The 275,786-nt window shown below is 45.6% G+C and overlaps 5 protein-coding genes, 1 non-coding gene and 5 pseudogenes across 18 annotated transcripts; 5 read left to right on the forward strand and 6 right to left on the reverse strand.

Moving 5' to 3' along the window:
• Positions 1 to 4,692: 4,692 nt before the first annotated feature.
• KCP (kielin cysteine rich BMP regulator) lies at positions 4,693 to 38,421 on the reverse strand. Of its 4 annotated transcripts, none has more exons than XM_054494788.2 (40): positions 38,214 to 38,420; positions 35,742 to 35,884; positions 34,614 to 34,803; positions 34,451 to 34,527; positions 33,630 to 33,714; positions 31,422 to 31,504; positions 31,093 to 31,186; positions 30,143 to 30,225; positions 21,543 to 21,636; positions 21,318 to 21,397; positions 21,148 to 21,241; positions 20,733 to 20,818; positions 20,580 to 20,661; positions 20,210 to 20,362; positions 20,029 to 20,135; positions 19,855 to 19,948; positions 18,992 to 19,165; positions 18,797 to 18,879; positions 18,557 to 18,650; positions 18,277 to 18,468; positions 17,698 to 17,868; positions 16,220 to 16,396; positions 14,990 to 15,075; positions 14,651 to 14,741; positions 14,430 to 14,512; positions 14,239 to 14,332; positions 12,834 to 13,007; positions 12,518 to 12,600; positions 11,736 to 11,856; positions 9,764 to 9,843; positions 9,453 to 9,552; positions 8,833 to 8,921; positions 8,455 to 8,557; positions 8,222 to 8,364; positions 7,749 to 7,921; positions 7,554 to 7,665; positions 7,358 to 7,459; positions 6,392 to 6,556; positions 5,310 to 5,616; positions 4,693 to 5,137 (listed from the first exon to the last, which is right to left on the reverse strand). In XM_054494788.2, exons 1-40 carry the CDS (start codon positions 38,290 to 38,292, stop codon positions 4,869 to 4,871), a joined length of 4,890 nt encoding a protein of 1,629 aa, XP_054350763.1. In that variant the 5' UTR covers positions 38,293 to 38,420; the 3' UTR covers positions 4,693 to 4,868. The 4 variants fall into 4 exon arrangements, with proteins under 4 accessions (XP_054350763.1, XP_054350762.1, XP_054350764.1 ...); XM_054494787.2 differs by having other exon boundaries at positions 6,392 to 6,601; XM_054494789.2 differs by lacking the exon at positions 17,698 to 17,868 and having other exon boundaries at positions 4,699 to 5,137; positions 6,392 to 6,601.
• A 1,720-nt stretch (positions 38,422 to 40,141) lies between these two features.
• LOC129040902 (filamin-C-like) lies at positions 40,142 to 41,644 on the reverse strand. The gene is made up of 3 exons (XM_054495788.2): positions 41,457 to 41,644; positions 40,573 to 40,782; positions 40,142 to 40,454 (listed from the first exon to the last, which is right to left on the reverse strand). The coding sequence occupies exons 1-3, from the start codon at positions 41,539 to 41,541 to the stop codon at positions 40,267 to 40,269; spliced, it is 483 nt and encodes a 160-aa protein (XP_054351763.1). The 5' UTR covers positions 41,542 to 41,644; the 3' UTR covers positions 40,142 to 40,266.
• Positions 41,645 to 68,324: 26,680 nt separating this feature from the next.
• IRF5 (interferon regulatory factor 5) lies at positions 68,325 to 81,287 on the forward strand. Of its 8 annotated transcripts, XM_054497229.2 has the most exons (10): positions 70,387 to 72,133; positions 72,552 to 72,697; positions 73,344 to 73,549; positions 77,107 to 77,296; positions 77,762 to 77,823; positions 78,283 to 78,316; positions 78,490 to 78,780; positions 78,974 to 79,366; positions 79,456 to 79,574; positions 79,819 to 81,283. In XM_054497229.2, the coding sequence occupies exons 3-10, from the start codon at positions 73,355 to 73,357 to the stop codon at positions 80,062 to 80,064; spliced, it is 1,530 nt and encodes a 509-aa protein (XP_054353204.1). In that variant the 5' UTR covers positions 70,387 to 72,133; positions 72,552 to 72,697; positions 73,344 to 73,354; the 3' UTR covers positions 80,065 to 81,283. The 8 variants fall into 8 exon arrangements, with proteins under 8 accessions (XP_054353201.1, XP_054353199.1, XP_054353207.1 ...); XM_054497226.1 differs by lacking the exons at positions 70,387 to 72,133; positions 72,552 to 72,697 and adding an exon at positions 68,325 to 68,569; XM_054497224.1 differs by lacking the exons at positions 70,387 to 72,133; positions 72,552 to 72,697 and adding an exon at positions 69,208 to 69,331 and having other exon boundaries at positions 79,819 to 81,287.
• A 4,161-nt stretch (positions 81,288 to 85,448) lies between these two features.
• TNPO3 (transportin 3) lies at positions 85,449 to 184,117 on the reverse strand. Of its 3 annotated transcripts, none has more exons than XM_054497233.2 (23): positions 183,186 to 184,117; positions 147,782 to 147,982; positions 146,807 to 146,880; positions 144,808 to 144,964; positions 135,724 to 135,867; positions 131,769 to 131,944; positions 131,139 to 131,277; positions 128,118 to 128,264; positions 124,608 to 124,715; positions 122,795 to 122,886; positions 120,758 to 120,897; positions 117,536 to 117,727; positions 114,991 to 115,082; positions 113,063 to 113,139; positions 110,827 to 110,887; positions 109,839 to 109,979; positions 106,678 to 106,794; positions 105,731 to 105,825; positions 103,327 to 103,483; positions 101,023 to 101,190; positions 98,145 to 98,257; positions 88,486 to 88,577; positions 85,449 to 86,637 (listed from the first exon to the last, which is right to left on the reverse strand). In XM_054497233.2, exons 1-22 carry the CDS (start codon positions 183,303 to 183,305, stop codon positions 88,517 to 88,519), a joined length of 2,772 nt encoding a protein of 923 aa, XP_054353208.1. In that variant the 5' UTR covers positions 183,306 to 184,117; the 3' UTR covers positions 85,449 to 86,637; positions 88,486 to 88,516. The 3 variants fall into 3 exon arrangements, with proteins under 3 accessions (XP_054353208.1, XP_054353209.1, XP_054353210.1); XM_054497234.2 differs by lacking the exon at positions 183,186 to 184,117 and adding an exon at positions 170,137 to 170,270; XM_054497235.2 differs by lacking the exon at positions 183,186 to 184,117 and adding an exon at positions 157,156 to 157,485.
• Positions 156,218 to 159,906, forward strand: LOC129040787 (ornithine decarboxylase-like; annotated as a pseudogene).
• LOC129041718 (triosephosphate isomerase-like) lies at positions 184,012 to 185,384 on the forward strand (annotated as a pseudogene).
• Positions 185,385 to 192,710: 7,326 nt separating this feature from the next.
• On the forward strand, positions 192,711 to 192,814 carry LOC129041854 (small nucleolar RNA U13). The gene has a single exon (XR_008503983.1). It is a non-coding gene; the product is annotated as a small nucleolar RNA U13 (small nucleolar RNA).
• A 4,392-nt stretch (positions 192,815 to 197,206) lies between these two features.
• On the reverse strand, positions 197,207 to 197,658 carry LOC129041590 (protein transport protein Sec61 subunit alpha-like; annotated as a pseudogene).
• A 38,277-nt stretch (positions 197,659 to 235,935) lies between these two features.
• LOC129041899 (U4 spliceosomal RNA) lies at positions 235,936 to 236,014 on the reverse strand (annotated as a pseudogene).
• A 13,778-nt stretch (positions 236,015 to 249,792) lies between these two features.
• Positions 249,793 to 250,107, reverse strand: LOC129041719 (cytochrome c-like). The gene has a single exon (XM_054497237.1). It carries the CDS (start codon positions 250,105 to 250,107, stop codon positions 249,793 to 249,795), a length of 315 nt encoding a protein of 104 aa, XP_054353212.1.
• An 8,551-nt stretch (positions 250,108 to 258,658) lies between these two features.
• Positions 258,659 to 260,130, forward strand: LOC129041720 (dual specificity mitogen-activated protein kinase kinase 2-like; annotated as a pseudogene).
• Positions 260,131 to 275,786: the final 15,656 nt, after the last annotated feature.

The raw sequence follows: 275,786 nt of genomic DNA on the forward strand, positions 1-275,786 counted from the left end.
AGCACCTAGTCTCCTTGTTCCCTGTATATCTCCATTGCCCGGCTGAAGGGTGGCAAACAGGTGGCCTATGCCTGGCTGAAGGGTGGCAAATAGGTGGCCTGGAGTTGGTATTCTGTTCCCTCATCCCTGGGCAGCCAGTGATGCTCATTCCTGAACTTTCTCCCCTGAACCCCAGTTTAGCATCAGAATCCTACTGGACACAGTGCCTAAGAGCTGGTACCAACCAGGTGGAATTGGCACATCAAATAAAACCTACTTGCCATCACTGGGTGTCCCGGCATTCCCATCAGGAAGTGTGAGATGACGAGTGAGTGAAGCATGAAGTCCTGTGACTTGGGGAGAGGACTTTCCTGCCTCATCCCAATCCAATCTGACTGCCCCAGCCCCAGGGGCCCCCTGCCCTCCTGGCTATCTGATGATGTACCGCGTGTGGGCTCTGCAGGTCCTCCAGGGCTCTCCCACCCTTGGTCTGCACCACTCCCGGCTTCACCCAGATCTGGAGCTGGTGACAGGTCTCCCACCTGCCCCCTACAGGAGTTCAACGGCTGCCTCTGATGCACCTCTCTGGGCCCATGGGCTCTGGAATGGGAGGGAGTCTGCCTGCCAGTCTCCCGAGACCCCCACCCCAGCATCCAAACACTTGAGTCCTGGGTGGCCGCCCCCAGTGCCCTCCTTCCTCCCCCATCACCAGATCCTGGGAGCTGGAGTTTGGAGGTTAACCTTTCCAAGGGCTGTGGGGCAACCATGGGTGCAACTAAGAGCCCAGGAGGCTTAATGAGGGGCACCGGGCAGGACTGCAGAAGGTGACAGGGAAAGAGCCCAGTTCACAGAGGGAAAGGCAGGATTCCCCGGGGAGACTCACCCCGCCAGGAGCTGATGGTTCTGGCTCAGGGAGTCCCTGTCCTGGGGTAGAGGATGCAGCCTAGAATTCTGGAAGGGTTGGGGGCACCCTAGTCCACAGGGCTCCATCCCCCAGTGTGGCAGCCAGCCTCTCAAATGGACCCAAAATGATCCCTGCCTCCTGGAATTCATGCCCTCTGTGACCCCCTGCTTCCCCTCCACACAAAGGAGCTTAGAAACGGATCCCTCCTGCCCAGTTGAGTTTCAGATGAGACCGCAGTTCTTTCCAGTGACGTCGGCTGAACCCTTCCTAAGTTGCACCACAAACAGCCCTCCTGCTACAGTGGAGAGTGCCTTGGCCCAGAGAGGGCTACCAACCTGCCCAAAGTGACCTAGACAGCTGGTGGCTGAGCCAGGACTGGGACCGACATTCCCAGTTCCCAGCTCTGTTCTGGGCCCAGTCACCACAGCACCCACCTCCTGGAGGCTCAGCCCAGCTGCAGCCCTGGAGGGAGGGGCCGCTGTGTCTCAGGGGCACACTGGGCATCAGTGCCTTTGCTCTCTGGGGCCCTGCCAGGCTACTTTCCTCCCACGCTGTGGTAACATGGAAAGGCTTCCAGATATCACCACACAGGTGATTTGACCAAGACAGTCGTTAACTGTGGAATGAGAATAACGGCCTGCCTGGAAAGAGCAGGCCCTGTGTGCCAGGCGTAGCCCATGAGTCCACTGTTCCTCCCGACAGCCCTTAGAGAAAGCTCTCTTCTTGTGGGCGTTTTCTTTTTTTTTTGGCCGGGGGGTTTGGGGGAAATGGAGTTTGGTTCTTGTTGCCCAGACTGGAGTACAACGGTGCGATCTCCTCTCATGCAACCTTCACCTCCCACGTTCAAGTGATTCTGCTGCCTCAGCCTCCTGAGTAGCTGGGATTACAGGTACAGGCATGTGCCGTCACATCTGGCTAATTTTTGTATTTTTAGTAGAGACGGGGTTTCTCCATGTTGGTCAGGCTGGTCTCGAACTCCTGACCTCAGGTGTTCTGCCCGCCTCGGCCTCCCAAAGTGCTGGGATTACAGGCGTGAGCCACTGCGCCCGGCCTCGTGGGCATTTTCTAGCTGAGGAAAAGTAGACTCCAGAGCCCACGGGGGTGGTCAGCGTGGAGATTCAAACCCAGCCCTGTCTCCAAAACCCTGCCCCTTCCGCTTGCCCTTACCACAGCAGGGCCCCAGTGTTCCCAGAACCTCTGTCCCCACGGTGCCCCCTCACCCACTCACCGGCTGCTCAGGGTCCCCACCCGTGCTACCACCTGGCTGACAGCACTGGCTCCATGCATGCTGGGCCTGGCCCCTCGGACCGAAAAACTGGGCCTGGGATGGCCAGAAGAGGCCCAGCTCCACACCAGTCAGCGGTTCCAAGTCCCACAGGAGCTGCGGGAAGATGGGGTGCCAGGACGTGAGGGGGCACCCACCCTGGCCTCAGCCACACCCCCGGCCAGCCCCTACCTGCTCCTGGGCCCGCCGGCTCCGCTCCATCTGCAGCAGCACAGGGGGCAGCTCCAGCCCTGGGGGATACCCCCGGCCCTCTTGCACCTGGAGGGGCAAGGTGGCATCAGGCCTCCACCTGTCTCCTTCCTTCTGAGGCAGTGTCCCTCCCTCACCTGCCAAAGTGCAGCCCGGAGCTGGCCTGGGATTGTGGGGCACCGGAAGAGATACTGGTACAAAGCCAAGGCCTGTCTGGGGCTGCAGGGGAGCCCTGAGGCCGCCGGGGTGGCTGCCTGCACCATGCGGAGACTGGCGGGAAACGGAGGACAGGAAACCAAGAGCCAGGAGCAAGGAAGGACAAAGGCTCTGATCTCAATGATGCAGGGCCCGACACCTGAGCCCTGGCTGGACCGCGGCCAAGCCTCATAGACTCTGACCTGCCTCTGAGATGGCTTTTATGGCCCTACGAGTGGCAGCGTGGAGTGAGCAGTGTGACCCCGAGAGAGGGCGGTGTACGCATATGCTTGTTTACAGCCCCCAGCGAGCATTTGTTTGACATATACTGTACACACATACATATGCACATCAACCGCACAGCTGCATTATTTGGGCACACAATATGCCCAATATGGGTAGCAACAGCAGCTGCTACCAACAGTTTAGCTTGTGCGGGAATGAAGACGCTTCATACGTATAATCCTTTCTTGCAGCAACTCTATGAAGTAGGCTGTATTATTATCTCCACTTTATAGGTAAGAAGACTGACTCAGAAAGCAACTTCTCCGAGGCCAAGTGTGGTGGTTCACATCTGCAGTTCCACCACTTTGGGATGATGAGGTGGGAGGACAGCTTGAGCCCAGGAATTTGAGACCAGCCTGGGTGACATAGCAAGACCCCACCTCTAAAAAAAAAAAAAAGTTAGCCAGGAGTGGTAGCACGCGCCTGTAGTCACAGCTACTTGGGAGGCTGAGATGGGAGGATTGATTGAGCCTGGGAGGTCAAGGCTGCAGTAAGCTGTGATCGTGCCACTGTATTCCAGCCTGAGTGACAGATCAAGACCCTGTCTCTCAAAAAAAAAAAAAAAAGGAATAGCTTGTCTTAACATGTGGCAGCATTTTTTTCATCTGGAGATGGATGGATGTGATACCCTCTGGGAAGACATGGTCCTGGGAGCCCAGGCCGTCCATCAGCAAGAGGCGAGTGGTAAGAGGCCCTGCCCCAGCGAGCACTGCCCATGTGCTTGTCCATGCTGTCCACCTAGTAAGTGCTGTCCATGCGTCACTGTTCATTCCCCGACACATACCAGACGCTTGTTACTATCATCCTCATCTCACAGATGGATAGACAGGTCATATAAGTTATCTAATCAGGAGAGGGGCTGAGTGCAGGAGCTCTGCCATCTTTACATCCTGCCCTGTTGTGAGCAGATTTGCCTGCTGGCTACTTTGTCCCCATTCCATGAGAGAATGGAGCAGACCCTCCTCTTGGCCGGAAGAGAAAACAGCCTCAATGAAAGAGCAAGCAGGCTGAGTGGCCTCCAATTCAACCTGGCACTCTTTTGCGTCCTTGCCCGAGCACAAAGCCCTTCACTCCCTGTTGGAATAGCAGGGAGCAATGAGGATGGAGTCCCCTGACCTCATGACCAAGGTCCCTAAAACACCAAGGACACAGAGCTGGTAGGCGGCAAAGAAAACTTGAATTCTGGACTTTTTCTATCTCAAAACCCATGTTCCCTCCCTACAGTGACGTCTTTACACGCTGTCAGTGTCTACAGCCCACATGTCTGCCCAGGGTGGGTGTGGCTGTGAAGGCAGGCAGGTATGCATTGCATGTGCTTATCTGGGTTTCTGAGGGATGTGTTTGTGTGTGTATTCCTGTGTGTGTTTCTGTGTGCACATGCAGGTACATGTCCACACAGCATTGCGGTCTATTGCTTCTGTTTCTCACCTCAGGCATCGGGTCCCTGTGTCACTAGCTCTCAGAGTGGCCCAGAAGGTACCTGCACACTCAGTATCCCCAAGCCACAAGGAAGGGGGAGGCCATTCTCTGATGCAGCCCCTTCTCTGCCATTCCTCAGCCCCTGCAGGATCCCACATGGATCCACAGAAGGTACCACATGGGGCCATGTGTCATGCCTGCTACACAGAATGGGCACACTGCTAAGACCAGGGCACCAGGGTCCTCCTTCTACCCACCGCAGGGTTTCCCAGACAGCACCGGGGAGTGGCTGGGTGGGGCAGCCCAGTCATGCAGGTGCAAGGAGTGAGCATGCTGCTGTGGTTCTGCGGCCATTGATCACTGGACCCCGTGTTCCTGCCAGCCCAGCCTCTGTCCCAGCACCAGGAGGAAATGCACACACACACAAGGAAGCCTTCGGGCAGGCCTAGAGTTTACTGCTTGTGACTCAACATGGCGGGGGTCTTTGCAGGGCAGGGGCCCAGGCTCCAGTGTCCAGGCAGGGCATTCTCTCCACAGCCCTAACCAGGGTGGGAACTGCTCGCCAAGGGGAGACTCCTGGCCTGATGAACCCTGATCAGGCACTGTCCTGGCTCAGGGCGTCTCCTGGGGCTCCTGGCTGGGGCTGGGCCGAGCACTGAGTGGCTGGTCTCCAGTGAGCAGGACTTGGGGGCAGGCCTCGGGTGGGATGCAGTGGGCCTCGTGCTCCACCAGGCCTGCAGGGCACTGGCAGCCGGGCACGCAGGGCCTCACACAGTGAGCTGCCAGCTCCCCCAGGGGGATATGCTGATTGAAGCAGGTGCGGGGACAGGGTGGGCCGCACTCATCAAACACGAAGCCACGCTCCAGGGGGCAGCCTACCACTGCAGGGGGAGCGGGAGGCGGGGTTACCGAGGCACCTGAAACTGCCCCAGTTGCTGTGCGCACCCCTGCGAGACTCGCCATACCCGGCCTGGTCCCACCCTGAGCCCTCCAGGCTGCCCTTCTTCTCTGTGCTGACCCTCCCCCAACCTGCAGCGGGCATCACCCCCTCACCACACAGAGTGGGGCCTCGCCAGGTAGGTGTCACTCCTGCCTGGCGACAGTGACTGGCGTAGGCTTCCAAGGCATCACAGAGGCAGGCATCAGCGGAGGAGCCAGGGCCACAGGCACACAGGTCATACACACAGGCGGCAAAGAAGGGCTCCGGTGGCACCACAGCATGGCAGCGACTGAATGGGGAGGACTTCAGCACCCCACACCGGGCATTGGCCTCACGCCTGGCATGGTAACCTGCTGCCCGGCAGGGATCCACCTCTCGGCCTGCAGAACAGGGCCGGCCGGGCCACAGCCCCTCTGAGACCTGGGTGGGGAGAGCAGCCCTGATGTGACAGCACCACTGGCAGCTGGCCTCTGCATGCCGTGCTCTTCAAAGCACTTCCCACCCAGTCATTTGCTTTAGTCCCCAAAACCTCCCTAAAAGAACAGCAAATGAAGCACCGTCTACCTTCTTTTTGTCCCCATTTTACAGATGGACAGACCAAGGCCAGAGTAGGTCAGCACTTGTCCAAGATCACATAGCCAGTGAGTGGCAAAGCAAGGCTTGGGGGTTCAGGTAACAAGGCTTCTTCTTTTTTTTTTTTTTTTTTTTTTTGAGACAGAGTTTTGCTCTTGTTGCCCAGGCTGGAGTGCAGTGGCACGATCTCAGCTCACCACAACTTCCGCCTCCTGGGTTCAAGTGATTCTCCTGCCTCAGCCACCCGAGTAGCTGGGATTACAGGCATATGCACCACCAGGCTCGGCTAATTTTGTATTTTTAGTAGAGATGGGGTTTCTCCATATTGGTCAGGCTGGTCTCGAACTGCCAACCTCAGGTGATCCGCCCACCTCAGCATCCCAAAGTGCTGGGATTATAGGCATAAGCCACCCTGCCCAGCCAACGAGGCCTCTTTTGACAAGCCACCCTACCTGTCCAGCACCAAGACAGGCAAGAAGCCCCCACACCTCCCTGAAAGCCCAAAAGCCTATCTTGTGTGACTTCGCTCCCCTTCCCTGCTTTCCATGCCAGAGGGTTGCTCTGAGACTCATGCTCAGCTGCGTCTCCCGTAACCCCCATCCCCGGTTCCTGTGCCACTCACCTGCCAGCTATTCCCAAACGCAGCCTCCGTGGGCAGGAGCAGCCCCTCAGGGCCCTGCAGATCATCCTGGGCAAAGCCGTTGAAGTTCCCACAGAGCCCACAAGTCCGGCCCTGGTAGGAGCCAGGTACGCTCACCTCCACCTGGGACTGCCCATCCCACAGCACCTGTGTGGAGAGGCCTGGGACTGGGGAGCAGGGAAGGACAGGGGCCTTAAGAAGCCCAGGGTCCATCATGGCCCCAGGCACTGTGTTCAGCACGGCCAGTGCTGTAGGGGAGGAGAATGGACAGGTGGAGGCTCCCCTTGGAAGAAACACCGCCCTGGCTAAGGCCAAGTGGATACATTCTGTGCCAGCCCTGGGCAAAGACAGATGACAGGAGGAGCTGCCCACAGCTTCTGCATGAGGGCACCTTCTCCTGCCACCATCCCTGAACTGGGCCGCAGGTGAAATGCAACCCCCTTCCAGGGATTCACTTTCTCATGGGCATTCGGGCCTTGCAGAGGACAAAGCACAATTAGGGTCCGGATTAGAAGTGTACACCCTTATTCTATGAATTTACAAGTTGTGTTTCCTGCTGGGGGCAGGGGGCAAATTACTCTTCCACATGAGAGTTGGAAGGAACCTGAGACACGCCCCCCCAGGAGACTTTAGCTGACATCCTCCCCACTGCCACTGACCCTTCCCATTCCCCACTTTACAGAGGAGAAATCTGAGGCCCAGAGGAGGCTGGTGGTGGATTAAGAGGCTGAGCCGAGATTAGAAATCATGCTCAGAACTCAGAACTCCTCTGATTGCCCGGGGAGACCTCTGACCCTGATCCACCTCCCCTCACACCCCTGCACCCCACTCCTTGCCTTTTTTGGCCAGGAGGTAGCTGGCATCCCCACTCCCTCTACAGATACACAGGCCTAAACAGGACTGAAGCTCCCAGCAGGCAGCCCACCCAGACTCGCCCTGGAGCCGCACCTGGAGCCCGGGCTGGGCGTGCAGAATCACAGTGTGTCCTCGCAGCTCCATGTACAGCAGCGGCTCCCGCAAGAAGGGCAAGGCCACGGGTCGCCCATCCACCTGGAGGATAAAGGAGGTGGGAGGAGGGGTGATGTCGAGGCGCATGGGTGGACAGCACAGGATCCACCTTCCTCCACTCCTCGGCTTTGCTCACCGTGACTGCCCCGTCCTGCAGCAGCCGCACGGCCACATCTCCCAGCAGCACCGCCACCTCCTGGGTCCAGGCCACGCCACTCCGGCCCCGGTCATCATTGGTCACGTGCACACTGTGGGCAGGAAAGTCCCAGGTGCCAATGGTCAGCAGGGCTGGGTGTAGGGGTTGGGGAGAAGAGAGACAGGGGATGCACACCTGAAGTCCCCGCTGTGGCAGTCCTTGGCCAGCACATAGCTGCAACTGCCCTGGAAGTGCAGCAGGCGGCCGTCGAAGGTGCGGTAATGGGGGTCTCCGAAGGCCATGCAGGAAGCGGGCCGGGGCAGGCAGCGGGGACAGCAGCTGCCGGGACTCAGGGCAGGGGCCTTGTCCTGCACTCAGCCCCAGACACTGTCAGACACACCACCCTCCCTGCCGTGTCTCTCGCAGACCCTCCCAGAAAACCAAGCATCTCCCAGGAGTCTCCAGGGATCTCCAGGACTCTGGCTCCCAGGCTCCCTGTGAGCAAGGTCAGGGCACCACTTCGTGGTTGCACTGGGAACAGCACTGTCCCCAGCTCACAGCAGGCTGCAGGAGCCCAGCCTCCCTCTCTGATGCCTGGTCACACCAGGATGGCAGTATCATGTGCCCCCACCCCGACCCTCCCCACCACCTTAGATTGCGGCACTCACGGGGCCACACGAGAGCTGTGAGCAGCGCTGGCTCTGGCAACGCACGGTGCCTGCCACGCAGGAGCAGCTGGTGCAGGTGTCCACAGTCCAGCGCTCTCCAGAGGCCACCTCACGGCCCTGGTGTACGCAGGACTGGGTGGGAGCTGAAGGGATAGGAGCTGGGAGGGTCAGCTGCCCCTCCCACATGCCCAGAAGGTCTGGCTTACCCCTCCCCCATCACCCTGGCTGCGCACCTTGGCATCGCTCACAGCAGCTGTCAGCCTGGGACACCTTCGCCCAGCCATGGGGGCAGGAGACGGCCTGGCACTCCTCGAGGTGGCACTCCACATGGCCCCGCTGAGGACAGACATCATTGTTCTGGGGTTTTCTGCAGGGCCAGAGTCCCTGGCCTCATGCTTCTGGGGGCCTCTGGGCATGGACTTCTGCCTGCGCCTCCCACAATACACTCTTCACAGTTCAAGTGGGGAATGAAATCCAGCCTTCGGCTCCATGCCCCGGCGCAGGGATGCCCCTGCCCCTTAAAGACCCCATATCTGCTGGTGGAGTGTTGCACACTCCTCCCTTTATCCATCTGTGAGATCCTCCACCCTCCCAGGCCCACCCCAGCTCACACGGCAGGTGCAGGCGATGCATGCATTGCTGGGGTCCCGCCAGCTCTCTCCATCTGCCACTCTCCGGCCCTCGGCCTCCACCACACATTCTGAGGAGGGAGACATGGGATGAGCAGGCACTGTCCCTCCAGCTGCATCCTCCCTCCTTGGAGCTTACCCAGCGTTTCATGGTAGGAAAGCACTCACTCCATGTCCCTATCACCTGATGGTGCTGATTTCTTCAGCCAATATCCACAGGGCCCATTAGACATCAGGCCTCGCATCAGAGCTCAGGATGTCTCTAGGGTCCTAGGAGCCCACAGGGCCAGAGGCTGGAACCCCACTCTGGGCCAGCTGCCCGCTCAGCAGTGCAATGCCCTCTTCATGGGCCTGGGGATCCCGAGCCCCCTGACAGGCATCAGGCCAGACCTTGAGAATCTAGGCTTCATCCCAGCTTCCCCCTCCCTCATGGGTCTCTTCTCCACCTCAAGAACAGCCCCCCTCCATTTCTAGAAAAGAATGAACCCTGCATTCTGTTCTAGAAACAAACCCTGGGCTGCCCGCTTGGCCCATGAATGTCTCCCCTTCCTGTCTTCGCCCATGCTCCTCTCTGAGGGTGGAGGCCAAGGCTGGGCACTTACCCCGGCATACGGGGCAGCAGCTCCCAGGGGGAGTGTGGTGCTCTGAGAGGGGGCAGCTGAGCTCAGGACAAGCCTGGTGGATGCAGAGCCATGTCAGGTCCTGCCCATGTGAACACAAGAGGTAGAGAATGGTGGATCTCAGGGAGCTGGCGGAGGAGTAAGGCACAGGCAGGATGTGACAGTCAGGACAAGTGGGCAAATGTCAGGGCAAGTGGAGAGCCCTGGAGCTGCTGCGGGAGAGGAGTGGCAGCCACAGCCCACAGAGAAGGAAGAAGAGGGGCTCTGTGAGTCCCCAAGGCAGGAGGGCTCACCTGGCACTGGCACGTGTAGCAGGGGTCTGGTGGAGCCAGCTCAGATCCCAGCAGGCCCTCTGAACAGTTACTCAAAGCCTCTGTGAAGACAAGAACCCAGAGTGGGGGAGAGAAAGAGGGGCACAGGGCTGGAAATCCCAGCTGTCCCCACGCACCGTGTTCCCCGGTTTCTAACTCGAACTCCTGAGCATACCCATATCCCAGCACCTTGACTCCAGGGAGGATAAGTCCTCTTTCTCTTCAATTCAGTCAAGTTTACACATTTTAAAAGAAACTTTGCTAGGCTATTATTTGGGGCCGGGCGGGGGTGCAAGGTGACTGGAAACAGACCAAGCGTGGCTTCCTTAGCCTGAGGTCACTAAAAATGGCCAGCCTGCAGCCTGCTCTCCCTCCTGCTCTCTGTAATACAGTGTGGCTACAACAGTGCAGGGAAGCACACAGCCAGGCATCCCGGGTTCGAATCCTGATGCCAGCACTCAGTGCTTGTGCTCATTAGGTTAGATTAATCCACCTTCTGAGCCTCAGTTTCTTAATATGTAAAAAGAGATTAATAATACTTCCCTCACTGGGTGACTATGAAAACGAAGGGAGAGACTTTATTAAGAGCACCAAGTACAGTCCGTGGCATGCAACAGGTGCTTAATCAATGTTAGTCTTCTTCCCTTCCCCTGAAGCACCCCCTAGCAAGTGTTGATCAGAGCAGCCCTCCCTGATGGATGGCAGGGATGACTGCACAGCATTATGAACGTATTTAATACCACAAACTGTACACTTAAAAATGGTTAGGATCGTACATTTTAGTGTCTTACCACCATTAAAACAACAACAACAACAGAAAAGTCGGCGAGGAGGCTCATGCCTGTAATCCAGCTCTTTCGGAGGCTGAGGCGGGTGGATCACCTGAGGTCAGGAGTTCGAGACCAGCCTGGCCAACATGGTAAAACCCCATCTCTACTAAAAATATAAAAATTATCCAGGCATGGTGGTGCATGCCTATAATCCCAGCTACTCGGGAGGCTGAGGCAGGTGAATCCCTTGAATCCAGAGGTTGCAGTGAGCCGAGATTGTGCCACTGCACTCCAGCCTGGGCAACAAAGCGAGACTCCATCTCAAAAAAACCAAAACTCAAATCAAAAAACCAAATTGGAGAAAATAGGAGGATTATCATTAAAAAAAAAAGTATGTTTTTTCTTTGTTTTTTTTGTTTGAGACAGAATCTCGCTCTGTTGTCAGGTTGGAGTGTAGTGGCACCATCTCAGCTCACTGCAACTTCTACCTCCTGGGTTCAAGCTATTCTCCTGCCTCAGCCTCCCGAGTAGCTGGGACTACAGGCATGCCCCATCACGCCCGGCTAATTTTTGTATTTTTAGTAGAGACGGGGTTTCACCATATTGGCCAGGATGGTCTCGATCTCTTGACTTTGTGATCCTCCCGCCTTGGCCTCCCAAAGTGGTGGGATTACAGGCGTGAGCTACCGACCCGGGCCTGTTTTTTCTATCTAAGGATAACGTTCACCTGTATTGCAAAGGTAGGTTATCATGTCAGTGCTGGTATTAAATCCAGGAGACAGAAATTGGCCATCTTTCAATATTTGTAATAAAAATAAAACTGTTTCTTTACTTTTCCCTGCAATCTTAGTAAATATTTACTGTAACAACAACAACAAAAACTCGCCCACCCCTGTGGCTGGGCTGCCTGCCTGGTCCTCACGTCTCAGCACAACTGTCGCCCTGCAGCGCCACCTGCTGGCCAAGATGCTCCACAAACCGCACCCAGCTGCAGAGAGGCAAAGGATCTCTGTCAGCTTCCCCAGTTCCCTTAGGGATGGTGCAGCCCTCGCCAGCCAGGCATGGGGTTCCAGAACAGTCCACTGGAGTCAGGAAAAATCTGGGGCTGGGACTGGTGAGGAAGGGCGGCGGGGGGTGGCAGCCCTACACTCGTATCTCATCTACCCCCACATCCCTGGACTCACGGGCACAGGTGGGACAGCAGTGCTGGGGCCCAGGGGGCAGGAGCTGGCTGGGGGGACAGCCCACCAGGCTGGGACACTGCCGCCGGTGACAGCGAAGGCTGGGAGGCCCCTCAGGCTGTGGCTAGAAGAATGAGTGAGCAGCGGTGGGTCCTGGGCCACGAAAACCCAGAGCTGCCCTTGGCCGGGACTTCCGGCCCCTCCCTCTGCCTGCTGCAGCCTCTCCCGGGACACGTCTTGGGCCCTGAACTCAAGGCTAAAGAGAGACTCGGTGTCTTCTAGACGTGCTCCTCACCCCATGCCCTAGTCTCTGAGATGACGTCTCTCCTTCTCCTTTCAGTCACTTGGGCCTGAGCCCTCATGTGACCTTTGATCCTCCGGCAGGCTCATGCCATCCTCCTCCCCAGGCCCATGGCTTAGTACCCTGACTTGTGATGTCATTTGCCTGCTCCAAGCCCTTCCATGGCCTTGCAAATAGAATCTCCACAATATGACCCCTAGCCACGTCCCAGGTGGCTCTCCGGCCATACACACCCGCCCTGCACTGCAGCCCGGGGGGCCACCCATGACCTCCTGCACACTTGGAACCTGCGCTCTTTGTCTAAACCCAGACCTCCCCACCCTGTTGGCCCCAACCCTGCCTTGTCTCCTGGCCACAGGGATACACTCCTCTGGCCCCCAGAGTGCCCGCTCCATGCAGTGACCAGCTTGGCTGGGCCTCATCCCATGCTGCCCACTCCCCATCCCTCGAGGTGCCCCAGCCCCTCCACTGTGCCCTCACCTACCTCGCAGATGCACACTTCACAGGGGTCTGCCCCAGGCTGGAAGCTGTCCCCGGGCTGGTACTTCCGGCCCTCATGCTCACAGTCTTTGGGGTGGAGTGAGAGCAGAACGGGACCAGGGGGCCTTCAGGCTGGCAGCGAGGCCGGGGTGGAGTCCTCTGTCTCCAGCCTCCCCCTGACCCCAGGGAGTGGGGTGTGCACAAGGACGGAGGCCACTTCTCCAACTGCCTGTCTCTGCCACCTGGCCCAGCAGAGGCAGGGAGGTGTGGGCCCAGGGCTCCCTCCTCACCTTTCCCCTCCCGCCCCAGGCTTCCAGTACCAGAGCATCGAGGACAGCAGTCATGGGGCCCCTGGCGGGGCTGGGCGCAAGAGCTGATGCACTGGACGCGTGCACAGGTGACGACGCCCTCGTGACACACACAGGAGGAGCAGGCACTGTCGGGGGGCACCCAGCTACTGCCTTCGGGATGCTCTTCCCCATGAGCCAGGCAGCCTGTGGTGCAAAGTGGGCAGGGATGAGCTTGGAGGTTGAGATCTGGACATCTGCCCCTGGCGCCCACCCTCAGTGGTCAGCTAGGCATGTGGCGCCAGGAGTGGGTTTGCAGGGATATGGTGGGAAGGTGGGATGGGGCAGAACTCCTGTCTGTTGTGGAGGGGAAAGGCACTGGGAGGGGTTCAGAACACCTGGGTTCTAATCCTGTTCTGTTCCTACCTGCTCTCAAGACCAAGCTCCAGGCAGCAGGTACTGCCCAGTGCAGCTCGCACTGGCCACAGTATCTGGCATGCAGCAGCTGTGTCATAAATGCATGTGGACCAGGTGAATGGCTCCATTGCTAACCATGTGCCCAAGGTAACTCAGTCTCTCCGGGCCTCAGTCTCCTCATCTGTTAAATGAGGATTTCCTCTGTCCTGCCTCCCTCCCAGAGCAAGTGAAATGCTATGACAGTTCTGTGGTTCTGTAGAAACACCACCACACTGGGCAGGGTGTGGGGCGAGGGGGGCAGTGGGCAGGCTAAGAAAGGCTCAAGTACAGAGCCAGGTGGTCCAAGTGTCCATCTTGACTCTGCCACCTCCTCTACCTCTCTGTACCTCCACTTTCTCATCTGTAAAATAGGAGGACTAAGAGTACTTATCTGGTAAGGTTGTTGTGCTGATTAAATGAGATAATACACGTAAAGTGCTCAGGGCCTGGCACATGCTATCTGCTCACTGAATGTCAGGTATCTTGATGATGATGATGGTGATGATGATGATGATGATGGTGATGATGATGATGATGATGATGATGATGATGATGATGATGATGATGGGGTGTGGTTAGGAAGAGGGGCAGCTTTTTGTTTTATTTTTTAGACAGAGTCTTCTTTGTTGCCCAGGCTGCACAGTGGTGCAAATGCAGCTCACTGCAGCCTCAAACTCCTGGGCTCAAGTGATCCTCCCACCTTGGCCTCCCAAAGTGCTGGGATTGCAAGTGTGAGCCTCTGCACCCAGCCCAAGACAGGCAGCTTTGAGGGAACTCTAACCAGCACCTGGAAGAGGGATGGTCTGGGCAGTCCGGGACAGGGAGAGGTAGGAGAAGCTGAAGGTGGCAAGGGTGTATGCAAGGGCCAGTTGCGGGGGCAGGGAGGTGGGAGAAGAGCTGGCTGAGGGGAGGGAGGCGGGGTGGACAGAGAGACACAGGGCCAAGGGGCTGAAGCAAGGGGTAGGGCTGGAGGTGGCCATACCTCTGCAGCGAGGGCAGCAGCTCCCCCGCTCGGTGACCTGGAGCTTGCAGGGAAGGGGTGGGCACCGCAGCCGCACACAGCTGACCTGGCCAGCCTGTAGGAGATGCAGGGACACTGGCTTGCTGCCTAGGCTGGGGCCCAGAGGTGCTATGGTACAGCCGTCACTCCACACCCCCCACCTCCTGCTATACCTGACAGCGACACCACTCACAGCTGCCTGCTGGTCCCTCAAACTCTTCCCCATCCTGGTACTCCCGGCCCTGAGAGACGCAGCCTGTGGGGGACATACCTCCTGCGTGGGAGGCCTGTACCACCCTGCCCTGCTCGGCCCAACCTTAGGCCTGGCAGGAAGGGAAGGGGGAGGGAGAGGTGGGGAAGGGTGTGGGGGCCGGGCATGAGGAAGGCAGCTCACTGTGGCAAACAGGGCAGAAGCAGGGGCCTGGAGAGGGTTGGGAGCAGAGAGCTGGGGGACATGGCTTCTTCTGGCAGCGCATGGAACCTTCCTGGGGGAGAGAGGTCCATCACACCCTCAACTGGACTGCACATTTCCCCAGGGCTGGAGCCCCTACTGAGCCTGCAGGGGCCCAAACACCCTCCCTTGGCCCGGGACACCTGAGCCCAGTCCTGTCCCATGAGATGTGAAGGGCAGAGTGTAGCACTTGCCATCTGAGTGGAGGAGACAGCCTCTTCCTGGCCAGAGAGAAGAATCAAGGGAGGAAAGGTTACCAAGGCCCTAAAGGGGCCGCCTCACCTGGCAGGTGCAGAGGGAGCAGGTAGGGTCAAGTGGGTCAGGAAGGGTCTCTCCGGAGGCAGCAGTGACGCCATGGTAGCGGCATCCTGGCAGAGAGGGGAGTCCAACAGAAGAGCTGCCATCAACAGAACCTCCACTGTCACACACACACACAGCCCCTCCCCCTCCACACATACACACACAGCTACAGCCACATACACACAGCTACACACATACCCATATACACAGCCTCACCCACAACCACATACACACACACACAGCCACACACATACATACACACATACATACACAGCAGGGGGGAGTGCAACAGAAGAGCTGTCATCAACAGAACCGCCACTGTCACACACACACACAGCCCCTCCCCCTCCACACATACACACACAGCCACACCTACACACACACACACATATAGCCACACACACATACATACACAACCACACCTACACCCACATATACATACAGCCACACACACACACATATACCCACATACACACACATACCCATAGACACATACAGCGACACCCACACCCACATACACACACACATAAACACACAGCCACACACACACATACACGCACCCACACACATACACGCACCCACATACACACATACCCATATACACACACAGCCACACATACACATACACACAGCCACACACACATACACACAGACACACACAGCCACACAAACACATAGCCACACACACATCCCCACATACACACACAGACACGCACACACCCACACACAGAGACCCCCCCCATACACACCCACACACAGCCACACACACACATACACACACACCCACATACACGCACAGCCACGAGCACACACACACATACGCAGACACAAATACAGACACACACACACATACACCCACATATACACAGCTACAGCCATACACACACACAAATGGCCACACACACATACACAGCCACACAAACACACATATACACACAGTCACACATACACACACAGATACACAGCCACACACACAGATACACAGACACACAGACACACATATGGCCACACACACACGTACACAGACACACACACAGACATACAAACACACAGCCCTGCCCGGGACATCTATCAAAGGTGAGGGAGTCGGAGAGTGAGAGAAAAGTATGGTGGAGCGGCAGGCAGTGGGAGGGCTGGGAGGAAAGTGGAATCGGTGGGAGAGGCATCCCTGGGAGCCCCAGCAGGGGGAAGGAAGGGCAGGTGTGGCTCTACCCTGGCAGGTCGGGCAGCAGTGCCCAGAGGGCATGAGTGGGTGGCTGCAGCCCGGAGGCTCACAGGGCCGACGGCCGCAGGTCACGAAGCCTCCAAGGCAGGTACACAGGTTGCAGGGTTCTTGGGGATCTGGGAACTCCTGGTTACTCAGGTAGGACTCCCCCAGGTACTCACAGCCTTTCAGAGAAGAGACAGAGGCCGAGGGGAGGGACAGAAAGGGATGAGACGGCAGCGGTCATAGGCTCTGAGCTTGGGCCTCTTATGCATCCAAGATCTCAAAGATCTAGCATCGGGGCTGGGGGGGGGTCACAGTCCAAGCCCAGGGGGCAAAGCAGTCGTGGGGGGGGGGGCGGGCTTTGGATTGGCCAAAGGGCAAACTTTCTCCCCTTTATCTTGCAAAAAACCTTCCTGTTTAATTTGTAAAAAAACACCCACAAGGAATCGGCTGCCCCTGGGGTTAAATACTCAGCAGGCCACTGCCAGAGGCACCAGTTTCCCAACCCGGAGAGCTGGGAGTAGCCCCAGCTGACTCAGGTGGTACGGACCCAAGGTAGCCCCTTTCCCACGCTCTTCCGAGCCCACTGATGAATCCAGGGAGGGGTGGGGTCCCAGGGTGGTGGCAGCCTGCCCTTGGCACCTCTGCCATTTGCTCCCTTCCCTTTTTAAAAAAGAGAGGGTGAATTTCAGGCTCAAAGCCTTGGTGGGCAAAAGTATCTGACTAGGATTTAACAATATTATAATTTTAATTATATTCATTTTTATGGTAATGTGGTCCTGGCAAGTCTAATTTTCCACTTACAGTATGGTACAAAACTCCTTTCTAAATCTATTTAAATTAATAAGTGAGTTAATTGGAAGGCAAATAGTAAATAAAATTACAGTTGGTAAGGGCGAGTGGCCAAAATGGCCAAGATCGCACGAGTGAGGGAAGACAGGGGGACTGGGGGACTGGGTCTTTTTACAAGAGCCAAATTTAGGCCCAGAGAGGCTATGTAACTTGTCCAAGACCACATGCCAAATAGCAACAGAGGCAGGAGAAGATCCAGGCTTTAGTCTCAGGCTTTTTTTTTTTTTTTTTTTTTTGAGACGAGGTCTCACTCTGTCACCCAGCCTGGAGTGCAGTGGCAAAAACACGGTTCACTGTAGCCTCAAACTCCTGGGCAATCCTCCCACCTCAGCCTCCCCAGTAGATGGAACTACAAGAGCCACTGCGACCAGCTGATTTTAAATTTTTTGTGTAGAGACAAGATCTCTCTATGTTGCCCAGGCTGGTCTTGAACTCCTGGGCTTAAGCAATCCTCCTGCCTCAGCCTCCCAAATTGTTGGGGTCACAGGCTCGAGCCAGGGCTCCCAGCCTTGGGACTTTTTCTTACTGTAATAAATATTTTAGATCCACCCTAGGGCAGTAAAGATTATTCTGACCCAGCCCTCTGGTCCCCCCATCCCACCCCCGCAGTTCCCTATCCCGTGACCCTCACCATCACAGTTAGGGCAGCAGTTGCCCCTGGCAGGGAAGGGGCACAATGCAGGGGCACATGCCTTGGGCTCGCAGCTCACGCTGCCCTCCCAGCAAAGGCAGAGGTGGCAGGCAGCAGTGGGCGATAGGAAGCGCTCCCCGCTGGCAAACTCCTTCCCCTGGTACAGGCAGCCTGGGGAGAAGGGCAGGGGCTGGGGGCCTGTAGGGGCTGGGGGGCCGTGGGGACTGGAGGGCTGTGGGGACTTGGTGGTCGTGGGGTTGGGGGGCGTGGAGGATGGGTGTCGTGGGGGCCGTGGGGGCTGGCGGTCGTGGGGGCTGGGGGTCCGTGAGGGTGGGGAGGCCGTGGGCTCCGTGGAGGCTGAGGTCCGCGGAGGATGAGTGTCGTGGGGGGCTGGGGGCCGTGGGGGATGGAGGGCCGTGCCGGCTGGCTCCCAGGCCATGCCGACCGGCCACTACACTCCTAACGAGATCCCCGACGTGGGCGGAGCGGGCCTGGAGGAGGGGGACTGGGCAGGGCGCTCCGGGGCGGGGCGGGGCGGCAGGACGCAGGTGGCCCGGAGGGGCATCGCCAGGACATTACCGTCGCAGGAGGGGCAGCAAGGCCCCTGGCGAGGGTGCGCGCAGGGCGCGGGCAGGCAGGGCAGCCGCTGGCAGGACACGGAGCCGTCGAGGCAGAGGCAGCGGCGGCAGGGATCGCCGGGCGGGGAGAAGTACTCCTGGTGGCGGGCGGGAGACGCGCCGGGCCGTGGGCAGCCGGCGGGGACTGGGGCGGCTGCGGCGAGAGAGCGCGTCAAAGGGGCCCAGGAATAGGCCTCCGAGGGGACCCCCAGGGAGGAGCAGCCGAGGGGTGCAGCCCCTACCCGGGCACTGCGGGCAGCACTCTCCCGGCAGCAGGACAGGCTCTGGACAGGGCAGCGGCGCGCAGCGGTGAGCCAGGCACTGCACGTTGCCGCTCTGCGGACCGACAGACGCACCACGGGTCAGTGGGTTAGTTGGGGGAGGCCGAGGAGACCCCTCCCACCCAGTGCCACCAGGTCCCACCCCTCCCACCTGGGCGGGCCTCTCCTGGCCTCTGCAAGTCCCGCCTCCACCAGACTCACCAGACAGCGACACAGACGGCAGGGGTCAGAGGGGTGGGGGAAGTCCGCTCCGCTGGGGTACTCTTTCCCTCCAAAGGCACAGCCTGTGGGAGGGAGCGGCTATAGCCTGGGAGAGGGCGACTGCCCCAGGGCGTGCTGCCTTCCGGGGGCCACGCCATCCCATCCCAGAAGGCCGCCCCGACCCGCCCACCTCACCGCTGCAGTCGTTCGGGCAGCAGATCCCAGGCAGCGGGTGGGCACAGGGGGCCCTGGGGCAGGCGCGAGGCTGGCAGTGGGCATGGCCTTCCTGGCATCGGCACTCCTGGCAGGGGTCTCGGGGGTGGGAGAAGCTCTCGCCGTCCACAAACACCTCTTCGTCCAGGATGCAGTCTGGGCAGTGGACGGTGGGGGCAGGTATGAGGGCAAAGCCTGACAGCCCCTCCAGCCCTGGAGTCCAGAGCCGCCACCCAAGTGCCCACTTGGAAGCTGACTCGAGGGGAAAGAGGAGGAAGTGGCCATGTGCACATGTGTGCAGGCATGTGTATCGTTGTGAGCACACACGAGTGTGCGTGCGCATTGGGGTCATTCACCTGCACGCAGATGTGTGTCTCTGAGGGTAAGAAGGGGAGTGCTTACACACGTGTGTACCTGTGCTTGACACACGCCCTCACACAGACTCTCTATGCGGGCAGGGACGTGTCCCATGCATCCCAGCACCCGGCCTCCTACGTGGCAGGCTCAAGTGCCTGCTCATCAACCTGAGTTATCCAGGTAGATACATGGGTTTGCCTGGGGGGTAGGGAGATGGGGGCTCTAGCATGGTGAGGGGGGGCAGTAGTTACTAGAAGAGGAAATGGAGCATGGGAGGGGAGGGTGGTGTAGGTACAGGCAGGAATAAACAAATCTCTACTCTCCCTCCCACCCACACCCTGTGAGTTCCAGAGAGTTCTAAGCTCTGAAACAAGACTGAAACAATTCAGAAGGCCATTGCTTTCTAAGGTACCTGTTGGGCCCATGGGGCTGTGGGACAGCAGCCTCTGGGGCCCTGATGCCCTCAGGCACAGTGAGTGCCCACATACCTGGGCACCTGGGGCAACACTGGCCTGGTCCACTCTGGGGCCTGGCACAGGTCGTGGGAGGGCAGTCAACCAAGGAGCATGTCACAGTTCCATCCTGGGAGAGAGCAGGGGAGAGAGCAATGGGGGCACGTCCAGGAGGGGCTCAGCAGGGCAGCAGCAAGGCTGGGCAGCTACCTGACAGTGGCAGGCATGGCAAGGGCTGTCTGCGTCCGTGAAGTTCTGCCTATTGGCATACACTTGGCCATGGTAGGTGCAGCTGTCACAGCTGGGGCAGCAGGCACCTGGGTGGGGCGGGCTGGTCAGGGTGAGCTGAGTAATGCAGGGGAAGAAAGCCAGGATCAGCCCAGGCACTCACCAGGGGGCTGGGTGGGGTGCTGGCAGGGGGCTGGGGGGCAGAGCACAGCTCCGCACTCGGGTACCCCATCTTGACAGACGCAGGCGGTGCAGGGCCGACCATCAGGCTCCCACTGGACTCCCTCAGCAAACTCCTCTCCATCCAGCACACAGGCTGTAGTAAGGGGGGCTGTCACGTGGCAGCCTGCACACCTCCCACCCATCCCTGTCCTTCCCAGGACACAGGGACCCAAACTTCGCCATCCCCACTGACACTGTAAAATGGCTAGTGGACTTAGCAACCCGTACCCCGTCCGGGGAAGGAGCACCCTCCATCTGCAGCCCTCAGAGGCAGCGCCCATAGCAGCTGCTCCTCCCCCTCTCACACACACCTGGGCAGAGCTGGCGGCCAGAGGCAGGCAGGGCACAGGGGGTGACTGGGCACTCCTGCTCCTCACAGGAGACCTCGCCAGCCTAGGAGGGAAGCAGGTGAGACACCCTGAAGGAATGAGGCAGATCTGGGTGTGAGCAGAGGGACCGCCTACCTGGCAGGAGCAGCGGACACAGAGGCCCCGCTCTTGGAGTCTGAAGGTCTCCTGGCTCTGATACTGGTGTCCCTGGTACTCACAGCCTGGATGGGATGACAGGGGCGTGGGAGTATAGGGCTGGAGGCAGAGGGGAAGCTTCACGTCACCCTGAGGTGTCCAACCCCCACCCTGACAAAGAAGACCCAGCCGAGTCCTCCAGGGCACCCTGACAGCAGCCCCGCGCCCCCCACAGCTATGCCACAGAAGCGCAGGCCCCAGCATGGTGCCAGTTTGCCATGAGAAGGTGTGGTGAGGACTCACTTTGGGAACAGGGTAACAGGGGCTTAGGTCCAAGGAAAGCAAATCCCCCACACCTAGAGCCTCTCTGCGGCCAAGGCCTGCCCCTCCCGCAGACACTCCGGCCCCCACTCACCATCGCAGACAGGGCAGCACTGCCCAGGGATCTTGCCTGGGTGTCTGCAGGGCACTGGTGGGCAGGGCACAGGCTCACACTGGACACTCCCATTCTGCCAACAGGGCCTGGTCAGCATGCCAGAGGCAGGCTCCGGAGCCAGGCCCTCCCTGCCAGGCAGCCACACTCACAGCACAGCGGCAGTGCAAGCAGGGGTCCCCTGAGCCCACAGGCTCCCCGCTGCGGTGCTCCTGCCCGTTTAGGAAACAGCCTGTTGGGAAGGGGGGGCCTTAGATGTTCCTCAGGGGCCCCTCCCCACCCTCTCCTGGCCTTCATGGGCCCCCAAGCAGGGCCACCCATCAGCTTTCTCCAGGTTGCCCACCATGGTCAGGTCCCTGCCCTACCCACCGACTCACCATCGCACACAGGGCAGCAGGTGCCTGGGAGGGGCCGGGCCGGGTATGGACACAGGCTGGCACATTCTCGCTGGCGGCACTGGATGTGACCCTCCTGGTGGGGAGAATGAACGGGGAAGGGGCCGATAGGGCTCAACTGAGAGGTGGAAATGGCATTAGAATCCCAGCTATCCACTTATTAGATGTGTTTATGGGTTGAATTGTGTGTCCCCGCCCCCAAATCCATATGTTGAACTCCTCACCCCCAGCACCTCAGCCTGTTACACTATTTGGAAACAGGGTCATTGCAGATGTAATTAGTTAAGATGAGGTCATACTGGAGCAGGGTGGGTCCCTAATCCAATATAACTAGTATCTTTTTTTTTTTTTTTTGAGATGATAAAAAAGACTTGCTGATAAAACAAGTTGCAGGTTTGCAGGTTTGCAGGTTTGCAGGTTGCAGGTTGAGATGGAGTTTCGCTCTTGTTACCCAGGCTGGAATGCAATGGTGTGATCTCAGCTCACTGTAACCTCCACCTCCTGGGTTCAAGCGATTCTCTTGCCTCAGCCTCCCTAGTAGCTGGGATTACAGGCACACACCACCATGCCCAGCTAATTTTTTATATTTTTAGTACAGATGGGGTTTAACCATGTTGGCCAGGCTGGTCTCAAACTCCTGGCCTCAGGTGATCCACCTGTCTTGGTCTCCCAAAGTGCTGGGTTTACAGGCATGAGTCACTGTTCCAGGCAATATCCTAAAAAGGGGAAATTTACACACAGACACACACACATACACACACAGGGAGAATGGTATGGAAAAGAGAAGGCAGAAGTTCAGGTGCTGCAGAAACCAAGGAATGCCAGAGATCGCCAGCGAATCACCAGAAGCGAGGGCAGAGGCTGGAGCAGATTCCTCCTCACAGTTCCAGAAGGAACCAACCCTCCCACACCTAGATCTCACACTTCTGGCCTCCAGAACTGTGAGAGAATATATTTATGTTGTTCAAGACACCCAGTATGCACTTATGCACTTTGTTACAGCAGCCCAGGAAACTCATACAGATACATGAACTAGCATGTCAATTAAGCTCTCTGTGACTCAATTTACTCGTCTGAAAAAAGTGGACCTGAAAAAATAGTCCTGTTCTCGTAGGCTTGTTGTGGGATGAAAGGAAACAAGGGGTCTGGTGTGGCATCTACCTCTAGAAGCTGGTACTTAGCATGGTGGCTGCTGCCACTACCCCATGGCCTGACCCCAAAAGTCCCCATGCCTTGAATTCACACCCACATCCCTGGGCTCACTGCCTCCAGCCCCATCAGGGTCTGAGCAGCCAATGACTTCTCATGGGTGGGGAGAGGGAGGACGTGGTTGTGCCAGATGCGTTTGTACCAAAGCAAACCCATCTTGAATAGCGGCTAGGTGAAATGAGGCTGAGACCTACTGGGCTGCATTCCCAGATGGTTAGGCATTCTAAGTCACAGGATGATATAGGAGGTCGGCACAAAATATAGATCATAAAGACCTTGCTGATAGAACAGGTTGCAGCCAAAACCTACCAAAACCAAGCTGGCAATGAGAGTGACCTCTGGTCGTCCTCACTGCCACACTCCCATCAGCGCCACGACAGTTTACAAATGCCATGGCAATGTCAGGAAGTTACCCTATATGGTCTAGAAGTGGGCATCATGAATAATCCACCCCTTGTGTAGCACATCATCAATAAATAACCATAAAAATGGGCAACCAGCAGCCCTCAGGGCTGCTCTGTCTATGAAGTAGCCATCCTTTTACTCCTTTACTTTCCTAATAAACTTGCTTTCACTTTATAGACTCGCCCTGAATTTTTTCTTGTGCAAGATCCAAGAACCCTTTCTTGGGGTCTGGATCAAGACTCCTTTCCTGTAACATCTTTCTGGCGACCACTGAAGGGACGATGGTGCGGAAACCCCCGACCCAAAGGCTAATTTTTGGTAAGTGGTGGGGTCTGGTAACATCTTTCTGGTGAGCCGTGGAAGGGACAATACTGAAGAAACCCCCTGACCAGAAGGAAATAGATGGCAGCACTGACTGGTGGACTGTGGGTAAGTGGGGTGCATATACCTGGGTAAATAATGGGATTGGGTTAGAGGCCCAATTTAGGGGAGTTAGAGGCCCCTCTTAATAAAAGGCAAGGATGCTTGACGGACCTTGGGATAGAGGCCCAACTCAGGAGGGTTAGAGTCCCTTCTAATATTTAGAGGGTTAGAGGCCCCTCTGGGTAAAGTCCCTCCCGGTTAAGAATGGGTTTGGCACTACGGGATTTTAACTGCTATTCTCTTGGGATTAATCTGCCTTGTACTCTTTGCTGCTGGCTATGGGTGACAGGATTAGGCAAGTACAGGATCGTGGGACATGCAGAGCTTTTTCCTCCCTAAAAGGGAAAACTTAAGAGCTAATAGGACTGCCAAAAAAGATCCCTTCATGGCTGGGCGCGGTGGCTCACACCTGTAATCCTAGCACTTTGGGAGGCCGAGGAGGGCGGATCACGAGGTCAAGAGATTGAGACCATCCTGGCCAACATGGTGAAATTCCGTCTCTACTAAAAATACAAAAATTAGCTGGGTGTGGTGGCACATGCCTGTAGTCCCAGCTACTCGGGAGGCTGAGGCAGGAGAATCACTGGAAACCGGGAGGCAGAAGTTGCAGTGAGCTGAGATGGCGCCATTTCACTCCAGCCTGGTGACAGAGCAAGACTCCATCTCAAAAAAAAAAAAAAAAATTCCCTTCACTACCAATACACAGCCACCCAAACTTTTGAGCAATAGGTGGGTCTTTCTCTGGCCTCCCTGAGCACTTCGCCTTTCCCACTCTGCCTCAGGCAGTGCATCCCCCTGTGCCCTCCACTGCAAGCTGGTTGAATGAATGGTAATAATCACTGTTTATTTCCTCTGCAAAGTTTTGATTAATGGAAAAAAAGAATGTGTGAGCCAGTCTTAAGCTATAGTGAATCTGGTGTGCTTTGTGTGTCTTTCTGTGTTGTTCTGTAGTAAAGAAAGGTACCTTAGAATAGAACACAGGCTTAGGACACCTGTAAGCCTGCTTTGCAAGACAGCCCAGCAAACGTGTCAGTTACAAACTTTGCTGCAAGTCCCTGAAAAATAACTGGATAAGGTTTCCCTCTTGTCTTGTATGTCCTTGGGAACTTGACCTTGTAACCACATGGCAGTACTTTCTCTTGGTCTCTGCCATCACAATGGTGACTTGGGTTCAGGGTTCAGTTCACAACTTAGAGGATGAGTCCTTTATCTTCTTTCATCTGTGTATTTATATGTGTTGCGTGTGTGATGTTTATACAGAAAAGAGCTTTAACTAATTGGTTTAATAATAATAAGAGCTTAAATATTTTGTCAGAAAAGTAAAAAGTCTAACGCCTTTTAGTTCATGTGACTTAAGTAATCTTTGGGAAATAAGGACAGTTTTAAAGATTACTGATAAAATAAAAATATCTTCAAATATGTAAACATTTGGTCTAAATTATGCAGGTCAGATATTAGGTTTGCTAAATGCTTTAAGGTCATAACCTGCTTCTTTGACTTTTGAAAATTATCCAATTTATTTTGGAGCTTTAGATTCTAGATAAGGCCCGGGGACATGTGGAATTAGCCATGTCTCCTAGCTATGCAAAGAAGGTTATAAAGCAAAGAGATTTTATATAAGAAAGGATCTTGTGTGGTAAACTCTTGTCCTAAAGTAAAATGACTGGTTGTTTAAAAAGAGGAATGTTTAGGACAAGTCAGAAAGTCCCAAGCATATTGTAGATTGTCTGTGTAAGTCATGAAAGAATTCGTGAAAGGGAATTTATGCAAGAAATGTTGTACAATGTAAAGGTTGTTAGGCCTCCTAAATGTTTCATAAAATGCCACTATGACTCTTTTTTATCTTTCTGTTTTTTTTTTTTTTTTTTTTTGAGACAGTCTCACTCTGTCACCCAGGCTGGAATGCAATGGTGCAATCTCAGCTCACTGCAACCTCCACCTCCTGGGTTCAAGCCAGTCTCCTGCCTCAGCTTCCTGAGTAGGTGGAAGTATAGGTACGCACCAGCATGCCCAGCTAATTTTTGTATTTTTAGTAGAGATGTGGTTTCACCATGTTGCCCAGGCTGGTCTCAAACCACTGACCTCAAGTGATCTGCCCACCTTGGCCTCCCAAAGTGCAGGGATTACAGGTGTAAGCCACAGCACCCAGCCCCACTATGACTCTTAACTATACAACTTGCCTGCTTTACAGTTAGGTAAGGCCTGGGACATGTGGAGTTTGCCACACCCCCTAGCTGTGCTGGAAAATGTCAGACCTTATTTTGCACTTCTGCCTGGTGTGTCCTAGGCTAGGCTCCACACCTAGTACATAGTTAAAATCCTGAACTTACCAAGGTTTTCACCAAAAGTAAAAGTTGCTAAGGATTAACATTGTAACATGTAATTGAGACTACTGAAAAAACAGTTCTACATGCAAGGCATGTAAGAAAAGTAGAATGTACTTTTGGTAAAAGATTATAAAAAGTCATGGGAATGTGGGTTTCTAGCCTAAGTTTAGAGAGTTAAAGGATTGTTTTAAGTTAGACAGAATAAAGCTGAAGGTTTGAGCAAGTTGTGGAAGGTTTGTGAAAAATCAATCTTGTAAAAGAAATTGTGTGTGAACATATTGGTCAAAGTTAAAGGGGTATTATTCAGTTTTTCTGTAAATTGAGCATTGGAATAAAAGTGCAACACACAAAACCTGCTTGTAATCTGCTCTTTAACAAAAATTTGTAAAGAGTTATAAAACATTTATGAAAATCTTACCTTATAGTCAAACTGATTAAGAAATATATTTGTCTATAACGTTTTATTAAGAATTGGGTTTGACATCAATAATGCACCCATGCAACAGTGACATTTGGCTTATTTGGTATAAAAGTCATATAGGAAGTATTGTCAAATATGAAATGGTATTTGGTTTTTCTTTGGGCTGTATTTGTATAAATGTGTTACTGGTATGTGATCCAAAATTATAAGAAACTCCTATAATGCTGATATGACTTAGTGTATGTTATTAATAATTATAATTGTTATGTGAAATTATTATATGCCACAAGAGTAACCAAATTTCCTTATCAATTGTGGCTTTAATAGTGACTGTCCTAAAACTTTTTGCCATCCACAAACAATTGTTATCTTGTTTTAACCCTCTTTAAAAGGTGGTTTTATAACCAACTATAGGACTTCAACTGGTGCACTTAAATGCAGGTTTTCTGATAACTTTGGAGATTGTGACATCAGAATAGAAGAAAAAACTTTCAGAACTCAGAGAGCTGAAATGTTCATGAGTATCAAACAGAAGTTAACTGCATGGACTCTGACATAATCTATTTGACTTTTTGCTCAAAACGTTGCTGATCCTTTGTTTTGTTTTTCACAGTCAAGGAAACTTTTTTTGAGCTATTTACAGCTTTTGACAATTGAGTAAAGTATACTCCTGTGAACAAAATTGGAGCATATTTATTTCTCTCTACCTAATTTATCCAGAATTTGGAAACTATTTGTGAGTATTCTTAATTTATGGCAATATAGCTATTTGCATGAGTGCAATAAGAATCTGTTTTCTTTTGTAACAGGATGCAATTGGAGAAACTGGCTATTTTACCAAGGCTTTGACCATAATGGCATACTTTCCCTTAAGGAATCAAATTTGGCTTGTAGAGCCAATAAACGCCCCTTGGGGAAACTGGCCTCATACCTTGCCTACATAGTCCCTGTACAGGGTTTCTGACCTGTGGTAAGTAAAGAATGTCACTTTCTAACAGGCCCAGGAGCCCCAAGTTATCTTGGAACCTCAAGAGGAGAGGAATTTACTCAACTCATAGGTATTTGAGGGCACAAACCCATGGCAAGGCTTGGCTCAAAAAAAAACTTATCTGAGATTCTTTATGAAACAGAGTTCCATCAAAGCCAATTTCAAAAAGCTTATATAAAAAATAATTATTCTTGCTGCACTTGATACAAATAATCAGGCCAAATATAATAAAGCAAGTCAGTGTTACCATGATTAGTCTTTAGTAAAAATGGGAAACTAGAGAAAGAAATATTATATTTCAAGAACTATGGTATACTTGTTATTAAATTCTAGTCTCAGCAGTTGTTTTTAAGTTTGTTTTTGCAACTTAGACTGACTGCTTGTTCCTGTGACCCAACCAGAGATCTCTGGCTGCTGCTCAAAGAAACAAAAAGGATGGGTTATGTAAAAACCTGGAGTCAATATTCTAATTCTGGGCATGTACTGGAATCATCTAGCAACCCCATATCAGGTTGGTTCCAACAGTTGCCCAGTTCATGGAAAGCCTTCTAATTTTGTTTACTTGAGATAATTTTACTGATTTTGCTTTACTCTTGTGGAATATATTTCTGTTGTACTCTTTGGGTAGGAATAAGGATAAGCTTACTCAATGTTTTCTTAAATTAAACTTTTATTAATCTTCCAGATATCAACTTTTGTCGGAACTCAGAGTTATGAATGGCCCTTGCCATACTGATGCTTTCTGATTAAGCACCTCTGTACCCTGAACACAAGAGAGAGAGACCCTAATAGTTATGCAGGAATATCATTGCCCCTATTCAGCCTGAAGAAATTACAAAAGATGGATCTTTGTCCCTCTGCACCCCTTAGGATCAAGCGTTCCCTTATAAAAGGGAGGGGGAAAATGTCAGAGGCATTTGAACCATAGCAACTCCATCTTAAATAGGAGCTGGGTAAAAAGGAGGCTGAGACCTACTGGGCTGCATTCCCAGATGGTTAGGCATTGTAAGTCACAGGATGAGATAGGAGGTCAGCACAAGATATAGGTCATAAAGACCTTGCTGATAAGACAGGCTGCAGTAAAGAAGCCGGCCAAAACCCACCAAAACCAAGATGGCGACGAGAGTGACCTCTGATCGTCCTCACTGCTATACTCCCACCAGGGCCATGATAGTTTACAAATGCCATGGCAATGTCAGGAAGTTACCCTATATGGTCTAAAAAAGGGATGCATGAATAATCCACTCCTTGTTTAGCATATCATCAAGAAATAACCATAAAAATGGGCAACCAGCAGCCCTCAGGGCTGCTCTGTCTACGGAGTAGCCATTCTTTTATTCCTCTACTTTCTTAATAAACTTGCTTTTGGCTGGGCATGGTGGCGCACGCCTGTAATCCCAGTACTTTGGGAGGCTGAGGCAGGCGGATCACGAGGTCAGGAGATCGAGACCATCCCGGCTAACCCAGTGAAACCCCATCTCTACTAAAAACACAAAAAATTAGCTGGGCATGGTGGTGGGCACCTGTAGTCCCAGCTACTCGGGAGGCTGAGGCAGGAGAATGGCGCGAACCCAGGAGGCAGAGCTTTCAGTGAGCCAAGATCGCGCCACTGCACTCCAGCCTGGGCAACAGAGCAAGACTCCATCTCAAAAAACAAAACAAAACAAAACAAAACAAAATAAAACAAACTTGCTTTCACCTTACTCTATGGACTTGCCCTGAATTCTTTCTTGCACGAGATCCAAGAACCCTCTTTTGGGGTCTGGATTGGGAACCCTTTCCTGTAACGGTTGCAGTGGGGTTGGGTGCCCTGTAGCTTTCACACGGAGTCCTTAGTCCTTAGCAGGCTGTCAGGAAGCTCCATGAAACATAGCCCTCCTCAAGTGCCCCCACCTGGCCTTCAGGGCTTACGTGTCCCTACCTCCTCCAGGCTATTCCTTATATCTGGGGTACCTTCCCCTCTTTTTCCCTGCTCAAACCCTACTTACCCTTTGAGGCCTAAGTAAACACTGCCCCTCCCATGAAGATGTTCTAGATCTGTGCTGCCCAGTAGAAATATAATGTAAGCCACTTATGTCATTTTAAGTGCTCCAACAAATGTTAATTTTTAAAAATTTTTTGAGACTAGGTCTTGCTATGTTGCCCAGGCTGGTCTCAAACTCTTGGGCTCAAGTGATCCTCCCGCCTCTGCCTCCCAAAGTGCTGGGATCACAGTCATGAGCCACCATGCTCAGCCTCACGAATGTTTAAAAGTAAAACAAAACAGATGAAATTAATTTTAACAACATATTTCATTTGGTTCAATGTATCCAAACTGTTATTTCAATATGTAATCAACATATAATGGATTACTATTTTACATTCCCCTATTTCATAGGAAGTCTTTGAAATCTGGCATGTATTTTACACTTATGGCACTTCTCATTTTGGACCTGGCCACATTCAAGTGCCACATGTAGTAGTGGCTGTGAATTGGACAGCATAGTTTTAGATGCCTCAGGTCAAACTGTGATTCCCCCACTCTGGAGCTTTTGCCACTCGCCATATCCTGCCCGGTCTCCTTCTCTAGCCTGTGAGCTCCTTGAATTCATTCACTAACCCGGGCTAAGCACCTCTTGGGCTCAGAGCTGGGCACGCAGATGAGCTCTGCCCAGCCCCCACCTGCACCGCCCCCAGCAGACAGCGCCTAGGTCTTCTCCACTGGGTCCCCTCTCAACACCTCTGCGAAGTATTCCATGGAATGAGCGAATGAATGCAGTGGGCCTGAGGGCAGGGAGGGGGACAGACCAGGAGCAGCCTCAGGACTCACCAGGCACCGGCAGATTCGGCAGGGGTCCCCAGGTGTTGTCCACTCTTGGCCATGTTCCCAGTGAGAGCCACCTTCTGTGCAGCCTAGGGTTGAGGGGTTGAGAAGAGGGAGGCCTGGTGGGAGCTGGCCTGGACTCCAGCCTCAGCCTGCCTGCCCTCCTCGTCCACATGCCCTCTGAGGGCTCTCTCCTGAGCCAAGACTAGATGGGGTCAGATCTCTGCCTAGATTCCCCAGTGGCTTCCAGTGCCCCAGGCAGGGTGAGGCCTCAGCTCCTTAGCCTGCCCTTTCTGGTCTTCCGTGGACAGAGCATAGCCACACCCATGTGCCCCACCTATCTCCGGCCCCTCGTCACCTCTCACACCTTCCCAGCCAACATCGCACACCCACCCTGTGTGTCAGGGCCATGCCTGTGCTTGATTTCTCCCCTCTTCCTGGAAGGCTCACTGCCTTCGTCAGCCCTTCACCAAGCTAACTGCTCTTTATCCTTAAGGGCCACCTGAGGACCAGCTGCCTCCAGGACACTTTCCCTCCTGTGCCCAGGCTGGATTCGGTCTCCTTCCTCTGAATTCACACACTAGTTGGTGCTTGCTTCTATTCCCGCCCTTGGCTGTTACAGGACTTTTCATTAGTGTATGACTCAGTGTCACACTCTAGTGGTCATCCCTGAGGGCTGACCCCATGTCTCATGATTGGGGAGCACAAAGTAGAAAGCAAACATTTATTAAGCTGCACTGTGAGGTATGGAATATCATTATCTGCACCTTACACATGGGGAAATTGAGGAAGAGAGTCACACAAGCACTAGGTGGCAATGGCAGAATTTGAGTTGAGGCATTCCAGCTCCCCCATGGACCAGACTCACTGGAGGGCAGCAAGGTGGGCTCTGGAATTCAAGAAATGGCACGACAGCCTACCTGTGGCTCTACCAGGGAGGGGCCAGGGGCTCTCACCTTGGCAGGTCGGGCAGCAGTGCCCAGGCCTCAGGACTGGCTCTGGGCAGGGGCTGGGCAGGCACTTCAGGGGCATGCAGCGAACTCGGCTCCTCTGTAATGCACCAGTGGCTGTGAGGCTTCAGGTCTGGCTTCCGCAGAGGGCTGGGTGGGCGAGTGTTGGGCACCCTCGGAGGAGGGGGGCACAGGGCAGGGATGGAGGGAGAGCCTAGCTGGCTCCACCTCTCAGGAGGCATGTGAGGGGGCTAGAGGAGTGGCAGGCAGGGCCTAGGGCAGGGCAGGTGTCCAGGGAGGAGCAGGGCCTGGGCAGATGGGACAGGCGGACTCACCAGGCAGGTGCACTGCAGACAAGGGTTGGAGCTGGACAGGAAGGTGCCCCCCTCCTCATAAAGCTGCCCCTCATACTCACAGCCTGGGAAGTTTGGCAGGATGACAAGTGGGTCACCAGGGAGCAGGGTGGGTGGACATCACTTCAGGGAACGCATGACCCCAAGTAGGTACTGGACTCTTGGGGTTGAAGGGATGGCGGGGCAGGGCAGGACAGGGCAGGTCGTCACCAGGCCAGCAGACGGGGCAGCGCTCCCCAGGTGGGGTGCAGCTCTCCAAGCAGTTGAGCTCTGAACACGAGGGCCCCTGGCACTGCACGGCCCCTGCCTGCAGGGCAGACACTGAGCCAGCCCTCCCTTCCCCCACCATCCTCCCTCTTTGTCTCTCTCCCGCTCTCCCTCCTCATCTCTTCCTGCTCCGTCCCTCTCCTTTGCCAGAGCTGGCTTACTCTACAGGCCTAGCAGGCTTCAGCCCTGACGCCTGGGCAGTGGCAGTAGCAGCCCTGCCTAGCCCCCACATTTGGGCTTGGCATGGCCAGGCCAGCAGTCTGCCCAGCAGCAGGGATGTGCGTGGTGGCTGATTCCTTTACCTGGCAGGTGCAGATGACACGGGGCTCTGGATGCCATGTTTCCCCAACCCCGTGGCCCTGGGGCAGCCTGGAAAACCAGGCCCAGACCCCCAAGTAAGAGACCCAAAGGACTGGGTGCCGCATTAAAGGGGCACCATTCACGTGACAGACATCAGAGATTTTAATATTTACTACCCCTTTCCAGCAGATGGCAGTAAAGTGTCTGACAGGCACATCATCAGCATGGTTCCATTATTTTACAACAGATAGAAGTAGTGTCTTGAGGAAAGGGTGCCTTTTAAAATTTCACCAAAGACATCGTATAGGCTAGCAGTGGCCCTGAGGCACCACGTGCCCTGAAGAGTGTGTGTGTGTGTGGGGCAGGGGGATCTTTTCTTTGTGTGTGTTTTCTTTGAGATCCTCAACCCCCAAGATTTTAAGTCCTCATCTCCAGCCAACACCCCAGGCTGCATTTCCAGACCCAACTGGTCTGAGTCCCTGTCCCACCTTTCTTACTACCAACTGAGACTCCTCTCTCGGAGGGGCTGCCAGATAAAATATAGGATGCCCAGTAAAATTTGAATTTCAGAAGAATAAGATGTCATTTTTAGTATAAGAATGTCCCAAATATTGCATAGGATATACCTATACTAAAAACTTACATGCTGTTTATTGAAATTCAGATTTAACAAAGCATTCTAGACTTTCATTTGCTAAATCTGGCAACACTATCACCTTATGAGCCAGTAACACCCCCCTGCATAGCCATGACTTCCTCTTCCTCCCAGCTCTCTTCATGTCCCCGGCCCCACTGCTATCCTAGTGTCCCAAGCTTGGCCTCCACTATTCCAGGGGACCCAGCCAGTCACCGGCTCCTGCCCGTCCTTTAGAAACATCCCCCCTTCTCCAGCCCACTGCCATCCCTGGCTCCATGCCTAGACAACTGCTGTCACAGCCCCGACGCCTCTGTCTGCATCTAGCCCCCACCAGGTGAATATTCCTCAAGCGCCCCCTTGACCACGCCACACGCTGCTTCAGCCTTCAATACCCCCCACTGCCTGTAGAAGAAAGTCCTAATTGCGAGGCTTACGGCAGCCTGTTCCCACTGGCCTTCCCACATGGACTTCCTGCAACCTGCCTCTCTCCACCCTGTCCTTGTGCCCAGAGGACCCACGTGTACTCCCTCTCCTTCAGGTGGAACCCCACTTTCCCATGAAGACCCAGCTCAAAAGACCCATTGTCTGTAAAGGCCCCCAGACTGCCCAGCTCGACGGGCTTCCCCTGCCTCCTGTGCCCTCCTCTGGCAAAATACACACTGCACTGCCTTCTACACCTCCTCTTAATCTGCTCATTGGGTCTTCAATCTTGTGGTAGCTTAGCTATGAGCTTGTCTTCTCAACTAGATTGGAGTCTCCCTGAGGGCAGGAAAAAGATTTTGTGCCTGTTTCCCCGTGGTCTCTGGCTCAGTCCCAGGCCAGAGCCAGTACCTGCTGACTTGTGCATGGGTTCTGCACTCCCCTGGCCACTGTCAGGAGTGAGTGGGTAGGCACCCCTGGGCATGTCCCAGACTCGCTGACCCTCAGGTGGCAGGCCGTGGCTGTGGGCATGCAGGAGGTGGGGCTGAGGCTGGCAGGAGGCTGACCTGGCTCACAGTGTGGGCAGCATGCTCCTGGCTCAGGGCAGGGTCCTCTTGGGCATGGCTTCTGGGTGCAGGTGATGGTCCCTTCCTGTGGGAGCAGACTGAGGTGGCTGCACAGGCATCAGAACCCCAGAAGGCACGGCCTCTGGAAGCAAAACCTCAGCCCAGGCTGGGACATGTCAGAGGGGCAAGAGGATGAGTTGGCTCTGTGGATGTGGGCTACCCTCTGTGTAAAGGCAGAAAAGAGACATCCCGCCCCCACTCCCATCGTCTCCTGATGCTCTTGACCCTGGGAAACCAACTGTTGCAGGTGCCAGCAAATTCCCCAGAGAGGGGAGATCCTAGGAAGAAGACCGAAGACTTTCTCAGGGAGGAAGGAAGAAGGAAAGACTGGGGGAAGGTGGATGTGGCACCTGGTGAGGGAGGATAGGCAGGCCAGGGGGTTCCGAGGTAGAAGATGGGCAGTGGAGGAGTGGGAGGTGATATAGGAGGACAAGCAACTGTTAAGTTGGTGCAAAAGTAATTGTGATTTTTGCCATTGAAAGTCATGTCAAAAACCGCAATTACTTTTGCACCAACCTAATACATTCTCTGCCTCCATGCCACTGTTGGCCAGGTCTGAATTGAGTGGCTTGGGGGCCCCCCAGTGTTCGTGGGCATCGAGCTCCTTTTCCTACTCAGAATCAACTGAAAGCCACCGTGGCAAGGTGTGGGAGTGGCAGGCAGAGCCCATTATGCGACATCTCGAGTGTCATGCGGCAGTGACAGGTAGCTGAAGAGAGGCAGACAGGTGAGGGATATCCAGGTGGGTCCTGGGAGCTCACCAGACAGTGGCAGGTGGTGCAGGCATCTGGGGAGAAGGTCTCCCCGTTGCCGTAGGTCTGGCCATTCTGACTGCAGCCTGAGGAGACAGCAGTGTCACTCAAACACCCCATGCCATCTGCAGGTCTTTAGGTGGCCCCGGTGGGCGGATAGGGTGGCACTTACCCCTGCAATGGGGCAGGTGTGCTTGGGGGCCACAGTGAGCAGCCCCATCCTGGCAGACGCAGGCTGTGCAGGCGTCAGGCTCCCAGCGTGCCCCCTCGGGCCAGGCGCGCCCCAGCCCCCAGCACTGGGGAGACGCAGGGCGGCACTCACAGGACTCCAGCCGCCTCACCCTCGTCTGCAGGTCCTTATTCTGGAGGAAGGAGATGAAATAGCAGGCACTGGCTCAGCTTCCCCCACCATCTCCAGCAGAGATGAGGGGTGTGAAAATGAGGCAGGATGAGAAAGAAGTTTGCCAATTCCAGAGCAGAGATAGGTCCCCCTCAGTCAGCATCCAGCTCAAATGATCACCGTTCTCAGGGGGGCACGGGCCCCAATCTCTCCTTTGGACAAAATGGGGACCCAACCCTTGCTCCAAGAATTAAAGACATCTTTACCCATCCAAAATATTTCTTGATGATGCCTTATACAGAATGCATTCCATAACATTCCCCAAATGCACGGAACAGTACGAAACACGAACTGACAAAACAAATAGCCTGGAGGTTCTTCATTTGCATGAAAGAATCAATGTTAAGAATTGTTCTGGCCGGGCGCGGTGGCTCATGCCTGTAATCCCAGCACTTGGGGAGGCTGAGGTGGGCAGATCACCTAAGGTCAGGAGTTCGAGACCAGCCTGGCCAACATGGTGAAATCCTATCTCTACTAAAAATACAAAAATTAGCTGGGCATAGTGGTGCACACTTGTAGTCCCAACTACTCAGGAGGCTGAAGCACAAGAATCACTTGAACCCAGGAGGCAGAGTTTGCAGGGAGCTGAGATTGTGCCACCGCACTCCAGCCTGGGTGACACATGGTGACTCTATCTCAAAAAAAAAAAAGAAAGAAAGAAAAAGAAAGAGAGAGAGAAAGAGGAGGGAAGGAAGGAAGGAAGGAAGAAAGAAAAAGAAAGAAAGAAAGAAAGAAAGAAAGAAAGAAAGAAAGAAAGAAAGAAAGAAAGAGAAGGAAGGAAAGAATTGTTCAGATAAGAGCTCTATTTTAGTTTCCCCCCTCCAAGCCTAACTCCTTCTCTCCTTCCCACTACGAGAAGCCCTCCCTACCCGATGCAAACCAGCCCTGTCTCCATGGTACCTGTTCTCTGAGCTCCACCACTGCAGCCTCCAGTCGCCCCAGCCACTCTCGCAGGGAGTGCCACTGCTCCTGGGAGTTCCCAGCAAGGGCTGAGGAGTGGGCAGGTGTCTGCTGCCCAGGGGGATCCCTGGGGACAGCCCCACCTGAAGGGCACAAGAATCCCATGTGGGCCTGAGGGTGAGGGGCTGGCCTGGCCACATTTCCTGGGTTCTGTCTTCTGACCCACAGGGGAAGGGGGTCATCCTGTGCACCCCACCCTGTCCACTTGCCCACCCACCATCCAGGGAAGGCGATGTGGTCTGTGAGGGCTGGGGAGTGAAAGCTGGGGGTGAGGGCCTGGAATAAGGGGAGGAAGTTCTGAGTGGACAGATGTGGCCCAGACCAGCTTTCCCCGCTTGTCTGGGTGAGCCACAGGGCTCCCAACCCACCAGGGGACACAGAGCATCTCTAGAGCAGGGCTTCTCTGCAGCCTGCCCTGGCTGACGTCCCCAGTCATGGTGAGCATGTCAGGATCATCCCGCCTCTCTTGGGCCAGGGGCTTGGCCAGGGATGGCTGGGAAGCCGACATGTCATGCTAGGAGGGCCCGGAAGCCAGCACAGGCTGAAACGCAGGGGAAGGCCACAGACATGTGCCAGGCGGGGCTGCTTTCAGGGGCCTGGGGTCTGGCTGAGAGTCTTTTTAGGGAGAACACGAGCAGCCCCCATCCCCTGACTCTCTGCACCTGTCAGAAAGGCCACCACTTTTGGAGAATGTGCTCAGGGAAGGACAACTGCTCCCCCTGCTCCCGCCCCCAACCCTGAGCATGGTTTTCCAGGCTTGTGACAGGGGTTCCTGGGGTCTCCCACACTGGGTGGGGTGGGCTCCAAAAGTGGGACTTGGCTGCATTTCCTGAAGGGTTTGAGAAAGGTGCTGGCAAGGCCCCTGCTAACTTTGAACACACCAGATCCAGTGAAGACAGCCTGTCCCTACTTCTAGAAGACACTATGTCCAGGAAAGAGGGACAGGGCACCTCTGAGCTCTGGCCTGGGGTTGGGGACGGCCACTTTCACCTTCTCACTTTGATCCTTCTCCTGCAGCCCGGAAAGTAAAGGCAGGAGGGGAAGAGGCAGACATGGGTCCCTCCTCCAGGCAGGGATGGGCAGGGAAGTGGAGGGTCTGGAGCGGAGGCAACAGGAACAGAGAGAGGAGGAGGGAGAGGGCTGGGTCTTTCCCACCATGGTAGCTCATTAGTGAGGCCAGGCCTGGAGTGGCTTAAAAGGGTTTCTCACAGACACTAGGCCTGAGAGACAGAGGAACAATGTCACCACTGTCACCATCAAAGGCAGAGGGGATTCTAGGCTAAAATTGAACTTGCTTTGTCCCAAGTTCCCTGGCTTGGTTAATGCCATCCCACTTACCCAGTTACTTAAGCCAGAAAGGTGGGGCTCAGCTCCCCTATTTTGTTGCCTGAGTTGTCCCCTAATACATTCCCTCCTTCTCCTCTCTCCACCGTCTCCATTCAGAAAGCTGAAGACAAAGCATCCCTGCCTCCATCTGTGCCCCTTCTCTCCACTCGACCTTTCTGAATCACACAGCTGAAGTCTCCCAGGAGCAAGTCCCGCTGAGATGGATCACAAGCACCACCCACCTTTCCAGCCCAGCTACTGCCCACTCATATCAGGGATTCTAACTCAGACCCCGCACCCTGGGCGGATACTGGCCCTCAAACCCCAGGTGCCCTTTCCCATTTCCGTCCCTGTACTGGGCATCCTGTCACCCGGAATGGCACTCGGTCTCAGTCCTTCCCAAGCACACAGAGGGCGGCCACGATGGGGGTCTCAGCATCTGAAACCTTCTACCCAATCTAGACTCCCGTGGGGCCTCATCCTGCTGCCCAGGGCCCCTCCTCCCAGGCCACTCCTCCAGTTCTGCTTAAGCAGGCAGGCGGGATATGGGAGCCCGGGAGAAGCTGGATCCTCTGGGACCCCTAGGTGAAGCCAGGGCCAGCCTTGCCTGGAGAGACCTGCAGAAAGAGCTCCGAGTGGCACAAACTTGGCTGGTCCCCAGGGAACTGTCCCGGGCTCCCCTCTCAGCCTCCCCTGGCCCGGTGCCGGCACCGAACCCTCCATTCCCGCCTGTCCCGCTCCGGGGAGGGCCAGACACAGATGCAAAGTCAGCTTTCACAGCGGGCCCTTTTTCTCCCCCTCCTTCGTCAAGACAAATAATTAACTTCAGACTCCCAGATGCCAGGGCAGCCGCACTCTCTCCCGCCTCCGGCTGCAGGAACCGCCCCCCTCTCCTGAACCCCCTGCTTTGGCCACGGTCTTCCCCACCCTGCTCGCTCCCCCGACGAGGAGGACGGGGCTGGCGCGCGAACCTCAGGCAGGGCTAAGAGAAGCAGCCCCCGGCCCCGCTCGGCCCCCTCAGGCCGGGCTGATAGGAGGGAGGGGGCGCACCTGGCCGAACCCCAAGTCTCCCGCGCCTGGACTCACCTTCCGCGCCCAGGCCCGCCGCCAGCGCCAGGCCCCCGAGCTGCAGAAGGGACAGCGCAGCAGCCCCGGCCCCGGCCATGCTAGCTCCGCCTCGCTCGCCGTCTGTCGTCGCGGCTCAGCAGGCGCTGGGGGAGGCGGGGTGGGGACACACAGGCCGCTCCCACCCAGGCTTTGTTCAGGGAGGGCTCAAACCCCCCACCGCGCGCGCCTTTTCCCATGGACACCTCCACTCCCCCGGGCCCGGCCGGTCCTGACCACGGAGAGCAGCTCCAGCTCGCAGGAAGCCCAACGGGGGTGCAGGCCCTATCTCCGCTTAAGATCCAGAAGGAGACCTTGAAAAGAAAATAAACCCAAGTCCACCCCTCTCGGGCTCCTGGACAGTCTCCCTGCCCCTTTACGTTACTCCATCGCCCTGGGGTTTCCAGATCGATTTTTCCTCTCTCACACAAGTTTACAGAAGAAGCAGACTGAGCTGGGTTTAAATCCCTGCTCAGCCAATTCCACGTGGCCCTAGACCACTAACTTCTCTGTGCCTCAATTTCCCTATCTGTAAACTGGGGATCACCACATCTACTTTATAGACTTGCAGTGAGCATTAAGTGAGATTATATAAGTAAACAATTTAGAGTCAGTAGACAGACGGTAAATGCTCAGTAAATAACAAATAATAACAATAAGAACTCCTGATCTCTGAAATGATGGACGCGACCAGTGTATTCCTCTCTCCACCTATAAGTTTCTTTCCTGGACTCCACTGAACACCCCTACCCACCCCAGCAGTCCCAGGCTTGGCCCCAAATGCCACGGCCGCCCTTCACTGGCTGGTCTCAGCCCCATTTCCCGCTCCTGAGCTCAGGCCTGGCTGTGGGGTGAGCCTGGGTAGGGAGCAGGGCTGGGCCCTGGGCTCAGCAGGCAGAGGGGGCCAAAGGGAGGAAGTGAGGACAGCCTTCCCTGTGGGCCCACAAGGCTGGGAAACTCCTCCTTGCAGCTGGGAAGCAGAGGGTTGGGTCTCACAGGCGAAGCTCACAGGCAAAAAAGGGACATTGAGGGCGGAGCTGTGAACCCTTCCAAAGCTCTCCCTCCCTGCCATAAACACCAGAAGTCGGAAGCCACCCCTCCCCCTAGCCCAGGCAGGGACTGAGGTCTCCCCAGCCCACTCTCCACCGAGCTTAAAGCTTCAGTAAGGAGAGGGCGGCTTCTCTGCCCCAGAGTCTGGGCCCCTGGTGGGCCTGAGCTTTTGCCACAGGGGGCAGGGAGGCTGCAATGCCACGCTAAGACCTGGCCTCAGTGCCTGGAGCTGGGGTCACAGAGGAAAGCCAGGGCCAGCCGGCCAGCCAGCCAGAAGAGGAACAAGGAAGCGGCAGCGCTATTCCTGGCAGGTTTAAGGAAGGTGGCTTTCGTTGACCGGGTGCCTCTGGAAGGCAAGTCCTCCTGGGGGCAGGGACGGTTCAGAGCACAGATTCTGGCAGGGTTGCCAGGGCACATCCTGGAGCTCATGCTTTCTGCTCTGGGGCCTCTGGCTGGTCACTTCACTTTTGATGGCTGATTTTTCTGAGCTGTGACTGGAGCTCTAACAGCACCCGCCTCATGGAGTGTTTGTAAGGGTTAGTAACGCATGGTGCCTGGCACAGAGGTATGAGCAATTATTACTTCCCTTATGAAGAATGGGGGCACCTCCATCCCCATTTTACAGAAAGAATCAGAGAGAATCAGGGTGAGCAGCTCTAAACCACACTGGGAGGACACACAGGGCTTCCCTGGCCCCACAGTCCCCTTCCAGTCCCTCGTGTCTTAGCCTCTGCCCCTGAGCCTGGCCCCAGTCGGCCCTCATGTCACATTCCCCGGGAGGGACACTGTCCTGACACAGACAAGGTCCTCCAACCCCGGGCGCAGTGGGGTGGGGAGGCTGGGGCTTCACTTCACCCCCAAGGCAGGTGTTTGTAGTGTCTGATTCTGTGCATGTGTCTGGGTGTGGCACATTTGTGTGTGTGTGTGTGTGTAAAATGTGTTTGGCTGGAGGTGGGGGCTGAGGCTGGGGAGGCACTTTTGGGACTCAAGGGACCTTGACTTTGAAGGGGCTTCCAGGGACACTTTCGTCACCCCACTTGACGATGAGGATGTAGTCCCCTTTCTCCTTGACAGTGTAGGTGACATTGTACACCCGGTTCCCCATGTGCTTCACGTACACCTCCTCACAGGGGGTCTTGGGGCCGTGCACGCCCACCATCATCATGTTGGTGCCTGGAGAGGGAGGCAGAGGGACAGGCTCACACCAGAGAGTCCCCTACTGTGACCCACACCCTGCTCCCCAACAGCTTCTTGCTCGCACCCCGGGAGACGCCCTCCCCCCGCCACCTGCCTGCTTTGCTGCAGTCCACGGTGAAGGAGTTCTTCTGGCCCACGAAGGCCTGGGACAGCCCAGGGCCCCGAGTCACCACCTTGCTGGCATCCAAGGAGAACTTGGGGATGGAGCTGTAGCCGGAGCCCCGGCTTGAGGAGGACTTGGTCACAGTCTCCACCAGAACCGTGGATGTTTCGTGAAGGCTGTGGCCTCCGGACAGCCTCGGACCTGAGGGGCGGGTGGAGGGGGCACAAACCTGGTCAGAAGGGCTTCCTGTTCTTCCCCAGGCAGGGGACCCTCAGCCAGCACTGCCACCCTGTGGGACTCACTGCCTGCATTTGAGTCTCCCCGCCAAATTCCTCCAAGGGCCACTCTAGGAGCACAGCCCCATTCCCAGCCAGGGCCCTGAGCTGCCAGCTCCAATTGGTGCTCCACCCTAGGGCTGGGGCCTCAGATGCTGCGCAGGTCCCTCATCCTTGCAGGCTTTGTCTGGGAACTCAGGCTAACTCACAGGGTAAGAGTTACTTTGCAAAGGAACACCCACCCGACTCATCCTACAGACAGCCTCAAGAGGGGAGCTTGCTCAATACTGGCTGTGTCTTCCTGGAGCTGAGGAATAAGGGAAACCAGGAGCGAAGAAAGTGGTGCTAGAGCCTGAGGAGCCAGCACAGGCCAGAGCTGAAGGAGTGAGGGGCCACGATGGAGAGGAAGAATGAGAATTTTACACAATCATGCCAGACTCCACAGAATGTGTATTGTGTAGAGCCAGGCCCACCTCTAGCCCTGGTAAACTGACCGTGATGTCTGGGGGCAGACTATGGCCTGGATGTGCGTGGCCACCGGAGCCCTCCGGGCTGGGCTGGGCTGCAGGCTGGGTGGACCCCCCCCAAACCGGCACTCACCAGTGACCTTGGCCTTGAAGGGGCTGCCCACGATGTGCTGGGGGCCACCGTACTTGATGGCAATGAGGTAGTTGCCAGGGGCCATGGGAGTGTAAGTGACCACGTGGCCCTCAGGACACTCCCGACAGTCCAGCTGCACCTTGGAGGGGCCATCAATGGTGACAGACAAGGTCCCCGAGCAGGCGTTCAGGGCGTTCACGTTGATCTCTGATGAGACACCTGGGGCCAGAGGTAGCAAGGCTGAGGGCAGGAAGGGCTTGTGGCCCAAGAGGGGCTGGGCCCCAGCTCCCTGGGCAGCCTCTGTGGGGGGCTGCCACCGCCCCATGCCCAGCCTGGCCCCTGCCTGCCAGCCCAGCATGGGGGCAGGAGGAACCAGGGCCCAGTGCACAGTCTACGGCACGTACCTGCTCTGAGGGGCACTAGCCTAGCTGTGCTGGGTACCAGGCAAATGAGAGATGATATGCCCTGTCCTGGCTGAGGAAGGCAGAGCCCCACTGTGTGAAGCAGGCTGAGGGAAGAAGGCAAGTGCCTGTTGGGCTGTGTCAGCTGTGGGCGCATGAGCACTAAAATGTGGGAAGCTGAGTGTGGCTGGACTAACCTGGGAGAGCTTTGGGGAGGAGGTGGATCAATGGGGAGGACTGGAAGGGCTCTAGGGGAAAAGGAGATGAACTTGTTGGGGGAGCCCCAGACCTGGAATATGAGGAGGGGATGCACAAGGGCTCCCGATGTGCTGGTAAAATCTCACAGCCAACCCCAGGGTCCCAGTGAAGTCCCAGGCGACAGTCCCCTCACTCCAGGAGCTGCAAGGCTTGGGTACCAGGGGGCCACTTGGGGAAGAAGTGCCACAGCAGTCCTAGTAAGAGTGGCCAGACAGCAGGCGCCCTGCTGCCTCCAGGGTTGTTCTGGGTCACATGTCTCCTTGCAAACCCACACCCAGCTCAGGGAGAGGACAAAGGTTTTGCTGCATTGGGCCTGATCCTAAATCCCACCCCTCCCGGTGAGCTGCCCACACCCCAGGCCCCGCTGCTTGCCTGGTCCAGACAGGCTGAGGCTCTGGGGCAGCAGGTGCCCAGGAAGAAGTTTCTTTCGGCTTCCTCCGAGAGGCAGGGTGGGGGAAGACCACGGTACAGGGGGAAAACCCCCAAGTAGGGCCTTCAGATAAAAAGGGGTGATTTCCCAGTGACTCCCTAGACTCTTGGAGCCCCTCAGCCCCAGCCCCAGGCCCGACAGCTACGGGGTAGGGGGAGGATGGAGGTAGGGGGAGGGGAGGTCTTGCCAGTTTTCTCTGTGGACACAGCCAGTGCACTTTCAGGCCCTGGGGACTGGGTCCACGGGGCCCCAGGCCCACTCTAGTCCTCTGCCCCTACTTTCCGCTTCCCCTCCGCCCCCCTCCCCCCCCCCTCCGCCCCCACCCCTCCCGCTTGCTCCGCTGGGGCACACCCCCTGGGCCAGCCAGCAGAGCCACCCTCACCCCCAGGGACGCTCCTCCTGCTGCTGGAGAAGCAGCACCCCGGTCCTCGCCCTGCAGTGCCCAGCGTGGCCGCGAGGCTGGGAAAGTCCCCCACTCCCGCCTCTGCTCCCAGGCACCTGCTCCTGCCCCTCCCGGGTCCGGAGACAACCGCTCGAGGCCAGCGCTGGTCCTCGCCATCTTCCCCCAAATTCCAGCCACGCTAGTCTCACTTTTCCTCCACGTTCAGCCTCTTCATTGTTGCCTTCTTAAGTTCTGGGACAAGACCTACAGAAATCAGCCCAAGAACTGTTGCGCCCCATCCTTCTCCGCTGCTCTAGGGGCCGGCGTCTGTCATTCCCGGCCGCGAGCCCAGGGACGGACGGAGCCTCTACCTGACACTATCTTCCCCCAAACTCTTGCACAATTCCTGCCATTGGCCTGAAGATCCCGGGGGATGAACGCTTTAAACCTCAACCTTTCTTTCCGAAAGGGTGAGGGTGGCCCGGGAAGAGCGAGGGCGAGTGCATCGAAAGTAAGGATCCGGCCTCGCTCATCTGTGGACCAAGCCAGCCTCCAGCGGGGCGCCTGGGAGCCCCCATTCTGGGCGATGGGGAGGGGGAGGGGGAGCAGCAGAGCCGGCGCCCCCAGCTGCGGTGCCGACCTCGCCGCCTGGGCCTTGTGGTTCCCCGGGAGCCAGCACCCCAAACAGATCGGGGCGTGAGGGGCGCCTGGGAGGTCCCAGGCCGGCAGGGCGCGCCCTGCTGTAGGCACCCACCGAAGCTCGGTCTCCAGGCGCAGCTGGACGCGGAACCCGTCGTACTCCAGTCTTCATCCCGCCGCCCGCAGGTGCCTGAGGGGCGCGGGCCCTGGTCGAGCCCTAGACTTGGGGGTGGGCAACAGCCGGTACCGCTCCCACCACCTTCCGGGCGCACCGGGCGGGGACGCGGAGAGGAGAGAGCGGCGGCCGGGACCCACCTGTCTGCGATGCTCCTGCCTGGCTGCGCCCTTGAGCACTGGCGGGGCGGTGGGGCCGAGCTGACTCTGCCCGGGCTGCGCTGGGTTCTCCTGCACCGCCCCGGCCCCGCCCGGAGGGACCACTCAAGGCGGCCGGCACTTACCGGTGACTACTGAACTGGACTGAGCATTGGGTCAGGCCCAGGGCCTGTAAGGAGACGCCAGATAGACAGCGCGGTGGCCTAGACGACCACTGGGCTCCTTCGGCAGTCTGGAACAGGGAAATAGTAATTCCATAACCTCAAATTCCGCTCCGCGCCCCGCCCCCCGACTCCCCCCAGCTCTGAAGGTTCCGCAGGTCTTCCCCGGTCCACGCCATCGGTGAGCTCTGGCACCTGAAAGAGATGGTTTCCCGGGTCAAGAGCATTAGGATGCCAGGTGGTGGCTTGCGCCTGTAATCCCAGCACTTTGGGAAGGCCAGGCAGGAGGATCGCTTGAGTCCAGAAGCTGACCAGCATGGGCAACATAAGGAGACCCAGTCTCTACAAAAATAATAAAAAGAAATTAGCCAGGCGTCATGGTGAGCGCCTGTAGTCCCAAGCTACTCTGGAGGCTGAGGCGGGAGGATCACTTGAGATGGGGAGGTCGAGACTGCAGTGAGCCATGATGGAGCCACTGTATTCTAGCCTGGGCAATACATTGAGAACCTGTCTCAAACAAAACAAAACAAAACAAAAACAAAACATCAAGAGATGACTCGGGTTGGGGCAGGATATCTCTTTTCTGCCTCTACACAGAGGGTAGCCCACATCCACAGAGCCAACTCATCCTCTTGCCCCTCTGACATGTCCCAGCCTGGGCTGAGGTTTTGCTTCCAGAGGCCCTGCCCTCCAGGGCTCTGATGCCTGTTGCAGCCACCTCAGTCTGCTCCCACAGGAAGGGACCATCACCTGCACCCAGAAGCCATGTCCAAGAGGACCCTGCCCTGAGCCAGGAGCATGCTGCCCACACTGTGAGCCAGGTCAGCCTCCTGCCAGCCTCAGCCCCACCTCCTGCATGCCCACAGCCACGGCCTGCCACCTGAGGGTCAGCGAGTCTGGGACATGCCCAGGGGTGCCTACCCACTCACTCCTGACAGTGGCCAGGGGAGTGCAGAACCCATGCACAAGTCAGCAGGTACTGGCTCTAGCCTGGGACTGAGCCAGAGACCACGGGGAAACAGGCACAAAAATCTTTTTCCTGCCCTCAGGGAGACTCCAATCTAGTTGAGAAGACAAGCTCATAGCCAAGCTACCACAAGATTGAAGACCCAATGAGCAGATTAAGAGGAGGTGTAGAAGGCAGTGCAGTGTGTATTTTGCCAGAGGAGGGCACAGGAGGCAGGGGAAGCCCGTCGAGCTGGGCAGTCTGGGGGCCTTTACAGACAATGGGTCTTTTGAGCTGGGTCTTCATGGGAAAGTGGGGTTCCACCTGAAGGAGAGGGAGTACGTGAGGGTCCTCTGGGCACAAGGACAGGGTGGAGAGAGGTGGGTTGCAGGAAGTCCATGTGGGAAGGCCAGTGGGAACAGGCTGCCGTAAGCCTCGCAATTAGGACTTTCTTCTACAGGCAGTGGGGGGTATTGAAGGCTGAAGCAGCATGTGGCGTGGTCAAGGGGGCGCTTGAGGAATATTCACCTGGTGGGGGCTAGATGCAGACAGAGGCGTCGGGGCTGTGACAGCAGTTGTCTAGGCATGGAGCCAGGGATGGCAGTGGGCTGGAGAAGGGGGAATGTTTCTAAAGGACGGGCAGGAGCTTGTGACTGGCTGGGTCCCCTGGAATAGTGGAGGCCAAGCTTGGGACACTAGGATAGCCATGGTGTCAGGGACATGAAGAGAGCTGGGAAGAAGAGGAAGTCATGGCTATGCGGGGGGGTGTTACTGGCTCATAGGGGGATAGGGTTGTCAGATTTAGCAAATAAAAATGCAGAATGTCCTGTTAAATTTGAATTTCAAATAAACAGCACAATTTTTTAGCATAAGCTCAGAGTCACAGTGGGAATAAGCTGTAGAGAATGGAATCAATTTGAGGTCCTTAGGATCCTGGGGCCTGGCCAGGCCTGTCCACACTGACCTCCAGCCAAGTAGCCTGGCCCTATCCTTGGCACGACCTACTAGGCGTTCTCCCTGGAAATGTTATCATCATGAGAAGTCCAAGCCTCCTCCCTATCCCTGGTCACTGTGACTCTCAGCTGCTTCTTGCCCAGCTCACCCCCTGCTCTGCCCAGTCCCACACCCCAGCACCCCCACCTGCCCTCTTCGTGCCTCTGTCAGAGCCCCTGAATGTTGCTGGACAGCATCTCACCACTCCGTTGCTTCCATGGCAGACTCGTGGCCACAAACCTCAATGAGCACTGGACATTGCCAGAAATCCTCCTACAATCTCTTGGCAAATCCCCCTCCCTGAGAGGAGCATTTCTTTTTTTAACCTTCCAGTGGTTCTGCCCCTTACTTGCCATATGATCTTGGCAAGTTGTTGAACCTAAGTCTCAGGTCCTCCCCTATGAAACAGGGGTAATAAGAGCACTTCTCTCTTTGCTCTCGTTAAGGATTGTCACACTGGGTGTGGTGGCTCAAGCCTGTAATCCCAGCACTTTGGGAAGCTGCAGTGGGTGGATCACCTGAGGTCAGGAGTTCGAGACCAGCCTGGCCAACATGGCGAAACTCTGTCTCTATTAAAAATACAAAAAGTAGCCGGGTGTGGTGGCGGGCACCTGTAATCCCAGCTGCTTGGGAGGCTGAGGCAGGAAAATCACTTGAACCCGGAAGATGGAGGTTGCAGTGAGCTGAGATCAGTGCCACTACACTCCAGCCTGGGTGACAGAGTGAGACTGTCTCAAAAACAAAACAAAAAACAAACAACAACAAACAAACAAATAAAAAACGATTGTCTTAGCCTGGGTTCCTGGAAATCAGAGCCTGAGCCAAAGGCTTGCATGCAGGCTGATTTTGGAATATGATTCCCAGGGGCAGGAGGGAGGATGGGAAGTGTGAAACTGGGAAGGATGGAGAGCCAATACAAGGGTGCATTATGCAATGGAGCCGACCACTGCGGTGGGCATCAGCATCCAGTCCTGCAGGACCGGGGGAGCCATGTGAAAGGCAGGCAGGCAGTAGAAGCCATTGGCTTCTACTACTCCCTTCTCCTACTCCCTTCACTGGGAGGCCCCCAGGGCATTAGCTGCTCCCAGTTATGCATGAGCCAGTGCCCACATGGGTTCCCAAGGGTATCCAATGCTGTGCATCAGAGAAATTCCAACATGAGAGAGGTAAATTTGCAGCCAGGACCTGAGGAGAGACGCTGTCAGGGTGCACTATGTGGAGCTGCTTACAAACTGTGTACAACTGGAATGAGGTACGGCTGAGAGGATTTGTATAAGAGGTGGCCAGCACAGGTGTTAAGTAGGATAATACACACAGAAAACTTTTTACAGTGCCCAGCACATTTTAAGCACCACAATCTGTTATTATTTTCATTGTCACAATCATTATCTCCCTCTGAGGTCCAAACCGAAAAGTCAATATTAACATTTTTTAAAAATCTGCAACAGAAGGTAAAGAAGCTTCTGGAAAACTCACCCTATAAAGTGAAAGCCCAGGGCCCTGAGGAAAGGGTGTTATTTGCAAGTCACTTGAGTTCCACAGTTGAGTATGATCACTGTGTGCCTCTTTTTTGGGTGCCAGGCACTGTGCTCGATGCAGGGGTACAGTGGTGAATGCGACAGGGTCCTGCCCAGAACCTTCCGGGAAATGAGACTCCTGGTAAAGGGAACCACATGAGCACTGGACTCAGGTCCACACAAATGTCAGGCTTGGAATAAGCATCTGGCCTGTTTTTCTCTGCTCTGGGGGACCGTGATGCAGCCTTTCTGACCAGAAACAGCTCTTTCTTTAGAAGAAGAGGATTTGGCTAGAGAAAGAAAGAAGGAACGGCTTGGGCCCAGGCTTGAGTCCTCGCTTGGCCTGGAAGCCCCTCTGTGGGGACACTGCTGGTTCCCTTACCGTGATGCGTGGGCCCCTGGGAGGCATACAGCCGCAGTAGCAGCATACGATGCTGAGTTGGTCGGAGTTCTGAGTCAGTGAGTTCCGAATTCAATTCCTGTGCTCCCACTTACTAACTGCCCTGAGTGTCCTCTAATTCTCCCTCCTCTCCTTCTCTGCCATTTATTCCCTGTCCCTCTTGGTCTCCTACAGACAGCATCACTCTGTGCTTTCATGCCTTCTGGTTTCCTGTTGGTTCCACCAATGAGAGGCCCCAGCAGGGGATGAGGGGGCAGGAGGGAGAATGGTTGGGGTATTTCTTTCCCGGCCTCCTCCTGCTCTGCCTGGGCTTCCGAGGTTACACTATTCCTTCCCCTTGTCCCCTTGAACCGGGAGGTAGCAGTGGTTTCCTGCTACTGTTAGTCCCTGGGGGGCCTCAACATTCCTTGCTGGTTGTTATAACCATGTCTGCAGATCTGTGAACAGCTCCCTTTTTTTTTTTTTTTTGAGACAGAGTCTGGCTCTGTCACCCAGGCTGGAGTGCAGTGGCACGATCTCGGCTCACTGCAAGCTCTGCCTCCTAGGTTCACGCCACTCTCCTGCCTCAGCCTCCCGAGTAGCTGGGACTACAGGCGCCCGCCACCACGCCCGGCTAATTTTTTGTATTTTTAGTAGAGACGGGGTCTCACCGTGTTAGCCAGGATGGTCTCGATCTCCTGACTTCGTGATCCGCCTGCCTCAGCCTCCCAAAGTGCTGGGATTACAGGCGTGAGCCACCACGCCCGGCTGAACAACTCCTTCTTTACATTCTCTTTAGCTAAATCGTTTTTGGGGAAATTCTGTTTCCTCCTGGGTCCTTAATTGATATGCTAACCTTATCCACTTGCTCCACCGAGTTACTTACCCCCTAAGCCCAAACCCTTCATCTGTAAAATGAAGTAATACCCCCTACGTTAAGCTGGGAGAATTCAACCAGGCAAACCTATTACATTGGTTCATTCCTGTGTGCGTGGTACCTGGCACACAGGAGACCCCAGCATAAGGGACTCCCCATTCTTACTGCCTTTGGGTTGTACTGTTCACAGTAGCAGGCTGGTTTTTTCCCTGAGTTTGGTGGCTGGAAGCAAAAGGTCACTGTGGGGAGGGAGGCAGAGAAGGGATTAGTAAATGATTAGATTTTTCTGCTTCATTTGATATCTTTTAAATCACGACAGTTGTGACAAATGAAATAAGCTGACGGCCAGCTGAGCAGCCTCAGTGGGTGGGGGGACGTGCTTTTTATTAGAGATCTGAGATTCTAATCCCACAACTCTTATCTCACAGCCTGGCCACATCTTTCGTAAATTCAGACTATGTAGCCCACCAGTCCCCTCCCGGGAGGAATTTCCTTTGCCGCTCCTTAAAATGCCCCTCAGGTCCACCTCACTGCATTCCAGGCACAGTGCCAAGCTGCAGTGTTGCCCACTCAAGTACAAAATGTCAATCCACACCCCCGGCCGGGTCACACTCAGTGTTGGGACCCAATACTTCCTTGTTGGATGGAAACTGCTGGGATTTGAGGAGTGTGTGTGAGTTGTTTTGTTTCCAGTATAGAAAGACCAATGCACTCACATTGCACTATATATATATATATATAATATATCTAATATTAGACATATTATATATCTAATTTAGATATATTATATATCTAATTTTAGATATATTATATGTCTAATTTAGATATATTATATATCTAATATATATTATACATATTATATAATATATATTATACATATTATATATCTAATATATATTATACATATTATATATCTAATATATATTATATATTATATATCTAATATATTATATATCTAATATATATTTATCTAATATATATTATATATTATATATCTAATATATTATATATCTAATATATATTATCTAATATATATTATCATATATAATATCATATATCATGATATACATATTATATGATATATCATATTATATATGAGATACAATATATGATACATCATATTATATATGAGATACAATATATGATATATCATATATTATATGAGATATAATATATGATATGAGGAGCACCTCTGCCCGGCCGCCCCGTCTGGGAGATGAGGAGCGCCTCTGCCCGGCCGCCCCGTCTGGGAGGTGAGGAGCGCCTCTGCCTGGCCGCCACCCCGTCTGGGAGGAAGTGAGGAGCGCCTCTGCCCGGCTGCCCCATCTGGGAAGTGAGGAGCGCCTCTGCCCGGCCGCCACCCCATATGGGAAGTGAGGAGCGCCTCTGCCTGGCCACTCCGTCTGGGAGGTGAGGAGCGCCTCTGCCCGGCCGCCCCGTCTGGGAGGTGAGGAGCGCCTCTGCCCGGCCGCCCCGTCTGGGAGGTGAGGAGTGCCTCTGCCTGGCCGCCACCCCGTCTGGGAGGAAGTGAGGAGCGCCTCTGCCTGGCTGCCCCGTCTGGGAGGAAGTGAGGAGCGCCTCTGCCCGGCTGCCCCGTCTGGGAGGAAGTGAGGAGCGCCTCTGCCCGGCTGCCCCGTCTGGGAGATGAGGAGCACCTCTGCCCGGCCGCCCCGTCTGGGAGGTGAGGAGTGCCTCTGCCTGGCCGCCACCCCGTCTGGGAGGAAGTGAGGAGCGCCTCTGCCTGGCTGCCCCGTCTGGGAGGAAGTGAGGAGCGCCTCTGCCCGGCTGCCCCGTCTGGGAGATGAGGAGCACCTCTGCCCGGCCGCCCCGTCTGGGAGGTGAGGAGTGCCTCTGCCCGGCCGCCACCCCGTCTGGGAGGAAGTGAGGAGCACCTCTGCCCGGCCACCCCGTCTAGGAAGTGAGGAGCGCCTCTGCCTGGCCGCCACCCCGTCTGGGAGGAAGTGAGGAGCGCCTCTGCCCGGCCGCCACCCCGTCTGGGAGGAAGTGAGGAGCACCTCTGCCCGGCCACCCCGTCTAGGAAGTGAGGAGCGCCTCTGCCTGGCCGCCACCCCGTCTGGGAGGAAGTGAGGAGCGCCTCTGCCTGGCTGCCCCATCTGGGAAGGGAGGAGCGCCTCTGCCCAGCCGCCACACCGTCTGGGAAGTGAGGAGCGCCTCTGCCTGGCCACCCCGTCTAGGAGGTGAGGAGCGCCTCTGCCCGGCCGCCCAGTCTGGGAAGTGAGGAGCGCCTCTGCCCGGCCGCCCTGTCTGGGAAGTGAGGAGCGCCTCTGCCCGGCCGTCCTGTCTGGGAGGTGAGGAGCGCCTCTGCCTGGCCGCCACCCCGTCTGGGAGGAAGTGAGGAGCGTCTCTGCCCGGCCGCCCCGTCTGGGAAGTGAGGAGCGCCTCTGCCCGGCCGCCCCGTCTGGGAGGTGAGGAGCGCCTCTGCCCGGCCGCCCCGTCTGGGAGGTGAGGAGCGCCTCTGCCCGGCCGCCCCGTCTGGGAGGTGAGGAGTGCCTCTGCCCGGCTGCCACCCGGTCTGGGAGGAAGTGAGGAGCGCCTCTGCCTGGGCGGCCCCGTCTGGGAAGTGAGGAGTGCCTCTGCCCGGGCGGCCCCGTCTGGGAAGCGAGGAGCGCCTCTGCCCGGCCGCCCTGTCTGGGAGGTGAGGAGCGCCTCTGCCCGGCCGCCCAGTCTGGGAAGTGAGGAGCGCCTCTGCCCGGCCGCCCCGTCTGGGAGGTGAGGAGCGCCTCTGCCCGGCCGCCCAGTCTGGGAAGTGAGGAGCGCCTCTGCCCGGCCGCCCCGTCTGGGAGGTGAGGAGCGCCTCTGCCCGGCCGCCCTGTCTGGGAGGTGTACCCAACAGCTCCGAAGAGACAGCGACCATCGGGAGCGGGCCATGAGGACGATGGCGGTTTTGTTGAAAGGAAGCGGGGGGAAGTGTGAGGAAAGGAAGGAGAGATCAGATTGTTGCTGTGTCTGTGTAGAAAGGGGTGGACATAGGAGACTCCATTTTGTTCTGACTAGGAGAAATTCTTCTGCCTTGGGATGCTGTTGATCTATGGCCTTTCCCCCAGCCCCCTGCTCTCTGAAACATGTGCTGTGTCAACTCAGGGTTAAATGGATTAAGGGCGGTGCAAGATGTGCTTTGTTAAACAGATGCTTGAAGGCAGCATGCTCTTTAAGAGTCATCACCACTCCCTAATCTCAAGTACCCAGGGGCACAAACACTGCAGAAGGCCGCAGGGACCTCTGCCTAGGAAAACCAGAGACCTTTGTTCATGTGTTTATCTCCTGACCTTCTCTCCACTATTATCCTATGACACTCCCATATCCCCCTCTCCGAGAAACACCCAAGAATCATCAATAAATACTTCATAAATTAAAAATATATATATATTATATATTATATATCATATGATATATAACATATAATATATATTATATATCATATGATATATAATATATATTATATATCATATGATATATATCATATGATATATAATATATCATATGATATATAATACATTATATAATATATCATATGATATATAATACATTATATAATATATCACATGATATATAATACATCATAATATATATTATATGATATATAATATATCATAATATATATTACATGATATATATCATAATATATATTACATGATATATATCATAATATATATTACATGATATATATCATAATATATATTATGATATATAATATATCATAATATATATTACATGATATATAATATATCATAATATATATTACATGATATATAATATATCATAATATATATTACATGATATATAATATATCATAATATATATTACATGATATATAATATATCATAATATATATTATATGATATATAATATATCATAATATATATTATATGATATATAATATATCATAATATATATATGATATATATCATAATATATATTATATGATATATATCATAATATATATTATATGATATATATCATATTATATATTATATGATATATATCATAATATATATGATATATATCATGATATATATCATATAATATATATTATATATGTATTGCACTATATATAATAAACATATAAAAAAGATTTATATCTTTATATATGTAATATATATAATAAAGTTTACTAAAAGATATATATATTTTTTAAATTTAATTTTTGGGGGGGTCTTGATCTGTCACCCAGACTGGAGTGCAGTGGTGCAATCACAGCTCACCTCAACCTCGACCACCTGGGCTCAAGCAATCCTCCCACCTCAGCCTCCCAAGTAGCTGGGACTACAGGTGTGTGCCATCATGCCTGGCTAGTTTTTTTTATTTTTTATTTTTGTAGAGACGGGGGTCTCCCCCTACGTTGCCCAGGCCGGTCTCGAACTCCTGGACTCAGGCTATCCTCCCACCTCAGCCTCCCAAACCACTGGGATTACAGGTGTGAGCCACTGCACCCAGCCACATTGCATATCTGAACCCCGTGCCACAGCCTGCCCCTGGGGGCTGGGCAGGTTTCCAGACACTCACACAGTGGCCCCCCCAAGCCTGGAGTTTCTGCAGCCTGGAGGAAAACTTGCCAGTAGAGCCTGATGCCTCTTCTCACCTGGGACTTCTTAAATCCCTTCTGACTTCTCAAAGGCTGACACCTGGGGATCCCATTAGGGTTTGGAGAAGCTAAGAGGTTTGGGGAAGTGTGCTCCCCACCTGGCATTCTCTCTTCTTCCCACCACAGCTCTTCCTGTCCTTCCTGGCCTTGCTCTCAAGCTTCCACAGTGCCCCCACTCACAGTCCAGTAGGACTGTCTGCGATGATTGATGTGTTCTAGATCTGTGCTGTCCAACATAGTGGCCACATAAAGCTATTGGCACCTGTCGTACGGCTAGAGCAACTGAGTGTCTGAGTTTTTCATTTTAATTTATTTCATTACTTTAATGTAACTAGTCATATGTAGCTGGTGACTACCGTACTAGGCAGCACATATTTAGACCTTGAAGGCCCCAGTTCTCGAGACAATTTACTTCCACGGGCTGAGAAAGTTTTGTAACAGATCCACAATGGCTATGGTGTGAATAAGGCCCCCTAGAGTTGTGAGGCACGAAGCTTCCCCCCTGTAGCAGCCCCGGTTTCAGGAGCCCCCCTCTGCACCCGATAGGGCAGTGATAATGACTCCTGGGCTGAGTCCTCTATGGGCACCAGGCCCATGCCAGGTGGGTTACACGGACGATGGTGATTTGTGCTCACAGCTGCTCTAAGAGGTAGGTGCTATGATGGTCCCCAGGAAACTGGGACTTGGAGAATTTAAGAGGCTCAGGCAGAGGAGAGAGGCTGGTTCTCCACCCCAGCTCCGGCGGGCCCCAGACTCTCTGCCAAAACAGAGACCTCTGCTGGCACCCCCCAGCCCCTGTACCTGCCCCATACCTTCCAAGTGGCTTCTCGGCACAGTGAGTTCAGCTTCTCCATGGTTTCCACAGCACTGGGTCTTCCCTCTGCTACAGCATCCAGGCTTATCTCCTCAGGCGCCAGGCCAGGGGTACCCTGGGAGCTGGGCTTTGCCATCTCTGCACTCCCCTGCTTTTTTGGTGGGGGGAATGGCCCTGGGGGTTATTTGGATGGGCACACACAGGGGGTCTCTCCTCTAATTGCCTCAAACCATATGCAGTGCCCAGGAATTTGGTTAGGGGGCGGTCCTGAGACTCAGAAGCCCCTTTGGCCCCTGCTCCTGTGATCTTGATTTGTGGCTGCAGGATTCAGACCCCCAACAGACAATACCTGTTGGCGCTGAGCAGCCTGAGGGCTGGGTGAGGAGGGGGTATAGCCTACACCTGCCAAGGGCCCTATGCTTTGGGGCAGCTCAGCACCTGTCAGCTATTCTCTTGACTCCCTCAGCAGTCAGGCCCTAAATTGCCAATGTTTGCCTTCCCCAGCTGGCTGGCCAGAGGAGACATTATCTCTCAGGAGCTTGGGTCAAGACTAGCCAAGGGTCCTCTGGACAACAGCCTGGCCTCACAGCACCATGAGTCCCACCCCACTGTTTAGAGGCAAACAGGACCTTAGACAGGGGCTGAGGCCATGGAATGGCGGTTGCTGCTGCTAAGTAATATGAAGTAGGAGCGTCCAATGCAAGGGGGTAGTTAGAGGCCAGTGGATCAAAACCGCAGCTGGGGCCCTCCCAGGGCACCAGGTGTCCTGGCACCCAGTGGTGATCTCAGGCCACTCCCCTTTTTTGGTAACAGCTTTATTGAGATATAAGTCACATACCATACAATTTACCTATCTAAAGTATACAATTCAATAGTTTAGGCCGGGCATAGTGGCTCATATCTGTAATCCCAGCACTTTAGGAGGCTGAGGCGGGAGGACTACTTAAATTCAGGAGTTTGAGATCAGCCTGGGCAACATAACAAGACCCTGTCTCTACAAAAAAGATAAATAAAACATTAGGCAGGCATAGTGGCACATGCCTGTAGTCCCAGCTACTTGGGAGGCTGAGGTAGGAGGATTGCTTGAGCCTGGGAGGTCGAGGCTGCAGTGAGCCATGATTGTACCACTGCACTCCAGCCTGAGTGACAAAGCGAGACCCTGACTCAAAAAAAAAAAAAAAAACAATATATTCACAGAGTTGTGCAACCATCACCGCAATCAATTTTAGAAAATTTCATCACCCCAAAAAGAAATCCTGTACCCTATCCTGTCCCAAAGCAAACCACAAATCTACATTTTTTTTCTCTGTGGATTTGCCTATTCTGAACACTGTATTTAAACAGGATCATACAATATGTGGTCTTTCGTGTCTGACTTCTTTCATGTAGCATGTTTTCAAGGCTCATCTAAGTTGTAGCATGTAGCAGTACTTCATTCCTTTTTATTGACAAATAATATTCCATTGCATTTATATACCATATTTTATTTATCCATTCATCAGTTGATAGACATTTGGGTTGTTTCTACTTTTTGGCTGTTATGAAGAATATTGCTTAAACATTCATATACAAAGTTTGTGTGGACATGTGCTTTCATCTGTAACAGGGAATAGAATTGTGGCATTATATGGTAACTCTATGTTTAAGTTTTTCTTTTCTTTTTTTTTTAAACGGAGTGTTGCTCTGTCACCCAGGCTGGAGTGCAGTGGCACGATCTCAGCTCACTGCAACCTCCACCTCCCGGATTCAAACAATTCTCCTGCCTTAGCCTCCTGAGTAGCTGGGATTACAGGAGTGTGCCACCACACCCAGCTAATTTTTGTATTTTGAGTAAAGACAGGCTTTCACCATGTTGGCCAGGCTGGTCTCGAACTACTGACCTTAAGTGATCCGCCTACCTCGGCCTCCCAAAGTGCTGGGATTACAGGCATGAGCCACTGCGCCTGACCTCTATGTTTAAGCTTTTGAGGAACTGCCAGACTGTTTTCCAAAGTGGCTGCACTATTGTACATTTCACACACAACAGCAGTATTGTGAGGGTTCCAATTCCTCCACATTCTTGACAATACTTATTATCTGTCTTTTTTGTTATAGCCATCCTGTAAGTGTGAGTGGTATTTTATTGTGGTTTTGATTTACATTTTCCTAATGAGTAATGATGTTGAGCATCTTTTCATGTACTTATTAGACACTTATATATTTTAATTGGAGAAGCATCTATTCAGATCCTTTGCCTACTTTTAAACTGAGCTATTTGTCTTTTTGTCTTTTTATTATTCAATTGTAACAGTTATTTATATATTCTAGATACAAGTCGCTTATCAGGCATATGGTTAGCAAATATTTTCTCCCATTCTGTGGGTTGTCTTTTCACTTTTTTTGATGGTGTCCTTTGCAGCACAAAAGTTTTTAATTTTGATGAAATCCAATTTATGTTTTATTCTTTGTTGCTTGTGCTTTTGGTGTCATTTTAAAGGAATCATTAATCTAAGGTTAGGAAGATTTATCCTTATATTTATTTATAGGAGTTTTATAGTATTAGCTCTTCTATACAGGTCTTTGATCCATTTTAGTTAATTTTTATATATTGTGCAAAGTATGGCTCTGATGTTAGTTGCATGTATGTTTATAATTATCATGTCTTCCTGATGGATTACACTTTTATCATTATCAAATGTCCCTCTTTACCTTCAGTAATTAAAAAAATTTTAAAACTACTCTGTCTGATGGTAATGCAGCCCCTCCAATTTTCTTATGGTTGCTGTTTGCTATATATATATATAGGAAATCATATATATATATAGGAAATCATATATATATAGAGGAAATCATATATATATATAGGAAATCATATATATAGGAAATCATATATATATATATGAAATACATTGGAAATCAAACAAACCAGAGTAATTAACATTTTTAATTAAAGTGGATAATAATAAATCAACATTATGTATTTTAAAAAGCAAATCATTCAAAAACTTTGGTGGTTTACTGCTATAAGAAATTCCTTGCAACACATTTCAGAGCTGATCAGGACAAACCTCTGGGCATCAGCATAGTCACTGTGAACTACTAGTTTAGGGTAGAGTTTCTGGCTCTGCCCTACTCATCTGCCTGGAAGTTTGACTAATAAACTTCTGAGCCCTTTCATCATCATATATATATATATATATTCATATATATATATAACTTTTAGTAATTTTAAGTTTTTAATTTCTCTTACATTTCCCCTTGTTTATTCACAAGAATTATATATAATTAACATGTTTGTCTAAATAAATTCAAAAGACCATTTAAATAGAAAAATTAAAACACAGATAAAAATATTGTATTGGTTTATTTGGCAGTTTTTTTTTCTTAGTGGTACATAATATTTGCATAATTACAATTGGTGACATGATGAAACATGATACAATAAATTTAAATTAATATGAAATAGTATGATACAACATTAGGACAACAGATGCCATATGACTCTAATAATACCTCCATTTACTTTCCTAAAGTTTTGCAAAAATTTTACTCTTGGTTATCACTTCAAAAGAATGGGCAAAATCTTAATGCGTGGCTTCCTACCACAGCACATCCTCCTGACTCTTGGTATCTAACTCCTTGGAGACCAGTTTTGGGGCTTCACTCCTCACCCTCCAGGGATCTATTACTTCCTTGTTAGTGCTCCTGATCAGTGTGCTGGCTCTCTCGCTCCAAGATCTATTGATCAATTGCAGGTCATTCAAGGGCTGTTCAAAGTGGAGGGGAAATATTACTTTTCAGCTTGAGTTTTGGATGCATATTTGGTTTTAGCTTTTTTTTTTTTTTTTTTTTTGAGACAGTCTCACTCTGTCACCCAGGCTGGAGTGCAGTGGTGTGATCTCAGCGTCCTGGGTTCAAGCAATTCTCGTGCCTCAACCTCCTGAGTAGCTGGGATTACAGGTGTGCGCCACCACGATGGTAGATATCCATTTTTTTCTACCCTCTTATTAAATCTATTTATATCTTTAAATCTAAAGTGTGCCTCCTGTAAATAGCATATTGTTGGATCTTGTTTTTATTTTGTGTGTTTTAAAATTAATTTATTTTTATTTTATTTTTATTTTTTGGAGACTAGGTCTTTCTTTGTTGTCCAGGCTGAAGTGCTGTGGTTCATCACGTTAGCTGTAACCTTGAACTCCTGGGCTCAAGTGAGCCTCCCACTACAGCCTCCTGAGTAGCTAGGACTTACAGGTGTGTGCCACCATGCCAGGCTAATTTTTATTTCATTTTATTTTTTGTAGAGTCGGGGTCTCTTTATGTTGCCCAGGCTGAAACTCCTCGCCTCAAGCAATCCTCCTGCCTTGGACTCCCAAAGTATTGGGATTACAGGCACAGGCCACCGCAACTGGACAGATCTTATTTTTAAATTGGGTCTGACTATCTCTGCCTTTTGGTTGGATTGTTTAATCCAGTGGTGCCCAACCTTTTTGGCACCAGGGACTGGTTTCATGGAAGACAATTTTTCCACAGACAGTGGAGGGTGGTGGTGGTGGGTGGTGGGGGGGTTATGGTTTCAGGATGAAACTGTTCCACCTCAGATAATCAGGCATTAGATTCTCATAAGCAGTGTGCAACCTAGATCCCTTTCATGTGCAGTTCACAATAGGGCTCCAGCTCCTATGAGAAAATGAGAATCTTTTTTTTTTTTGAGACAGATTCTCACTTTGTCACCCAGGCTGGCGTGCAGTGGCAAGATCTTGGCTCATTGCAAGCTCCGCCTCCTGGGTTCAAGTGATTCTCCTGCCTCAGCCTCCCGAGTAGATGGGACTACAGGCACCCACCATCACGCCTGGCTAATTTTTATATTTTTAGTAGAGATGGGGTTGCGCCATGTTGGCTAGGCTCGTCCCGAACTCCTGACCTCAGGTGATCTGTCCGCCTTGGCCTCCCAAAGTGCTGGGATTACAGGTGTGAGCCACTGTGCCCGGCCTCCTATGAAAATCTAATGCCGCCACAATCTGACAGGAGGTGGTTGCCTGCTGCTCACTTCCTGTGGTGAGGCCTGGTTCCTAAGAGGCCAGAGACCACTACCAGTCCACGTGCAGGGGTTGGGGACCCCTGGTTTAATCCATTCACATTATCGATATACATAGTTGAATTTCCATCTGCCACTTTCTAAGCATTTCATGTCTTTGTTGTTCCTCTATTTCTCCTTCACTGCTTTTTTTTACATTAAGTGAATACTTCTAGTGGGACATTTTAATTCCTTTAATGATTTTTTAACTACATTTTTGAGCGATTTTCGTCATATTTGGTCTAGGGCTTACCTGTGGGCAGCGTACTATACTATCTTCCGGTCCCGTCCAGGTAAGCTGTCCACAGCAAAGGTCCTGGGCGGAGGCCACGGCGGGAAAGTTGCCTGAAGAGGGGTGTGTGGCCTTGGATGAGGAAGCCCCAAGGAGAACTGGGGCCTTGAGATGGCCACAGGGTGGCCCCAGTGAGCAATACAGTGGCTGTAGCTTTGATGGGCATGTTTTTGGGCTGCACGGTCCTGGGGATCACCTCAGATTTATGAGTCAGAATAGATGTCCCGGCCCTAGGACAGGGGTCTGGAGTGAGGATTAAAGGGTGTGTCCTAGGGTCTGGGCACCACTGCTGTCTGGCTGCCCTGGCAACTGCCTCTGCCACCCCTGTCCCATACCTTGAATGCCTGCCATCGTGAACCCCTGAACTGTCCACACTCCTCTCTGCCCCAGGGGCCAGTAACACTGTGGGGCAGGGCTCAGTGAGAATGGCTGCCCCACCCTTCCCTTGCACATCCTAAAATATGTCAAGGCCTGAGCTGGGACTGGCTAGCAGGCAGACAGGGGATGAAGGGCAGAGCAGGGGCATCTGATGTGGGGAGGCATCGGGAGTGGAGGCTGGTAAAATGCTCTGCCTTCTCTGGTCAGCCGAAGCCCTACTGAGAAAGTACTGGGTCCCTATTGGAACCCACTCTCCGCACATCTGGAAATCTTTGGAAATAGACCAGAGACCAGGGCACAGGTGTGCCATGGGACAAGGTGAAGACCCAGGATCACCCACACACCAGAGTCCACCCAGTAGGACAGGGTGCCCTGCCACTCACTCAGACTTCCACAGGGGCCTGACTGAGGGCTTGAGGGGCCAGAGTTCAGCCCTTGGTTGGGGGTGGGGTGCATAATGGGAGAGAAGCTCTGCCCTTTCATCTTCACCCCAGGCCCCTGCCCCTCATACCAGTGATGCTCAGCTTCCTGGCATCCACCACATGGTAGTGCAGTGTGCTGCCTGCCAAGCGCTGGTCCAAGGTAGAGGTGGGGGTACAATGTCTGAAGACCCACGTGGGAGACCGCAGAGGAGAGGACCTGCCCTAGGCCTCTGACCTCCCACCCTGGCCCTCACCCCCAATCCCAGTGCTGGCTCCTGGATCCCAAAGGCTCGGAGCCCCTTGCAAGGTCTTCCCCATGAGATCCAGGCCTCACTCCTTCTCTGCCTCTGCACCCTTGGACATTCAAGGCTGGTGGGCCCATGTGGCCTCCACCAAACCCCTGAGTCTCCTGGGAGATGAATCTGGAGCAAGAGGGGTGATTAACAAACAGACCAGGACTTGCACTGGGGTATGCAGGTCAGAGAATGCACACGCACAGGTGTGCAGGTGCCCAGCTCACTGTCAGGTCCTTCCCAGCCCTGCCAGGGGCCAGGGGGAAAGCACTCCCTCCCCCCATTAGCTGCCACCAGCCTTGCCTCCCAGGGCACTCAGAACATGCACGGTCCCTGGGCCAGCTCTGCCCGTCCCACCAGGAGGTATGAGCAAGAGACAGGAGGGCGAGAGAATGGGACAAAAGGAATTTCTTCCCTCTGCCTGCAACCTTCCCATGGCCACAGGTCCCAAAAGACGGCACCTCTCAGCTGGTGCTAGGCCTTGGATACCTGGAAACTCCACAGTGGCTTTCAGAACCCTGTCTCTACACCTTTGCAAGTGTCCACTTCACTCAACTCTCCTCTGTCTAATATCACCTGTATCCTGCCAGGATCCTCACCTGGAGCCACCTACTTGGAGGGTGGGCTCTCGGCCTGGGTCCCTGGGGTAGCCAGGGAGCCTGCTGGACATCACCAGACCCCTGGAGACAGTGCTCAGTCTCCCAAGAGCTGTGGGGGAAGCAGAAGAGGGACTGGCAGGACAATTGGGGGATGGCCCAGAAGAGCCAAGCTGGAGGGAGGGAGGGAGCGTGGAGAGAAGACGGCACCACCTTGCCTCTTGGTGAAGGATGCTTCTCGGATCTGTTCTTTTTCTTTCTTTTTTATTTTTAAAAAAATTACTTAGGGCTGGGTGCGGTGGCTCATGCCTGTAATCCCAGCACTTTGGGAGGCCGAAGCGGGAGGATCATGAGGTCGGGAGATCAAGACCATCCTGGCCAACATGGTGAAACCCCGTCTCTACTATAAATACAAACATTAGCCAGGCATGGTGGTGGGTGCCTGTAGTCCCAGCTACTCGGGAGGCTGAGGCAGGAGAATTGCTTGAACCTGGGAGGCGGAGGCCGCAGTGAGCTGAGATCGCACCACTGCACTCCAGCCTGGGTGACAGAGCGAGACTCCATCTCAAAAAAAAAAAAAAAGAAAAGAAAAGAAAAAAAAAAGAAAATTACTTAGAATTTTTATTTTAGACATACTGGAAAGTCTTCTTTAAAACATAGTTAACATATATAAGTCTTTTGCTTAGGTACAAAGGAAAATACAAACCATATAAATTAGTTAAGATTTTCCTAAAAAACTCCCCCCTTTTTTTTTTTTTAAATACAGGTTCAAGTGATTCTCCTGCCTCAGCCTTCCAAGTAGGGTGGACTACAGTCATGCGCCACCATGACCAGGTAATTTTTTGTGTTTTTAGTAGAGACGGGTTTCACCATGTTGGCCAGGCTCGTCTTAAACTCCTGACCTTGGGTGATCCACCTGCCTCAGCCTCCCAAAGTGCTGGGATTACCTGCATGAGCCACTGTGCCCAACCAAAACTTCTTGACGTTTAGAGTTTGAATCTTCTGAATCATGAAACATTTTTTAATTTTTACATTTACATACAGTAAAATTCACTCTTTTTAGTGTACGGTTCTAGGAGTTTCAGCAAAGGCGGAGAGTTGTGTAAACACTGGCGCAGTCAAGAGACAGAACCGTTCCCATCACTTCATGCCGTCCCTTAGTGGTCGGCCCTTCCCCACATCCGATCCCCTAATTTGTTCCCTGTTTCTTGATTTCTCTTGGGCCTGTTCCTGTAGTAAGGCAGCTGGGGTAGGGGGTGGCAGGCAGGCTCTTTGGGGGTCCATGATCATTCTTCTGGCACATAGGCCTCCTTCTCTACATAGACAACACGCCAGGGCCGGGGTGAGGAAGGAGGCCGCCAGCAGCCAGCTGCTTTCCACCCTTCCCCAGGCCCAGTGGAGGGAGCGGGAAAAAAGGAGGGCGTGTCCCGGGGGCAGCTGGGGGTGGGTCTAGGGATCTCCGGGCTGGGGGAGAGTGGGAACCCGCATGGCTCCCTGGCTCTGCCTGCCCCAGGGAATCAGGCAGGACGGCTGGTCATGGTGAGGCAGCCACCCAGAACCGCCAGAGCACTGGGCATGTTCCACGGAGCAGCTACTGCTATGTTTAGCATAATCACTTCCACAGTGTGTCAGGCGCTGGGCTGGGCCTGATCCTCACAACAGAACAGCAGTTCTTTGTTGCTGACGGTGTATCATTAGTTCCATTTTACAATGAGGACACCCAGACTCGGAGAGGTTGAACAACTTGCCCAGTTCATCCAGCTAGGACCTGAACCCAGGTCTGTCTGGTTCCCAAAGGATAAAATGTCGCTGATGGTTTAGTCTGGTTCAAGTGCCAGTGCCTCATGTCACTAGCTGCTGTGTGCCTTTGGGTAAACTGCCCCACCCTTCTGAGCTTGGCTGACTGTCCCCTGGTGCAGTCCTCTTGGGCTGTCCTATGGTCTGCTACTGCAAAGCAGAGCCTCCTTAGAGTCAGTGAAGAGGCACCATAAGCTCTTTCCTGCCTGAGCAGGTTGCCCTTTCTTCTTCCTAACTTCTCCTGCACCCCCACTCCCTAGCAACGGCCCCTGGACAGGTTATCAGGGTATGTCAGTATCCCCATGGCTTTGGAGGTGCTGCTCCAGGAGAGAAAGGAGGAGGACAGGCTGGGAGACACAGAGGAGACCCGACCCTCGAGACAGGCATGGGTCGGTGGAGACGCTCCTGAATCCACAGGTCCACCGGCACACTCAGGGGCCCAGTCTGCCTGGCACAGGGGTCTGGGTGGGCATCAGAGTTCAGTTGGCTCCTGGCTTGGAGAACTGCAAAGCACCAAGGCTCCAGGACACTGGCCTAGTAAGAACCTGCCCCCGGAACCCTCTCTAATGAGGCCTGACACCCTCTTCTTCCCTGAGAGGTCTCAAGACAGGAGAGGGGCCCTGGCCCATGGTCCCCCCCAGGGTTTTTCATCCCCTAGGCTCTCCTCTTTCTTGACTTTCTGCTCCCAGAATCAGAGGCTACAGGAACAGGAGAGACTCCTGGAGGGTGCCCCACCCAGAGCCCCCAAGGCCTGACCCATAGGGTCATAGTGTTAGCCCAGGGGTGAGCAGCTGGCAAGAGCCAAACACCAGGCCCTGCAACTCTGTCCGGCTGCCAGCCACCAAGTGCTCCCTCTCCTTCCTGCCTCGCACCTGAAATTCTCAACCTGCAACGCACCCCCACACCCTACCCCTCAGGGGCCAGAGAGGGACAGCCGGGATATGCCTCCTCACAGATGAGTGTCGAGAGGCCACACGAGAGGAACATCATACCCCATACCCCTCCCATGACTTCATACACCAGCGACTGCAGGCCGGAGAGTATCGGGGTCAGCCCTGGAGGGGTCCCCCCAGAGGGTGGCTCTGTCACCTCCCCACCACTCTGAGGAGAGCACCCCACAGCCTTGGGCTGGCCCCGCCATCCTGGAGAGAATTTAGTCTCTCCCCCTTTCCCATCTGAGCCCACGTGGGAGGGACCCCCATCCTGCCCAGGAGCAGCCCTAGCCTTGGTTCTAAGCTGCAGAGGCTTGAGATGCATCTGGTTCAGAAATGCTTCAGAGTCTGAGGCCGGTGGCCCCCTTCACCCCACATCAAAGATGGGTGGACCTCGTGGGCCTGGCTGGGACACCTGCAGACGCTGAGCTTCAACAAGGCTCATTCTGGGACAAGAGTGCATACCGGAGGTCTTTGGCTGGTGCCTGTGGGGCTGGGTTGGCATCTGTCCCCACAAAGCAGTGGCCCTAGAAGGCTGGGGTCTCCAGCTGGACTTTGTCCTTTTCCCTTTCCTCCTTGTCCAGGTGCCTCATGCTCCACAGCGAGCCCTCAAGACAGGCAGGAAGGATGGACATCCCACCCCTTCCGTAACAGAGCCCGGGAGCAGGGAAGGAAGTGGTTTGAGCACAGTGCTGAGCTAAGCAAGTTTTAGAAGCACTGAATCAGACCACGTGCAGCCAGTAGGGGAGGAGAGAACCTCTGGGCCGGTGTCCTGGAGGCCCACGGGGGGCAGGGGCACAGAGGCGCAGACTCAGGGAGCTGAGCTGGGAGAGGAATCCCAGAGGAAAGTGAGAGGGCTTCAGCACATTTATTTAAAGGGGATGGTGAGAAATCTAGGAAAGAGTGAAACCCCAAGATCTGAGGGTTTAAGTGAGAGAGGTAGGTAGAGACTGGAGTTTTGGGGGAGTTCCCGTGGGTTTCAGGGCTTGTTTGAGCTGTGGATCCAAGGCCTGGAGGACAGGGTGAGGCCAGAATAGATTCCATGGACAAGGGCAGGAGCCAGGTTGCAGGCATCAGAGGACAGGTGACCTGTCGGGGCCTGGAGCAAGGGCCCGGGCAGCTTCCCCCACAGGCCATGTGAAGACAGAGCCATGGATTGGGAAATGTGGGGGCTCCAAGTGTAGAGGTGTTCATGTGACAGTGCTGGCTGAATGGGGGACTTCCAGGTCACACCCCAAAAAGCTCTGAGCCGGTGTTAGTAAGAAATCGGGAGGAAGGCCCAGCTGTGGCGCCCTGGGCATTAATCCTAAAAAAGATACCACTTCTATGTGCCAGAAACTTCAAAGCAAGTGAACACTTCAAATACAAGAACCAGAGGTGTTTTTTTGTTTTTTCTTTTTTCTTTTGAGATGGAGTCTCGCTCTGTCACCCAGGCTGGAGTGCAATGGTGCAATCTCGGCTTACTACAACCTCCGCCTTCTGGGTTCAAGCAATTTTCCTGCCTCAGCCTCCTGAGTAGCTGGGATTACAAGCACGAACCACCACGCCTGGCTAATTGTTGTATTATTTTTTAGTAGAGACGGGGTTTCCCCATGTTGGCCAGGCTGGTCTCGAACTCCTGACCTCAGGTCATCCACCTGCCTCAGCCTCCCAAAGTGCTGGGATTACAGGCGTGGGCCACCCCACCTGGCCAAGAGGTGTTAAAACCTAAATCAGACTATGTCATGCCTCGGATCTGAACCTTCCAGTGACTGTCCCTAGCAAAACCATAGCCTGTGAGGTGCCCCTCAAGGCCTCAACCAATTTCATTACTTGAGGATTTATTGTCTATCTTACTCTGCAGAATGGAAGCTCCAGGAGGGCAGGGGTTTTTAGACAAAGTAGAAATTGTCCACCACTTCATCCTGGCAGGTACAACATGCCCGATAAGCATTGTTGAATGTAGACTCACAGCCAATTTGTGACACTGGTGTCACCATTCTCCTTTACAGATGGGAAATGGGGCTTCTGGGGGAGTGAATGGCTTGCTCAGGTCACGCAATTCTAGATTGCAGAGTGAGGATTTGACTCAGACCTGATGACCTCAGAGCCTGATGTCCAGCCAACAAGTTCTCAGAAACTCGGGGTTTCTGAGAAATAGGACAGTCAGCCTAGGGACCCCTGAGAGCCCAGCCCGAGGGGGTGGGTTTCCTGGGGTAGAGGTTTTGAGAGGCAAAGGTAGTTATCATCCACCCTGGCTGCACTGAAGGGGGCTGTTCCAGAGCCAGGGTGCATTGTTCAGCTGCCCAATGGGCCTCTGGGTTTCTTTCAGTTCCCTTTGGTGACACGGCTTCCCTCCTCCCCCCTGCTCCCCACCCCTGCCACCCCACTCTACACTCGCTCACACAGCGTAGCTTCTACTCGAGTCAGGGGAGGGTGCCTCCTACCACATCCTCAGTCTGTGATACTCCAGCCAGGGGAAATGGGCGAAGGGGCCATCTCACCGTGGGGAGTGGGGGGCCTGGACAGACCTCCCTGTCCTCACCGCCTCCTGCCCCATCAAGGGGAAATGGGAGTGCACACACAGGGGCCGGGTGTGGCTTCACTTCCCCCTACTTGCCCTTCCACCCCCAGGATGGCACTGGGAGGCCAAGGTATCCCAGATCCTGGAAACACTGGAGTGCTGCTTTCTGTCCTTCCTTCCTCCTGGGCCATGTCTCTGGCCCCAGACGATTCTTGGCTCAGGTTCTTTCAGTTGAGGGAAGGCAGGATCCGAGCCAAGCTGAGACCCTGCATAGCCTCTATCCCGGGAGCCCCATATCAATGCTGCCGGCTTGGTAACATCATCCCCCTTTTAGAGACGAGGAAATGAGATTTGAGGACCTACTTAAGGCCACTTGGCTGAAATACAGCAAAGCCAGGTGCAAGCCCCTTCTCTGCACACAGCCCGTGCTGCTTCTTGAGGTTAAGAGGCTCTAAGGAAGGGGCCTCACCTGAGCAAGATGGACAGTGGGAAGGGGGCAGAGGGCAGAATTCTAGGGTCTCACAGTCCCTCAGAATGGGTGAGGAGCATTTGATAATAAAAGAAGGCTCTTCTTAGCTATTGCTCCAGATACCACCAGCATAGAATATTTTTCTATTAAGCATAACTGACCTCCAGTGAAAAGGTTTCCATTTTGTGGGGAGCCACTTTCAACGAAATAGCAATTTCATTTTATTATTATTTTGAGATAAGATCTCACTTCTACGCCCAGGCTGGAGTATGGTGGTGTGCCTCCTGGGTTCAAGCAATTCTCCCACCTCAGCCTCCCAAGTAGGTGGGACTATAGGTATGTGTCACCACGCCAGGCTAATTCTTGTATTTTTTGTAAAGACAAGGTTTTGCCATATTGCCCAGGCTGGTCTCGAACTCTTGGACTCAAGTGATCTGCCTGCCTTAGCCTCTCAAAGTGTTGGGATTACGAATGTGAGCCACCGTGCCTGGCCTAGCAATTTCATTTTTAAAGAAAGAAATATAAAACGATCTACCCATTCACATTTTCCCCACCCATACTTTAAATTTTAAAAATATGAAATAATGAAATACTCAGCAGATACAAATAATAAAATACTTATATATAATGATATTTCGACTTCACATTAGGGCTACAAAGGTCAGGAAAGAGGGAGAGATACAGAAGAAAAAAAAAAAACATAACACGTGAGTGTCTTTTTTTAACTTGTTAAAGGTAAAGTTCAACCCAGGAGAAGGGAGGGGAGGGAAGGTCAAAGTTCTGATTCATCAACAAATACTACTTTATTTGTTAAAAATACAAGGCTCTGCTTGGTGCAGTGGCTCCCGCCTGTAATCCCAGCACTTTGGGAGGCCAAGGCGGGTGGATCGCCTGAGGTCAGGAGTTCGAGACCAGCCTGGCCAACATGGTGAAACCCAGTCTCTACTTGGGAGGCTGAGGCAGGAGAATCACTTGAACCGGGGAGGCAGAGGTTGCAGTAAGCTGAGATCGCACTGCTGCACTCCAGCCCGGGTGACAGAGCAAGACTCCATATCAAAAAAGAAAAGAAAAGAAAAGAAATAATGAAACGACAGGAGGGAGGTTCCTGAGTACGCTGATTAGAGTGGAAATCAGACATCAAAACTGAAACCCGCCGAATTTTCCAAAAAGCCAGATGCTCATAGAACTGAAGCTTGAGACACTTACATCAGTACACCTGCTGCCTGTTGACCAATTCCTCTTCCTTGTCCCTCCTGTTTTCCTTCCCTGCAATATAAGTCCTTAACTTTAGTCAAGGGGAGGGATGGATTGGAGGTTTATCTCCCCTCTCAACAGCTCACTGGCTGATGTCACCAGAAGAAAGCCTTCTTCCCTGGCAATACTCGCGGTCTCAGTGATAGGCTTTCTGTGCGGTGAGCAGCCAGACCTAGACCAAACCCCTGGCAATCCATAACAAAATCATAAGCAAAATCAACCAGGAAGCTATTTGCACCCTGGAACCCCACCTGGGAGGGGAAGTCAAGGCAGACTTTCCAGAGAAGGTGATGCTGAAAATTTCAGAAACAGAAATTTTGAAGAGCAAGAGTTACCAAGCAAAGAACATTCCAGGAGAAGGAACAGGAGGTGTGAAGGTGGAGGCTCTGGGGTGAGGTTCTTTATGGAATCGAAAACGGTTCAGAACAACAGGTGGACGGTCAAGGTAGTAGTGAGAGGAGGTGGGACAGGCGACCACGCCGCTGCCCCTGAGATGACTGGAAGGCGACTTAGGAGGGGAGCTGGGGTGAGACAGGTGCAGGGGTTGAGGATGAGAAAGGCACAGAGTGACTAGAGGATTCCCACCTGCAAGCACATCTGGAAGGGGTGTCTGGATCCTGGGGGCAGCGACTGTGTTCTAGGGCGAGAGCCACCCTCGCCAGGGGTGCAGGCAGGCGAGAGGAGGGCCTGGGGCTGTGGGTCGGCCACACTGCACCCTCATTTGTGGGCAGCCCCGGAGGACCAGAGTGGGGAAGCACCCCACCCTCTCCCAGGGCCCAACCGAGCACTGCAGCCGGAGGTACGGGGTTGTCAAATGACAGTTTTGCGGTTCCAGATTGCCAAAAGAGCCAGTGGCCAGTCTAGGGCACCGCGCCGTCTGGCATCTCCCTGGAGGCCCTGGGCCTGGCCCGAGGCTCAGCCCGGGTCTGCAGTTGCCAGTCAGTGCGGGGCCCGGAGTGGATTCGCGGGGCGGGGCGGGGCACTGCCCGCGCCCGGAGCTCGGCAGCAGCTGCCCAGGGGCGGGGGCGGCAAGACGCGGAAGTGCCCGGCAGGTTGGCGGACCGGCGGGAGGCGCAGCCTGGGCAGAGCTCAGCTTGGTCCCGCCGCCCGGCCGGTGCTCCCGGGCACAGCCACGCAGGCGCACCGCAGACAGGTGGGTCCCGGCCGCCGCGCTCTCCCCTCTGCGTCCCCGCCCGGCGCGCCCCGAGGGTGGCGGGAGCGGTGCCGGCTACTGCCCCCAAGTCTAGGCCTAGACTGGGGCCCGCGCCCCCCAGGCACCTGCGGGCGGCGGGATGAAGACTGGAGTAGGGCGGGGTCCGCGTCCAGCTGCGCCTGGAGACCGAGCTCTGGTGGGTGCCTACAGCAGGGTGCGCCCCGCCGGCCTGGGACTTCCAAGGCGCCTCCCACGCCCCGATCAGTTTGGGGTGCTGGCGCCCGGGGAGCCTCGTGACCCAGGCGGCGGAGTAGGCACCGCTGCGGGGGTGCGCCGGCTCTGCTGCTCTCCCTCCCGCTCGCCATCGCCCAGAATGGGGGCTCCCAGGCGCCCCGCTGGAGGCTGGCTTGGGCCACAGATGAGCGAGGCCGGATCCTTACTTTCGATGCACTCGCCCTTGCTCTTACCGGGCCACCCTCACCCTTTCGGAAAAGAGGTTGAGGTTAAAGCGTTCATCCCCCGGGATCTTCAGGCCAATGGCAGGAACTGTGCAAGAGTTTGAGGGAAGATGGTGTCAGGTAGAGGCTCCGTCCCTGGGCTCGCGGCCGGGAATGGTAGACTCTGGTCCCCCGAGCAGCGGAAAAGGATGGGGCGCAATAGTTCCTGGGCTGGTTTCCTTAGGTCCTGTCCCAGAACTTAAGAAGGCAACAATGAAGAGGCTAAACGTGGAGGAAAAGTGAGGCTAGCGTGGCCGGGATGCGTGGGGAGATGGTTGTCTCCGGACCCCGGGAGGGGCGGGAGCGGGTACCCGGGAGCAGAGGCTGGAGTGGGGGACTTTCCCAGCCTCACGGCCACGCTGCTGAACACAGCAGGGTGCTGCTCCTCCAGCAGCAGGAGGAGAGGTCCAGAGGCTGACCCTGGAGGTGGGGGTGGCTCCGCGGACTGGCCCAGGGGGTGTGCCCCAGCGGAGCACGCGGGAGGGGTGGGGGCGGAGGGGAGGGGGGAGCAGGGGCGGAGGACTGGGCTGGGCCCGGGCTCCTCGAGGGCCCGGAATGGGGATAAGTGACCAGAACTAGAGAGGGCTCGGCTGTATCGATGTAGGAAACTGTAGCCCCTCAGGAGGCCCTCTGGCAGGACCTCCCCTTCCTGCCCCCACCCCCAGTAGTTATGGGGCCTGGGGTGCTGGGGCTGAGGGGTTCCAAGAGTCTAGGGAAGCACTGGGAAATCACCCCTTTGTATCTAAAGGCCCTACATTGGGGTTTTTCCCCTGTACCCTGGTCTTCCCCTACCCTGACCCTGGGAGGAAGCCGAAAGAAGCTTCTTTCCGGGCACATTTTGCCCCAGAGCCTCAGCCTGTCTGGACCAGGTGGGCAGCAGGGCCCAGGGTGTGGGCAGCTCACCCGGAGGGGTGGGATTTGGGGTCAGGGCCTGTACAGGGAACCCCTTGTCCTCTCCCCGAGCTGGGTGTGGGTTTGCAAGGAGACATGTGACCCAGACCAACCTTGGGAGCAGCAGGGCGCCTGCTGTCTGGCCACTCTTACTAGGACTGCTGTGGCACTTCCTCCCCTAGTGGGTCCCTGGTGCCCATGAATTGCAGCTCCTGGGTGGTGGTGGGGGCACTGTCTCCTGGGACTCCAGCAGGGCCCTGGGGTGAGCTGTGGGCTTGCCCCACCTCAGCAGGTCCTCTAGGGCTGCCCACTGGATGCTTCACTGCCTCACACACTCGTAGGGGCTTCCTCAGGCTGTTGGATTTCCCCACTTTCCGGGGCTCAGGTCCGTTGACTTAGGTCTAGGGCTCTATACATTTCACCCAGAGCCTCCGGAGCCTGGCAGGCAGACCTATTCTGACACTGAACTTCCAAAGTCATGGGCCTTGATTGGGGTGGTCTGAATCAGACCGAGCCCTTTTCTGGGCAGGAAGGAGCTTCTGGGAGGATGGATGCTATTCGGGTTAGAGCTCGTGTGGACCTAGCTGCAGGCAAAAGCCTTGAGGCTGAGTCCCTTCTGTGGCGTGGTGGACAGACTGTCGCTCATCACAACAGGGCTTGTCACGGGAGCTCCTTCTCCACACTCCTCCCTAAGCTGCCTGTATGGAGGCGGCCCTCTTGACACTGAGGCCGGAGTTGTCATTTCAAAACCTTGCTGTGTATTAAACAGCTGTGTTGGTCAGGGCCAGACTGCTGGACTGACAGCAGGGGGCAGGCAGTCGGACCCTCTGATCTCCCCAACGGCACTAGCGCCTGCATGGCCTCAGCCTAGGGGGTCATCAGGGAAGCTCTCCCCCATTCTGCGCAGACAAAGCTTCCTCTGTCCAGCCTCGCTCGGCCAGAATTGTGAGCTGCTGGTGACTGGCACCCCTCTATTCTAGGGCCAAGGCCTCTCAGGGGTCTACAGATACAAATATGGGTGGGTGCACACCCATGTTATAAACCACACTAAATGCACAAAGACTGTCTGCAAGTTTGGGGTGCGGGGAACAGCTCTGGGTGGGGGTTGGAAATTTGGTCTGGGGTACCCACTAGGCTCCCTCCCTCAGCCCACAGTGAGTCTGGTTTCTGAGTTGTCCCGGTCTAGCCACTTTCGTTTCCCCTGGGGCCGGGTGGAGGCTGGGACAGAAAGCGGAACTGAGCCCGCCTGTTCTGAGGCCAGGGCAGGGCTGGAGCCTTCTGAACACCTCCCTGTCCCAGCCCCTGGGCCAGGCAAGGGCCAGCCTTACCTCTCCTGAGTTGGTGGCAGCAGAGCTGGGCTCTGAGGGAGGCCTGCAATGTGAGACAGTAGCAGCTCAGAGGCGGCACTAGGCAGGTACAACCCCAAAAGGTACTGGGCAGGGAATTTCAGGGGAAACTGAGGCTCCATGCTGCAAGGCCCAAGCAGGCCCAGACACAGGGAGTTCAGCTCGAACCTTTGCTCCTTACTTGCTGAGCGACACATTCACTTCTGATGGGCTGTGCTGTATAATGACCCAGTCCTTTCTGTCTTCCACCCAGGGGTCTCAAGTGAAGGGCCAAGAGCATGGGTAAGGGGAGGAGAGGGACAGAAGGGGGCTCAGGACTGTGGAGAGTTTCCGGTTCTGGGCTGGAGAGGGAGTTGGGCAGGTGGAGGGGAGGAGGCAGGGTCCCTCTGGCCTGACTCCAGGGAGGCAGTGAAGCTGTGGCCTGGGAGGCAGGGCTCATGCCCCTGGGTAGGTAGCAGTTAGAGCTGTGGCTTCTGTTTCCTGCAGCCTTCCTAACAGGCTCTGGCAGGTGTTAGGGCCTTCCTAAGTGCTACCTGAATACGTGTCCAGTAGGAGGAGAAGGGGGAGGACCAAGAACCTAGATGAAAGGCCCTAGAGAGGTAACATCTGTTTGGTGGCCGCTGTCATTGGAGGTAGGTTGAGTTGGTTGATGGGATTTCTCTAAAGATGTTGAGAAACTGCTTTCCTCCGAAGGCAGGTGTCCTTGGGAGCTCCAGATGAGATTCTTATTGAGGGCATCTCCAGAGGGAACTCTCAGGGGATGGAGGGTGAGAAAACTTGGGCAGGGAAGAATCGAACCAGGGGTGTAGACTGAGCAGGAGGCTGTCTTCAGGCTGATCCCACAGAGCGCTCGCTGCCCCAGGTAACCAGCTTGAGACAAGACAGCCAGGCTTTTGGTGTCAGGCAGTCACTGGCTGTGGGCTGCCCCCCAAGAGTGAGGGGTGGGCCTAACCTATGGTGTGAGTAGTGGAAGGCAGTTCTCTGGCCAACGGGCTGCTCGCTGCTGTTAGCAGTTGGAGAATGGATGCCTCCGCCTGGTAAAGGGCACCTGGGGCTGCGCCCGCAGCATTCACTAACTCGTAACTCTCCTTCCCTTCCTCCAAACACGAAATTCCATGACACTAGACAAGAAAGCTGATGCTTGGAAAAGAGAATTGGCCTTAAATACCTAGATGGACTGGAGAGACCATCCCTTGTGGTCCATAGCTTGACCTCTGAGCACCCTGTCCCCATCCACCTGCAGACCTGCTGAGGCTCCCCTCTGGCTTTCTCCTGCAGACCCCTCTGCCATGAACCAGTCCATCCCAGTGGCTCCCACCCCACCCCGCCGTGTGCGGCTGAAGCCCTGGCTGGTGGCCCAGGTGAACAGCTGCCAGTACCCAGGGCTTCAATGGGTCAACGGGGAAAAGAAATTATTCTGCATCCCCTGGAGGCATGCCACGAGGCATGGTCCCAGCCAGGATGGAGATAACACCATCTTCAAGGTAAGCCCCAGGGAGGAGCTTGGCTGGACCTCCAGGGCACCCTGTCCCCAGAAGAGGAGCGCACATAACACACACAGGCAGCTCCTCAAGGCTGGCCATCCGCCCAGCTACCGTGCTGCTGCTGATGCCGGGCCTGGACTAAGGGGATGCAGACGTAGACACAGGGCACACCTTTTTCCTTTTTTGTTTTAAGACAGAGTCTCGCTCTGTAGCCCAGGTTGGAGTGCAGTGGCACAATCTCATCTCACTGCAACCTCTGATTCCTGGGTTCAAGCGATTCTCCTGTCTCAGCCTCCTGAGTAGCTGGGACTACAGGCATGAGCCACCATGCCTGGCCTAGGGCACATCTTTTCTAACCTGCACCCTAGAGCAATGTGGGGACTGAGGGTCCCCAGAAGGCCTTCCCATAACTCGTCCTACTCACTCTTTGCTCGTCTCACTCCTATTACTCATGAGGACTTGTTCAGTGCACACATACACTAAAGGAAGCCAACAATCATCCATCATCTTTCTAAAAATTTTATTTTTAAATTAATATATATTTATGGGGTACACAGTGATGATTTGATAAGTACAGTGATCAGATCAGGTACTTAGCATATCCATAATCTCAAACATTTGTCATTTCTTTGTGTTGAGAACAAACTGTTTTTAATATATGATTCACATACATCATCAATCTTTTAATTTTTTAATTTTCTAATTTTTTTTAGAGACAGGGCCTCACAGTGTTGACCAGGTTCCAATTTTTTTTTTTTTTTTTTTGAGACAGGGTCTCACTCTGTCACCCAGGCTGGAGTGCAGTGGCGCGATCTCAGCTAGCTCACTGCAGCCTCGACCTCCCAGGCTCAGGTGAGTCTCCCATCTCAGCCTCCTGAGTATCTGGGATTACAGGTGCCTGCCACCACACCTGGCTAATTTTTTGTACTTTTAGTAGAGACTTTGCCATGTTGCCCAGGCTGGTCTCGAACTCCTGGACTCAAGCAATCCACCCACCTCAGCCTCCCAGAGTGCTGGGATTACAGGTGTGAGCCACTGTGCCCGGCCCATTCTTTTTTTTTTAATTGACATATTACAACTATACATATATACTCTTTTTTTTTTTTTTTTTAAAGAGATGAGGTGTTGCTCTGTTGCCTACTGTTGCACCACTGGTGAGCAGTGATGCAGTCATAGCCCACTGCAACCTCCAACTCAGCTCAAGTGATCCTCCAGTCTCAGCTTCCTGAATAGCTGTGACTACAGGTGCATGCCACCATGCCCAGCTAATTTTTTTTTTTTTTTTTTTTTTGAGACGGAGTCTTGCTTTGTCACCCTGGCTGGAGTGCAATGGCACAATCTCAGCTCACTGCAACCTCTGCCACCTGGGTTCAAGCAATTCTCCTGCCTCAGCCTCCCCAGTAGCTAGGATTACAGGTGCCCGCCACCATGCCCGGCTAATTTTTTTTTTTTTTTTGTATTTTTGGTAAAGACAGTTTCACCATCTTGGCCAGGCTGGTCTTGAACTCCTGACCTCATGATCCACCTGCCTCAGCCTCCCAAAGTGCTGGGATTACAGGCATGAGCCACTGCGCCCAGCCTAATTTTTTGATTTTGATATTTGTAAAGATGAGGTCTCGCTTTGTTGCCCAGGCTGGTCTCAAGCTCATGGGCTCAAGTGATCCTCCCACCTCAGCCTCCTGAGTAGCTGGTATCACAGGCGCAAGCCACTGTGCTCTCTCCAGTAATCTTAATGCTAGGACATACCTAGCATAATAGTTTTTGCTTACATTTTCATTTTTTTTGCACATGTGTGTATATGGAATGCAAAATTGGAATCAAGTGATATATCTTGATTTATAACCTGGATTTTTTTCACCCAATATCAGGATCAGCTTTCCTTTCCAACATACGTCCACATCACTTTTCGTGACTGTAGAATTTCCACTGGAATGGTTTAGCACAATTTGGTCACTGAGTCTTGGTTTTTGGATACTTGAGTTGCTTTTAAAACCTGAACTTAAAAACCACATTGTCATGTAGGCTGTCTTAATGCTTCCCTTTTTTTCATCCTCAATTATTTTGGGGGTTGATTTCCTAGAGTTGAAAATTGCTGGGTCAAAGGCAATGCTTATTTTTTAAAACTTTGGATACATATTTTCTTAGTTTTTGGGCTTGATCCTCACCTTTCCAAAATTCTTTTGCTAATCCATTTCTTATTTTTGTATAGGTAATACAGTCACAAAATTCAACATTAAAAGGCATAGAATGGTTTAGAGCAAAAAGTCTCCCTCCTTCCCTGGTTCATCACCACCCACTCCCCTCCCTAGCCTTTCCCTAGAGGCAGCCGTGTTGTCATTTTCTTGTTTAGCCTTCCTGAGAGATTTTTATGCACATATAAGCAAATATGCACTATCCTTTCCTCTACTTTTCATAAGAAATGCTAGATATCTGCATATTTGTCTAGACTTAATACTTCTTGACAATTGCTACATGTCAGCTTATAAACAGTTTCCTGCTTTTTCTTTTTTTGTGCTGCCCAGTATTTTTCACTCAGTGGGTTGGCCGTAATTTCACCAGCCCCTCATTGATGGATGTTGCATTGGGTATTTTGGGTCATCTTTTACACACAGTACTGCTGCGAATAACTTTGTATGTGCAATATTTTGTGTGAATGCTTCTATGATATTTAGGATGAATTCCTAGAAATCAAATAGCTGGGTTAAAAGGTAGAAAGAAACGGTAACCCTCACCTCACCTAATTGCCATTCAAAATAATACCAACAGCTCCAGTGTCTCAAGCCTGTGCTACGTGCAGGTATAGCTCTGAGTGCTTTACGGACATCAACTCCCCTCATCTTTTTTGAGATAGGGTATCACTCTGTCATCCAGGCTGGAGTGCAGAGCATAATCATGGCTCACTGCAGCCTCGAACTCCCCAGCTCAAGCAGTCCTCCCACCTCAGCCTCCTGAGTAGCTGGGACCACAGGCACCCACCACTATGCCCAGCTAATTTTTTGTAAAGACAGGAGTCTCGTTATGTTGCCTAGGCTGGTCTCCAACTCCTGGGCTCAAGCGGTCCTCCCACCTTGGCCTCCCAAAATGTTGGGATTACAGGTGTGAGCCACTGTGCCCAGCCAACATCAACGCTTTGAGTCTTCGCTGCCACTCCATGAGGTGGGCAACTGTGAGGAGATCAAGACCAAGGGAGGCAGTGACGTGGCCTGGCACACAGCTGGCGGGGGGCACTTCCAGATTCAAACCCAGCCTGGCTCCAGGGTGCTCACCCTTATCCCCTACGCTGTCCTCCTTAGAGATCACACTGATTCACCCTCCCAGGAGCAGGGACTATGGATCCATCACATAGCCCCTAGATTTCATGTAGCTTGCTGGAAGCCTGAGGGCTGGGGCAGGACTGTGGCAGACTCCCACGCTGCAAACCAGGTCTGGAGCTCAGCGAGGCTCAGCCTGAAGCTGAAGTTCTCCCCACACAGTAGAGTCTTCTATGGGACAGGAGGCAGACTGGGGCTGTGGTAGGGACGAGGTTCTCTGTGGTCGGCTATCTCTTCCTGCCCCAGGCCTGGGCCAAGGAGACAGGGAAATACACCGAAGGCGTAGATGAAGCCGATCCGGCCAAGTGGAAGGCCAACCTGCGCTGCGCCCTTAACAAGAGCCGGGACTTCCGCCTCATCTACGACGGGCCCCGGGACATGCCACCTCAGCCCTACAAGATCTACGAGGTCTGCTCCAATGGCCCTGCTCCCACAGGTATCAGGCCTAGCCCTCTGTGGGCCACCTGGGAGGCTGTGCAATGTCTCGGCCCCCAGCCATGAGCTCTCGGGTGCAGGCAGGCCAAGGGCCCCTCTAGCAGGCAGTGGTCCAGGACACGATGCGGGGGCTCCCACTAGGTCATGACACCCAGGGCTTCCAAGAGTGGCTGGGATGGGTCACTGGCAGATCAGGAATGGCTTGGCGTGCAGTCAGGGACCTGGGTGCTTCTTCCTTACCATTGCCCTTGTTTTGGCTTCTGGCTCCAGCCTAGGTCTCATGGCCCATGGAGTCGGGGAGGTCTTTCCCAATCCTGGTGGCTGTGCCCTCCACCTCGCCCTGTGTTGGGGCAGCTTTGGGGAGGGCAGAAGCTGCACAGGAGCTACAGGCAGCCTCTCGGGGGATCTTGCTCCTCCTCTGACATTGACTCCTTTACTGCCCTGCTTTTCTCTCCCTGCTGTGCAGACTCCCAGCCCCCTGAGGATTACTCTTTTGGTGCAGGAGAGGAGGAGGAAGAAGAGGAAGAGGTGAGTGTGGGGTGAGGAGGCAGGTGGAGCCCTGGACGAGCTCTCTGCTGTCCCCATCGGCCTTAGGTTTCCGCAGCCCCACTCCCATGAAGCCCCGTGGCCCTCTCAATGGTTCTCCTTGTTTCTTCTCCTGGGATTCTGAATGATAGGAGCACAGTCCCCACCTGCTCCTTCCCAGGGCGTTGTCATTACCCTGTTGTGTGACCCACGCAGCAGTTGGGGCTTGGTAGGTCTGACTCCCCGCAGAAGGCAAATGAGGAAAGTGAGGCAAAGGGCTTTTCTGATCTGCCTGGGATGGACGAGCTGGGACCGGAGGCAGGGTCTTGCCTGAGCTAAACTGAGGCTAGGGGAGTTGCCTCATGGTTCTCCCCTGTTATTTCCCCAGCCCCAGGTCAGTGGAATAACCTGTCCTCCTTTCTCTCCCATCTCTTCCCTCCCTTGCTGGTGGTGTCCCTTCAGCTGCAGAGGATGTTGCCAAGCCTGAGCCTCACAGGTGGGGCCGGGAGGTGGTGGTTGGGGGTCTAGTATACAGAGAACCTACAGGTACCATAGGTACCTGGGAGGCGGCTGATGGGAGGCTGGGGTGGCTCAGGGCTGGGAGGAGGTGTGCCCGGGAGGCAGTTCGTGGAGGTGGCACTGACAGCCATCCACACGCACTCTCTGTAGATGCAGTGCAGTCTAGCCCCCACATGGCACCCTATTCTTTACTCAAAGAGGATGTCAAGTGGCCACCCACTCTGCAGCCACCCACTCTGCAGCCGCCCACTCTGCAGCCGCCCGTGGTGCTGGGTCCCCCTGCTCCGGACCCCAGCCCCCTGGCTCCTCCCCCTGGCAACCCTCCTGGCTTCAGGGAGCTTCTCCCTGAGGTCCTGGAGCCTGGGCCCCTGGCTGCCAGCCTGCCCCCTGCAGGCGAACAGCTGCTGCCAGACCTGCTGATCAGCCCCCACATGCTGCCTCGTAAGGACCCATGGCTGGGCACGGGGAAGCAGTGCTGGGGGATTGGGGTAGGATTGGCAAGGAGGGTGGAGGGTGCTGGACTCCCTTGGGTGGGGAAAGTGGGAGAGCGGATGGGGCTGGGCCTGGCCACTGGGCTGCAGAATGGGGAGGCGTGGGGCTCAAGGATGGGATGGGCCTGTCTTCTGCCCCACAGTGACCGACCTGGAGATCAAGTTTCAGTACCGGGGGCGGCCACCCCGGGCCCTCACCATCAGCAACCCCCATGGCTGCCGGCTCTTCTACAGCCAGCTGGAGGCCACCCAGGAGCAGGTGGAACTCTTTGGCCCCATAAGCCTGGAGCAAGTGCGCTTCCCCAGCCCCGAGGACATCCCCAGCGACAAGCAGCGCTTCTACACGAACCAGCTGCTGGATGTCCTGGACCGCGGGCTCATCCTCCAGCTACAGGGCCAGGACCTTTATGCCATCCGCCTGTGTCAGTGCAAGGTGTTCTGGAGCGGGCCTTGTGCCTCAGCCCATGACTCATGCCCCAACCCCATCCAGCGGGAGGTCAAGACCAAGCTTTTCAGCCTGGAGCATTTTCTCAATGGTGAGGGCTCAAAGCTGTGATCCTCCTGGCCGCCTCTTGCCCAGGGGCGTGGTTCCAGCCTCTGACTAGGGACCTTGATTTTGATGCAGAGCTCATCCTGTTCCAAAAGGGCCAGACTAACACCCCGCCACCCTTCGAGATCTTCTTCTGCTTTGGGGAAGAATGGCCTGACCGCAAACCCCGAGAGAAGAAGCTCATTACTGTACAGGTACATCTCCCCTGCCCCAAAGTCGGCCTTGGCTTGAAAACTGGGGAATCCTGGGGCTAGGCCCTTGCCCCAGGCTGGAGGCTCAGGGCTCCCTGAGCAGTGTGAACTTGGCCACCAGAGACCATCAAGGCTCAGAGCCGGAGAATGCAGTCTATTACTCACCCCTGATGGCTGCCCTCATGCACAGCTGGATCTGGCAGCCCTGCCACGGGTCTCCCTGTCCCATCTCCTCTTTGCCTCCCAGGTGGTGCCTGTAGCAGCTCGACTGCTCCTGGAGATGTTCTCAGGGGAGCTATCTTGGTCAGCTGATAGTATTCGGCTACAGATCTCAAACCCAGACCTCAAAGACCGCATGGTGGAGCAATTCAAGGAGCTCCATCACATCTGGCAGTCCCAGCAGCGGTTGCAGCCTGTGGCCCAGGCCCCTCCTGGGGCAGGCCTTGGTGTTGGCCAGGGGCCCTGGCCTATGCACCCAGCTGGCATGCAATAACAAGGCTGCAGATGGTGACTGGCCCTGGCTTCCTGGGTGGCAGTGCGGACTGATGAGGAGATGTGACAGCCCGGGTGAGCACCTGGCTGGCTGCAGGGTCCTACCTCTGGGTTTCCTGGAAGTGGATTTGGGCCAAGAAGGAGAGGGAGAAAGGCCCGAGCCCCTGCCTTCCTGGGCCTTTCTCTCCTGGGCTGTCTCTGGTCTGGTCAGCCTGGCTCTCGAGAAATTCAGCCATGAGCAGGGAAGGAACTCCCCCAACCCTGGGGCCTAGTTGTATAGGAGGAATTGCCTAAGGGTGGCCCACTCTTGTGATTGCCCCATTTCCTCCGGCAAAAAAAGCCAGAGTGTTGTGGGCCAAGTCCGCCCACGGGGCCTCTGCAGGGCATGGCCCTGATTTCCCTGGTTTGAGCCTTACTTCCTCATCTGCCTGTCCTCTGAGATAATATGAGTGAGCACTTAGGTATCATATCAGATGCTCAAGGCTGGCAGCTACCCCCCTTCTTGAGAGTCCAAGAACCTGAAGCAGAAATAATTTTTATGTATTTTTGGATTAATAAATGTTAAAAATAGACTCAGCTGTTTCTTTTCTTTTTCTACTACCAGTTGCTCCCATGCTGCTCCACCAGGCCCTGTTTCGGATGCCAGCTGGCCCACTCCCCAAGCACTTGCCCCCAGCTTGCGACCATTGGCACTGGGAGGGCCTGGCTTCTGGGCTGATGAGTCAGTTGGGCCTTCATAAACACTCACCTGGCTGGCTTTGCTTTCTAGGAGGAAGCTGGCTGAAGCAAGGGTGTGGAATTTTAAATGTGTGCACAGTCTGGAAAACTGTCAGAATCAGTTTTCCCATAAGAAATGGTGAAAAAGGGTGGGCTAGCATTGCAGCTGCATTTGGGACCATTCAAATCTGTCACTCTCTTGTGTATATTCCTGTGCTATTAAATGTATTAGGGCAGTGCATGCAAATCGTCCTGATATATTTATTATATTGTCCCCCGAGGTGGGGACAGTGAGTTCTCACTCTTAGTCCCCCCCAGAGCTGGTTGTTAAAGAGCCTGGCACCTACCCCCTCACTTCATCTGTGTCATCTCTGCACACTTCAGCCCACTTTCTGCCTTCAGCCATTGAGTGGAAGCTGCCCAAGGCCCTTACCAGGTGCAGATGCCCAATCTTGATGCCCAGCCATCAGAACTGTGAGCCAAATAAACCTTTTTCTGTATAAATTACCCGGCCTCGGGTCTTCATTTACAGCAACACAAAATGATTAAACCCCCATAAGTGTTCAAGGATACCTTGCCCCACAGCCTCATCCACAGAATATATTGTCACTGTTTGGATATTTGCCAACCTGACAGGTGAGCTAGTATCTCAGTGCCACTTCTCATTATCAGCAAGGCTGAGTAGCTTTTCAAATGGTTAAGTGGCCTGTACAGATTTTTTTAAATAAACAATTTTACAATGGTTTTAGATTTATGGAAAAGTTCCTAATAGAGTTCCTGTGGACCCACAGTTTCTCCAATTGTTAACATCTTACATTACTATGGCACACTTGTGACAATAATGAAACCACGTGGACAATTACTATGAACTCAATTTCTTTATTTGGATTTCATGAGTTTTTCGGATATCCTTTTTCTGTTCCAGGATACTATCCAAAATATCACATTACATTCACTTGTCACGTCTCCTTAGACTCCTCCGGTCTATGACAGTTTCTTAGACTTTTCTTGTTTTTGGTCTTGATGGTTTTGAGGAATACTGGCCATTTTTTAAAGCATGTCCCCCAGTTTGGGCTTATCTGATGTATTTCTCATTTGCTATTAGAGATAGGGTCTTTGCTCTGTTGCCCAGGCTGGAGTGCCATGGTGCAACCTTGAACTCCTGGGCTCAGATGATCCTCCCACATAGCTGGGACTACAGGTGCACACCACCACACCTGGCTTGCTTTGTTTTTTTTTTAAGAGACCTGGTCTCGATATATTGCCCAGGCTGGTCTCAAACTCCTGGCCTCAAGTGATCTTCCCACCGTGGCCTCCCAAACAGCTGAGATTACAGGTGTGAACCACTGTGCCCCACCTGTTTCTCATGGTTTTTGTATGGAAGACCACAGAGGTGAAGCATCATTCCCACTACATCATATCAAGGGTGCATACAATTAACCTGATTTATCACTGTTTCTGACTGAGGTAGTGATAGGTTCCTCTATCATAAAGTTACTCTTCATCCTCCCTGATGTTCTGTATGTACACAGGTACAGTGGTTTTAGTATTATTCACCTGCATCCTCTTAAACTTCACCAACTAAAGTACAGTGATTATGTAGTGCTCCTTTTGTCTTTAGTCTTAGTTTTCAATCATTTACAAAGGTGTGCACCTTTTTTCTTCACAGGCCTGTGCAGTTCTATTCCCTCTCGAAATTGTCAATGTTTTGAGATTAGGAGAAGGGAGATGTCACATACCTGGTTTCCAGCTTCTTCCAAAAAACTGGCAAATATGAAAACACCGTCATACATTCCTCAAAGGCAATAATCAGCTGGAGCTCTGGATGGGGAATGTTCTCCCAGTTCAATACGGTCCTCTCCTGGCCTGCTTCCTTCCACTGCTCTCCGTGTCCCTAAGGGCATTTGAGTTTGCAACCCTTGATGAATGGTGGAGCAGGGAGACTGAGTGTAGATGAACTGGGGAGGCTTGCAAGGGCCAGGTGCCCCTCGCGACCATGAGTGGGCTGACTTCCCCAGGTACTGCTAGCAGTTGAGTAACTGCCAACAATCTTCCCTGAGTTTGTATTAATTGGTTTCCTAAAAATAAAATGAAAACAGCAATAAAAAACCTGGCTGTCACTTATAGATCTCTGTGTTGTAGTAGCCAGCTGTGGATGAACATCCAGAAGTGACATATGTAACAAACTCCAGAGGTAAAGGCAGGCCAGTGTGTGGTACAATTCACTGCTCCCAAGCCAGGCTAGGGCTCCCCTTGGTAGTAGCTTTTGGCTGCTCTGGTGGCCTGTGCTGGAGCTTAAGTTGGAACCCACAGGACTTTGATGCCCACACCCTGGGGATGAATGCATCCCTTTAGCCCCAGCAGTTTCTCTCCCTTCTTTCAAGCTCCTTGTCCCCACCAAGTTCATTCTTATAACCAACTAAATATACCCTTTTTAAGACTTTCAGCTCTTTGACACAAACTATCCTGGCCGGGTGCAGTGGCTCAAGCCTGTAGTCCCAGCACTTTGGGAGGCTGAGGTGGGCGGATCACGAGGTCAGGAGTTCGAGACCAGCCTGGCCAACATGGTGAAACCCCATCTCTACTAAAAATACAAATATTAGCCAGTCATGGTGGTGGGTGCCTGTAATCCTAGCTGCTCGGGAGGCTGAGGCAGGAGAATCGCTTGACCCCATTAGGCAGAGGTTGCAGTGAGCTGAGATCCCGCCATTGCACTCCAGCCTGGGCAACAGAGCAAGGCTCCGTCTCAAAAAAAAAAAAAAAGAAAGAAAAGGAAAGGAAAGGAAAAAAAAAAAAAACCTACCCTTTTCAGTCTCTGTAGAGTAGAAGATATCAATGGCTTTTCCCATTTTTGCTGAACGAGCATTCTTGGAAGGCAATTTTCTCATTTGCTGGTAATCTATCCCAAAGAATCAGGCACATCTTGTTGCAAAACCTTGAACCTTTAAGGCCTCTTGGTTTTGGCTTTCATCTTATGATTCACTTAAATCAGGGTCACACAAGGTAGACATTTACATAAACTCATGAATGTTGATGCCATTCAAAAGCACAATTTCCTTTATGTCTTAGGTGTGCATTCTCAGTTATTGTTCTTTGTAACAATTCCCTTCAGATACATAAGGATTACAAGTTACTGTGTTTTAGTACAGTCTTGCTGGAAATAGCCCCAATGCTGATGATCTGTGCTCCACATAATCATGACCAACATCTCATGGCTAATCCTATCACGGAACAGACAATTCTGTGGGGAGATGACTTAGGCAAGTTCAGGTGCAGTTAGCTGACCTGCCCACATGGACGGGAGATACTCATCCTATTTCTACTAGACAATGCCATGCAGAAACACAGCATCTCCATTAGGTGAGCTGATCCTGAACAGTTCCTTTTTAAATTAAAATCTAGATGGGCAACCTTGCTCTGCCGAAAGTTTCAGAGCAGCCCTTTCAAATAATCTGTAAGGCTTAAGTAAGCAGTGAGGTTCTGACACCATTAACAACACAGGGCTGTTTGCAAAGCTATAGCTTTAGATATGCATTCCACATGCTGTTTTTCAGTGGCTGGGGAGGGCTGCATTCAGTCTTCCACACGTTTTTTTCAGTTCCCCACACAATTTCCTGTGAAAACAGCCAAATTCCTTAAACAGAGCAAAATCAACTGGTTATTTCAAGGACCTATGGTTGGACAAAACTTAAAAAGGTTTTATTATTTAGCCAGAGCATGAGAGGGATGGCTGGGGTAATGTGCTGATCCTTGGAATCTGATATCACTCTAAACACTCAAGTTTTTTTCTCTCCTTCTAATATTGCCTCTTTAGAGATTAAAACCCTGTGTACCACTGATGTTATGCTGGAAGATTTGTTTCACCAATTCCTATTGTTCTGTAGCTTGAGGATTTATGCCCAGGAGTGAAAAAGCTAAAGTGACAGGCAAAGAAAAGGCAGAGAAGTGTCAGTATATCAACAACACTGCCAGATGTATCACATTAGAACACAGCTCTGCAGTTATTAGCTCAAAGCCCAATTGCCATAACAGACTGTTATAATTCCATTTATTAAAAACTCAGGAAAATGCAAACTAATCTACAGTGACAGAAAACAAACCAGTGGTTATGTGGAAATGGGGATGGATAGGAAGAGGCAGGAAAGAGAGATTACCTAGGGGTTCAAGGAAACTTTTGGAAATAGAGAGTATGTTCACTACCCTGATTGTGATAACGGTTTCATGGATGTATCTTATGTCAAAGCTTATCAAAGTGTATACCTTAAAGACATGCAAATTATGTTAATGATACTTCAATAAAGTTTTTTTTTTTTTTTAAAGACCAATAAATCTGTAGGTCAGGGAACTGTCTACTTGGGTGGCCATAGTAGAAAAACCATACCACACTGTTTAACTGAAAGAGTAACCCAACTCCCTTTCCCACTGAGGCTACACGAAAGGGTAAAATGTAAGCGGGATGAGCTTTGGTGTGAATTAGGAGAATAAAAAGTGCAGAATGAGCCAGTTCCCTGAAGTCTGAAGGGTCTGTGGCATCAGGGCAGGGGCCTGCCCTTTCAACTCCATCCCCAGATGTCTATCAGGTACCAAAGGCTGCTTCCATAGCTAGTCTAGCTGAACCATTTCCGAGCTACAAGGCAGTGAATGAAAGTAAAAACAAAGAAACACTGGTTAAATTTTAAAAATTTATTCTTTTTCTTTTGTTGCTGTTGATTTGTTCTTGAGATGGCTACAACACCAGACAGAACAGTGCCCTCATATCTGATGGCTGTGAAGGGCTGCACTCCTTTGAAACATTAAGATCTGTTTTGGGCTTCCCTCTTCGGCCTCACCCTCCCCTTAAAATCAAGTCATTTCCACACTTTTTAGTAAAATACTAAATGACACGTCATCCCTTGTTAGCCCTGTAAACATTTTTTCTCCACACACCCTCCCTCTTTTTTTCTCTCATGTCTGTGGGTGAATAACTCACTAAGAAAAAAACCTTAAAAAACAAAAACTTATACATTTATATCCTGCACCCCCCACCCACCCCAGTTTTGGCTCTTCTCTCCAAGGCAGACAACAATCTGATGTGGATTGGAAGTGGACTGAGAGAATGAACGGGGTCAGGGTTCAGATATCCATAAATTCTGACCCTGGCAGGTCCTGAGCATCACCAATGTGACCACAATAGAAAGCAGAACAAGTTCCTTGCTTACTCCTCCTTGTCTAAACAACTCTAAAGGTGGGAAGAAACAGCTGGGGAAGGTATAAGAAATTTCTACTCATTTGCATTTAAAAGGAGGGGAGAGAGAAAGAGAAGGAAGGGTAAGAGAGGAGAGGACAAAACAATAGAAAACCTGAACAAATGACCCTGACCCTCTTCTTCCAATTGCAGCTATTTAATTCACGTGAATCCCCACATTATCCCTAAGTAAATATTTTGTTTCACAGAAAGCTTGTCCTTTTGTTTTTCCGTGTACACGTGCGCACTGGCGCTTCTGTGTGTATGTGTGCGTGCGTGCATGTATCATTTGCTACCAGGTGAATGTTTCAGTTCTGGTTTCTGTTTAGTCTTCCTTTTTTTTCTTTTTTCTTTACTTAAAATTATTTTTCCTTTTAGAAAGTTCACCAGTAAACCAGCTCCCCTCCCACCACGCCGGGCAGGCCACAGCCATCTTTTTAAAATCCGCGCTGATTTTCCCTCACACCCCCAAACAGGAACTCCTCAGGATGGCCTCGGAAGGCTGGAGTCTCTCCCTGTCTGGCGGGACACCCTGGTGGCGGTGAAGGCCCCTCTGCCACAACGGAGGTTTCTGATTGTGGGACACAGTCTGGTTTTTGTTTTCTTCCTGTCTTCTAATTAAAAAAGACATTCCTGACAAAAGAGATAAGACAGTCAATAACTGCACCAGAAAATAGAGCATTTAGTAAAATCAGCCTTAAGGCAGAGGGTTCCATATTTCCTCAGGTACCTCATTCTGAAGTCTGCCATAAGAACTCAGAAAAAATAAATAAATAAATAAAAGTCTGGCGTTTTAACTTGTGGGTTTAAGGGAGCTACTGCTTTAATGAGACACCATCTGCAGTGTGCTTCCAATGCTGAGTGTGCTGTGGAAACAAGGGATGATGTGTCAGGAGGGCAAAGAGCCAGCAGGTCCAGGCCTCCCATTCCAAAGCAACCAGGGAAGCTTTGCCTCAGTCTGCTAAATCCCACAGGCTTCATGTCGATTTTATTTTGAAAGAAGGCTTTGCCTACTAATAACAGTTGAAAACAAAACAAAACACCAATTTAGATGCTATCGAGAGGATACTGTATTAAGCGGAGTGGTTCAAAGTGAGGACTCTGGTACCAGAATATCTACATGTGAATTCTGGCTCCACCAATAACTGTCAGGCAAATTGTTAAACATTGTTGAACCTCAATTTCCTCATCTGTAAAATGGGAAAAATAGTAACAAATCCAGAAAAGCAGATGAGGATTATCTTAGTTAATACATCTAAAACACTTAAAACAGTACCCTGACACACAGTAAGGGCACAATAAAAGTTAACCATGAACACCTACAGCTGTCCATGAGCAACCTTATGAGGTGTATCAATGTCAGCTAACCCAGACACCATGCAAAACCGGGACATCCCAAATGATATTATTACTCACTAAAACAATCAAAGTTGAGAAATGATTTTGGGTGTGGCAAGGCACTGCTGAATATCACCTTTACCTACGAATACATTTAACACAGAAACTACCAGTGAGTGCTACAGATTCATCAAGAATTGCCTCCTGGGAGAAGAAACTCACCTTGAGACATCAAAGGGTGGGCTTAGAGGAGAGCTGCCTTTCTTCTCTCCATCAAGAAACTGGCACCCAAATTCTACTACCCACTCCTTTCAGCTAAGCTTCTTGCTTTGCTTCAGAATCAGGAGACGGAAAGCACGTGGAGAAAAGTGCTCATGGGGAGCCAAAGATGCTCCTCCTTTCCTGTAAGGGCCAAGCATCCCTAACCTGAATAGCCAAAATGCTTCCACAGCTGAAACTTTTTGAACGCTGATATGACCATCAAGGGAATGACCATTGGAGCATTTTGGATTTTGGATTTTTGGATTAGGAATGCCCAACTGGTGTGCATCCTGCAAATATTCCAAAATCCCAAAAAATCCAAAATTGAAAAACACTTCTGAAAGTGTTTTTTCCTCCGAAATCCCAAGCATTTCGGATAAGGGATATTCAATTCATACCTCCTGCCCTGGTCAACACCTAGCACTTCAGCATTCAGGTCATAAAAGTGATAAGAATAAGCTCTTTGCTCATTACATCTGGAGGGTCAGTTTTAGGAGAATGGCACCACATGTAACAGTCAACTTGAGGTTGTTTTCGCCAAAGTGGCCAGGTTAAAAATACTTATTTGTTTGTTGCCATGTACACTTACCATCTTAGAAGTGTCTGTAAGGGGAAGGGGGAAGAAAATGTTTCAATGCACTGTGTAACAGTTACTTTCGTATGGAGGTGAAAATGGTACCCCAAAGACACTGACAATTACTGGCTGCCCAGGCCCCAAGAAAATCCGGGCCCTGTATATTCCAGCTGTTCACCACAGTTAAACTGCTGAGTCCTTCCCTGACTCTAGCTATAAGACCGGTCCCATGATAGGCATTAAAACCTATCCCCATTCCCAGGCATCCCCGGCAGTCCAGAGAAAAGCTGGGAACTATGTATCCTCACCTGGGTGACAGGCACAGTGCAGGAGTGTGAGCTATCGAAACAACCTGGTGAAGTCTCGCAAGGCCCAGCAAACTTGCTTACATTCCTCAGCACTAGAAAAGAAAAGGTAGATTGGTCCTTGACTGAGGAGAAATACAGAATATGCTGAAAAACAATTGCAACATTGGGGCACACTGAGAACCGTCCCAACTCTTCTAGGAGCTCTCTCCATCGTCTCCTGAGCGACCCTGCCTTCAGATCTTTCTGTAATTCAGGGCAAAAATTATTATATATGAGAAAAGTTGTAAGCTTGATGGTCTTCAAAGGGTGGATTCTGGACACAAACTGCCCGAGTTTGAATCTTGGCTCCACTGTGCCCTTGAACACGTTATCAATCTTTGTCTCAGTTTCCTCATCTATTAATATTATCTACTTCATAACACTGTTTAGAGGATTAAAATCGTCCAAATACAGAGTGCTTATGAAAATAGAGCAGTGAACAAAATAGTATTCAATAAATGTAGGCTGCTACAACAACACTTGGTTGCTAAGGCTCTCATAAGTTTCCTCATTCTCTTCCAAAGATAGATTTTGTTTACAAAGGCCGGTCTAGCAACTAAGTCTCCACCAGTCATTGATTTTCTAGTTGAACAGGCTGCTCAGGATTTCCTCCTGTGGGAGGAGGAGGGAGAGAGGAAAGGGTTAAAGCATGTAGAAAGAGAGACGAAGCAAGAGACGCCTATGTGATATGAATAGCCCAACATTCATCTGACCCTGTTTTTTCAAAAGCCCCCCGACCTCCTCCCTTTGTCCAAAACTGTCACCAAGAAACCAGCTGATGCCAGCTTCATTCTACTGTATCTGTCTTCATAACAGTTTTTGCTAAATGAACATGAGGCTAAGCTAAAGCAGTGGAGAAGGAAGCACTTCATTTTTTTTTTCTTTTTTTTGATATGGAGTCTTACTCATATTATCCAGGCTGGAGTGCAATGGCATGATCTCAGCTCACTGCAACTTCCGCCTCCCAGGTTCAAGCAATTCTCCTGCCTCAGCCTCCCCAGTAGCTGGGATCACAGGTGCCCACCACCACGCCCAGCTAATTTTTTGTATTTTTAGTAGAGATGTGGTTTCACCATGTTGGCCAGGCTGGTCTCGAACTCCTGACCTTGTGATCCGCCCGCCTCGGCCTCCCAAAGTGCTGGGATTACAGGCATGAGCCACCGCGCCCGACCAGGAAGCAATTCTTAATATGCTTGCCTTCCTGTGGCCCTCTCCCTGGCTCAACTAACTAACTCAGATACCAGTGCCTACAGCCTAGGATTCAATGAAGATAAAAACACACTTTCCATCTCATAATGGTTAAACACCAGGGGAGGAAACTGCTCTAAGTGATCCAACAGAAAAGGTGAAAATAGAGCTATCCACTTAGGTTCCTACATCCAGATTTCCCCATCCATTATAAGTTCTGAAACATCATTAAGAACCTTGACTTAGACCCCATGACTTGATTCAACAGAACATTCTAGAAACTTTCTTCTAGTCTCTCCATCCTTAAAATGTAATGAAAGTAAGGCAGGTGGCCAGGCACAGTGGCTCATGCTGGTAATCCCAACACAGGGAGACCCCGTCTCTACAAATAATTTAAAACTTAGCTGGGTGTGGTAGTGCACACCTGCGGTCCCAGCTACTCATGAGGCTAAGGCAGGAGGATAACCTGAGCTGGGGAGGTTGAGGTTGCAGTGGCCCATGATTGTGCCACTGCACTCCAGGCTGGGCAACAGAGTGAGACCCTGTCTCAAAAAAAAAGAAAAAAAGAAAGGAAATGAGAAAGGTCTTTTGGCTTTATTGGAATTGCCATTACCTCTGCGGATTTAATAAGCTTCAATTAAAGTGTTACATTTCTCATTTTACTTCCAAATTAATACTGACTGTTAAGGAGGCAGCCAGGGTATGTGAGCCCATATCACTCATGCTCCCAATGTCAGGAAGGAGGAAGATCTGTAACCCAAGAGAAGTTGCTATGTGGTGTGTTATTACAAGGGACTAGGATAATAGAAAACCCTGAAACTTAGGACAGTGCTGGAGACTGAGATTTTTTTGCTATCCTAATGTCTTACATGTTTTAAATTTTACCCTTCTTCAAGAGACTTCTGTTTTGTTTTGTTTTCAAAACAGATAGAAACAGATAGAAACAGGGTCTCACTGTGTTGCCCAGGCTGCTTGAACCTCTGGGCTCAAGCTATCGTCCTGCCTCAGCCTCCCAAGTGCTGGGATTACAGGCGTGAGTCACTGTGCCCGGCAGAGACTGGAAGAGAAATGATAACTTCACAGCCTCCTTTGTGGCACATGAGAAAAAGTATTGAAACCGAAATGCAAGTGTGGGAGAACTTTAGTGCGATAGGGTGAAATGAGGGACAGGTGACACTGTCAACTCGGCTTCTGCCCCAATCCTATCTGCAAGTGCTTTGGTGTCAAACACTTCAGCCAAATGTTTAACTGAAGTGTCCTTGGTGGGGAGCCCATAGAAATGGATCAAAAAGCTCCTTGAGGCCGGGCGCGGTGGCTCACACCTGTAGTCGCAGCACTTTGGGGGGCCAAGGCGGGTAAATCACCTGAGGTCAGGAGTTTGAGACCAGCCTGGCCAACATGGTGAAACCCATCTCCATTAAAAAGACAAAAATTAGCCGGGCGTGGTGGTGGGCACCTGTGATCCCAGCTACTCGGGAGGCTGAGGCCAGAAAATCACTTGAACCCAGGGGGCGGAGGTTGCAGTGAGCTGAGATCATACCACCGCACTTCAGCCTGGGCGACAGAGCAAGACTCCGTCTCAAAAAAAAAAAAAAAGCTCCATGAATGTTAGAACTATAGTTATATGCTACAATGATGTTTTGGTCAACGATGGACTGCATATATGACAGTGGTCCTATGAGTAAAATAGAGATGAACAACTGCACGTTGCGTTACTCACATGCTTGTGGTGATGCTGGTATAAACAAACCTACTGCACTGCCAGTCATATAAAAGGACAACACAAACAATTATCTACAGTACACAATACTTCATCATAAGCAACTATATTACTGGGTTATGTATTTACTATACTATACTTTTTATCATTAATTTAGAGTATATTCCTTCTACTTACAAAAAAAAATTTTTTTACTGTAAAACAGCCTCAGGCAGGTCCTTCGGGAGCGATTCCAGAAGAAGACATTGTTATCCTAGGAGATGGCAGCTCCATGTGTGTTATTGCCCTTGAAGACCTTCTAAGTGGGACAAGATGTAAAAAGGTGGAAGACAGTGATATTGATGATCTTGACCCTGTGTAGGTCTAGGCTAATATGTGTTTGTGTCTTGGCTTTTAACAAAAAAGTTTAAAAGCTAAAAAAACAATAAATAAAGTAATTTTAAGAATAGAAAAAAGCTTATAAAGATATAAAGAGAAAAATTTTTAATGAGCTGTACAATACGTGTTTTAAGCTAGGTGTTATTACAAAGGAGTCCAAGAGTTTAAAAAAAATTTAGTTTATAAAGTAAAAAAGTTACAGTAAGCAAGGGTTAATTTATTCAACCTCTGCCTCCCAGGTTCAAGCGATTCTCCAGCCTCAGCCTCCTGAGTAGCTGGGATTACAGGTGCCCACCATCACGCCTGGCTAATTTTTAAAATTTTTAGTAGAGATGGGGTTTCACCATGTTGGCCAGGCTGGTCTCAAACTCCTGACCTCAAGCGATCTGCCTGCCTCGGCCTCCCAAAGTGCTGGGATTGCAGGCATGAGCCACCACGCCTGGCCAAGGGTTACTTTATTATTGATGAAAAAAATTTTTTTATAAATTTAGTGTAGCCTAAGTATATAGTATCTATAAAAAGTCTACAGTAGTGTACGGTAATGTCCTAGGCCTTCTATTCACTCACCACTCACTCACTGACTCACCTAGAGCAACTTCCAGTTCTGCAAGTTCCATTCATGGTAAGTGCCCTCATACAGGTATACCTTTTTTTTCTCTTTTATACTGTATTTTTACTGTACCTTTTCTATGTTTAGATACGTTTGGATATACAAATTCTTACCATTGTGTTACAATTGCCTACAGTATTCAGTACAGTAACCTGCTATACAGGTTTGTGGCCTAGGAGCAATAGGCTACACTATATAGACCAGGTGTCCGGTAGGCTATACCATCTAGGTTTGTAGAAATATACTCCACGACGTTTGCACAACAACTAAACCACCTAATGACACATTTCTTGGAACATATCCCCATCATTAAGTAACACATGACTATATTTTCTGTCTCAGTCCTTCTGACGTTTGATATTTCTTAGCTTTTTATTTTATTTATTTACTTTTTCAACTGCCAGTATTTTTTAGATTCTGTTTTCTGGCTTCTAGTCCCCAAATTCCTATCCTTCCACCATATTTCTGAAAGCTTTTATGGTCGCTATTTCTCAAGCCCCATAAGATTACTAGGGGAGTGCTGAGAAATGAGATCCTTTTGATCCGACGACCTGGTAGGTAACAGAAAATAATGAAACTCTGATGACTTGACTAGGGATTCAACCCCTTACTGGCCTCTAACTCCAGTATCAATGCTTCCCATGTTCAACATCTTTTGGCTTTGAAGAGCCCCAGGCAAGTGACAAGTAGTCACAGAATAAACACCAAGATGGAGAAATGGAAATGATGGCAGGGTTTCTTCTAGTCCCAATTGGTCTTAGTTAATGATAGGCTCATTTGGCACTTGGAAAGCAAGAATGTTATTTTAGAATGAAACGTCCCAGCTTTCTTCAAGTTGACCAACTAAAAAAGCTAGGGAATTAATTACCAGTACCATGTGAAAAGCAGGCTTGGACTTGCTGAAATGAAACTGAACCAGTTCACCCTCTCTGCCAGAATGGCAAACAAAGTAGCATGTTGAGGCAGGTGTTACGGACCTTAAAATCAAAAGGGAGACTGAGTCATGCATGGGACAGAAAGTTCAAGGGCTTTCTGTCCTGTCTACTACAGGCATTCTAGAGGAAGAGAATTACTAAGAGGAGATGAGCAATCTCAAGTCCTTTCTCTAGCACCTCAACATTAGCTCTTACTTATGTTCATTTCCCACCACTATGTTACATATGTTACAGCCTGCTATAGGAAGAGCTGCAAAACTTGTTTAGCAATGGAAGATCAAGTAGGTCAGGTTGGTGGTGCACCTTATTTTCCCATATCACAGGACAAAGATAACAGGTTTTTTTTTTCCCCCGCACAGCACTGCTTTACTTAGGTCTCTTTTCCTTGCCCCAAGATTTATCTTAAATTAGGAAAGGATATCTATGACCTTGACTTCAGACTTACCGTATTATTTTATCTGTCATATATTAGTCCCACTGAGGGAAAGAGGGCTTGATAGAGACTTATTCTACAATGTGTGGGATTCCAGAATGTGTGGGTGGCTGCCTTAGAGTCAACAGGAGACATGCCCCAGCTAGTTTTGCAAGTACCTAATGACATTCTAGAAGTTTCTCCTCTGAGGAGAAAGGAGTTAACATTCACTGATCACATACTATGTGCAAGATCTTCTTTAGATTTCCATTTGGTATCTCATAATAACCTTATGAGACTGGTAGTACTAACCCTATTTCACTGGATAAATAAACTGAAGTTCAAAGTAATAGGGTATGTGGCAAGATTCAAACCAACATACTTGACTCCAAACCCCATCTTTGGAGGGTTTCCCCTAGGTTCCCATTTGCTTTAGGAAAATTAGAGCCAATATGATCCTGCCCTTATACTGTAACCAGCACTGAATGGAATAATGCAGAACAGAAGCAGAGAGAAGCAACTACTATACTTCTTTCCCCTGAGACAGCTTGTAGACAGAATACTACTTCTACTGAGAAGATTCATAGTAAAAGCAATCAAAGAATTTTTAGGGTCACCCCAGTCAATATATGCCTACCCAGTGGAGGGGAAATCCCCACTTCTGGCAAAATGTGTCATGAAGGGTCACATGCTATTTTTCAGTCATGCATGTCACTTGATCTATGGCTAAAAGTGAGTTATTTCTGGGGCATACTGGGCTTACTACTTAAGCCACTTAGTAAACTATAAAATAATAGCATTCCATGGTTTGGGATTTTAACATTAACAAAATTGTTGGAGACATTCCAGAAGATGAGAAAGTAAACTATTTTGGAAAGTGACATTAAGAAATCAATTCTGAGAGAAGACAACTAACTCTTGTACCACTGCTTAAAGTTCATTTTCTTTCCAAGTCTGATTTTACCCATGAAAGTGTAATTTATGCTCATAAAAAAGTGCACGTAGTACAGAAAGTTATGAAATGAAAAGAAAAGCCTCCCTCCCCTCCTAGTCTCACTTATATATCTTTCCAAAAACTTACTGTGCAGAAAGTAGCCTGTGTGTATGTGTATAATTTATAATAAAACAGCTCTTTAAAGTACAAGTTGGTTCATTTACAATAGCATAAAAAAATCCTTATGAAAAAATTTAACCAAGGAGGTGAAAAACTTATACACTGAAAACTACAAAATGTAGCTGAAAGAAATTAAAGACACCAATAAATGGAACAATATACTGTATTTGTCGATTTAGAGATTTAATATTGTTAAGATTTCAATACTACTCAAAGCAATCTATAGATTCAATACAATCCCCATCAAAATCCCAACAAACTCTTCTACAGAAAAATCTACCCTAAAATTCATATGGAATTTCAAGGGTCCCCAAGTGGCCAAAACAATCTTTTTTTTTTTTTGAGATGGAGTCTCGCTCTGTCACCCAGGCTGGAGTGCAGGGGTGCAATCTCGGCTCACTGCAAGCTCCGCCTCCCGGGTTCACGCCATTCTCCTGCCTCAGCCTCCCGAGTAGCTGGGACTACAGGTGCCCACCACCACACCCGGCTAATTTTTTGTATTTTTAGTAGAGACGGGGTTTCACTGTTTTAGCCAGGCTAGTCTCGATCTCCTGACCTCGTGATCCGCCTGCCTTGGCCTCCCAAAGTGCTGGGATTACAGGCGTGAGCCACCGCGCCTGGCCACCAAAACAATCTTTAAAGTGAACATTACAGGCCTCATATTCCTGATTCTAAAATTTATTACAAAGCCACAGTAATCAAAACAGCATGGTATTGACATAAAGAAATACATCATAGACCAATGGAATAGAACAGGGAGCCCATTAATAAATTCTCCTGTATATGGTCAAATGATTTTCAACAAGGATGTCAAGACCATTCAGTGCAGAAAGGACAGTCTTTTCAACAAATGGTGCTGGGAAAACTGGATATCCACAAGCAAAAGAAAGAGGCTGGACCCTTACCTAATACCACATACAAAAATTAACTCAAAAAAGATCAAAGACCTGATATAAGACCTAACTGTAAAACTCTTGGAAGAAAACCTAGGCAGAAAACTTCATGACATGAAATCTGGCAATGATTTCCTAGATATGACACCAAACAGACAACAAAAGCAAAACAGATAAACTAGGCTACATCAAAATTAAAAACTTCTGTGCATCAAGGGACACAATCAACAGAATGAAAAGGCAACCTAAAGAATGGAAGAAAATGTTTGCAAATCATGTACCTGATAAGGAATTAATATCCCAAATATAAAAGGAACCCCTGCAACTAAACAACAAAAGAAACCCAATTTTTAAATAGGCAAAGCACTTGAATAGACATTTCTCCAAGAAGATAAACAAATGGCCAATAAGCATATGAAAAGATGCTCAACATCACTAATCATTAGGGAAATGAAAACCGCAATGAGATATCACTTCACACTTGGTGTGAAATGCTAAGATGGCTACTCTCAAAAACCCAGAAAATAACAAGTGTTGGTGAGGATGTGGAGAAATTGGAAGTTTGTGCACTGCTAGTGGGAATGTAAAATGGTGCAGCTACTCTGGAAAACAGTATGATGGTTCTTCAAAAAATTAAAGAAGATTAAATAGAATCACCATATGATCCAGTAATTCTACCTCTGGGTATCCAAAAGAATTGAAAGCAGGGGCTGAAAGAGATATCTGTACACCTGTGTTTATAGCAGCCTTACTCACAACAGCTAAGAGATGGAAGCAACCCAAATGGCCATCAACAGATGAAAGGATAAATAAAATGTGGTATATGCATACAATGGACTATTATTTAGCCTTTAAATGGAAGAAAATTCTGGCACACGCTACAACATAGATGAATCCTAAGGACATTATACTAAGTGAGGTAAGCTAGTCACAAAAAGACAAATCTGTATGATCTCACTTATATGAGGTATCTAGAGTAGTCAGACTCAAACATTAAGTAGGAAGTTAATTGCCAGGAGATGGGGAGAGGGGAGAATGGAGAATTGTTGCTTAATGGGTATAGTTTCAGTTTTACAAGATGAAAAAGTTCTTGAGATTGGTTGTGCAATAACATGAATATATACTTAACCCTACTGAACTATGCATTTATAAAAATGGTTAATACTGTAAATTTCATGTTATGTGTATTTTTATAACAATTAAAATTTTTTTAAATTATTTTAAAAGCTCAAGTTAGGTTATGTAATACTGTTATTTTAACCTTTACAATTTATCTTGCATATTTTTCCATATTATCACATATTTCTTCTTCCTTGTTCATCTTTGGGACTATTTACTAGTATAAGCTTACTGTTAATTATTTAACTTTTTTCTATTGATGGGCAATTAGAATATTTCCATTTTTTTCACTACTACTAACCTTGCTATAACATTCCTTCTTTGACCCATATATCTTTCCACACTGTATAAGTCATTGCCTAAAATTTAGACAAAACTCTAAAGACTCTAGATATAAAAAGAGAATCAGGGCAAGGGAACAAGTAGCTATAAAATCGAACTTAAGTTGCTGTCATTACCATTAAGACCATAAGTCTCATAACCTTTGATTCGGTGATTACATTTTAAAGGAAAATATTCAGAAGAAGGAAAAGGCTCTATTTTTGACATTATCTGTAACACTAAAAAACTGAAAAATGATCTAAATGTCTACTAATACAGCCATTATAAGAAAATCAAGTAACACCTTTATGGCTATAAAACAATAATTAGGAAGACTATGTAACTGTATTAAAAATATTTATATGTTCACAGTAAAAAAACACACACACTTTACACTTTAGGCTGTAATCCAGAGATTGTAAGTGCCTCATGGGCCTAATGTATCCCAGGCAGATGTTCTGTTCGGACTACACAACTTCTTTGAAATTAGAATTTGACTATCTTTAGGCATGGTGAACATTCTCCAATTCACTGTCGTCTACATCACTTTCTGATGTTTTATAACCAATGCTTTGCCTTACTCAGGTATCTACATTCTTGACCCCCAAATGTGGATGAAAACTCAGAAGGACTTAGAAAAATATAGACAGATCTCCTGATGGGGAGTGAGCTGCTCAGTGCATTTTCCTTTGGGAGAAACAGTGCCTCCACTTACCGTTAAAAAATCTTATACCAGTTATCACATATGTTAAATATATGTACATACATACACAGTATGATGATGTTTTCCCACCAGATTGGCTTCCAATGCCAATTTGTGCAATTCAAGGTTAAACAGACTATAAATTGTCCATTTCCAAGGGTGCATAAGAAATAAACATGTTTCTTCCCACATCCCACACCTCCTTAAGAACCCCCAGTATCACTCACCTAGTGACTTGCTTGTGGAAGTCTGTAAGTTGTTTGTGTGTCACTGTGACGGCTCCCACGGTTGTTTCCTTTGGCAAACCTTTTAAGGAATTTTCTAACCATCGACAAAAAGTCTGTATAGGAAAGAGGTGTAAGAGTTTTAAAAGGAAGCATGGCTTACTCACCTGAAACCCTATAGATACTAATAAAACCCCACAAATTTTCCTTAGTAGCATTTACTTCTCTACACTTGGGAGCAAGTAAAGGAATCAACAGAAGTGCTCTCATTAGCCCTTCAAACCCTCTGGGTTGATGCAGTCTGCATACGCATGCCTAGACTTCCCTTCAAAGGGGCAGCGGGCATCATTTCAGAAAAGGACCTTCTACACCTTAGAAGTGAAGTTTCTTCTGGATGAGGCTATTGTTTTGTTCCTGTCATAACGTATATGACATATATACATATGCACGCATGCGAACATGAATACACACACACACACTCGCTCTCTCTTTTTTGAGATAGGGTCTCGCTCTGTTGCCCAGGCTGGCATGCAGTGCACTGCAGCTTTGACCTTCCAGGCTCAAGTGATCCTCCCACCTCAGCTTCCTAGGTAGCTCAGACTACAGAAGTCCATCAACATGCCTGGCTAATTAAAAACGATTTTTTTTTTTAAGAGATGAGGAGTCTTTCTATGTTGCCCAGACTGGTCTCAAATTCCTGGGCTCAAGAGATCCTCCCAAAGTGCTGGGACTACAGGTTTAAGCACTTGACCAGTATATTTTAAAAATTAAACAGATTTCCAAAAACTCTTGAGCTTAAAGATCAAAAGTGATCCAGAGTAAAGGTTCAGATACCTGAAAGAGCAGGGGCAAAAAGTATACTAAGCCACCATGTCAGAAAGTATACATATGAGACATATGAGTCCAGAATCTCAAGGATTTTAAGGCCATCTCTCTCAGAGTAAGTCCTATCCATTCAGTTCCTTTGTGATATCTGCCTGTTCTTTGTGTTAAAAAACCTTGCTCTTGTTGCTGTTTAATTTACTTATATATATCTTTTATATAAGTATATCTGAGCATTCTCTTTATGCCTTTCCTATGCACAAAAATTGTCTCTACTCCCTTTACTTCCTTCCTTTCTAAAATAAAAATTCTACAGACTTCCTCTGGGTTCTTATTTTCAGTTTAATTGTTGTCCTTTGGGTCAGCGCTAATATTTCTTCATCCCTTTCTTAAGTGGAATGTATACTTCAGTCATAGTTTTGGGCTGTAAAATTACTCTTTTATACCTAATTTTTTTTACATTATATATTTTCCCATCATATTCATTTATGACCATAATAGGCCAGAGCAAAAGTATTATAAATGCTCACGAAGTACTAAGCATTTAATTATGGATACATAACAGTTTCTTAGTTCTTAAAAATACATAATAGTTGTTATATAGCAAACTTTTTTTTGTTTTTTTTTGTTTGTTTGTTTTTGAGACAGGGTCTTGCTATGCAGCTCAGACTGGAGTGCAGTGGCATGATCATAGCTCACTGCAGGCTGGAACTCCTGGGCTTAAGCAATCCTACCTCACCCTCCTGAGTAGCTGGGACTTACAGATGTATGCCACCACACCCAGCTAATTAAAAAGAAAAATTTTTTTTTTTTTTTTTTGTAGGGATGGGGTCTATGTTGTCCAGGCTGGTGGTCTCAAACTCCTGGCGTCAAGTGATCCTCCTGCCTTGGTCTCCCAAAGTATTGGGAAGACAGGCGTGAGCCATTGTGCCCGGCAGATATACAGTACACTCCTTAGAGTCCATGGCTACCTGGTTTCTTTTCCTGTCCAAACTTCTTGTTCTCATTTTTTGTTGTTGTTGTTAGCACTTAACAATATGCTTACAATCAAGAATGTTTTCATAAAGTTAGATTTACATAAGTTTTCTGTTACTTGGGAACCAAATGTATTTGTAAAAAAGTTTAAGCAGAGTATGAAGACTTTTTCCCTCAGGTCAAGGACTTTTGAATTAAATTTGCTGATTCCTGGAGGCTCAAAAAGTACTTTTCTTTAGAAAAACAAATATGCTACTCTATCAGGTTGAAATGGAACATGTGTATTGAACCAGCGATGAATAGGTACTATCTGTTATATATTATTATTATCAATTTTATATTCTGTGGTTCTGTAAGACAGCTCACTTTAACTAGGTCCCAATGAGTACTTTCCCGAACTGCTTTTACAGTAAGATTAAAAATTATAAATTCCATTTTAAAAATAATTTCAGGTTATATTATACTTTACCATTCTACTCAACTTTCACACAGTACACATAACCTGAGTTATGGTCATGTGGCCCAGTACTGTAATTACTTGGGCATTATTAGATAGCTTTAAAAAAACAACTCCATCCTTAGGTGGGTGATAAAGGATCTGGTTCAAAGAAATCCAAAGGGGAAATATATCCAACTGTACATTGTGGGTTACTTTGACAATTATGTGCTTCCAAATGTTCTGGCTAGATGTATCACCAAGAAATAATACCGTGCTATAGAATAAGTCTGAAAGGATTAAATACTTCTTGAGTAATATGTAACTAATATAACTGACATTTGGGCATCTCTCACAAGTGAACAAATTTCACATTGGACAGCCACACGACTGAATTCAATGCTTGATACTTACTTCTGGTAATATACCCCCTATGACAGTGACACAGAAACATGCTTTAAAGAACTCAATAATAAACTACTGATCTTTACGGGCCTCTTCATCTACCAATCTAATTTGGCAATATGCCTAAATTTGGTTCCATGGACAGAAAACAGGGCTAGTTTCAAAATTAGGGTTGGCCTTAAGGAACCAAAGCCTATTATGTTTAGGGACTATGAGATAAATTCCTCATGAAAACAATCTTACCGGTCTGTCAACCTGCATGATCTCCCAGAGCACTTCAGCCACATCTGGTAGGGTATAGGGGGGGAGGCAAAAGCAGCAGGTGTGCAGCAGCTGGCTGACAAGCTGCTGTCCAAGCTGGTTCATCACCTGTCCAATCAGTTCTTTCCGTAATTCAAAGTCTTCTTCATGCTGTATGTAGGAAAGCAGGAACATCAGATAAATTCTGGTCTCAACTTCCCAAAGACCAAGCACTCTTTCCCCTTTAGTAATTTCTCTTTAATAGGAAAGTGTGTGTGTGTGTGTGCGGGTGTGTGTGTGTGTGTGTATGCAGGTGTGTGTAAAATAACAGCTGGATTCACAAAGTCCAGAAGTTTTTTGTCTTTAGAAAGAAAATGAAGGAGTTTATTAGTATCCAAGGAATGAACATGGGTTTCAACAGAGATTAATGCTTAGATTTTTCATGATTTGAAGGCAGAAAACATGGTTGAGAATTAAAGTTAGCAATTTTTTAAATTTTTTTCTCTTCATCTTCTATGTGATGGTATTAATTTTTTTTTAATGTGAAAAATAACTTGTGTTCCTATTTCCTTTTTTAAAAACTAAGTCAGCCTGGCATGCAGCACACACCATAGTCCCAGCCAATCCAAAGGCTCAGGTAGGGGAACAGCTTGAACCCAGTGTTCTGGGCTAGAGCATGCTATACCAATTGGGTGCCTGTGCTAAGTTCAGCATCAATGTGGTGACCTCCCAGGAGCGAGGAACCATTCCTGGGTTGCCTAAGGAGGGAGGGGTGAACAGCCCGAGTCAGAAACAGAGTGGGTCAAAATTCTATTCTGATCTGTAGTGGGATCTCGCCTGTGAATGGCCACTACAGTCTGTCTGGGTAACACAGCTGGAACCCCATGTCACAACAAAACAAAACAAAACCAACTGAAATAAGAATTGAAGATGTCTATCAGAGATCTAATTTTTTCTACCAAAAAAAACAAAAAAAAAAAACCTTTTTTTCTTCTTGCGGTCTTTAATTTTTTTTTTTTTTTTTTTTTGAGACAGAGTCTTGCTCTGTCACCCAGGCTGGAGTGCAGTGGCCTGATCTTGGCTAACTGAAACCTCCATCCCCTGGGTTCAAGCAATTCTCCTGCCTCAGCCTCCCTAGTAACTGGGATTACAGGCATCCACTACTACGCTTGGCTAATTTTTGTACCTTTAGTAGAGACAGGGTTTCACCATGTTGTCCAGGCTGGTCTTGAACTCCTGACCTCAAGTGATCTGCCCACCTTGGCCTCCCAAAGTGCTGAGTTTACAGGCGTGAGCCACTGCACCTGGCCCTTCTTGTGGTCTTTAAATACACATGTATTTCTAATACCTTGAGAAAAATATTTTTTAAATTGCCTTTCCCTTCTAGTTATTTTCTTCTCTCTTTTACTGCCAAACTTCTTAAATGAATAGCCTGAATAGAATGCAGAATACATACTTCTTCACTGCTCTCCCCTGTCTACAATCTAATCAAACCTACCTTCTACTCCACATCTAATCAAACCTACCTTCGAAATTCCCGTGAAGCACTTTACTACTCCCACTGCTTAGCTGTCTAGTAACAAACTTAGTACTATTCTGACTTGCTCTGATCTTGGTTTAGAGGCAGTATGACCATCTGCCTCTCTAATCCATCAACATCCTACCTCTAATTCATGGCTCCATTTAAACCCCTCCCCTTCCATAAAGTTCTTCCAACTCTTTTTGGTCTAGAGCTTTCCCTCGTCTGATCTCATACCAATCATGACTTTTATCACTCATCTGACAATCAAATACTGGAGACCAAGGTGGGAGGACCACTTGAGGCCAGGAGTTCAAGACCAACCTGGGCAACATGGTGAAACGCCATCTCTACAAAAACTATAAAAACTAGCCAGGCATGGTGTTGAGTGTCTATAGTCCTGGCTACTCAGTAGGCTGAGGATCCCTTGAGATTCGCATCACTGTACTCCAGCCTAGGCGACAGAGCAAGACCCTGTTTCAAAAACAAATGAAAAACACCAAATACTGGCATCTCGTTGTTACTTAACTCTTTAAACTTGTTTGTCTCTTCAACTAGACACCAAATGATTTGGGAGCATGAACAGTTTTAGACTGCTTTATATAGCCTAAACCACCCTGCACAAGTGTCTTAGTTAATATTTTGGCTAGTGAATGATCCACTATGATATATGTCTACCAATACAGATCAAGTAAGGAAATACTGGGATGCTGGTTTTCTCCTAAGGAATGACAAAGAGACAGGAGATAAAAGCTGTTAAATAGAAATGGTATCATTTTTATACTTACATCATTGGCTACCCCTGTATGAATGAGGTCTCGTAGAAACCTCATGACACTACAATTGGCATCCCGGTGGTCCAGGGTAGTAGAGGCAATGGCCCACTGTAAGATAGGGATGACTACTTGGCTCCGCAGCAAGGTGACAGGGCTACGCTGAATAAACCTGGTGTGGAAAGTGAGACTAGGTATAAATGACAAGATTAGGCTATAAAAGCAGCCAGGGTAAAAGGGCAAAACTATGAAGACAGTAAAAAAGATCAGTGGTTGGTGGCAGGTTTCAGGGAAGAAGGGATGAATAGACAGAACATAGAGGATTTTTTTTGGCAGTGAAAGTATTCTGTATGATACTATAACAGTGGATACATGTCATTACACATTTGTAAAAACCCACAGAATGTACACCCAGAGTGAAGCCTAATGTAAACTATGGACTTTGGGTAATAATGATGTGTTAATATAGGGTCACTGTTTGTACTACTCTGGTGGGGGATGCTAATAGAGGGGAAGGCTGTGTGTGTTAGGAGGGAGGGGTATATGGGAGCAACTTTTCACTCAAATTTGCAGTGAACCTAAAGTTGCTCTTAAAAAAAAAAGGACCATGTCTTAGATTAGTATATTAAAAGACGTGTCACCACACCCTATTTCCAACTAAGATTTTATAAATCAAGAAAGACCAGTCAAAAGGACCTACAAGTAGAAACTCTCCTAGGTTATAAAGTCCTAAAGATGCTAGAAAAGCATTTCCCAAACTAAAGTTCACAGAATTCCAGTTCCCAGGATGTCAACAGGAATCCCTCAAAGAAAAGGTTGTGTGTTCAAGCAAGCTTGGGAAATGCTGCTGGATTTTGAAAGTAATTTTGCTTGTTTATTTTTTGCTTTAAACTACTATCAGGTTTCTAAGTTCCTTTAATATACAGGGAGAATCTCTTCAGAAAAAGATACAGTATACTCCAAACTTGTTTCATCATTTGTATAAAGAACATTTTTAGGGACTAGTTTTCCAAGGAATACATACCCTAAGAAAACAGAGGGCGGGCCGGGTGTGGTGGCTCAGGCCTGTAATCCCAGCACTTTGGGAGGCCTAGGAGGGCGGATCACGAGGTCAGGAGATCGAGACCATCCTGGCTAACACAGTGAAACCCCATCTCCACTAAAAATACAAAAAATTAGCTGGATGTGGTGGTGGGTGCCTGTAGTCCCAGCTACTCGGGAGGCTGAGGCAGGAGAATGGCGTGAACCCAGGAGGCAGAGCTTGCAGTGAGCCGAGATCACGCCACTGCACTCCAGCCTGGGCGACAGAGCAAGACTCCGTCTCAAAAAGAAAACAGAGGGTGACAGCCCATCCAACAATTCTATCAACTAAAAAAAAAAAAAAAGAAAAAGAAAAAAAAAAAGGTTTTTCTAACCTATCCAAAAACTAACAAAAAAAAAGTGTTCAATATTCAATCCTACCAGGTACGGTGGCTCACGCCTGTAATCCCAGCACTTTGGGAGGCCAAGGTGGGTGGATCACCTGAGGTCAGGAGTTTGAGACCAGCCTGACCAACATGGCAAAACCCCATCTCTACTAAAAATACAAAAATTAGCTGGGCATGGTGGTGGGCACCTGTAATCCCAACTACTCGGGAGGCTGAGGCAGGAGAATCACTTGAACCCAGGAGGCAGAGGTTGCAGTGAGCCGAGATCATGCCATTGCAGTCCAGCCTGGGCAACAGAGCGAGACTCCATCTCAAAAAAGAATCAATCCTAAGACGAAACAATCAAGTCAATATTACTTTGCATTTGTAAATGATATAACAGTTGGGCTTTTGTTGGTTTGAAAATAATGATTTTTCTTTTTCTTTTTTTAAATGCTGATATGGTAACAGTTTTGGTTCAAATTCCTTAGTTAGGGACTAAGGAATTCAAGCAGAAGTTTGGCAATCATATTATCAGTGCTACTGATGAAGTAGGCTGTGAGTAGAGCTGAGAAATACAGTATGAGATAACTGCTAAGGCATCTTAAAATCCCAAACATTCTTTATTCCGAAACTGATTATATCTAAAGGATGCTAAGCTTCTCAAAGAGAAGGCTGAGGTGAAACATGAAATTGCAACAGCACGAACAGTTAAAACCTACAGAGGACTGTAGAGATGATCTAGTCAAGTGTTTTGCCAGGCACACTGCATTGCCTTGTGTGTGCGCCCTCCTTCCTGGCAGGAACTCAGCTCCTTTATCTCTTGCTTCCCGCAATACTCTGCATCATTGCTAGGGATATATCAGCTTGCAATTTACCTTTGGGTTATGAATCATTAATCCACTTACTCCAGTGACTTCATTTTACAAGAATAAAACAACCAAGGGTCAGATGGCAAGACTAAGCAGTGATAGGATGAGCAATTAAGAAATGGGCTCTTCAGAAGGATTTACCTGGTGGCTAGCCGGAACAGGTCATCTACAGTGTCAGGGTGATTCTGGAGACCATTCTGCTGTTCTAGGAGCTGAAAGGTGGGGATGCACAGTGCCTAAAACAGAAAAGTGATTTTAAAAGAAATGCTTTTTCAGAAATGCCACAGCATTCAGACTTGCCAAATATTACAATAAGTACAAAAGGAACAAAGAAGAAAAGCACAGCTGGGAAAAAAAAAAGATTGTAATGAGAATCTGATCAGGAAAAGAAACACATAAATCCTTCCCAGTTGACATAAACAGTTTTCACCTATGAAGTCCACATTTAAGAAAGGGTTGAGGAAACAGATTTTAGCTGATAAAACTCAACAGATGTCATCTCAAAGTTTTAGAAATTTCTGAAAGCAAAGATTCTATTTAGGTATAGTCCACTAAGGGAGTGGAAGTTTTTATAATAATTATGAAATATCAATTTTAAATGAAAAGACATCTTGGGAAAAGAAACAACATTCTTCAACTCAATATTGCCCTCTGTGGCTGGAAGGGAGGGAAAAGCAGTATCTGAGGAGCTGTTTCCAATGCTATTATTAACTCTAAAACCCTCCCTGCTGCTAAGTAAACTAGTCAGTTGGCTGTTCCAGGCAAGAAGTTAAAAATACAATAATGCCTGAGCTTAGAGATTCATTTTTCTCACCTCCTCCCCTCTCCAAACACCCTATCTCTGGAAGAGCATAAACCAGGCAGTAACATGTAATAATCATTACACTCATGTGGTCAGTCTCTCATTCTCTCAAACAGGCCTGTTCAGAGAACAACTGGGAAGCTTCCACCTCCCTGTTATTAGGAAATCAACATGCCTGGGGGAAAACATAAAGAAGCAACAGAATTACAGACATGGTAAAGAATACGCTGCTAGGCCTTCAGACCCTCTAGGCCTGATGCGTCTATACTCCTCATGGAAAAGATACCTGGAGCATGTCTAGTAGTCCCTGCCGACAGCCTTCTTCCATGCCATATTCATCCACGAGGATACTGCCAAGGTACAGGAAGCAGGAATGCTGATGTACGTGGTACACATTCACCATCTGTTGAGGGAAAAAACAATTAGTTCAATGCTACGTCCTTCAAAAAGTACCAACTTATGAAGCTGTCTCCAGGAAGAAATTCAGAGATAGATTGGCTTCTTCTCTTTAAGGCAACATAGTATAAAGCTTGTTAGCACTATTCTGTGAAACACAGGGCTCAATATCTCAATGATTTTCAGGTTCTGTATTCTTCCAACCCTTTGACCTTTCATCTTCCCAAGACAACGCTGTATAAGAGTTGTCTAATACTTAAAGCTGGAAGCTATCAGGGAGCTCATGGATTATTTGCAAAACCCCAGCACAGAATATTTCATCCAGTACGTAAAAGTTGCTCTCATTTGCACTGTAGATAAGTCATATTTTTAAATAGGATATATAGCCATAGTTGGGAAAACAGTATCAAACACCTTCATCTTGGAGAAGACAGCGAAAGCATTGTTTAAATTTTGAGTTGCTCCTAAACCTATTTTATCTTTTAAGTAAAAAATAGTGTTTTCTATGAAGATATTTGGATTTCAACACAGCAAAAATTTTAACACAATATGCACATTATTATTTTTTTTAAAGAGACTGGGTTTCGCTCTGTTGCCCAGGCTGGAGTGCAGTGGTGAGATCTTGGCTCACTGTGGCCTCAACCTACCAGGCTCAAGGGATCCTCCCACCTCAGCCTCCTGAGCAGCTGGGACTATAGGTGTGCACCACCATGCCCAGCCACGATATGCACTTAAATGATTTGTTTAGAATTTTTACTCCACTATCCTCCCAGAATTAAGAAACAATTGTACACTCACCTATTTAAAATGCCACCACAGTACGTATGTATTGATCTTATTACATAAATTCAACTCTATGAACTTGGGACTGAAAGGATACAGTAACTTAATTCTTCTATTGGCATATGCCATGGAATGAGCATGAGATGGGAGCTATGAATCCATTCCATGTTGTAAAATCAGAATTATATGCTCTACTAAGGAATGATTAAGTCAAGGGTTGCCAAACATTTTCTTAAAGGGCTACTTTGTAAAAAGTATAGATCTTGTCCGCCATTCAGTCTTCTGCCCACTCAAGTTTGCCAGGGTAGCACAAAAATGACCAATAGATAATACTTAAATGAATTATGGCTATAGCTCAGTAAAACATTAAAAAAAAACAAAAACAAAAATAGATGGCAAGGCCACTGACTATAGATTGCTGGCTCCTGAGTTAAGGGATTTTTTTAAGGATAATTTTCATTTTTGTCACATGTACTGACTCTAGGACACACTTCCTATATAATAGTGCTACCTACTCTATTGGGTTGGTCATATACTTAACTGGCAGGAATTAAAAAAAAGTATCAAAGTCATGAGGGTATCCTCCAATAGCAAAGGGGCATTCTATCAAGTTGTAGTAGACCCAGAATGTATTGCACTGAAGGGGACACTTGACCAGAGGTGGCAATCGCCTAAATGCAAACATACATTATTGTGCTCAGCATATAGTGAAAAAGTAGAGAAATCACTAAAAATTAAAATTCTGTTGAAATATTTACCTGTACAACCTTTAATCAAATCTACAATTTAGAGAGGCAAGGTTATCCAAGTACCAACACTGTACCAGCATGCCTGTGCCCGTGGTTGAGGGCACCTATGATGCAGAATTTAAGAGGGAACTCATTCTTTTCTTCTTCTTTTTTTTTTTTTTTGAGACGGAGTTTCACTCTGTCACCCAGGCTAGAGTGCAGTGGCACGATCTTGGCTTACTGCAACCTCCACTCTCCGGGTTCAAATGATTCTCCTTCCTCAGCCTCATGAGTAGCTGGGACTACAGGTGCCTGCCACCGCGCCCGGCTAATTTTTTGTATTTTTAGTAGAGATGGGGTTTCACCATCTTGGCCAGGTTGGTCTTGAACTCCTGACCTCGTGATCCACCCACCTCGGCCTCCCAAAGTGCTGGGATTACAGGCGTGAGCCACTGCGCCTGGCCAGGGGGAACTCATTCTTAAGGCCAGGACCTCTTTAAAATCTGCACCCTTAGGTGCCCTCCCTAGGTGGAGCATGGTCACTTCAGGTTGGGTGGGGTATGACTCTAGCCTGGAGCTCTGTGACTGTTTTCCTCACAGCATGGGTACAAAATTTCAGAAAGCACCTCAGAGTCCTGCAAATGCAGGACTGGCACTTTGCCTTGTGTCCCTAAATCTTGTGCCCTAGGCACTGGCATCCTGGCCCTGCTCTAAGGTTAACATCAACACAATTACTTAGTGACTTAAGCATAGGCATCTCATACAGTTCTAGATGAGAATATGATTTTAGAGAACATCATTTAGTGAGTCATACCATCATAATTACATATCAATCTTAATGACTAAAAAAGTCAAATTTATTTTTTGACAAGAGACTTCTGTGGACAACTAACTGTGGCCAAGATTGAAGAAAATCCCTTTGGGCCAAGAAACAGGAAAGTCTGACTTGCTACATTTTTTTCCCAAGGATCTCAATATAAAAATGCTTACCATTAGTATATAAGTACTGAGCCCAAGTCATTCGCTTCACAGAATTTCACACTGGACTGTGTTGCTACTTAGAATACTGCTATAGCTACTATACAGAAGCGATTTTAGGCTGTTTCCCTTATAGACAATGTACCTATCACAGGCACTAATCTCTTTCAAGTGTTTTTTTAGTTTGTTAATAAATACAAAAGTGTTTCATTTCATCAGCAAAGTTTTTGTTCTAAAGGCTCCTATTTCTTTTTTTGAGATGGAGCCTTGCTCTGTCACCCAGGCTGGAGTGCAGTGCGGCTCCTGGGTTCAAGCGATTCTCCTGCCTCAGCCTCCCGAGTAGCTAGGATTACAGGTGCCCGCCACCATGCCTGGCTAATTTTTGTATTTTTAGTAGAGACAGGGTTTCACCACGTTGGCCAGGCTGGTCTTGAACTCCTGACCTCAGGTGGTCCACCTGCACAGGCCTCCCAAAGTGCTGGGATTACAGACGTGAGCCACCGCATCCTGACTATTTCAAATTCTGTACATGGAACACGTCCTCCCCAACAGATAACTTTACCTGTGTGACTAGTGGCTGCAGCAGTGCTGCAGATCCTTTGCCTACACAGCGAACAGCAAAGCGCAGGCACCTGCAACAACGCTCTACAATCCGATTATCAGCTCGGTGCTTATTTAGAGTCTCGGATAAAACTGGCCATATCTGGGTCAAAAGTAAAAGAGCACAAGAAAGAAAATAATCAACAACTAGGACCTGAAAAACTGCTAAGTTGGTAACACCTCATTTAGCTTTTAAATAACTGAGATAAAACTTTCTGTATAGGAACACACATGGCCAGCATGCTCAGGTTCAATAGACTACCCACCACAAAACCCCACCACTTAACAAGAGAAAACAGTGCCTCTTTAGAACTGGAAGAGCATGTCTAACTTTGCTAAAAGATAGAGATACACAACTTCCTAAACTTCAGACTTCCCGAAAGGCTATGAAAAGAATCGGTATGAGCTATACAGGAAGAGATGTTTAAAGATAGTTCCTGGAAGGTGGAAGAATTTGAACAAAAGGACTAGAGTTAAGGAAATGGCATCATTTGAGACCACTGGACACTTAAGAGTATTTAGTGTTGATGTAATTTGTCCTCTGAAGTCTCAAGAGCAATTCTTAAAACATGACTTTTGATCCTCACATAACCTTCAGTGAAAAAAGTAGAGGGGAAGTATGTCATCACTGAGGAAAATGAAGTCACTAGCTTTGTCAAAAACATTCTGCTGGTATTGATGAGGCCTCCTAGTAACTCTAGGAGTCACACAGTGAATCTCTTTCTACCACTTCTCTGGCCTTTCAATGCATTCCCTTGCAGCCTGTTTTGTTATCAAATCTAAAATAAAAGACATTTGGATGGCTCTGTCCCTCATTTCATTGAAACCACATCAACAAACTGAATCTTGCTATGAACTTGGAAGACAGTATCTTCTCAGGTGAGTTACCCAAAGCCCTGTATGGAAAAAAGAAGCAAGCCTTGATTCCACAAGCATCCATTAGCACTTACTTCCTGTATGACTTTCTGACACGGATGAGTCTGTCCATTTTCCACAATGGGATTGGTATGCCTGGGAAAAGACAACAGCCCAAAATAGTGAACAAAGACCAATTTCACTGAGGACCCAGAGCCCTGATCCCTGCTTGCTTACTTAATATCATTTTCACTAAATAAAGAAACCAGATGATAAAGTCATTTATTTACATCACCTTTATAAGCACATCCTTTAAATCATCCTATCATTTTTTGGCCACCTTTAAGTCACTTCCAATAGAACATGCAAATTCAATCCAACTTTGGGTAGATGGGCTGTGAGGCACTATGGCTATCTTTTCCATTTTTCCCTTTATAAACCCAAATATGGGCTGGGTGTGGTGGCTCACGCCTGTAATCCCAACACTCTGGGAGGCCGAGGCGGGTGCATCACCTGAGTCCAGCAGTTCAAGACTAGCCTGACCAATATGGTGAAACCCTGTCTCTACTAAAAATACAAAAATAAGCCAGGCATGGTGGCGCATGCCTGTAATCCCAGATACTTGGGAGGCTGGTGGTGGCACATGCCTATAATCCCAGCTACTTGGGAGGCTGAGGCAGAAGAAACACTTGAACGTGGGAGGCAGTGGTTGCAGTGAATCGAGATCACACCATTGTACTCCGGCCTGGGCAACAAGTGGATGAAGTAAAATTCCATCTCAAAAACAAACAAATAAAAACAACAACAACAACAACAAAACCAAACCTGAATATGTAGTTTCTTCCTAATTAACAAAAAAATATACACAGGTTGTCTAAATCCACTACTAGAAACCAAGTATTGCTTCATTCCTTGCATTAAAAGACTAAAAGCTATAGGAACTGTAGTCCAAAGATGTTGTAGTTCTAGTCTGAATCCAATGTACTATCCACAATCAGCCAAATACAACTCCTCTGTCTAGTTCGATAGCTCACCAATTTGAAGAAAAGCAGGAAAAAAAAACCACACACATAATTAACTACAAACTACTTTAAAGGAAAGCTACTCTTTAGTTTTAAAAAGCTCAACAGCAACTTAATAAAAATTTAACTTTAATTCGAGTATTTACATCTATTTCAGATTTTCTTTCATTTACTGTGAAATAAGGGTTACTGTTAATAGGTTCTCAGAATGGCATGTTAATAGGGCTCTCCTAATTATAAAAGGAAAACATTGCACCAACTCAGAGAAAGATATCTGTTGACAATAACTAGTAACACATTACCTTTTTAAATATTTATCCCACATAGGCTTCTACACGATTACTATAACATTCCAGTTATACATAGGTCCCACAAATTATAAATTATGTTACTCAGTAAGAATCACTCTTTGAAAACTGTTACTCAAATGCCTTTTTAATCATTAGGCTCCTCCTCTTCACTTCAAAGATGCATTCATTTCACCTGATCACTGAAGAAACTTCATTATATTTTTGTACCCATACACTATATATAGCGATGGTTCTGAAAGTATGGTCTCTGGATTAGCAAGCAGAATCATCAGCATCACCTGGGAATTATCAGAAATGCAAATTTTCAGGTCCTGCCCAAGATCCAGTGAATCAGACACTGAGGGGATGGGACCTAGCAATCTGTGTTTTGATAAGCCCAGGTGATTCTGATGCATGTGGAATGATGATATATGTGAAAGTTCGGTCTTTTGGTCTCCACAGAACTGGAGACCAAAAGAATTCCATTTTTAAAGAGTCTTTTTTTTTTTTTTTTTTTGAGATGGGGTTCTCACTCTGTCACCCAGGCTAGAGTGCAGTGGCGCGATCTTAGCTCACGGCAACCTCTGCTTCCCAGGCTCAAGTGATCCTCCCACCTCAGCCTCCCAAATAGCTGGGACCACAGGCCCATGCCACCATACCCACCTAATTTTTTATATTTTTGGTAGAGACAGGGTTTTGCTACGTTGCTCAGGCTGGTCTCGAACTCCTGAGCTCAAGCAATCTGTCTGCTTTGGCCTCCCAAGTGCTGGGATTACAGGTGTGAGCCATCGCTCCCGGCCTTCCGCTTTTTAAAGAGTATTTTAACACAAAGACCTACCAGGAATGAATTCTTAGAATTTGCCTTTGCCCCAGAACTTCAGGTAACAGCTGGCTTAATTAGTCTCCAAACACAGGGAGATACTTGGAAGTATGAGGAAAAAATACTTGCTTACTTCAATACACAATGGTTTCATTTGAGCCTTTAACCCAAGTAAGGCATCCAGAGTCTCCTTTCTTACCTAAATATCACTGCAAGGCGATCTAAGAACACTGTGGGATCTGAGGATATGCCATTGCTGGGCTCTTGAGACAACAGCTGAAGAGACAAAAGGACATTAACACCCAATTGTCACATGTACAAATCTACAGCCAACACTGCAACATACATCAACCTTTGTCTCAATCCCTGCTTATTTCCTTATACAAAGTCCTAAAAGTATATAAAGTCCTAAAAGTTACTCAAATGGTGCAAATTTTAATTTATATTGTCAAATTATTTTCCTCCATCTTATTGCATCCTGGCCAAGACTACATATTGCTACATTTTACTGTCTGATCACTGAGGAGTAGAAAACAGTATCATTTGATTTTTTCCCATTTACTTTAATTATTATTATTATATATTACATAATATAGATTGTATATATGTTATGTTACACAATATGTAAAAGATTATATATTTAGCTTTATATTAAAAAGTTTTAAAATTATTATAGCTTTGTAATATATTTTAAGCAAATTGTCTCTTACTCTTCTTTCCTAAAATTTCTTAGATACTCCCATTAGTAAATCATCAGAGATGAACTACAGAATTATTTTATCAAGTTCTAAAAATCCCATTGGTATGTCTAAAGTTATTGCACTATAAATATAACTGGAGAAGAGTTGACATCTTTAAAATATCCTTTAAGGAAACATGGTAGGTTCTGGCGTTGATTGCTAACTTGAATGAATTCTTTTCCCATTACATTTTCTAACTGATGATTACCAATGTAAACTAAAAATAAAATCCTAAGTCTCCCACCAACTGAACAGGCCCCTCCTATTGCCACGGGGACTCCAGAGAAAACTTAAAAACTGAGCTCTCAGCCATGATGGAAAGGGAGGTCAGATATGTTTTGTTATACTCCCTATCTTTCGGAGTTTAGGGGCAAGTGGCCAGCGTTAATGTTAAATGGAGATTATAAGACCGATTGAAGACCTTTTTTTTTTTTCTCTTTTTGAGATGGAATCTTGCTCTGCCACCCAGGATGGAGTACAATGGCGCGATTTCGGTTCACTGCAACTTCCGCCTCCCAGGTTCAAGTGATTCTCCCGCCTCAGCCTCCCGAGTAGCTGAGATTACAAGTGTGCGTCACCACACCTGGCTAATTTTTTGTATTTTTAGTAGAGACCAGGGTTTCACCATGTTGGTCAGACTTTAACTCCTGACCTCAAATGATCCACCTGCCTAGGCCTCCAAAATGCTGGGATTACTGAGCCACGACACCCGGCTGATCAAAGACTCCTTTACCAAATTATAAACAAGATCTGAGGCCACACAAAGCAAGAGTTAAGTCACATCTATAGCCCATCAATCTTATTAAACTGTCAGAGTTATGGCTGACTCTGACATAGCACCCTTAACTTAAACATTCCTTTCTGCTAGCTCCAAGCTTTTTGTTCCTTTAACCAACTGCAGATTAAAGAATCTCTGAATCCACTTATGACTTTCAAGCCCCCACTTCAAGACAGCCCATCTTTTTAGATTAAACCAATGTATACCTTCCATATTTTGATTTATGTATTTGCCTGTAACTCCTACATCCCTGAAGTGTATAAAACCAAACCATAATCCCACCACCTCAAGCACACTTTCTGAGAACTCCTCGAGACTGGGTTTCCCTGGGCTGTGGTCACTCATACTGGCTCAGGACAAACCTCTTTAAAACATTTTATAAAATTTGGTTTTTCTGTTAACACTGATATAATGAGAATCTACTAATTCTGAAATACTTATTTATTGTATGCAGCTACTTTGATTACATTATTAATTTTAATAAATTCTTAGTGCATTTTCTTGGATTTTCTAGGTAGACAAAAGATCTGTAAATAAGTAATTTCATCTTTTCATTTTTAACATGTAAACATCTTATATTTGTTTCACACCTTCCTTAATTGGACTTACCTTTTTCAATGCCATAACCTGAACAGAACATAGTTCACTAAGACATTCGGTAATCTTATCCAAAGGTAATCGGGCTAGGACAAGTGCTGTCCCTGAAAAACAAAGGAAGATACAAATGAAAAATAAACGCTGAATTGAGGTAACTCAACTGGTCTACATCATATGAGTGACCAGAAAAAGCGAACTGGTTTGGTTCCATTCTTTTAAAAAGATCAGCATTGTTTTTTAAAATGACAACACTTTGTTATTTACAGTTGTTTTTTCTTTATTTGGCTCAGAAGGCTAAGACTGATTAACACTTACAACTGAAGTTAATATTTGTCAAAGACTTTTAAAATCTCCTTCACAAAGCCAATGGCAAAGCTATTTTAAAATGTATACCACAGTGTAATGTTTCTCAGACTTCCCAGAGATTCTGATTTAGTGGGTCAAAGAGAGTCTTTATTTTTGATAAATACTTTCAGCAATTCTTATCACAAGAGAAATTCTGACATAATGGTTTTAGAAGAATGGGCTGAAATTAGAGACTTTACTCTTACACCATAACACTCTCTGTGAGGTTATAAGAGACATTTTCTTTGGGCTTCAGTTTCTTTATGAAATAAGTGACTCGAGCAGCAAAGTAACAGTTAAATTTGCCTTTCTTACATTTAAAAAAAAATAGTTACAAAAGCCTCCTACCCCCTTCTTTTTCCCTCCTAAACAAATCTTGACTTAGAACTCCAATAAAATAAGTTAAAAAGAAAAACCGAAAGAGGCAGTTAGGTTCAAGGGGAGACAGAAGGTCCAGACCCTTCCTACTCAGCCTCCCTCTTGCTGCAATCTCCATTCTATCCCCACCAACTGCTGAAACACCTTCCCCAAATCCAAAGGATTACATATTAGCCTAGGTCCCTTCTAGGTCAAAAAACACCTTGAATATAAATGTTTTCATTTCCTGAAGTTTCATTCAACAGAAGAGTAATTTATCCCTAAATCTTCAAATCTGAATTAAAAAACAGAGTGAATCTTCTTGGCCATCTATAAGCCATAGATGAGTTAGACTTTTCTTTAAAACTAGGAGGGAAAAGCCTAATTTCAGCATGATTTTCCTTTTAATTAATTCCTATAGAAAAGTATGTTACTTTAAAAAGTTTTCAGCCAGGCATGGTGGCTCATGCCTGGTATCTCAGCACTTTGGGAGGCCAAGGCAGGAGGATCACTTGAAGCCATGAGTTCAAGACCAGCCTGGGCTATATAGCAAGACCCTGTCTCTATTAAAAATGTAAAAAATCAGCTGAGCATAGTGGTGTGCACCTGTAGTCCTTGCCACTTGGGAAGCTGAGACACGAGGGTCACTTGAGTCTAGGGGTTCAAAGTTACAGTGAGCTATGATCATGCCACTGCATCCCAGCTTGGCAACAAGCAAGACCCTGTCTCTAAAATAAATAAATAAATAAAAATTGAAAACCATTTTCTACATCTATTAGATACCACTGAAAATTGGGAGGCCACATTGTACTATAGGTTAGACCTCACTTCAATATCAAGGTTAAATTCCACTAGAAAATGACAATATTTGAATCTGATTTATCTGTGCCTATGAAGGGAAACAACAAAAACCCCAGGTACAAAAAGAAAATCTCATATAAAAAAGCACAGTCACACTAGCTGGTAAGGAATCTGGTCATATGAATAACAAAGGACAGAAGTCACAAATAAGGCCATCCACTCTTGCCAAGGCTAATTGTTTAACAAGTCACAGAGGCTTAGAAGATATCACACAGGTTATTTTACCCAATCTTTTAATATACCTCAATCTCTCTAATTTACCAGTGATAAGAATTTCATTACCTCACAGGGCACCCCAATCTGTGTTCAGAAAGTATGGTTAAGTGTTTTCTTCCTAGAGCCAGTATATGCTTCCCTATAAATGGCTGACAAGCGACTACTCATAAAATAAATATGATCCTTCTTTTATAAGACCATCTTTCAAATATTTAAAAATAGCCACCATGCTTAAAGGCTGTTCTAAGTCTTTTCCCCTAGCCTTAATATCTCTAGTTCTTCTATTAAGTCCGAGCCTCATCACAATGGCTGTTTGCCTCTGGATAGACAATCACTGAGTATAAGCTGATCAGTAATGGTTAAAGGCTGCTAAGAGACCAGGACTCCTGATTTCTACTCATGGCACTGATCCATGTATACTACCTTTCAACTCCCACTTACCTCTTTGGTATGGCAATGCTTCTTTGGTCTCCCTTTTTATTCTTCCAACTTAAAAAGCAGTTTAAGTTGAATATGTTGTCTCTACCCAAATCTAGGTCGGTGCTATATATACTGCAAGTAGTATTAATTAATTATATAGGCTTAAGATAGTCCAAGAAAAGAATGCATGTACATATATGTCAACACTATCCCCTCTGGTGGAAAAGCCATCTTCCTCATCTTATAAATTCTTAAACACTAAGTACATTGCAACTGAAAAACTGGGATATGACAGATGTAAGATTATCCCAAGTAGTGGCTTTGAGGTGACTATTAGTGGTTAACATCAAGTAAATACCTTTTAGCAAGCCCACAGCAGCTTCTGGAGACAACAGGAAGGAATCAAGGGAGCGGGCAATCTCCAGGAGTCCATTAAAGTGCTGAGCCATGTGATCTCGGCAGACAGAGCAAATGTTATGAATGGCTTTGGCTGCAGCAGAAGCCAGGGGCTTTTCACACAGGCCTTTCATCAAATAGCCCAACACAGGGTCTAAGAAGAAAAGCAAAGCAGAGATTACATACCTGAAACTAAAGGAAAACGTCTAGTTTATTAGAACAGAGGTATACTTGCTTTTCTTTTTTTAAAGCAAAAGAACCCTTTTAAAAAGTGAAATGTGTTCAGAACCACAATAAATAAAACACATAAAAATGGAGCTGATCTCACTTACATATTGTCAACAGGCCCTGAGACCCATCTATTTCATCTTCCATTTCTTCCCTCAGGGCAGTCAACGTAACTCCCAGGGATTCACAGAGCAGTTCATAAACCACTGACTTAAGAGCATATATGGCAACCCAGGTATTAAGAATATGGCAATGTAAGAAAGAATGCAAAGCTCAGGGAGTTACAATTACACTGAGAGATGAATTACTTGGTAAAACAGCCTATATGAATCAGGACAAGGACAGCTGTCTAAAGCTGAAACTTATATACTTGCTTCTTTCTAGTTACCAAAGGCCTTAAAAATAGGCAGATGAATCTTTAGCACTTCTAGATGAATTCACTATGTTTTAATTTTACCAAATATAAGTGCTCCAAGAAAGTTTATTATAAAGTTGAATTTCTATAGAGCTAATTCTACTCATCTTTTTATTTTCTTTTATAAAAATCAGAATTTTTTTCTATAGGAGAAAAACCTTAGAAAAACCATATATTGTTTTTGGGGACAGAGCCTCACTCTGTCCCACAGGCTGGAGTACAGTGGTACGATTTCAGCTCACTACAACCTCCATCTCACGGGTTCAAGCAATTATCCTGCCTCGGCCTCCTGAGTAGCTGGGACTACAGGCATGCGTCAAGCCCGGCTAATTTTTGTATTTTTAGTAGAGACGATTGTTTCACCACGTTGGCCAGGCTGGTCTCAAACTCCTGGCCTCAAGTGATACACCTACCTCAGCCTCCCAAAGTGCTGGGGTTACCACTGTAAGCCACCATGCCTGGGCAAAAAACCATGTATTGTTAAAGGTCATTGTGAGTACTTTATATTGACCTTGTAGCAAACTGTGAAAAAGTGGAAAGAATCAAAAGAATAACATCTTTTATCTTCTTTTTTTTTGAGATGGAGTCTCGCTCAGTCACCCAGGCTGGAGTGCAGTGGTGCAATCTCGGCTCACTGCAACCTCCGCCTCCCAGGTTCAAGTGATTCTCCCTGCCTCAGCCTCCTGACTAGCTGGGATTACAAGCATGCGCCACCAAGCCCAGCTAATTTTCCTGTATTTTTAGTAGAGACAGGGTTTCGCCTGTTGGTCAGGTTGGTCTCGAACTCTTGAACTCAGATGATCCTGTCGCCTCAGCCTCCCAAAGTGCTGGAATTACAGGTGTGAGCCACCATGCCTGGCCAATAATAATGTCTTAAAGCCCATTTAAAACCATTATGTCCATTTCCAGTCTAATGATCAATACAATGCCCAAACTCAGCACAATCTGCCTACCTCCACCAAAAAGAAAAAAACAAAACCAAAACCCCACCCTGTTTAGTCTAGGAATCAAAAGACCTAGAATCTAGAACCCAGCCCAAGCAACTCTAATAATATAGACTTCTGTGATTCCCAAATTGGGTATTTGTGGTTTTGACTATTCTGAGTATGAACATACAGCAATCTGTCTACTGCTGAGGCACAAATCTGAATGAGATACTGCAAGGTGGCACTGAATGATAAATCTTTTGATAAGAGTCTGCAAGTCAACCTAGATTTGCTGCTTTCTGGACATTAACTGAAGGTATTAAAACAAACAAATCTACTATGTTTCTTGGTGGAAAAATGGTTCAGAAAAGAAAGCCAAATGTTGAGCCAGATAAAGTGCAGAAATCTAAGAACTAAAAAACAGCCATTTTGAAATCACTTGGAAATAGTATGTTGGGCCAGGTGTGTAATCCTAGCACTTTGGGAGGCTGAGGCGGGCAGATTACTTGTGGTCAGGAGTTCGAGACCAGCCTGCCCAACATAGCAAAACCCTGTCTCCACTAAAAATACAAAAATTAGTGCGCATGGTGGCATGCACTTGTAATCCCAGCTACTTGGGAGGCTGAGGCAGGAGAATCACTTGAACCTGGGAGGTGGAGGTTGCAGTGAGCTGAGATCAGGCCTCTGCATTTCAGCCTGGGCAACAGAGCGAGACTCCATCTCAAAACAACAAAAAACAAAAACAAAAACAAAAAAAAAAAAGAAATAGTACGTTGAACTTAGAAAGCAGCTCAGTGTATAGAAACAAAGAACACATTCACTCTTTTTAGCATGTGTTTCAGTCAGTAAAAACAGATGTATAAAATAAAATCAAGTAAAAAAGGCGATAATAAAGATATACACAGGAAACACATCAAACTTAATGATATAATACTAATCACAAATTTTGGCATTCCTAAAATTCTCAGAATGCATCCCTCTTAAATGTTAGGGCTTGATATATATTACCCTGGAAAAGTCATTTCGTCTCTTTGGGCCTCAGTTTCCTTGTCTATAAAATGAGGAGGTTAGAATAAATCATTTCTAACTTTACCTTCAATTCTAAAGTTGTTACTTACGATCTTTAGTTATTTTTTCAAGTCAATAAGGACAGCCAGAGGTTATATAACAGTCTTCATTTTAATTTGCAGTTACTTAGTTTTGAATAATTCTTGGCTTTTAAATGGAGCATGTATTACAAGTGAAAAATTATCTCCTTTGCTTTGGTCCTTTAGTAGCTTCTAGTATGTTAAAACTGTAAGAGATTCTGATTAGCTCAAGCATATGCCAAAGACTAACAGAGATAGAAATGTTCATGCTTAAACAGAGTACTAGAAGCAAACTGTTCACTGTTTCCCTATCTGTAGATCTAATCTTTCAAAGGTCCTTGTCCCAGATCAGATTATAAATGTTATATCAAATAAGCACTAACTTACAACATATTGTTTACTCTCAGTTTCTATAAACACTCCGTGTTAAAAAAACAGAAAGGAAAACACATGCAAAAGTAAAAGATGAGAAGAAAAATCAGAAAAATGACAAGTTAGAAGTAGCAGAGGAGAGAGATTACACATACCAAGGAACTGAGGATTTCGATCAACGACTTCACTCATCTCTCCAACCAATTCAATGCTGGTGTATCGCACAGCCGTATGTACAGTCTCCGGGAGGCGGACAACTCCTTCTAGGACTTCCACAAGTGTTGGATTGTTTTCCCTGAGTACAGGCGGTAAGTACTCACAGTTACTGATTTCAGAGGTTATATTCTGGCCAAATAACAGGCTGTGATGACACACAGCATTGCTAAAGGGCTTCTTTCTAAACAATCATTAAGATAAAAGTACTTGGTATTTGTTATGAAAGATTTTCAAATCCTCAAAAAAGAGGAAAACATAGAAATGAAAGATATTGTTTCAGGAAAAGCATACTGCTCCTTAATCTTCTGAATGCCAGTAAAGTGTCTAAAGACACATCAAGCTATCGAATGCAGGCTCTTTAAATTGGAGAGGCAGACATTTACTGTGGATGAATGTATTCTTCTAAAGAATCTATTTTATTTAGTCCTATAGCTGCAGCACCTAGAACAGTGCCTGGCACATAGTGGGCACTCAATAAATATTGCTGAATGGCTAAACAGATGAATGAATAATTCTCATAGACCATTCTCTGTTGTTATGCTCCAAAAGATTTCTTATGGCTGGATATTGGAAACTTTAAGAACAGGTAAGTATGGGTAGCCAGCTCACTAACTGAAAGAACAAGAAAATAAGCTGCAGTAATAGATTAAGTTGCCCCGATTTGGAACATGAGGGAAAATTAAAGTTAACCAAACACTTTCCATAGCTCCATGAGTTTATCTGTTCCCTCTCCTCCCTCTGTCCCCCACAAAATATACTGGCTAAAGGCCTTTTGAGCAGAGTGGAGGATGCCCCCAAAGTGGCAGAACTTAATCCAGAAATGAAAGATGTTTAAAATGTCAATAATATCCTGGATTACAGCAAGACCACCCTCTGCTAATAAACTAGTCTATTAAGTCCTTTTATATGCACTAAAAAATTATAATCATGCAGTTGGCTTGAAATGCATATAAACAAAAAAAATATCGAATCTCTCATTTATGCCTTATGTTTCCTAGGGACACTAAGTCAATTAATGAAGACTATCTAGCCATCATTTTTCAAACCAAGACATATTAGTTAGAATATTAATGATTTTAATAATCTTCAGACTTGTCACAGAAGGTTCAAAATGACACCAAAATTGGTTTAAGAGTAAATAGTGTGGTACATAATTAAGGACCAGGACTTCTTAATAGAGAAAAACAAACCTATTTGACCTCCTTGAATATTTACTGGATTAGAAACAGTATGCCACTGACGAGGCCCTGAAAGGCAGCTAAGAAAGAAGCACTGTGCTTTTTATAAATATCTGCCTTAACCATCTCTCCAATCAAGACTGAATACAGAGCTTGACTGCAGGTATCAGGTCACAATTCAGCGTGGCAGATATTAACATCAATTTATATACTCATGGCACAAAGCAAATTTTGTCTCTAGGGCTTCGTGTCATAAATAGAATTTCTATGCAATTAGAAGTAAAATTTGAATAATTTGAAATTTTTCAATGGCAATAACAAAAACAGTAATTGCCCTTTAGATCTGGCTCTTTTAGGTGAAAAGGTGCCTATGCCTTGCCTCTCTGAAACAATGTAATTAATTTTGTAGGAATAACTTACCCAAGGTCACAAAAGCAGGAAACCCAAATTAGTGTCTATTCAATTGCTTTTAAGCAAGTATCAACAATTAAACAGTCTAACAAATTCTTTACCATACCAACTTTCACAAGGGAGCCTCAGTTGGAAAAATAAATCAGCATTCTATTCCTAGCATCAAGAATAAAATAATTTCAACTCTAGGAAATGCTGTTAAAACATGGTATCAGCAATTCAGGCTACCCTGGACTAGACTCTAGAAGTCAGAAGACTAGACGGCACAACAGAAGTAAGAAGTTCTAAAAGTCTCCAGGTATATACCACATAAGAAAAAAAAAATAGTGTCATTTTCCTTCCTCTTGATATTTAGAGTTCCCAGCAAAAGACTTATGAGACACTCACGGATCAACACTCTTTGCTATAGCAGCCATGATAAAGAGAACCGCTTCTGTCACCTCCCAGGGTGGGTTGCCTTCTTTCAGAGTAGAATATAACTAGAGAAGAAGAGGTGGATTATGGATCCATTAAAAGGAAAACAGAATGCCAAAACAAACAAAACAAAAAATCCAGTTAAAGTAAATCCTACTCCTTGTTTCTAAATCTAATTACCTCTCAAGCCAGACGAGAATATTATTTTCACTTTTTTACATCATCACTAACTAGGAGTAACTATTTTAATATTTGAAATAAACCCATTTAGACCCCCAAGAGTTTATCAAAATTATCATCTGCCCCCAGAAAATGACTACTATGAGAAAAACAAAACACAGTACATGAGTGTCTTCTCCTGGTCCTGATAATAACTGATAAATACATAAACACACTTAAAATAGAGACACAATGTAAATCCTCTATATATGTATTGGCTTTACATTTCTATTGTTTTAACTACTTGTCTGCATCAACACTGGTAGTACAGACTGAATTCCTAAAAAGCAGCTGTTTAGAAGCACCTATCACAATACTGTATCCAAGCAGAATTAATTTTTTTAAAAAAGGTACACCTAGCAGAATACTCAGAGATGTTCTGGTCCACAATTTCCCAGATTATATCCACCTACAGAACGTGACTAAATAATATTTTTATAGTGAAATAACAGACACTGCTAGGAAAGGCAAAATTAAACAGCTCTCTTATTATACAACTTCACAGAGCCTTTAATATACTATTTATACCATTTCCCAATTTTAATTAATGATATAACTTTTTTTTTGGCAAAAAACATCTCATGGGGTTGGTGTTCCACAGACTATATCTTGAACAACATTGATAATTTACATAAATTTGTAAATTAAGTCAAAGGATTGAGAAGATCAAAGGATTTCTCAAAGCCATAGAGCTAAAGAGAGAAGAGCTGAAATCTGAGCAGAGATCATCTGGCTAAGATCCAGGGATCTCACGTAAGTGGCTTTCTAAGAATCCTCAGCTCTTCATAGATGGGTCAATAAGCATGCTTTGCTTAATATAATGAAAATAGTTATACTTTTATTAATACTTTTTGGATCGTATTACGCCCAAATATACAAAAAATGACTGAGTTACCAAAAAAAAAAATTTAGTTTAGTTTAGTATTGCTGTGACAAAGCTTCCAAAGTAGTATTTCAGAGCTCATTAGAATATAATCCAGCAATATGAAAACTGCCTGAAATTATACTAATGTTAAGTGATATGGAATGATGATTATTGTAACCTTATGAGGTAAAATGTTACTCAATGATTGCCAGGAAAACCTCTGGACTATGAATCTTCTACTCTAGCATAGTCACCTCTGGGATGAAACTGCACAGGAATCTAACCATAAGTGTGGACAAAGATAATGCCAAATAACTACAAGAGTTACCAGGAGTTGGTACGTAATTACTAAAGCAGAAACACTTGCCTATTGTTCCTGGCTAGGTCCAAATTCCCTATAAGTATCCTAGAGGCTTTAATGCTTATCTATGATCTTCTATTCCAGCTGTACAAGTGGAACAGCAATCAGTGCAAGCATACAGAGTAAACCATAATCAAATCATCCATGAACTGCAACTGACTTGTAAAATGTTAAATAAACATAGCTACTATATGCCAGGCAGTGTGCTAGGCACTTGCGTATCTATTATCTCATTCAGCCACTAAAATTGAAGAAATAAGATAGAACATTCACAGAAGACACAGAAGTGAATACAATTAAGGTGACCAGTAAAACTGGAAACAATCTCCAAATAGGCTTACCTGAGCAAAACACTCCATAGACCCTATCAAGAAAATCAAGTCCTTTACCAGGTCTGATACCCTCATCCGAAACTCCCCGAAGTCATCAGTCTCCTCAGGAACCCCCTCCTAAAATAACAAATCAGATAACATTTGCTTTAAACTCACTGCGGCTTTCAATGACCTCTATAAAATCAAGAAGAAGAAAAAAACCATTAAGTAGTCAAGTTTCAATGAACAAAAGTTGCCTAAATCACGAGGGTATTTTATTTTAGACAGAGGGTTTCCCAAATTGTGAGGTATGCCAAGTCAAGACAACCTATTCTCTGCTTTTACCAGGAGAAACTATTTGGTTTGTGTGTGTGTTTGGTATTTTATTTTTATTTTTTTGAGACAGAGGCCCACTCTGTCACCCAGGCTGGAGTGCAGTGGTACGATCTCTGCTCACTGCAACCTCCGCCTCCCAGGTAACTGGGATTACAGACACAAGCCACCACACCCGACTAATTTTTGTATTTTTAGTAGAGACAGGGTTTTACCATGTTGGCCAGGCTGGTCTCGATCTCCTGACCTCAAGTCAGCTGCCCACCTCGGCCTCCCAAAGTGTTAGCCACCGTGAGCCGGCGTGCCCTGCTGTGTTTTGTATTTCTAAGCTACAGCTTGTTTTGTTGTCGGAAAAATGTGGTTTGGGGAGAGTGAGAAGTGACCTGGAAGAAGTAGTAAATTAAGTGATAAGCCTATCTAGAGAAGGTCAGCTCTTTAGTGCCAAAAAAACTGAAGATTTATGTTTCAAGATCTACCAAAATCAACCACTGTCACAATAACTTCACACAGAAAATATACTTTTTATTTTTGAGACAAGGTCTCACTCTGTCACCCAGGCTGGAGTGCAGTGACATGATCTCGGCTCACTGCAGCCTTGACCTCCTGGGCTTAAGCAATCCTCCCACCTCAGCCACCGAGCAGCTGGGACTATAGGCATGCACCACCACGCCTGGCTAATTTTTATATTTTTTGTAGAGTTGAGGTTTTGCCATGTTGCCCAGGCTGGTCTCAAACTCCTGAGCTCAAGCGATCTGTCCGCCTTGCCCTCCCAAAGTGCTAGGATTATAGGCATGAGCCACGTGCCTGGCCTCAATTAATTTTTAAAATTTTTTTGTAGAGGTAAGGTCTCACTATATTACCCAGGCTGGTCTCAAACTCCTGGGTTCAAGTGATCCTCCTGCCTTGGCCTTCCAAAGTGCTGGGATTACACATGTGAGCCCAGCCCGGAATTTTAAACTTAAAAAAACATTTCATGTAGGTGGACAGATACAAAAAACAAGCATAGTAAAATATGAATAGTGGAATTTAGGTGGTAGGTATACAGATGTTCTCTATGACATTATTTATGTTTGCTGTGCATTTGAAATTTGTCATTAAAAAATTTAAAGATCATTTATATTCCATGGTTTCCTATTCCAAACACTTCTGTATCTTTCCTATTCTGACACACTTCTGTAAATAAACAAAGAGTTACCAATTATAAGATGGTTAAAGGCATGTACGAGAATCTTGGGCCCAAACACCTAGGAAAAGCCCTTAGTACTATTGAGAATTGCTAATCTAGTTGAAGCTCCTTGCTTTAAGATGAAGAAATTAAGGTGAAGGAATGAGGAGGAAACGATGGCTATCTCAGGTGAGATAATGGCTAACATTATAAAGCACTATACACTTACAAGTGTAAGAAATTACTCGCAAGGGAAATGGTGGCACAGAATTAGCAAAGGCAAAAAAGGGATCAAGTACAGAGCCATTTAAACCAAAGGGGCCCTGCTTTATACATCAGGCTTCCAAGTAAAATGTGGTTGAAGACAGGAGTCTTTATTTTATTTTTTTGAGACTGAGTCTTGCTCTACTGCCCAGGCTGGAGTGCAGTGGTGCAATCTCGGCTCACTGCAACCTCCACCTCCTGGGTTCAAGTGATTCTCCTGCCTCAGCCTCCTGAGTAGCTGGGATTACAGGAACCTGCCACCATGCCCAGCTAATTTTTGTATTTTTAGTAGAGATGGGGTTTTGCCATGTTGGCCAGGCTGGTCTCAAATTCCTGACCTCAAGTGATCCACCCGCCTCGGCCTCCCAAAGTGCTGGGATTACAGGCATGAGCCACCACGCCCAGTTGGATTCTTCACTTTAAAAAACAGCGGGGGTGGGTGCAGTTTGAAAACCACTAGACTAAATCATGACTAAGGTTGTGTGGAGATACAAAATACCGTGACTCAAACACAATACTAATATTAAAATTAAGAGAATAGCATGTGGGATTTAATTGTAAGCAATAAAACTTACTGCAGGTCCTAGATTAAAGGACAGATTCAACCAACAGGATGAAATCAATGTGGCAAAATTTGAAGAGACTAAGCATGACGTTTGAAGAGTTTTCTAATAAACTAATATTTCTAGTATTTTTTTCTAAGCAAATAGATTTCTATATTCTTTTAAACTATAAAATCAGTATAAATAAAATTTTTAAAATGTGTATGTTCATGGGCAAAATCATATACACAAATATTTCACTTTTGTATTAGTTTTCATCTAACCACTTATTTTCTACTATTTAATAAAAGTACAAAATTTTGGCCAGGCGCGGTGGCTCACACCTGTAATATCTCAGCACTTTGGGAGGCCGAGGTGGGTGGATCACAAGGTCAGAAGATCAAGACCATCCTGGCTAACATGGTGAAACCCCGTCTCTACTAAATACACAAATAATTAGCCTGGCATGGTGGCGGGTGCCTGTAATCCCAGCTACTCGGGAGGCTGAGACAGGAGAATGGCGTGAACCCAGGAGGCAGAGTTTGCAGTGAGCAGAGATCGCGCCACTGCACTCCAGCCTGGGTGACAGAGCAAGACTCCATCTCAAAAAAAAAAAAGAGTACATAATTTTACATTCTGATTTTTCTCTTACCATATCATCATTTCACTACCTTTTAATTGCTGCATCAAGTTGCTAAATCATAACTCTTCTTATATAATTCATATAACTCTTGTTATACTGCTGTACATGGGTTTATAACTTTTACTTTTACAGATAACATTTTGTATATAAAATAGCTGTTTTTCCTTCTGCAAATTTAAGATATATTCCCAGGAAAAGAATTACTGGTTTAGCTAGAGTGTTTTTTTTTCCTAAATAGACCTAACAGATTATACTGGTACTCACTTCTTCAGTATAAGCTGTAGAGTGACAAAACCTGCCAATCCTCCCACCTCAGCTTCCTGAGTAGCTAGGACTACAGGCGTGTGCCACCAGGCCCGGCTAATTTTCTTTTATTTCTTTTTGTAGAGACAGGGGTTTCCCTATGTTGCCCAGGCTGGTCTTGAACTCCTGGGCTCTAACGATCCATCCGCCTTGGCCTCCCAAAGTGCTGGACTACAGGCATGAGCCAGGGTGCCCAGCCAGGTTTATTATCTATCTTTTCAGTTCCTTTTCAAGTTGGCACTGACAAGAGGAAGAAATTAAGATTTGAAGAGGTAGAGAAGGGAACTTACATGGTCTGGTTCCAGCTGGCAGTGTCGAGCCAAGGCATGAAGCAGCCTCTGAATGTAAGCTTTGAAGATGCCATGAATAACTTCATCGTTAGTTTTGTACAAATGCTCCCCTAGTCGGTACCAAAAGTTAAATGAAATTTCTACTACCTGTTAGGTTAAAAGAGATGATTTATTTGAACGGGAAAGGAATAGAATAAGAAGACATTTTATTATCACCACGACAATATAGGAAGAAAGATATATTTTTAAATAATATGAGTGGAGCCAGTTAAGAAGTCACCTTTTCTCCAGCAGATTTACTATTATCTCCCCAAATTGTCTTCCCATGTTAGGCCCAAATCTCCATTTAGAATGACTGGCTTTACATTCCATTTAGTCCTGAGGTAATGCCTCCAAAAGTATACTAAATTTTGAATTTAGAGAAAACGATAACAGACATGGAAGTCTTTATTTATTTTTTAGAGATGGAGTTTCATTCTGTTGCCCCAGATAGAGTGCAGTGGAACGAACACAGTTCACTGCTGCCTCAAACTCCTGGGCTCAAGCGATCCTCCTGCCTCAGCCTCCCAAGTAGCTGGGACTACAGGTACACACCACCAAGCTCAGCTAATTTTTTTTTTTTTTTTTTTTTCAGTAGAAACAGGGCCTTGCCATCTTGCCCAGGATGGTTTTGAACTCCTGCCCTCAAGTAATCCTCCCACCTAGGTCTCCCAAAGTGCTGGGACTACAGGCATGAGCCACCGAATAGTTTTATTTTATTTAAAACAAATTTCAGCCAGGCGCGAAACACCATCTCTAAAAAAATACAAAAATTAGCCAGGCATGTAGGTGGCACATGCCTGTATTCCCAGCTACTCAGGAGGCTGAGGTTGGAGGATCACCTAAGCCCAGGAGGCTGAGGCTACAGTGAGCCGTGATCGCACCACAGCATTCCAGCCTGGGCAACAGAGTGAGACCCTGTCTCAAAAGATATATATATTTTCTTTAGAGACAGGGTCGCCTAGGCTGGAGCGCAGTGGCACAATCATGGCTCACTGCAGCCTTGAACTTCTGGGCTGAAGCGATCCTTCCACACAGCCTCCTGAGTAGCTAGGAGGACTACAGGCGCTTGCCACCATGTCTGGCTAATTTTTAAAATTTTCTGTAGCGACAGGGTCTTGCTCTGCCATCTAGGTTGGAGTACAGTGGTGTAATCATGGCTCACTGTAGCCTCAAACTCCTGGGCTCAAATGATCCTCCCATTCAGCCTCCTGAGTAGCTGGGATGAGAAGTGTGCACCACCACACCCGGCTAATTTTTAAAATTTTCTATAGAGACAAGGTCTTGCTTTGTTGCCCAGGCTGGTCTCGAACTCCTGGGCTCAAGCAATCCTCCCACCTCAGCCTCCAAAAGTGTTAAGAGGTATGAACCTCATTAGAGGTATGAACCACTGTGCCCAGCCAGAAGTCTTTTTATTTTTATTTATTTATTTTTTTTTTGAGATGGAGTCTCGCTCTGTCACCCAGGCTGGAGTACAGTGGCGCGATCTTGGCTCACTGCAACTTCCACCTCCTGGGTTCAAGTGATTCTCCTGCCTCAGCCTCCTGAGTAGCTGGGATTACAGGAGCGCAATTTTTGTATTTTTAGTAAAGATGGGGTTTCACCATCTTGGCTCACTGCAACTTCCACCTCCTGGGTTCAAGTGATTCTCCTGCCTCAGCCTCCTGAGTAGCTGGGATTACAGGTGCACACCATCACCCCAGCTAATTTTTGTATTTTTAGTAAAGATGGGGTTTCACCATGTTGGTCAGGCTGGTCTTGAACTCCTGACCTTATGATCTGCCCACCTCGGCCTCCCAAGGTGCTGACAGGCGTGAGCCACTGTGCCCGGCCAGAAGTCTTTTTTAAAGTACTTTTCTGAAAATTCTGAAATCATTTCATTGAATGTTTGCGATTAGAACACTTCTTACTTGGCAAACCATCTGTAACTCCTGAACATAACTGATTCAGCTTCATGTCACTTTTATTCACCTGTTTCCTTGAGTGTGAGAGAAAGGGAGAAAAAGCCTGGGATTTTACTCGTAGCCTCTTTTCCATATGGTACTGTTTAAAGGAGTGATAGGACCACTGTGCCTAAGGCACAGTAAGAGGATCCCTACCATCCTTTTCCCATCAAGGATCCAAAACAGAGCTATTTAAAACAATGCCCAACTTGGGAGCACTTCTTTCTCACTTTTTTTTTTTTGAGATGGAGTTTTGCTCGTCGCCCAGGCTGGAGTGCAGTGGCCTGATCTCAGCTCACTACAACCTCTGCCTCCCAGGTTCAAGCAATTCTCCTGCCTCAGCCTCCCAAGTAGCTGGGATATTACAGGTGTGAGCCACCACGCCCGACTAATTTTGTATTTTTAGTGGAGGCAGGGTTTCACCACGTTGGCCAGGCTGGTCTCAAACTCCTGAACTCAGGTGATCCACCCACCTCGGCCTCCCAAAATGTTGGGATTACAGGCGTGAGCCACCAAGCCCGACCCTTTCTCATTTCTTATACTATAAAGAGGTAAAACTTCTCGAATAAATGAGATTTTAAAAAATCTAGCAAACCTCGGTAGGTAGGGTGTCAAGGATTCTGAATGACAGAGACCCTTAAGTCCTTTCAATCCCTTTGTCATTCTCATCCATCATTTGGAGAAAAATTGGGGGTGTTAAGACTTGCGGAAGTATAGTTAGAATTTGGTGTTTTTTAGCTGTAAAGCTCTAGAGAATAAGTCAAGCTAGACAAGGGGTTCATTGGAAAGGCTTGCTTTCTAACAAGTTCCTTGAGGGGCCTACAACAGCCCAGTCAACCGGGTAAGAAAACAGAAATGGACACAATGCAGAAACCCAAATATAATTTTTTTTAAAATTCCAAAACAGACGAAATCACATTAATTAAAAACAAGACTGTAATTTCTCAACAATAAAAATCTGGGCACGAGGTAATGAAATATAGATAATATGCAGCACACAACTTGGAGAATAATGGCCTTTGAATAGCATAAACACTACCTCATATTGAGGATGTCCTGCACAGATAAGAAGCAGCTCCAGAGTTCGAAGGTCCCCAAGACCTTGGCCTGGAGTACAAACAATTTTTTCAAGAAAAGTTTCACATAGTTCAGTGAAAATACGGCAGTAATTCAGAACTCTGTAGAAGACAGGGGAATGAGAACAACGAGTCAGAAATCTGGATATTATAAGTATATACAGGCACAGTTAATCAAATAAATAAAAGGTTCCTCAGTCTAAGGGACATCTAGTGATTATTTACTATGCTGTATCACAATCCCCATAACAGACACCTTTACCTAGATCATACACTCCTACACAAATGACTTGTCAGTTCAAATTCTCAATTATTAAAACATTTGAATAAAAATTCCCATCAAATCACACTTGATATTTTAAAATTTGTCTCTAATTTTTAAAGCCTTACCTTTCTATGGTAATTCTAGAAACCCTGCACCCAATTTGCCACTCTAGGTTCAGAAGAGCATAGTAGAGCATCTTTAGGAAGCACTATCTGTACTTTACAGAATCACTGAGAATCACAAATGACAGATGAATAATAAAAAGTGACTTAAAAGAATGACCAGACTGTAGGTAAACCCAGGGCTCCAGACTTAAACAATTACTCACTTGTCTAAATCTTCACGTGCCACAGCCATATGATAGGCAGTCTCCAATGTCAGCACTCCCTGAAAAAGTTGCATGGCTAATGGCAAGTTAGTCTCCACATTCTCAATGGCATAGAGAGCTGAGCATACACAGTCCGAAGCAGCTTCATGTAGGTTAGATGAGGTCTTATCCTGTTGCTGGGGAGGTAGCAGGAATAGAGAAGCAAGAAGTATGATCACTAAGGAGTGATCTACAGTTGGCCCTGCACAGCCTAGGGTTCAACCAACCATCGATAGAAAATATTCAAAATATAAGTAAATAATAATACAATGAAAAACACAAATTTAAAAATTACCCTATAACAACTATTTACATAGTATTTACATTGTATTAGGTATTATAAGTAATTTAGAGGTGATTTAGAGTATATGGGAAGATGTGGGTAGGTTATATGCAAATACTGCACCATTTTATATAAGGGACTTGGGCATCTGCGTCTCTTGGAAACTGTGCACAGAGGGGCAGGGGTAGTGGGTGGTCCTGGAACCAATCCTTTGAGGATAGTGATGGATAAGTATAATAGGAAAACAATTAGAGCCTCTTTCTTTCTTTCAATTATAGCCTCTTTCTGAACACGTACTTTAAATGTGTAACAGTTAAGTCATAGCCTTCCATGAGACAACATCCATCAATCTTCCCAATCCCATTTCTATTTCCTTACATGTCAAGCAAATCAGCCTTTCTGTCCCTAAGCCATGGTCATATCATTTCTAATCTCCATGTTCTTGTTCACACCAGCCCCTCCAAATGGAAAGCCATGTGTTCCCTACCCTATTCTAGTGTGTGAAAATCTTTTCCATCCTTTTTCTGATACTCAAGTACTACCTAAAATGAAAGGGCTCAACAAGTATCAAAGACACATACCTAAACACATTATTGTGAAATTTCAGAATACCAGAGTTAAACAAAGGTCTGTAAAATTTCAGGGGAAGAGAGAAGGAGGTAATAGTAAGGAGCAGAAATCAGAGTTCTCCGACTTTTCATTAACAATGATGCATGCTAGTAAAGGAGAGCAAGGCCTTTGAAATTTTGAAGGAAAATAATATTCAACCTACAACTTAATACCTAGCTGAGCCATCAATCAAGATTGAAAGCAAAATAAAAACAGTTCTCAGGTATGCAAAAATTCCAAGTTTACTTTCCATTATGTCTTTTCTGAAGAAGTTATTTGAGGGGGTTTGAGAAACAGCTAACCTAATCCAGAAAGCACAGTAAAGACAAGTCCCAAGATGACAGGGAGTAGATCTAAAGAACAACTGATGCAAATCAGAGCAGATGAAAAGGTCTAAGAAGGGAATCCTCCCGGGTTTCTAGTGAAGAGAGTACAGTTGAGAGGTTGAATACACTTAGTAAGGGCGTATTAGTCTTCCTTGAATAATTTTTTAAAAAGGATATTTAAAATCTCCAGTGGGACAAAAAGCTATATAAGCAGGTTTGGGAGAGCCCAAAGATGCAAATTATTCATTAGGTATTCTTAGATTGAATAGTGGGTTCAAAGATTCTCATTATATTACCAAGTTATAAAAAGTCAGTGTTCGAGCTGGGCATGGTGGCTCACACCTGTAATCCCAGCACTTTGGGAGGCCGAGGTGGGCAGATGACAAGGGCAGGAGATCGAGACCATCCTGGCTAACGCAGTGAAACCCTGTCTCTACTAAAAACACAAAAAATTGTCCGGGCGCAGTGGCTCATGCCTGTAATCCCAGCACTTTGGGAGGCCGAGGCCAGCGGATCACAAGGTCAGGAGATTGAGACTACGGTGAAACCCCGTCTCTACTAAAAATACAAAAAATTAGCCAGGCGTGGTGGCGGGTTCCTGTAGTCCCAGCTACTCAGGAGGCTGAGGCAAGAGAATGGCATGAACCCAGGAGGCGGAGCTTGCAGTGAGCCGAGATGGCGCCACTGCACTCCAGCCTGGGCGACAGAGTGAGACTCATTATCAAAATAAAAAAAAATTAAAAAAAAAAATTAGCTGGGTGTGGTGGCACACACCTGTAGTCCCAGCTACTCAGGAGGCTGAAGCAGGAGAATCATTTGAACCCAGAGGGCAAAGGTTGCCGTGAGCTGAGATTGCGCCACTGCACTCCAGCCTGGGCGACAGAGGGAGACTCTGTCTCAAAAATAAATAAATAAATAAATAAATAAATAAATAGTAAGTGTTCATACTTATTCTTTTGTATATATGAAGTATTTTAATTTTTAAGTTTTTTTTTTTTTTTTTTTTTTTAAGAGCTGTTGGGGGCAAGTTGTACAAGAAAGTCATGGTCCAAACATCAAAATAAAATGTGACATGGGCCAGGTGTGGTGGCTCACATCTGTAATCCCAGTGCTTTGGGAGGCTGAGGTGGGAGAACTGCTTGAGGCCGGTTCAAGACTAGCCTGGGCAATAAAGAGAGACCCTGTCTCTAGAAAAAATTAAAAATTAGCCAGGCATGGTGGCACATGCCTATATCCCAGCTACTTGGGAGGCTGAGGCAGGAAGATTGCTTGAAGCCAGGAGTTTGAGACTACAGTGAGCTACAATCATGCCAATGGAGCTACTCCAGTCTGGACGACAGGGAGACACCCTGACTCCCTGTGACACTCCCCCCAAAAAGAAAAAAAGTAGCATGATTTTAAACCACTGAATGAATGTAAAAATGAGAATATATTTTACCCTGACTCTAGATAAACACTCTTACTAGTGACAGATGGGTCCTGACACTGGATCAGTAGAGGAGATAATATAATCCTGGCATACTAATTAACTTCTTCCTTACTCCAATTCCAATTCCCAGAAATTACCACTGTTAAGTTTGAAGTGTATTCTACACGGTCCTCCATTTATATGTAATCACATGTACATTTTTTAAACAAAAGTGGGACATGACTTTATTTACAGTGATTACTCTTCACACTATTTGTTGAGGTGATAATAAATATTATCATTATTGAGGAAGGATACCAACATACATGGAGACAGACAATGGCAAGCAAAACAATGATTGGCATCCTAATTTTCCTAAGACTTAGCTTCTGATGCAAAAATGACACAGAAATACACTACCAATGACATGCCAAATGTCTCCTTGAAAAATGTCTTTCTTTTCTTTAATTCACAGTGGCATCAATCTAGCATCATGGTATTATCTTCTAAGTAATAGCGCATCGGCATACATTCACAATACATGCAGCTTCCATACTAATATATTTTCATTGAAGGAAACCCTCCAGCAGAAAGAGACAGTTTTTCATGTTTCCAAAGACCCCTTCAATAATATTTATGCTTGAGATAATGTTATGTTTCTTGTTCTAAAATGTAATCTTATTCTAATCACTCCCTGACTCCTATCTACCAAGACTATATTACTAGGCACTGCTACTTTCAAAGCTTAAAGAAGAAACACACAAGTATATAAAAAAGACATTAGTACTTATTCTACTAATCTCAAAAACCCAAATCCATTTTGCACGTACAATGTTTAATCTCAACTACAAAGATAATATCTTAATCTATAATTGTCTCTAGATGCACTAAACATAATTTTTAATTCTTCCTGTTCTGTTTTTCCTAAACTTGTGATGCACACATAATTATATCATGGAAATGTCTAGGATTCAATGACCATTATTGAAATACATAATTTTATATTTTTAAAACAAGGAAAAAGATACCAATGGTTATTTGGATTTTAATATGTAAATCATGTATCAACATATAAGATTGTTTTCCTCTTAAACATAACTATATCCTATTAGGAGTATTAAAACTGATACTTCTAATTTGGTACCTCGTAGCAAGGAAGGAACATTGCTGCATTCTTAATACACACCTTCCAGTTACTGTGCAAAAATTTAAAAACATTGTTATGTCCCAGCAGGTTAGTTACGAAAAGTGATTGGCAGAAATACTTTGATAAATAAGGTCATTACTTACCAAAACCTCAAAAAGGAGTGCTAGTAATTTATTGTTAGCCATGAAGTTACTGTCCAAAACTCCCAAGTTAAACCAACTTCCCAAACAGCGAAAAACCTTCATAAGCATTTTCTCATCTGTTCCTGCTTTTTCTACACAGGTCATCTGAATAGGGAAAAAAACTTAAAATGAATAATGTTAATCTATATATTTAAACCATTATTTCAATCACCTTACAAGTATAATAATGAGAAGGATGGCAATAAAACAGCCAATGGTTAAAAGTGCTTTTTAAGTTTAAGTGTCACTATTTTTTTTTCCTTTTAAGAGAGAGGGTCTTGCTACATTGCCCAGGCAGGACTACAGGCATATGCCACTGCATCCAGCTAGGCACCACTGTTCTAAATACTACTAATCTACTTAATCCCCGAAATGGTTTCGTTCTTCTTCTATGTCCCCACCCAAATCTCATGTCAAATTGTAATCCCCAGTGTTGGAGGAGGGTTCTGCTGGGAGGTGACTGAATCATGGGAGTGAACATCCCCCTTGCTGTTCTTGTGTTAGAGTTCTCACGAGATCTGGTTGTTTCAAAGTGTGTAGCACCTCCCCCTCCTCTCTTTCCTGCCGGCCGTGTGAAGATGTGTCTGCTTCCCCTTCACCTTCCACCATGATTGTTAAGTTTCCTAAGGCCTCCCTAGAAGCAGAAGCCTGTACAGCCCACAGAACCATAAGCTGATTAAACCTCTTTTCTTTATAAATTACCCAGTTTCAGGTATTTCTTTTCTTTTCTTTTCTTTTTTTTTTTTTTTTTTTTTAGATGGAGTCTTGCTCTGCGGCCCAGGCTGGAGTGCAGTGACACAATCTCGGCTCACTGCAACCTCCACCTCCCTGGGTCAAGCAATTCCCCTGCCTCAGCCTCCCAAGTGGCTGGGATTACAGATGCACATCACCACACCCAGCTAATTTTTTTGTATCTTTAGTAGACACTGGGTTTCACCATGTTGGCCAGACTGGTCTCAAACTCTCAAACTCCTGACCTCAGGCAATCCGCCCACCTCGGCCTCCCAAGGTGCTGGGATTACAGGCATGAGCCACTGAGCCCAGCCTCAGGTATTTCTTTATAGCAGCATGAGACTGGACTAACACAATCCCCAAATACAACTTTATAGGTAGCTACTATTATTGTCTCTACTTTCTCAATGGGAAAACTGAAGTACAGAGAGGTTACAGACTTACCCAAGTTGTTTCAGAAATAACTTACTAGTTCATTAGTTCTCACTTCTGCATTAAGGTTTATTATCCAAAAAATTATTTTACAAGTAATTTACTTATTTATATACCTGGTTGATATAGAATAGATAATAAGCTAGAGTAAGCTAGGCATACTACTGTATATTTCCATAAGAAAAGCTAATGTTTCAGCTTTGGCAATAGAATAATAAACATGTCATCCCACAGAAAGTGATACTACTATAAATACTGTAAAAGAGATAAAACAGAATTAGACTAAAACTCAATGTTTCTCCTTGTAGTCTGTTTCTGTGACATATATTTTTTCCAAAGTAAAATGTAATGCATCTTTTTCTAGACAAAGAATGTTTCAAAAAAGCTCTTGCAAGCAATGAGTTAGAAATACAGGAAATATTAACAGCATGGGGAAACAGAATCATCTATCACACATGAACCAACTATTTTACTAGTTTTAAGTATGTCAGCTTGAAGTATACATCATTTGTAATGAATAACATCAGAACTTGATTGCTAACTAAATGCAGACTCACTTCCACTCATTTTCATTTATTGTGCATATTGCATTATATATGCTTGTTGGAAAAAGGTGGAGTTGCAGCTAACTTGCAGAGAAATTAACCACATAACTATGAGTATACACATAAGTTTACGTCTAGGATATAGACTTCTGAGACATCTGTCACTATCTAAAGCCACAAGAGGCACACAGTAAATATCCAAGTATTTATAGAAGGAAGAATGGCAGGGGCCAGGCGCGGTGGCTCACGTCTGTAATCCCAGCACTTTGGGAGGCCGAGGTGGGTGGATCACAAGGTCAGGAGTTTGAGACTAGCCTAACCAACATGGTGAAACCCCGTCTCTACTAAAAATACAAAAATTAGCCAGGTGTGGTGGCACGCGCCTGTAATCCTAGCTACTCGGGAGGCTGGGGCAGGAGAACTGCTTGAATCCGGGATGCAGAGGTTGCAGTGAGCTGAGACTGCGCCATGGCACTCCAGCCTGGGCGACAGAGCAAGACTCTGTCTGAAAAAAAAAGAAGGAAGAATGGCAGGAAAGGAAAGAACTGAGAGCCCTTGCTTTAGAGGGGAAAGTATTTGTAAAAAGTCATCATAGGCTGCATGCAGTGGCTCACACCTGTAATCCCAGCACTTTGGGAGGCTGAGGTGGGAGGATCGCTTGAGCCCAGGAGTTCTAGACTAATCTGAGCAACAAAGTTAAGACCCTGTCTCTACAAAAAAATTAAAAAATAAAACAACATTTTAAAAGTCACCAGAAAACACACTAGATGAGATGAGAAAATGTCACAAATATGGTTCTGGCCCCATTAAGTTCTTCTAGTTACTTTTTACTCAAGACTTTCTTTGTTCCCCTGAAACTCAGAAAGAAAATATTCAGGGATGCCAGGCACTAAAATGGCCAGAATTTTTAGAAAAGACTATGACACTAATATATGCAATATATTTAAATATGTAATACATAAACTAATAAATGCACAGGAGCACTTAACTTAATACCGTTCAAGGCTGAAAGCAGCAAAATGAACGGAGTAACTAAGTTCCCTTAACATGAACTGGAGCCACTGAGAGAGTTCTCTTTAAGAGCTGATACTCATTCTCTCTCCCCCTCAACCTGTCTCAAACTCTCAATTGAATCTTTGATGCTGTTGATATAAACTCATTACATAATCACTTGGCCTTTATACTTCCTGAATGACATTTCAATTTTAATAAGACATGATATATACAAGTGGAAGGATTTGCTTGTACATTCTAACTATTGACTCAAACTGAAAGACCAAATTCTGAAAAAAACCTATTTCTAAAACTAATCTCTTTGAAAAGATGAAATTCTGCAAATTAAATCAAACATACATTCTAAAACATCAGAACTAAGAGTTATCTTCTGTTCCTCTTTGAGAGCTATGCTATGTTAAAAATCTGTCTCTTAAAGTCCTCAAAAGCTTCAAGATAAATGCCACAGAGTCCAGAAGAGCTCACCAGTAAAAAGATAGCAGGGATAAATAAGGATTGAGATCTTAGATTAACAAAATAGAAAGTGGAGAGACAAAAATGTTAGAAGCACAGGTTCAGTTTAGCTATGAGAGCAAGCAGAAACACGTTTAAAACTTCAAAAAGTTCAACACCATGTTTAGGAATGGTCCATTAGGACAGACCACAAAAGTATAATACTAACAAGAAACAGGACAGAATGTCGTCATTGAAGGAGAGTGTGCAGGAAACTAAATGAGAAAAGGTCTTAAGAAGGGTTTGGAACCTGGCATTATAGCCACATGCCTATTTTTTTCTTGGCCATTTTGGACTAATTTCATCCCCTGGGTTCTATAACAAGACAAGCTACATGACAAAATTAGAGACATTTTTAAGCACCACAGGAAATATATTTTTCAGACTGCGTCACAATTCATCAAAATATCACCTGTGATTGATTGTCATGATGTGCTAAGTCAAGCACGTGCCTTGAATGCCCAAATGGCTGCTGTAGTTGACTGCTGCGGCAGTAACCATGACACAAAATACATGTGGACTGGATTATTTTAAGTTCACAAGTGCTTACAAAAAGAAAATGACAAATTCAAGTCCATTAACTCTCAACTCAGGCCATAGTCTGAGCACTAGAGCTTTCATGCCAAGTCTAAAAGCTGCTCTTTTTGTAGCTACAAAGTTAGTACTGCTGAAACTCGTATACAAAACTTAGTTGTGTGACTTGCTGAATTACAAACAACAGGTGAATTTACAGTCCCTCCACATTTCTCATGTGAAAGTTAGGAAACTGACTGGTAAAGAATGGGATTCTGAAACTTGGAAAGGAGACATCTGGTTGGACCTAAATGAACATGAGTCCATCATACTTCAAAAAGACAAAGCCAGAAAAAAAAAAAATTCAAGGCAGCTTTAAAATAAATCTTCATTTTGAAAAGAATTAAGATTTATCCTACCTTTCTAGTAGGAGCTCATAAGAATGCCAACTTATATGTACAAGAAATAACAGAAATAGTCAAATATCATTTTGCAACCCATGATGAAATTATTATTATTTTTAGAGACAGTCTTGTTCTGTTGCCCAGACTGGAGTGCACTGGCCCAATCGTGGCTCACTGCCACCTTGAACTCCTGGGGTCAAGTGATCCTTCCTGCCTCAGCCTCTTGAGTAGCTGGGACTACAGGTGCATGCCACCATGCTTGGTTAATTAATTAATTTATTTTTTTGAGACAGGGTCTTGCTATGTTGCCCAGGCTGGTCTTGAATGCCTGACCTCAAGCAACCGTCCCACCTCAGCCTTCCAACGTGCTGGAATTATAGGCATAAACCACATTGCCTGGCCCATAATGAAATTATTGATTAAGGTAGGGATTATCTACTGTAATGTAAAACAATTAGGCTAAAGTCTGATAGGGAATTGAACATTCATAAAATAACAAGCTACCATCACACAAACTAAGTTATATTACAAAGGAGGAAAGTGAACTTTAAAAATGGAAGGATCAGACTTTCATCTTAATCCAGTGGTCAACCCTAGCATCACTAATAGAAAGTCAACTGAATGCTGTATATATACTAAGACATAGCATCAAGTACCTATGATATATGCTAGCCCAAAATATTTAACTTTTAAAAACTAATCCTCTAAGCCTCTCAGTTTTTCTCAATCAGGATTCTAGGAAAGAATTATATCCTATAGGTTGGGTGTGGTGGTTCACGTTTGTAATCTCATCATTAAGGGAGGCCAAGGAGAGAGGATCACTTGAGATCGGGTTTGAGACCATAGAGAGGCTCTGTATCTACAAAAAAATATATTGTATAGAATTAAGCCCTTCAGAAAATTATCTGAGTGCCTATCTTCTTAATTATCCTAAGGGCGGTATATAGCTAGAACCATTATTAATGTAGAGGAGAGAATTCATTACATATAATGAAGGCTTTAGGCTTAATTCTCTTGAGGAACCCCTACTGAGAAGGGCTGCTTCAGATACAACTTCCAATTAGAGGAAATACAGAGAAAAGAAAAACAAGCTAAATGAAACGAAGGAGAGGCAATCAGAAAATTATAAAGGTAAGATAATTCTATAAAACAACTGGTACAATCTGTTCAACAAGTCATGTTATTTTAAACAAGGAACAGAATGTGGGACTGTGACTAAGAACCTGATACAAGGCATAGTTATAGATTGGATATTCTTTGTAAAAAGTATCTTTTTTTTTCTTTTTGTTGAGACAGAGTCTCACTCTGTCGCCCAGGCTGGAGTGCAGTGGTGCGATCTCGGCTCACTGCAACCTCTGCCTACCGGGTTCCAGCAATTCTCCTGCCTCAGCCTCCCGAGTAGCTGGGACTACAGGTGCATGCCACCACGCCCAGCTAATTTTTGTGTTTTTAGTAGAGATGGGGTTTCACCAGGTTGGCCAGGATGGTCTCGAGCTCCTGACCTTGTGATCTGCCAGCCTCAGCCTCCCAAAGTGCTGGGATTACAGGCATGAGCCACCACGCCCAGCCTGTAAGGAATATCTTAGGACCAACTGGTGAAATGTGAATATGGTCTGGGTTTATCAGATGATATGAAAACTTACTAACTTGAAAAAGTAAGCAGATGACTGAAAAAGCAAGATGCAGAAGAATAAGTAAAGTATAATTTCATTTGGGCTTAAAAAATCTGAATATATGTCCATAAATATGTTCATAGAGGATATGTATTAAAGGATTAACTGTATGATCTCCAGATGGTTTGAGTGTAATTTGCTGTCCATATTTTCTAATTTTCCATAAAACTATTTCTTTAAAATAAATGGCTAAGTGAAAAACATATATTTAACTTAAAAGAATTATTTTTCAATGAATTTCTTTTTTCTTTTTCTTTTTCTTTTTTTTTTTTGAGATAGAGTCTCCCTCTATTGCCCAGACTGGAGTGCAGTGGCACAATCTTGGCTCACTGCAACCTCTGCCTCCCAGGTTCAAGAGATTCTCCTGCCTCTGCCTCCAGACTAGCTGGGACTACAGGAGTGCACCACCACACCTGGCTAATTTTTGTATTTTTGGTAGAGACAGGATTTCACTATGTTGGCCAGGCTTGTCTCAAACTTCTGACCTCAAGTAATCCACCCACCTCAGCCTCCCAAAGTGCTGGGATTACAGGGGTGAGCCACCGCACCCAGTCCTCCAATGAATTTCTAATACAAAACTGAATACAATTTTTAATAGAATTTTAATTTTTTTCAAACAAAAAGATCTATGATCTTGCTATACTGAAACACATCTCTGAAAAATAATTTACTATAGGTTAAGTATCCCCAATCCAAAACTCCAAAATGCTCCAAAATCCAAAACTTTTTGAGTGCCAACATAACGCTCAAAGGAAATGCTCACTGGAACATTTCAGATTAGGAATGCTGAACCAGAAAGTATAATGCAAATATTCCAAAATTTTAAAAACTCAGAAATCCTAAACACTACTTTTTTTGCCCTACCCTAAAACCCTTCTGGTCCCAAGCCTTTCAGTAAGTGATATTCAAGTTGTATAACCACATTATTGAGAAAATTAAGCTGGACTATAAAGACCTAAAAATGAGATATGGGCTAATCAATTTATTAGCATCTACTTTAGGAACCAGTAAACATTTTCTATTAAAAAAACAGATAAACATTCTACACTTTGCAAGCCATATGGTCTCTGTGAAAAATACTCAATTATGCTGATGTAGTCCAAAATAATGGACAGACAAAATATAACCAAATGGGCATAACTGTGTTCCAACAAAGCTTTATTTACAGAAAGAGGCAGCCAACCCATAAACTATAGATTTATCCACTCCTGCTCTAGAGTATTAAAAATATCAACTAACTGAAAGGAGCTTAATCACATCTAATTCTTTTAAAAATGTGTATTAGCTCATCCATAATGCGATACTCCTCAAAGGTCAAGTAAAATCTTCTATCACCTTTCAGTTCATCTTTAAGAGAGGATCCTTTCTTTTATCTCTCACAATATACAAAAATCAAATCAAAATGAATTAAAGACTTAAATGTAAGATGTGAACTATAAAACTACTACAAGAAAACATTAAGGAAATGCTGCAGGACATTGATCTGGGCAAAGATCTCTTAAGTAAGACCTCAAAATCAAAGGCAACTAAAGCAAAAAAAGTCGACAAAGGTCAATCTAAAAGGCTTCTGCACAGCAAAAGAAACAATCAACCAAGTAAAGAGACAACCTACAGAATGGGAGGAAATATTTGCAAACTACCCATCCAACAAGAGATTAGTAACCACAATATATAAGAAACCCAAATAACTCAATAGCAAAAAAAAAAAAAATTAAAAATTAAAAAATGGGCAAAAGATCAATAGCAAATGCTGGCAAGGATGCAGAGAAAAGGGAACGCTCTGGAATATAAAGCAGTACAGTCATTATGAAAAACAGTATGGAAGTTCCTCAACAGACTGAAAATAGTACTACCATATGATCTAGCAATCCCACTGCTGGGTAAATACCCAGAAAAGAAACCAGTATATCAAGAAGATGTCTACAATCCCATGTTTATTGCAGCACTATTCACAATAGCCAAGATATGGAATCAATCTAAGTACCTATCAACGGCTGAATGGATAAAGAAACAATGGTATAGATGCACAATGAAATATTCGTTAGCCACAAAAAGAATAAAACCCTGTCATCTGCAGCAACATGCACGGCGCTGTTAGACATTATGTTAAGTGAAATAAGCCAGGCACAGAAAGACAAATATCACATGCTTTCACTGCTATGTTGGAGTGAAAAAAAATGGATCTCATAGAGATAAAGAGTAGAATGATGGTGATCAGAGGCTAGGAAGGGTAACGGGGAGGGGAGGATCAAGAAAGGTTGATTAATGGGTACACAAATACAGCTGAATAGAAAGGATAAGTTACAGTGTTACACAGCAAAACAGAGTGACTATAGTTAATAATTTATTGAGTACTTCAAAATAGCTGAAAGAGAAGATTTAGAATGTTCCCTACACAAAGAAATGATAAAGGTTTGAGGTGATAGATATCTCAATTTGATCATCACCTGATTTGATCTGATCATCACATATTATATACTTGGACAAAAATAATACATGTCGCTAGGCACAGTGGCTCATGCCTGTAATTCCGGCACTTTGGGAGGCCAAGGCAGGCGGATCACTTGAGGTCAGGAGTTCGAGGCCAGCCTAGGCAACATGGAGAGACACCATCTCTACAAAAAATAAAAAATTTAGCTGGGCATGGTGGCGCACACCTGTAGTCCCAGCTACTCAGGAGGCTGAGGTGAGAGGATCACTTGAGCCCAGGAGGAGGAGGGTGCGGTAAGCTGAGATCATGCCACTGCACTACAGCCTAGGAGACACAGACCCTGCTTCAAAAAATAAAAGTAATACATGTTACCCCATAAATATGTACAACTATCATGTATCAATTAGAAAAAAAAAAGAAAGGATTCTTTCTTAGTAAAGTAGATTTATACACACTTCCCTTTGCAAGATCCTTTATTAACAGCCAACAGTTTGGAACATTAAGCAGTAGAAGAGCACAAGATAAATAATGAGATGGCCTTAGTTCAAATTCTGAATTAACAGTTGTGTAACTCTAAAGTCCATTTCTCATTCATAAAAGAGATAACGTCACCTTTAGAGGATTATACAGAAACTTAAAAAGCATAGTTTCTGAAAGTATGTTGTAATGGTAAGGTGTTACATAAATGCCAAAGCATCATCATTAAATTTTGCAAAGAAAGCTATTTCACAATAATGCAATTGGATTACAAAATAACCACCATGGCTTTCTGCCTTTATGCAGCAACTTAGTATTTCAAACTGACTCACCAATAGAGATACTACTGTACTAGAGTAGAAGGCCAAATCTTCTATAATTTCTGTGCGCCGATTAGCTCCAATTCGTAAGGAACGACTATGTACTTCTTCAGGTAACACTGTAAGGATCTCTAGCAAAAAAGGCAAAGAAGTCACATCATTGCTGTATCTGCAAAAGAAAAAAGCAGAGATATGTTATTTATAGCCAGAAAATACACAATCACATAAGATAACAGCCATCAGAGTAACTCAGAACAACAAAAGCAACATTCCCACCACTGTTAAGGGGGAGAAAAAAGATACAAACATAAATGTCCTCCATAATTAGTTAAGATTAAAAAAAGGACACAGTTATTCAATGAAACATAGCCATTATAATGAACATGATATCTATATGTCCTAATATGAAAAAAATGTCCATAATGTAGTAAGTGAAAAACATGTATGAAACATATTGAATATGGGTGAACAAATATATAGGTATATGTACATTAAAATATATATGCACTTATTTATTTTAAAATGCATAAAGGAAACTCTACATAGCCAATTGTTAATAGTGGTTGCTTATAAAATACAGGGTTAAGGGCCAGGTGTGGTGGCCCATGCTTATGATCCCAGCACTCTGGGAGGCCGAGGCAGGAGGATCACTTGAGTCCACAAGTTCGAGACCAGCCTGGGCATCACAGGGAGACCATTTCTACATTAAAAATTTTTTAATTAGCCAGGCATGGTGGTGTGCATCTGTAATCCCAGCTACTCGGGAGACTGAAGCAGAAGGATCTCATGAGCCCAAGAGTTGCAGGTTCCAGTGAACCATGATCACACCACAGCACTTCAGCCTGGGTGACAGAGCGAGACCTTGTTTCAAAAATAAAATATAAGGATAGGGAGAGAGGATGGGGTTCATTTTGTACTTTGAAGGTTTCCATACTGTTAGAATTTTTTCAAGGAGCATGTGTCAATTTCCCCAATAAAAATTTTATTTAAAAAATAAGCTATCCACTCAGGAGGCTGAGGTGGGAGGATGACTTGAGCCCGGGAAGTCGAGGCTGAGGTTGTAGTGAGCCATGACTGTGCCACTGCACTTCAGCCTGGGTGACACAGCAAGACTGTGTCTCCAAAAAAATAAAAATAATTTTAAAAAAAGTTATCCAAGCTGGATGAGGTGGCTCACACCTGTAATCCCAGCACTTTGGGAGGCCGAGGTGGGCAGATCACTCGAGGTCAGGAGTTCGAGACCAGCCTGGCCAAACCCCGCCTCTACTGAATATATAAAAATTAGCCAGGCGTGGTAGCACATGCCTGTAATCTCAGCTGCCTGGGAGGCTGAGACAGGAGAATCACTTGAACCCGGGAGGTGGAGGCTGCAGTGAGCCGAGATCGCACCATTGAATGGGCAACAAGAGCGAAACTCCATCTCAAAATAAAATAAAATAAATAAAAAGTTATGTGTAAAATGCTTTAATGACACACTATATTGGAGGTAAAAAGTAATTCTACTTTGTTCAAAAATAACTTCCCAACCAAATGCAAGCAAATATCAAGGTTATCTTGCCAGGACCCAGAAGGAATGCTTGTTTCAAAGTAGCAAGCTCTGTGTGTCTAAAAAGAATATTGCCCCTCTGACAAACGTGAAACAAACTCCAATTAGTAAGAACATATATTCATAACAACCTCCCATTTAATGTAATCTTAAATTCTATATATTTACAAAATGGCTGTCATGCCAGTTAGTGAGAGTGATCCACAAGGCAATAAAAGACTTTGCTGCAATTAATTCAAGAAGTGTGTGTTACATAAATTACTAGTCTTTTACATCTCACACAATATATTTCAGTAGTATTTAAAATTTTAGATAAGTTTCACTTAATCTAACAAAGGTTAATAACATAATTCTATGTTAAGAGTTAAGGGAAATAGTCAAATATCTAGCTATTGCTAACAAATTTCTCTGTGTAGGTTAATGGCAATTCCAAATGCTAACATACAGTCAATACAAATTACTTACTTTTCCACCAGTGTTTGCACACATCCCTTCCAGGAAGGCATCTGTAGGGCAAGATCTGCTATTGCTAAAGCCAGCTGAATAAGAGAGATTAAATAAATGAAGACAGATAAACAGAAATAGGGTTACAATAAATATTAACTGGGAAGCAAAGAAACATTTCTTCCAAACAATATGACAACTAAGACTAACCTCCTTCCCCCATTTCTCCCAACCTCCAATTCTATATATCTGATGTAAACTCTTCTGGGTTAGCTACAAATTGCTGAAATTTAAGAGTTAACCTTTAAAAATTAAAAAGAAAAGAAAAGAAATGAAGTCAGAAACAACAGACTACAGACATTCCTCAAAATATACCAATATTTACTTTTATTTGGCAATACCACAGAACTTCACAGACATATAAATTACACTATGCCAAAGGTCAAAGCTACTAACAAAGTCAGACCTTTGACTCAGTTCTCAAGTAATGGATTGCCATTTCCCTTCTCTTTCCATTTCTCATCTTGAAGACTTAAGAAAAGCCTCCTCTTCAAGGGCACTTCTATGCCAGGAAGAGAACACATGTGAGTATATACTCACAGAAGTTTCCGGTTTTCCTATCTAATGTATTTCCCTGTCCAAGGGGGAAAGGACAGATGCTCTAGTTCAACCTTTCATTCATGAGACCTTTACTAAAGCCAATCAGCCCTGAAAGAATTTCTTAAAAGGCAACTACCTAAACCTCTGACCTAGCATGCCTGTGAAACCACATACTCACCTTAACCACTTCTGGTATCAAGTTAGTGTGAAACCAAATGAACTCCAAGATTAATACAAAAGATTAACAATTTCGTTTTCTATCCACTTACAAGAACATAGCAGTACATCTGTAATGAAGTTAACATTACCTCACATGGCCTAGCAATACGAATTAAAACAATCCTGATAAATCCAAATGGCCATACAAATTTCTCTAATGAGAAGCACAGGATTTACCTGCGTTACAATGACAGGCGACAAGTCTTTCAAGTTCTGGATATGGGTTAGCAATGAGTCCCGTAAAGAGGCATGAGAGTCTGTAGGGAGCTCATAAAATGAGGTCTGAATCTTCATTTTCATGGTCTGTGCAGCAAAATAGCATGATTCCACATCCTGTCGGATCTGTAACAACTGGTCTGAGATCTCCCATGCATGAACCTGAAAGTGTATTAGACAAAGATGTCTTAAAGAAGACTACTTTTCTAATTTTAATGCCATAACCTCAATACTTATATAAACATATTTAGACCAAAGTATAAAGAAAGAAAAATCTGACAAGCTAAATTACCCAGTAATTCAGCCAACAGTTCAAAATACATTGTTATAGGCCCTGTTCAACAAAATAATTACCTAAAATCTGACTCATTCTAAGAAGGCATGAGAGCTATCAGTTAAATTAGTAGATACAATCTTGTTGATTTGAATGACTGTGTGGGTGTCAAGAGTATGAAAAAAATGTCCCAAAAGTCTCCACTAAACTAAAATGTCACTGTATAATTTCCAATCCTAATCTATGGCTGCATGTTTCTTCTCTTTTCTTGCTTAAAATAAAGCTTTGTTCACTCTAAGAATTGAATCCAGAAGCTGTTTTAATATATCTATAAATATGAGAATATATTTCATACTGGTCTCAGTAGCCCTACATTTTAATTATTAATTCCCGATTAAATAGCAGAAAAACTATCTTGGTTCAAGTAAATATTTCACATCCTTCAATTATTTTCTTTCTTTTTTTGGAGACAGAGTCTCACTCTGTCACCCAGGCTGGAGTGCAGTGGCACAATCTAGGCTCACTGCAACCTCTGCCTCCCAGGTTCAAGCAATTCTCCTGCCTCAGCCTTCTGACTAGCTGGGATAACAGGTGTGCACCACCACACCCAGCTAATATTTGTATTTTTAGTAGAGGCGAGGTTTCACCATGTTGGCCAGACTGATCTTGAACTCCTGACCTCAGGTGATCCTCCTGCCTCGGCCTCCCAAAGTGCTGGGATTACAGGCATGAGCCACGGTGCCTGGCCCCTTCAATTATTTTCTGATGTATTACTACTTGGCAAAGTGCTACACATGTTACTGAAATCATTTTCAATGGAAAAATAAACTTATCTATAGACATAATAAGAAGAACCAAAGTATAAAATCTGGTCTCTAGTAGCTAGTCACAATTACAAAGGGGAGTCATATTTTGAAGTCAACTTTGGAAACAATATCGTGCAGTAGATTGTAGACAACTAATTAATTAGATTAATTCTAATCCAATTCTACACTCAACAGCCTCCGGAAGAAGACAAACATGGACTGGCAATAATGGACTGAAAAAAATTTCAACCTCAATTTGGGAATAGTGTCTATTGTAAAGAGAAGGGGTCAATTTCTTATGAAGACAGAGCTCTTCACAAGTAATACATAATCCTTGTATATCCTTCAAGATCTTTCCAAAGATTGATACGAAGCAAGTTAAGATATAGAAACAGGTAGAATAAATGGCTTGTACAAGTTCCTAAAGTAAATGGAAAATAAAGACCCTGAATTTCCTAATTACAGATTTACTGACATAAAACTTAGCTTTAGGCTGGGCGTGTGGCTCATGCCTATAATCCCAGCACTTTGGGAGGCCAAAGCGGGAGGACTGTTTGAGCCCAGAAGTTTGACACTGGCCTGGGCAACATGGCAAGACCCCCGTGCCTCTACAAAAAAATTAAAAAATTAGCTGGGGCCCAGCACAGTCGCTCACACCTGTAATCTCAGCACTTTGGGAGACAGAGGCGGGCAGATCACCTGAGGTCGGGAGTTCAAGACCAGCCTGGCCAACATGGTGAAACCCAGTCTGTACTAAAAATACAAAAAAATTAGGTGGGTGTGGTGGCACTCACCTGCAATCCTAGCTACTCGGGAGGCTGAGACAGGAAAATAGCTTGAACTCAGGAGGCAGAGGTTGCAGTGAGCCGAGATTACACCACTGCACTCCAGCCTGGGTGAGAGTGAGACCCTAAAAAAAACTTAAAAAATAAAAAATAAAAAATTAGCTGGGCATGGTGGCATGCACCTGTGATCCCAGCTACTTGGGACGCTGAGGCGAGAGGATTGCTTGAGCCCAAGCAACAGAGTGAGACTCTGTTTTTAAAAAAACCACCCTTCCCGCCCCCAACCAAAAAACCCCAACCTTAGCTTTCAATGAAATAAGGGGTGCAAAGTAAGCATGAGGTGTTAACTTCTTTACAGATATAGTACATTTTACTAATTTTTGTACTTTTTAGTCCAAACATCATGTCTCAAATGTATTCAACAAATGTTTAATTAATTAATGTAGTACTAATAGCACCAATTTTCCTTTCTCAAGTAAAAAAATCTTCCAAAGTTTTTAGCCATTGATTAACCAGTAACCCAAGCACACCTATGATTTAATAGACCATCAGAATATCTTTACTTTGCTCACATTAATATCTTTTTATTTTGTGAGACAGGGTCTCGCTCTGTCACCTAGGCTGGAGTGCAGTGGCACAATCTCAGCTCATTGCAGCCTCAACCTCCTGAGCTCAAGAGATCCTCCTGCCTCAGCCCCCTATTAGTTGGATCTACAGGTGTCTGCTACCACACCTGGCTAATTTTTGTATTTTTTTGCAGAGATGGGGTTTCGCCATGTTGCCCAGGCTGGTCTTGAACTCCTAAACTCAAGTGATCCTCCTGCCTTGGCCTCACAAAGTGCTGGGATTCCAGGCGCGAGCTACCATGCCTAGCCGATATAGTTTTAAATAGCAAAAAGATTCTATGAAGCTTTATACAATCTCCACAAATCCCTCAAAAAAAAAAAGAGCATTAGATAGCAACAAAACTAGGTGTTGTCTAGTTATCTCCAACGGTATCTACAAGAACCCCAAAATTTAAGTGGAAGGAGACAAACCAGTGACACCTGTAAGACCTGTGTGGTTTTAGTCTCAGTAAATGTGGAAGCAGAGGCAAACAACAGGGTGTCTAATGGACCTAAGAACAGAGAAACACCAAGAACCAACACAGATTCACCAGAAACTACAAGGAGCCAATCTGAGGATGGCAGTTGAAAATGGAGGAGGTTTGGCCGGGCGCGGTGGCTCACGCCTGTAATCCCAGCACCTTGGGAGGCTGAGGCAGGCAGATCACCTGAAGTCAGGAGTTCAAGACCAGTCGGGCCAATATGGAAACCCCGTCTCTACTAAAATACAAAAATTAGCTGGGCATGATGGCGGGTGCCTGTAATTCCAGCTACTCGGGAGGCTGAGACGGGAGAATCACTTGAACCCGGGAGACGGTGGTTGCAGTGAGCCAAGATCGCACCACTGCACTCCAGCCTGGGCAGCTGAGTGAGACTCCGTCTCAAAAAAAAAAAAAAAAAAAAAAAGAGAAAGAAAAAGGAGGAGGTTTTACCCAATCCAGTAGCCAGTGAGTATAAGTGTGAAGGGGATGCCAACAGTTTAGCCTTTATAAAACCTTGAAACCAAACAGTCAGGAAGAGACCCCAATTGAGGAAAAACTGCTATGAAAAAAACCAAAATAATATAGAACAAGTATAATAGAGATGAAGGAAGAAAAGGTTGGAAGTATTATCCTTAATCAAACCTCCTTCTAGAAATTCAGAAAAACTAATTTCACAAAAATAAGCAACTGAGGTCAAATGTCATATATGGCTGAAACAGAAAATAAGCAGAGTAATACCTTACGAGGAAAGAAGACCAGAAAAACAGGTTTAAAAACCTAGCCTATTACTTCAAAATGAGCTAAACAACATTAAGAAAATGATACAAGATACAGAAGAAAAGAATTGAGAAGGAAAATTTCAGAAATTAGGTAAAAATCTCAGGAAAAAATTAGAAATTAAAGAAAAAAATCCCTTCAGAGATGAAGACTAGGAGGAATTTCACATGTGACTAAACACCAGATAATGTCTTAAGAGAAACACATGAAAAGGAGTGTTTTTTTTAAACAAAAAAATTTAAAAACATTCAAGAGGAAATGACAAATATTGAACACAGGCAAATATCTAACATACAGACAACAGAGATCTCTGAAGAAGAAAATCAAAACAAGGAAACAGAACAATTATCAAAAACTGTAATTCAAGAAAATGCTCCTGGTTGGGCAAGGCAGTTTACGCCTGTAATCCCAGCATTTTAGGAGGCGGAGGTGGGAAGCTTACTTGAGGCCAGGAGTTTGGGACCAGCCTGAGCAGCATAGCAAGATTCTGTCTCTACAAAAAATTTAAAAATTAGCTGGGTGTGGTGCCTATAGTCCTAGCTACTAAGGAGGCTGAGGAGGAAGAATCATTTGAGCCCAGGAGTTTGAGGTTACAGTGCACTATGATCCTACCACTAATCTTTTTTAATTTAAAAAATTTGGTATCAAAGTTACCAAAAGAGGAAGAGTAAATAAATGAATATAATCCCATCACTGCACTCCAGCCTGGGTGACAGAGCAAGACCCCGTTTCTTAAAAAAAAAAAAAAAGAAAAGGTTTCTGAAATGTTGGGGGGTAGGGGAGAAAGACATGAAACTATACATTGAAAGAGTATATCATATACTTAAAAATACCAACCCAGAACAACCAATACTGAGACATAATCTGGTAAAATTAATATACTTAAAGAAGAAAATAAAATAATTTGGACATCTATATAAAAAGAGCAACTGATTTATAAGGGAAAAAATTAGATTATCATCTACTTTGACTTGAACACTTCATGGCAGAAGAAAATGAAAGAACATGGTAAAGATATGCTAAGAAAGAAAATGTGACAAAGATTTTATGTCAAGTCAAACCGATTTTCAATTATAAAGGCCAGAAACTGTTACTTGCAAAAATGTAGATATTATTCCTCTAAGCCCTTCCTAAACAATCTGTTTAAAAAATCAAACTGATTAGAGAGAACAAGGCATCAACATAAGGACTGGGGATGAATATTAAACGTAGTTTATTACAACAATTAAGAATAAATGAAAGTCAAAAGAGAAATGGTATATAATGATTACAAGCTCTGTACAGACACAGTGTGGAAGAAAGGGGAGAGCACATGCAAAACTATGCTTGTTTTTGGTGTATATACTGATGGTAGTAGTGTTAGTATTGTTAGTCTGAGGCTACTGACTAGGTTAATGTGGGACAGAGCTACTGAGTAATTATGAGATACTCTGTCACCCTCTGTGTCCCTCACAACCTGGATTCTCAGTATGGAAGAAAGGAAGTGTAGACATAAAAAGGCTTAAGTTAAAAACTTTATAGTGCTGTAGTTGAAAAGGCAATATCTCTATAAATTCACGAGGTATTTTACCTTTAAGTATTTATACCCACTATTTATATACATACTTTTCTACACTTGTATACATACACGTGTAGATAATTTATATATATTATATAGATATATAAAAATATATAATTTCCTAGCTCTATCCACTGAAAGCCCTAAACACACTGTCCAACTCAGTAACAACTTGCATCCCTAGTGCCTACATTGTAGTCTTTAAATTCAATTTCCCACTAAAAGATACCAATATTAAATACACAAGATAGGCACATGATGCATCCTGTCATACTAGAAAGGACAGAAGACAATAAAACTAGTAGAGTCATTTCAAAAGTACTGAGGGGCAAAGGAGGCAACCAGCTGGCCAGAGACAGGACAATTTAGGATTCAGCTAAGGGACACAAGGAAAAAACAAACTGGCCACCACAGGCCATTTTTCTTAACAATTACAAGCAGACATAAACTCATTATCTTACAAGGGTAAAAATGATGTATTTATCTTGGTTTTCCTATATAAACTGTACTCCTAAGTAACCTAACAGAGAAGAGTCTCTTTATAGAAGTATTCTAATGGCAAAAACCACAATTACTTTGGCACCAACCTAATAGGATGTAAGTAAAGAAATAACAGATTTATAACGTTAACACTTCACAACCCACAATTAACGGATTAAGCACTGAACAATAACAGCCAGTTACATCACACACAAAAAACAATGAGGTGGATTAAAGATAGCTGCGAATATAATGCTAATCCTACACTGAAAGGTAGAATCTACGTGCCTTTGAATCTGCACCGGCCTTCATACCCTGCTTAACTGATAGAATATGGCAGGAAGTGACATTCTGGGACTTTCAAGGTTAAGTAAGTCAAAGGAATCTTTGGAGCTTCTGCCTTGGTATCCTGAACACTTACTCTGAGGAAAGCCACTGCCTGTAAAAACTTAAAACTACTCTGCTAGAGAGAATGTGGAAGAGCCCTGAGACTACATGGAAAGTTACAGGGGCCGAACTGAATCCAGGCTTCCAGTCATTCCCACCAGACTGTCAGGCATGTAAATGAAGCCATCTTAGAACCTCCAGACCAGCCCAATCACCAAATGGATGAAAACTGAAGGAGCACAATCAGCATCCTGGATGCTGATTTGAGCCCGCTCAAATTCCTGATCAACAAAGTTATGAGATACAATAAAATGTTTTTTATTTCAAATCACTTAAGTTTTGGGGTAATCTGCTTCACAGTGGTAAACAATTAGAACCACCAGAAAACCAAACACTATATGCCTCTTGATGAAAGGAGATACCACAATAACAAGGGAATCAAATCTGTGCCTCACTGAGCCTCTAGATCCAGCAGCTAATTTGCCGGAAAAACAAGGGAGAGTAGAACTGAATCATGACAATAAAATCAGCAAAATCCTCTGTGGGAAACTCTACAGGTCAAATGGCCCTGATACTTCAACAGATAAATAACCTACAGAGGCCAGGTGTGGTGACTCACACCTGTAGCCCCAGCACTCTGGGAGGCCAAAGCAGGAGGATCACTTGAGGCCAGGAGTTTGAGACCAGCCTCTATGAAAAATTTTTGAAAAATCTGCCAAGTGTGGTGGCATGCCCCTTAGTCCCAGCTACTCGGGAGGCTGAGGGGAAGGATCCCTTGAGCCCAGGAGTTTAAGGCTGCAGTGAGCCATGACCACACTATGCACTCCAGCCTGGGCTACAGAGTGAGACAGTCTTAAAAATAAAATAAAATAAAACAGAGAGAGAACCTGCAGATTAAGACACTCAAAAAACATTATATAAAAAAACAGGCCAGGCGCAGTGGCTCACACCTGTAATCCCTGCACTTTGGGAGGCCAAGGAGGGTGGATCACCTGAGGTCACCAGGAGATCACCTGAGGTCACCTGAGATCACCTGGAGTACAATGGCACAATCTCAGCTCACTGCAACCTCCACCTCCCAGGTTCAAGAGATTCTCCTGCCTCAGCCTCCTGGGTAGCTGGGACTACAGGCACACACCACCAAGCCCAGCTGATTTTTGCATTTTTAGCAGAGATGGGGTTTTACCATGTTGGCCAGGCTGGTCTAGAACTCCTGACCTCAGGTGATCTGCCCGCCTTGGTCTCCCAAAGTGCTGGGATTACAGGCATGAGCCACTGCACCCGGCTGTTTGAATATTTTTAAAGTGTCTTTTGTAATTACCTGTTTATTAAAAATAACTTGTACTTTATATACAATTTTTTAAAAAGTGATACAGATCTTGTAAAATTTTTTTTGACAGGGCCTCTCTCTGTCACTCAGGCTGGAGGGCAGTGGGACCATCACAGCTCACTGTGACCTCAAATTCTTGGGCTCCAGTGATCTGCCTATGTCAGCCTCCTGCATAGCTGGGACTACAGGCATACATCACAGCACCCAGCTATTTTTTTTTTTTTATTTTTTGTAGAGACAGGTCTTGCTATCTCCTGGTCTCAAACTCCTGGGCTTGCCTGCCTCAGCCTCCCAAAGTGCTAGGATTACAGGCACGAACAATCACAACGAGCCTGTAAGATTTTTTTCTGTAAAATTTGTTTAGAAAAGGTAGCAAAGCTTTTTTAACAACACACAGGAGTTAGTTTCATGTCCAAATGCTCCCTAAACAGTAATGCTATCTCTCTCATTACATTTATCGGGTGTTTCAACTTTGGTTATAACAGACCATCTGGTATTACACCAATTCATAAACTATCAGAAAAGATTCACTAAGACCAGGCACAGTGGCTCATGTCTATAATCCCAGCACTTTGGGAGGCCGAGGCGGGCAGATCACTTGAGATCAGGAGTTTAAGACTAACCTGACTAATATGGTGAAACCCCATTTCTACTAAAAATACAAAAATTAGCCGGGCACGGTGGCACGCACCCGTAATCTCAGCTACTCAGGAGGCTGAGGCAGGAGAATCACTTGAACCAAGGAGGTGGATGCTGCAGTGAGCCAAGAACATGCTACTGCACTCCAGCCTGGGCGACAGAGCAAGACTGTCTCAAAAAAAAAAAAAAAAAATTCACTAAATACTCCCTACAAAGAACCTTTTTAAAGACACCAAAGCTAAAATATGAGGCCACAGATCCCAGAAAGAAGGGAATGGAAGAGCAGAGAGTTCAATTCACTCTTTGGCTCCACTTTTCCCCTCATGGCATTTGCCAATTTGAAAGTGGAAGACAAGAGGCTAAGAAGCTGAAGAGCTCTGGACAGCCTCTCAAGACTGGGGAAATAAAAACTGGAATTCAGAATATCGAAGAGAAGCCCTGGTAAATACTCCAAACTCTTGAGTTGGGACCCAATGAAGGAAACAAGAAATATACCACTCCTTAAAAAGACTGATACGTTAGGCCACAAAGTAAGTCTTAATAAATTTTCAAAGACTGAAATCATACAAAACATCTTTTCTGATCACAATAAAACTAGGAGTCAACAGCAAAAAGGAAACTAGAAATTTCCCAAATATGTGGAAATTAAACAACATACTCTTAAAAAACCAATGGGTCAAGGAAGGGAAATCAGAAAACATCTTCAGACAAATGAAGATGTTTCTTGACTTGGGTGGTGGCTAAAAGGACATTCACATATAGTAACTCACTAAGTTATACATTTGTATTGTGTTTCTGTGTTTATGTTTAGAAAACAGAACAAAAACCCCAATGTTGCATATTAAACTGAACTAGTATAAGATCTAGTATAAAACTGAACTAAACTGAACTAGTATAAGAACACAACATACCAAAACTTATGGGATGCAGCAAAAACTGTGCTAAGAGGAATAAAATGTATAACTGTATATATGCTTACATTAAAAAAGAATAAAGGTCTCAAATCAACAACCTAATTTTACACCTTAAGGAGCCAGAAAAAGAACAAACTAAATCCAAAGCTAGCAAAAAGAAGGAAATAATAAAGATTTAGGGCAAAGATTAACAAAATAGAGGATAGGAAAATCAAGGGAATGCTACAAAAAGATCAACAAGGTCAGTCCCGGCAGCCACAGTCACTGGCCACCCCTCTGCCAACAGCTCCAGCACTACCTTGGGCCAGCATCTCTGGCGGGCAGAAGCAAGGCACTGACAGGCACAGCAGAGAGGTCCTGTAGCTCTGGCTCAGACAGCAGCATCTTCACTCTCCGTGGTACCCAGGTGCTCTGAGAATGTTTCCACTGCTGCTCTGAGGGCACAAGAGGCAGGATTTGGAATTCGTGGAGAACTGTCTTTGTGAGAAGCTGGAAATATTTCTTTCAATTCCATCTCTTAGTTTTCCATTCTGTTGTGTTTCAGAGGAACATCAAGAAACCATGAAAAGTTTAATAATGAAGAGTTTCACTGCCACTTGCTTCCTTGATGAAGGTTTTACTAACAAGGACATTCTGGACCAAAAAATTAATGAATTTTCTTCTGATGATGATTAGGATGCCTTCTATGTCATGGACCTTAGAGACATTCTAAAGGCACATCTAAGATGGTTAAAAGCTCTTCTTCATGTCACCCCCTTTTATGCAGTCAAATATAATGACAGCAGAGCCATCATCAAGACTCTTGCTGCCATCGGGACAGGATTTGACTGTGCTAGCAAGGCTGAAATACAATTGGTGCAGATTCTGGGGATGCCCCCAGAGAGGTTTATCTATGCAAATTCTTGTAAACAAATGTCTCAAATTAAGTACACTGCCAATAATGGAGTCCAGATGATGATTTTCGGTAATGAGGTCAAGTTGATGTCAGTTGCCAGAACACACTCAAAGCAGAGTTGGTTTTTAAGATTGCAAATGATGATTCCAAAGCAGCCCGTCACGTCAGTGTTAAATCTGGTGCCATGCTCAAAGCCAGCAGGCTTCTTCTGGAATGGGCAAAAGAGCTAAATATTGATGTCACTGGTGTCAGCTTCCATGTAGGAAGTAGCTGTACCAATCCTGAGACCTTCATGCAGGCAGCCTCCAATGTCCACTATGTCTTTGACACAGGAGTTGAGTTTGGTTTCAGAATGTAACTGCTTAATACTGGCAGTTGCTTTCCTGGATCTGAGGATGTGAGGCTTAAATCTGAAGTATTACCAGTGTAATCAACCCAGCATCGGACAAGTATTTTCCACCAGACTCTAGAGAGAGAGTCACAGCTGAGCCAGGCAGATATTTCATGTGGTATCAGCTTTCACTGCCAAAAAAATCATATTAAAAGAACAGACAGCCGTCGCGGTGGCTCATGCCTGTAATCCCAGCACTTTGGGAGGCTGAGGCAGGCAGTTCATGAGGTCAGGAGATCAAGACCATCCTGGCTAACACAGTGAAACCCCATCTCTACTAAAAAAAATACAAAAAATTAGCCGGGCATGGTGGCGGGTGCCTGTAGTCCCAGCTACTCGGGAGGCTGAGGCAGGAGAATGGAGTGAACCCAAGAGGCGAAGCTTGCAGTGAGCCCAGATCGCACCACTGCACTCCAGCCTGGGTGACAGAGCGAGACTCTGTCTCAAAAAGAAAGAAAAAAAAAAAAGAACAGACAGGCTCTGAAGAGGAAGATGAGTCAAGTGAACAGACCTTTATGTATTACATGAATGATGAAGTATATGGATCATTTAATCAATCCTTTATGATCATGCACAGGTAAAGCCCCTGCTGCAAAAGAGACCTAGATCAGTGAGAAGCATTATTCATCCAGTATATGGGAAAAACATGTGATGGCCTTGATCAGATTGTTGAGCACTGTGATCTGCCCAAAATATATGTAGGTAATTGGATGCTCTTTAAAAACATGGGCGCTGACACTGTTGCTGCTACTTCTACTTTTAATGGATTCCAGAGGCCAACAATCTACATGTGATGTCAGGACCAGCATCAAAACTCATGCAGTGTATCTAGAACCACAATCTCCCACCCCAAGTAGAGGAACAGGACGTTAGCACCCTGCCTGTGTCTTGTGCTTGGGAAAATAGAATGAAACATCAATCAGCAACTTGTGCTTCCGCTAGTATTAATATGTAGATATCACTCTTGTAGTTGTTAACCATGAGTCCAGCTTGAATTAAGGGATTTCGTAAGAGTTGAGTTCGCATGGACATGGCAATATGGAAGACTAGGATATGGGTTACACATTATTTGTGTTACTATGGAAACTATTTAAATTTTTGTTTTATATGGATTTTTATTCACTTTTATTAAGAGTTGGGTTCATATGGATGCAGCAATATGGAAGACTAGGATATAGGTCACACATTATATATGTTCCTATGGAAACTATTTAAATATTTGTTTTATATGGATTTTTATTCACTTTTCAGATATGCTACTCAAGAGTGCCCCTCAGCTGCTGAGCAAGCATCTGTAGCTTGTACAATGGCGGAATGGGCCAAAAGCTTAGTGTTGTGACCTGTTTTAAAAGTAAAGTATTTCAAAATTAACAACAACAACAACAAAATTGACAAAGCTTAAGCTAGATTAAGAAATAAGAGAGAGCCGGGTGCAGTGGCTCATGCCTGTTAATCCCAGCACTTTGGGAGGCCAAGGCGGGCAGATCACTTGAAGTCAGGAGTTCAAGACCAGCCTGGCCAACGTGGTGAAACCCTGTCTCTACTAAAAATACAAAAAAAGAAATAAATAAACTAGCCAGGCCTGACGGCAGCTGCCTGTAGTCCCAGCTACTTGGGAGGCTGAGGCATGAGAATCGCTTGAACCCGGGAGGCAGAGGTTGCAGTGAGCCGAGATCATGCCACAGCACTCCAGCCTTGGCGACAGAGTGAGGTTCTATGTCAAAAAAAAAAAAAAAAAAAAAAAGACAGAAAGAAAGAAATAAGACGATTTAAATAACTAATCAGAAATAAAAGTCAGGATATTACTACCAATTTTACAGAAATAAAAAGGGTTATAAAAAGTATTATGAACAACTGCAAGTGAACATATTGAATAACTTACATGAAATAAACAAATTCCTAGAAAAATAACCTACCAAGACTAAATCATGAAGAAATAGAAAATCTGAATAGATCTATAACTTGTAAAGAGATGAAATCAGTAATGAAAAACTTCCCAATGAAGAAAAGCCCAGGACCAAATGGCTTTACTGGTGAATTCTACAAAACATGTAAAGAAATAACATTAATCCTTTTCAGACTCTTTCCAAAAACTGAAGAGGAAAGAACACTTCCTACTCATTCTATGAGACCAGCATTATTCTGATACCAAAGCTAGATGAAGAAACAAGAAAAGAAAATCACAGACTAATAACATCCCATATGAATAGTAATGCAAAAACCCTCAATAAAATACTAACAAATGGAATTCAATAGCATATTTTTTTCTCAATTTTTAAATTTTTATTTTCAAAATTTTAAATTTAGAGATGGGGTGTTGCTATGTTGCCCAGATGGGTTTTGAGCTCCTGGCCTTAAGCAATCCTCCTGCCTCAGCCTCCCAAATAGGTCAGATTACAGGCATGAGCCATCATGCCTGGCTTTTCAACAACATATTGAAGGGATTATACATCATCATCAAGTGGGATTTATACCTGGAATACAAGGGTGGCTCAACATACGAAAATAAATGTAATCCACCACATTAATAGAATGAAGAAGGAAAAGACATGGTCATATCAATTTATGCAAAAAAAGCATCTAACAGACTTTGACACCCTTTCATGATAAAGACACTCAACAAACCAGGAAGGAAACAACTTCAACGTAATAAAGGCCATATATGCAAAAACCAACAGCTAACATCACACAACAGTGAAGACAAAAAGCTTTTCAAAACTGTAAGATCAGGAACAAGACTAGGATGTCTACTGTTGCCACTTCTATTCAACATAGTGTTCCAAGTTCTAGCCAGAGCAATTAGGCAAGAAAAACAAAGGGCATCTAAATTGAAAGGAAGACATAAAATAATCTCTGGTCACATATAATGTAAGATCATTCTACATGATCTTACACGTAGAAAACCCAAAAGATTCCATAAGAAGACTGTTAGACTTAATAAATGAATTCGGCAAAGTTGCAGGTCACAAAATTAACAGATTAAAATTAGTTGCTTCTACATACTAACAATGAAAAATCTGAAAAGAAACAATTCCATTTATAATAGAAAAAGAATAAAATACTCAGGAATAAGCTTAACCAAGGAGACAAAAGACTTGTATACTGAAAATTACAAAACATTGCTGAAAGAAATTAAAGATGACACCAATAAATGAAAGACATCTCATGTTCATGGACTGGAAGACTTAATATTGTTAAGATTTCAGTACTACCCAATGTAATCTACAGATTCAATGTAACCTTCAACAAAATCTCGATGACATTTTCTGCAGAAAATGGAATTGTTTCCTTCATATGGAATCTCAAGAGACCCCAAATAGCCAAAACAATCTTAAAAAAGAATAATATTGGAGGTCTCATACTTCTAATTTCAACACTTATTACAAAACCATAGTAATCAAAACAGTATGGGTACTAGCATAAAGACGGACACACAGACCAATATAATGGAATAGACCCAGAAAGAAACCCTCCTGTAAAGGATTCAAATGATCTTTGTCAAGGGTGCCAAGACTACACAATGGTGCTAGGAAAACTGAATATTCACATGAAAAAGAACAAAGTTAGTCCCTTACATCACATATAAAAGTTAACTCAAAAAGGACTAAAGACCTAAACGTAAGACCTGAAACTATAAAACTCTTAGAAGAAAGCCTAGGGGAAAAGCTTCATAATCATTGCAATTGACAGTGATTTCTTGGATGACATTTCTGGAATAAATATTTCTCCAAAGAAGATATACAAATGGTTAACAGGCATATGAAAAGATGCTCAACATCACCAACCACAGGGAAAGGCAAATCAAAGCCACAACAAAATATTACCTCACACCCAACAGAATGACCACTATCCAAAAAAACAAAGCAAAAAAACCTCAGAAAATAATACGTGTTAACAAGGACGTGGAGAAATTGGAACCCTTTGCATCACTGGTGGGAATGTAAATGGTGTAGCTACTATGGAAAAGGGGATGGAGGCTCCTCAAAAAATTAAAAATAGAACTACCATATATTCCAAAAATCCCAGTTCTGGCTATATATCTAAAAGAACTGAATATAAAATCTCAAACAGGGCCGGGCACAGTGGCTCACACCTGTAATCCCAGCACTTTAGGAGGCGGGTGATCACTTGAGGCCAGGAGTTTGAGACCAGCCTGGCCAACATGGCAAAACCTCATCTCTACTAAAAATACAAAAGTTAGGTGGCACATGACTGTAATCCCAGCTACTTGGGAGGCTGAGGCATGAGAATCACTTGAATTCGGGAGGCCAAGGTTGCAGTGAACCAAGATCATGCCACTGCACTCCAGCCTGGGCAACAGAGCTAAACTCAAAAAAAAAAAAAAAAAAAAAAAAGATCTCAAACAGATAAGATATTTGCACACCCATGTTCAACTGCAGCCAACTGCAGCATTATTCACAATAACCAAGAGACAGAAGCAACCTAAATGCCCATCTATGGATAAATGGATAAACAAAATGTATATATATGCAGTGGAACGTTACTAAGCCTTCAAAAGGAAGGAAATTCTGACGCACATTACAACATGGATGAACCTCAAGGACATTCTACTAAGTGAAAATACACTTACCACTAAAAGATAAATACTGAATGATTCTAACTTATATAAGGTATCTAAAGTAGCAAGACTCATAAAAACAGAAAGTAGGCCAGGCACAGGGGCTCATGCCTGTAATCCCAACACTTTGGGAGACTGAGGCAGGAAGACTGCTTGAGCCCTAGGAGTTCAGGACCAGTCTGGGCAACAAGGTGAAATTAGCTGGGCATGATGGCAGGTCTGTGGTCCCAGCTACTGGGGGGTGTGGGCAGGAACACTGAGGTGGGAGTATTGCTTGAGCCCAGGATGCAGACGTTGCGGTGAGCCATGATCACGCCACTGAATTCCAGCCTGGATGACAGAGCAAGACCCTGTCTTGGAAAACAAAACAAAACAAAAAAAGGCTGAAACACAGCTTAGAATTTGCTCAATTCCTTTTTGAATTTCAAAGAGATCTGTCCCTGTCATAAAGACCTGCCAGGCCGGGCGCGGTGGCTCACGCCTGTAATCCCAGCACTTTGGGGAGCTGAGGCGGGCGGATCACGAGGTCAGGAGATTGAGACCATCCTGGCTAACACGGTGAAACCCCGTCTCTAATAAAAATACAAAAAAAAAATTAGCTGGGCATGGTGGTGGGAGCCTGTAGTCCCAGCTACTCGGGAGGCTGAGGCAGGAGAATGGCGTGAACCCGGGAGGCGGAGCTTGCAGTGAGCAGAGATCGCGCCACTGCACTCCAGCCTGGGCAACAGAGTGAGACTTCGTCTCAAAAAAAAAAAAAAAGAAAAAAGACCTGCCAGAAGCAAAAGAAACTCATCTCAGGAAGGAAACATCATTTATCTCTTCAACTTATCTTAAACAACATATCGGCCAGGCGCGGTGGCTCACGCCTGTAATCCCAGCACTTTGGGAGGCCGAGGCGGGCGGATCATGAGGTCAGGAGATCGAGACCATCCTGGCTAATACGGTGAAACCCCGTCTCTACTAAAAATACAAAAAATTAGCCGGGCACGGTGGCAGGTGCCTGTAGTCCCAGCTACTCGGGAGGCTGAAGCAGGAGAATGGCGTGAACCCAGGAGGCGGAGTTTGCAGTGAGCCGAGATAGAGCCACTGCAGTCCGGCCTGGGCAAAATACCGAGACTCCGTCTCAAAAAAAAAAGAAAAAAAGAAAAAAAACAACAACATATCAAGCATCTATCAAACAAAAGCAAAGCCAGGCCAGGAACATTGGCTCACACCTATAATCCTAGCATTTTGGGAGGCCAAGGTGGGAGGATCACTTGAAGCCAGGAGCTCAAGACCAACCTGGGCAACAAAGTGAGACCTCGTCTCTACACAAAAAAGGAATTAGCCAGATGTGGTGCTACATGCTTGTAATACCAGCTACTTTGGAGGCTGTGGTGGGAGGTCCATTTATTTAGGCCCAGGAAGTCAAGGCCACAGTGAGCCTTGATCACACCATTGCACTCCAGCCTAGGTGACAGAGCGAGACCACGTCCGGGGGGAAAAAAAGCAAAACCAAGTGACAACAACTAAAAAGAAACAGACAATACAAAGTAATCATTATCTAGATAATGAATTATCAAAGACTAAAATAACTGATGTCTTAACCAAAGTAATAAAACATCACCAATAGATTTTATGTGACTCCTGATGTGATTCAGTAAAAATGACAAATTATCGCCTATGCAGTATTCTTCCAAAAAATGTTTGACCTGAATGCAATCATGAGAAAAGAACCAGACAAATCTAAATAGTGAGGCATACTAAAAACTAAGACAAAATGGCCCACCCTGGATTTGTGTGGGGTATGTGTGTTTTTTCTTTTCTTTCTTTTTTTTTGAGATGGAATCTCCCTCTGTCACCCAGGCTGGAATGCAGTGGTATGATCTCGGCTCACTGCAATCACCGCCTCCCGGATTCAAGCGATTCTCCTGCCTCAGCCTCCCGGGTAGCTGGGACTCCAGGCGCCTGCCACCACACCCAGCTAATTTTTGTATTTTTAATAGAGACAGGGGTTTCACCATATTGGCCAGGCTGGTCTTGAACTCCTGACCTCATGATCCGCCCACCTTGGCCTCCCAAAGTGCTGGGATTACAGGCGTTAGCCACCGCACCCAGCCGTGTGTATATGTTTTAAAGGGACAAGGTCTTGACATGGTTGCCCAGTCTGGCCTCCTGGGCTCAAGCAACCCTCCCACCTCAGCCTCCTGTGTAGCTGGGGCTACAGGTGTGCACCACTGTACCTGTCTTGGATTTTTTAATATCATTATCATAAAAGAAAAAAAATACCCAGGTAACTAGAGACGTAACAACCAAAAGAAAAGCATTACTCTTGAAGGATCCTAGATTAGAGAAAATAAAATTTTAGAAAGCTTGAAATCTATAGCTAGAGCAATTAGGAAAATTTGAATACAGACTGATAATACCATCATATCAATGTCAAATTTCTTGAGAGTGACAACAGTTTTAGTTTATTTTAGAAACATGTCCTTGTTCTTACAAGATACAAGTGGAAAAGTTTAAGGAGTAGGGCATTATAAGGTGTATTTCTAAAAGGTTAAAAGAAATAAAGAGTTGGAAAAACTGAACAGCTGATTAATATATGCAAAGACTTAGAAGACAAAACTGGAGAATTTCCATTAATAAATGGAATATATAAAAAAGAATTGAAAGGAAATTCTAGAAGTAAAAAAATACAGTAACTGAAATTAAGAACCATTAGAAAAGGCCAAACAGCAAATCAAACAACTGAAGAATTATAGATTGCTATGCTTGATAACAGGTCAATAAAAAACAAAAAGACTGAAGCACAAAGTCAAAAAAAGGATAGCAGGTAAACAATGAGAAGAATGCAAGTGACATGTGGGACACACTGAAAAAGGCTAAGACACATACAATTGAAATTCTAGCAGGAAAAGAGAAAACGGAAATCAGGAATGAATGAAGAACAATGGAAAAGCAGTTAAGTATATGGGTAAATACAATTAACACTGATTATATAAAGCAATAATATCTTGTGGGATTTAAAATATACGAAGAATAAAAATGTCTCAGAAGAGTTCCGCATCCACCTAAGATATATAATGACAGAAACAATACTGCTTTCCGTAAGTTAACAATACACAAAAGCAAATAAACTACAAAATAACCTTGCTTAAATGCATCAGAAAGCTGAGGTCTTAGGGCAACCAAGTTGACTGAAATCTAAGGACAGACCTCTAACAAGGAAAATGAAGGCAAGCACTGGCTCATCTACCACAGGACAGAGGAAGAAATTCAGGGCACCTGGCAACCAGCTCATAAAAATTCAGCTAACACGTCTAACAAATTGAGAAAGGTTGCATGTGGGCTAGCATGAGCATATAGAACCCCTGGGACTCGCAGACACAAGGGGAACTCACAGTCACCCAGCAGATCACCTTCGCAGACCAGATACTCAAGAGAAAGACTGGGGGTAGGGCAGAAGACCACCTCCTTTGGTGGTGCAGTCCTGGAGGAGGGGAAGAGCCTCTGTTGGGAAAAAGCACAAAAATCTCTGACTGAACCCTTCCCTCAACAAAAGCCTTAGGCTATGGGGAAGGGGCAGCAAAGCATGTCACCACTCAAAGTACAGGTTAAGACTCACTGCAGTTGCACTAAGCGTAAAAGAAAAACCTCTACCCCTAGGGGATAGGCATAAAACAGTCTTGAGCCTATAATAATACTACCAACACCATGAGAGGTCTCCTACCACTGAGAGAAGGGAAAAAAAAAACTATTTTGCACAATACCTGCCAGATGCAAGGCAAAGAATGAATGCCACGAGAAAAACTAGGATCACTGAGGCCGCCCTACCAGTGAGAATGGCAGACAATGGAAATGCTAAAGACTAGGGTAGACCAGGGCAACAGAGAATGTTACTCCCCCAAATAAGCGAACAAATTCTAAATATATCATACTCAAACTCCTGAAAACCAGAGATAAAGAGAAATACTGAAGGGAAGCAGAGAAAAAGGACACATTAAATACAGAGGAACAAAAGTAAAAAGCTAGAGCAGACTTCTTGTCAAGAATGAGGATGCCAGAAGACATGGAGAGGTAGATCTAAAAAATGGGAAGAAAAAAAGGAAAGAATTCTAAAGCCAATGAAACCATATTTCTAAAATGAAAGCATTCAACATCAAGAACCCAATTTAAAAATGGACAAAGCAAAAAATAACAGATGCTGGTGAGGTTGCAGAGAAAAAGAAATGCTTACACACTGTTGGTGGGAGTGTAAACTAGTTCAACCATTGTGGAAAGCAATGTGGCGATTCCTTGAAGAGCTAAAAACAGAACTACCATTCGACCCAGCAATCCCATTACTGGGTGTATACCCAAAGGAATATAAATTGTTCTATCATAAAGACACATGCATGCAAATGTTCACTGCAGTACTATTCACAATAGCAAAGACATGGAATCAACTTAAATGCCTAACAACAGTGGACTGGATAAAGAAAATGTGGTAGATATGCACCATGGAATACTACGCAGCCATAAAAAAAGAATGAAATCATGTCCTCTGCAGGAACATGGATGGAGCTGGAGGCCATTATCCTTAGCAAACTAACACAGGTTCAGAAAACCAAATATCACATGTTCTCATTTATAAGTGGGAGTTAAATGATGAGAACACATGAACACAAAGAAGAACAACAGACACTGGGACTAACCGGAGGTAAGAGGTTGAGAGGAGGGAGAGGATCGGAAAAAATAATTAATGGGTCCTGGGCTTAACACCTGGGTAACAAAATAATCTGTACAACAAACCCCTATGACACAGGTTTACCTATACAATAAACCTGCATGTGTATCCCTGAACCTAAAAGTTTTTTAAAAAATGGACAAAGAACTTGAATAGACATTTCTCCAAAGATACATGAATGGTCGAAAAGCATATGAAAAGATGCTCAACATGATTAGCCATTAGGAAATGCAAATCAAAACCACAATGAGATATCACTTCATACCCACCAGGATGGCTATAATCAAAAAGACAGACAACAAGTATTAGTGAATATGTAGAAAAACAGGAACACTTATACACTGCTGGTAGGAGTGTAAAATGGTACAGCCATTTTGAAAACAGGATGCCATTCTTTGAAAGGTTAAAAATAGAGTGTTATCACCCAGGCACAGTGGCTCACACCTATAATCCCAGCACTTTGGGAGGCCAAGGCGGGAGGATCGCTTGAGCCCAAGAGTTTGAAACCAGCCTGGGCAACATAGTGAAACCCCATCTCTAGAAAAAATACAAAAATTAGCTGGGCATGGTAGTGTGCACCTGTAGTCCCAGCTACTCAGGAGGCTAAGGCGGGAGGATTGCTTGAGCTGGAGAGGCAGAGGTTGCAGTGAGCAAAAATCACACCCCTGCACTCCATCCTGGGTGACAGAGGAAGACTCTGTCTAAAAAATAAATAAATAAAAAATAAGAGTTATCATATAATCCAAAAATTTCAACAGCACTTGTACATGAATGCATTATAGCACTATTCACAAATGATAGCCAAAAAGTGGAAACAGTCCCAATGTCCACTGACCAATGAATGGATAAGATGTGGTATATATGTTGAATGGAATACTGCTCAGCCATAAAAAGGAGTGAAGTAATAACATATACTATAACATGGATGAACCTTGAAAACATCATACTAACTGAAAGAAGACAGTCACAAAGGATAATGAACTATATGATTCCATTTATATGAAATATCCAGAATAGGCAAAACTCTAGAGACAGAAAGTAGATTAGTAGTTGCCTAGGAATGAGGTGGGAGGTGGCAGGCCAAGGGGTACAGGTCTCTTTTTGGTATGATGAAAATGTCCAGCTGGGCATGGTGACTCATGCCTGTAATCCCAACATTTTGGGAGACAGAGGCAGGTGGATCACTTGAGGTCAGGAGTTCAAGACCAGCCTGGCCAACACAGTGAAACCCCGTCTCTACTAAAAATACAAAAATTAGCCAGGCGTGGTGGTGCACACTTGTAATCCCAGCTACTCAGGAGGCTGAGGCAGGAGAATCGCTTGAACCCAGGAGGCAGATGTTGCAGTGAGCCGAGGTCGTGCCACTGCACTCTAGCCTGGACAACAGGGCAAGACTCCATCTCAAAAAAAAAAAAAAAAAAAGAAAATGTCCAAAACTTGATGGATAAAGAAATCTCTATATTAAAAATCATTAACCGGTATACTTTAAATGAGTGAAATGTAGTTGTGTGAACTATATTTCACTAAAGCTGTTTTTTAAAAAACAGGCAAAACAAATCTGTGGTGATGTAAGTCAGAATAGTGGTTATGGGAGGGGAATGATTTACTGGGAAGAGGCATTCAGGTATCTGCTAGAGTAATAGAATGTACTATGCCTTGATGTTATTTGTGATTACTTAAAATATACATATAAGAAAAAATTGAGTTATACACTTAAGATGGTGCACTTTATGTAAGAAAATTACCTCTCATTAAAAAAATTATTTTTCTGCGAGTTGAAAATTGCACCTTTTAATGCTCATTTTGTTATTATCTAGTTTGCGGTTTTTTTAAACTAAACTATGGATGGCAGCTATATGAATTTCTCAGGACAATGCTATGGGAAATTAGTCTTAGAAAAATCATTGACTTACTCTTGTGCAAATGTATCAAGTAGAAGCAAAAGGAAGGTACTATCTTCTAAATTCAAGCACCCTTATTTACTTTGATACTGTCTTACCCACTGGTCAAATGTACTTCTCCTTTCAAATACTGTATTAGTTTTTTCAGAATAATAACTAAATATGAGAGTGACCCCTAAAGAATCACTTGGCAAACTTGGGTATCAAGGCTACTACTAAGTACATCGTCAATGAAAAATCACCCATGATGACACTGCCCATACTAAATATTAAGGGTCATAATTATCCCTTTATTTTGAATTCCAGGAGAGTTTAAGAATTGTTGACACCCAGCCAGGCATGGTGGCTCACACCTATAATCCCAGAGCTTTCAGAGGCTCCTGCCTAGGCAGGAGGCTTGCTTAAGGCCAGGTGTTCAAAACCAGCCTGGAGACAATATAGTGAGATCCTGTCTCTACAAAAAAATTTAAAAATCAGCCAGGCATGGTGTACTTGTAGCCCTAGCTACTCAGGAGTCTGAGGCAGGAGGATTGGTTGAGCCCAGTAGCTGGAGGCAGCAGCGAGCTATGATCACACCACTGCCCTCCAGCCTGGGTGACAGAGTGAGATGCTGTCTCAAGAAAACAAAATGAAATCTTGTTTTGGCTACTGAGTCATAAAGAAAATTCAACCAAATCCTGATACCCTACAAACTACAGTACATTGCTCATTGTTCTTCCCCTCTGCTAAACAGCAGAAAAAAGGAAGGGAAGGAAGAGAATCAAGGAAGGAAAAGGGATTCTTTATAAGGAGAGAATAAAGCACTTACACTTCATAGGACTTTCTAGCCACAGATGCCAGGTGCTACCCACTGAAATCCAGGCTTGGACTAAGCTCCACATTTCTGAAAGGACCATCTCAACTGAAGCCTGGGGCTCAGAGTCAGCAGGAGGAAGCTGCAGCTCCCACTAGCAGCACATTTCAAAGAGGCTGCAACAAGAGAACATTTTCCATTTAAGCATCTAATTCCAATCTTCCATGTCACAAAGCAGTAGCAGAACAGGCCTTTATATCAGTCTTTTCAAAAGATATTTCCATGACTATGTGATGAATATGAGGCAGGCTATGGCCCAGCAATCCTTTCACTAACATGCTCTAAGCCCTTCATTATACTTCACAGCAGATCCTAAAGTACTTGCTCCCTTTTTTGTTTAATGGTGCACTGTTGCTCCAAGACTCACTTCTACACTAACGTTTCTAAAACTGCTGAATCAACCAAAATCACTGAGCAGGCCCTCAACAATGCAAGCACACACCCAGACAGGTGCCTAAGGACTCATTAGCTGCCAAGAATTAGAAGCAGATTACAGCTGCTAGTTAATCCTACATAAAAACTCCTCAAATTAAGCAGAATTACCTAAAATACTTCACTGAGTACCAAAGAGCTCTGGCAAATAGAAAATAAAGTTCTGGAAATACAGATAATTCAATAAGACTTGAAAAGTAACATAAGTGTCAGGTTGCTGCATTTTTTAAGCATTTCGATGAGTGAACGATATTATTTACTAAATGAAGATTTTCAAAGATTTATAGTATATTGGGGAAAGTTCTGGGAAGGAAGACTACATCAGAACACAGAGAAAAAAGAACTCTTAAAAAGAAAACTATAAATCAGTCAAACAAAACAATATTTTAGATATATGCCCTGCAACCATGTGGTATAGAGCTAGAAAAGTCAGAATTTCCCATATCAAGAAAAAATCATTTTCATGAGATGGGGAAAGAAAGAACAAGTCTAATTTACCTGAAACAGAAAAAGTAATTTTTTAAGTCATCAACTACCTTAAGTTCTTTTATCTAATCCTTTATGAGAATTTTACAAAACGAGATAAATTGCTAGATTTGTTACAACAAATTACTTCCTGATAATTTTCTCGGACAGTGGGAAGAAAAATGGTTTGAAAGGATACTAATTAAGAAAAAAATAAACTGAGGGGAACATAAGATAACCATCACTACCTAAAAACATTTTTCAATATAACTTCTTTTGCAAGATGGCCTGAAACACAGAAACCAAGATGAAATCAAACTTAGCTAATATCTTCACCAAAGCAGTGATAAAACAACTCCCATCCTCCAAAAAAAAAAAATTGTAAAAGAAAAGTAATCATAAATCTCCTAGCAAGCTCCCAGATTCACAAAATACACTTGGGTATACATAAATACATTTTCTAGAAGCAAAAAATTCCCTTATAGAGGTAAGTTCAGTCAACTTACATTTTCACAGCCATCTCCATAAGAGCTAAATATATAATCAAAAGGAAAACAAGTATTTTCCTTATGAGGAAAGATATTCGTAGCTAAAAACAATTACTTAAAAGGAAGGGCCAGGTGCAATGACTCACACCTGTCATCTCAGCACTTTGGGAGGCCAAGGTGGGAGGATCACCTGAGACCAGAAATTCTACACCAACCTGGGCAACATAGCAAGACCCAGTCTTTACAGGAAAAAAAAAAAAAATTAGCAGGATATGATGGTGCGCACCTTTGGTCTCAGCTTCTGGGGGTGGGGGTAGGGGACTGAGGTGGGAGGATCACTGAAGCCCTAGTTACAGTGAGCTGTGATCCTGCCACTGCACTCCAGACTGCGTGACAGAGTGAAACCCTATCTCTAAAATAAACTGAAATTGAATCAAAATAGAAGAAAGGAATCAATAAGGCCAATGACAGCACTGCACAGTGTGGTCTTCCCAGATTCTTCTGAAATCCCAGAAGTTCTGAGACAAGCATTTTTAAATAATCCTATATCATAATGACCTCTGACAAATGAATTTTGGCTGAACTATGTAGTTGTTGGTCACACATAAGATGGTACTAAGATATCTTGCCCCAATTTTTTCATGACAAGAATCCCTATCCAAAATAATAATCCTCAATTACCTATGAATGTCAGTATTAATCTCAAGAATGGCCCTCAAAAAGACAAATAAATTTAGATCCATAAAGCCAACTTCAGTTGGGAATGACCACGGCAAGCATTACTCGATAATCTTTTCACTGTGGGCCTTATTTATACTAGGCAGTCTTGCTTTAAAAATAGAAAATGCCAAGCTTGAAACCATTTCATTTGAAACAAATGGTTAGCCCATGCAAGGGCTTCCTGAAAGCCAAAATACAGAAAATTTATCTTCTTTCAACACTGGTCTCTATTTCTGCCTACCTGCTCAGTTTTATAACTCATATAAACCAGATGAGAATTCTATTATACATACAAAGCATATGTTAACAGTGCTTAAGACTCAAATTTTTCAAACTTACATAAATGTAATATATCTAACTTAAAGTATTGTAATAACGCATTAAAGTATTTAAATCTCTGAATGCTTATTTATATAAAAGCATGTATATTTTCTTGAACCCCTGACCTCAAGTGATCTGCCTGCCTTGGCCTCCCAAAATGCTGGGATTACAGGCGTGAGCCACTGCGCCTGGCCTTTTTAAATTTTTTTGTTTTTGAGATGGAGTCTTGCTCAAAACATCTATGTTTTCATGTCTACTTCCAAATATATTCTCTTGCTTTGAATATAACTGTTAAAATATTACACTATGACTGAGACAGAAAATACAACTAGGAAGCAATGAACACAAAATAGAAAAAAGAATTGTGCTGTGGGCTTGAGAAAAAAATAAGTAAAAACCATTATGCAAACTCTGTTAACAGAAAACCCACCAAAAAGAAAAATACTTGTTTTCTAATTTCATTTTGGATACTCTACCAGAAGAGGAAAATTAAATTAGTACTTTTAAGAGTATGTACATACCAAACACTACAAAACTATCCCTTGTAGCAATACTGTTAACTTCCAGTAAAGAGAAATAAGGTTTATCTTAGAGGCTTCACCTATACAGCTGTAAAAATACTCTCTGGTAATATTTCAGCACCGTGGTACAAGTGAGGGAAATACAGGACAGGTAGTCTGAGTAATCTCAACTTCCTAAGAAATAAATTTGTTTTTAAGTTTAACAGAGCTTAAAAATCTGGGAAACAGTATGGCAGTTCCCCCAAATAAGTAAACAAATAAATATAGAATTACCATATGATCCAGCAATTCCAATTCTAGGTATACTGTATATCCAAAAGAATTGAAAGCAGGTACTCCCACAAGTATTTATACACCCATGTTCATAGCAGCATTATTCACAAAGGTGCAAGCAAGTGTCCATTGATGGATGAATGGATAAGCCAAACGTGGTATATATACATACAACGGGATATTATTCAGCCTTAAAAAGGAAGGAATTTCTGACACATGCTACGCACATGGATGAACCCTGAAGATATTATGCTAAGTGAGAATAGCCCATCACAAAAAGGCTAAATACTGTATGATTCCACTTACCTGAGGTACCAAGAATAGTCACATTCATAGAGACAGAAAGTAGAATGGTGGTTGCCAGGGACTGGGGCAGGAAGCAAATGGGCACCTATTTTGTTTAGCGGGCATAGATTTAGTTTTACAAGATGAAAAAGTTTTGAAGATGGATTACGGTGATGGTTGCACAACAATGTCAATGTAATACCACTGAACTGCACACTTAAAAATGGTTAAAATGACTGGGCACGGTAGCTCATGCCTGTAATCCCAGCTACTTGGGAGGCTGAAGAGGCAAGATAGCTTGAGCCTGGGAGTTTAAGGTTGCAGTGAGCTATGATCGCACCACAGCACTCCAACCTGGGCAACAGAACAAGACCCTGTCTCAGAAAAAAAAAAACGTTAAAATGCTAAATTTATGTTTTGAATGTTTTACCACAAAAAAAAAAACCTATAAAACCTACTTTCCATTTCATCCATAAACATCAGTGCAATCACTATAAAAGAATGCTGAAGAAATATCTGAAAAGCTTTGAAAAAACTATTGTAATTAGAAAATATAGTAGTACCCTGATAATTTTACATCCTAAATCAAACTATCAACTTTGGCCCAAGGCCTGGCAAGACAAGAAACTAATCAAAATATGGAGAAATGCCACCATATAACAGACTACCATGGCAACAGAAATACTGTCACAAAATCACAAACATAGACTCCAATACTTCAAAGACATGAAATGTTCTATATTTGCACTGTACAGTACTTGGAATGTGGGTAAGTGCAAATAAGAAACTGATTTTAGGCCGGGCGCAGTGGCTCATGCCTGTAATCCCGGCACTTTGGGAGGCCGAGGTGGGTGGATCACGAGATCAGGAGATCGAGACCATTCTTGCTAACACAGTGAAACCCCATCTCCACTAACAATACAAAAAATTAGCCGGGCATGGTGGCATGCACCTGTAATCCCAGTTACTTGGGAGCCTGAGGCAGAATTGCTTGAACCCGGGAGGTGGAGTTTGCAGTGAGCCAAGATTGCACCACTGCACTCCAGCCTGGGCGACAGAGCGAGACTCCATCTCAAAAAAAAAAAAAAAAAAAGAAACTGATTTTAACTTTTACTTAATTTTAAGTTTAAATAGTCACACTGGACTGGTGGCTACTACACGGGATGACACAGCTACATTGGTACACTCTCTGGGAGAAAGATCTTTGGTTTTCATTATTTACATACTCCCGTTTCTATCAGTGCAAGGCACAGAGTATTCCTAGACTGAACTCATCTACTGAAGTTGTATAGGAACATTTTCTGTTTTCTAGAAGGCTTTCCTTTCAAAAGCATGTTTTGACTGGAAGGTGTGAGCATAAGCACACACAAAAAATGCCTAAACTTTCAAGATAAATCAGTAACGACCAGAGAAAAGCCAAAAACCCTAGGTTTTATAACCAGGCTAAAGAATCAATAAATTCCAAATAGGAAAAGTACTAGGAAAGAAGTTTGAAGCCGATAGTCCATGACCCATGTATTAATGTGTTCTCACACTTCTAATAAAGACATACCCAAGCCTGGGTAATTTATAAAGGAAAGCGATTTAACTGACTCAGTTTCACATGGCTGGGGAGGCTTCACAATCATGGCAGAAGACGAAGGAAGAGCAAAGCAACGTCTTACATGGCGGCAGGCAAGAGAGAGCTTGTGAGGGGATCTCCCATTTATAAAACCATCAGAACTTGTGAGACTTATTCACTACCACAAGAACAGTATGAGGGAACCCCATCATGATTCAATTACCTCCACCTGGCCCCACCTTGACACAAGTCAGGGGGTATTATTACAAGGTGAGATGTGGGTGGGGACATAGCCAAACCATATCAACCCAAGACCTTTCTGATATGATATCTAAGAAGAAAATTCCTATGGACATGTGATAAACCAAACATGACAATGCCAACTTAGTCTATCAAAGCATGACTTTACTTCGTCTGCTTTATGCTTTTGATGCTTTTCATCAAAAAGCTGCATACATCCATGTTGAAGCATGCCTTTTCAGTTTCCAGGCTGAACTATAAAACTTTTGAGGTAATATCTAACCCAAAGATTGTCTCTGTAAAAGTTATCTCCTACTTACAACTTAAATTAAAAACTTATAACTGAGTAGCTTAAGTAATTGGCCCTATGAAAAGATGGTCTTTCCTTCAATAGCTCTCTACAACTTCTACTAATTTTAGTTAGTAGGGGTGGACAAATGAAACTACTAAATATACAGGACAGGCTACTAAGATTCCTTTAAGATCTGCCTCAAAAAAGTGTTTCAGAACACTTTGAAGTTATCAGTGATATCTACCTATCACATAAAACATAACCATGGCTGCACATCTCCAAAAATTTTGGTGGAAGAAGTTTAGAGCAATGAATACAGATTCTTCAGAAAATGGCTGTTTTATACAAATATTAGAGAAAGAGAAAAGATGCTAACTCACAGTACAGGCTAAAGCATATTCAAATTATACCTCTATACCACGTCTACTGTCACCAGGTCATTTGAACTATACTAAATTAGGTGGGGTGGTAGAGAAGAATAAGGATAATAGTTTCACACAGATACATATTCTTGAAAGTAGTTTTTTAGCAAACCACACAAATTCTATGCCTTACCAATTTCAAATGGATGTTAAAATGCTATACTTATTACTACATAAAACACGCTTTTGTTCCAGTAGACAAAATCTTCTGGAAAGAAAAAAACCACCACACACATTACTTTTGGTTACAAATGACACTTAGTGACCACTTAAAGAGAGCCTTGGCCAGGCACAGTGACTCATGTCTGTAATCCCAGCACTTTGGGAGTCTGAGGTGAGAGAAGTGCTTGAGCCCATGGGCTCGAGACCAGCCTGGGCAACATGGCAAGACCCTGACTCTACAAAATATACAAAACATTAGCCAGGTGTGGTGGTGCATGCCTGTAGTCCCAGCTGTCCAAGAGGCTGAGGTGGGAAGATCACCTGAACCCAGGCTCAGGTGAGCAAGGCTGCAGTGAGCAGTAATCACACCCCTGTGCTCCACAGCCTGGGCAACAGAGTGAGACCCTGTCTCAAAAAACTAAATAAATAGGCCAGGTGCACTGGCTCACACCTCTAATCCCAGCACTTTGGGAGGCCAAGGCAGCCAGATCACTTAAGGCCAGGAGTTTGAGACAAACCTGGCCAACATGGCAAAACCCCATCTCTACTAAAAATACAAAAATTAGCCGGGCATGGTGGCACGCGCCTGTAGTCCCAGCTACTTGGGAGGCTGAGGCAAGAGAATCGCTTGAACCTAGGAGGCGGAGGTTGCAGTGAGCCAAGATGGTGCCACTGCACTCCGGCCTAAGCAGCAGAGTGAGCGAGACTCGGTCTCAAAAAATAAATAAACAAAGAGAGCCTTATTGAGTCAAAAAGTTCCTCTCCCTTTCTGTACCTGAATATTTGCAAGTATAAAATGAGGGCAACATATACATCTCATAAAGGTTTTTTTTTAAAAAAAAAAAGAAAAAAAGACTGGAAAGACTGAAGAGCATTAAAGGAGCCAAATATTGTTTATTTTTAACCATGTATATGGTGAAGAGTGACAGCAAAAATGAATAAAACTCGCAGATAAAGAAAAATGTGAGTTATCCAACTGAGTATCTGCATGTATGCACTTCTGACAATCAACATTTTTAAGAACCTGTGTGTGAAGCATCTTGATTGTTTATCTTAATAACCACGGTTTATTTCTTCAACTATGGGTATTGGACTATATAAACAAATGTGACAAGAATCCCGGTCTAGTAGGGGAGGCAAAACACTTATTTTCAAAAGGGTTTATAAAAAGGCAAACATAATGAAATAAAGTTCTCTAGGCATTCATTGGGGGCTGAAATCACTTTTGGCTGAAGAGAAGCAGGTAAGCCTTGAAGGACAAAGCAGAATTTAGGTTGGGCTTTCAAAAGATGAGTTAGTTTCTGCATTTGAAGAAAGGGTTGGGAAAGAGTAAAAGCAGAGAAGAAAGTAAAGTTGGGCAAAGGCAGCATCCACTCTACCCCAAAATATCTGTATACTATGAGAAATATTTCAGCTATTTGGATGCTGATGGGAAAGACTCAGTAAAGGAGTCTAAAGATGCAGAAAGACATAGGATAAACCAAAAGATCAAGGTCCCAGAGATTTCAGAAGATTGAGAGATGCAAAGCACCTAGATCTGACAAGAGGAGAAGCAGCTGCATACAACCATGCTGAAGTTTGACCAAATTAGAGGGGAAAGGTGATGGTGTATTTATAAAATGACTAGAATGATAGATCTTGGAATCCACATTTGATAAGGAGAGAAGTAAAAACAAGAAGACCTAATAAAGAAAAAGTAAGGAACAGTCAATGAACTGAGGTTTTGATAAAATTCAAGAACTAATGCAGGGACTTCTGTTTAAAATGACTAAACTAACTGATTGAACACAGCTGTCCGCTCTCAGGTCCTTCCAAAAATCTAATAAAAATCAGAGTAAAGATCTTTTTTAAAAAAGGCAAAAACACACAAAGACAAAGAAAATGGAAACAGGTGACAGATATCAATAGAACTGTGGAAACTGGAAAGCTAAAGGACAGTGTTAACTGTCTTAGCAGATCCGAAAAGGCTGATATTTGCCTGGGGGTGGGGAGGGAGGATGAGATGAGAATAGGGAAGGCAAGGCACAAACTATTCATGTTGCAAAACCCAGGAAGACTGGGGAATTGGAAGCACAGGTACATCTGAAGGCGGATGCACAGGTGGAACAAAAAATAAAGGAGTGGAGCTGGGTGTGGTGGTGTGCACCTGTAATTTCAGCTACTCAGGAGACTGAGGAGAGAGGATTGCCTGAGACCAAGAGTTCGGGTCCAACCTGGGCAATATAGCGAGACCCCATCTTTTCTTTTCTTTTTTTTCTTTTTTTAAAAAGGGTGGGGTGGGCTGGGCGCGGTCACTCACGCCTGTAATCCCAGCACTTTGGAAGGCCGAGGTGGGCAGATCACAAGGTCAGGAGATTGAGACCATCCTGGCTAACATGGTGAAACCTTGTCTCTACTAAAAATACAAAAAATTAGCTGGGCATGGTGGCGGGCACCTGTAGTCCCAGCTACTCGAGAGGCTGAGGCAGGAAAATGGCGTGAACCCAGGAGGCGGAGCTTGCAGTGAGCCGAGATGGCGCCACTGCACTCCATCCTGGGAGACAGCGAGACTCTGTCTCAAAAAAAAAAAGGGTGGGGTGGGGGGAATCTGCCAGTAATGCAGCCTTAAAACAAAAAAAGAAAAAAGTTAAAATAAATAAAAGGGTCAAAATCTGTGTAAGAAGCAGTAGACTCCTAAATTTCCTCTCTGACTCTGAGCAACCAGGCTACTACTCTCCCACCGTAACAGAAGACTCAAGGTTTACTGTGGAAAGATTGAAGTAGGTGGTCTCTGGACTCTTAGACAACAGACTCAGCTATAGACAGGAGTATCATGCTGAAAAACAAGAGATTAAATTAAAACCTACACACTCAGTTGTGAGATCCATCCCCTGGCTTCATTCCCTGACCTGGCTTTAGAACACTGGCAGTCTAGCTTATAACCCCCAGGCTGACTAGAGAACTCAAGGTAAAAGCAGCCCAAGAAAAACAGACCAACAGAAAAGCAATGAGAGAAAAGATGAAGGTTCCCTTCTCAATGATCCATTAAATGGAAGAGTAACCCAAGAAAACATCATGGAATCCAAGAATCAGTGGATCCAGCACAACAAAGAGGCAAAGGGAATTCCCTAGGACAGTGTTTATGGAATCCCATGACAATATTATCCAACAGACCTAGCAAACCAGGCCAGACTGGAGCAGGGAAATGGAGGGCTCTTGGGATAGATATTTCCTTCAGCCAAAAAAGAAAACAAATCACCAGTCTGAACAATGAGGATATTTACAGTACTGAGATTTGGGGGTGACTTATTGTGGATACCCAGAAAACAAAATGTTAAAAAAAAAAAAAGAGGTATTTGATTGCCAACAGGAAAAAAAAGGTTCCACAAAATTTTGTTTTAAAAATAAAACTTAACTATTAGTAAAACTACATAAAGATTTAAAAAAAAAACTAGGTGATGTTATTTGAGATTTTTGAGCCAGCAAACTGGAAAACAGTGGGTTATGATCACAGCAGAATGTCTGAATCAGTGATTTGGAGGTGTGATGACTTTTTTTTTTTTTTTTTTTTTTTTTTTTTTAACAATCTTGCTGTTTCCCAGGCTAGAGTGCAGTAGCGAAATCATAGCTCACTCAGTCTTGAACTCCTGGGCTCAAGGGATCCTCCCGAGTAGCTGGGACTATAGGCGAATGTCACCACACCCAACTAATTTTCCTATTTTTTTGTAGAAATGAGGTCTCGCTATGTTGCCCAGGCTGGTCTTGAACTCCTGGGCTCAAGGGATCCTCCACCTTGGCCTCCCAAAGTGCTAGGATTACAGGTGTGAGCCAATGGGCCTGGCCTGGCTGACAACTTTTTTTTTTGAAATGGAGTCGTGCTCTGTTGCCCAGGCTGGAGTGCAGTGGCACGATCTCAGCTCACTACAACCTCCACCTCCTGGGTTCAAGAGATTCTCCTGCCTCAGCCTCCTGAGTAGCTGAGACTACAGGTGCGCACCACCACGCCCAGCTAATTTTTTTATTTTTAGTAGAAACGGGTTTTCACCACGTTGGCCAGGCTGGTCCCAAATTCCTGACCTCAAGCGATCCGCCCGCCTCAGCCTCCCAAAGTGTTGGGATTACAGGCATGAGCCACTGCGCCCAGCCTGGGTGGTGGCTTTTTAGTAAAGACAAGATCCAGGGTGTGATTGTGTGACCAGGTGGCTAAAGAGAAGAGGTAAAGGAATCAAAAGGCCAAAGTGTTAGCTGAACTGTCAATCCAGATGCTGAAGTTGCCTAAACACGATGTGTGACTGCTGGATATTTTCCAGATCCACTTTTCCACCCTCCTCTATCATGTTTTCTGCTCCAATAGGCTGACCTGTATAGACTTTACCAACAGGTCACTGTGTCCCCTGGCTTCCGGTTGGGTTTGGCCAATGGGGAATCCCAGCAAGAAATTAAGAGAACAGGGTCAGGATATTCATTCCTCCAGCTTCATTCTCTCAAGGTCACCTGAAACTAGCTATGTCCCTTTGGCTGAAAGTCACCATTCCTCTCAAGGCAGCCAACTCCATACTTTTCAAGTAACTATTCCCTCTTTTATGGGATGTTAACCGTTCAGCTACAGGTCACCAAACTATTTCTTGTCGCACCACTATACCTAAATCTTTATAATAGTATCTTTATAAAATAAACTCGAATTATCCTGTCAAGTGTGCCATCTGTTCCTGTCTGGACTCTGACTATTAACTGTGATGGTGAAGATGATGTAAGGTTGTAATAGAGTATTGGAAAGTAAGGAGAGAAAAGTGACTAATATTTAAATAACAATTGCTAACATTTTAATCTCTATGTTCCAAGAACTTTTCTAAGCTCTTCGTAGAATATTAACTCATTTAATCACAACTACCTTCTGTGGTAAGCAGAGATTTTTGTCTGGTTCATTTCCAAATCCAAACACCCAGCATAGTTGCTGGCACATGGTAAGCACTCAAATATTGATTTAAAATACACACAACAAGCAGGTTTAATTAGAAAGAGATTACTTTTTTAGTATAGTGTAGCATTTCTCCTAATTATACCTTAGAAAACTATACAAAGATCAGGGAATTGTTGACTCTCCAGAGATCACAGAAACACTAAATGAGACCATACATATGTGAATGATTTTCTTGTGTTGCCTACAGTGAGTCGTATTCCTTTATTTTCTGAAGAGGAGTTGGGCGCCAATTTTTTAGGTTTAATATTCAAAGTCAAAGTTGCAGCGGGGGGCGGTGGCTCACACCTATAATCCCAGCACTTTGGGAGGCCGAGGCGGGCAGATCACCTGAGGTCAGAGTTCGAGACCAGCCTGGCCAACATGGCGAAACCCCGTTTCTACTAAAAAATACAAAAATTAGCTGGGTGTGGTGGCGTGTGCCTGTAATCCCAGCTACTCAGGAGGCTGAGACAGGAGAATCACTTGAACCCGGGAGGAGGAGGTTGCAGTGAGCCGAGATAGCACCACTGCACTCCTCCAGCCTGGGCAACAGAGCCAGACTCTGTCTCAAGAAAAAAAAAAAAAAATTAGTCGGGTGTCATGGCGGGCACCTGTAATCCCAGCTACTGGGGAGGCTGAGGCAGGAGAATCACTTGAACCCGGGAGGAGGAGGTTGCAGTGAGCTGAGATGGGACCACTGCACTCCAGCCTGGGCGACAGAACTAGACTCTGTCTCAAAAAAAAAAAAAAGGCAAAGTTGCTCCATACCAAGACCAGATTTTTAAAAAGTCAAAGTTGCAAATTTTTAAATATTATGCACTTGCAGCCTAGGAGCTCATTTAATAAGGCAGAGCACCTTTAAGTATCAGTTATGAGTTAAAATAAACGGAAGGGGGCCAAAAAAATATGGTTGTAAGTATAAAATGCAAAAATAAAGGTAAAGGTGAGTATTTTGTCAGCCTGTAAAAAAGCCTCTTTAGTTTTCAAAGTACTTAATTTTTAAAGTACATCCTACATTAGAACCTAAGTCAGCCAGATCACCAAGAATACACATTTACACAGAAATGAAGCACAGCAAAGGCGGAAAATTAGGGCAGGAAGCATAAAACATGAATCAAAGAATGCAGAAATACAATAGATATAAGCTACAATTAAATATCTCACCGGATGCACATACAGTTTTATATGGAATAATCAAAGCAGCAGTGATACCCATCTTATAAATAAAAATCTAAAAGCCAGAGAAATAACAAGGTTAGAGGATTAATATGAAACAAAATGAGAACTCCAAAGATTTTCTGAAAGCAGAATTACTGTTTTTTCTTCATATTATGTTGCCACTCCAAAGCAACGGTAAAACTCGCATGAGTAAGAATCTAGAAACCTGAGAAGTTTCGAGAAGAACAGACTCAAACTGGAGTGAAAATAGGCAAAAAGAGTGAGGCATAAGGCTACGACTGGGAGGAAAGTGCCAGATTCAAGTCTTGGACACGGAGGGGAGACGAATAAAGCCTTCTTAAGCGGAAGGTGGAGAAACACTGGGGTTGGATTTGGTGGGAGGAAGACAAAACGGAAAAGCACGGCCCAAGAAGCAACGGCAAAGGGAGAACTTAAACAACATTAGATTGATGCCATAATCGAAAAGTATGAGACCTACAAATCAGATTCTACCGGGTGGGGAAAGGGCCAGGTCGCGACCGATCAGGTGCGACTAGTTTCCCAAAAGCGGCAAAGATGTAGCTTCGCAGCCCCACCCCACGACAGCAGCTCCTCCCCAAGGAGGACCTCACGAGGTCAACCGCCGGGCTCTGGTTCTCTCCTGGAGCCTAGGTTCCACCCTGCCCCGGCCCCGCGGCACAGAACTGCCTCTCTGGGCCCCTCACCGAACGCTGCAGCTCCCCAAGCCAAAATGAGGCGCGCTCCTTTCCGCTGGGATCTGGGTCGTGGTAAAGCGCCTGCACTGCCTGGTACACGAGCTGCAATGTCGGCTTTGCTCCTTCCATGGTGGTGGCGGTAGTGGCGGTAGCGACGGCTCTGATTCTTCTCCGGAGGATTCCTCGGTTGCTCCGCCTTCGCGCTTCCTCACTGTCTGGGCCACGGCCGCTCCCTGACTGGCGCCATCTCCTCCTCTTTGGCCGTTACCAGGGCAGAAGGTTCTCCGTAGAAGTTGCCCCCTCGGAAACAGCTATTAGGTCGTATTCAGGTTCCTGGCCTTTTTTCCGGTTTTTCCACTTGACTCTAGACTTCTGAGTCCACAGATTCTGGCGCTCCCGTCTTCACTCGCTGACTTGCCCTCAGAAGACTATCTTCGCACGCCGCACACCAGTGTACCTAAGGTGCGTTTACCCGGACCGGAAGCGACAGCACCGATACCTTTGGCACACTTCCGCCTGGTACACTACAAACGGCCTCCTTCCCGGCACGCCTCCTCTTGTCTCCCCGCCCCCTCCCGGAAGTGACCCTGCCGGGCCAGGAGCCGGGAAGAAGAGCAGGTGTTCTCTCTGTTCCTCGCTAGCAGCTTGGGACATTAGCGCCGAGATGTGCCCCATATCTGAGCTGCCTTCAGCTCCTTGGAAATGGATCCAGGTTTTTCCTACCCCTTCCGACTTCCCCATCCCTCTCCAGAGAATCCTTTTCTGCCCTGGTGATCAAGGCGCGTCAATTCAACTCTCCCTAGAGTGGCCACAATAGTGGAGATCCAAAGATGACTTAAGACATGGTACCTACGCTGGCTCTAGTGGAGGAGACAGACACGTAGTCAACTGAGCTATTTTACAAACCTGAAATATGTGCCACGTTGAGATAAATCCAAAATGCCTAGAATCTCTGTTCAGCTCCCCTTTACTTAGTTCTTAAGCTCAAAAGAGGTCTTCGTTCTGCTTACAGCTCCTGGTGCTCTAACTCCAGAGCATTTTGCATACATCTTTAGGGTTATTCTCACATTGAACTGTATTTTTGTGAATGCCTTTCTGTCCGAATCCAATACCAATGGTCTAACAATTCACAAAAGAAAATAGAAATCTTGGAAACTGTACTATGGAGAAATTGGGGACAAAAGGTAACAGTATATTAATATTAACATTGCTGCTAGTCCTTTGCACTAGCAAATAACTGCTATTTGATAAATGATCACAATGTGTAAAACACTGTAGTTACAAGATCTCATTTAATCCACCTAACAACCTTGCCAAGTATTAATAAAACCCGTTTTAGGCGCTGACACTGACCTACAGCGCCTCAGCTCCAGCGCCATGGCGCCCTCCAGGAAGTTCTTCGTGGGGAGGAGCTGGAAGATGAACGGGCGGAAGAAGTGTCTGGGGGAGCTCATCGGCACTCAGAACGCGGCCACTGTGCCTGCCCACACCAAGATGATTTGTGCTCTCCGCACTGCCTGTATCGAGTTGGCCCCGCAGAAGCTAGCTCCCAAGATTGCTGTGGCTCCGCAGAACTGCTACAAAGTGACTAATGGGGACTTTACTGGGGAGATCAGCCCTGGCATGGTCAAAGCCTTAGGAGTCACGTGGGTGGTGTGGTCCTGGGGCACTCAAAAGGCATGTCTTTGGGGAGTCAGATGAGCTGATTGGGCAGAAAGTGACCCATGCTCTGGCAGAGAGACTCAGAGTAATCGCCTGCATTGGGGAGAAGCTAGATGAGAGAGAAGCTGGCATCATTGAGAAGGTTGTTTTTGAGCAGACAAAGGTCATCGCAGATAATGTGAAGGACTGGATAAGGTCATCTTGGCCTATGATCCCGTGTGGGCCACTGGTACTGGCAAGACTGCAACACCCCAAGAGGCCCAGGAGGTACAGAAGAAGCTCCGAGGATGGCTTAAGTCCAACATCTCTGATGCAGTGGCTCAGAGCACTGGTATCATTTATGGAGGCTCTGTAACCAGGGCAACCTGCAAGGAGCTGGCCAGCCAGCCTGACGTGGATGCCTTCCTCATGGGTGGTGTTTCCCTCAAGCCTGAATTCGTAGACATCATCAATGCCAAACAATGAGCCCCATCCGTCTTCCCTACCCTTCCTGCCAACCCAGGAACTAAGCAGCCCAGAAGCTGAGTGACTGCCCCTCCCCTGCACATGCTTCTGATGGTGTCATCTGCCCCCTATTGTGGCCTCATCCAAACTGTATCTTCCTTTACTATGCATACCTTCACCTTGTAATGGTTGGGACCAGGCCAGTCCCTCCTCCACTTACTATAATGGTTGGAACTAAATGTCACCAATGTGGCTTCTCCTTGGCTGAGAGGTGAAAGGGATGGAATTTGCTCCTGGGTCCCCTAGGCCCTAGTGAGGGGAGGAGAGAGAAACCATCCTCTCGCTTCTTACACTGTGAAGCCAAGATCCTCCACTCAGAAGCCAGGGGTGCTGCCCTCTCCCACGGTGCCAACGCCTTTGTGTGTTGTGTATGTGAGCCATCCCACATGTGAGGGAAATAAACCCCTGGCACTTAAAAAACAAACAAAAAAACCCATTTTAAAGAAAGAAAAATAGTAATGTAATTTGCCCAAGGATACACTTCTTAAAGTTAGGATTTGAATCCAGATCAGTGTTGCTCCAAAACCTGTTAAATCACACAATCCCTATCATCTTGTGCGTTCCTTTGCTTCTGAATTGTTAGTCAAGGAATTTTTAATTGCCAACAACATGATGAAAACAATGTTACTGCACAGAGTTGATACAATTTTAGACAGAAAAAAGAAACTTGATATTTTAGTTACCTAATCCATTCATTCATTAAAAAAAGATTTAGTGCTGGGCTTGGTGGCTCACAACTATAATCCCAACATTTTGGGAAGCTGAGGCAAGAGGATTACCTGAGGCCAGGAGTTCAAGACCAGCCTGGGTAATGAAATGAAACTCTGTCTCTACCAAAAAAATGCAAAAAAATTAGCAGGGCATGGTGGTGGGTGCCTTTAATCCCAGCTACTCAGGAGGCTGGGGTGGGAGTATTGCTTTAGCCCAGGAGGTGGGGGTTGCAGTGAGCAGAGATTGTGCCACTGCACTCCAGCATGGGAAACAGTGAGACCATATCTCAAAACAAATTTTTTTGTGTGTATCAAAGGACACTATCAAGAAAGTGAAGTAACAGTCCACAACATGGAAGGGAATGTGCAAATAACATATCTGATAACTGATTAGTATCCAGAGTATATAAAGAACTCTTACAATTCAACAATGAAAAGACAACTCAGTTTTTGGGTGGGTGGGTGTGTGTGTGTTTTGTTTTTTTGTTTTGAGATGGAGTCTCACTCTGTTGCCCAGGTTAGAGTACAATGGCACAATCTCAGCTCACTGAAACCTCCTCCTCCTGGGTTCAAGCGATTCTTGTGCCTCATCCTCCCGCGTAGCTGGGATTACAGGTGCCCACAACCATGCCTGGCTTATTTTTGTATTTTTAGTAGAGACAGGGCTTCACCATGTTGGCCAGGCTGGTCTCGAACTCCTGACCTCAAGTGATCCACCCGCCTCAGCCTTTCAAAGTGCTGGGATTACAGGCGTGAGCCACCGTGCCTGGCCTCAGATAATTCAGTTTTTTAAATGGACAGTGAATTTGAATAGACATTTCTTCCAAGAAGATATACAAATGCACATGAAAAGATTCTCATCATTAGCCCTCAGGGAAATACAAATCAAAAACTGCAATGAGATACAACTTCACACCCACTAGAAAAACTAAAATTTAAAAAATGATAAATGCTGGTGAGAATGTGGACAAATCAGAACTCTCATACACTATTCATGGGATTGTATCATGGTGCAGCCATGTTGAAAAACAGTTTGGCAGCTCTTCAAAAAAATGTTAAACATAGAATTATCATATGAACCAGCAGTTCTACACTTAGGTGTATACTCAAGATAAATGATAACGTGTGTGCATACAAACACTTGCACATGCATATTCATAGCAGCATTATTCATAATAGACGGCAGAAACAGCCCCAATATCCATCATTTGATGCACGGATAAACAAAGTGTCCTATATCCATACAATGAAATGTTATTTGACCCTTAAAAGGAATGAAGTACGGATAGATGCTACAATATAGATAAACTTGAAAAATTATGCTAAGTGAAAGTGGCCAGACACAAAAGGCACGTTAATTACATGATTCCATTTACATAAAATGTTCAGAGTAAGCAAAATTCTAAATATAGACGGTAGATTGGTCATTTCCATGAGAAGGATGAGTAAGGAGAGACTGCTGATGCATAGGGTTGGTTTTTTGTTTTGGGTTTTTTTTTTTTATACTAATGGAAATAAATGCTCTGGAATTAGTGGTGATGTTCAGAAAAACCTCATGAATATACTAAAAACCACTGACATATGTTTTATATATGTTTTAAAAGGATGAATTTTATGGCAATGTGAACTGCATTTCAATAAAACTTATTTTTAAAAGTTCTATGGTTAGGAATTATTAAAACACCACATGGATATTTAGCTAACAGTTGGAGAAAAAAGAAAAAAAAATAGAGGTGATACCTAACCCAGAGTAGAGAGATTGGGAACACCATCTGGAGAAATTATGTCTAAACTGAGACCAGACTGATAGATAAATAGGAAGCAATTAGGCAAAGGGTTTAGTATTGTAGGCAGAGGCAACAGTATGAAAGCCTGGAGGCAAGGGAAAAAATTATGTTCTGAAGACTGAAAGTAGCTGAAGGATAGAGTTGACGTTGGGTAGGAGTAAGAAATGAAGCTAAACAGTGTTTAACCCATCTTTGTGACCTCATGCCCTTACCTGATACATAGTGGGTGCTTAGCAAATGTCTTAAGTGACATGTTTCTTCGTTCTTTAGTCTTCAAAAAAAAAAAAAAAGTCTAGTTTAACATGAAATGGCTTGGGCAGGGAAGGTGGCTAGAACAGAAATAAGAAATGATTGTAATAATCGTGGTGAGGAGTGATGGTAGCCTGGAGTAAAGTGTTGGCGGTGGGCATGGAGATAGAGAGGTATTTAGGAACTTAGGAGGAAGAATCTTGATACGGTGATTACTTAAGCTGCAAGGTATGACAAGAGGGAAGAAAACCCAGGCTTTTGAGATATGGAACCTAAAGGAAGAAATGGCTTTTATGGAAACAGAAAAGGATACGAGGATGAAGATGAGTTTAATCTTAGCCATGTTGAATATTGAGGCACTTAACAGACAGCCAAGACCAGCAGGCTGCAGCATGTGTGGGACTGAAGCCCAGGGGGTGGGTTGAAAATCCAGATTTGAGAGTTGTCAGTTTCTAGTTGGTGGCTAAAGACAAAGGAGTGATTGAGATGTGCATCTTTAAGCACCAAATAAATGCACCAGAGATGTCGAATATTGTTAGAATAATACATTTGAAATAAAATATTAGAAATACGTGAAATATTTAAAATACCAAAACCCCTATAAATTTTGTCATTAGGCACAATGGTAACCCTAGGAAAACTGGACTCTAATGCAAAGTTTAATGAGACCAAACCCACCCCCAACAAAAAGAGCCCCGACTCCTTCCTTCTGCAAGCAAGCTAAATATGGATTCTCTGAAGGAAAGAAGGAAAGAGATAATGAGTGTTTCTTTTACTTTTTTTTTTTTTTAATTTATGAAGTATTTATTGATCATTCTTGGGTGTTTCTCGGAGAGGGGGATATGGCAGGGTCATAGGATAATAGTGGAGAGAAGGTCAGGAGGTAAACACATGAACAAAGGTCTCTGGTTTTCCTAGGCAGAGGTCCCTGCGGCCTTCTGCAGTGTTTGTGCCCCTGGGTACTTGAGATTAGGGAGTGGTGATAACTCTTAAAGAGCATGCTGCCTTCAAGCATCTGTTTAACAAAGCACATCTTGCACCGCCCTTAATCCGTTTAACCCTGAGTTGACACAGTACATGTTTCAGAGAGCAGGGGGCTGGGGGAAAGGCCATAGATCAACAGCATCCCAAGGCAGAATTTCTCCTAGTCAGAACAAAATGGAGTCTCCTATGCCCACCTCTTTCTACACAGACACAGCAACAATCTGATCTCTCCTTCCTTTCCCCACACCTCCCCCCCTTCTCTTCAACAAAACCGCCATCGTTCTCATGGCCCGCTCCCGATGGTCGCTGTCTCTTCGGAGCTGTTGGGTACACCTCCCAGACAGGGCGGCCGGGCAGAGGCGCTCCTCACCTCCCAGACGGGGCGGCCGGGCAGAGGCGCTCCTCACCTCCCAGACGGGTGGCCGGGCAGAGGCGCTCCTCACTTCCCAGACGGTGTGGCGGCTGGGCAGAGGCGCTCCTCACTTCCCAGATGGGGCAGCCAGGCAGAGGCGCTCCTCACTTCCTCCCAGATGGGGTGGCCGGGCAGAGGCGCTCCTCACTTCCCAGACGGGGCCGCCGGGCAGAGGTGCTCCTCACTTCCTCCCAGACGGGGTGGCGGCCAGGCAGAGGCGCTCCTCACTTCCCAGAGGGGGCGGCCGGGCAGAGGCGCTCCTCACTTCCCAGAGGGGGCGGCCGGGCAGAGGCGCTCCTCACTTCCCAGAGGGGGCGGCCGGGCAGAGGCGCTCCTCACTTCCCAGAGGGGGCGGCCGGGCAGAGGCGCTCCTCACTTCCCAGACGGGGCGGCGGCCAGGCAGAGGCGCTCCTCACTTCCCAGAGGGGGCGGCCGGGCAGAGGTGCTCCTCACTTCCCAGACGGGGTGGCCGGGCAGAGGCGCTCCTCACTTCCCAGACGGGGCGGCCAGGCAGAGGCGCTCCTCACTTCCTCCCAGACGGGGTGGCGGCCGGGCAGAGGCGCTCCTCACCTCCCAGACAGGGCGGCAGGGCAGAGGCGCTCCTCACCTCCCAGACGGGGTGGCCAGGCAGAGGCGCTCCTCACTTCCCATATGGGGTGGCAGCCGGGCAGAGGCGCTCCTCACTTCCCAGATGGGGCAGCTGGGCAGAGGCGCTCCTCACTTCCTCCCAGACGGGGTGGTGGCCAAGCAGAGGCGCTCCCCACTTCCTCCCATACGGGGTGGTGGCCGGGCAGAGGCGCTCCTCACTTCCCATATGGGGTGGCGGCCGGGCAGAGGCGCTCCTCACCTCCCAGACGGGGTGGCAGCCGGGCAGAGGCGCTCCTCACCTCCCAGACGGGGTGGCGGCCGGGCAGAGGCGCTCCTCACTTCCCAGATGGGGCAGCCGGGCAGAGGCGCTCCTCACTTCCTCCCAGACGGGGTGGCGGCCAGGCAGAGGCGCTCCTCACTTCCCAGACGGGGCGGCCGGGCAGAGGTGCTCCTCATCTCCCAGACGGGGCAGCCGGGCAGAGGTGCTCCTCACTTCCTCCCAGACGGGGTGGCAGCCGGGCAGAGGCGCTCCTCACCTCCCAGACGGGGTGGCAGCCGGGCAGAGGCGCTCCTCACCTCCCAGACGGGGCGGCCAGGCAGAGGCGCTCCTCACTTCCTCCCAGACGGGGTGGCAGCCGGGCAGAGGCGCTCCTCACCTCCCAGACGGGGCGGCCGGGCAGAGGCGCTCCTCACATCCCAGACGATGGGCGGCCGGGCAGAGACGTTCATCACTTCCTACACGGGATGGCGGCCAGGCAGAGGCGCTCCTCACTTCCCAGATGGGGCGGCCGGGCAGAGGGGCTCCTCACATCCCAGACGATGGGCGGCCAGGCAGAGACGCTCCTCACTTCCTAGATGGGGTGGCGGCCGGGCAGAGGCTGTAATCTTAGCACTTTAAGAGGCCAAGGCAGGAGGCTGGTAGGTGGAGGTTGTAGCGAGCCGAGATCACGCCACTGCACTCCAGCCTGAGCAACATTGAGCATTGAGTGAGCGAGACTCCGTCTGCAATCCCAGCACCTTGGAAGGCCGAGGCAGGCAGATCACTCGAGGCCAGGAGCTGGAGACCAGCCCGGTCAACACGGCGAAACCCCGTCTCCACCAAAAATACAAAAACCATTCAGGCGTGGCGGCGCGCGCCTGCAATCCCAGGTACTCGGCAGGCCGAGGCAGGAGAGTCACAGGAGCCCGAGGCAGGGAGGTTGCAGCGAGCAGTACAGTCCAGCTTCAGCAACAGAGGGAGACCGAAGAAAGGGGAGAGAGAGGGAGAGGGAGAGGGAGAGGGAGAGGGAGAGGGAGAGGGAGAGGGAGAGGGAGAGGGAGAGGGAGAGGGAGAGGGAGAGGGAGAGGGAGAGGGAGAGGGAGAGGGAGAGGGAGAGGGAGAGGGAGAGGGAGTTTCTTTTACTGACTTGGGGTGAGATTATCCAAAGATTGAGGGCTGTACCTCAAGCACTCCAGTTCTTTACAGGCAATACCATGAAACCTTCCATAAAAGCTTTGATCTGGCCAGGCGAGGTGGCTCACACCTGTAATCCCAACACTTTGGGAGGCAGAGGTGAGTGGATCACCTGAGGTCCGGAGTTCAAGACCAGCCTGGCCAACATGGCGAAATCCCATCTCTACTAAAAATGCAAAAATTAGCCAGGTGTGGTGGCATGCGCCTGTAATCCCAGCTACTCAGGAGGCTGAGGCAGGAGAATCACTTGAACCTGGGAGACGGAGGTTGCAGTGAGCCAAGATTGCGCCACTGCACTCCAGCCTGGGCAACAGAGCAAGATTCTGTACCCCCCACCCCCTGCCAAAAAAAAGCTTTGATCTGCCACGAGATGGAACCCATGATTTGTGATGAACCTCAGGTTACAATAATAAGCATAGGTTGTGGCCCCACAGAGGCCTCCTTAATTCTCTTCTAGCCTCTTGACACCCACCCCACCCCACCCCACATCATCCTCCAACCTCAGGGTAAAGTGAACCACTGCACTTTGCAGAGAAGTTGCAAAGGCAGTGTGTCAGAGGCCAGTGGTTTTACTCTAATACCCATTGTTTTCTTTCCTAGAGTTCTTTGAAGAAATAGTCTTTTTTTCTTAAGCTAATTCAAATTAAGTTTCTGTCACTTCCACCAAGAATTTTGAAGTCCAACTTCATCAAAATCTTAGCTCGACTTACCATAACAAAATACCAGCTTGAAGAAGGGAAATTTATTTTCTTACAGTTTTGGAGGCTGGAAGTTCGAGATCAGGGTACCAGCCTGATCAAGTTCTGGAGAGGGCCCTCTTCCTGGCTTGCAGATCACCACTTTCTTGCTCCTCTTCTTGTAAGGCCACAGTCCTCTTGGATTAGGGCTCTACCTTATACCTCATGTGACCTTAATTACCTCCTAAAGACACTATGTCTGGATACAGTCACATTGGGGGCTAGGGTGTCAACATATGAATTTTGGGGGGACACAACTCAGTCCATAGCATCTGTCATTATGCCCACTGGCCTTGAAGAGTTAGTAGAAGGCCCTCATCCTTGCCCAAAAGAATACGATAACATCAGACTTCTTTGGTACACAGATTATAGTAAAAGTTCAGGCAAAGCCATGCTGACTGCACCAGGGACAGGGACATGTTATGCTTCACTGAAAGACAATACCTTGATTCTTTTGTAGTTGATAAGCATGATGACTGGAGTTTCATGTGCATGTGTGAGACGTACCTCCCTCCAACCTTGTTACCACATCTGCACATTACCTGCCTGATGTGAACAAAAGAAAAGAAAGATTTTTTTTTTAAAGACAATGCCTTTGAATTGGATTTCACAGCTCCCTGCTAGGAAAACAAGCAGTCACAATTTTCTCAGGTAGTGACAGGACACTTATAGGATAAAAAGATGTATGCATAAGAATGTTCATCCTAGTGTGGTTTCCCCTAATGAAAAAGTAGAAATATCCTCAATGTCCATCAATAGGCATCTTGATGTCCATCAAGAACTTTAGGATATACGCATGCTTTGGATACTAGGCAGCCACTGAAAACCAAGCAGAAACGACTCTCATTAATTTTGTTACATATGGTAATGATATTGGGGCTACATAGGAAAATGTCCTTACTTATTTAGAGGTACAGACAGTCCCCGACATGATTTTTTGACTTCACAGTGGTGCAAAACAGCTGCTTGTGGGGGCTGAGGCAGAAGAATCACTTAAGCCAGGGAGGTTGAGGCTGCGGTAAGCCGAGATCGCACCACTGCACTTCAGCCTGGGTGACAGAGTGAGACCCCGTCTCTAAAAAAAAGAAAGAAAGAAAGGAAAAGAAAAACAAAAATCATAAATTGAAAATGCGCTTTTTATGTGTGAGATAGGGTCTCACTCTGTCACCCAGGCTGGAGTAAAGGAGCACAATCTCAGCTCACTACAGCCTCAACCTCCCACACTCAAGTGATTCTCCTGCCTCAGCCCCTCAAGTGGCGGGGACCACAGGCAGGCACCACCACACCCGGCTAATTTCTTTTTACTTTTGGTAGAGAGGAGGTTTCACCATGTCGCCCAGGCTGGTCTCAAACTCCTGAGTTCAAGCAATCCACCCACTTTGGCTGCCCAACATGCTGGAATTACAGGTGTGAGCCACTGTACCCGGTCTGCACTTTTGACTTACAATACCTTCAATGTACTATGGTTTTGCATATCCTAAAATACTTAGGCGCAATGTAGTATAATAAAGAATATATCAAGTCTTCATCCCCCGTTCCTGGCACAGTGCTTCAAATGCTCTTGAAATTTTCCAAGCGATGGCAATGCCTTCGTTACAGTAATTAAGTGACTCTGTGCAGACCCCTAGATAACTTCAGGATACGTTTGGTGACCAGAAAGACCAACCATGTGTTTAGAAGGTTGGGACTCTGGGCCCATTGGAACGCTGGTAGGAACTCTAGGAGAGAGAGGAGCTTAAGATGAGTTCAATCATGTGGCCAATTGTTTAATCAAACATGCCTACATCTTGAAACCCCAGCAAAAACTCTAAACACAAAAGTTCAGTGGCTGTTCCTAGTTTAACACATTGGTGTGCTGAAATGGTGATGCCCCGTGATTCCAGGAGAGGGGATGGAAACTCTGTCTTCCTCCCAGGCCTCTAACAATGTTTTTTTTTTTTTTTTTTTTTTTTGAGATTTTTTGAGATGGAGTCTCACTCCATCACCCAGGCTGGAGTACAGTGGTGCGATCTCAGCTCACTGCAACCTCCACCTCCTGGGTTCAAGCAATTCTCCTGCCTCAGCCTCCCAAGTAGCTGGGATTACAGGTACACACCAACACGCTCAGCTAATTTTTTTATATTTTTAGTAGAGACGGGGTTTCACCATGTTAGCCAAGCTAGTTTCAAACTCCTGACCTCAAGTGATCCATCTGCCTCTGCCTCCCAAAGTGCTACGATTACAGGTGTGAGCCACCACTCCCGGCCATGTTTTATAATAAAACTTTAATCATAAGTATTATGCTTTCCTGAGTTCTGTGAGTTGTTCTAGCAAATTATCAAGCATGTGGGGACTGTGGGAACCCCTGAGTTTGCAGCCAGTTGGTCAAAAGTGCAAGTGCTTAGGGACATCCCAAAGTGAGGCTGATGTCTGAAATGAGAGCATCTTATAAAAGACTAAGCCCTTAATGCCATGGAGTCTGATACTAACTCTGGGTAAATAACATCAGAATTGGGCTGGGCATGGAGGCACATGCTTATAATCCCAGCACTTTGGGAGGCCGAGGCAGGTGGATCATTTGAGCTCAGGAGTTTGAGACCAGCCTGAGCAACATGGCGAAACCCCATCTCTACAAAAAAAAAAAAAAAAAAAAAAAAAAAAAAATTAACCAGGAGTGGTGGTGAGCACCTGTGGTCCCAACTACTGGGGAGGCTGAGGTGGGAGGATCACCTGAGCCTGGGAGGCAGAGGTTGAAATGAGCCAAGATCGTGCCACTGCACTCCAGCCTGAACAAGAGCGAGACCCTGTCTCAAAAAAAAAAAAAAAAAAGTTGCTGTTTTTTAAATAACCAACAGCCCTTTGAATTGAATTATAGCTCACTTAGTTGGGGTGGAAACAGAACAGGTAACCTGCTCATCATGTCTATAATTGAGTTTAACATATATAAACAAAAAGAAGGTAAAGCAAATATGGCAAAATAATAATGTTATAGGGAATAAATAAATGTGTTTACCATTCTCTCTACTTTTCTATATGTTTAAAGTTTTCCATATTAAAAAAAATTGCTTGATGACTCATGACATAGAAAAAAATAAAAGCTAGAAACAAAATTGTATCAGTTTTTGTTTATTGATATAAAAAGATATCTCAGAAATATTATTGGAAAAGAAACAGGTTATGAATCAGCCTGTAAAAATGCTTGTTGATACAAAAACATATTTGTATATTGGCAAAGAGAGGGGTTTGGAAGAATAGACAACAAAATGTTAACAATGGTTATCTCTGGTGATGAGATTTTGAGTGGTTTATATTTTCTTTCTTTCTTTTTTTTTTTTTAAGACAGAGTCTCCCTCTGTCGCCCAGGCTGGAGTTCAGTGGCGCCTTCTCGGCTCACTGCCATCTCCACCTCCCAGGTTCAAGCAATTCTCCTGCCTCAGCCTCCCGAGCTGGGATTACAGGTGCTCACCACCACACCTGGCTAATTTTCTATTTTTAGTAGAGATGGGGTTTCACCATGTTGGCCAGGCTGGTCTCGTTCTCCTGACCTCAAGTGATCCACCTGCCTCGGCCTCCCAAAGTGCTGGGATTACAGGTGTGAGCCACTGCGCCCAGCCGGTTTATATTTTCTTTTTTGTGTTTTTCTTCATGGCACTATCACCACTTGACACATTCCATACTTGTGTTGTTTTTAGCTACTCCCTTCATTAAAGTGTAAGTTCCCTGATGAGAAAAGAAAATAGCTTTAATCTGAGGAATGAGAATTATTTTAAATTATCAGGCGCAGAGATGCATGAAAATGAGATAACAATCACGCCCTACTTCCCCATTTTGAACTATGTATTCGTCTCTTGAAACTGCTTGCTATTGCCACAAGTAGCTAAAAATTAACTAAAATTAACCTAATAATGCCATACCTGACACCATAACCCACATTCTGTGGCTTAACAGTGTATGGCACTCAATAGTCAATGTTATTTCTATAAACCAATTAGAATTTTTGACAGATAACTTTGTATCGGCCTACTAGCTTTTCCCCTTTTTTGACTTTAAAAACCTGCTATAATAAAGGCCAAATGGAGCTCATATCCAAGGGTACTTGGGTCTGAGACTTCTGGGCAGCTCTTCTCACTTTGTCTCAAATAAATTCTTTCTGAGACAGGGTCTTTCTCTGTCACCCAGGCTAGAGAGCAGCAGCGCAATCATGGCTCACTGCAGCCTCAAACTCCTGGACTCAAGTAATACCCCTGCTGAGTAGCTCCTACCAAGTAGCTGGGACTACAGTTGTGCACCACCATGCCCAGCTAATTTTTAAATTTTTTGTTGTTGTTGTTGAGATGCAGTCTTGTTTTGTTGCCAGGGTTGGTCTTGAATTCCTTGCCTCAAGCGATCCTCCCACTTCAGCCTCCCAAAGTGCTGGGATTACAGGCATGAGCCACTTTGCCTGGCCTCTAGTAAACTCTTCAAATTATATTTTGTGTCTCTGCCTCTTTCATTTAGGTCAACAATGCAAACAGAAACTCTGTGTTGGTCACTGCCATATCCCCAGTGCTTTGAACAGTGGCTGGAATATGGTAGACAGAAAACAAATAGTTGTTGAATGCATTAATAAGGTTCACATCATTTGAATCCTTTTTTTTATAGACAGGTTCTTGCTCTGTTGCCCAGGCTGGAGTGCAGTGGTGGGATCATAGCTCTCACAGCCTCAAACTTCTGGATTCAAGTGATCCTCCCACCTCAGCCTCCCAAGTAGCTGGAACTACAGGCCTGTGCCATTATGCTAATTTTTTAAATTTTTTGTAGAGATAAGGTCTCGCTATGTTGCCCAGGCTAGTCTCAAACTCCTGGCCTCAAGTGATCCTCCTGCCTCAACCTCCCAAAATTCCAGGATTACAGGCGTGAGCCATCATGCCCAGCCTGAATTTTTTCTTTATAGTGATTGTTTACATTTATTATAGTTTTTAAAAATTAATTTATTTTTTTAATTCCAGCACCCATTTCAGAAGGGTCCCTGTACATCCCTGTCATCACATACACGATAACTGGCCAATAGTAATGATCATGTGAAGTAACTTTTGGGCTTCATTGACGAGAGCTTGGTCTTTTGGGGTGCCACCAACTTCAATTATCTTGGCACCAGCCAAGAGTTGCATTATAAGGCCAGACATGACAATGGGAGAGATCCCCAGCTCCATCAATGTGCCTCTGTTAGAGGCTAGAATCACTCTCATCCAATAGAAAGGGTCAACTGAATCTGAAGACATGATACCAAATAGGGGAATCTGGCAGCACACTAAGATAAAGAGGGCAATAGCGGTCCACAGCATTTTCTCCTTAAACTGAATCCTCCTCTCCAGCTTCTGAATTTCCAGCAGGATGACACGGAAGGGCTTGATGACTTGCAGAAATTTGATCACCATGGCGGCGGCTACTCAGGCTCCGGGTCCCGCTTCAGCTCAGCTCTGTTCCGCGTGAGGGGACGCTGCCCGCAGCCCAGCCTGTTCCACTGCACAACTAAAGAGAGAGTCTGGCTATGTTGCCCAGGCTAGCCTTGAATGCCTGAGCTCAAGCGATCCTCCTGCCTCAGCCTTTTAAGTAGCTGGGACTACAGGCACAGGCTGCCACCCAGTGATTACTTACATTCTTAACAAGCGTATTTTATCAAAAACAACACAGCTGGAGTTCCCCTGCCCCCCAAAACAATGACACTATAAACTTGAAGTTATAATTGTCAGGGGGCAGTGTTGGCTGAATCTTGGTGGCTGTTTGTGGAGAAAAGGCCACATGGCACCAACCTCTCCTGACTCAACTTCTCCTGACTTACCAGCCCTCAGGGCACGTACTCTAGACCAAATTCCTGCAGCTGCACAACCTAAGACAGCCAGAAATCCAGCACCAAACACATTTCTTTTCCCTCAATTAAACCCAATTCAGGGTTTGCGTGCTGAGGACAGCATCTGCCTTTGTCTGGCTCTTCAGCTCAGAACCACCCTGAGTCATAGCCAGCATTTCACTGGATTTCAATTGCAAAGCAAATGCAAACTGGTGGGAGGGGCTAGAAGTGGAGGACACTGAACCGAGATCTTGAACTTCCATGAATCATGATGTTATGGAATTTTTTTTAAGGAATCAGAGAGACCAGTGGGGTTCAGGAGGATATTTATTATTTAGGTGCACTGGCTCAGTCAGATTAACATCCAAAGGACTGAGCCTTGAAGAAAGAGTTAAGTTACCTTTTAAGCATTTCGTAGGGTGGGGGAGATCTGTGCAGGGGAAAGTATAATACAAAAGCGAGAAGCAAAGACAGTTATTCAATTAATTGAGACATGCATTACATCATTTGTTACTTTTCAAGGAAAAACATGTTTTACTACTTGAGTTTATCCGTCTAGTGACCTTGCAACTGCATAGCTAGGGAAATAGGGTTTTCACAATGCCTGGGAAAGGAGGAGAGATAAGGCTTACTAGACACAGAAAAATAGGCAGTTAATTTTTAAAGGACTCCAGCTCTTTTTCTTTCTTGGGGGAATTGGGTTTTCTTACATACAGCTGAGTTTCTGCTTACACGCTCTTTAATTTCTTTTAATTCCTGTTTCAATGAGAGCACAAATTAACTGCCTACACCCACAAGGAGCCTTGCTTGAAGATTTTCTGAGGGACGGTTGTGACATGCTGGGGTGGGAAAGTACTAAGTAGGTCTGCATTCTTCTGAACATAAACAGAGTGAAATTCATTTCAGAAAAGGAAATATGATACAGAGAACCCCGGGGAAAGAGAATAGAAAAAAAAAAATCCTAATTCAGTAAAAGGAGCACCAAACTACCCCGACCCCATCTCTCTTATCACACTCAAAGGCTTTCCTCGACGGTTTTCTCTTTGGAATCCAGATGTAGAGGAGGGAGAAAAGTAGCTTTCACCCAAAAAAGATTAATTTGTATAATTCATATTATATCCAGTTTATTGATACCCAGCCCTGAAGTATACTTCAGGGTGCTGAGCAATGCATTGGTGCTGGTGTGATCTGGCCGAACTGCCGGACAACCAGGCTGATGGATCAATGCTCTTCTCCCACAAATACAAAAAGCACCGCTGACTGTAAGGGGAAAAGTGACTCTCTCGTACAGCACTAGGAAGAGAGCTGTCCTAAAAACCAGACTCCTTGGTGCCAATCCCAACACCACTTCTCTCCAGCCAGGTGACTCCAGCCAAATAACTACCTTCCTAAGGTGGATTCCCCTACAAAAAGGGGAACAAGACACAGTGACTCACACTTGTAATCCCTGCACTTGGGAAGGCCAAGGTGGGAGGATGGCTTGAGCCCAAGACTTGAAGACCAGCCTGGGCAACATAGTGAGACCCCATCTCTGCAAAAAATAAAAAAATTAGCCAGGCAATATGGCACGAGCCTGTAGTCCCAGCTACTCTGGAGGTTGAGGTGGGAAGATCCTTGAGCCTGGGAGGTCAAGGCTTCAGTGAGCTGAGCTGTGATCACGCCACTGCACTCCAGCCTGGGTGACAGAGTTAGATGCCCCTCCAAAAAAAAAAGCGGGGCATTGGGAGGCAGGTGCTCATAATACCTACCAATCTGACACACAGGAAAACCAGATAATGTGAAAGGGCCTTGGAATTGGTTCACTGTAAACAACTATAAAATGATTAAACACTGTTTTACAAATATGTGGAGTCAGTAACTTCTGGTCTTAGAAATAATATTTAGAAATAATTCACAGAATCCGGGCACCATGACTCACACCTGTAATCCCAGGACTTTGGGGGGCCGAGGCAGGTGGATGACTTGAGGCCAGGAGTTTGAGGCCAGCCTGGCCAACATGGTGAAACCCCGTCTCCACTAAAAATACAAAAATTAGCTGGGCATGGTGGCAGACGCCTGTAATCCCAGCTACTCGGGAGGCTAAGGCTGGAGAATTGCTTGAACCTGGGAGGAAGAGGTTGCAGTAAGCCGAGATGGAGCCACTGCACTCCAGCCTGAGCGACAAGAGCAAAACTCAGTCTCAAAAAAAAAAAAAGGGAAATAATTTATAGATTTTTACGAAAACCCAATAGCCCTTTGGAACACCGGAGGAATCGTGTATTTAGTGAGTTACCAAGTCAGGAAACAAGACAAAGTCTTGGCTACTCCACCAGCCAAGCACCCGAGACCACTGTCACATTACCACACTGCCTGCAGCTTCCTGCTTCCTGGGGCCAAACTGCTTGCCAGCCAGCTATTGCTTCCTGAAGAATTTAGATATTTACATCCACCCATAACTCTCCCCTTCCCTGTCAGTCTGCTTAGTGGGTACTGAGTACGTACCTGCTCTGGTTCCACTCCACTGCATTTAGACCCCAGAGGCTCTTTCCCTGAACAAACTCAAAGCCCTCATCGATGTCCTCCAGCGTTCTAGATCTCTCTGCAGCCTCCAATTTCCCTCTTCCTCCAATGCCCAAATCCTCACCTTCCAGGACTCCAACTTCCAGGACTCATTCCTCTCCGGTTGTCGCTCTGATTCTTAATCACGGCTATCAACCCATTGCACATGAAATCACCTGGGGGACTTTTAAAAATACCAATGCCTGGGTGCCTTCCTAGAGCAATCAAATCAGAAACTCTGGGGCTAGGTCTGGAGTGCCAATCTAGGTATTTTAAAGCTCCCTGGTGATTCTAATGTGCAACTGTGTTGATAGGCATGCCTTCATTTTGTTACAGAAGAAATTTCTCAATGGGAGAGCCACTGGCATTCGGGGGAATTCTTCCTTGTGCAAGGAAGCACTGCAGCCTGTCACTAACACACCCCAGTCATAGTGGTAGCCAAAAATACATTAAACAACTTCACATGCCCTTAGTGAGAATCTCATCAACTCTTCTTCCTTTTGTGCACTTCCTAAGAGTCAAAGCATACATACCCCACAGCTGTTCAGGTTTTTGGTTGCTTTTTTGAGACAGGGTCTTGCTCTGTCACCCAAGCTGGACAGTGGTAAGATCTCAGCTCACTGAAGCTTTGACGTTCTGGGTTCAAGCAATCCTCCACCTCAGCCTCCCAAGTAGCTGGGACCACAGATGCATGCCCCTATGCCTGGCTTATTTTTAAATTTTTTCCAGAGACAAGATCTTCCTATGTTACCCAGGCTGGTCTTGAACTGAACTCAAGCGATCCTCCCGCCTCAGCCTCCCAAAGCACTGGGAGTACAGGCATGAGGCACCATGCCCAGCTGGCTCTTCAGTTCTTTTTTCTTTCTTTTTCTTTTTTTTTTTTTTTTCGTGAGATGGAGTCTTGCTCTTGTCACCCCAGGCTGGAGTGCAATGGCGTGATCTTAGCTCACTGCAACCTCTGTCTCCTGGGTTCAAGCGATTCTCCTGCCTTAGCCTCTGGAGCAGCTGAGACGACAGGTGCCTGCCACCATGCCCAGCTAATTTTTGTATTTTTAGTAGAGACAGGGTTTCATCATGTTGACCAGGCTGGTCTTGAACTGCTGACCTCAAGTGATCCACCCACCTCAGCTTCTCAAAGCGCTGGGATTACAGACGTGAGCCACCGCACCCGGTCAGCTTTTCAGTTCTTGTATGACCAATTGTTATTTGCTTGGGACTGAGGGGTTTCCCAGGACATGGGATTTTCTTTTTTTTTTTTCTTTTTTTTTTTTTGAGACAGAGTCTCACTCTGTCACCCAGGCTGGAGTGCAGTGGCGCGATCTTGGCTCACTGCAAGCTCCGCCTCCAGGGTTCACACCATTCTCCTGCCTCAGCCTCCCGAGTAGCTGGGATTACAGGCGCCCACTACCACGCCCGGCTAATTTTTTGTATTTTTAGTAGAGACGGGGTTTCATCGTGTTAGCCAGGATGGTCTCAATCTCCTGACCTCGTGATCCGCCCACCTGGGCCTCCCAAAGTGCTGGGATTACAGGCATGAGCTACCGCACCCGACCTGACATGGGATTTTCAGCGCCAAATGCAGGAAAGTCCTAGGCAAACACAGATGATTGGTCATCCTAGATTTTCTTGTATTGTCTTCCCTAAGAGATAACAATTTTTTTTTTCTGTTTCCCTCATGCCTTTTCTGGGAACTAGGCCTTCCCAGCCCGGCCTTCCCAGCCCAGCCTTCCTCCATTTAGGGATATACTGGGAAAATCCTGGAGGAAGTTGCTGATGCAAGCCAGATCACCTGAGTTCCTCCCTGGGAATTTGCAACTGGAACTGGATGCCCGTCTCAGGTTGGCTTGTGCTCCAAAAGAGTTTTTTTTGGTTGGTTGTTTGTTTTTGTTTTTGTTCTTTTGAGATGGAGTCTTGCTCTGTCACCCAGGCTGGAGTACGGTGGTGAGATCTCGACTCACCACAGCCTCCGCCTCCCAGGTTCAAGTGATTCTCTGCCTCAGCCTCCTGAGTAGCTGGGATTACAGGTGTCCGCCGCCACGCCCAGCTAATTTTTGTATTTTTAGTAGAGATGGGGTTTCACCATGTTGGCCAGGCTGGTCTCAAACTCATGGCCTCAAGTGAGCTGCCCGCTTTGGCCTCCCAAAATGCTAGGATTACAGGTGTCAGCCACCGCACCCGGCCCCAAAAGAGATTTCAACTTAGGAATTGTCGGTGGTCATTTTCTACCGTGAAGACTTTTGCAGGGATGTGGAGGTGAATGGTCAGTGGCAGACAGCTTGTCTGCAACAAGAGAGGAAACGCACATGCAGAGCACAGGTGAGATGGAAACTTTCCCCGCTTTCCCGCAGTGGTCTGGGCCAGGGATTCTCAAATGTGAGCCTCCGTCACCAGCACCTAGAGAGTTTGTCAAAACACAAACTGCTAAACTGGGCACGCTGGCTCACCCCTGTAATCCCAGTGCTTTAAGAGGCCAAGGTGGGTGGATCACCTGAGGTCAGGAGTTTGAGACCAGCCTGGCCAACATGGCAAAACCCCGTCTCTACTGAACAAAAATTAGCTGGGCATGGTGGTGGGCACCTGTAATCCCAGCTACCTGGGAGGCTGAGGCAGGAGAATCGCTTGAACCCAGGAGGCAGAGGAGGTTGCAGTGAACTGAGATTACACTGCTGCGCTCCAGCCTGGGCGACAGAGCGAGACACTGTCTCAAGGAAAAAAGAAAGAAAGAAAAAAAAAACCCACAGTCTGCTGAGTCCTGCTGCTAGAGTTTCTGAGTCACGAGGCCTGGGGTGTGGCCCAAGGATCTGCCTTTCTAAGGAGTTCCCAGGTGGTACCGATGCTACAGGTTAGTGGTACCGACGCTACAGGTTAGGGGCTTGACTCATGGTGAGGACCCCTGCTCTGGGCCAGAGGGCTGAACCAGAGGGCTTAGTTCAGCATCCTCCCCAGAGTCCCCAGCCCGTGAGCATCCAGCAGGCTCAGTCCCTGTCTTTGGGTTACATGAGTCTGTATCTTTCTAACAAATTCCCCCTTTTTTCCCCAAACAGCTTAATTGTGATATAATTCACATACCATACAATTCACCTACTTAAAGTATTACAACTCAGTGGTTTCTAGTATATTCACAGAAATGTGCAACCATCACCACAGTCCATTTAAAAAGGAAGGAAATGTTGACACATGCAACAACACGGATGAACCAAGATGACATTATACTAGTGAAATAAACCAGTCGGAAAAAGACAAATATTATTTGGTTCCACTCATACGAGGTAACCAGAATAGTCAAATTCACAAAAACAAAGTAGAATGGCGGTTGCCAAGGGCCGAGGGGAGGGGAAAATGGAGAGTTGATGGGTACAGAGTTTCAGTTTTGCAAGATGAGGAAGTTCTGGGGACTGGCTGCACAGCAATGTTGTAACCACATTACACCAATCTGGTTCAACTTCTATGTAGCAAAGTTGTGAGTTGTTTTTCAGTGGTCATGGCCCTGTAGGTTGGAGGGGGCAATGGCTGGATGAACATCGTGTGCAACCATGAATGGGAACTAAGTGCTTGGACCAAGGAACCAGGCTGAATTAAGAAGCAAACACCAGGCTGGGCGCTGGTGGTGCACGCCAGTAACCCCAGCAGTTTGGGAGACCGAGGCAGAAGGATTGCTTAAGCCCAGGAGTCCGAGACCAGCCTGGGCAACATGGTGAGATCCCATCTCTAAAATAAAAAATAAAAATAAAAATAAAAGCAGACACCATGGCAGGACCCATGATCCAATCAGATTGAGCTCTGGGATGACCATATGGCAGGATCTAGTCAGATCACATCTCATTACCCTATGCTAACAAAATCCAACCCAGCCTCCAGCTCCAGGAGACAGATTTGACCATTTCTTCCTGTCTCTCTGTCTGTCAACTCACAAACCTTTCTCACTGCAAAAACTGTGTGTTTTGGTGTTTGGCTTTCTGTTGCATACTGGCAAATGGACCCAGTTTTGGTTTGGTGACAATGTGAATATACTCAACACTGAACAGTACATTTAGAAATTGTGAAGATAGTGAATTTTATATTATACCTTTTTTTATTTTACCACAATAAAAAGTAATTTTCTCTCTCTCTTTTTTTAAAGACATATGGCCTCTGTCACCCAGGCCGGAGTGCAGTGGTGCAGTCATAGCTCACAGCAGCCTTGAACACCTGGACTCAAGCCATCCTCCCATCTCAGCTTGCCAAGTAGCTGGGATTACAGACATGAGCCACTGTGCCTGGCAAAAGTTATTTAAAAGTTTTTTTAATGTCTTTTAAAAGGAAACTTTCTGATATGGTCAAAGGAAGCAGTTGGTATCCAGATTCAGCTGAACTTAATACACCTCCTTGGTTTAATTTATGGAAATATTTATATAGTTCCCGTTTAATTATCCTCCAAGGACATGTCTGCTCAGAGGATCATCCTAGTTCTCTGGCCAACAATAAACAGGAACTGAGACAGAGTGATGGACGGTATGACTCTTAGTGTTTCTGTCATGGCACATTGGCCTTTATGGGTCATTGCCCTTGTGTTCCAGGATTTAGGATGAATTTTAATATGTCACTCTGCATGGGCTAAGGATTGGGTTTTATTAGGGAAAGTGAAATCTTACAAGGCTGGGTCAACAAGCAAAGGGGAAGCAGGAGTCTCCCATTCTATTCTCCGTCCCACAGAGAAGTATGTGAAGGTCAGGGTCTCGGCTGGATCTGCAGGATAGGTCCATGTTCTGCTGTATTTGTTAGGGAATAAATGTAAGAAAACAGTCTGTGAGTGGGGAACACATGAGTTGTTTGGGTGCTGGGCAGCTTGGATGTAGGGTGCCAGGGGTTCAGAGGAGATGGGAGGAACTCCAGCTTCCCAGTATTTGGAGACCTTGGACCTGTGGGAAGGTGCAGTCAGCCTGTGTGAGGAGGGAGTCTGCCCATGCTGTGGAGGCTGAGATTGGGACAGCTCCTTCCACCAGGAATAGGCTTACTTGCAGTTCCAGCTGGCTGGCCCAGGTAACCTTGAATGAGCTTCCAGAGCAGCTTCCAGGCAATTCTGCTCATTTCACCAGTTTCTGAATTCAAAAATAAATTAAAAACACATTTGTCCTACCTGGTGTTCTTTGTTTTCTATGACTCTGCTGCTTTCCTCTTGAAGAATCACTAATTTGCCTACTATAACTGCATGTGTGTGGTCTCTTTTTCAAAAAGCACCTCTAAGATTGCTTGAGCCTGGGAGGTCCAGGCTGCAGTGAGCTGTGATTGCGCCACTGCACTCCAGCCTGGGTGACAGAGCAAGACCCTGTGTCAATAAATAAATAGATAAGTAAAAAAGCAGCTCTTATGAGGGATATGAACAGGCTCCTAAAGAAATACAGAAGACTAACAGATACATGAAAAGATGTTAAGCCTCACCAGTAGTCAATGAAAATGCAAATAAAGAGCAAAATGGCAGCACTTTTCAATTATATTGGAAACAGTTTACATATTGAAAAAGATTTGTCTATGTTCTCAAGGTTGTGCAGGAAAGGGTGTCATCTTGGAGTGCTGAGGGGCATTCTAGCAATCTATGCCAAAATTTTGAATATCTGTAACCTCTGACCCTCAAAACTACATTCCTAGGAATTTATTCCAACTAGGTAATCTGACAAGTGAGCAATGATAGATGTACAAGATTATTTGACAATGTATTGCCTACATAAGTGAAAAATGGAAACACTATGTACACCTATGGACAGGTAGTTAAATTCTGAAACATCCACACAGTGAAATACTATGCAGTCATGACAAAGAATGATGCATACTACCATATGCCACCAATTCTAAAATGATTATTTTATGCATTTTCACAGTTGTTACATTCCATGGCATATCACAGTTTATTTGGCAGCATTTTTTTCTTTCTTAATGGCACCTAAACTTATAGGGCATTTAACAGGTGATAGCATATTATGTTTGATGAAATGTTGTATATTTGCTGACATACGGTTGAGTGGAAAATGGCCTCTCTAACCATATGTAATGTGGTTCCAGTTACATGTAAATTTTAAGATATGTTTATATTGGCGGGATGTGTTGCCTCAAGCCTGTAATCCCAGCACTTTGGGAATCTGAGGCGGGTGGATCACGAGGTCAGTAGTTCGAGACCAGTCGGGCCTATATGGTGAAACCTCATCTCTACTAAAAAATACAAAAATTAGCCAGGCCTGGTGGCGTGTGCCTGGAGTCCCAGCTACTCGGGAGGCTGAGGCAGGAGAATCGCTTGAACCTAGGAGGCAGAGGTTGCAGTGAGCCGAGATCGTGCTACTGCACTGCAGCCTGGGTGACAGAGTGAGATTCTGTCTCAAAAAAAAAAAAAAAGGTATTTTTATATTTATACATGCATGCACATACCAGAAGTTAGCAGAGACCCCACCCCCACCCCTTCCCTGCCTCATTTCTTGGGATTCCCGGCAGAGTTTACACAGATTCCCTGCTAAGGCCACAGGCTGTTGAAATCCAAAACTATCCTTGTAGATTTCTGCCAGCCCCAGCGCTCCTTTTCCCACGGTCTCCCCTCCTGCCATCAGAGCTGCTGGCAAGGAATCCCATGTAGAACTCCCTATCATGTAGATGGAGCCACTCAGAGCATTCATGAGGCATTTCTGGAAATGCTTGGTGACAATTTGGAGATGGCAGGGAACGGTCACCTGGGCAGGTCACAGCTTTTCTGTTCCTATTAGCTTCCTCTTTCCTTCTTTCACCCCTTTCTGGAAGGAGTAAAAGAATTTCTTCTCTTCATCTTGTGTGTAGAATTCAGGATGGAAGCCTGGCTTAAGTGGTATTTGCTCCTTTTTGGCACAGTCTCTGAAAATGTCAACATTTCAAAGTGTTTGAAGGCAATACATTAACACAATGGTTGTTGAGACTATGAGAAAGAATATTTGAGAAAGCAGTGTGTCTTAGTCCATTTGGGCTACGATACCATAGACTGGGTGACTGATACACAACAGAAATTGATTTCTCACAGTTCTAGAAGCTGGGAAGTCCAAGATCAAGGCACAGGCAGATGCAGTGTCTGGTGAGGGCCCATTTCTTGGTTCATAGATTGCAGCGTCTTGCTGTGTCTTCACGTGGTGGAAGTGGCCGTGCGGTTCTCTGGGGCCTCTTTTATAAAGTTACTAATTTTATTGATTAAGTCTCTGCCCTCATGACCTCATCTCTTAAAACTCGCACTTGCTCATGTCATTGTATTGGAGACGAGGTTTCAATGTATCACTTTTGGGGGGACACAAACATTCAAACCATAGCACAGTGTGAAAGTAACACAGTGAGAAAGCTAGAGAAGTTTTCAAAAACTGGTGTGTTTTTAGGTACCTGCCAGCTACCACCACCAAACAGTGCAGAGAGGCTGTTTCCTTTCTTGGGTATTCTACTGACCACTAATTTTTACCTCTAACCCAAACGTTTATTAAAATATTTTCTTCCAGTTTTCATCAAACTTAAACTGTTGCTCTGTAAAAGACAATTTTAAGAGAATGAAATAATAAACTATAGATGAGGTATAATATTGCAAATCACATACATGGCAAAGAATTTGCATCTGGAATATATAAAGAACTCTCAAAATTCAGTCATAAGAAATGGACAAACAACCCAATTTAAAAATGGGCAAAAAACTTGAACAGACAATTCACCAAAGAAAATATATAGGAGACAAATAAGTACATGAAAAGATGTTCAACATCATTAGCCATTAGGGAAATACAAATTGAGATATCACTACACACTTAATAGAATAATAAAAATAAAAAATAACAGGCCAGGCATGGCAACTCACGTCTGTAATCCCAGCACTTTTGGAGGCTGAGGTGGGCAGATCACCTGAGGCCAGGACACAACCAACCTGGCCAACATGGTGAAACTCCATCTCTACTAAAAATACAAAAATCAGCTGGGCCTGGTGGTGCACACCTGTAATACCAGCTACTCAGGTGGCTGAGGCACAAGAATTGCTTGAGGTTGTGCGTGGTGGCTCACGCCTGTAATCCCAGCACTTTGGGAGGCCGAGGCGGGCGGATCATGAGGTCAGGAGATCGAGACCATCCTGGCTAACATGGTGAAACCCCGACCCTACTAAAAATACAAAAAACTTCCTGTAGCCCCAGCTACTCAGGAGGCTGAGGCAGGAAAATGGCGTGAAGCCGGGAGGCGGAGCTTGCAGTGAGCCCAGATTGCGCCACTGTACTCTAGCCTGGGGCGACAGAGCAAGACTCCGTCTCAAAAAAAAAAAAATCTCTTGAACGCTTGAACCTGGGAAGTGGAGGTTGCAGTGAGCCGAGATTGCACCACTGCACTCCAGCCAGGGCAGCAGGGCAAGACTCTGTCTCAAAATAAAAAAAAAGATATTAGGAATACCTAGTGCTGACGAGAATGTGAAACAACTTCAACTCTCGTACATTTCTGGTAGGAATGCAAAATGGTACAGCCACTTGGAAAACAGTTTGGCAACTTATAAAGTTAAACATATACCTACCACATGACCCAGCAACCCCACTCTTAACGTATTTACAGAAATGAAAACATATGTGCACACAAAATTCTGCATGTGAATGTTTATAGCAGCGCTATTCATAATTGCCCCCAGCTAGAAATTATCCAGATGTTCTTCAGTGGCTGAAACTATAAAGAATCTTTTTTTTTTTTTTTGAGACGGAATCTCACTCTGTCGCCCAGGCTGGAGTGCAGTGGCGCAATCTCTGCTCGCTGCAAGATCTGCCTCCCGGGTTCAAGCGATTCTCCTGCCTCAGTCCCCCGAGTAGCTGAGATTACAGGTGCCCGCCACCACGCCCAGCTAATTTTTATATTTTTAGTAGAGATGGGGTTTCACGATGTGGGTCAGGCTGGTCTCAAACTCCTGACCTCATAATCTGCCCGCCTCGGCCTCTCAAAGTGCTGGGATTGCAGGTGTAAGCCACCGCACCCGGCCAAGAAACTTTTTGCATTGGTACATTCATACAATGAGATACCAGTCAACAATGGAAAAAAATGAATTATGACACTGGCAACAACTGGGATGATCCTCAGAGGCATTACACCTAGTGTGAGAAGCCAGTCTCAAGACTTACATATTGACTGGGTGCAGGGGTTGACACCTGTAATCCCAGCACTTTAGGAGATCAAGGGAGGAGGATCGCTTGAGACCAGGAGTTTAAACCAGCCTGGGCAACATAGTGGGACCCCATCTCTACAAAATATGCAAAAATTAGCCAGACATGGTGGCACATGCCTGTAGTCCCAACCACTCTGGAGGCTAAGGTGAGAGGATCACTTGAGATCAGGAAGTCGAAGCTGCAGTGAGCCATGTTTGTGCCAATGCACTCCAGCTTGGGCAACAGAGCAAGATCCTGTCTCAAAAAAAAAAAAAAGTTACATATTGTATGATTTTATTATATGACATACTCAAAAAGACAAAACTATAGTGTTGAAGGACATATTAATGATTTCTAGGGATATGGGATTGAGGGGAGGATATAATTACAGAAAGATAGTATAAAGCCAAGCACGGTGGCTCACGCCTGTAATCCTAGCACTTCTGGAGGCCAAGATGGGAGGACTGATTGAGCCCAGGAGTTCGAGACAAGCCTGGGCAACATAAGACCTGTCTCTGCAAAAACCTTAAAAAATTAGCTGTGTGTGGTGGTGTGCACCTGTAGTCCTAGCTACTTGGAAGACTGAAGCGGGAGGATCACCTGAGCCCAGGGAGGTCAAGGCTGCAGTGAACCATGATTATGCCACTCCAGCCTGGGTGACAGAATGAGACCTTGTCTCAAAAGAAGATAGCCTAAGAGAGTTTAGAGGGGTTATGAAGCCATTCTGTATGTTGATTGTGGAGGTGGTTAAAAGAATCTGCATATGTTAAAACTTGTAGTACTTTTTAAAAAGGGTCAGTATTGCTGTATGTTAATTTCTTTGTTAATTTTTTAAATTTTTATTTTTTTATTTTACTTTTTGGACACAGGGGCTTGCTTTGTCTCCTAAGCTGGAGTCCAGGGGCGTGTGATCACAGCTCACTGGCAGCCTTGACCTCCTGGGCTCAAGCAATCCTCTCACCTCAATTCCCTGAGTAGCTGGGACTACGGGCATGTACCACCATGCCCAGCTAATTTTTGTATTTTTAGTAGATACAGGGTTTCACCATGTTGGGCAGGCTGGTCTCAAACTGCTGACCTCAAGTGATCTGCCTGCCTCAGCCTCTCAAGTGCTGGGATGACAGGCGTGAGCCATCGCCCCCAGCCTTCTTTCTTAATTTTTTAATAGAAATAGGATCTTGCTATGTTGCCCAGGGTGGTCTCAAACTCCTGGCCTCAAGCAATCCTCCCAAATCCTTGGCCTCCCAAAGTGCTGGAATTACAAGTGTGAGCCACCTCGCCTGTTCTGTGTGTTAATTTATAAGACAAAAATTTTAAAACTTCATCCAAAGGAATACAGAGCTAAGCAAAGAATTCTCAAAAAAGAAACACAAGATGGTGGTCACAAGTTTCCTCTGGGGAAGGATGCTGTAAATCAAGGAAAGTAGAAAGACATCCTTTTACAGGATTATACACTTTTTACTATTTGAATCATTTGTCATGCATGTATGTTACCTTTCCCTCCTGCAAAAAAAAAAAAAAATTATATTGAAACACAGGAGGAACACAGGCCTTCCCCTCTTACATTCTGGTGGTTACAATTCTCCCCCTCTAATTACATTTGTACACTTCTATAAATGAGGCTAGCTAGGGAGAGCACCAAAATGTGCAGTGATAGGCCAGGCGCAGTGGCTCATGCTTGTAATCCCAGTACTTTGGGAGGCCAAGGCAGGCGGATCACCTGAGGTCAGGAGTTTGAGACCAGTCTGGCCAACATCATGAAACCTTGTCTCTACTAAAAATACAAAGATTAGCTGGGCATGGTGGTGCAAGCCTGTAGTCCCAGATACTAGGGAGGCTGAGGCTGGAGAATTGCTTGAACCTGGGAGGCAGAGGTTGCAGCGAGCTGAGATGGTGCCATTGCACTCCAGCCTGGATGACAAGAGCAAAACTCTGTCTCAAACAAACAAACAAACAAACAAAATGTGCAGTGATTACCTCTAAGCAATGGATCTAAGGAGTTTTGTTTTGTTTTGTTTGAAACAGGGTCTCACTCTGTCACCCAGGTTGGAATGGAGCGGTGCGATCCCAGATCACTGCAGCCTCCACCTCCCTAGCTCAGGTGATACACCCACCTCAGCATCCCAAGTAGCTGGAACTACAGGCAAGCACCACCTGTAGCCAAGGTCAATTTTTGTGTTTTTTGTAGAAGCAGGGTCTCACTATGTTAATTTATAAGACAAATATTATGTTGCCCAGGCTGGTCTGGAACTCCTGGTCTCAAGCAATTCTCCTGCCTCGGCCTCCCAAAGTGCTGGGATTACAGGTGTGAGTCATTGTGCCCGGCCTTAAGGAGATTTTTACTTTCTTCTTATACTTTTCTATTTTTCTCTATCAGCATATATGATATTTATAATTTTTAAAAGCTATTTTCATTGTGAAAAAAAAGAGAACATATTAGGGGAAAAACCATAAGCTCACAGAGGACAAAAACCATGTTTTAGTGCCTTTGGGTACTGTAAACTCTCTGACATGGTACAGGTGCTGAGTATTCTACCAAGTAAGACATTTTGCTTGAAAGTTATAGACAAGGTCCATCCTGGCTAACACAGTGAAACCTCGTCTCTACTAAAAAATACAAAAAATTAGCCGGGCGTGGTGGTAGGCACCTGTAGTCCCAGGTACTCGGGAGGCTGAGGCGGGAGAATGGCGTGAACCCGGGAGGTGGAGCTTGCAGTGAGCAGAGATCACACCACTGCACTCCAGCCTGGGCGACAGAGCGAGAATCCGTCTCAAAAAAAAAAAAAAGTTATAGACAAGGTGTAACTATAATGGATATTGATTGTATTTCTTTATATTAAACTCTGAATACCACAGGTGTTCATAGAATAATAATCTACCTTAGAAAGGAGTTTTACTATTTGCATTAAAAGCTTTAAGACAAGCAAGACAGCTATGAGTTTGCTCCACTTTACAAATGAATGAGGAAACTGAGGTTTAGAGGTAGTTACTGGCAATAACAGAATTTAGACCAGTTTCTTGATACCAAACCTAGTATATATTCCAGGACACTCCCGCTGTCTCTTCTCAGCTCTCAAAGAGCTATAATAAAAGGAAAATAGCTAACTCTAACACTGTTTTCAACATATTCTTTGAACCAGCAGAGAGCTGATTGATGTCATCTAAGGGAAGTGGTTTGGAGAGCTGGGAAAGTCTCTTTCAGGGCAATCACCTTTTTTTTTTTTTTTTTTTTTTTTGAGATGGAGTCTGCTCTGTCGCCAGGCTGGAGTGCAGTGGCGTGATCTTGGCTCACTGCAATTTCCGCCTCCCAGGTTCAAGCGATTCCCGTGCCTCAGCCTCCCGAGTAGCTGGTACTACAGGTGTGTACCACCATACCCAGCTAATTTTTCATATTTTTAGTAGAGATGGGGTTTCACCATGTTGGCCAGGGTGGTCTAGATTTCCTGACCTCGTGATCCACCCACCTCGGCCTCCCAGAGTGCTGGGATCACAGGAGTGAGCCACTGCGCCCGGCCAGGCAATCACACTTTTCAGGATCAGACCTTCCACCCTGAAGGGCCACAGGCTCACCCCTGGCAATACCCAGTGAGGACCAGACTCTGAGAACAGACTCACATTGGAAAAGGGACATAGGAGGCTGAGGGAGACACCAGGCTGCCAATTCACTCATTGACCATGATAATTGGGACTGTTACAGGGTCAGCTACTTCTCCCCTACAAGTCTCGCTCTGCAGCATATTCCCTCTGGTCGGTAGGTCGCCATGAAAATGAGAAAGTTGACTGCCAAGTGGCCATGGAAAACACATGGAAATTAGACAACGCCCCAGGGTTCAGTGGTAACAGGTGAGGCTAAGATAGCCTAGGCCAGTCATCCTATAATAGAGGTGGTCTCACCAACAGGTTACTTACCGCAGAGTACTCACAGCCCATTGGTTACAACCTCCTGCCTCCACATCTCCATTATAAGTTGTTTTGCCATTTAAAGGCGGTGATTTCCTGCCTCCTGGACAATACATGGATGGGCAATGCGTATGTCCACCTCCCAGAAGTGTCCTCTTCCAAGAATCCATGCTAAACAATGCCCCTTCTAACAAACAGATTTTTTTCAATCTTTTAATTTAAACAATCAAATCCTAGGAGCCAGGCTTTTTTGTCACATGCTAATTATATATTGATCTTATTATTAACTTTCTATGATTAGGACGGGCACGGTGGCTCACGCCTATAATCCTAGCACTTTGGAAGGCCAAGACAGACCGATCACTTGAGGTCAGGAGTTCGAGACCAGCCTGAACGACATGGTGAAACCCTGTCTCTACTAAAAATACAAAAATTAGCCTGGCATGGTGGTGCGCGCCTGTGGTCCCAGCTACTCAGGAGGCTGAGGCACAAGAATCTCTTGAACCTGGGAGGCGGAGGTTTCAGTGAGCCAAGATCGAGCCACTGCATTCCAGGCTAGGTGACACAGCGAGACTCCATCTAAAAAAAAAAAAAAAAAAATCGTATGATTGCTAATTGCCCTCTGATGTAATAATTCCCCTTCTTCTTCTTTTTTTTTTTTTGAGACAGAGTCTCACTCTGTTGCCCAGGCTGGAGTGCAGTGGCGCAATCTCAGCTCACTGCAATCTCCACCTCCCGGGTTCAAGTGATTCTCCTGCCTCAGCCTCCGAAGTAGCTGGGACTAGAGGCCTGCGCCACCACACCCAGTTAATCTTTTTTGTATTTTAATGGAGACAGGGTTTCACCATGTTGGCCAGGATGGTCTCATGATCTCGTGATCCACCCGCCTTGGCCTCCCAAAGTGCTGGGATTATAGACATGAGCTACCATGTCCAGCTGGTGTTTTAGGTTTTTTCTGTTATTATCAAACTGAATTCTAACTAATATTCATGATAATTTTATTCCTCTTACTTTTAAGTTCTTGCAGTCCCGAAGTACAATAGTAAATTTAAGATTCTGGGCTGGGTGTGGTGGCTCACACCTGTCATCTTAGCACGTTGGGAGGCCAAGGTGAGAGGATCACTTGAGCCCAGGAGTTTGAGACCAGCCTGGGCAACATAGCAAGACTTCATTTCTATTTAAAAAAAAAAAAAGAAAGAAAGATTCTGGAATGCTTCAGACTCCGTGTTATACAAGCTTTCTGACAGTGTGATGAATCAGGGAGGAGTGAGTTAACAAATTTCTGACCAGACAACTGACCGGAAAAAACAGCTTGTGGAGCGCTCAGTATATCATTTCATTCCTCAGGTTCACGTAACAAATGTTCAGAAGCTCAGAGCATATTTCATTTCCATGCAATTAATCTTACCCCCTGCACTACTTTTGTATCTCCCCTTAGTAACAGGTTCATCCAACCCTCAATGTCTACAGGAGCCACGGAAAGAAATGCAGAACAAAGACAAATCACCCACCAGAATTGTTAGCAAGAGAAGCGCCGGCAGCAATAGGCCCTCTTACAAAGAAGAAACTTAGAGTGAAGCTTTTCCCAAACAGCCTGAAAGGTTCTTTATCCTCCATAAGTAGCTGCTCACCCAATTTTTGACAAATCCTCATTTTTGCTTCAAAAATAAATAGTTAACACTTACCTATATTTACCATATGCCAGGAACTGATCTAATCATCTTACATGTATTATTATTTTTAACAGCAATTTAAATAAGGTTTTTTTTTAAAGGTGGTTATTTTTATTTTTTGCAATGCCATGGTTGTAGGAGTGTATGAAGAGGTAACACATCTTCTTTTCCTTGACTACGCTTTTTTTTTTTTTAACCTTCTGCACAAAGATAAAGGTTTTTGTTAATCTCATAGTTAATGGTATAAAACAGAGGTCATGCCGGGCGCAGTGGCTCACGCCTGTAACCCCAGCACTTTGGGAGACCGAGGTGGGTGGATCACGAGGTCAGGGGTTCAAGACCAGCCTGGCCAAGATGGTGAAAGCCCGTCTCTACTAAAAACTACAAAAAAAATTAGCTGGGCATGGTGGCAGGTGCCTGTAATCCCAGCTACTCGGGAGGCTGAGGCAGGAGAATCGCTTGAACCCAGGCAGCAGAGGTTGCAGTGAGCCGAGATCGTGCCACTTCACTCCAGCCTGGGTGACAGAGTAAGACTCCCTCTCAAAAAAACAACAACAACAAAAAAAAGTTGGCAAACTTTTCCTCCAACAGGCCAGGTAGTAAATATTTTAGATTTTACAGACCACATATTTTTCTTTTATAACTCTTTAAAAATGTAAAAATCATTTTTAGTTTGTACCATACAAAAACAGACTGGGCCAAATTCGGCCCATGGGCAGTAGTTTGCCAACCCCTGGTATAAAATATCCACTTTGTCTTGTCAGAGAAATTGCTGTCCATAGGCTTCTAGACAATCTGCTGCCTGAAGTCAAGCACAGAAGGGCCTTATTTACAATTTAATGCGGTTTGTGACAGAAGTAGAAATGGAGAGCCTCTGTTCACTTTTGACTCTCCCAGTTTTTCCATTCACTCATTTACATATATTATTAACTCATTTAATCATCGCACCAACTGTATGGGGATTATGCCCATTTTATAGATGAGGAAAGTGAGGCATAAAAAGGATAATGGACTTGCTTAAGGTCAGAACAGCAAAACCAGGATTGGAACCCAAGCAGCCATCTCCAGAGTTTGTGCTTGAACCCAGGAAGCCTGGGGACCCAGGAAGCCCGGGAATAGGAACACCAATGAATGTGGCTGGAAACAGGGGATGCCTTGGAATGGAGCAATGTGGCATGGGAGAAGTTGGATGACATTGGTGAGGGTATAAAACAAAATAAATTTTAAGGGGTATGGTTTGGAGGGAGCTTTCAGGGTAAAAGTATAGTGACATGACAAAGGGGAGGTAACAGAATATTGTAGAGTCCTTTGTATCCTTTCAAAATAGCTTTACTGAGGTATAACTGACATACAGTAAACTACATGTTCATAGTGTAATTGGATAAGATTTGACATACATATACACCCGTGAAACCATGACCCCAGTCAAGATAATGAAAATAGGCCAGGCACGGTGATTCACAGGAATCACTTGAACCCGGCAGGTGGAGGTTGCTGTGAGCCGAGATCATGCCACTGCACTCCAGCCTGGGTGATAGAGTGATACTCTCTCAAAAAAATAAAATATAATAAAGATAATGAAAATAAATATCAGCTCCCAAAAGTTTCCTTGTGTCCTCCCGTGATCCCTTCTTCCTGGAAACTTCCCCCAAACTCTCTCCCCATCCCCCATTGTCCCTCATCTGCTTTCTGTAATTATGGATTGGTTTATATTTTCTAGAATTTTATAGGAATACAATCGTACAATATTTATTCTTTTATTTCCAGTTAACATAGCATTTATTCAAAAGTCCTTACTCTTTTCTTGTCTGGTTTATTTCACTTGGTCTAATTATTTTAAGATCTATCCACATTACTGCATGTACTTTAAGTGGGTGAGTCGTATGCTATTTGAATTCTGTCTCAATAAAGCTGTTACTAAAAACAAACCACAATGAGATACCAATGTGCACCCATTCGGATGACAAAAATTTAAAAAACAGACAAAAGCAAGTGTTAGTGAGGATAAGAAGAAACTGGAACTCTCATACCCTGCTGGTGAGTGGGCTTGTATAATGATGCAGCCACTTTGGAAAACAGTCTGGCAGTTTCTCAAACATTTAAACATAGAGGTACCTTTTGACCCCAAAGTTTCACTCCTAAGTGTATATACCCAAGAGAAATGAGAACATGTGTCTACACAAAAGCCAGTATATGAATGTTCATAGCAGCATTATTTATTATTTATTATTATACATTTTTTTGAGGTGGAGTCTTGCTCTGTCGCCAGGCTGGAGTTCAGTGGCGTGATCGCGGCTCACTGCAGCCTCCGCCTCCTGGGTTCAAGTGATTCACCTGCCTTAGCCTCCCAAGTAGCTGGGACTATAGGCATGCGCCACCACGCCTGGCTAATTTTTTGTATTTTTAGTATAGACGGGGTTTCACCATGTTGGCCAGGATGGTCTCCATCTCCTGACCTCGTGATCTGCCCACCTCGGCCTCCCAAAGTGCTGGGATTACAGGCATAAGCCACTGCGCCCAGCCTATTATTATTATTTTTTGAGACGGAGTCTCGCTCTGTCACCCAGGCTGGAATGCAGTGGCGCAATCTCAGCTCACTGCAACCTCTGCCTCCTGGGTTCAAGTGATTCTCCTGCCTCAGCCTCCAGAGTAGCTAGGATTACAGGCGCCCACCACCACACCCAGCTAATTTTTGTATTTTGTTTAGTAGAGACAGGGTTTTACCATGTTGACCAGGCTGGTCTCAAACTTCTGACCTCAAATGATCTGCCCGCCTTGGCCTCCCAAAGTGCTGGGATTACAGGTGTGAGGCACGGCAGCTGGCCAATGGCAGCATTATTTATAATGGTCAACATGTGAAAAGAACTCCAATGTCCACCAACTGAGGAATGGATAAACAAAATGTGGTCTATCCATACAATGAAATATTATTCAGCCGTAAAAGGGAATGAAACACTGATACGTGCCACAACATAGATTAACCTTGAAAACATTCAGCAAAGTGAAAGAAGCCAAACACACACATACCAACCCCACATATTGTATGATTCCATTTTTATTTATTTTTATTTTTATTTTTATTTTTTATTTTTTGAGACAGGGTCTCACTGTCACCCAGGTTGGAGGGCAGTGGCACAATCTCAGCTCACTGCAACCTCCACCTCCCGGGTTCAAGCGATTTTTCTGCCTCAGCCTCCCAAGGAGTTGGGATCACAGGCATGCGCCACCATGCCCAGCTAATTTTTGTATTTTTAGTGGAGATGGGGTTTCGCCATGTTGGCCAGGCTGGGCTTGAACTCCTGGCCTCAAGTGATCCGCCCACTTTGGCCTCCCAAAGTGCTGGGATTATAGGCGTGAGCCACCATGCCCAGCCTGATTCCATTTTTATATGAAATGTCCAGAACTGGCAAATAGAGACAGAAAGTAGATTAGTGGTTGCCCAGGTCAGAGTGAGGGTGGTTGGGGGCAATGAGGTGACTGCTAAAGGGTACAGAATTTCTTTGTGGGGTAATACAAATATTCTCAAATTGATTGTGATGGTGATTGCACAACCCGTACATATACTAAAAACTACAAAATTACATATTTAAAATGGCTAATTTTTACATATGTGAATTATATCTCAATAAAGCTGTTACTGAAAAAATGTTCACTTACTGAGGTCATTCCATTATATGAATATACTTCAGTTTGTCTAGCCATTCATTTATTGAGTCATTGGATTGGTTCCTGGTTTTGGCTACTAAAAATAAAGCTGTAGACCACTGAAGTGCTCACACCTGTAATCCCAGCACTTTGGGAGGCCAAGGTGGGAAGATGGCTTGAGGCCAGAAATTCGAGACCAGCCTGGGCAATATAGCAAGACCCTATCTCTACAAAAAATTAAAAAATTAGCCCAGCATGGTGGCTTGCACCTGTAATCCCGGCTACACAGGAGGCTGAGGTGGGAAGATCACTTAAGCCCAGGATTTTGAGGCTGCAGTGAGCTACGATCATGCCACTGTACTCCAACCTGAGCAACAGAGCGAGACTCTATCTCTAAAAAAAATAAAATTCAGGCCAGATGTGGTGGCTCACGCCTATAATCCCAGCACTTTGGGAGGCTGAGGCAGGCAGATCACAAGGTCAGGAGATCAAGACCATCCTGGCTAACACGGTGAAACCCTGTCTCTACTAAAAAATACAAAAAATTAGCCGGGCATGGTGGCCGGCACCTGTAGTCCCAGCTACTCGGGAGGCTGAAGAAGGAGAATGGCATGAACCCAGGAGGTGGAGCTTGCAGTGAGCTGAAATAATGCCACTGCACTCCAGCCTAGGCAACAGAGCGAGACTCCGTCTCAAAAAATAAAATAAAATAAAATTAAATTAGATTAAAAAATAAAGCTTCAAGCCAGGTGTGCTGGCACCTGCCTGTAATCCCAGTTACCTGAGAGGCTGAGGCAGGAGGATCACTAGAGCCCTGGAGTTCAAGTCCAGCCTGGGCAACATAGCAAGACCCTGTCTCTTAAAAAAAGAGCTGCTATGATTTTTATTTGTCAATTATGCCTCAATAAAGTTGAGGAAGAAAACAATAAAGCTACTATGAACATTTGTGCACAAGTCTTTGTATGAATATGTGCTTTTTTGGGGTAAATACACAGAGGTGGAAAGGCTAGATCATATGGTAAATATGTTTAACTTTTTAAGAAACTGATCAGCTCTTTTCCAAAGTGGTTTTATCATTTTACATTCCCACCAACAGTGTATGAGAGTTCTAGTTCCTCCGCACTCTTATTAACACGTGGTTTTAATCAGACATCTAATAGGTATGCAGTAGTTTCTCATTGTGATTTTAATTTATATTTCCTTAATGTGTAATAATGTTGAACATCTTTTCATGTGCTTAGTTGCCATCCATTTTTTTGGTGAAATGTCTGTTTAGATCTGTTGCCTACTTTTTGAAAAAAAATTGAATTCTTTGCTCTTATTTGATTTCCAAAGTTCTTTATATATTCTGGATACACATCCTTTATCAGATATGGGCTTTGCAAATATTTTCTCCCAGTCAGTGGCTGGTCTTTTCATTCTTCTCATAGCATCTTTTCAGGAAAAGAAGTTTTTAATTTTGATGAAGTCCAATTTATCAAATTTATTTCCTATTGACTGTGCTTTTAGTGTAATATCTAAGACATATTATCTAATTAAAGGTCACAAAGATTTTACTTCTATGTTTTCTAGAAGTTTTATAGTTTTAGATTTTACACTTAGGTGCATAATCGATTTTGACTTAATTTTTATACATGGTATGAGGTATGAATTGAAGTTCTTTTTTCTTTTTTTGCATATAGCTATCCAATTGTTCTAGCCCAACTCACTGAAACTATTCATTAGAAATTATCCTTTCTAATTGCCTTTGGGTCTTTTTAAAAATCAATTGTATGTGTGTGTGTATGTGTGTCTGAACTTTCTATTCTGTTCCATTTGATCTGTTCTATTTGATCTGTCTATCATGATGTTAATAGCACCTCATCTTGATGACTATTATTTTATATGAAGCCTTGAAATCAGGTGGTGTTAGACCTCCAACTTTGTTATTCTCTTTCAAAGATGTTTTGGCTAATCTAGATCCTTTGCATTTTCTTGGGAATTTTTAGACAGTTTGTCAGTTTCTATAATTGTTTTTTCCTGTAAAGCTGAGACAGAAACCCAGGGCTCTGAGATCAGTCTGCCTAGGTTCAAGTTTTATCTTTACCTCTTCGTAACTGTCTGACTTTGGCCAAATTACCTAACTTTTCTGCAATTCCATTTCTCATTCATAAAGCTGAAATGATAATATTATTAATCTCATGGAGTTGTGAAAGGGCTTAGATGAAGTAATGCAGATAAGGCTGAGAGACTGAAAATACAAACAGACAATGGCCAGATCATATATGACAATAGAACTCTGGCCCACAACCTCTGCAGCAACCCATCCAAGAAGCCAAACCACAGCCTCTGCAGCAATCAGCCCAGAACAGTCAGAACTTGACCAAGTCAGTAAGTGAAGCTGCCCTAACTTCTGCCCCCATTTCCAACTCAGGACCAAGCACAGAAAGAAAAATATGGTCCCCAATCCAATCACATTGGATGCTCGATTTCTAGTCAGCCTACCTGTAGCTTTCCCATGCCAACAAGCTCCAATCAAGGCATAGCTGAAGACTTCCTTTTTTTCACTATAAAGGTTTGCACAGCCCTGCCTGCCTGAGTCTCTGACAAATGCGAGTGATGGTGGCTGAGTCCCTGGCTAAAGCAAGCGCTGAATAAACAGCTTCTGTTTCTTCTCACTTGGGTGGTTTTTGTTTATTTCTACAGTGCTTAACACTGTGCTCTCAGAGTTAGTGATTGCCCAATACATTTTATGTAGAGCAGTAGAATTGCTTTGTCAAATGAAACTTTAAACAGAATTCCAATAGATAAAACAAATAAAAGTGGCATTTCAACCGTTTATGTTATCTAAGTCAGCCAATGATAAAGGTAGGACTTTTGCAGTGATCTCAATAACATTGAACGAACATGATGGCTGATCCGTGCAACCACAAGATTTTTTAAAATCCTGATTCACATCACAAGAAGTTGCAAATGCCAAATTTCTGTTTTCTTTTAAACAGGTCACTTTGCAATTAAATATTTGCAGAACCTCTGAAGCACCTCTTCAAATCTCTAGGGCTCTGAGAAACATGGAGTAAAAACTTACCCTGATGTGAGGTCAGGGTACAGGGTCTTGATTTCAGTCCTAGTGATGCTGCCAATCTGCTGGATAACCTTGGGCATGACACTTGACCTCTGAGATTTGTTTCTCCCTTGTAAATGGAAAGAGCTGAACTAAAGAACTTCTCAAAATTTAGTGCACATGGATAACCACACATATATACTGGAGGAGAGGGTGTGCCCATTTAAAATGTAGGTTTCTGATCCACCCAATGGCGTCTGAGTCAGGGTCCTGGAATCTGCATTTTAACAAGCACAGCTGATTCTGGTGCTAGTGACAATTGGGCACAATTTGAGCAGCACAGGAGCAAATGGTCTTTTAGGTCCCTTCTGGCTCTGATGTGTGTGATTCAGGAGGGGTTGTTGAAGAGAAGTCACTGGGCTGCAACACTGGGAAAGGAAAAGTGAAGGAGAAAACCATTCAACAGTGGGGAAAATTTTGTTTTTTTAAAAAGCCTATTGTGTCAATATTCTACTTTATTTCTTTTTTCTTTTCTTTTCTTTTCTTTTTTTTTTTTTTATTGAGATGGAGTCTCACTCTGTCGCCCAGGCTGGAGTACAATGGTGCGATCTTTGCTCACTGCAACCTCCACCTCCCGGGTTCAAGCGATTCTCCTGCCTCAGCCTCCCGAGTAACTGGGATTACAGGCACCCACCACCACACCTGGCCAACTTTTGTATTTTTAGTAGAGACAGGGTTTCCTCACGTTGGCCAGGCTGGTCTTAAACTCCCGACCTCAAGTGATTGGCCTGCCTCGACCACCCAAAGTGCTGAGATTACAGGTGTGAGCCACCGCGCCCGGCCAACATTCCACTTTTGAAAGCCCCCATGACCCTGGTCCAGAAGGACCTGGATTCCTGGCCCTGGTCTTCAAGCCCTTTGCAGAGGCAATGCACATTTTATTCTCCATGAGACCACAGGAAGAAAAAAAAGCACCCTCAAATTTCCCAACCCCATGCCCTAAATTGCAATGCGCCAGAGATGAAGTGTAACTTGCGAAATGCCTCCGTGCTCTTCTGCTCCACAGTTTCTCCATAGCTTGGCTTGGGGCAGGAGGGGACAGAGGAGGGTTTGGCCAGTCTAGCTCTCAAAGCCAGATTAAACCCAGGCCACAGCGCATGCCCTCCGACTCCTCTCAATTCTGCAATTGGGTCCCAGCTCAGTGTGGCCATATCGCCCTCTTGCGGTAGAAAGCGGGACTCCGCCTGGCTAGGTGAACAGACGCCAGGAGCTGACTGTAGCAAAGACGGGAAGCTCTTCTCAGATCCAAGGCAGGTGCGAGGAGGGAAAAAAGGTATCACCAGAGGGACGCTCTTCATTATGACTTTTTCTATTTTTCCTCACCCTTTCTGCTTCCCAAACCCAGTTCTCCCACTTATCGTTGCCCACTATTAAAAACTGTTTTGTAATGAGAAAACCTGCAGTTTACAAGGTGTTTTCACAAACTTCGTCTCATGTGAGCCACTCTCACTGCCTTTTCTCACTTCTCTTCCTCTTCCAGAATGAGAAGAAAAAAACGAAAAAACAACAAACAAAAAAAAACTGAAAATAATTTACAAATGCCTTTCTAGTATTTTGCAAAAGGGTAGGCCTGCCCACACCCTTGGTTTAGGTTCCAGGACCAGTTATCTTGGAGCTGAGATCATAACCTTCACCCCTGTAAGGACCCCTTAGCTTTGTGGTCACAAATAGAGTCTTAAACTTACCAGGGCTTGGTCACAAGAAGAGAGAGCAAAACATATGACCAAAGTGGCACAAGGCCGCTAAACAATTATTTTTTGTTTCATCAACTTTTTTTTTTTTTTTTTTTTAAAGAGACAGGGGTCTCAGGGTGTTGCCCACGCTGGACTTGAACTCCTGGGCTCAAGCAATCCTCCCACTTCGGCCTCCCAAGTAGCTAGGATTACAGGTACACATTAGTGTACCTAGTGTACACTAGTGTAACTAGTCTGGCTAGTTAATTAACTTTTAATTTAATTTAATTTTGAGATGGAGTCTCCCTCTGTTGCCCAGGCTGGAGTGCAGTGGCTCGATCTTGGATCACTACAACCTCCGCCTCCCGGGTTCAAGCGATTCTCCTGCCTCAGCCTCCCAAGTAGCTGAGACTACAGGGGACTGCCACTACACCCGTCTAATTTTTTGTATTTTTAGTAGAGACGGGGTTTCACCGTGTTAGCCAGGATGGTCTCGATCTCCTGACCTTGTGATCCACCAGCCTCAGCCTCCCAAAGTGCTGAGATTACAGGCAGGAGCCACCGTGCCAGGCCTATTTTTTTGAGATGGAGTCTCACTCTGTCACCCAGGCGGGAGTGCAGTGGTGCTGATCTTGGCTCACTGCAAACGCTGCCTCCAGGGTTCAAGCGATTCTCTTGCCTCAGCCTCTTGAATAGCTGGGATTACAGGCATGTACCACCACACCCAGCTAGTTAATTAACTTAAAAAAATAATAATCAAATTATGGGCTGGCTGTGGTGGTTCATGCCTGTAATCCCAGCACTTTGGGAGGCTGAGGCGAGTGGATCACTTGAGGTCAGGAGTCCCAGACCAGCCCGGCCAACATGGTGAAACCCCATCTCTACCAAAAACAAAAATTAGCCGGGCATGGTGGCGTGCACCTGTAGTCCCAGCTACTCAAGAGGCTGAGGCAGGAGAATTGCTTAAACCTGGGAGGAGGAGGATGTACCAGGTAGAGATTGGGCCACTGCACTCCAGACTGGGTGACAGAGCAAGACTCCATCCAAAAAAAAAAAATTAATCAAATTATAACAAAAATAGAAAAATGCATAAATCATAAATGTACCATTCAAATAATTTTCACAGAGTACACCTGTGTAACTAAGCCTCCAGATCAAAAAAGAGAACATTACCAGCTTCCCTAATGCCCCCCTTCATGTTCCTCCCAGTCACAAATCACCCCCACCGTAACTCCTATTATGATTTTTAACATCATAGATCAATTTTATCTGCTTTTGAATTTCATATAGAAGGAATCACACAATATGTACTCACATATATGCCTTTTGCTGAACACTGTGAATTAATCTATGTTGTTGCACACCATTCTTTCCTATTGTGCTAGTATGCCATTGTAGAAATATACCACAATGTATCCATTTTATTCATGGTAGACATTTTGGATATTTATAGTTTAGGGCTATTATAAGAGTGCTTCTTTGAACATTCTTGTATTCATGAAAAAACAGCATTTTCTAGAGTGATCAAAGGGATTAATGGGACATTTATATACCTAGAAACATGATTTATATATATGGATATAAGAAAACAACAGGCATTATGAATCCTATTTATTTATTGAACTTCCGCGTTTATTGCAGCACTATTGACAATAGCCAAGATATAAAATCAACCTAAAAGTGTCCATAATCAAATGAATGGGTAAAGAAAATGTGGTGTATATACACAATGGAGTATTATTCAGCCATAAGAAAAGAAAATCTTGTCATTTTCAATCATGTGGATGAACCTGGAGGACATTATGTTAATTGAAATAAGCCAGACACAGAAAAACAAATACCTCATAATCTCACTCATATGTGGAATCTAAACAGGTTGACCTCATTGAATCAGAGAGCAGAATGGTGGTTACCAGAGGCTGGGGTTTTACGGGGAGAAGGTTTGGGGAGATGCCTGTCAAAGCACATCTAATTACAGTTAGATAGGAGGAATAAGCTCAAGAGATCTGTCACACAGCATGATGACTGTAGTTAATGATGATATATTCTATCTTTGAAGAATGCTAAGACACTCAATGTTAAGTGCTCTCACTACAAAAATGATAACTCTATGAGGTAAAGCACTTAACTGGCTAGAATTAAGCATTCAACAATGTATATATACTTCAAAACATCATGTTGTAAATGATAAATGCATAAAATTTTATCTGACAATTTAAAAAGTAAATAAATTATTTATCAATATCTATATCTATCTACTTATATATATCTACATATATATCTATCTACATATATATTTATCTACATATATATATATATATATTTTTTTTTTTTCCTTGAGACAGGGTCTCACTCTGTCACCCAGGTTGGAGTGCAGTGGTGAAATTATGCCTCACTGCAGTCTCTACCTCCTGTACTCAAGCGATCCTCCCACCTCAGTCTCCTAGCTAGGTGGAACTAGAGGCGTGCACCATCATGCCTGGCTGTTTGGAGGGTGTGTATAGAGACAGGGTCTCACTATGTTGTACCATCTGGGTCTTGAATTCCTGGGCTCAAGCATTCCCCTCGCCTCTGCCTCCCAAAGTGCTGGGATTAGAGGTGTGAGCCACTATGCCTGGCCAAAAAAAGTAAATAAAATTTTAGAACACATTATGAAAGGATAGCAGTAGGCTGGGCATGGGTGGCTCACGCCTGTAATCCCAGCATTTTGGGAGGCCGAGGTGGACGGATCACCTGAGGTCAGGAGTTCGAGACCAGCCTAGTCAACATGGCGAAACCCTGTCTCTACTAAAAGGACAAAAATTAGCTGGGTGTGGTGGCACATACCTGTTATCCCAGCTACTCAGGAGGCTGAGGCAGGAGAATCGCGTGAACCCCGCAGGTGGAGGCTGCAGTGAGCCAAGATCATGCCATTGCACTCCAGCCTGGGCAACAGAGCGAGTCTCAGAAAAAAAAAAAAAAAGAAAGGATAGCCATATTCCAAATACTGAGTCTGTGTCTTTATCATAACCTTAACTGAAATTATCAAAAATGTATAGTTCTTGTGGTGTTTTTGTTGTTCCACTAGTTAGTCAAAGCATACAAACTCTGATGATTACCAGCATGTTTAATACACGGCATACAACACGGAAGCCACTGAAGTACTTTAGGACTTTGACTTTAACCTCGTGCACCTGCAGTTTCTAATGCTGATGGTGATGGCATGGAAGACACTACAGAGGCAGGAAGTGGTAACAGTTCCGTTTCTGGCCGCTCTGAACACAGAATAAAGTTTGCATCCAAAATCACTGAAGAAATGTTTCAAACCACAAGCTTCCGCAGGCCAGGCACAGTGGCTCACACCTTTAATTCCAGCACTTTGGAAGGCTGAGGCGGGAGGATGGCTCAAGTCCAGGAGTTTGAGAACAGCCTGGGCAACATAGTGAGACCCCATTGCTACAAAACAAACAAAACAAAAAGCTTCCACAGTCTCTGAGAATTTTCTAGAGAGAATGACCAAGGACTTGGCTATAGTTAGGTAACTAAGAATAAAAACTGTAGACTGTGAACTGCACCCATGAAAATAAAGGAAAAGATCATATATGAAAGTGAGAAATAGGCCAGACGTAGTGGCTCACGCCTGAAATCCCAATGCTATGGGAGGCCAAGGCAGGAGGATCACTTGAGACCGGGAGTTCAAGACCAGCCTAGGCAACATTGTAAAACCCTGTCTCTCATGCATCACTTACAAAACTTAAAAGTAAACCACAAATGGCCCGTCCATCTAGATTTTCTTCATGCCTCTTACATTTCAGAGTTCTTAATCTTCCATGGAAAAGTGTATATGAATGATGTCCACCCAGACTTTTCCCATCTTTCCTTAAATGTAAATTCTCAAGGCCACAGCTTCCATATCTTCTCAGCATCACTTTTTGGAATGAATCTTTTTTTTTTTTTTTCTGGGACGGAGTCTTGCTCTGTCACCCAGGCTAGAGTGTAGTGGCACAATCTCCATTCACTGCAACCTCTGTCTCCCGGGTTGAAGCAATTCTCCTGCCTCAGCCTCCTGAGTAGCGGGCTTACAGGTGCTCACAACCATGCCCAGCTAATTTTTGTATTCTTAGTAGAGACTTTCACCACGTTGGCCAGGCTGGTCTTGAAATGGCTGGTCTCAAACTCCTGACCTCGTGATCCGCCCACCTTGGCCTCCCAAAGTGCTGGGATTACAGGTGTGAGCCACCGTGCGCGGTCTGGAATGAATGTTTTATGCCCTGCTCTGGCAAAAGGTTTTGAGTGAAATGAGAAGACATAACTGGGTGTTTGGCTCCTGTCTCCTGTCTCTTCACGTTCCAGGGCTCTTTCCTTTACTCCAGGCAGGTGATCATGTCTGGCTTAGATGTGGCAAAACCCAGAGAGGCCAGGTTTCTATAGTTCTCTAACAACACATCCCTATACAAATTCTGCTGTGCAGGGTCCAGGCATCCCCACTCCTCTGGAGAGAATACAGCCACATCCCTGAAAGTCAACAGACTCACTTCCCAGCTTCTAGGGTGTCCTGGTGTTCTCCCTACGGATCTCCAAGTACCTACAGATCACAGGTGTGCCAATCACAGCCCATTCTTGTATTTAGTTTTTGGGAAATATATGCACACATTTCTTTTGGCTTCATAACTAGGAGTGAAATTGCTGGGTCATAGGATTGCTTTCACTGATACTGCCAGCTTTCCAAAGTGTTGTACTAATTTACATTCCCATCGGCAATATACGAGAGTTTCATGTTCTTTACAGCAATTGGTATGTTATTTTTCATTTAGTTATCCTGGTATGTGAGTAATGGTATTTATTGCCTTGTTCTTTTAATTTACATTTCCCTAATGACTAAAGTACCTTTTCAGGAACTTATCAGCCATTTGGTTTGGATATCTTCTTTTATCAAGTGCCTATTTAAGGCTTTTAGGCAAACAATTTAAAGTCTGAATTTATCCACCATGAATGAGATAAGAGCATTGTTAAGAATTCAGTTTAATCCCAAACAAGCAAGTTCTATTCATGAGTCACATAGAGAGATAATCCTTATACCTGTACGGTATTTGCGTGATCTCATTTGGCTAATACAGCAAGTACTCTGGAAAGTAGAAGGCTGAGGTTATGTTTTACCTAGAAGGAAGCTGTCTTGGAGGGGTTGTGACGTGCTCAAAATAAGTGGCAGAACCAAGATTCTCAACGTTTTGCAACTTCCTGACCAAATACTCGTTTCACCATAGTAGTTGTCAACTCCATTTAATTCCTCCACCTTTACAATAAATATTTTATATCATCCCCTTTACTACAATGAAATTAAATTTATAATTTCAAAAGATAATCACGCCAAGCACGGTGGTGCCCACCTGTAGTCCCAGCTACTCAGGAGGCTGAGGCAAGAGGATCTGCTTGAGTCTCTGGAGTTTGAGGCTGCAATATGCCATGCTCATACCTGTGAATAGCCACTGCCCTCCAGCCTGGGCAACATAGTGAGACCCTATCTCTGAAAAAAAAAAAGGTAATCAATATTTTGCTTCTATGATATAAAGGCGAAATAAAAGGATAGTAATTTATTATAAATAATTACTGGCCTGGCACAGTAGCTCATGCCTGTAATCCCAGAACTTTGGGAGGCCAAGGCGGGAAGATTGCTTGAGCACAGGAGTTCAAGAACGGCCTGAGCAACATAGGGAAACCCTGTCTCTACAAAAATTTTTTTAAAAAAATAGCCAGGTGTGGTGGCACATGCCTGTGGTCCCAGTTACTTGGGAGGCTGAAGCGGGAGGATCATTCAACATCGCGTGGGCCTGGGAGGTTGAGGCTGCAGTGAGCCGTGATCACACCATTGCACTCCAGCCTGGGCAACAGAGCGAGACTCTGTCTCAAACTAAAATAATAATTACAATGATTACAAATAGAACAATTAATAACTAAATAATTATAAGGAAAATAATAATAAATTCTGGGCACAGCTGTATTAGAACATGTAATGGAATGCTAGATACTTTCCTCTGCAAACAGACTGTCTCTGCTGTCCCTGACATAATTTTCTACATTGGTGAACAGCTCTAGGTAAAACTGTGAACAAAACAAAGTACAATAATCTTTTATGTGGTAGTTGTATTCCAGGGAAATTAACTGTGTTAATTTTTGACATGTTTTTTAAATCATTATCTGAGTTTTAGGCTCAGGTAATTATGGATAGTTTTTCACCTACATGAATATCTGAGGATACATTTGAAAGCTGGACAAGTCTTTATTTTACAGGATTGTCACATTCATGGCAGAACAACATAGCAACCCTGGCTCCATGCCCCCTAAATGGCGGTAGGGTCCCGCAATCACTGTGACAACCCACAGCTCCTTGAGGCGGTACTTCTCCTACTGACAACACTACACTATAAGCACTGTCCAGCATATTTCCAGCCTGAAATATGCAATGTAACCAAAAAGCCAAGGTTTGGCTGAGAAAGACCTGGGTTTGGCACTCAGCCATTCACTCTCAGTGAGACCCCGAGTAAGCCACTTCACATCTCTGAGCCTTGGTGTCCCAACTATGAGGCTGGCCTCTGCATTTTGCAGCAGCAGCAGCATTTACTATGTCTCACTGCACTTGCTGCAAGCTGCTTGGAGCAAGTCTCTGTCCTTCCCACTCTATCACTTAGCTGCTCATTCACGCACCACCCAGCCCTGCCCCATGTTGGCAGCGATTTGCGAGGTTGACCAGTTAGTTACTCATGCACATAGAGCTTTTGATCTTCCCACTCCCTGTTGATAAATATGTTCAGCAGTAACATGGTAGATATTAGTATGAACTATCACTATCAGGAAAAAAAGTGTTAAAATGCATATCTATTGGCTCAGTAGAAAATACTCCTTAAGGCTTTAGCTGTTGAAAAAACATACTGTTTGACACTTTCTCAAGTCCAAATGCAGTAGCTCATCGTAACCAAAATCTTGGTAAATATAACACCTTCCCATTGGGATCCCAACTGCAGGCCTTGCTAGCACATGCCTTCTTGAAATGTGTGATAATTAACTGCTTGAAAAATAGAAATCAAATTAGTGAGTGATGTCACAGTGGATTCAAAAGTATCACTACAGCTTAAATTCAAAGGCACAGGGGTGCAGAATATGAACATATCATTGTTATAGTTTTTTTTAAAAAAAGTTGATAACATGAACTTACGCAAATATCAAATTAACATGCATCAAATATTTTATTCAACTCAATTAATAAAGGAACCAATAAGATGTTAAAACAAATTCAAATGAAATTTTAACTACAGAGGTTTATATTCTCCACCAGACAAGGTTTTTTTGTTTGTTTGTTTTTTGAGACAAGCTCTCACTCTGTCACCCAGGTTGGAGTGCAGTGGCATGATCTCGGCTCAATGCAGCCTCAACCTCCCAAGTTCAAGCAATCCTCCTGCCTCAGTCTCTTGAGTAGCTGGGATTACAAACATGTGCCACCATGCCAGGCTAATTTTTTTGTATTTTTTGTAGACATGGGGTTTCACCATGTTGCTCAGGCTGATCTCAAACTCCTGAGCTCAAACGATCTGCCTGCCTCGGCCTCCCAAAGTGCTAGGATTATAGGCATGAACCACTGCGCCCGGCGGGACAAAGTATTTTTAAAGTTCTATGAACAGAAATCATTTGCATTACTATGGACAAGAAGCATTTGTATTGCTGCCAATTTCTACAACTTAACTTCTACCCTAAAGGCAATAAAACAATCTGGCCTCCTATTGCTGCTGTAGCAGATTACCCATAAACTCCATAGCTTAAAGCAACAGAAATTTATCTGACAATTCAGTTGGAGTATCTGACAGTTGGAGGACAGAAGCCCTAAATGGGTTTACTTGGCTGAAATCAAGGTGTTGGGGGGGCTGTGTTCCTTCCAGAGGCTCTAGGGGAAACCCATTTCTTCACTTTTTCTACCTTTTTTTTTTGAGAGGGAGTCTCTCTCTGTCACCCAGGCTGCAGTGCAGTGGCGCAATCTCGGGCAATTCCCTGTTCAAGCGATTCTCCTGCCTCAGCCTCCTGAGTAGCTGGGATTACAGGCACACGTCACCAGTCTTGGTTAATTTTTTTTTTTTTTTTTTTTTTTTTGAGATGGAGTCTCACTCTGTTGCCCAGGCTGGAGTACAGTGGCGCAATCTCAGCTCACTGTAGCCTCCACCTCTCCGGTGCAAGCAATTCTCCTACCTCAGCATCCCAAGCAGCTGGGATTACAGGTGCCCACCACAACACCCAGCTAATTTTTTTTGTATTTTTAGTAGAGACAGGGTTTCACCATGTTGGCCAGGCTGTTTTCAAACTCCTGACCTCAAGTGATCTGCCCACCTTAGCCTCCCAAAGTACTAGGATTACAGGCGTGAGCCACCACGCCCTGCATTTTGTATTTTAATAGAGACAGGGTTTCACCATGTTGGCAAGGCTGGTCTCGAACTCCTGACCTCAGATGATCTGCCTGCCTGGGCCTCCCAAAGTGCTGGGATTACAGCTGTGAGACACTGTGCCTGGCTGCTTTTTCTACCTTCTAGAGGCTACCCACATTCCTTGGCTCATGGCCTATTCCTCCATTTCCAAAGCCAGTAATGGTTTTGGTTGTGTCCTTTTCACTTTGCATCACCTCAGGTTCTCTGCTTCCATGGTCACACCTTTGACTCTGACTCTCTGCCTCCCTCTTTCACTTATAAGGACCCTTGTAATTACATTGGGCCTACCTGTATAATCAGGAACAATCTCCCCATCTCAAGATCCATGGGGCTGGGTGCAGTGGCTCACGCCTGTAATCTCAGCACTTTGGGAGGCCGAGGCGGATGGATCACTTGAGGTCAGGAGATAAGACCATCCTGGCCAACATGGTGAAACCCTGTCTCTACTAAAAATACAAAAATTAGCCAGGTATGGTGGTGGGTGCCTTAAATCCGAGCTACTCGGGAGGCTCAGGCAGGAGAATCGCTTAAGCTCGGGAGTCGGATGCTGCAGTGAGCAGAGATCATGCCACTGCACTCCAGCCTGGGCAACAGAGCAAGATTTTGTCTCAAAAAAAAAAAAAAAAAAAAATCTGTCGACGGCACAAACTCCTATAGAGTAACATCATCCGTGGAGAATGTGTGAGACTGACTACACCCTACAATCCACTGAAAGGACACCCTATAATCTCTTTTGCCCTTTTCCTAGTCTTTAACAGTTTTTCCTGGCAATGTCAAGGCTCATAGCAAGGGCGATTTTGCAAAACACAAGATCACGCAGCCCTGGGCCCATGGTCCCTGTGAACAACCAACCACCTGAGCAGGGAAGCAGCTGCCCCTTTCACTAGGACATGGTCACTTTGTCCCTACCCAGCCAACTTGGCTTGTTCCCCTTGGCCTCTGCGAGAGTTAGAGTTTTTCACCCCTGGTTACTGATTAATCATATTATATTCCCTTCCCTCCATCCTGGAGGGATGAAAACAGAGCAGAAACATTTAGTCTGTAAACTGGGAAAGAGTTAGAAGGAGACAACGAGGGAAAAAAGACATACAAGTATTAATAGGACACGGACAAAGCCAAACCTTATCCACTTCATAATTTTGTGTATATCTGGCATTATCCCATGGCTGGGGCAGGAACAGAGAGCGGGGTGGAGATGTCTCTCCACACTGACCTCTTTCCTGAACCCATTTGGCTCTTGTGGAATAAGGGAAAGCCAGGACATCCCCTGTAACAAATCCAAGATGGCTTCACCCTATTAACTGTGTGGACCTGGTGAAATGGAAGTAGCTAGCCACTCTTGATTAAGCCAACAATTTTCAAACTACTCCTGCTCAAAGCCCCATTTAACACTGACTTTTCCCACTGGTTAGTTACTCATCTCCTCCTTCCTGAGCAAATCCTCCTAAACAAATGGCAATTAACTAAGACATAATGAGGAGCTGCCTGATGGAGGCCAGAACATAGTTTCAGTCAAAACCACAGTAATTCATTCCTTCCCTAGGCAAACACCAATTGAGCCTCTGCTGAGTGCTAGGCACTAGACTGGCTCTGTGGGAAATAAAAATAAGCCCACAGTCCTGCCTTCAAGGAGCTCCCAGTCCAGTGGGTGGAGAGGTAAGGGTGAAATTGCATGTCCAAAAGCAAAGAGAGGGAAGAAGAGAATTTCAGAATGTTGGGAGAGCAGTAGAGAAAGCACAAAGATGTAGATACAAAGGGCTGTGTTCTTGGCTGGGAACTTCAGGTAGAAAGAAGTGGCTGGAGCTCAGAGTGAACGGGAGGTGAGACTGCAGGAGACGAGGGCCAGGTTAACGTAAGTATGCCTTGAAACTGGGGTTCAATGAGTCCTTCATTTGCTAGGTGTTTGTTGAGTACTTCCTATGCACCCAATACTGAGTCGAGCCCTGCTAACATAAATACAACTGAATATGAAATGGCTCTACCCTCAATAAATCACAATCTAGTGAAGAGAAAGAGCTATGGAAATACTCTCAGTAGAGCAAGTTAAGTGAAAAAATAGATGTGCTTAAGTGCTAAGCGAACTCCGCCCACGGGCATAGCGAGAGGAAGGCAGGCCCCTTGGGAGGTTTTGCAAATTAGTAACATGCCTCTTGGCATGTCAGAAGTAGAAGACAAGAGGAATTAGGGGATGACAACTCATGATCTACTACTCCAAGGGTCTATGTTTATAGACACTCTAAAGGCACAAAACTCATCACGTGCAGCTCAGCTGGGTAGGTGATGGCTCAGTACCCACTGCATCAAGACAATCTGAGGGCAGATTTCTTTTCTTTTTTTTTTTTTTTGGGATGGAGTTTCACTCTTGTTACCCAGGCTGGAGTGCAATGGCACGATCTTGGCTCACCGCAACTTCCACCTCCTGGGTTCAAGTGATTCTCCTGCCTCAGCTTCCTGAGTTAGCTGGCATTACAGGTATGCACCACCAAACCCAGCTAATTTTGTATTTTTAGTAGAGACGGGGTTTCTCCGTGTTGGTCAGGCTGGTCTTGAACTCCCGACCCCAGGTGATCCGCCCGCCTTGGCCTCTTAAAGTGCTGGGATTACAGGCGTGAGCCATTGTGCCCGAGCTGAGGGCAGATTTCAATCCTGCACACATTCCTTTCTTCCCTTCTGCTGCATATACTTGCTCCTGCATTACATGTATTGGACTGGTTTCTCCCTGCCCTGCAGCTCTGCAATGAAGCCCAGGATCTGGTTTCTCCCAACTTTTGACCTTGGACTCACTGTCTGGCTGCAGTTCTTTAAACTGCTGATTCTATGAAAGGCCTTTGGGTCACATCAGCTGCTGCTACCAGTTATTCAGTAACTAACTCCCAAGCTCTGAGATTCCCAGTCAGGCGAGAAGGAAGAGCTTGCAGGGGCTCGGCATTTGCTCCGCTTGGCCAACTTGGTGTTGCAAAGAAACTTTCTCCTTCTAGAGGTGAATTCCAGCTTTTACAGTCAGAGGAGCCAAAGTTCTGAGCCTGCAGCGCCATTCCCATCCTCCCCCAGTGCTGGCCAAGTCCACAGTCTTCTTCCTCTTCCCAAACACTGCACCAAAGCCTGTGCTGTCTCATGCTAGCCTGCTCCGTTGGCATCATTTTTTGACCCTCCCGGCTTCATACTTTGCGGGCAAGGAAAATCATAGAACAATTTCTGTTTTCCTGACCTACTGAGAAACTCTGAAATGGTTTGTGCCCCTCATGTAGTCAGAGACACCGTAAACAGAATCCATTCTGCTGGATTCCTCATGGGACCATTTGGAATACAAAAGACCCCAGCAGGCATCAATCATCTGCCATTTCAGCTAAGGAAGGAGAGAGTGAGCCTCTCTTTCATGGCATTCGGCTTCCTGGCTCTGGATTTGACCTGTGTGCAAACTTCCAGGGCTGCTTGAGCATAATGATGCTATCAACCAGCTCAGATGCCCTAGGAGGTGGCCTTACAGAAATGGTAGCCTTGTGGTATGGCACAAATGTAGGCTGGCTACCTGTCTACACCTACTCACCAGTCTGGCCAAGCCCTGAGACTGGCTGGGCCTGTCCACAGCCCTGAGGCCCATGGGGACAACTATAGCTGTGTGTATGCCCATACAGTTAAGTGTCCTTTATGCTATGGGGTGGGACTTGCTGTGTGCCCCTCCTCCAATAACCTGCCAATTCCAATCATTCTGTACCTTCCTCTTTTTCTTCATGCTAGCCTTTTTCTCCCCTCAGCTTTTTTTGAATTTCAATTAACAATAATCATGCCTTGGATAAACCTCATTGGCTACAATACTGCCACTGTGCAAAGCTCTGGCTATTTTTTTTTTTCTGCAGGAAAGCATCCACAGGCCAAACCACAAAAGTTTTGAATCTTGAGCCAATTCATCAACCAGGGCCAGTCCAATGAACCCAGACACAAACACATGAAGGCTTCTGGTTTTGGTGAACGTCAATGCCAGACACACTGTAGTGGGGATGAGGGGCGGAAAGGGGTTTGTCCCACATGAGACCCCATGACAGCTGGCCATGGAACTTGGGAAGCCATTGTCATTTTTATCACCCATTTGTCACGATAATACTGAGCCTCACCTGTTTCAAGATCCCAGGGTGGTGCCCTGGAACCTCAAGTGGTGGCATCCTCCTCAGCCACCTGCTGGCATCACTTACAGGCCACCTCCATCCTCCCAGTCACACTTCACTTTCTGACGCTGGCCTTCATCCAGTCCAGCCCAGGTCACTGGCCAAACACATGTGTTTTTAGGGTAAATAATTGCTTATGAGTGACCATCTTCCATCAGCCTCATACCAACTGCTGTTCGTATTTATACACACTGTCCGGCACTGGGTAAAGCACTGAGTAGGCTCTGTATATGGGGTATCTATTTTCATTATCACTGTGCTATGTGGTGCTTCCTAAATACACAGTTTTTGAGTTCAGAACCATCTATCTTTCAGTTGTCAGTGTGGCATTCCAACTGTAATGTAATATCTTGCCATGGCCTCAAATTCAACATAATTTTTTTTTGGTTTTTTTTGTTTGTTTGTTTGTTTGTTTGTTTTTGAGACGGAGTCTCGCTCTGTCGCCCAGGCTGGAGTGCAGTGGCGCGATCTCGGCTCACTGCAAGCTCCGCCTCCCAGGTTCACACCACTCTCCTGCCTCAGCCTCTCGAGTAGCTGGGACTACAGGTTCCCGCCACCACGCCCAGCTATTTTTTTGTATTTTTAGTAGAGATGGGGTTTCACTGTGTTAGCCAGGATGGTCTCGATCTCCTGACCTCGTGATCTGCCCGCCTCGGCCTCCCAAAGTGCTGGGATTACAAGCATGAGCCACCACGCCCAGCCTTTGTTTTTGTTTTGAGACAGTCTTGCTTTGTCGCCCAGGCTGGAGTGCAACGGCGCAATCTCGGCTCACTGCAACCTCCGCCTCCCAGGTTCAAGCAATACTCGTGCCTCAGCCTCCTGAGTAGCTGGGATTACAGATGTGCACCACCACCATACCTGGATAATTTTTGTATTTTTAGTAGAGATGGGGTTTCGCCATGTTGGGCTGGCTGGTCTCGAACTCCTGGCCTCAAGTGATCTACCCACTTTGGCCTCCCAAAGTGCTGGAATTATAGGCATGAGCCACCGCACCTAGACCAAATTCAACATAATTAAAAGTGAATTCATTCCCTCCAAATCAGGTTTTTCCTTCCATCTCCTCTATTTCTGTTACCAATTTCTCAGTCCCTGGGATTAAAAAACCTGAAAATCTTCCCTCTAAATCCTCTCTAACAATTATCTCTCATATTTAATCAGTTTTCTGATACTTTAGAATAGATTCTTTTAGAATGCTTCCCTAACCCAGCACTTCTCAACACTGGTTGTCCATTAGAATTATTAGAGGAGCCATTTTTAAATAAACATGTGGGTCATGCCTGGAGCCACCTCCCTCAGACAGCTGTGCAGGTTACTCACTGCACTAGGGTGAGGGTGTTGTTCCAGCTCACGCTCTCCTTGCTAAGCCTTTGGCCCTAGCATGGAACTACCTTTGACTGGAGAAAAGGAAGCTTTTTTGAACTCACACAAAGGCACTGTAAGGGCTAAGAAAGGTCTGGCCATTTCCCTGAAATTCTGATTCAGCAGACGTAGGCATTTATATTTTAAATAGTTCAGTGAGATATATAAACTTTACTCTTAAATAGTGGTGTTCCTTTCTCCCTCTTTTTGTGATATTATTGTTACACATATTACTTCTTTGTATCATAAATCCAACAGTATGGTGTTATAATTATTACTTTTTAATTTTTATTTAATTTTTTTTTTTTAATTGAGATGAGGTCTCACTATTTTGCCCAGGCTTGTCTTGAACTCCTGGCCCATCTTGACCTCCCAAAGTCCTGGAATTACAGGCATGAGCCACTGTACCTGGCTATAATTATTACTTTGAAAGAACCTGAGAGAAGAAGACCAAGTACATATTTATAGAGTTAGTTATATTAATCTTCTTATTTACCCTTCCTGTTCCTCTTGATTTCTTCCTATGGATTTCAGTTCCCATCTGCTGTTATTTCCTCACTCCTATATAGCTTTGCTCCCACCTGCCTCCTTTGTGCTGTTATTGTCAAGTATATTACATTTTTACATGTCATAGGCCTAAAAATATAATTCCATACATGTTATTTTACACAAGTGCTTTTTATGTGAACTTTAACTTGAAAACCATAAAATTCAGCCCTCGATGATTATTGGTGACTAATGATGAGCATCTTTTTGTTTGCTTTTTGGCCATTTTTATCTCTTATTTGGATAAATGTCTATTTAGATCGTTTGCCCATTTTTAAATTGGGTTAATTGTCTTCTTATTGTTGAGTTGTAGGGGTTACTTTTTTTTTAATCTGTCTTTGTTTTTCATTTTTTGTTTTTTGGTTTTTGTTTTTGAGACAGAGTCTCACTCTGTCACCCAGATTAGAGTACAGTGGCACCATCTCGGCTCACTGCAGCCTCCACATCCCAGGTCCAAGAGATCCTCCCACCTCAGCCTCCTGAGTAGCTGGGACCACAAATGTGCACCACCATGCCCAGCTAATTTTTTGTATTTTTTTTCTTTTTCTTTTTTTGGAGAGCTGGAGTTTCTCCATGTTGCCCAGGTTGGTCTTGAGCTCCTGACCTCAGGTGACCTGGCTACCGTGGCCTCCCAAAGTCCTAGGATTACAGGAATGAGCCACCATGCCCGACCTAGGAGTTACTTTTTGTATTTTCTTGATATAAGTCATTTATCAGATAAGTGATTTGGAAATGTTTTCTCCGATTCTGTGGCTTGTCCTTTCACTTTCTTAATGGTGTCTCTTACAGCACAATTTTCTTTTTTTTGAAACGGAGTCTCATTCTATCGCCCAGGCTGGAGTGCAGTGGCGAGATCTTGGCTCACTGCAACCTCTGCAGCCCAGGTTCAAGCGATTCTTCTGCCTCAGCCTCCAGAGTAGCTGGGATTACAGGGGCCTGCCACCGCACCCAGCTAATTTTTGTATTTTTAATAGAGACGGGGTTTCACCATCTTGACCAGGCTGGTCTTGAACTCTTGACCTCATGATCCACCCACCTCAGCCTCCCAAAGTGCTGGGATTACAGGCATGAGCCACTGTGCCCAGACTACAAAATTTTTTAAATAAAAAATACAGTTTTAATTTTGATAAATTCCAGTTTATCTGTTTTTTCTTTATTTGCTTTTGCTTCTGGTGTCATGTTTAAGAAACCATTGCCTAATCCAAGGTCACGAAGGTTTACCTATGTGGTTTTCTTATGAAAGTTTTATAATTTTAGTTCTTTTTTTTTTTTTTTTTTTTTTTTGAGATGGAGTTTTACTCTCGTTGTCCAGGCTGGAGTGCAATGGCACGATCTCAGCTCACCACAATCTCCGCCTCCCGGGTTCAAGCAATTCTCCTGCCTCAGCCTCCCAAGTAGCTGGGATTACAGGCACACACCACCATTCCTGGCTAATTTTGTATTTTTAATAGAGACGGTGTTTCTTCATGTTGGTCAGGCCGGTCTTGAACTCCAAACCTCAGGTGATCTGCCCACCTCGGCCTCCCAAAGTGTTGGGATTACAGGCATGAGCCATGACGCCCGGCTGATTTTAGTTCTTAAACTTAGGTATTGGAAACCATGTTGAGTGAATTTTTGTGTGTGATGTAAGGTATGGGTCCAACTCCCTTCTTTTACATGCAGATATCCAGTTGTCTCAGCATCATTGTTGACGATTCTTCCCTTGTTGAATGGACTTGACATTTGTACTTATTTCCTAGGGCCACTGTAGCAGATGACCACAAACTGGGTGCCTTAAAACAACAGAACTTTTTTACATGTCACAGTTCAAGAGGACAGAAGTTCAAAATCAAGATGTCATCAGGGTTGGTCCTTCTGGAGGCCCCAAAGGGTAAACCATCCTATCCCTCTCTGATGCTTCTCGTAGCTGCTGGCAACCCTGGGCATTCATTGGCTTGTAGATGCAGGACTCCAATCTCTGCCTTCGTCACGTGGCATTCTCCCTGTGTCTGTCTCTGTGCGTCCTTTCTTCTAGGACACCTGTCATATTGGAGTCAGGACCCATCCTGATCTCAGGACCTCATCCTAACTTAACTAATTATATCTTCAAAGACGCTGTTTCCAAACTGGGCTGCATTCTGAGGTTCTGCATGGACACGAATTTTGAGGTGACACTGTTCAACCTAGTATAGTCTACTCACTGGTATCCAAAATTCACACCCACCCCATGTGAACAATATGTTCACCCTATCCCAAGACTCCCAAAAGTCTTAACCCTTCCAGTATCAACTCTAAATCCCAAATCTCATTTAAATATCAACTTGAGAAATCCCAAATCTCCTCATCTAAATTATCTAAAAAGGTATGGACGAGACTCTGGGAATGATCCATCTTTCGACAAAATTCCTCTCTGTTCATAGACCTGTTAAATCTAGAAAACAAGTGATCTGTTTTCTAAATGCAATGGCAGAACAGGCATAGGATGAACATAGTTCCATTCCAAAAGGGAAATAAATGGAAGGAAAAGAGGGGGTTATTGGTCTAAAGCAAGTTTGCAGTCTAACAGGGCCAATTCCATTAGGTTTCAAAGCCTGAGAGTAATCCTCTGTGGCTCGATGCTGTGTCTTCTGGGCCTCTATGATAGCCCTGGCTTTACACTTTCTGGCCTCTGTATCCATGGCTCTGCCTTCAGAGTCATTCTTCCTCCATTTTATTCCATCTCTGTCTCATTCAGTCTAGACTGGCTGTGTTTGTGTCGGTATAAAATTCTCAGAAACCTTGCCTTCTGTGATGTCAAGGGAATCCACGCCACTAGACACGAGGGTTTGTCACAGATTCTTCCTGGAGAGTTACATGCCTGCCTTCTGCTGAGATGGTTGGATCCATGAGTCACAGGCCTGATCTCCTTAGCAAATGGTTGCTGAGCCACAGCCTTGATGCTTTATCCAGAGCATACTTTCTCATCTTTTGCAATGTGAATAAACTGAGAGCATTCCATGAAGTTCTGATTACTTTTCGCTTAACAGTTCCTTCCTCTGTTTCTTCCCTCCTTTTGCATTTTACTATCAGCAACAAGGAGAAAGTAGGCCAAGTCTTGGATGTGTAGATTAGTATTTTCCATCAACTTTGGGAAGTTTTCAGCCATTATTTCTTTTTTTAATTTTTTATTTTAAGTTCCAGGGTACATGTGCAGGTTGTGCAGGTTTGTTACATAGGTAAACGTGTGCCATGGTGGTTTGCTGCACCTATCAACCCGTCACCTAGGTATTAAGCTCCGTATGCATTAGCTATTATTCCTGATGCTCTCCCTCCCCCTGTCTTCTGCTGACAGGCCCCAATGTGTGGTGTTCCCCTCTGTGTGTCTACATATTCAATTATTTCTTTGAATATTTTTTTCCATCCCTTTCTCTCTCCTCTCCTTCTGGTACTACTATTATGTGTATGTTGGTGCATCTAATGGTGTCTCACTTTTCTTTAATGCTCTGTTCATTTTTATCCATGTTTTCCTCTTTTTTTTTTTTTTTTTTTTTTTTTTCTGAGATGGAGTCTTGCTCTGTCGCCCAGGCTGGAGTGCAGTGGTGCGATCTCGGCTCACTGAAACCTCTGCCTTCTGGGTTCATGCCATTCTCCTGCCTCAGCCTCCCGAGTAGCTGGGATTACAAGCACCCACCACCATGCCTGGCTAATTTTGTTTTTGTATTTTTAGTAGAGATGGGATTTCACAGTGTTAGCCAGGATGGTCTCGATCTCCTGACCTCATGATCCGCCTGCTTCGGCCTCCCAAAGTGCTGGGATTACAGGTGTGAGCCACCGCACCCGGCCCATTGTTTTCTTCTTATGATTGTATAACCTCTATTGATCCACTTTAAATTCACTGATTCTGATTATTTATTTATTTATTTATTTATTTATTGAGACAGGGTCTCACTCTGTTGCCCAGGCTGGAGTGCAGTGGCGCAGTCACAGCTCACTGCAGCCTTGACCTCCTGGACTCAAATGATCTTCCCACTTCAACCTCCCGAGTAGCTGGGACTACAGGTATGCACCACCATGCCAAGCTAATTTTTTTATTTTTTGTAAAAATGGGGTCAGCTCACTATGTTGCCCAGGCTGGTCTTGAACTTAAGTGATCCTCCTGCCTTGGCTTCCCAAAATACTGGGATTACAGGCATAAGCCAGTGCACCTGGCCTGATTCTTATTTTTGACACAACAAATCTATTGTTAAGTCCCTGTAGTGAATTTTTCACTGTGTTCATACTACTTGATATTCTCTATTTGATGAGACATTGTCATCCTATCTCCCTTTACATCTTTTTGCCCCATTGTTAGCCAGGGCCTAGAAGCGTGGAGGTTCCCTCTCTGATGGCTCATGCTAGGGTGCAGTCTTGGGTGTGCCCAGAATATTCTCGACTACTAGGGAAGAGCATGATTTTACTTCCAAGCCTGGCTTCCTAGGAGTTGCCCTGGTCAGAGTAGTTTATTGTTCAGTCAGTGTTTATCCAGAGGTTCTGTTTAAGGCCTTTGTGCCAATGAGGTTTCTGCCCTTTGTTAAGGGGCCTGTGTGTGGCTTAGAGAATATCTTCAGGTCTGCCCCATGCAACTAGAAACATGTGCACACCCTTTCCTGAGCCCTAGAGCTGAATGTGCTTGCAGGGTACTTTGATTTCTCTTTCCCTGGCTCTCTATATGAAATTTCTAGCTGCTCTGCCATTTTGCTGTGTCATGGAGCTACCAGCCTCCTGTTAACTGCTCTCTTTCAAGGTCTCTGTTGTTTTCCACAACACCCTTAGGCAGTGTTCTCCAGGCTCTGTTCCAATACAGCCTGTGTCCTCAAGTAAAGCTCTAAAGCTCTTTTGTCATTATGGGCTGCTTTTCTTCCTGGGAGAACCCCAGGACACTGCATCAGAGCTGGGGGTGGGGCCCCATGTTGCCTGTAGTGACATCTGGCTCTGTGAGTGGGCAGTGGGGGAGGCAGGAAAAGCCACTGATCCTCTCTGCTTGCCCCTCCTGGTGTAGAACCTCCTCCACTCTACAAACTGGCTGGGAGGAGAAAGGTGAAGTGATCTGCTCCCAGTATTCTCAGCCTGCCATGCCTGGAACAGAATTTCTGTCCTACAGTTGGTGTTGGGTGAGGGGAGGGACCAGATCCTGCCTGGAATACAGCTTCTACAGCAGAGGACTAGGGAGGGGACTAGAAACCCTGGTGGCCTGCCCCTACCTGGGTAAAAACCTTCTTACCAAGAATAGAGCTCTCAGGTAGAGTTTCCATAACAGGGAGGGGGGAGGAGGAGCAAAAGAATAGGTCATGCCTTAAATGCCATAGACAGATTGTTATTACTAAGATTTAGTAAGAACTTCAATAATATTTCTCCATTTGCTCTATGCCCTTAGAACAATTTTCAGATTTTATATAATTGTGTTCTGTTTTACAACTTAAAAAAAAATTTTTTTTTAATTGTCTTTGAGACAGGGTCTCCCTCTGCCACCCAAGCTGGACTGCAGTAGCACCATCACCGCTCGCTACAGCCTCTGTTTCCCAGGCTCAAATGATCCTCCCATCTCAGCCTCCTGAGTAGCTGGGGGCACAGGTGTGCACCACCATGCCTGGCTAATTTTTTTTTAATTGTTTTTGTAGAGACATGGTCTCACCAAGTTGCCTAGGCTGGTCTTGAACTCCTGGGTTCAAGCAATCCTCTCACCTCAGCCTCCTGAAGTGCTGGGATTACAGGTATAAGCCACTATGCCCTGCTTATTTATTCTTTAATACTCTTCACTCATCGGGGAAGCCTCCTTTTGGGTGCACAGCCCATGATGGCAAGCGTGCCTCTGAACCCAGTAGCATTTGTTATGTGTGCTTTGCCCAGTTAGCTACCTTCTGTGCATGGGTGTCGCCTCCCTGGCTGGGCCATGAGATGTTCTCATGCTTTTTTTATATCTCCTGTACCCCAGATACTGAGTAAATATCTGTTAAATGATATGAAACACAAAGCAGTATGAACAACAGAGGAAAAGCTTGTACCTGACATCTACGTAACTAATCTCAGTGATACATCCACCCAATATACTATTCTTTTTTATAACAGTTTTATTGAGATACAATTCATATACCAACAATTAACTCATTTAAAGTATAAAGGCAATGACTTTAATAAATACATGGAATTTCACAATTACCATAATTCTAGAACATTTTCATCATATACATTAGTAATTATTCCCCATCTTACCCCAAGCTCCCACCCCTAGGAAAATCTACTTTCTGTTTTTATGTGGATTTGCCTATTCTACATTTCATTTTATACAAATGGAATCACACACTATGTGCTTCTTTGTGACTGGCTTCTTTCACTTAGCGTAATGTATTCAAGGCTCATCCAACTTGTAGCATGTTTTGGTAATTCCTTTATTTATTTATTTTAATTTTATTTTATTTATTTATTTGTTTATTTATTTATTTTGAGACAGAGCTCTGTCATCCAGGCTGGAGTACAGTGGTGTGATCTCGACTCACTGCAACTTCCACCTCCCGGGTTCAAGCAATTCTCCTGCCTCAGGCTCCCAAGTAGCTGGGATTGCAGGTGTGCACCACCATACCAGGCTAATGTTTGTATTTTAGTAGAAACGGGGTTTCACCATGTTGGCCAGGCTGGTCTCGAACTCCTGACCTCAGGTGATCTGCCCGCCTCAGCCTCCCAAAGTGCTGGGATTATAGGCGTGAGCCACCATGCCCAGCCTATTTTATTTATTTTTGGGGGGATGAGGGTCTTGCTTTGTGGCCCAGGCTGGAGCACAATGTGATCATAGCTCACCATAGCCTCAAACTCCTGGGCTCAAGTGATCCTCCTGCTTCAGCCTCCTGAGTAGCTGGGACTACAGGCACACATCACTATGCCAGGCTAATTTTTATTTTTTGTAAAGACAGGGTCTTGCTTTGTTGCCCAGGCTGGTCTAGAATACCTGGCTTCAAGGGATCCTCCCACCTCAACCTCGAAAAGTGCTGGGATTACGAGTGTGAGCCACCACACCCAGCTATTCCTTTCTTTTTATTGCTGAATAGTATTTCATGATATATACATACCATATCTTATCTATTCATCAGTTGATGAACATTTGAGTTGTTTCCACCCTTTTTTGACTATTACGAATAATGATGCTATGGACATTCATGTGCAAGTGTTTATATGGATATGTTTTCATTTTTCTTGGAGATATACACAGGAGTGGAACTGCTGGGTTGTATGGTAACTCTATGATTAAGCTTTTGAGGAAATACTAGACTGTTTGCCAAAGCAGCTGCACAATTTTACATTCTCACCAGCAGTATATGAAGGTTCCAGTTTCTCTACATTCTCACCAACACTTGTTACTTGCCTTTTTAATATAGCCATCCTGGTGGCAGTGAAGTACTAGTTCATTTTGGCTTTGATTTGCATTTCCTGGTGGCTAATGATGTTGAGCATCTTTTCATGTGCTCATTGGACATCTTTTTTGGAGAAATGTCTATTCAAATCCTTTCCCCATTTTTAAATTAGCCTGTTTGTCTTTTTATTACTTAGTTGTTAAAATACTCAATATATTCCAGATATAAGTCCCTTATCAGATATACGATTTGCACATTTCTCTCATCCTGTGGGTTATTTCACTTTCTTGACAGTGCCTTTGAAGCACACAAGTTTTTAGTTTGATGACATCCAGTTCATCTAATACTTTGTTGTTTGTTGCTCTTCTTTATCCTTAAAAATTGTGGATATGAAGATTGTACAGAGAAAGAAAATGCTTATGATGAATGTACTAATTTGTTAGAACATGATATATATCTAATTGAAACCAAAAAAAAAATGCTTTTTTTGAGACAGGGTCTTTCTCTGTCACCCAGCCCAGAGTACAGTGGTAGGATCATGGCTCGTTGCAGCCTTGACCTCCCAGGCTCAGGTGATCCTCCCACCTCAGCCTCCCCAGTAGGTGGGACTACAGACACACCACCAGTCCCGGCTAATTTTTTGTATTTTTTTGTAGAGACAGGGTCTCGCCATGTTGCCCAGGCTGGTCTTGAACTCCTGGGTTTGAGTGATCTGCCGGTCGCAGCCTCCCAAAGTGCTAGGATTACAGATGTGAGACCCTGCACCCGGCAAAACAAATTTTAACAGAAAAAAAAAATATTGCTCATAAATTCTGAGGAAGTTTGAACAACATTAATTCACGGAAGGCCAAGGACATAGACTTCAGAAAAGAGCTAGATTCATAATCTCTCATAGCACCAGGTTGCTATCTCCAGCTCTCCCCTCACTTATTTTAGTTACATGGCCAGAAACACCATCCCTGGTAGCTCCAAGTTTACATCTCGCAATTCTGACACCATGGAAAGGTTGCTCATGTGGTTCATGTGTCCACGTTCCTAGCAGAAGCAGATCTGCTGCCTGCCCCCTGCCCCTCACAGTACATGCCAACCCCCATCCCCAGCAATACACCTTATATGCAAAGCTATTTGGCCGGGCACGGTGGCTCACACCTGTAATCCCAACACTTTGGGAGGCTGAGGCAGGCAGATCACCTGAGGTTAGGAGTTCAGGACCAGCCTGGCCAACATGGCAAAACCCTATCTCTACTAAAAATACAAAAATTAGCTAGGCGTGGTGGCAGATGCCTGTGATCCTAGCTACTAGGGCAGCTGAGGCAGGAGAATAGTTTGAACCCAGGAGGTGGAGGCTGCAGTGAGCCGAGATCACACAACTTCACTCCAGGCTGGCAATAGAGCGAGGCCTCATCTCAGAAAAAAAAAAAAAAAGAAAGAAAGAAAAGAAGTTATTTTCTGGAAAGATGTACAAGACTTAAAGTGGTCACTGGGGATAAGGGTGGAGGAGAGGGACTGTCACTTTTTATACTTTTTATTATGTGCATGAACTACTTAAAATTTTTTTAAAAACAAAGTGAATCTTTAATGTTTATAAGAAAAAATGTGTATAGGAGAAAATATAGGAAAGAAATATTCCAAACACTAGCAAGTGACAGATGTATTAAGACAATGAAGTTATGTGTGATTGTTTTCTTTTTCAATTTTTTCCCAAATTTTTTGGTAAAGTGATGATATAATTTTATACCAAAGATAATTTAAAAAAATAGAACCATGTAAAAGCTAAAGAAACCCTTCAGAGATGTTTTTGGAAAGCAAAATTTAAATGAAATAAGCAAATAAATACATACGCTCCTCCCAAATGTATCATTTTGGGGAAAACATCTGGATTTCCATACCTCGTTTTGCATAAAGCAGGGCTGACCCAGACTCCCTCTGTCCTTTTGGTGCTGGCGGTCGTGATTGCTGCTGGCAAGTATAGGAATCAGCAAGCTGAGCAAATAACATTTTCTGTCATCCACTCTGGCCCAAGTCTGTTTCTGGAGTAATAAGCTGGGAAACAGCAGTGAGGTTTTAGAAGCCTAGAGATGATGATAAAGCTCCTTGATAAAAGAAGTGAAGTTAGGAACAAAGCCTGCTTGACTGCTCCCGTGTTGCTGAACATAGTCCACCTGAATCTATTCTACAGGAATCTACTCAGCCACAGACCTACCTGCAGGGATGACCTTGGATTGCTGTTAGCAGATTCCCTCAGCATCAGCCCTCATATGCCTCCTTCTCCCTTCCTTAGTAATCTCTTATATAGTCCCCATAAGACTCCCAATCCCTATGAGGTTTACCCTTAATCTCTAAACTCTGGACTAACAAAGGTTTCTGGTGATTCCCTCTCCTGAGCACTTGCCATGGCTTTTACCAAATCCATATCAGGGAGCAGAAAGGGTGAGTTGATGACTGGGTAGAAGATGACTAAAGTGACCATATTTCTAACAAAGAAGTTTAAGTGTGGACCAGGCAGAGCCAGGCAAGATGAATGAGGGACTGGAAGAAAGCCAGCTCTTTCCTTTCTCTCCAGCACCAAGACTCAGCCCCAGGCTGTTGGAGTAGGAATAAGATAGTTAAGAGTGGTATTGTTTTCCCTTGGGACTCTCCATTGTTTTAGAATTTCAAGCTTAAAAGATATTGCCTTATATTATTTGTTAATTCAGGTTATTACTTCAGCTCAGCCACCATATCTTATACACCAGTGCAAATTGTTTCATAGTTTGCCTATGGTTGTGTGTTAATGCCAGTACAGGCCATCAAAACCCAGAGCATCTGAACATTTGAGGATGTCCCAGGGCTGGGTCTCACCCTTCTCTTTTTTTTTTTTTTTTCTGAGACAGAATTTCACTCTTGTTAACCCAGGCTGGAGTGCAATGGCGCAATCTCAGCTCACCACAATCTCTGCCTCCAGGGTTCAAGAGATTCTCCTGCCTCAGCCTCCCAAGTAGCTGGGATTACTGGAATGTGCCACCACGCTTGGCTAATTTTGTATTTTTAGTAGAAAGAGGGTTTCTCCATGTTGGTCAGGCTGGCCCTGAACTCCCGACCTCAGGTGATTCACTTGCCTCAGCCTCCCAAAGTGCTGTGATTACAGGTCTGAGCCACCGCACCCGGCCAGTCTGACCCTTCTAACCCTTACATTCAAAGAATCAAGCTGACTTCCAAGATGGGAGAATTGAGGAATGTTCCTGTTCACAGACATTCTCAACCTTGTGTAAGAGAATAGGATGGCAATGAGAACACATGGACACGGGGAGGGGAACATCACACACCAGGGCCTCCCAGTGGCTGGGGGACAGGGGGAGGGATAGCATTAGGACAAATACCTAATGCATGCGGGGCTTAAAACCTAGATGATGGGTTGATGGGTGCAGCAAACCACCATGGCACATGGACACCTATGTAACAAACCTGCACATTCTGTACATGTATCCAGAACTTAAAGTATAATAAAAAAATAATAATAATAATTTAAAAATAAAATAGGTGAGTGACAAAGAGTACTGGCCTGGGACCAAATTCAGAGCTGGCAAACTCCTGGAATAGAAAGTTGTCCCCTTGTAATATACATCCAGAAGCTCCTAAGATTCAGCTGGTTTCCTGCTATTAACCTGAATTTGGTTTTACTTAATGGATTCTGGTCCCTTTCTCTGGTCCTGTTTTAAGCTTGGGCTATGATGTCCTGGGGCTTGAGGGTGAGGAGCAGGAGCCTCTCTAAGGGGAATAGGAATGGCGTGTGGAGGGGCACAGGGCAGGTAAATCCAGAGGAGTTTTCAGAGGGTGTCAAGATTCCACATTCCAGTTTCAGGCCTGTACAGAGCTAGGAGCATCTGAGGCCGGGTAAGGATTTAAGGCAAAAGAAAGAAGATCCCAGAAACAAAACAGCAAAATAACATTATGAAAGCTGGGGGACTGGCAAATGCAATGTGACATTTTGTTCTTTTTTTTAAATTGACATATAATAATTGTATATATTCATGGGGTACATAGAGATGTTTTGATACATATAATATACAGTGATTAGATAAGGGTAATTAGCATATCCATCATGTCATTTACCATTTCTCTTTTTTTTTTGAATTCTGGTGTATGAAATCTATTAAATTACGATACATATAAAAAATTCATGAGACATTTCTCTTTTGTAATAAATAATGCAGTGGCCAATTATTACTCATGAGCAGCTTTTTTGAGATAAGATCTCAAGTCCGCCCTTTCTCCCTTCTTCTTAATGCCGCCAAAGATCATTTTTGTTCCAGGTATGTAATTCTTTGGATTCTCCAAATACTCTATCAGTGTGTCCTCTCCCCAGGTGATGTCTTTGTTCTTACTGGTGTCTGTGTAGCAGAATCCAATGGCACCTGTCTTCCACCCAAAGAGACCATGGAGGTTAGGCTCAGTCTTGTGCTTGCCTCCCTTTTCCGTGGTGTGGCACTGGGCACACTTCTGAACACAAATATTCTTGCTTTTCTCAACATCACCCATATTTAATTCTCTCTTTTGTCACTGGCACTGTGAAGGTTCCCACTCAGAAACCAGATGTCCCGCTCTTTCATTTGTCATTTCTTTGTGTTGAGAACATTCTATATCTATTTTTTAGCTACTTTTTTTTTGAGACAGAGTCTTGCTCTGTTGCCCAGGCACACTCTCAGCTGACAGCAACATCTGCCCCTGGGTTCAAGTGATCCTCCTGCCTCAGCCTCCCTAGTAGCTGGGATTACAGGTGCATGCCACCCCACCCAGCTAACTTTTGTATTTTCAGTAGAGATGGGGTTTTGTCATGTTGGCCAGGCTGGTCTCGAACTCCTGACCTCAAGTGATCCGCCCACCTCGGCCTCCCAAAGCCCTGGGATTACAGGCATGAGCCACTGTGCCTGGCCCGTTTTAGCTATTTGAAGCTATATAATATATTATTGTTACATCCAGTCATCCTACAGTGGTATAGAACAGGGGTCCCCAATCCCTGAGCCATGGTCGCCTAACAGTCTATGGCCTGTTAGGAACCGGGCCACACAGCAGGAGGTAAGCAACAGGCTACCGAGCGAAGCTTTATCTGTATTTACAGCTGCTCCCCATTGCTCACATTACTGCCTGAGCTCCGCCTCCTGTCAGATCAATGGCAGCATTAGATTCTCACAGGAGCATGAACCCTATTGTGAACTGCGCATGCCAGGCTCCTTATGAGAATCTAATGCCTGAGGATCTGTCACTGTCTCCCATCACCCCCAGATGGGACCGTCTAGTTGCAGGAAAACAAACTTAGGGCTCCCACTGATTCCACATTATGGTGAGTTGTACGATTATTTCATTACATATTAATATTACGATGTAATAATAATAGCAATAAAGTGCACAATAAACGTAATGTGCTTGAATCATCCTGAAACCATCCCCCACTCCCCAGTCTGTGGAAAAATTGTCTTCCATGAAACTGGTCCCTGGTGCCAAAAAGGTTGGGGACCACTGGTATAGAACACTAGAACTTATTCCTTCTACCTAGCTGTAATTTTGTATCATTTAATAAACATCTCTCTAACTCCCGCTTCCCTCTGCCCTTCCAGCCTCTAGTAGCCTCTGTTTTACTTTTTACTTTTATGAAATCAACTTTTCTTAGCTTCCACATAGGAGTGAGAACATGCAGTATTTAACTTTCTGTTCCTGGCTTAATTCACTTAACATAATGTGCTACAATTCTATCCACATTACTTCAGATAACTGGATTTCATTCTTTTTTCAATAGCCGAATAGTGTTCTGTTGTGTGTGTATACCACATTCTCTTTACCCATTCATCTGTTATTGAACACCTAGGTTGAGTCCATATTTTGGCTATTGTGAATAGCGATGCAATAAACATAGGGGCACAGATGTCTCTTTGATATACTGATTTCTTTCCCTTTGAATAAATGCCCAGTAGTGGGATTGCTGTATCATATGGTAGTTCTATTTGTAGTTTTTTGAGGAACCTCCAAGTCTTCTCCATAGTGGCTGTACTAGTTTACATTCCCACCAACAGTGGATAAGAGTTCCATTTTTCCACATCCTCACCAACATTTGTTATTTTTTTGTGTTTCTGATAATAGCATCCTAACTGGAGTGAGATGATACTTCGTGGTGGTTTTGATTTGTGTTTCCCTGATGATTAGTAATATTGAGCATTATCTTATATATTTGTTGACCATCCATTTGTATGTCTTCTTTTGAGAAATATCTGTTCAGATCATTTGCCCTTTTATTTATTTATTTTATTTATTTATGTTTTTTTTTTGAGATGGTCTTGCTCTGTCACCCAGGCTGGAGTACAGTGGCACGACCACGGCTCACTACAACCTCTGCCTCCCGGGTTGAAGTGATTCTCCTGCCTCAGCCTCATGAGTAGCTGAGATTACACCCACGTGCCACCACACCCGGCTAGTTTTTTATATTTTTAGTAGAGAGGGGGTTTCACCATGTTGGCCAGGCTTGTCCCCAACTCCTGACCTCAAGTGATCCACCCTCCTGACCTCAAATGATCTGCCTGCCTTGGCCTCCTAAAGTGCTGGGATTACAGGTGTGAGCCACCATGCCTGGCCCATTTGCCCATTTTTTAAATTGAATTATTTGCTTTTTTGCTGTTGAAGTGTTTGAATTCCTTGTATGTTCTAGATAATAATCTCTTGTTGGATGAATAGTTTACAAATATTTTCTGTCATTCTGTTGATTGTCTTTTCACTCTATTGATTACTTCCTTTGCTGTGTAGAAGCTTTTTAGTTTGATATAATCCCATTTGTTTATTGTTACTTTTGTTGCCTATGCTTTTGAAGTCTTATAAAATCTTTTCCCAGACCCATGTCCTGAAGCATTTCCCCATGTTTTCTTCTAGTAGTTTTATAGGGTTGGGTCTTACATTTAGGTCTTTGATCCACTTTGAGTTGATTTTTGTATAGGATGAGAGTCAGGAATCTAGTTTCATGCTTTTGCATATGAATATCCAGTTTTCCCTCAACGATTTATTGAAGAGACTATCAATAAGGGTTCTTGGCACCTTTGTCAAAAATCAGTTGGTTATAGATACATGGATTAATTTCTGGGTTGTCTATTTGTCCAGTGTTCTATGTATCTGTTTTTATGCCAGTGCCATGCTGTTTTGCTTACTATAGCTTTGTAGGATATTTTAAAGTCTGATAGTGTGATGCCTCCAGCTTTCTTTTTGCTCAACATTGCTTTGATTATTTAGGGTCTTTTGTGGTTCCACATACATTTTAAGATTTTTTTCTATTTCTATGAAGAATGTCATTGGTGTTTTGATAGGAATTGCATTAAATCTATAAATTTCTTTGTGTAGTAAAACTTTGTTCTGAATGCTAAAACTGTAGGTATAAATAGGATGGCACTGCTGGCTCAGAGGAAGGCCTGATTAGCCGGGGTTCCCCCCAATAGCTCTGACTTCACTAGTACCCAACCTTCTCTCAGTACTTTGACGGATTAAGACAAAAATATCACACCATAAGTCTGATGCTGAAACAAGTTTGTTCCTTTAATGAGATAGTTTTTGACAAATTGGATCCAACATCTCCTGTTAAAATGGAAATACATATTTAGAGTCGTGGTAGGGCAGGTAGACAAGTAACAAGCCTGAGTGGCCATCAGCACATTAGTATGAATTAATTTAGGAACAAAGAAAAACTTCCTGGGAGGATATGATCTATAATGGGATGGTTGGGGGGGTTGTTAGTGGTGGTGGTAATGGGTTATTTTAATTTTGAATGTGTGTGTTGCAGGGAAGGAAAAATGTTGGTGGAGAGTTCAGAGCCAAAGCCATGCTGAGTGACAGGTGGAAGACAGTCTGATGGATCATAGTCACTGTTCTTAAAGAATACATAATTCAGGCTTGCATGAGACAAGATGAACCACTGACATCCTAATTTCTCAAAGTCATCATTGGAAATGGAAAGAAGAGCCAGGATTTATTGGAGGGTATGGTCACACAGAAGGGATTCATGAAGGTGAGGGACCCTTTCACCTCCCTACTGGGCAGAAAGCACTTGCCAGAAGAAAGGGTTGCAAAAGAAGGTTGAATTCAGCAAGAAAAGTGCCTTGGGCCAGTCTCTGTACTGCTAAGTAGGGCCTACCACCCTACCCTGCCAATCCCTACATAGGCCCTGTCTTCAGTAAACACTAGAGTTCACTTACCTTCCATTCCAAGAACCAATCTGACATCTGCTGTATTAGTCTGTTTTCACACTGCTGATAAAGACATACCCAAGACTGGCTAATTTACAAAAGAAAGAGGTTTAATGGACTTACAGTTCCACATGGCTCGGAAAACCTCACAATCATGGTGGAAGGCAAGGAGGAGCAAATCACATCTTATGTGGATGGCAGCAGGCACAGAGAGGGCTTGTGCAGGGAAACTCCTGTTTTTAAAGCCATCAGATCTCATGAGACTTATTCACTATCACGAGAACAGCATGGCAAAGACCTGCCCTCATGATTCAATTATCTCCCACCAGGTCCCTCCCTCCCACAACATGTGGGAATTCAAGATGAGATTTGGGTGGGAACACAGCCAAACTACATCATCTGCTGTGCCTCATCCCACAGATAGCAGAGCTTCCTCCTAATCTATCAAGAGTTCAGCATTTAGTGAGTGGTCAGGATCTCACCCTTCATTTAACCAACTAACCACCACCAACCAACCACCACCATCAGAGGTGGGCCTAAGGTGGGCCTTGGGGTCTCTGGGAAGTGGGCCATGCTCAGTCTACATCCCAATGTGCTATGGCTCCTGACACCCTGAGCAGGGGCTCTCCCTTGCACACACCAAAGGAATGACTGGACTTAAAAAACGTGCCAACTTGCTTATAAATCAGTCTCTTCAGAGTCTACAATTCACCGAGCCATAAAACCTCAGAGCTTCAAAGATGCTTAGAAAATATCAAGGCCAATGTTCCCAAGAAGACTCAATGCTGCCATTTTACAAAGGAAGAAACTGAAGTGCAGAGAGATTAAGGGGCTTGTCCAAGTCACACAGCTACTTAGTGGCAGATCTGTAACTGGAAAGGTTTCAATTCACACTCAATGTTCTTTCCTCTAGAATCTAACCTCTGCCCCCTTATTTTTGGCATGAGAGAGAGGGATTATATTTATGTCTCTAGAAAAGCTGTGCTTTTGGATTGAATTCTGATTTTCTCTTCTCAAGTCTCATTGAGAACCACATGAAAAAACTCTGCTGGATTTGAGTTAAAAAAAAAAAAGAATCTGAAGAAAAAAATAGCAAAATCTGGTATCCTAATGAGATAATGAATGCACAAGTACTTTGAAAGAGGTACAGCACTTCAGTGCTTTTCAGATATGAGGTTTTATCATGCTCTTGAAAGAAATGCATAGGCTTTACTGACATGGGGGCTGGGGCTGGGGCCCTGGCAGAAATGGGGAAGCACAGGCTGTGGCAAGGGGGGTTTCTCCAGAAGGCTGACTCATTTCTTGGCTGTCCCAAGCTTGGAGAGCCAGATTTCTTAGGGTTGTTTACCACCTTAGTAAGGAACTGGTGGAGGGTTTTTTTCTGGAGTTAAGCACTGCAGGAAGAGCTGCCCACAGTACGGGGGTGGGTCATCTGCTTCTGGACTGCCCAGGCCAACTGTGGTTACCCCAGTTAACTGTGGTGAGCTGTCCACATAACCAGCCTTCTGGATCTGCCTTTCAAGGAGTCCTGCTGTGCTTCTCCCTGCTGAGGCCGCTGAAAGGGCATAGGCAATTGCTAGAGGTGAAGAAAAAGTCTGTAGCTAAGCTATAAAAACAGGCGTCCTGAATCTGGCTATATCCTGGTGATCTTGCATATAGGATGAATCCTAAGAAAAGGTAAGTCTTGTTAATGTGCACAGCACACAAGCCAGTGGGATGGCGTGCCAGTCAGCAGATTTTCAGTTTCAAAATAACTGAAAATCCATTTTTATCTGACTTAGACAAAATGAAACAAAACACCAAACCAACAAACAACAACCACACAATTTCACTGATCACATAACTGAAAAGTCTAAGGTTAGGGCTTGTTTCAGGAACCACTGATCTTGTGGCTCAAACTATGTCACTGGAACTTGGTTTAACCCCATCTCAGCTCTACCTTTCCTCAGTGTTACCTTCGCTCTCAGGAGCCCTGGGGTAGCCCCCAGTGGCTGCAGGTCATCTGTAATCCCAGGGGGTCCCAGCAAAAGAGAGAGGGAATCTCTTTCAGTAATGGTCCTCCTCCCCAACTAAATTAGAGGCTTCATTCTGACTGGACCAAGTTAGAGCACATAACCATCCCTGGGCTCTGATTGGCCAGAACAGAGTCCAGTGCTCCACCTGCCAGGTGGAAGGGTAGATCTCTCCCATGCTCATTGAGCCTGAGACAGGAGGTGGGGTGGCTTCCCAAAGGAAATCTAGCATGCTGGTACCAGAACGGGGAATAGGTGCTGGGCTTGGAAAAATAACAGACAAACATTCAGTGCTACCCATTTAAGCATTTGAAATAGTTTCCCTTCAGAATCAGAGTGATCAAGTCTCACACACATGAGATTCTGTCTCATATTTCTGGTAGCTTGAATGGAGGGTGTACAGAATCACGTCTTGATAAATGTTTAACTTCTAAGGTTTGAAGTGCAGATATTGGTCTGGGTATCCCTCCCAGAAATATTTGCATTTTCTGCATTTTCTTTGTAATATTTTATTTTATTTTTATTTTATTATTATTATTTTTTTGAGACAGTGTCTCAGTTACCCAGGCTGGAGTGCAGTAGTGCGATCTTGGCTCACTGCAACCTCCGCCTCCCAGGTTCAAGCGATTCTTGTGCTTCAGCCTTCGGAGTAGCTGGGACTACAGGTGTGAGCCACCACGCCTGGCTAGTTTTTGTATTTTCAGTAGAGACAGGGTTTTGCCATGTTGCCCAGGCTGGTCTCGAACTCCTGGCCTCAAGTGATCCACCTGCCTCAGCCTCCTAAAGTGCTGAGATTACAGGCATGAGCCACTCACTGCACCCGGCCTATATTTGAATTGTAAAAAGTGATTCCACACCTTAACCTAACCATAATGGGAATTGGATTAGAGAATAGTGGGAATTTCAGACAAGCTGGAGAGGGTGAGAAGTAAGGGAAGAGAAACGTTATGGAACCTCTCACATAAAAAGTGCACAGTGGCCTACACCTATATGGATGTGAGGCTGCTCCTGATAGGAAATATCCCCAAACCCCTTGTTTGCAGTCCATGGCCCCAGTCTCAACTCCATCAAATCATGATGCTTCCCCTGAGATCATGATTGCGTTGCCCAGTTTCCTCTCTGACCAGACCTGATTCTACAGACAAAAGCCAACCTCCTCACTTCGATTCTCCTGGATTCTTTTCTCCTCTTCACATCTACAGCCGCTCTTCTAACTTCTTACTCCTGTTGCAATTCCAGATATTCCAGAGACAGGACATCTCCAAGGCACCCCAGGGCCCCAAATAACAAACCTTATTTGTTTCCCACCTCACACAATCTGAACTCTTCTGCCTGCCCTTTGAAACCCTTTGCGATCACCTCCAACCTTATTTCTTGCTCCTCCTCAATACAGCCTGTTCTGGTTGGCACAGCCTCACCTCTTACCTTTGCCACGATGCTACTCCTTGCTATGTCACTCAGTTCTGCATGGTGAGTCTCCTCCATCCACTGTGATCTGGAACCACGTCATTGTCAGTGGAGGCTGAATACAACTGGAATTTTTTATGGGATTCTAACAGACCTGTCCCCGATAATGACATGCCCCTAATTTCCGTTCTTTACTGACTACTCATTGGCTGTATCACTCTAGTTGCACAAATGATCTGTATCTCCCTCTATGCATGCCTACTAGGCCCAGGGAAGTAATATAGTTTTTGTAACTAGGAGTGGTAAAGATGATGGCTAATTGGAGAGAGTAAGCTCAAGTTAAAAGCATTCAAATTCAATTTTTTTTTTTTTTTTTTTTTTTTTGAGACAAGGTCTAGCTCTCTTGCCCAGGCTGGAGTACAGTGGCATGATCACAGCTCACTGCAGCTTCAAACTCCTGGACTCAAATGATCTTCCCACCCCAGCCTCCCGAGTAGCTGGGACTACAGGTGCTCACCACCACGCCCAGCTAATTTTTTTAAACAAATTTTTGTGGAGACAGAGGTCTTTCCATGTTGTTCAGGCTGGTCTTGAACTCCTGGGCTCAAGTGATTCTCCCATCTTGGCCTCCCAAAATGCTGGGATTATAGGCATGAGCCACCGTGCCCAGCTCAAATTCAAAAATTTTAAGACATTATGGGACAAAGAAAATTCACCTGTCCATCCAAATAATGTAATGTACAATAAATCTGCAACAACTGCTTAAGCTTGTCTTGAAGTTTTTCTGTTTTGCAGGACTCTTCCTGGGCAGTACATTTCCTTCTCTTCTAGTGGAGTTAGAATTTATTGCTTACAACTCTTTCAGAAAATGGCAGTAATTAGAAATGGAGTCTGAGGAGGGGGATTTGCTCAAAATACGAGTATCATTTCTTTACCATTTTTCTTTAGCAATGTATTCTGTAATCATAAATGAGCTACATGAAGAGTTGAGCACAGCCTGGAAATATTGCATGTTTAATATCAGCCTCCTTTCCCTTCTTCAGAATTAAACTCTGGATCCTTCCTAGACTTGGCCAGTTCCAAGTCACGACTTCTTCAGATACACTCGTGCTGTAAGAAGCAGTAAAGTTTAGTGGTTATGATCACAGACCTAGAGCTGGTCTATCTGGGTTTAAAGCCAGACTCTATAGCTTCCTGGATGTGGCTGTCTGTTTAACCTTGGGCAAGCTAGGTGACCTCTGTTTGCCTCAGTTTCCTCATTTGTGAAGTGCGGATAATAATAGTACCTACCTCATGTCATCGTTTTAAGGATTAAATAAATTAACACATTTAAAATATAAGAAGTTTGAAAAGTTCTTGGACTCCGGCTGCAGCGTCAGCCTCCCTCGGGCCTCGGCAGCGGCGGCGGCTCGCTCGCCTCAGCCCCAGCGCCCCTCGGCTACCCCCGGCCCAGGCCCGCAGCGCCACCCGCCCTCGGCCGCCCCGACGCCGGCCTGGGCCGCGGTGGCAGCCCCGGGCTCGCGTAGGCGCCGACCGCTCCCGGCCCGCCCCCTACGGGCCCCGGCTAGAGGCGCCGCCGCCGCCGGCCCGCGGAGCCCGGATGCTGGCCCGGAGGAAGCCGGTGCTGCCGGTGCTGCCGGCGCTCACCATCAACCCTACCATCGCCGAGGGCCCGTCCCCAACCAGCGAGGGCGCCTCCGAGGCAAACCTGGTGGACCTGCAGAAGAAGCTGGAGGAGCTGGAACTTGACGAGCAGCAGAAGCGGCTGGAAGCCTTTCTCACCCAGAAAGCCAAGGTCGGCGAACTCAAAGACGATGACTTCGAAAGGATCTCAGAGCTGGGCGCGGGCAACGGCGGGGTGGTCACCGAAGTCCAGCCCAGACCCTCGAGCCTCATCATGGCCTTGAGATCAAGCCGGCCATCAGGAACCAGATCATCCGCGAGCAACAGGTCCTGCACGAGTGCAACTCGCCGTACATCGTGGGCTTCTACGAGGCTTTCTGCAGTGACGGGGAGATCAGCATCTGCATAGAGCACATGGATGGCGGCTCCCTGGACCAGGTGCTGAAAGATGCCAAGAGGATTCCCGAGGAGATCCTGGAGAAAAGTCAGCATTACGGTTCTCCGGGGCTTGGCGTACCTCCGAGAGAAGCACCAGATCGTGCACCAAGATGTGAAGCCCTCCAACATCCTCGTGAACTCTAGAGGGGAGATCAAGCTGTGTGACTTCGGGGTGAGCGGCCAGCTCATCGATTCCATGGCCAACTCTTTCGCGGGCACGCGCTCCTACATGGCTCCGGAGCGGTTGCAGGGCACACATTACTCGGTGTAGTCGGTCATCTGGAGCATGGGCCTGTCCCTGGTGGAGGTGGCCATCGGAAGGTACCCCATTCCCCCGCCCGACACCAAGGAGCTGGAGGCCATCTTTGGCCGGCCCGTGGTCGACAGGGAAGAAGGAGAGCCTCACAGTATCTCGCCTCGGCCAAGGCCCCCCGGGCGCCCCATCAGCGGTCACGGGATGGACAGCCGGCCCGCCATGGCCATCTTCGAACTGCTGGACTATATTGTGAACGAGCCGCCTCGCAAGCTGCCGAACGGTGTGTTCACCCCCGACTTCCAGGAGTTTGTCAATAAATGCCTCATCAAGAACCCAACGGAGCGGGCGGACCTAAAGATGCTCACAAACCACGCCTTCATCAAGCGGTCCGAGGTGGAAGAAGTGGATTTTGCCTGCTGGTTGTGTAAAACCCTGCGGCTGAACCAGCCCGGCACACCCACGCGCACCGCCGTGTAACAGTGGCCGGGCTCCCCGCGTCGCGCTGGTGACCTGCCCACCTTCCCTGTCCACGCCCCGCCCTTCCAGCTGAGGACAGGCTGGCGCCTCCACCCACCCTTCTGCCTCACCCCTGCGGAGAGCACCTTGGCGGGGCGACAACTGCGCACGCAAGAACGGGGGTCTCCTCTCCTGCCGGTCCCTGCCGTCGTGCCTCTGGGGACGGGCGACGCTGCTGTGTGTGGTCTCAGAGCCTCTGCTTCCTTAGGTTACAAAACAAAACAGGGAGAGAAAAACCAAAAAAAAAAAAAAAAAAAAGAAGTTTGAAAAGTTGGGAAACACTGGGTAAACTTGTTTTTAAACAGTGTATTAGTCAGCTTTTCAAATAATATGGCCAGTATCTTTTTCTTCAACCCTTGGACAACCCCCTATTTAAGACAATGAGTCCAGGCCAGGCACGGTGGCTCACACCTGTAAACCCAGCACTTTGGGAGGCCAAGGAAGGCCAATTGCTTGAGCCCAGGAGTTGGAGACCACCCCAGGCAACATAGCAAAATGTTGTCTCTACCAAAAAGATAAAAATACAAAATACAAACAATTAGCCAGGTATGGCAGCCCACACCTGTGGTCCCAGCTACTTGGGAGGCTGAGCAGGGAGAATCACATGAGCCCTGGAGGCTGAGGCTGCAGTGAGCAGTGATCATGCCACTGCACTCCAACCTGGGTGACAGAGCGAAACCCCGTCTCAAAATAAAATAAAATAAAATAAAGCAATGAGTCCAATTTTAATCTTTAAAAAGTATAATAAATACACTAAAAAGTGTCCAAAAATTCTGGAAATACAGGAAAAATATATATATTTATTTAATCTGAAGTAAGCTTTTTTTCACATTAACAAATGGATTAATTGCTTCAAATTTAGAGATATTTCACCTGATAAGATGTCCTGGGGTTAAAAAAGTTGAACATATTGGCCGGGTGCCATGGCTCACAGCTATAATCCCAGCACTTTAGGAGGCCGAGCGGGAGTGGATCACCTGAGGTCAGGGGTTCAAGACCAGCCTGGCCAACATGGTGAAACCCCATCTCTACTAAAATGCAAAAATTAGCTGGGCTTGGTGGTGCATGCCTATAATCCCAGCAACTTGGGAGGCTGAGGCAGGAGAATCGCCTGAAACCTGGAGACAGAGGTTGCAGTGAGCTGAGATCTCGCCATTGCACTCCAGCCTGGGCGACAAGAGCGAAACTCCATCTCAAAAAAAAAATTTTTTCAATTGAACATACTATTTGAAAAGCTAAATGACACACAATTTAAAAGTCTGTTTATCCTTTTTCCCAACTTTTCAGATACCCTGTGCTTAGCACGGTGACTGGCACTTAGTAAGCATTGTTGCAAATGTCATTTTCCTATGACTCGTTGTCCCTTCACTTTATGGGGAGGGTCCCCTCCTCTGCCTGGACCATTGTCCAGTCTAACGTATCCCACTTTGGAAACTCTTAAAGTAGCATGTCTCCAAAGAGCTGCGTCGGCTAACACTATTCCTCGCTGTCCTAGGAGGTGAAGTGATATGTACAGAAATAATGTTTGTCTCAGCTCAGGCTACTGTAGGGTCTCACTGTTGCCCAAGCTGGAGTGCAGCAGAACTATCATAGCTCACTGCAGCCTCGAATCCTGGGCTCAAGTGATTCCCCCACCTCAGCCTCCTGAGTAACTAGGACTACAGGCATGTGCCATCACACCCAACTAATTTTTTCTTTTACTTTTTGCAGAGACAGGGTCTTGCCATGTTATCCAGGCTGGTCTCGAATTCCTGGCCTCAAGTGATCCTCCTGTCTCAGCCTCACAAATTGCTGGGATTACAAGCATGAGCCATTGCACTGGCCTCTTCTTATAAAGACACTAATTCTATCATAAGGGCCCTATCCTCCGACCTCGTCTAAACCCAATTTTCTCCCAAAGGCCCATCTCCAAATACCGTCACACTGGGGTTACATATTTGGTGGGAGAGGCGATTCAGCTCATAGTAATATTATATACCTGCCCAAAAAGGTAGGGGAGCAACTTAAAGTGATACTGGAAACCAATGATACTGGAAATGAATGCTTACCACTTATTTTCCCCAATATTTTCTGCATTTGTTTTTTTGGTTTTTGTGTTGTTGTTGTTGTTGTTGTTGTGACGGAGTCTCGCTCTGTCATCCAGGCTGGAGTGCAGTGGCACAATCTGGGCTCACTGCAACCTCCGCCTCCCAGGTTCAAGTGATTCTCCTGCCTCAGCCTCCCGAGTAGCTGGGATTACAGGAGCCCGCCACCATGCCCAGCTAATTTTTGTATTTTTAGTAGGGACGGGGTTTCACCAGGTTGGCCAGGCTGGTCTTGAACTCCTGAACTCAGGTGATCCACCTACTTCAGCCTCCCAAAGTGCTGGGATTACAGGCGTGGGCCACACTGTGCCTGGCCTGTATTTGTTTTTTGAGTAGCTGGTCATTCACATGGTTTACAGTCAAAAGAGGCAAAAGGATATGCAGTGAAAACTCTCCCTCCTATCCCTGCTTTCCAGCCACCAGTTTCCTTCCCCAGAGGCTGTGGCCGGGGCTTTTGTCTCCCTCCAGAGATAACCTATGTACATCCAGGTCCCTTGGACACATGGGTTTCAGAATCCAGAACGTTTCAGGTTTAGGCAGTAATAAGGTGCATATAGCATGTATTCTGCAACACCCCAGGCTCTGTCTAGGATGGCCAGTCATCCCAGTTTGTCCCAGACTGCCCCAGCTTTAGCACTATCAGACAAACCAGGCTGATTTGACCACTTTTTAGTTTAACCAAGTTTTTGTGAATGACTTCTTTATCTCTGCTGCTTCTTAATATCTATTCAAGATTGTTTTAAGATCACTTTATTCTTCCTTTTCCTTTGGTTTTCAGGCTTGCCCTCTGTCAAACCATCAGGCAAAACATACCCTGATGAACACATCAAATTCAGCATCAAAGTGGACACTTACAACTTTAATGCTCACTACGAATTAACCCCAAAATAGCTACGTAAATAAAATTAGCAGGATTATCAGAGAATTGTTCAAATAGCAATCACAGAATTCTTTCCCTGTTCTTTAAAAACTCCAGAGATTGGCTGGGCGCAGTGGCTCATGCCTGTAATCCCAGCACTTTGGGTGGCTGAGGCTGGCGGATCACCTGAGGTCAGGAGTTCAAGACCAGCCTGGCCAACATGGTGAAACCCCTATTTCTATTAAACATATAAAAATTAGCCGAGTGTCGTGATGGGCACCTGTAATCCCAGCTACTCAGGAGACTGAGACAAAAGAGTCGCTTGAACTCAGGAGGCGGAGGCTGCAGTGAGCTGAGATCACGCCATGCACTCCAGCCTGGGTGACAAGAGCGGGACTGTCTCAAAAAATATAAATAAATAAAATAAAAAATAAAAATTTCAGACATTGTTCATGATGTTGTTTAGGTCTCTGGAAACATTAAATGTCAGGCTTATTTTTTGTGAAAAATATGTGTTTGTATATGTGTATGCATGTGCCCAGAGAAAACTCTGGAAGGCAGTGGCAGTGATTTTTATTTTCTTCCTTTTTAATTATTTATATATTTTTATAATGAATATGTCCTAATTGTACAATAGTTTGAAGTAATTTTTTTTTCTATTGAAAAAGGTGCTGGTATGTTGTTTCCAGAATTATCATGATTCTTTCCAAATTTACATTCTGTCATTATTGGTAAAGCAGAAGTCACCTGTGTTTTGAATCCAAACAATGTAGCTAGGCTTGTGGCTAGATCACATGCTCCTTAGGTCAGGGCTAAGCTGTGTGGTTCAATTTCAGTGTATGTGCTGCCGAAGCGAGCCTGGGCTGCCTCATTCACGTTTGTACCCCGGCCCTTGGTACAACGCCTGACATGAAATGGGTGCTCACAGCTTGTTTGCTGTGCTGCGTTTGAACACTCCTGTAAGCATAACTTCATTCTGGATGCAAGGATCCAAATTCTTTTCACAGATTAAACAGTTTAAATCTATCATCACAGGTTTTCATCCACGGTGAGTATCCACACACAGTGCCACCGAGAATGGTATCCTATTACAAATACATCACCTTGAAAAGGTGAGTCACAATTCTCCTATAATCAAGGTGACATAAAATCCAAGACTAATCTTAGTCAAAATTGCCAGAGGTAGTTTCTACCCCCTGCAAGTGCTATCACAAATACATGAATTTAATAATAGAGGTAATGTAGTCTATGAAACCCAATTATATCCGACCTCTTTCAACAAGAGACAAATTTCATCTTTATTTTTGTTGTTGTTGTTTGTTTTTAGATAGAGTCTAGCTCTGTCTCCATGCTGGAGTGCAGTGGCATGATCTCTGCTCAGTGTAACCTCTGCCTCCCAGATTCAAGCAATTCTCCTGCCTCAGCCTCCCAAGTGGCTGGACTTACAGGCCCTCGCTGCCATGCCCAGCTAATTTTTGTATTTTTAGTAGAGACGGGGTTTCACCATGACGAAGATCACGATGGTCTTGATCTCCTGACCTCGTGATCTGCCCACCTTGGCCTCCCAAAGTGCTGGGATTACAGGCATGAGCCACTGCACCCAGCCAATTTCATCTATTTTTATTTAACAAAATCATATCTGTAATGAACTGATCATACTTGAAATGCAAAATTCAATTATACTTCAATATTTTTATTTCTTTTTCCTGTGTCATTCCATTAAGAGTTTGTGACGGACTCCCCTTGCCTGAAGAACCCTTAATGGTCTTCCCCAGAGGTAGACATTTTGCAAGGGGCTGCGGGTCCCCTTAGGACTCATCGCTACTACTTTCATTGCTCCTAGACCTATGCGTTTTAGCTTATAGCAGGTCCCTCAGAATGAGGTACAAAGTTAACCTGTGAAGAGACAAAACACACATTGAAGAATTACATTGTTTTACCAATTTATATCAACCAATTCCCAGACTGAAAACAGTTCACAGATGCAGAACGTCTCACATATACCAATTTATATCAACCAATTTATATCATTCTGGAGAATATGTGTGGGATTGGGTCCTCAGAGTATGGGATCGGGGTGAAAGAAATATAAAGTGGGGCCCGGCTAAATGGATTGCTATGAGCTCACTAAGCAGAGATTCTGGACTTCATATTGTTAGCTCAAGTTGTTAGAAATGGTTCTGATAGTTTGTTTGGTTAGTTAACTTGAAGTCTGGACCCAAAGGTGGCTTAGGCTGAATAAAGTTTCCTTGGTATACTATGGAGCAGAATTTCTCAATTTTGGCATAATTAACTATGAAAGAATCAAAATGGAGCCACTTATGTTAAAAACCCTGGCAAATAAAGTGGCGAAGTCCATGAAGGGAGGGTTCTCATGCATGAATGCCTGATAATAAGAACTATTACAAAAAACTCTACAAAACCACAACCTTGCACAAAGGCCATCTCAACCTTACACAGAAAAATACTTCTGCAAGGATGTACATCTGCACAGCAACCGACCATCCAGCCTCCCTTGTTATTGATCCATGTAGCTGAGAATAATTATCTCAAAACAATTATGTAATCCTTCTCATTTTTCCTTTAAAAACCTTTATCTTCCTTTACCTCCCTGAATATGCCTCGTTACTATGGCACGTGTATTCCTGTTGCAATGCCTCTTCCCCAATAAAATGATTTTCTTTTGGAGAGTCTCCCTTTCTTTTTGCTATTTGGGTTGACATAACATAAGACTTTGTGGTGGGGTGCTGTCCTGTGCACCGTAGGATGTTTAGCAGCAGTGCTGAGACTAGGGTGAGTTGAGCGAGACAGCTAGCTTTGGGCCCTGGGTACCTCACTCACCTAATCCCGGTCCTGGCTTCATTTAGCAGTAGCCGTGGCTCCTAGACACTAGGTACCAGTAGCACCCAGCTAGCTGTGACAACCAAAGATGTTTCCAGACATTGCCAAATGTCTCTTCCTAGAGAAGACATCTCCTCTATAGGGAACCACTGCTATAGAGGAAAGTTTCCAAAGTTTTCATAATTACTTGTTTCTATCATGTGTAATATGTGTTATGAAAACTCACAGTGCAAGGAAAATGCCTGGAATTCTGCCTAGATGTAAACTTATAAAAATGTAATAATGATGGCTAGTAAATACATAATTCATAAATATCATCACTTTGGAGGTGATATGACATGGATTTACTTCAGAATAGTCCTGTGGTGGGGGCAGTGGGTGGGAGTGGTGATGAAATAAGAATGGCTACAAGTCGATGACTGTTGTAGCTGGGGGTTGGGTTCATGGGCCTTTGTTGTACTATTATTATCTTTACCTCATATATATTTGATTCCATGACATAAATTTTTTTGTTTGTTTTTGAGATGGAGTCTCGCTGTGTCACCCAGGCTAGAGTGCAGTGGCGCCATCTCAGCTCACTACAACCTCCACCTCCCGGGTTCAGGTGATTCTCCTGCCTCAGCCTCCCGAGTAGCTGGGATTACAGGCATGCACCACCACACCTGACTAATTTTTGTATTTTTAGTAGAGACAGGGTTTTGCCATGTTGGCCAGGCTGGTCTTGAGCTCCTGACCTCAGGTGATCCACCCACCTCAGCCTCCCAAAGTGCTGGGATTACAGGTGTGAGCCACCGCGCCTGGCCTATAGAGTTTTTAAAAAATCATCTTTTCCAACTTAAGCCCATTCTTTTGTTTAAATTACTTGTTTCAGTCGTTTCACGTTGACTCTGCCTATTATTTCAAGTTCCTCTGATCTTTTATTTTGCTGACTTATTTAGCATAACTTTTGCTATATGACATACTTAAACAGATATAACCATGATGACAAGAACAGACATGCTTAATCTTATCCTCAGGCCTGGTTGGGTGCCAGTCTCCGTGGGTAGCCTCATCTTCCACTCCTTTCATAGGCCTTATACACAGACCACTGGTTGCCTCCCGTTGACCATACGTTTGCAACCCTCTGGATCATCATGCACTTTCCTGTCTTCTCTGTTCAGCAAAATCCTCCTCCTTCCTCTAGCTCAGCTCTAATGCCACTGCTCTCTCCTCTTCAGCGCTTCGCTTCCCTTTCATTCCAGCCCACTTCCCTTCTAGCCATGTCAAGTTCTCTTTTCCTCCTGCTCCAAAAGAGCTTTGCTCATATTTTCCTGATACTATTTATTGCATCATATAGTTTGCCATTGTAATAATAAGAATTATTTGGTTGAAAGAAAGAGAAACTAACTTACACTAGATTAACAGGAAGTCTATTAAAAGAATAACAAGGAAACCCTTCAGACTAAACTGCATGTGGCCAGCTGGGCCTGAGGGATTAATCCAGGAATTAAACACTCTTCTCTCCAAGTCTCTCTCCTCTGTGCTCTTCCCTGGGTGACTGGTTCATTCTCCTGCAGCAAATCAACTATTTCACTCTTTAGTCCCCATGGCAAAAAAACATGGGTGTCCCTCTGTTACTAAGTGTATCTGTTAGAGGTTTAGCCACACAGTGAGTGAGTATCTCTGTGTTTTGAGAGGGAAGGAATTCATTGGCCCAGTTTAGGTCAGGACTTATCTGCAGGGAGTGGATGGTGGATGGGCAGGATCACATGGTACAAAATAGCCACCTCCTCTATGGATGGGGATGGAGCAGTTATGGGTACATAGGGACATGGTAGACCATCCAAAAGCTTCCATTACAGTTATACACATGTCTAATTCCCCAGTTAGATCATGAGCTTCTCAAGGGCACTGACAATGGCTCCTTCATCATTGCATGCCTTTGCCAAGAAATACATATTTATTAAATGAATTTATAACCAGTTCAGTGGACCTTAACTTACACATTAGGCTCTCACAAGCATCTGAAATAATGCATACAGATACAGATACTCTGATAGACATTTTAAAATATAATAAACACTTTGTGGATCGGGCATGGTGGCTCACGCCTGTAATCTCAGCACTTTGGGAGGCCGAGGCAAGCGGATTGCCTGAGGTCGGGAGTTCGAGACCAGCCTGGCTAATGTGGTGAAACTCTGTCTCTACTAAAAATACAAAAATTAGTCAGGCATGATGGTGCACGCCTGTAGTCCCAGCTACTAGGGAGGCTGAGGCAGGAGAATCACTTGAACCCGGGAGGCAGGGGTTGCAGTGAGCCCAGATCGTGCCACTGCACTCCAGCCTGGGCGACAGAGAGAGACCCTGTCTCAAAAAAATAAATAAAATAAAATAAACAATTTGGGGCAGACATTCTAGTTTCCTACTCATATCCTTTCTGCCCTTCTTTCTTAATAGAACCCCGCTTTTTTTTCCTTCAGGGGAGTAGTACCTTCAGTTAGCAATATTTACTCAGAGGTGGTGATGTGGCCTAGTTCTAGCCAATGAGATATTAGCACAAGTTACTGGTAAAGCATCTGTGAATATTTTGTAAAAGGGACAAATGTGTCTGGCCTGTAACTTTTGCTTATCTCTTTCCCTGCCTGGAATGTGAGTGGGATGTTTGGATGTGCAGTAGCTACCTTGTGACCATGAGAGTGAAGGTTGCTCCCTAAGGTGGGGTAGCAGAAAAATAGAAGGAGCCTGGCTCCTTGAGGACGTTAGTAAGTCTTTGAGTGCAAAGGACCAGCCCTGAACAGTCCATCCCCGGACTTCTTGTTGCCTGAGACAAAAAGCAAATAAAAACAAAACAAAACATACTTGTTTAAGCCATGGTTGGTTGTTTTTCTGTTACTTGCAGCTGAACATAGTCCTAAAAAGCTTTTTAAAAAAAAAAAAAAAGATTGGCCAGGTGCCGTGGCTCACACCTGTAATCCCAGCACTTTGGGAGCCTGAGAGGGTGTCAATTGCTTGAGCCCAGGAGTTCAATACCAGCCTGGGCAACATGGCAAAACTCCATCTCTACCCAAAAATATATATATATACATATATATATAATATATATTTATATATTATATATGTGTTATATATATGGTGTGTGTATATATATACACACAGTCAGCTGGGCGTGGTGGTGTGTGCCTGTAGTCCCAGCTACTTAGGAGGCTGAGGCAGGAGGATCGCTTGAGCCTGGAAGGAGGAGGTTGCAGTGAGCCAAGATTGTGCCACTGCACTCCAGGCAGGGCGACAGAGTGAGACCTGTCTCAAAAAAGCAAAATAAAGTAAAACAAAAAAAAAAATTTAAACTAGAACTTATTTTTTAATTGTACAAGCCCTATGCTTACCTAAGGAAAGATATTAGATCCTTTAGAGATGTTTTTAAAAAGTATTGTCCATAGATGATCCACATCAGAGTTACACAGGCTGCTTATTAGAGAAAGTAAATTTTCAATGTGCTTGTTTGCTCAACCTAATCTCTCAACCGAGAATCAGAATCACTGGGGCTAGGGCCTGGAAATCTTCTCTTTCAACAAACTCACCAAACAATCTCTGAGCTCAGAAAATCTTAAGAACCACCAATAAATAATTCAAACAAGTTTGAATCATTTACTGGACAGCAAGGTAAATGTAACTAGTTTTTTTTTTTCCTTTTTAGTTTAACACCAATCCCCACACCTACCAACTTAACTTGATTATCATCAAGAAGGGTCAAACTCTTTTTGAAGAGGAAACAAACTGTCAAGCTTCAATAAGAGCACACAATTTCCTGCGAGGTTAAAGCAAATGTTCTGCTTTCTTTATTAAGTTTATTTTAACTAAACTTGCTAAGCTTCCTCTAAATGTGTCATACTATCCCTACCCCCTTCCTTTTTTGAGCACTGCCAATCACAGTGCCATTTCACATACGCAGTTGTGCTCAGTGTCATATTCTAATTGTCTAATACATTAGAAGTAAACACAATCCAATATACTTCTGATTTAATAGTCCCTTAGTTTAGGCTTTCCTGAGTTATTAATTCTTTTTAGACTCAGAATACTCTTATCTAATTTTGTCTTTCTTATTGAACTAAAAGTTATTCTTATATGAAAAAAACTCAAGTAGAAACAATTTTTAAAACCCCAAATCTTGAATTTGAATACGATCAGAGGTCATTTATTAAGTAACACCAGAGGCAAATGACTGATATTAGACCCCCTAAACTATCGTGACCCTATCTTTTGGAGTCTTATTTCTCAAAACACCACAAAGCTTTTTCTCCTCTCTAGTCATTATGCCACCCTGAACTCATTCCCAACTGCTCATCTTTGTTCAGGGTGTGTCCCCACCTAGGGAAGCCAAGCCTCACCTCCTCTTTAATTACTGCAACCCATTCTGCTAGTTCTCTTCTCTAAATTCTTATTCTAGTCACCATCATTACCACCTAATTTTTTAAATCTTCCCAAAGGAGGTTTTGACATGTCAGTCTCCAACTAAAAATCCTTCAATAGCACCATGTTTTCTTTTTTTTTCTTTTCTTTTAAAATAGAGTCTTGCTCTGCTGCCCAGGCTGGAGTGCAGTAGCGCCATCTCGGCTCACTGCAACCTGTACCTCCCAGGTACAACGATTCTCCTGCCTCAGCCTCCCAAGTAGCTGGGACTACAGGCACACCATCACACCCGGCTAGATTTGGATTTTTAGTAGAGACAGGGTTTCGCCATGTTGGTCTGGCTGGTCTTGAACTCCTGACCTCAGGTGATCCACCTGCCTCGGCCTCCCAAAGTGCTAGGATTACAGGCGTAAGCCACCGCACCTAGCCGAGCACCATGTTTTCAACACTGAATACATCCTGTGTCCCATGCTCTGCTAGGTGCCAGGGGTACACATACTAATGCAACATGGCCAGAGTCCTACAGGCATTATGGACTGATGGGTTATTATCACTGGGGCTCACTAGAAATCTCAAGTTGTCTACAGAGTGAACTGGAACTGGAAACAATCCTCAAGGCCCTCCATGATCTGTTTCTAATTTGTTTTACTAATTGTATCCCGCCTTATTCTCTCCCCTTTGATCCAAATACATGGGGCTACTTGCCACTAGCCAAACACACCTGCCCTCTTTCTGTCTCTCTGAATTTGCTCACTTTGATCTCTGCTCCTGAAGTGACCTCACTTCTCTACCCATGTTGATTCTGACATATCCTTGAGGACTCAGATTTCAAATGCCACCTTCTTCATGAAACATTATATTGCTTATGAAGTTCTAATTATGTCAGGTTTCTCAAAAAGAACCCCACATAATACCAAATGCAATGACTAGTTCTTGATTAAATCCTGGTTTGAACAAACCAGCTGTAAGATATTCTGGGGTCAATTGGGGAAATTTAAGTATGAACTGGGCACAAAATTATATTAGGAAATTATTGTTAAACTTATCAGGAATGATAACGTTATCATAGTTATATAAAAGTCATTATTTTTAGATATGAAAATGAAATTAATGGGTTAAATGACATGATAGCTCAAAAATGGAAGAAGGAAACATGAGAAAATGGGAAAATTTGGTAATGGGAATACTGTAGACGTTTCTGGATTATTCTTTCTACTTTTCGGTGTATTTGAAAATATTTCTAACCAAAAGAGAAAACAAGAACTGCAAAAGTTTTTCTCGTCAATAAAAATAAAACATATTCAAAAAAATAAAAAATAAAAATAAAACATATTCACTAAAGAAAATCTGGGGAAAAGGAAAAGTAACACAAATAGAGAGCAACCAATATCCTACCGTACAGAGATAATCATTATTTATATTATGATGCCTTTCCTTCTATACATTTATAAACCAATTCTTTTCTTTATTTTTTATTAACACATAAAAATGATATATATTTATGATATACAACATGGTGCTTTAAAATATATAATTCTTTTTATTTTACAAAATTGTGATGGCTCTGGACATATAGTTTTGTACTGATCTCAGATTTTAAAAGGACATATACAAAAGACAGAAGCACATAAGGCCAGGCTTGATGGCTTATGCCTATAATCCCAGCACTTTGGGAGGCCGAGGCGGGCGGATCACAAAGTCAGGAGATCAAGACCATCCTGGCTAACACGGTGAAACCCTGTCTCTACTAAAAATACAAAAACAAAATTAGCCGGGCATGGTGGCAGGTACCTGTAGTCCCAGCTACTCGGGAGGCTGAGACAGGAGAATGGCGTGAACCCAGGAGGCAGAGCTTGCAGTGAGCCGAGATTGCGCCACTGCACTCCAGCCTGGGCGACAGAGCGAGACTCCGTCTCAAAAAAATTTTTTTTTAATAAATAAATAAATAAATAAAAAAGCACATACATAAAAGAGAATGCTGCATTTTGTAGATATATTATGTGTCAATGAAAAGTTAAAATATGGAAAAAAAAAAGAAGGAAAACTTGTTAAACAGGGAGAATGGTACAGACAAATCTTGCAATCCTTCCAGAGTTACATACCAGCAGTTAGTTCTCTAATAATCCTAGATCCCACAGATGGGCTTTTCGACGGTGCATTTCAAACGGCGCAGCCCAGAATCACTTGCCTCTTTGCAGTTTCCAGCATTTGTAGTTCTCACTGTGGGCTCTCCAGGCTACTATATGCTTTTTTTCTTTTTTCCTTTTTTTTGAGAGAGTCTTGCTCTGTCGCCCAGGCTTGAGCACAGTGGCCTGATCTCAGCTCACTGCAACCTCCGCCTCCAGGGTCAAGCGAGTCTCCTGCCTCAGCCTCCTGAGTAGCTGGGATTACAGGCGTGCACCACCACGCCCAGCTAATTTTTGTATTTTTAGTAGAGACAGGGTTTCACCACGTTGGTCAGGTTGGTCTCGAAATCCTGACCTCGTGATCCACCCACCTCAGCCTCCCAAAGTGCTGGGATTACAGGTGTGAGCCACCACACCTGGCCTACATGCTTTTTGAAGGAAATCACCAGCCTGGCCAACTGGGATCCCCACAGTCATCAGCCACGCCAGCTGGGCCATCACTGCTGCTGACTGGTCTTGCCTGGAGTCTCCTGCCTTGCTCTACCCAGAACTCCCCTTTCCTAAAGCTCCTCGTCTACACCGTGTCACTGCTTCTCTCTTCACATACCTTCTTGCCACTGTTAGCTCCAGCAACATGACCCTCTTTCTTTACAGAGATATCATGCAAATATTTTAATTATTTTCATAATCATATGTAATAATATTAAATATATTTTTAAGTTAAAAATTGCTACGCATCCCGTCACAACAACACAGCTGATTTTACTTTTATATTTTTTCATCTCTGTTGAAATTTGCCCATATTTCTTACTGTGAATATGTTTATATTGTTAAAATCTCACATACTATTACATAAGTTTTTTGGGTTCCATTTTTTTTGTTTGTTTGTTTTCTGTGTTTTTGGAGACAGAATTTCTGTCACCCAGGCTGGAGTGCAGTGGTGCAATCTTGGCTCACTGCAACCTCCACCTCCTGGGTTCAAGCAGTTCTTGTGCCTCAGCTTCCCAAGTAGTTGGGATTACAGGTGCACGTCACCACGCCCAGTTAATTTTTGTATTTTTAGTAGAGATAGAGTTTTGCCATGTTGGCCAGGCTGGTCTCAAACTCCTGGCCTCAAGTCAGCCGCCCACCTTGGCCTCCCAAAGTGCTGGGATTACAGGCATGAGCCACCACACCCGCTTTGAATTCCATTTTAAATGGCCACATTATATATTCCAAAGAACTGAATACCTTTTCCAAGGACTCTAAATAAGTTGAAACTATTCACTGATTGTCAGATACTGTGTATACTTTATTCTACAACCCGATTTTTGCACCTCATATGTCATGGAGCTTTTTGAAAGTCAGTACATATATTTTCTATGTTATTTTAAATGGCTGCATAGCATTCTATAGTAAAGATATGTTTTTTCAATTTTTAAATTCTTTTTGATTTTTCAATTTGTGTAATTTTTTCATTTTGAATCATTAATACACTTTATGCTGCAAAAAAAAAAAAAAAACAGAAAGAATAAAATGGCACACAGTGAAAAGTCTCTCTCCTCTCTTTTCAATTCTCATCACCATCCCAGTATGTAACCTCCTTTCTTACTTGATGTCTTACATTTCCTTCCAGAGTTTATTTGGGCAGAGGGAAGCAAATATAAATGTTATTCCTTATTTTTGTTTTCTCTCTTTCTCTTTAGCCAGAATGTAATATATTGTATCCACTGTCCCTCATGTTGCCTTTTTTTTTTTTTTTTTTTTGAGACGGAGTCTTGCTCTGCCGCCCAGGCTGGGGTGCAGTGGTGCGATCTCGGCTCACTGCAACCTTCGCCTCCCAGGTTCACACCGTTCTCCTTCCTCAGCCTCCCGAGTAGCTGGGACTACAGGTGCCCACCACCACGCCCAGCTAATTTTTTTGTATTTTTAGTAGAGACGGGGTTTCACCATGTTAGCCAGGATGGTCTCAATCTCCTGACCTTGTGATCTGGTCACCTCGGCCTCCCAAAGTGCTGGGATTACAGGCATGAGCCACCGTGCCTGGCCTCATTTTGCTTTTTAAACGTAATGGGTTAACTTGGAGATCGTTCCAACTCAGTACAGAGAGAGTTTCCTAATTCTTTGTTCTATAGCTGCATGGCTTCCTACTTTGTGGTGCTGTCCTTGACTTCCACATGAGGGACATTGTGGTCATCACTTTGAATCCTAATCCCATCTCTACCTGTTAATTCCAAAACCTCATTCCAGCCATTATCCACCTTAATCCCTCTTGACCGTTTTGTTTTGTTTTGTTTTTTTCCTACGAACATGTTAGGTCTCTTATATGCTAACAGAGAACTTTCCCTTCACTCTGAAGTCCCTTAAGGCTCCCATAACCTTCAAAGCCAGATAGAGATGTCCACAGTTTAGTTCACAGCTTCCATTTCACCACCCATGCCTTCCTTGACACTGTGATTTTCCTTCTTCTTCCTGTCTCAGTTAAAAATGAATTTCTTGGCCTGGCACAGTGGCTCATGCCTGTAATCCCAGCACTTTGGGAGGCCCATGGGGGTGGATCACCTAAGGTCAGGAGTTCAGACCATCCTGGCCAGCATGGTGAGACCCCGTCTCTACTAAAAATACAAAAACTAGCCAGGCATGGTGGCGGGTGCCTGTAATCCCAGCTACTTGGGAGACTGAGGCAGGAGAATTTCTTGAACCAGGGAGGCGGAGGTTGCAGTGAGCTGAGATCAGGCCACTGCACTCCAGCCTGGGCAACAGAGTGAGACTCCGTCCCAAAAAAATAAAACTGATTTCTGGAAGATCATCTAATAGAAACATTCAGCATCTTGGTCTATTTCTCTATCCTCCCCGCTCTAACATCTGAAAATGGGCACCTACCCATTCACTCATTAACCTCTTGTAAAATAACTTCTGCCCACCTTACCTGCTTCATACTAAAACTGATCTCCAGTGTCACTTAACCTGTTAACGGCCAGTAATCTCCCAGTAATCTGGCTGTGACTGCCTTCTTTAACCTCCACTCTTGGTGCTCCTGTTATGCCTGCTTGTCACCACAGCCTAGCCCTAGAGATTCCATCTTGCCAATGCCTTCCCTTCTATCCTCTCCTAACCATCTATTATTCTGTCTATTACTCCTAAATCAGTTCCTGATTTCTGATTATCTGGATGATGAGCAGCATGCTTCTAACAAATCTTTCTCTCTCCAGCCTCTTTCCCACACCAACTGAAAACCGTGGGTTTTCCATCATTCCTTTCTCCAAAACTCTTATTTCCAAGTCAATTAAGCACTAACTCCCCAATCTGATATTCAATTACTTCCGCAATTTTAACACAATTCCACATGTAACGACATCGGTCAGCATTATGTCCCACTGCTATTCCAAGCATACCCTGTGCTCCAGCCACAGCAGTCTGCTTATTTTGCACGAAACACATGGCGTGCTTCTGCACCTCCAGGCTTTGGTTCACC

This window comes from Pongo pygmaeus, chromosome 6 (genome assembly GCF_028885625.2).
Source record: "Pongo pygmaeus isolate AG05252 chromosome 6, NHGRI_mPonPyg2-v2.0_pri, whole genome shotgun sequence".
NCBI lineage: Eukaryota > Metazoa > Chordata > Mammalia > Primates > Hominidae > Pongo > Pongo pygmaeus.

Bases quoted from the DNA above. Each gene is read 5' to 3' on its own strand.
- TNPO3 (XM_054497233.2), bottom strand. From the start codon at position 183,305: ATGGAAGGAGCAAAGCCGACATTGCAGCTCGTGTACCAGGCAGTGCAG. The intron at 115,083-117,535 runs GTATTTACTTGA...TTTGTTTTTCAG, and splicing joins TGCTGTGGGCTTGCTAAAAG to GGACAGCACTTGTCCTAGCC. The intron at 101,191-103,326 runs GTAAGTATAAAA...TCCTACATACAG, and splicing joins ATACAGGGGTAGCCAATGAT to CATGAAGAAGACTTTGAATT.
- LOC129041719 (XM_054497237.1), bottom strand. From the start codon at position 250,107: ATGGGTGATGTTGAGAAAAGCAAGAATATTTGTGTTCAGAAGTGTGCC.
- IRF5 (XM_054497226.1), top strand. From the start codon at position 73,355: ATGAACCAGTCCATCCCAGTGGCTCCCACCCCACCCCGCCGTGTGCGG. The intron at 77,824-78,282 runs GTGAGTGTGGGG...GTGTCCCTTCAG, and splicing joins AGGAGGAAGAAGAGGAAGAG to CTGCAGAGGATGTTGCCAAG. The intron at 79,575-79,818 runs GTACATCTCCCC...TTTGCCTCCCAG, and splicing joins AGAAGCTCATTACTGTACAG to GTGGTGCCTGTAGCAGCTCG.
- KCP (XM_054494787.2), bottom strand. From the start codon at position 38,292: ATGGCCGGGGCCGGGGCTGCTGCGCTGTCCCTTCTGCAGCTCGGGGGC. The intron at 30,226-31,092 runs GTGAGAGCCCCT...CCTCAACCCTAG, and splicing joins CTGCTGCCCGACCTGCCAAG to GCTGCACAGAAGGTGGCTCT. The intron at 6,602-7,357 runs GTGCGGCTCCAG...GGGCTTCTTAAG, and splicing joins ACGCCCAGCCCGGGCTCCAG to GCCCCTGTCCTTCCCTGCTC.
- LOC129040902 (XM_054495788.2), bottom strand. From the start codon at position 41,541: ATGGCCCCTGGCAACTACCTCATTGCCATCAAGTACGGTGGCCCCCAG. The intron at 40,783-41,456 runs GTGAGTGCCGGT...CCCGCCCCTCAG, and splicing joins CTTCAAGGCCAAGGTCACTG to GTCCGAGGCTGTCCGGAGGC. The intron at 40,455-40,572 runs GCAGGTGGCGGG...CTCCCTCTCCAG, and splicing joins CGTGGACTGCAGCAAAGCAG to GCACCAACATGATGATGGTG.